General features: G+C 42.8%; 3 protein-coding genes across 14 annotated transcripts; all 3 read left to right on the forward strand.

The window, feature by feature from the left end:
• Positions 1–90,638: 90,638 nt before the first annotated feature.
• On the forward strand, positions 90,639–97,389 carry OAZ2 (ornithine decarboxylase antizyme 2). Its single transcript, XM_063446359.1, is given in 6 exon segments — positions 90,639–90,670; positions 91,142–91,217; positions 91,219–91,299; positions 94,126–94,301; positions 95,532–95,617; positions 96,356–97,389. Coding segments are annotated over 6 exon segments (582 nt in total). The 3' UTR covers positions 96,487–97,389.
• Positions 97,390–112,835: 15,446 nt separating this feature from the next.
• AP3B2 (adaptor related protein complex 3 subunit beta 2) lies at positions 112,836–175,114 on the forward strand. 7 transcript variants are annotated; one of them, XM_063449277.1, is made up of 28 exons: positions 112,836–112,977; positions 127,748–127,823; positions 127,935–128,009; positions 128,423–128,518; positions 128,860–129,020; positions 131,162–131,228; positions 131,322–131,504; positions 133,932–134,105; positions 134,603–134,700; positions 135,923–135,977; positions 137,187–137,258; positions 137,565–137,627; positions 138,880–139,012; positions 139,143–139,252; positions 139,444–139,620; positions 139,976–140,162; positions 140,471–140,601; positions 145,697–145,808; positions 147,160–147,313; positions 147,860–148,043; positions 148,747–148,819; positions 156,525–156,557; positions 158,525–158,631; positions 159,088–159,319; positions 161,884–161,968; positions 162,780–162,877; positions 163,282–163,420; positions 173,475–175,114. In XM_063449277.1, exons 1-28 carry the CDS (start codon positions 112,871–112,873, stop codon positions 173,623–173,625), a joined length of 3,333 nt encoding a protein of 1,110 aa, XP_063305347.1. In that variant the 5' UTR covers positions 112,836–112,870; the 3' UTR covers positions 173,626–175,114. The 7 variants fall into 7 exon arrangements, with proteins under 7 accessions (XP_063305347.1, XP_063305348.1, XP_063305350.1 ...); XM_063449278.1 differs by having other exon boundaries at positions 140,471–140,589; XM_063449274.1 differs by lacking the exon at positions 112,836–112,977 and adding an exon at positions 118,981–120,286.
• An 8,109-nt stretch (positions 175,115–183,223) lies between these two features.
• On the forward strand, positions 183,224–241,100 carry CPEB1 (cytoplasmic polyadenylation element binding protein 1). Of its 6 annotated transcripts, none has more exons than XM_063449284.1 (12): positions 183,224–183,336; positions 207,020–207,197; positions 217,150–217,350; positions 221,208–221,425; positions 222,310–222,562; positions 223,491–223,604; positions 229,560–229,664; positions 230,172–230,308; positions 231,583–231,781; positions 231,853–231,947; positions 239,452–239,532; positions 240,872–241,100. In XM_063449284.1, exons 1-12 carry the CDS (start codon positions 183,322–183,324, stop codon positions 240,980–240,982), a joined length of 1,707 nt encoding a protein of 568 aa, XP_063305354.1. In that variant the 5' UTR covers positions 183,224–183,321; the 3' UTR covers positions 240,983–241,100. The 6 variants fall into 6 exon arrangements, with proteins under 6 accessions (XP_063305354.1, XP_063305352.1, XP_063305353.1 ...); XM_063449282.1 differs by lacking the exon at positions 183,224–183,336 and adding an exon at positions 195,142–195,192; XM_063449283.1 differs by lacking the exon at positions 183,224–183,336 and adding an exon at positions 195,143–195,192 and having other exon boundaries at positions 229,560–229,649.
• Positions 241,101–269,191: the final 28,091 nt, after the last annotated feature.

Consider the following 269,191-nt stretch of genomic DNA (forward strand, 5'->3'; position numbering starts at 1 on the left):
GCAACATTAGTCCTGCACTCAATGTATTCTCGTAACTTGACACTCGTTAAACTGATCTAGAGCACCTACAGAAGATGTTGGGATTTGAAAGTGGCAGTGTCAGTTCTGCCCACATGTGGACCTCTAGTCAAACTGGCAGAACCAGGGACTGCACTAAAGGCAGGGTGGCATCAGAACACTACAATATTTTGATACGGAGAATAGCAAATAACAAGGAATGAACTGTAAATAGGTGGGATCGGCCCTGAACCCCCACCTCCCCAAATCCAGAACCCAGTCATCCCTGAACAGCTACCCCTTGTCTAAAGAGCACTAGGATTCACTATATGGGGTCCAATTACCACCCAGCTAAAGGTTTAGCAGGTTGTAAGTTCCGATCTATGTAAAGTTCCATGTGGCTGACAAACTTCCACGTCTCACACTGGCCTCTACCAGGATGCTACTGCAACCAGGTTCCTGACGGTGTTCTCAGGGAGGGAGCATCTGCAGGGTAAGGCAGAAAGACATCAAGGTTGAGATCTCTCTGGTGCTCTTCAGGATGTTCAGTGATCAAGTTTACAGTAGTGAGGAGGCTGGAATCCCCATGAACCACAGTAACAGGGGATTCTGTCCCAGACTGGTAAATTACACAATCTAAAATCAGATTGAACAGTTGATACAGGAGATCAATTAGAACTGGATGCATTCCACTTACAGTGGACCTCTTCCAAGGGTATAATCTCAGCTCCTGCCATACTGTTACCTGATGCATTTTGGTTTAGACTGGCACATATATCACCAAAATGAGTCTGCTGGAAAGTACCTGTAGCAGGAAGAGATGGCTGGTCCTTGGCTTTGGACCCAGACCTGCCCCCTGCATTGTCAGTCCTCCTCCAGTGACCAGGAATCTCTACCAAGGGTGCTTTTCCTTCCTATCCCAGCTGGATGCTCCTCATGTAGGGATTATATCCCAGATTGGGGAATGTAGTGTTGTAGCTTTCCAGGATACCCAACAAACCTTAGATAAGACTAAATGAAGCCGGTCAGTGAACTTATGTTAATTGACACATATGGTATTTATACAACTTATTTGAACAGTAAACCTTTAACAACCAATGGCTCATATGGTTACATATCACATCGTTGATCATGTTTGTTGCCTTCCCAGACTCCAGTTTAATGTTACTTTAAATGGCCACCTAAGTACCGGTATTTAAATATTTCAGTTTCGCCTTAGAACTCCCTCATCCTGGGTGTCGAATGTAAGCTTTCTGCTGCCACTTTTGCGGAAACTTTGAAGTGTAAGTTTTCATAATGGGTGGCAGCGACACTTTAAACTTTTTTATCAGGTTTCTACAAGCTTAGTTGCCAGGATAGATAGTGGGGGAAACTTTGCTACTTAATGAGCTTTGGGTGGCTGTTGGATGTGCAGGGAAGGAAGCCTAAATTGGATAAACATAGTATGTGCTGGGGAAGGAGAGGGCATGCAATAGATACTAGATCTGCAGCTATTGCGGCAAAAAGTTCATAAAATCCTGCAGAAAACATGCAAAACATCACGTGCACATTTTTTTTTTTTCTTATTTCACATATGAGTATTTAGTAGAAATAAGAAATATAAAGGAATGAAGAAATGTATTTCTGGAAAATCTGTAATGAAGGAAAACTATGGCTTTTTTATTTTTTAACACCAAAACCAAACCGAACTAAAGACTAGCTTCAAAGTTTTATAAACTGCTAAAGGAATGTAAGGAAGCCAGTTACCTATGCTGCATCCAAATGTGCTTCAAACAGCACATCTTCATTTTATTTTTCCACAAGCAATTTTGCTATGACTTGGTTATCTTAAAAAAAAACAAAAAAAAAAACACCTTTATTAAAATACGAAAGACATTCTATTCGCCATTCTCTGTCCGTACTCCATCTGATGCTCGCCTCTGACTTTTCCAGGGCTGCCCCTTTTCTGTCACCCTTCCCTTCTCTGTTAGACTTTCACCCAGTCTCCATTCTTTCACAAAATCTTTGAAAACACACTTCAGGAAAGCATATCATTAAACGGTTAGCAGGTTTTCATTCCCTCCTCTCCCCCAAAAATAACTCCTCTCCTGCAACTGTCAAAAATAACCTACTAAGTGCTCAGTGAATACTTTTCTATCAACCTATTTCACACCCCTACTTATACCCTTTGTGTCACTATACCCCACTCCCTCTAGCATGTAAGTTCATTGAGTAGGGCCCTCAACCCCTCTGTTCCTGTGCGTCCGTTTAGTTACAATTGTCTGTTAGTCCACCCATTGTACAGCGCTATGGAATTTGCTGGTGCTATGTAAAAAAAAAAAAATAAATAAATAAAAAATCATAATTAAATGCACTCTACATATTTAAAGAACACACCCTTATGGTCAGGAGATAATTGTATTATCTATATTCATACACAAGAGACACTGAATCAGGTTACACAAATTTGTTACTGTTTGGTTTTTCTTCTCGGTTGAAGGGGAGGGGGGAAGATGGGGGTATGAGAGGTTTGTTTATAATTGGCGTCTCTGTAGTGACTGGTTATTTAATGACTCAATAGGTTAAACAGCCTGTTAAACATTAAGACTCCCGAAAGCAATTAAAGAACCAGCTTAATCCAATGGAAAATGTAAGCTACAGAGGAGTATTTAATGTTAAGTACCAAGCACACGCTGCCTATATAGTTGTTTCTCCTTTATAGTTTCACCACATTGCACAATCCTTGTGAATTTCATTTTCAGCTCTCAAAGTTAATAATCCAAATTGAAAAATGTATGCTATAGTCTATTTTTAGATTGAATTTTCAGTAGTTTGTTTTTCTTTAAAGGAACATTCATTCTTCTGTTAAAAAATGTTTTAAAATTTTATTTTTTCTTAAGTATACTTTTTTTTTTTAAATATTAGAACATTGCCCCCTCTGTTCGTATCATTAACAGGAACTGCAAAAAGTAGTAAAACATACCTTTTATTATAGTCCTAAGTCAGTCTCCTAATGGCAGTCCAATTCTTCTGGTCCAACCAACCGCCAAGCTCAGCCAATCCAATGCTTCTCTGCAATCAGCATCGTCATCAGAGGCATAGCAAGGTCACTTGTCATTCATGGCAGAAATCTATGCCCCCCCCCCCCCCCCCATTCTAAACTTTGTGTGTGTATATCCTGACCCTCCTTGTTTTTGTATCTTATAATCACTTTCCAACTCCCCTTACCACTTGTCTGTTTCTTAACTCTTTTACCCTTTTTTGTCCCCTACATACATGTGCTAACATACAAAAATGAGCATGGGCAGTCGCAAAATAAATTTCTACACAGTTATACACACAGTCACTTACACATACATATGCCTAGAGAAACAGTTACATACATATACACAGACGTACACCGTCACATGCATATAGTTAAACATACATACATACACAGACATGTTCACACAACCACAGAGTTAAGTGCATACTGTCAGACACATTCACTATGTAACATACAGACCCATGCACACAGTCATACACATAATTACAGGTACACACACTCAGCCACACACAGTTACAGGCTTATACACAGTTTGTCACTGTTATAGGGGGACACACAGTTACAGAAACACACATTTAGATACAAAACACAATCACAGGCACACAGTCCCAAACATAGTCACAGTCATTGTTACAGGGGCACCTAGTCACACACAGTTACAGGCACATACAAAGTCACAGGTACATACACAGTGGCAGTCACGCACCGTCTCACACACACAGTCACAGGTACACACACAGTAACTAAATCTGCCTACCTTTATTAGCACGGGTAGCGGGGGAGGAGTGGAGGCCGGACCACATTACCTAGTGGCTGGGGAAGCAGGGACTGCTTCCTTTCAGCATGCAGCAGTTTCCAGGAAGGCATGGCTGGGCTAATGGACTGAATCTCTGTGACTGCTGCTTTGGTGGTGGTCACAGTGCAGTGCCCCTCTTCATCAGGCACTCCGGGCACATGCTAGCCCAGTTCCTCCAGTTTCACTGTAGGCCGTCATGCTTTGTGTGATGACAGAGATTGGGAACTCATTTGATTTTCATAGGTCTTAAATGAACCCTCCAAACATCTAAAGCACTTTTGCTTACTTAAGCACTTTATGTGTTAAGAGTCCTCTTTTTACCACTTTTATAAATTAAAGACAAATAGATAAAAGGTGGTGACAGCACACAAACAAAAGAAAATATTACCACTTAAAATGAATGAAATCCTGCAATGAAAAGACAGGAAACACATAGGGTAATATAGTAATGATAAAATATAAACAGTGGATGATCGGTCTCACTCACATATTACTGAGCCACTTCATGTAAGCTGGCTCAGACTAAAGGCGCTGAATATACTGGTGAAGGTTATTACTGGATACAAAAACTGCAGACTTTCTTGTCCTTTTCTTAACAATAGAATCCAGGATGCAGGATCTCATTAAAAAGATTTATTTGACAAACAGGAAAGTACAGCAATAAAGTCTAAGTGAAATAACTTGCGACACCACAGGTACACTAACGCGTTTCGGCTTGGAAGCCTTTCTCAGAGTGTATGCCTATTCAGGGCTTGTCCTCCTTTAAATATGTCTGCTATTCGCGCTCTTTTTTGCAGGTATTGACTCCTCCCACTTCCGCTTCCAGCGTCGGAACTTATTCATCTAACGCATCCTTGTGTCCTGACGTCGAATCTCCATCTCTTCCTTCCGCATTCGTCATCAATGACATGGGGATATTCCATACGTTGAACAAAACAGTTCATTACAATCCTAAAGTACACAATGCCCACAACTACCATGGCACCACATCATTTTACCATGGGGCAATATAATTAATTTTTTTAAAATAAATTATATTAATTTTATGCAAGATTGACAGACTTCCTCGAGTCCAACTCTCTGCTAGACCCGCTTCAGTCTGGTTTCCGCGCTAAGCACTCTGTGGAAACGGCACTAACCAAAGTATCCAATGATCTACTCGCTGCAAAATCACGTGTTCACTACTCTATCCTAATTCTCCTTGACCTGTCTGCCGCTTTTGACACTGTTGATCATCAACAGCTTCTTCTCATCCTCCGCAATATCGGTCTACAAGATATTGCTCTCTCCTGGTGCTCCACCTACCTCTCCCAGCACTCTTTCAGTGTTTCTTTCTCTGGCTCTGCTTCTTCTCCCCAACTCCTCTCTGTTGGTGTCCCCTAAGGTTCAGTCCTTGGTCCCCTACTGTTCTCCATCTATACTGCCTCCCTTGGTAAACTCATTAGCTCCTTTGGCTTCCAATATCATTTCTATGCAGATGACTCGCAAATCTACCTGTCCTCTCCTGATTTCTCCCCGTCCCTCTTGACTAGTGTCTCTGACTGCCTCTCTGCTGTTTCTAACTGGATGGCTGCCCACTTCCTTAAATTAAACTTGACCAAAACTGAAATTCTGATCTTTCCTCCCTCAAGTGTTGTTACTCCTGTGTCTGTCTCCCTCCAAGTCAACGGTGCTACCATCAGCTTCACCATGCAGGCTCGCTGCCTAGGTGTTCTCTTTGACTCCGACCTCTCCTTCAAGCCTCATGTTCAGTCGATCGCCAAATTCTGCCACTTCCATCTCAAAAACATTGCACGCATCCGCCCCTACTTAACGCCCGATGCGACTAAGGTGTTGGTCCATTCCACTGTCCTTTCTCGCCTTGACTACTGTAATCCGCTTCTCAGTGGTCTTACGTGCTCCCAACTTGCGCCGTTACAGTCCATAATGAATGCGGCAGCGAGGCTCATCTTCCTGTCCGCCCGCACCTCCCATGCCTCACCCTTCTGTCAGTCCCTACATTGGCTTCCTATAAAATATAGAGCTCAATTTAAAATTCTGGTTCTTGCTTTTAAATCTCTACATAATGCTGCTCCCACCTATCTATCCTCCCTTATGCACAAGTATGTCCCGTCTAGGCCCTTACGATCTGCTTAAGACTTACGTCTATCTTCTGTCCGTACTCCCACCTCTGATGCTCGCCTTCAAGATTTCTCGAAGGCTGCACCGTTCCTGTGGAACTCGCTTCCCTCCTCCGTTAGATACTCACCCAGTCTCCACTCCTTCAAAAAATCGTTAAAAACCCACTTCTTCATAAAAGCGTATCAATTAAACTGTTAATAGCTCCTAACTGATTCCTCTTCTGCAACTGTCACTAGTCTAATACTATCCTTACCTTTTTGTGTCATTTTACCCCACTCCCTCTAGCATGTAAGCTCATTGAGCAGGGCCCTCTGTACCTGTGTGTCCAACTTGTCTGGTTACAACTACATGTCTGTTCGTCCACCCATTGTAAAGCGCTGCGGAATTTGACGGCGCTATATAAATATCATAATAATAATAATAATAATTTAAAAAAATCTTTATTATAATACAAAAACCAAAAAATTATAAAAACGAATATGTATAAAAACAAAATACGGAAATAAATGTAGTTAAAAAGAGATGGGACAAAAAAGAAGGGAAACAAACAGGGGAAATTGAGGTAATATCAATCAGAAAATATATTAAAACAATATATAACATGAAAATACATTTAAAAATTGCACATTTGGCATAAAAGATAATAATCATAGATAAAACAAATATAACAATACGGTAAACGGAATGGAGATAAAAGAAACACATTAATATCATATATAAGTATTGATTTTTAAAATCCGCATTAAGACCTTAAGGTATTAAAGTGTCCGTGTTAAAAATCCACCTCATCTCTGTTTTACTAAGAAGGTTGTTTTTATCACCACCTCTCCAGTGGACCTTAAGTGCTAAAAATTCCAGGCCACTGGGATCGCCATTATGGGATTCTAAATTTTTTTTAGATACGCTATGATTACAACATTTTCCTTGTATATTATACATTTGTTCTCTAATTTAAATTAAGTGGACGTGATGTTTTGCCTATCTACTGTAAGCCACAAGGGCAAATCAGCATATAGATCACAACAGAGGTGTTACATGTAAAAAAAAGTATTGATATCATATTCATTCTTAGTAGTAAAAGAGGTGAATTTAAAACTTTTTTGTGTTTATTCGTCCTTACGTTACAACCTCTACATTCCCCACAGTAATAAAAACCTTTGTTTCCTTTAAAAACTTATTTCATTCAGTTTCTTTCTTATCTTTATCTAAAAAGCTATTCGTTAAGATTTGTCTAAAATTTCTTGCTCCTCTAAATAAGAACTTAGGTTTCTCTTCTAAATAAAGCCAAATTTCATCATCGGTTTTAAGAATATGCCAGTTTTTATTAATAATTTTACGGAAATATAATTGTAGGAATTAAAATCAAAGATAAGAGGAATTAACTCTTTTTCCTTACTGACTTGATATTTAGATTTATATTCTAACAATTGCAACCTTTCTTCATTTTCTACTTGTTCACATACTTTTTCCAAGGAAATTTTGTTATGACCTTTTTCTAAAGATTGTTTTTTTTTTAAATTTCAGCTTGATTTTTAAAAACTTGGTTATCAGTGCAATTTCGTCTAAGCCTCAAAAACTGACCTTTTGGTATATTTAATAGCCAAGGCTTAAAATGGCAACTGCTAAAATCAAAGAACTATTAACATCTACGGATTTTAAAAAATTTCTACTTTTAATGAAATTGTCCTCCACATATATCTCAAAATCTAAAAAAAATTAATGTGGGAAGAACTAATATTGTACGTAAGTTTTATATTCCACAGATTGTCATTGAGAAAATCAATAAATGTCGGTAAATATTATCTACAACCTCTCCAAGTTATAAAAATGTCATTGATATAGCGCTTATAGAGGACCAGATTTCTCGCAATGTCTGTCTTTGAGAATATAAATCAGGGGTAGTCAACCTAGTTGACTTATATGGGCGGTGGTGGGTTCTACAGAAAACACTCGGTCGGCCTTGAAGGCTGTGGGCTCCCCTGCCGGCCCAAGCAGAGCCAGTCTTGCTGTAAGCCCTCTCGGGCTGGTGAGGGGATCAAAGATCTCCCTCACCAGCCTGCTGGTACATAGATCCAGCAGAGGGAGAGAATGGTCTGGGAGGCTCTGTGTTCCTCCCGTGAGCAGGCTGGCCAAAGCGTTGCCACGCGATACCATGAAACGTTCTGATACAGGGCTGTGCTCGCAGGAGGAGCTGCAGGCTAAAGTGAACATGCCACCAGAGCTTGCAGCATTATGTCCCCCCTCCCTGGTAAAAGGTAAGAAGGGAGGGGGAGGCATTAAGATAGATTTTCATATCTCACCCACCTACACATAGCATAGACCCTATGCACCCTTCACACACAAGCACACACTATGCCCCTCACACACACACACACACACACATAGACTGCCCCCCTCACACACGCACTGGCCCCTCACATGCACACACACTGACCCCCCGCACTGGCCCATTCACACACACATGCCCTGCCCCCTTACGCGCACACACACTGCGCCCTCACACGCACACACACACACACACACACTGACTGCCCCCTCAAACACACTGACTGCTCTCCTCATAAGCACTGCCCTCCTCACATGCACTACTCCCTTCAAACAAGCATTGTCCCTTCAAACACACATTGCTCCTTCACACACATGATGTAGATTAATTTAGAAATAAACAAATATGTTTAAATGTCTATCTGTTCCTGTCCAAATCTGAGATGATTAAATTGCGTATACGCAGAAGTAAGTTCACACTGACACATGGAGTTCAGGTTAAAAGCACTTCAGAAAATGTAATGGCATCTGGTTAGAAAACGGGTATACAGACCCTTTTAAAGGCAAAATGACATCATCATTGAATATCAGATAATAACAAATAAACATCATTAATTGGATTAAATGTTAAGTGGCTATATCAGTGTCCACCCATCAATATTATTAATTGGCTCAGGGATTTGAGTGACTAGCTAGGTGTCCTCCCACCGGGAGGTGGTATTGTTCTGGACACGGGTGTGGACAGATGGCTCAAGCGCCATCTTTCCCAGCATGAGGTTTACTCGGTGGAAAGGGGTGCTTGGGCGTCATTTTACGTAGTTAGTGATGTCAGTCTCATGATCAGGTGCAAGGTTCTTTTATGAATAGAACATTTCATTAGTACAGTGTTCTCATGGCCTTGGCTCTGGCCTTGGTTATACTTTGTTGCATGTTACAGGAGATTCAATAATTCCGGAGTCAGCTATGTCTTTTTAGAAAATACAGTCTCTATTCATTATACTAAATGTGCTGGGAAATTCTGTCATGTAATGTAGTTTTAAAATGGAAAAGTCAGGTAATGAGGACAAAATGGAGGATTTGTCACAGTGTGAGGTTAAAATGGAGTTAGTACAACAATTCAATACAAGTTCAATAAAGATTTTTAAATAATTCTACATCACACACACTGCCACCTTCAAACATGCATTGCCCCATCACACACGCACTTCCCCCTCACACTGACAACCTCCCTCACACACTCTCCCCCCTCATACATACACACTGACTGCCCCCCTCACACATGCACAGCAGCCTTCACACACGCACAGCACCTCTCGCACACACACAACACCTCTCTCTCTCTCACACACACACACACACACACACACACAGCACCTCTAACACACATACAGTACCCTTCACACACACACTGCACCCACACCCACATACAACGCCCCTCACACACACACTACACACTTCACACACAGCACCTCACAGACACACATAAAAAAAGTATAATAGAAAAAAAATATTAATTTAAGTACATATTTAAAAAAAAATTTAATTACAAATTGCATTTGTGCTATAAAATAAGTTTCTCCAGCACTGGTGGGCGGTAAGGAAATTTTATCATCAACAAAGATACAAAAGTGGGCGGTAGGTATTAAAAGGTTTACTACCCCTGATATAAATAATTCTTCCCAATAGGAAAAATGGTCATCAAACCAAAATTATTATTTAAAATCATATTAATACCATCAATAATACAATAAATCTATGGATCTATATTGCCAGACTTAGATAAAAAAAATGTCTGGTAGCCTCACAACCCCCACTATGTTGTAAATTGGTATAGAGGCTACTGACATCACACATAGCCATTAAAAATGTGTCTTCCCATTTAAAATTATTTAAGAACTTTAAAAGGCTAATCGTATCCTTAAGATATGCAGGGCATTGTTTAACTAGACCTTGTAAAAAACAGTCAATGTACTGGGAAAGGGGTAATAAAAGTGAACCAATCCCAGTGTCACATCCTGTTCCTAGTTGCGGATCATTCTGGCTATGGTTTCTGGTATCCAGTACTCTTTTTACAATTCTTGTTTAGTTTTTCTTGTTTTTTGGGGTTTTCTATTCTATGTCTGGTTTTCTTTATGCTGGGTTTCTGGGTTCATTCTTATATTCCGTCCCTGGATTTCCCAGTCTCTTGGATTCATTTAAATGTTTGTTTTATGTTGCCACACCTGTTTGTTTTCCATCATTCCTTTTGTTTAAGTGTCCTGCGGGCAGCTGCTCAAGTCTTCTGCCCTTTCTTGCAGGTAAGTACTATGTGTGTTTTATTTGGTTGGTTTAGCATACATTAGGCAGAGTAGGACCTGCCAGATATGGGGTACATTGGCGTTGTTGGCAGGCTTATGCAATGTATGATCATATAATGTAACTAAATCCACATGATTTCCATATATAGTGCTTAGTTATTTCTCCTCTTGTATCTCTTGTCTTGTTTTATTTTGTCTTGTATTCCCAGTTCATGTACAGTCCAGTCCTGCCCTGTTCTTGTTTCCCTCATGTCTTGTGTACATGTTCTGGGTTTAGCTTTCTATCCTTCTCTGGTTCTGGGTTCTCCTAGTTTTGTCTTGTTTTCATGTTTGTTGACTATCCTAGCCTTGCCTTGTTTCTGTACTGGATACATTCTTGCTGCAGTACCTCCCTATTCAGCTCTGGGAGGTCTGCTTATTTCCAAGCTCCTAGTTCCTGGAATCTGCATAAGCTGCATCAATGGTTCTGGAATGTGGCTGCACTAACGCTGGTCTTTAACAGCAGGGGGCGTGCGGTTACCCTGCACCAGACCCTGCTAATCCACCTCCACACTGTGACTCCTACTCTGAACATCAGGTATACTGGGTCCCGGTCCTCGCACCGCCGCCCGGACAGTGTCTGGGTCCCAGGCACCGGACCGCCACCCTGACACCCAGGTACAATGGGCCTTCCAGGTGGTTTATGTGGATCCTTGTGAATTTTAGGTAAAATATAAATATAAATAACGGGTGTTAGGAAATTTGATATCTAAAAATTCATATTCCTTTTTATTTAAAATACCGTCATTCAATCTTTTATCTAAAAATTCTTTATATTTAATTTTATTTTTTTTTCTAAAGGATTATTTTGAAGTTTCATATGTGTGGTTTGGTGTCCTCTGATGTGATCTAAATGCTGATTTGCCCTTGTGGCTTACAGTATATAGGCAAAACATCACGTCCGCTTAATTTGAATTAGAGAACACATATATAATATACATGAAAATTTTGTAATCATAGTGTATCGAAAAAATTTTTAGAATCCCATAATGGGGATCCCAGTGGCCTGGAATTTTTAGCGATTGAACATATTAAGGTCCACTGGAGTGGTGACGATCAAAACAACCTTCTTAGTAAAACAGAGATGAGGTTTAACATGGACACTTCAATACCTTAAGGTCTTAATGCGGATTTTGAAATCAATTCTTATATTTGATATTTTTTTTTTTTTTAATTCTTTATTTTGGTGTGCAAGAAAGTAATAACATACAGGCTGGTAGCGCCACAACAGCATCTACAAGCTTAATGTGGTCAAACATTTGTGTACAGTGTTATGGCATGAGAGACAATTGCACTTTATTTTTTTAAAAGTTAAAGAAACAGGCTTCAGCATAGATATTATAACACTTTGAGTAATAAATGTAGTAATGCAAGCTCTGGTATTAGACATAAAGTGGAATAACTGTATTATATAGCATTTAGAAGGTACGCACTTATTATGATATTTATAAAACAGGCTAGGTACATGCTGGTTAGTTCTAATGAATTATTCGTTATCTAGAGACAGGCTGGTTAGATTTTACTCATGTTTACAGGGTGGTCTAGAGGTACACTAGTGGACGGAGTATACCAGCATGTAGCAGATTTCAATCAATAATGGCACAGAGTTCCTGAGGGTAAGATGGTTGTAGGCAAGACCGTCTCTGTGGTAGAAAGTCCCTCTTTAGGTAGGTGAGATTTACCCCCTTCCGCTGCCGATGTGTTGTACCAGGATGCCCGGTCTGCTGCCGGTCGCTGGGTGCAGGGCAGGTTCTCTGCTGTGTTCCTGCTGCCTGTGAGGATCCAAGAGGGGTTTGGGCGATGGCTTGTTTGCTTCTCCCTGTGCAGGTAAGCTCCCCAGTGCAGTGGTGGTTGCGTGCTGCTGATGCTTGTGTGTGAAGTTTTGTTTCCCTGCCCAGAGGAGGGAGGAAATACCGGGACCCCGCTGGAGGCTTCTGAGGGTGGCTTTAGTGAAGGTGGGTGGCTTGTTGAGGTTCGAGGGTGCCTGCAGGTGGATGGCTGCAGTAAGGATCTGTGCTGCAGGTGTTTGCGGTCCGCTCGTTGTACTGCCGCTGCGGGTAAGAAGTCTGTGCAGGCCCTGGTCTCAGCACCATCCCACATGGCCTCCGCCATCTTGGCGTCAGTGCCTGTAGTGCGGATCTTGGCGGCCTTGCTGTTTTGCCTTGCTGGTTTTGCGGGTCTCGAGGGTGGGGCCCGGGATCACCCCCCCTGTCCATAGGGGAGGGGGGGGGGGTATGGGGCCGGTTCCCTGCGGGTCTGACTCTGAGCGCTGAACGGCAGGCGGCAGGGCAGCGGCCGTCCGCCCCGCTCACCGCCGGAGTAGGCCTCGAAGCTTGGGCTTGTCACCAGTGGGGTAACTAAGGGATCTGTACTTGGATCCATTCTCTTTAATATTTTTATTAGTTATATTGCAAAAGGTCTTGATGGTAAGGTATGTCTTTTTGCTGATGATACTAAGATATGTAACAGGGTTGATGTTCCAGGAGGGATAAGCCAAATGGCTAATGAGTTAGGTAAACTAGAAAAATGGTCAGAGTTGTGGCAACTGACATTTAATGTGGATAAGTGCAAGATAATGCATCTTGGATGTAAAAACCCAAGGGCAGAGTACAGAAAATTTGATAGAGTCCTAACCTCAACATCTGAGGAAAGGGATTTAGGGGTGATTATATCTGATGACTTAAAGGTAGGTAGACAATGTAATAGAGCAGCAGGAACTGCTAGCAGAATGCTTGGTTGTATAGAGAGAGGCATTAGCAGTAGAAAGAGTGAAGTGCTCATGCCATTGTACAGAACACTGGTGAGACCTCACTTGGAGTATTGTATGCAGTACTGGAGACCATATCTTCAGAAGGATATTGATACCTTAGAGAGAGTTCAGAGAAGGGCTACTAAACTGGTTCATGGATTGCAGGATAAAACTTACCAGGAAAGGTTAAAGGATCTTAACATGTATAGCTTGGAGGAAAGACGAGACAGGGGGGATATGATAGAAACATTTAAATACATAAAGGGAATCAACACAATAAAGGAGGAGACCATATTTAAAAGAAGAAAAACTACCACAACAAGAGGACATAGTCTTAAATTAGAGGGACAAAGGTTTAAAAATAACATCAGGAAGTATTACTTTACTGAGAGGGTAGTGGATGCATGGAATAGCCTTCCAGCTGAAGTGGTAGAGGTTAACACAGTAAAGGAGTTTAAGCATGCGTGGGATAGGCATAAGGCTATCCTAACTATAAGATAAGGCCAGGGACTAATGAAAGTATTTAGAAAATTGGGCAGACTAGATGGGCCGAATGGTTCTTATCTGCCGTCACATTCTATGTTTCTATGTTTCATTCTGTTTACGGTATTGTTATATTTGTTTTATTTATGATTACAATCTTTTATGCCAAATGTGCCATTTTAAAATGTATTTTCATAAATATATATTGTTTCAATATATTTTATGATTAATATAACCTCAACTTCCCCCGTTTGTTTCCATTCCTTTTTAGTCCCTTGTTTTTTTTTTTTTTTTTTTTAATTCTTTATTTTGTAGTGCAGAGAAATATACACATTTTTGTCATGCCCCAACAGCCAATGACAGTAGATTCGCAATACATAGTTTACATGTAATAGGGCAGTGAGAAAGACATGCACAATTTTTAAATAGGTGTAACAACATGCTTAAAGACTTGCTTGTACATTTAGTGTGCTTATAGGCATTATAGCGACTTTTTAGCAGGAGTATGCAAGATACAAGATAAACTTTGCGTAAGCTGTGACATGAGCTGCTCTGTTCTATATGTTAACCAGCTGGTGCTATTAATGCCAGGTGATAAGCAAGTGTGTTTAGTAATAAAGGTCATGCTAATTTATGGTAGTCAAACACTAGTAGTAACAACTTGTTTCAGCTTTTAGTTAGCTTATAAGATATATGTGTGTGTTAGCAGAGGATGTGTGTGTTTGTACAACGATTAACTCTTAAGTGTGGGAGCCACTGGGTACTTGTTTGCAGATTATGTGTATACAGTTTGTTTTCATAGAGGAATAATTGCTAGGCATGGTTTTAGTCGGTTATGTGCAGTGGGTATCGTGCTAAATTAGTGCAACTGGTTTATTCATCTATTGTAGTGAATATGAGAGTGCAGTCAAAATAAAAAATGAGAGCACAATGTCCATTGAGATCTGTTGCAGTCCCGGGCTGGTTGTGTCAATTTTGTGGCTGCTAAGGGCTGAGGGTTAAAGGTAGAGACCAACAAGTCCAGCAACATTACCCTGGGGTGACATTTCTGTCAGGGAGAATATTTAGGAGGGGTAGTTTAACCGATGCCTACAGTTGGCTGGCTGTCACCTCCTGAGATCAGGGGTCCGCCGCTCCGCAGGTGAGGGCCGCTCTGGTCCCGGGCGCCCATGTGTTCTTGGACCACGGTAGCTGTACTGCCATCCAGTGCTGTCGGGTACTGTCCCTTGGGCCTCCGTTGTGCTCTGGGTCTGCGTTGCCATGCGTGTACTCTCCACCGGAGTGGTTCGTGGGTAGGTGTGTTGCTCCCACCCGAGTGCCGTGCTGAGAGGCTGCAGCGAGGTCGTGGGGTGGGTGGTCCATGTTGGAGTGCGGCTGTGCTGTGAGGCGTCGGGAGAGTCCTGCAGCGGGCCCGTCTGCAGGATGGATGCAGCTTCGTGTGGGCGCTGGATCTGTAAGTTGCCATCGCTGCCTCCTTCCCCTTCGTAGTAGTTATAGCAGGGTGGGTGGCTTTGTGCTCCATACGCTGCCAGAATTCCTGGCATATCTGGTTGAATCGGGCTTCAAAGTGCACTCTCCAGGTCTGGATTGTGGGGCATGCTTGATGCTGCATGAGTTGTGGTTCGGCGGCCATTTTGGTCCCGAACTGCGATCTCCGCTCCGGTAAACCAGCCTCTTGAGGCATGTTAGTGGGATTCCTCAGTGGGGACCGGGATGACCCCCACCGGTCCAAAGGGGGGGGGGGGGACACGGGACTCCAGGAGAGTTGTTGTTTGTAGCGGTCCCCAGGGCGGGAGATCTGCCGCCTCTCCCAGCCACTAGGTCGCTTTCCTTGCTAGGCCGCATCTGTGGAGCGTGGTTTTCTCAGCAGGATTGCCCAAACGGGTATCCACAAGCCCCCACTCGATCCAGCGGTGGATTATCAGCGAGCTGGACAGCTTTAGTCGAGATCTTGGTAAATATGAGTCAATTTTGAGCCTGTTTGTGTCGGAGCTCGCTGTGCATACGTCTTGCCAGCTCGGCTGTCAGGCTCCGCCCCCCCCATGTCTTTTTAACTACATTTATTTCGGTATTTCGTTTTTATACGTATTCATTTTTATCATTTTTTGGTGTTTGCATTATAATAAAGATGTTTTTTTTTTAAAAAAAGGTTTTTTGCCCCATAGTAAATGATGTGGTGCCATGGTAGTTGTGGGCATTGTATATTTTAGGATTGTACTGAACTGCTCCGTTCAACATATGGAATATCCCACGTCATTAAGGCAGAATGCGGAAGGAAGAGATAGAGATACAACGTCAGGACGCAAGGATACGTTTGATGAATACGTCCCGACGCTGTAAGCGGAAGTGGGAGGTGTCCAAAACCGGCAAAGAAAGAGCGCGAATATCGGACATACGTATTTATGTTTATAACACGCACCTCATTTTCAGAAGGAAATTCCAGGAAATTTCCACCCCTCCCATAGTATCCCCCCCCCCTCATCCCATAGTGTTCCCCCCCTTTCCATAGTATTCTCCCCCCCTCCCATAGTATTCTTCCCCCCTCCCATAGTGTTCCCCCCCTCATCCCATAGTGTTCCCCCCCTCATCCCATAGTGTTCCCTCCCCCTTCCATAGTATTCTCCACCCCCCTCCCATAGTATTCTCCACCCCCTCCCATAGTGTCCCCCCCTTTCCATAGTATTCTCCCCCCATAGTATTCTCCCCCCCTCCCATAGTATTCTCCACCCCCCTCCCATAGTGTCCCTCCCTCCCATAGTGTCCCCCCCTTTCCATAGTATTCTTCCCCCCATAGTATTCTCCACCCCCATAGTGTGTGTCCCCCCCCCATAGTATTCTCCACCCCCTCCCATAGTTTCCCCCTCTTTCCATAGTATTCTTCCCCCCTCCCATAGTATTCTCCACCCCCCATAGTGTGTGTCCCCCCTCCCATAGTATTCTCCACCCCCCTCCCATAGTATTCTCCACCCCCTCCCATAGTGTCCCCCCTTTCCATAGTATTCTTCCCCCCCTCCCATAGTGTCCCCCCCCCATAGTGTGTCCCCCCCTCCCTCCCATAGTGTCCCCTAGTGCACTTTCCCTCTTGTCCCATATTTACTTACCTGTCTTGAAGCGTGGGCCGGCTTCACAGCGCGCACCGCGGTACTGGAACTTAAATTTCAGGTTCAGGTTTCCGGCGGGACTGAAAGGAAGTGTGCACACAATAGTGTGCACACTTCCTTTCAGTGCCGCCGGAAACCGGAACCTGAAATGTAAGTTCCAGTACCGCGGTGCGCGCTGTGAAGCCAGCCCACGCTTCAAGACAGGTATGTAAATATGGGATATCGGCGTATAACACGCACCCATGATTTTCCCCCTATTTTCAGGGAGAAAATGTGCGTGTTATACGCCGATAAATACGGTATTTAAAGGAGGGCAAGCCCTGAATAGACATACACTTTGAGAAAGGCTTCCAAGTCGAAACGCGTTAGTGTACCTTTGGTGTCACAAGTTATTTCACTTGGACTTTACTGCTGTACTTTCCTGTTTGTCAAATAAATCTTTTTAATGAGATCCTGGATTCTATTGTTAAGAAAAGGACAAGAAAGTCTGCAGTTTTTGTATCTAGTGATAACCTTTATTAGTCTATTCAACGCCTTTAGTCTGAGCCAGCTTACATGAATTGGCTCAGTAATATGTGAGTGAGACCGACCATCCACTGTTTATATTTTATCATTACTATTTTACCCTATGTTTGTTTCCTGTCTTTTCATTGCAGAATTTCATTCATTTTAAGTGGAAACATTTTAATTTGTTTGTTTGCTCTCACCACCTTTTTATCTATTTGTCTTTCACTTTTGTATGTGTAGTGGAGGGACCCACTTTTGCCTCGTTTCCACTGAGCGGATCGGTTCGGGTTGGTACAGTTTGGAAGGTTTAGAATGGACCAGCCCATTCTGGTGAGCGTTTCCACTGCAAGTCAGACCTTCAGGGCCATGCAGGGTTTAGAAAAAATGCTCTTCCTGTCCACCAATCAATGGATTGTATAGTAGTTCCGCCCTAACCGAACCGTTCCATTTTCTATGGCCCTACATCTGAAGCAGGACCCTGAATGGATTGGTACGGTTCGCTTGTATGGACCACTTTCATAATGGAAACACCCAAAATAGCGAACCGTACCGAACTGAACCGAACCGATCCGCTCAGTGGAAACGAGGCAATAGGTGATAGTAGCACCTTTTTATATTGTCTTTTTGCCTATTCGTGTTTTCTGGTTATTTTATGCTTTTATAATTTAACCTGGCTACACCTCCCTTGCTGTTAATGAGACACAGGGCCGCCACCAGAAATTTTGGGGCCCCTGACAAAGGTCTGGGCCCCCCCGCCCCCCCTCCCTACCCCACCCGCTCGGCCCGCTCACAGGACTCCTACCTAGTCCGTTGCAAATGATGCAGGACTGAATGAGGTGTGTATAGTGGAAGTGAATTAGAATGTGTGTAATGGATGTAGTGATTGTGTGTATTAGATACTGTTTGTGCAGTGAATGCAGAGTGTGTGTTTGTGAAGCAGATGCAGTGTGTATAGTGAACGCAGAGTGTGTTTGAGTAGTGGATGTAGTATTTGTGTGTACTAGATGCAATGTGTTTAGTGGATGCAGTGTCTGTAGTGGATGTAGTGTGTGTATTAGACGCAGTGTCTCTGTATAGTGAATGCAGAGTGTTTGAATGTGTGGTGGATGTAGTGTGTGTACTGTTAATACAGGATGTTTGTGTAGTGGATGCTGTGTGTATAGTTAATGCAGAGTGTGTGTCAGTGTAGTGGATGCAGAGTGTGTGTCAGTGTAATAAATGCAGAGTGTGTGTCAGTGTAGTGGATGCAGAGTGTGTGTGTGTTAGTGTAGTGGATGCAGAGTGTGTGTTAGTGTAGTGAATACAGAGTGTGTGTTAGTGTATTGAATACAGCGTGTGTGTGTGTGTGTGTTAGTGTAGTGTATGCAGAGTGTGTGTGTTAGTGTAGTGAATGCAGAGTGTGTGTTAGTGTAGTGTATGCAGAGAGTGTGTGTGTTAGTGTAGTGAATGCAGAGTGTGTGTGTTAGTGTAGTGAATGCAGTGTGTGTGTGTTAGTGTAGTGTGTGTTAGTGTAGTGAATGCAGTGTGTGTGTTAGTGTAGTGAATGCAGAGTGTGTGTTAGTGTAATGAATGCAGAGTGTGTGTCAGTGTAGTGTATGCAGAGTGTGTGTGTGTTAATGTAGTATATGCAGAGTGTGTGTGTGTGTGTCAGTGTAGTGAATGCAGAGTGTGTGTGTGTGTCAGTGTAGTGAATGCAGTGTGTGTGTGTTAGTGTAGTGAAGCAGTGTGTGTGTTAGTGTAATGAATGCAGAGTGTGTGTCAGTGTAGTGAATGCAGTGTGTTTTAGTGTAGTGTGTGTATGCAGTGTGTGTGGTAGTGTGTGTGTGTGTGTTAGTGTAGTGAATGCCGTGTGTGTGTGTTAGTGTAGTGAATGTAGAGTGTGTGTTAGTGTAGTGAATGCAGAGTGTGTTAGTGTAGTGTGTGTGTTAGTGAAGTGTGTGTGTTAGTGTAGTGAATGTAGTGTGTGTGTTAGTGTAGTGAATGCAGAGTGAGTGTTAGTGTAATGAATGCAGAGTGTGTGTGTGTTAGTGTAGTATATGCAGAGTGTGTGTGTCAGTGTAGTGAATGCAGACTGTGTGTTAGTGTAGTGAATGCAGTGTGTGTGTTAGTGTAATGAATGCAGTGTGTGTGTTAGTGTAATGAATGCAGAGTGTGTGTCAGTGTAGTGAATGCAGTGTGTGTGTTAGTGTAGTGAATGCAGTGTGTGTGTTAGTGTAATGTGTGTATGCAGTGTGTGTGTTAGTGTAATGTGTGTATGCAGTGTGTGTTAGTGTAGTAAATGCAGTGTGTGTGTTATTGTAATGTGTGTATGCAGTGTGTGTGTTAGTGTAGTGAATGCAGTGTGTGTGTTAGTGTAATGTGTGTATGCAGTGTGTGTGTGTTAGTGTAGTGAATGCAGTGTGTGTGTTAGTGTAATGTGTGTATGCAGTGTGTGTGTTAGTGTAGTGAATGCAGTGTGTGTGTGTTAGTTTTAACTATTGTTAGTTTCACAATAGTGTGCACACTTCCTTTCAGTCCCGCCGGAAACCGGAACCTGAAATTTAAGTTCCAGTACCGCGGTGCGCGCTGTGAAGCCAGCCCACGCTTCAAGACAGGTATGTAAATATGGGATATCGGCGTATAACACGCACCCATGATTTTCCCCCTATTTTCAGGGAGAAAATGTGCGTGTTATACGCCGATAAATACGGTATTTAAAGGAGGGCAAGCCCTGAATAGACATACACTTTGAGAAAGGCTTCCAAGTCGAAACGCGTTAGTGTACCTTTGGTGTCACAAGTTATTTCACTTGGACTTTACTGCTGTACTTTCCTGTTTGTCAAATAAATCTTTTTAATGAGATCCTGGATTCTATTGTTAAGAAAAGGACAAGAAAGTCTGCAGTTTTTGTATCTAGTGATAACCTTCATTAGTCTATTCAACGCCTTTAGTCTGAGCCAGCTTACATGAATTGGCTCAGTAATATGTGAGTGAGACCGACCATCCACTGTTTATATTTTATCATTACTATTTTACCCTATGTTTGTTTCCTGTCTTTTCATTGCAGAATTTCATTCATTTTAAGTGGAAACATTTTAATTTGTTTGTTTGCTCTCACCACCTTTTTATCTATTTGTCTTTCACTTTTGTATGTGTAGTGGAGGGACCCACATAGGTGATAGTAGCACCTTTTTATATTGTCTTTTTGCCTATTCGTGTTTTCTGGTTATTTTATGCTTTTATAATTTAACCTGGCTACACCTCCCTTGCTGTTAATGAGACACAGGGCCGCCACCAGAAATTTTGGGGCCCCTGACAAAGGTCTGGGCCCCCCCCGCCCCCCCTCCCTCCCCCACCCGCTCGGCCCGCTCACAGGACTCCTACCTAGTCCGTTGCAAATGATGCAGGACTGAATGAGGTGTGTATAGTGGAAGTGAATTAGAATGTGTGTAATGGATGTAGTGATTGTGTGTATTAGATACTGTTTGTGCAGTGAATGCAGAGTGTGTGTTTGTGAAGCAGATGCAGTGTGTATAGTGAACGCAGAGTGTGTTTGAGTAGTGGATGTAGTATTTGTGTGTACTAGATGCAATGTGTTTAGTGGATGCAGTGTCTGTAGTGGATGTAGTGTGTGTATTAGACGCAGTGTCTCTGTATAGTGAATGCAGAGTGTTTGAATGTGTGGTGGATGTAGTGTGTGTACTGTTAATACAGGATGTTTGTGTAGTGGATGCTGTGTGTATAGTTAATGCAGAGTGTGTGTCAGTGTAGTGGATGCAGAGTGTGTGTCAGTGTAATAAATGCAGAGTGTGTGTCAGTGTAGTGGATGCAGAGTGTGTGTGTGTTAGTGTAGTGGATGCAGAGTGTGTGTTAGTGTAGTGAATACAGAGTGTGTGTTAGTGTATTGAATACAGCGTGTGTGTGTGTGTGTGTGTTAGTGTAGTGTATGCAGAGTGTGTGTGTTAGTGTAGTGAATGCAGAGTGTGTGTTAGTGTAGTGTATGCAGAGAGTGTGTGTGTTAGTGTAGTGAATGCAGAGTGTGTGTGTTAGTGTAGTGAATGCAGTGTGTGTGTGTTAGTGTAGTGTGTGTTAGTGTAGTGAATGCAGTGTGTGTGTTAGTGTAGTGAATGCAGAGTGTGTGTTAGTGTAATGAATGCAGAGTGTGTGTTAGTGTAATGAATGCAGAGTGTGTGTCAGTGTAGTGTATGCAGAGTGTGTGTGTGTGTTAATGTAGTATATGCAGAGTGTGTGTGTGTGTGTCAGTGTAGTGAATGCAGAGTGTGTGTGTGTGTCAGTGTAGTGAATGCAGTGTGTGTGTGTGTTAGTGTAGTGAAGCAGTGTGTGTGTTAGTGTAATGAATGCAGAGTGTGTGTCAGTGTAGTGAATGCAGTGTGTTTTAGTGTAGTGTGTGTATGCAGTGTGTGTGGTAGTGTGTGTGTGTGTGTGTGTGTGTGTTAGTGTAGTGAATGCCGTGTGTGTGTTAGTGTAGTGAATGCCGTGTGTGTGTGTTAGTGTAGTGAATGTAGAGTGTGTGTTAGTGTAGTGAATGCAGAGTGTGTTAGTGTAGTGTGTGTGTTAGTGAAGTGTGTGTGTTAGTGTAGTGAATGTAGTGTGTGTGTTAGTGTAGTGAATGCAGAGTGAGTGTTAGTGTAATGAATGCAGAGTGTGTGTGTGTTAGTGTAGTATATGCAGAGTGTGTGTGTCAGTGTAGTGAATGCAGACTGTGTGTTAGTGTAGTGAATGCAGTGTGTGTGTTAGTGTAATGAATGCAGTGTGTGTGTTAGTGTAATGAATGCAGAGTGTGTGTCAGTGTAGTGAATGCAGTGTGTGTGTTAGTGTAGTGAATGCAGTGTGTGTGTTAGTGTAATGTGTGTATGCAGTGTGTGTGTTAGTGTAATGTGTGTATGCAGTGTGTGTTAGTGTAGTAAATGCAGTGTGTGTGTTATTGTAATGTGTGTATGCAGTGTGTGTGTTAGTGTAGTGAATGCAGTGTGTGTGTTAGTGTAATGTGTGTATGCAGTGTGTGTGTTAGTGTAATGTGTGTATGCAGTGTGTGTTAGTGTAGTAAATGCAGTGTGTGTGTTATTGTAATGTGTGTATGCAGTGTGTGTGTTAGTGTAGTGAATGCAGTGTGTGTGTTAGTGTAATGTGTGTATGCAGTGTGTGTGTGTTAGTGTAGTGAATGCAGTGTGTGTGTTAGTGTAATGTGTGTATGCAGTGTGTGTGTTAGTGTAGTGAATGCAGTGTGTGTGTGTTAGTGTAATATGTGTATGCAGTGTGTGTGTGTTAGTGTAGTGAATGCAGTGTGTGTGTGTTAGTGTAGTGTAAATGCAGCATTCCAAAAAAGTTATTCCCCCCTCCCTGGTTCTTACCTGGTCCAGGGAGGGGGGAGATTCCAAGATCCCTGGTGGTCCAGTGGCATTGTGGGCCCCCCGGCTCCCTACACTTGCAGAGGGGGCCCAGCGGACTGCAAGTATACTTACAAGCTCTTCCCTCTCTGTAACTCCTGCGAGCGCGGTGTGCGTGCCGCGCGGAGCGTTGCCATGGTAACCCATGGCAACGCTCTAACGGCCGCACGTCTTGCGGGAGTTACAGAGAGGGAAGAGCTTGTAAGTACACTTGCAGTCTGCTGGGCCCCCTCTGCAAGTGTAGGGAACCGGGGGGCCCGCGGCTGCACATATATATAGCGATCATCGCTATATATATGTGCAGAGAGTAATTGTGGGGCCCTGGACTGCCAAAGCAGTCCGGGCCCCCCAGGCCCGTGACAACCGTTATGGTTGTCACCCCCTGATGGTGGCCCTGATCAGACAATCCATTACTTCCTGGTTTGGTTAGCTCAATGGAGCTAAACTCAAAAGGGAGCAATTGCTCAGAGCACCTGCCTTGTAAAGACTTCTTATTTAGCTGCATTTTGAAGTCTGTGATTGGACAGACACAGACAGTCTGGGCTGGGTTATTAGGGGAAGGCTTGCAAAGGCTGCAGACAAGAGATGTGTAGCTTTTGCAAGATGTTTTTTTAGATCAATGGTTCTCAACCCAGTCCTCAAGTACCCCCTAACAGTCCAGGATTTAGGGGTTACCGTGTTGTGTCTAAGGTGTTTAAAAAACAAAACAAAAAACACCAACAATTTAGATACAACAGGGTAACCCCTAAATCCTGGACTGGTAGGGTGTACTTGAGGGCTGGGTTGGGAACCCCTGTTTTAGATAAACCTACAAATTTGAAGCATTAAACCTGCACCCAGCATAATAAAATATTCCACCCGCAGCAATACCTATTTAGCATATCAGTTCAGCTTGCAAGAACTGCTGGTGCCCAACCGAGCCAGGTAAGTGTCAAACCATTTGTATACAGATTGTCAGCATAGTTTGCCAACACTGGGCTCCTGACATGATAACTAACTAGTACAGTGCCCTCTAGTGTTTGTGATGCTTAGAGCATCCCTTTAAAGGTGAAATGTTCACAAATGAATCCAACGTTTTGAATTTACATTGCTATCTTTGAAAACATTAGGGTTTATTCACAAGGCAGTGAAGTGTAGTGAATTGAAAACCAGATTAGTAAATTAATAATTAATAGCCAATTTGGAACAATTCTCCAATTTAGCCTCTGTCCAACTTAACTATTTTAGTCTGAAGTTTGCAATGTAATTTTTCATTATTATTCTTATTATTTAAAAAACAAACAAAAAAAAAACGCCAAGTTCTGCAGCGCTGTACAATGGGTGGACTGACAGACACGTAATTGTAACCAGACGAGTTTGATGCACAGGAGCAAGGGGGATGAAGGCCCTGCTCAATGAGCTTACATGCTATATGTAGTGGGGTGTAGGGACACATAAGATAAGGGTATGGTAGAATGGTAGGATTCTAGAATAGTATTTACTGAAGGCTTAGTGGTTTTTTTTTTGTTTTGTTTTTATGACTGATGGAAACAAACTGTTTGACCCTGGCAATGCTTAGTGAATATTCCCCTGGACACACAGAGCTATACATTTTACGTTACAAGGCGTCAGTCTCATGTCCTACTTTCTACTTTTGTATTTCTTATTACGTAACTGAAGTAATACTGTATACATAGCTTGCAAGACTGAATGGTCAGTTGGCCTGATTATATGACAAGCTACTCATGCTTTGAAAGGGTTAAACTCGCATTTGTTTTTAAACATACAATATTTTTCTCTTAATGTGTTCTTGTGCCTGACACCAGCTTTCGCTATCTTTTATAAACATCCTGCACTCGAAAAAAATAGCTTTTATTGGGTTCCTAAATCAAAGCCTTTCACATGCATCAGTTAAAGGACCACTCTAGGCACCCAGACCACTTCAGCTTAATGAAGTGGTATGGGTGCCAGGTCCAGCTAGGGTTAACTAATTTTTTTATAAACATAGCAGTTTCAGAGAAACTGCTATGTTTATCAATTAGTTAAGCCTTCCCCTTTTTCCTCTAGTGGCTGTCTCACTGACAGCCGCTAGAGGCGCTTGCGTGATTCTCACTGTGAAAATCACAGTGAGAGCACGCAAGCGTCCATAGGAAAGCATTATGAATGCTTTCCTATGCGACCGGCTGAATGCGTGCGCAGCTCTTGCCGCGCGTGCGCATTCAGCCGACGGGGAGGAACGGAGGCGGAGAGGAGGAGGAGAGCTCTCCGCCCAGCGCTGGAAAAAGGTAAGTTTTAACCCTTTTCCCCTTTCCAGAGCCGGGCGGGAGGGGGTCCCTGAGGGTGGGGGCACCCTCAGGGCACTCTAGTGCCAGGAAAACGAGTATGCTTTCCTGGCACTAGAGTGGTCCTTTAACATGAGACCAACTAAGCAAGACGTAATGTTATATGAAAAATTATACGTTCGGTTCTGAGACTCCTATGATTGGATTCCAATGTTGTACTGAAGTTTATTTGAGTCCACCTAGGAGATATTACAACAAAAGAAAAAAAGAACAATGCTAGCATATTTATTACAGAAGATCTTCACTTACTGACCGGGTTCTGTTCTTAGGTCGTTCCAAATTGGTCAGTAAGAGAAGAAGCGCTAGAGAGCATATCTATGTTCGGGGGAATTCCCCCAAATAAAGACTACCTCACTAGCGCAGGAGAACCCTTGAATCTATGTTCGGAGAAAATTCCCCGAACATCGTTAGAGAGACGTTCGGAAGTCAGAGTCGTCGTTATGCAGGTAAGTCTCAGAGTGAGGGCTACCTGTATAATGCTACATTTTGTTCACCTAACAGTTGATTTCACGTTTTAAAGGAATTACAAACAACTGACTATTTTAAGACATAGTATATAGATCACGCATAAAGAAATAATGCTAAACTGTTCAGATATTTATCTTCCAAGACCCTGGAGCTGCACAGCTACAAAAGCTGACTGCAAACCATTCCTCATCAAAAAAAGGCTCCACTAAACATGAGCCATCCATGCTGGCCTTTGGGTCTGTCCAGCAGGGTTTATGAGATAATATATCCTCCAGCAGCAGATAAACTGTGTTAAGGATGAACCGAACTGCTCAGTAGTAAACTGACTCTCAGTTCAAGTTGCATGCGCATGTAACACACAACTTTCAGACAGACAGCCGGAACTAAGCATTCTGGCTGCCTGATTGACATGTGTTGTGGGCTGTGTTATAGCAGCAGTGCATGTGGGGTAATCATTAATCTGTTAAGGGGTACTTGTCAGTTTAAAGAGTATGTTAGGGAGTGTGTGTCAGAGGGGCTGCAAATGGTTCTTTAAGGGGCCAGTAATGTATAATGCAACAGTTGTTATGGTGCTTGGACAGACCCTTTAAAGGACCACTCTAGTGCCAGGAAAGCATACTCGTTTTCCTGGCACTAGAGTGCCCTGAGGGTGCCCCCACCCTCAGGGACCCCCTCCCGCCCGGCTCTGGAAAGGGGAAAAGGGTTAAAACTTACCTTTTTCCAGCGCTGGGCGGAGAGCTCTCCTCCTGCTCTCCGCCTCCGTTCCTCCCCGTCGGCTGAATGCGCACGCGCGGCAAGAGCTGCGCACGCATTCAGCCGGTCGCATAGGAAAGCATTCATAATGCTTTCCTATGGACGCTTGCGTGCTCTCACTGTGATTTTCACAGTGAGAATCACGCAAGCGCCTCTAGCGGCTGTCAGTGAGACAGCCACTAGAGGAAAAAGGGGAAGGCTTAACTAATTGATAAACATAGCAGTTTCTCTGAAACTGCTATGTTTATAAAAAAATTAGTTAACCCTAGCTGGACCTGGCACCCATACCACTTCATTAAGCTGAAGTGGTCTGGGTGCCTAGAGTGGTCCTTTAAAGCTGTTTAGTGAATCACAGGGTTATTAACTAAAGTGAAAGTTCAAAGTGAATTTCAAATGCAAGGCCAAAGTAGTTGAACTACAGCTGAGTTAGATCATTTTTTCCATTTCAGCTATTTTTTACTTGAAATATTAAATTCACTTTGAATTCTCACTTCAGTGAATAACCTGGTTAGTGCCTTCAACATTTCACATAACACATAGCTAATTAAAAAAAATCCCTAAATTAAAAAAAAAATAATCTTTTTTTTGAGTTCTGGAAAATGAAACTAAATGTAGAAAGCCACACGTCGATATCCTGCAACTGGGAGCCTCTATCTCGTCTCCCTGTCAATCATTGATTAAGCTCTGTCCTGTCAGTCAGCACAGGGAAAGCACAGAGAGAAGCGGCAAAATTAATCAATCTGGGTTATGTATAAAGTGTCATGTTCTGACAAGTGACCTAAAGATACAAAATGAGTGCCGTCACTGATGAGATGAGCCTGCTGGCTCCACTGGTTTCCATGGTAACTGCCCAACACTTGTATACATAACCCCCAATGTGTATATTTCTCCCCTTTGTACGCAAGGTCTTCACTGGGTTTGCCTTGTTTGAACAGAAGTATAATGACAACCTTTAATTTAAATCTGAAAAGCAAACAGGACATCCTATGGAAAAAAATTAACTGATTTTCAACATTTTATTCAATGGTGTCAATAATTAAAGGGACACTATAGTCACCTGAACAACTTCAGCTTAATGAGGTTGTTTAGGTGAGTGCTACAGCTACCCGGAGCCTTTTTCTTGTAAGCACTGTATTTTCTGAGAAAATGCAGTGTTTACATTAGAAGCTTGGAACACCTCTTGTTGCAGTCTGTAACAGATCCCTCCCAACCTCTGGTGGATGTGAAACAAACAAGGGAATTACAACTTACACATCCATTCGTTTCATTCCTCTGTTCGTCTGGTTCCGTGCGAATTTCGCGTGTAATACAGAGGTGGCCGCCATTTCGGGACTTTGCACGTGTTCGCGGCCATCTTGTGTGCGAACAGCGGTGTTTGCCTGTAACCGCATGGAACTGAAAACGGATACGCAAACAGGCGAACACCGCTGAGTCCTCCAGACCTCCGTAAGTTCGTACGGAAACTACCGAACGTCCCCTCGTTCGGTAGTTATATGCAATCATCTATGGGGATTCCAGCGAACCCCGCGATTCGCATGGATGGCAAGAATATCATACCTTTTTACCGTGCGAACGGAGACCGACCGCAAGGCCAAAACTCATGGAACTAATTTCGGCTAGTTGGTCTGTGCGGTCGGTCAAAACTTTGGAACGTTGTATCTCCCGAACTATACATCCGAATGGGGTGATTTTTGGATATATTGTCCCCCTGAAGGAGAGCTATCCAGCGCTACCGGATTTAAAGCTGTACCCCCTGTTTTTGGGGTACATCCAGAACTGGTGGAAAAATGTGGACATTTTAATTGGGTTATGTAGTTATCTGAGGGGAGGAGACGTGGGGGTGTTACCATCTGTATTATTGGTTGTTTTCATCCTCCCCCTGGGAGTGTTCTGTGTGTATCTATTTCTAATAAAAAGCAGGCTGGGTGTTCCAGTCCTCAGTTCATCTTGACCCTTCAAAACGTAGCCTCGTCTCGTTCTTGGAAGGGGATTATTTGGGAATATTATTCTGCTCCTGTTTACAGCTGAACCTGCTTCTCACTCTGGATATCGTGGATGGGATTACATCAGCCTACTTCTCCACAGCAGCTTGCAGGGAAAAAGGACGTCTTCAACGGCAGAAACCCTCTCTCTATCTGGGTAGCCGTTACATTGGTTGGCAGCGGTGGGATGGTTCTTTTTGCCCAAGGAGCAAGTGCTGAATGGAGTCTCAGTATGCCAAGCTGAAAAGACCCACACTGAAAGATCTATTGGAAAATCGTGGTAGGAGTGCCAGTAACAGACCAAGGAGAGAGCTGATAGCTGACCTACTGGAGCTGGACGAAATGGATAGATCCATGGAGGTAACTGAACCTATTGCACCGGTCAGCGAGAACGATGTACTCACTGCTATTGTACAGCGAAGATTAGCATTATATCCAGAAAAGACCACGGAGCTAATAGACAGACTGTTCAAGAACGCAAAAGAGGAGATCGAGACTAAGAGGAGGCAAGACACGGAACATGTATTGGCGCAACAAGCTGGTACACATATAGTTCCTACTCCTCCTCCCGTTACTGCAGGGAAGAAAATACCATTTACTGCATTTAAAGCGTTTGCAGAAAATGAGGAAGAAATTGATGGATATTTGGCAGATTTTGAGCGGCAGTGCTCACTGCACCAGATACCCCCAGACCAATGGGTTACTATTCTGGCTGGAAAACTTTCAGGAAAAGCAAATGAGGCTTTTCGGGCACTCACAGCCGAAGATATCACACAATATCAGCGGGTGAAAGCCGCACTACTCACCCGATACGCAGTCACCCCAGAGGCGTATCGCCGTCGCTTCCGGGAGTCCAAAAAGAAGGCAGCGGACTCCCACATGGAATGGGCAAACAAGCTACAAAGGGTGGCATCACATTGGATGCAAGGGTGCAATGCTAACACCGGAGAAGAAGTGCTACAATTGTTCTTGATGGAACATTTCTTCCAAGATTTGGCGGCGGATACACAGGATTGGGTGAGAGGTCGCCGCCCAGCCAACTTAAATGAGGCAGCACGACTAGCGGACGAATATGTGGAAACGAGAAAAGTGAGCCAAGGTACTACACGACCAGCACCTAGAACAGAGGCCCGCACCCCAACCTACGCTGCACGCACAGAATTCCGGGCCCCAGTACCCCCAGGACCCCCACGTCCTCAAGGGTCTAACAACCAGCCCCGGGAATCCTACAAAGTGACGTGTCATCGCTGCGGCAACCTGGGACATATTGCCCGTGTTTGCCCGTTGGGATCAGCCAATAATAACTGGAGGCGCACATCTAACACCGAAAGCCCATCTTCACGCCCCGCTGCTGCTCACTGCCTGGAGATTGAAGGGAGTCCTGAGGAATGCCTGGGAATATTATATGAGGCCAACCCCATACAAGCGGCTTCCCCAGATAATCGCCAGCACCACCGTCAGGAGGTGCGTGTAAATGGACAGATAGCACAAGGCCTAAGGGACACTGGCGCTACCATCACTTTAATACAAAAGCATCTGGTGAAACCAGAACTTGTGTCTAACCGTACTGTTGCTGTTCGGGTCGCAGGGGGGGCTGTCTTTCGCTTACCCACCGCCCGGGTACACTTGGATTGGGGAGTCGGGTCAGGAAAGACCACGGTGGGCATTATGGACAACCTACCCGCTGAGGTCGTGTTGGGCAATGATATTGGCCCTCTAGCCTCTGCCTTTTTACCCACTACTGCTGCGGCTTGCCCCGTGACCACCCGCTCACAGACCCGTATCGAGGACGATCTGCCAACAGGTCGGGAGACCCAGGTAAGCCACCGACAGACACCTAGCAATGACACCACAGAGAGACCGCTAGCTTGGGACACCCCAGAGGAGTTTGGGAGGGAAACTAGACAGGACCCCACCCTCCGAAAGTACCGAGAACTAGCTGACAATAGAGGGGATGAGCGGGAACGTTTTATATGGGAGGGGGACCGATTATACAGATTAACCGAAGGCAGGAAGAGAGGCTGTGCTCCTTCGCAGAAGCGCCAATTAGTGGTACCTAGAAAGTACCGATTGGAGCTTCTCCGAATTGGCCACGACATTCCGTTAGCAGGACATCTAGGGGGTAACCGCACAACCTACAGAATCACTCAGACCTTCTTTTGGCCAGGAATCTCGAAGGACGTGCGCCGTTACTGTAGCACGTGTGATGTATGCCAGAGGGTGGGGAAGAGAGGGGATCATCCGAAAGCTCGACTGTCCCCTATGCCTGTGATCGAGGAACCATTTAGCAGGGTGGCAGTCGATCTAGTAGGACCCCTACCTAACCCCAGTCCCTCTGGTAAGAAATACATTCTTACCGTGGTGGACTATGCCACCCGCTACCCAGAAGCCGTCGCTCTGACGAATATCCAGGCTGACACTGTCGCCAGTGCGCTAGTCGGGATATTCACCAGAGTAGGATTTCCCCAGGAAATCTTGTCGGACAGAGGGACCCAGTTTACCGCAGACTTAACCCAGCAGTTGTGGAAGGTCTGTGGTATTAAGCCCCTGCTTAGTTCACCGTACCACCCCCAGACTAACGGTCTCTGTGAACGCTTTAATGGTACCCTAAAGCAATTGCTACGGACCTTTACGGCGGAATACAGAGACTGGGAGCGATTTTTGCCACACCTCCTGTTTGCTTACCGGGAGGTACCGCAGGAGTCCACTGGGTTCTCTCCCTTTGAACTGCTCTATGGACGGAGGGTGCGAGGCCCCCTCGACCTCATCCGAGAGCACTGGGAGGGAGAGACGGAACACGAAGGTGTCCCCATCGTACCATATGTGCTAGAAATGCGGGACCGTATGGAACAGTTAGCCCGGATGGCCCGGGATCATCTCCATGCGGCCCAGGGTCGGCAGAAACATTGGTACGATCGGAACGCTAGGCTGAGAACATTCCAGGTAGGACAGAAAGTTCTAGTACTTAAACCCGTTCGAGGAAATAAATTGCAGACCTCCTGGCAAGGCCCCTACAAAGTAGTAGCCCAGGTCTGTGACACCACCTATATCATTGCCAGTAGCAAGGACGAAAAGATACAGAAGTCCTTTCATATAAACCTATTAAAGGAATACCAAGAACGGCCCGAAGACATAGCCGCCATATGCATCCCCGCCACTGAGGACCCTGACAGTCTCCCCATCCCTGATCTATTAGCCAACCCCGAGTCCAAAACTCTGCTTAATACAGTACAGCTAGGGGAGCGATTAACTCCCACAGAACGAGAACAACTCCAGCAACTACTAGTTGAAAAGAGATTAACCTTTTCCCAGGAGCCAGGTTACACACCTGTAGCGACCCATTACGTAGAAACCCCAGGACAAGCCCCGCTCCGACAAACTCCCTATAGAATTCCCGAGGCTGTAAAAGAAGAGATGAGGAAGGAGATTCAGGAGATGTTAAAACTAGGGGTTATAGAGCCATCCGACAGTCCCTGGGCATCTCCCGTCGTCCTAGTCCCCAAAAAGGACGGGACGACCCGGTTCTGTGTCGATTACCGACGCCTCAACGACCGAACTGTGACAGACGCATACCCCATGCCCCGAGTAGACGAGCTATTGGATCGCATTGCCAGGGGACGCTATCTGACCACCATTGACTTGTGCAAGGGGTACTGGCAGATTCCCCTGGCCAAGGACGCTATCCCTAAGTCGGCGTTTGTCACCCCGTTTGGCCTGTACCAGTTTAAGGTCATGCCCTTCGGGATGAAAAACGCCCCAGCTACTTTTCAGCGCTTAGTGGACCGCCTCCTTGATGGCTTCCAGGACTTCGCTTGCGCATACCTGGATGACATTGCGATCTATAGCGAGACTTGGGGGGAACACCTACAACACATAGAGACTGTGTTGGATCAGATTAGGGCCGCCGGCCTAACTCTGAAGCCGGAGAAGTGTAACTTTGGCATGGCTGAAGTCCAGTATTTGGGACACAGGGTGGGGTGTGGGAAACAACGACCAGAACCCGCTAAAGTAGAGGCCGTAGCCAATTGGCCCACACCCCACACTAAGACACAAGTGTTAGCATTTTTAGGGACAGCAGGGTACTACAGGAGATTTGTCCCTGACTACAGCGCCATCGCCAAACCCTTGACAGATTTAACAAAGAAGAATTTACCTAGGGTAGTCCTGTGGTCTCCCGCCTGTGAAACAGCATTCCAAACCTTGAAACAAGCCTTAATCAACGCACCTGTTTTGTCTGCCCCCGTCCCTAACAAAAGATTTGTCGTCCACACAGATGCGTCCATGTACGGACTGGGGGCAGTGCTAAGCCAGGTCGGCGAAGACGGGGGCGAACACCCTGTCGCGTATCTCAGCAGAAAACTGTTACCTAGAGAAGTGAGTTACGCGGCAGTGGAAAAAGAGTGCTTAGCCCTGGTCTGGGCCCTAAAGAAATTGACCCCATATCTGTATGGTCAAGAATTCACCTTAATTACTGATCATAACCCCCTTGTATGGCTGAACAGAGTAGCTGGAGATAATGGACGCTTACTGAGATGGAGTCTTGCACTACAGCCATACAATTTCTCCATCCAATACCGCCCTGGCAAGTTTAATGGGAACGCGGACGGTCTGTCCAGACAAACAGAACTATTGCCCTAAACAAAGGACCGGACAGCCCCAAGTTGACCCGAAAAGGATCAATCCGGGTCTGCCGGAGTGTTCCACAAAAGGGGAGCAGTGTAACAGATCCCTCCCAACCTCTGGTGGATGTGAAACAAACAAGGGAATTACAACTTACACATCCATTCGTTTCATTCCTCTGTTCGTCTGGTTCCGTGCGAATTTCGCGTGTAATACAGAGGTGGCCGCCATTTCGGGACTTTGCACGTGTTCGCGGCCATCTTGTGTGCGAACAGCGGTGTTTGCCTGTAACCGCATGGAACTGAAAACGGATACGCAAACAGGCGAACACCGCTGAGTCCTCCAGACCTCCGTAAGTTCGTACGGAAACTACCGAACGTCCCCTCGTTCGGTAGTTATATGCAATCATCTATGGGGATTCCAGCGAACCCCGCGATTCGCATGGATGGCAAGAATATCATACCTTTTTACCGTGCGAACGGAGACCGACCGCAAGGCCAAAACTCATGGAACTAATTTCGGCTAGTTGGTCTGTGCGGTCGGTCAAAACTTTGGAACGTTGTATCTCCCGAACTATACATCCGAATGGGGTGATTTTTGGATATATTGTCCCCCTGAAGGAGAGCTATCCAGCGCTACCGGATTTAAAGCTGTACCCCCTGTTTTTGGGGTACATCCAGAACTGGTGGAAAAATGTGGACATTTTAATTGGGTTATGTAGTTATCTGAGGGGAGGAGACGTGGGGGTGTTACCATCTGTATTATTGGTTGTTTTCATCCTCCCCCTGGGAGTGTTCTGTGTGTATCTATTTCTAATAAAAAGCAGGCTGGGTGTTCCAGTCCTCAGTTCATCTTGACCCTTCAAAACGTAGCCTCGTCTCGTTCTTGGAAGGGGATTATTTGGGAATATTATTCTGCTCCTGTTTACAGCTGAACCTGCTTCTCACTCTGGATATCGTGGATGGGATTACATCAGCCTACTTCTCCACAGCAGCTTGCAGGGAAAAAGGACGTCTTCAACGGCAGAAACCCTCTCTCTATCTGGGTAGCCGTTACACAGTCAATCAGACGGCCACCAGAGGGACTTCCGAGTTCAGAGGCCCTAAAAAGGCCTCTCGTCCGATGCATTCTGGGTGAATGCATCAGACGGGCTATCAGCACACAAAGCACTGTGAACGCGCTTTGTGTGCTGACAGCCTGTCAGCACTGCTGTGGGCGTGGCTTCAGCTGACAGCTGAAGCCCGAACCCACAGGGATGCTGTCCGGCCACAATAGTGGTTGAAGGGGGGGGGGGACCTACTCTCCTCCCCCCCCCCGGCCCCCACCCCTGAGCGGTGGGTGGGGGCCCTAAAAATAAGGGGGGCACATACTGCCCCCCCGGCCCCCACCCCTGTGCGGCGGGTGGGGGCCCTAAAATAATCAATAAGGGGGGACCTATTGTCCCCCCCCGGCCCCCACCCCTGTGCGGTGGGTGGGGGCCTTAAAATAAAAAATAAGGGGGGGACATACTGCCCCCCCCCGGCCCCCACCCCTGTGCGGCGGGTGGGGGCCCTAAAATTCACAATAGGGAGGGGACCTACTGTCCCCCCCCGGCCCCCACCCCTGTGCGGCGGGTGGGGGCCCTAAAATTCACAATAAGGGGGGGGGCAACTGTCCCCCCCCCGGCCCCCACCCCTGTGCGGCGGGTGGGGGCCCTAAAATAAAAAATAAGGGGGGGACCTACTGTCCCCCCCCCGGCCCCCACCCCTGAGCGGTGGGTGGGGGCCCTAAAATTCACAATAGGGAGGGGACCTACTGTCCCCCCCCGGCCCCACCCCTGTGCGGCGGGTGGGGGCCCTAAAATTCACAATAGGGAGGGGACCTACTGTCCCCCCCCGGCCCCCACCCCTGTGCGGCGGGTGGGGGCCCTAAAATTCACAATAAGGGGGGGGGGCCTACTGTCCCCCCCCCGGCCCCCACCCCTGTGCGGCGGGTGGGGGCCCTAAAATAAAAAATAAGGGGGGGACCTACTGTCCCCCCCCCGGCCCCCACCCCTGAGCGGTGGGTGGGGGCCCTAAAATTCACAATAGGGAGGGGACCTACTGTCCCCCCCCCGGCCCCTACCCCTGTGCGGCGGGTGGGGGCCCTAAAATTCACAATAAGGGGGGGGGACCTACTGCCCCCCCCCCGGCCCCCACCCCTGAGCGGTGGGTGGGGGCCCTAAAATTATCAATAGGGGGGGACCTATTGTCCCCCCCCGGCCCCCACCCCTGAGCGGTGGGTGGGGGCCCTAAATACAAAGGGGGTGGGGACCCTAGTTAACCCTCTCCCCCCCACCCCCCCTCCCCAAAAAAAAACTTATCTCCCTACCTACCCCCCTCACCCTAAAAATAATGAGGGGGGACCCTTTAACTAAAAACCTGTAAAGAAAAAAAAAATAAGATAAAAACAACTTACCATTCGATGTTTTCTTTCTTCTAAAATCTTCTTTCTTCAGCCCCAAAAAAGGCCAAATAAAAATCCATAATAACCGTTTAACGCACCGCAAACAACCGCAAACAGTCCATTTGCACCACCGCAAACTCCCCATTTGCACAAGGTTGGATACCAAGCTAGCCATGTCCCGTTCCTTGTCCTCACTGATGTCATTGAAGGTCTCTTCCTCCACCCAGCCACGTACAACACCAAGGGTCCCCGAAAGGTGACAACAAGCCCCCTGGGACGCCTGCTGTGTTTGGTCTTCCATCTCCTCAAAGCCACCTTCCTCCTCTGACTCCTCTTCTTCAGACTCCTCTCTCTGCGTTGCCTCTACAGTTTAATCCCTGTAACGTCCCCTATCAGGGGACGTGTATATGGTATCGATTTTAGGAACCGGGAGATGGAAAAAGATGCTTGGTCGGTCCTCCTACTTCAAATTTGGGGCACTGCCCTTGCAATCTAATGTGCCACCAGATAAGAGTGGTGTGTTAAGTAGTACTATTCTTATCAGTTTAATCCTTGTTACATCCCCCTCAACAGGCCTTTTTTAGTCGAATATATCGCCCACTGTCAGTCCCTTCGAGATCCATCCCTCATTCATCATAATAAAGGTGAGGTAATCTAGACTTTTTTGACCTAGGCGACTTCTCTTCTCAGTGACAATACCTCCTGCTGCACTGAAGGTCCTTTCTGACAGGACACTTGAAGCGGGGCAGGCCAGAAGTTCTATCGCAAATTGGGATAGCTCAGGCCACAGGTCAAGCCTGCACACCCAGTAGTCAAGGGGTTCATCGCTCCTCAGAGTGTCGATATCTGCAGTTAAGGCGAGGTAGTCTGCTACCTGTCAGTCGAGTCGTTCTCTGACGGTGGACCTCGAAGGGCTGTTGCGATGCGTAGGACTTAAAAAGCTCTGCATGTCCTCCATCAACAACACGTCTGTAAAGCGTCCTGTCCTTGCCGGCGTGGTCGTGGGAGGAGGAAGATTACTTTCACCTCTTCCCCTGTTAGATTCCCGTTGTGCTGTGACATCACCCTTATATGCTGTGTAAAGAATACTTTTTAATTTATTTTGGAACTGCTGCATCCTTTCCGACTTGCGGTAATTCGGTAACATTTCAGGCACTTTCTGCTTATACCGGGGGGTCTAATAGCGTGGACACCCAGTAGAGGTTGTTCTCCTTCAGCCTTTTTATACGAGGGTCCCTCAACAAGCACGACAGCATGAAAGACCCCATTTGCACAAGGTTGGATGCCGAGCTACTCATGTTCCGTTCCTCGTCCTCAGTGATCTCACTGAAGGTATGTTCTTCCCCCCAGCCACGTACAACACCTTGGGTACCAGATAGGTGACAACGAGCACCCTGGGATGCCTGTTGTGGTTGGTCTTCCTCCTCCTCTTCAAAGCCACATTCCTCCTCTGACTCCTCTTCCTCACAATCCTCTTCCAGCGTTGCCGCAGGTCCAGCAAGCGATGCTGATAAGGCTGTTTCTGGTGGTGATGGTGACCACAACTCTTCCTCTTCCTCTTCATGCTCATCTATGGCCTGATCCAGCACTCTTCGCAGGGCACGCTCCAGGAAGAAAACAAATGGTATAATGTCGCTGATCGTGCCTTCGGTGCGACTGACTAGGTTTGTCACCTCCTCAAAATTACGCATGAGCCTACAGGCATTGCGCATGAGCGTCCAGTAACGTGGCAAAAAAAATCCCAGCTCCGCAGAGGCTGTCCTAGCACCCCGCTCATACAAATAGTCGTTAACGGCTTTTTCTTGTTGGAGCAGACGGTCGAACATTAGGAGTGTTGAATTCCAACATGGCGGGCTGTCGCAAATCAAGCGCCTCACTGGCATGTTGTTTTGCCGCTGGATATCTGAAAAGTGAGCCATGGCCGTGTAGGAATGCCTGAAATGGCCACACACCTTCCCGGCCTGCTTCAGGACGTCCTGTAAGCCTGGGTACTTATGCACAAAGCGTTGTACGATCAGATTACACACATGTGCCATGCATGGCACATGTGTCAACTTGCCCAAATTCAATGCCGCCAACAAATTTCTTCCGTTGTCACAAACCACTTTGCCGATCTCCAGTTGGTGCGGAGTCAGCCACTGATCCACCTGTGCGTTCAGGGCGGACAGGAGTGCTGGTCCGGTGTGACTCTGCTTTCAGGCAAGTCAACCCCAAGACGGCGTGACACTGCCGTATCCGGGATGTGGAATAGTACCTGGGGAGCTGGGGGGGTGCCGTTGATGTGGAGCAAGACGCAACAGCTGAAGAGGACTCAGCCGAGGAGGTTATGGAAGAGGATGGAGTAGGAGGAGTAGAGGAGGTGGCAGCAGGCCTGCCTGCAAGTCGTGGCGGTGTCACCAACTCCTCTGCAGAGCCACGCATTCCATGCTTGGCAGCCGTCAGAAGGTTTATCCAATGCGCAGTGTAGGTGATATACCTGCCCTGACCGTGCTTTGCAGACCAGGTATCAGTGGTCAGATGGACCCTTGCCCCAACACTGTGTGCCAGACATGCCATTACTTCCTTTTGCACAATCGAGTACAGGTTGGGGATTGCCTTTTGTGCAAAGAAATTTCGGCCGGGTACCGTCCACTGCGGTGTCCCAATAGCTACAAATTTTTGTAACACCTCAGACTCCACCAGCTTGTATGGTAAAAGCTGGCGGGCTAAGAGTTCAGACAAGCCAGCTCTCAGATGCCGGGGAAGGGGGTGACTTTGTGACATTGGCTTCTTATGCTCAAACATGTCCTTGACAGACACCTGACTGTGGGCAGATGAGCAGGAACTGCTCAAGGCGAGAGACGGAGTGGCGGATGGTTGAGAGGGGGCAAGGAATACAGCAGTGGTTGACGTTGCTGAAGATGCTGGACCAGAAGGAGGATGGCGGCTTTGAGTTTGTGTGCTGCTTGTACTCATGTGTTGATCCCATAGGTGTTTGTGATGTGCCATCATGTGCCTTCGCAAAGCAGTTGTACTTAGGTTGGTGTTGGACTTCCCACGACTCAGTTTCTTTTGGCACAGGTTGCAAATGGCATCGCTGTTGTCAGAGGCAGACACACCCAAAAAATGCCACACTGCTGAGCTCTGCAATGACGGCATTCTGGTGGTGGCAACAGCATGCGTTGATTGGCGTGCTGTCTGGCTGACCCCTGGGTGCCGATGCATGCTGTCTGACTGTGCCACTAGCTCCTTGCGACGACCTCCCCCTGCTTCCAACTCGTCTCCTCCTCCTCTCTGTCTCCCCATCTGAACTTTCCCCCTGTTCTTCTTCTCTTCTAGCGGGTACCCACGTGACATCCACGGACGCATCGTCATTGTGACGGATCGACGTGCACCCCAACTGGGTACCTCCGTTAAAGGATGCTCCTAGCGTTTCATGAGGACTCCAAGCACTCTGGCAGACACCACAATTCACCGAACCGGAAAAACATATAAATTCTCAGCCGAATAGGAAAAACCATGCGAATAAGTTTACACTCCTAGCAGTCAAACTGGAACAGCATACAACAAATCCTCCCCCAATAATGATACGACACTTCACTTTGAGGGTTAAGCAGGAACTCCCTGTACTGGCACATACAGCCTCTTTTATTCACAATCCACAAAAGATAGTACTGCCCACAGGGTTTTGCAGAACAACCAATAAACACATTACAACACATACAATGCAAGTACAGCAGCCAATCAGACACAATGGGACAATAGAAACACACCCAGCATATTCCTCCCCTCTGCTTAGTAGATAATTGAGTCAATTACTGTATCTACTCAATTATCTCCAAGCTGAAAAGTTACACTTTTTATACATTTTTATAACTTTGTGAGTTAAAGGACCACTCTAGGCACCCAGACCACTTCAGCTTAATGAAGTGGTCTGGGTGCCAGGTCCTTCTAGGGTTAACCCATTTTTTCAGAAACATAGCAGTTTCAGAGAAACTGCTATGTTTATGAATGGGTTAAGCCTTCCCCCTATGTCCTCTAGTGGCTGTCTCATTGACAGCCGCTAGAGGCGCTTGCGTGCTTCTCACTGTGATTTTCACAGTGAGAGCACGCCAGCGTCCATAGGAAAGCATTATGAATGCTTTCCTATGTGACCGGCTGAATGCGCGCGCAGCTCTTGCCGCGCGTGCGCATTCAGCCGACGGGGAGGAGAAGAGGAGGATCGGAGGAGGAGAGCAGGAGGAGATCTCTCCGCCCAGCGCTGGAAAAAGGTAAGTTTTTACCCCTTTCCCCTTTCCAGAGCCGGGCGGGAGGGGGTCCCTGAGGGTGGGGGCACCCTCAGGGCACTCTAGTGCCAGGAAAACGAGTATGCTTTCCTGGCACTAGAGTGGTCCTTTAACATCGTACATACATAAAACTTATATTATTTTAACCAGTATAACTTGGGGACAAACATATCCAAAATTCACTTGAATAGGTTCAGGGGTTTAACGGTTAGGTCGAAGTCCTTTGTTTTCACTTGCAAGCATGGCTTTTCCTGCCCAAACCAGTTTCCACTGGTTTGGCAGTGTCCCTGGGACAACACCCTGCTGGAGAACAATGGATCCGGGGGAGGGGAAAAGGAAGTGTCCAAAAAGTTTCAGTATGTCCATACACTGTTTTTAAAAGGCCAGCACAGTACAATAAAAGTCCATTCACTGTGCTTAAAGGGCCAGTAGCCACACAATAAAATACAATATGCCCAAATATTGCATTCAAAAGTACAACTTTACCAGGGGCCATAGTCAGCAGGTAGGAGGCGGGCAGCCAGGCCTCTCCAATGCCCAGTGGCGAGGTGGGTTCCGCCACAGTCATCATCAACTGCTTCACTTGTATCTAACAACTCAGCAAAGGAAGCAGCAGCGGGTACAACATCATCATCATCACACCGTACGTCCATGTGTGTAATGCTGCCTGACTGAGACATATCCCTGTTATCTACATCCTCTGGCAATAATGGTTGCGCATCACTCATTTCTTCCAACTGATGTGTAAATAACTCCTCTGACAGATCAAGTGAAGCGGCTGTGGTGCTAGTGTTGGTGGTGGCGGCAGGCGGGCGAGTGGTAACTTGAGAGGTGCCCGAAGCTAAGCTGGAGGAGGATGGTGGGTCAAGGTTCCGAGCGGAAGCTATAGAAGATTGGGTGTCCTGTATTAGCCAGTCAACTAGCCAGTTCAGGGTACGTGGCCTCTGAACACTGGGCATTATTCTAGGGCCAAAGGGAATCAAAGCACCACAACCACGACGGCCCCTGCGGTGTGGCCTGTCTCTGCCTGTCATTTTTTTTCGATTAGTGGTACTATGCGTGCAAGCTACTGTGACAACAGATATGAGTGGCACTGTGCACTGGCAGAAGTTGGCAGAGTAGACGCTGTAGGCCTGACACACACGCTTGCAGACAACTAACTGCTATTCAATCTATTACAGTCAAAATTTTATTTTTGTTTTAAATGTACACTACTGTTACACCAGATATGAGTTGCACTGGTGTGACACTGTGCCCTGGCAGGCCCTGAAACGCACACGTTTGAAGGAAACTGACTGCTATTATTTCACAGTCAAATGTTTAGGTTTTTTTTAATGTACACTACTGTTACACCAGATATGAGTGGTGGCACTGGGCAAGTGGGCACAGTATACACTGTGAGCCTGACACACACGCTGGCAGGCAGGCAACTGCAATTAGATTACACAGGGGAAAAAAAGCAGACTGATGTTCTGGCCCTAAAAAGGGCTTTTTGGGGTGCTGTCCTTACAGCAGAGGTCAGATGAGTCCTTCAGGACTGTAGTGGACACTGAATACACTAGCCTAGCTATCGATTTCCCTATTAAATCAGCAGCAGCTACACTGTCCCTCCTCTCACTAAGAATGCAGCTTCCGGGGGGCGGGGCCTAGCTGTCATGGAGGAAAGACGCACTTTGTGTGAGCTCCCTCAATATCTCGCTTTAAGCAGCTATCAACAAGCGAATTTCTCCCCAGAAGTGGATGACCCAGCAATGTTGCTCCTACCTGACCGACCCGACATGCTTAATAGCGGTCAGCAACTCGACAGAGTCTTACTTACCTCCGCATGGCAAGTGTGGCCTGGTGCTCACCGGGCGGGAGAGGCGGCCGATCTCCCGATCCTGGGATGCCCAGGAGCAGCTACTTCCCGGCAGGAGCTCCGTTAGCCCCCCCCTCGGACCGGTGGGGGTTATCCCGGTTCAGCCCTGAGAGGCTGTCTGGAGCTAATGGACGCACAGAGCACAGCCGCCCAGGCTGACATACTCATCTGCGACTCTTCCAATATGGCGGCAGCCGCGTGTCCTCCTGGTACCAGCAAAGCATGGCAGGATATTGAGTCTAAGCTGGACAGACTCTTTAATCAATTTTGGAAGCAAATAACAAGCAGGAAGCCCCAACAAGCTCCACCACAGCCCCAACAAGCTCCACCACAGCTAAGCGAAGCAGTCCCCATTAAAATCCACCAACGCAAAAGGTGTTGAAGACGGGACCAGAGGCACAAACAGAAATGCAGAGCCTGCCCCACGTCAAGCACTCGCCTCCACCTTAAGCCACTACAATCCCACACCGGACATGAAGCACCACCGGGACAGATCTGACCACCCGACAATACAAGCTTCCACCACCTCAAGCCGTGAACCCGGCACTCAGCCAGAGACTTGCCTTTGTTGTTCCAGGTATCAGGGACTCCCAGGGTCTGCACCTGGCGCCCAGAAGGGATCGGATGAGCACAAGCAGTAAACATCAGCCTGCCAAGCATGTCCCACTATAGCCGATCCTCCACATGCCTTTGATCACATGAACTGCTCTCTGCACATTAACTAATCGTAAAGTAGCAAGTGTTTAAACATGTCATTATTTCACCTCCTAAAGAGTTTATTGTCGTAGTTCCTTACATGCCTTTACCTTAACCGTTCATGTATTATGTTATTCACTAGTCTCATCTTATGGGGCGACTCACACTTGATTTATAACTAGTGGTGGAGCTGCTGATATAAATACACCCAAGCTACACCCTAAACATGACAGCCATCTTTCACAACAATGTACTGCTATATACTTATACCCTCAGTGCAACTAGCCATGATATACGCACGTTCAGCCTAGCATGCTCAAATATAACACACTACTGTCTAAAAAAAAAAAAAAGAATGCAGCTTCCGAATGAATCTAAAATGGATGCTGTCCAGGAGGTGGGAGGGTCTGGGAGGGAGGGTCTGCTGCTTATTGGCTGGAATGTGTCTGCGGACTGTGAGGTACAGGGTCAAAGTTTACTCAATGATGATGAATAGGGGGCGGACCGAACATCGCATATGTTCGCCCTCCGTGGCGAATGCGAACAAGCTATGTTCGCCGGGAACTATTCGCCAGCGAACTATTCGGGACATCTCTAATCTGGAGCTCAAATCTGCTAGTTTAGCATCAATCTTATACAGTACCGTCTTGCATCTGTCAGTAGAGATAGCAACATTTGCATTTCCAAGAAATCATAAAGCTCTCTGAGCCCATTCCCGTGCCCAGTGTGGATCAAATTCCCTAATGGTGATTGCTTCATTTGCTAAAATAAAAATTTGAATGATTGGGTCTGCAATGTCCAAGAGCTTGTCCTGGGTTGCATTGAGTCCTTGCTCAATACCCTTACGTGAGTCTTTGCCAGATTTTGTGAGCAATGTCACTAGCACAGGATCAAATTCTGCCGTTATTGCCACCTTGTTTGGGATAGTTGGCCGAGGGGATTCGGCTCAGAGTTTAGCTATAATTTCTTTTTCCTAAGGCTTTTGGAAATGCGGTCAGGTGGGGCCCATTCGACCGAACATGGATGTGTAATAACCCTAGGGTCAAAGAAAGGAATGCCAGAAGCATCCAGTAGGATGTCTGAAAGAGGATCTTTGGACTTAGAATTACCAGAATCCTGGTCTGTAGTTTTGGGTTTTTTGGTAATAAAGATCTCCTTAACAAATTCCGACAGTGAGGAGTCTTGAGGCGCATTCGCCGGTAGATCCTCGTCAGAATAGTTGGAGTAATTATCAGCCCTCACGTGGGCAAGTATGTCAAACTCTTGGCCCGCGGGCAGCATGAGGCCCACAATGGACATCTTTGCGGCCCGGCGAGCCGAGAGTGCATGCTTAGTGTTAAAGCAGATACCTACTCTGCTTTAACACTAAGCATGCACTCGCGGCTCGCCGGGCCGCAAAGGTGTCCATTGTGGGCCTCATGCTAAAAGTTGCCTGGCCAGATAGGAGAGGTTCCTGGCGGCAGCGATGCCGGGCACCAGAATATGATGTCATATTCCGGCACCTGGCATCACCAAACTGCACGCGAGGGAGCCGTGAAGAGCAGGAAGGCTGAGTCCAGATAGAAGAGGGCCCACACCAGCTCCCAAAGGTAGATAAATAAATAAAATGATGTGAGTGCAAGAATGTGCAAATGTGTGTTTGTGTCTGTCAGTGAGTGAGAGAGTGTGTGTGTGTGTCTGTCTGTGTGTGTCTGTCAGTGAGTGTGTGTGTGTCCGTGTGTCTGTCTGTCAGTGAGTGTCTGTGTGTCTTTGAGTGAGTGTGTGTGTGTCTGTCAGTGAGTGAGTGAGTGTGTCTGTCAGTGAGTGAGTGAGTGTGTGTATGTGTGTGTCTGTGTCAGTGAGTGTGTGTGTGTGTTGGTCAGTGTTGCATTGGCTGCGAATGGACAGTGGAGTACCAGGAGGTGCATGGAGGCACACAATGCCACGTCACATTCCGACATGACATCGACATGCTCCACCTTACCAGCCAGGGTAACAAGAAGTAGCTTTATGGGATGTAGTAAAGGGGGATGCTGTGGTTTAGTAGAGGGGGATGCTAGGGTTTTTTTATACTGTACTTTTCAAAATAAAACTAAGTTTCTATGAAAATTAGTTTTTTTGTTTTTTTGCAGCCCACATAAACTGAAACCTTGTTTATGTGGCCCATGCTAGACTTTGAGATTGACATGCTTGATCTAGGGCAGGTATAGGCAACCTTCTGTACTCCAGATGTTTTGGACTACACCTCCCATGATTCTTTGCCAGCATTATGAGTGTAAGAGCATTATGGGGGATGTAGTCCACAGCATCTGGAGTGCCGAAGGTTGCCTATCCCGGATCTAGGGGGTCTAAATTATCATGAGTATGTGGTAAGGACAATTTAATAGATTTGGCGGGTGCTTTGCCCTTGCCAGCAGAGGCACTATCCCATTTCCAAGGACGTTTGCGTGTAGCACCCTCCTGATCCAAAAGATGAGAATCTTCCGAATCAGAGGGTTGGTGTGCAGTGGGGTTAGCTTCGGTAGAAGCCTGTTCATGAAAGGCTGCTAACGCCTAATAGTGGAGACAAGCCATGCTCTTAATTCTTGGGAAATGGCAGGCTCTGAATGTTCAGACATATTATCTTTGTAAAGGTAATACAAAATTCAAACATATTGTACAATAAAATAGGGTTCACCCAAAATTATAATTTATCAATAGGGGATTAATAAGACAGTGGGGTTTATCCACTAATAAAGTCAGTAGGGTTCATCCACAATAACACCAAGGGGAATAGTTCACTATAATATAGAAGAAGTGGGGATCACCCACAAACAGTTAGAAAGTAAGGTGGTTTTTAATTTGACCACACAGAATCAGAGTGGAAAGTGGAATTAGCCACTGAAAAATCAATAGGTGGGGGTTCACCAGTATATATTTGTAAATATTAAATAGAAAGTGGGGGTCACCTACAATAAAATTGGTGGGGTACACCTAAAACAGTAAATAACAAGTGGGGGTTACCCACTATAAATTCAGAATGAAACTATAGATAAGTGGGGGTCACCCACAAAAGCCCTCCAGTTTATTGAATGAAATTCAAGTAAGCATGCCTTGAGAAATGAATACTTTGAGAAATCTGTAGAGTAAAACAAATAGGAGTAATGAAAAAACAGAGAAAAAATAACTGTTGCAGAGTGATTAAAACGATAAATAAATATGATGATTTCAATGAGACTCGCTGTGAGCTGTAAGAGGCTTTGCAGCTGTCCACAGTGCTGGCCGTTTCCGACCGTTGCGCTGAGGCAATAAAAGTGGGAAGCGCAGAGTCGGAACAAAATGGCTGCTGTCAGTCTAGCAAAGGCGGGGAAACAGGCGCGTCAGAGCAGACAGGAGTAAGAGGGAGCGGGCCAAATGTAACAAAATGAATACTAATTGGGCAGAGGTCTCTTTAAAGAGAGATGGAGTCTGCGGCCGTGTAAAGATTGTGTGAGAACACGGATGACTCCAGCAGGTCGCCAAAACACGGCCCGTTAAGGTAAACAAATTAACCAATTAAATAAAATGACACATGACAGAAGGTCCCAAAACAATTAAAACGGTGTGTAATAAAAAATGAACACCAATCCAAAGGATAAATGGAAGTGAAATAAATAAATTATAAAATAGTGAAAATATATGTGAGAAACCAAGTTCTTTATATGGTAATGAAATTATTATAAGGCAATATAATTAGAATAGACTCACATGGGAGGCAAGCAGCAAACAAAGAGTGACTGGGAGGAGCTTGAGGACACTATATGACATTGTTGTACACTCTGATCGGTTGAATTTTTTTATACCATTGTTAACTATTTCTTTGCTGCTGGGAGATTCAGTAAAGAAAGATTAATGAAGCCTCCTGTCTTGCCATAAAATTCTCGACAGCTCTACTATAAAAGTCCTTGCTTCATTTACCTGTCTACTAGTGCCCTCTGCTGGTTAATACAGAGTGTAACAGTACATATCCGTTTTTTCTTCAGACTGATTTTATTAAAAAAAAAATTACATTTCATAAAGATAAAATGTTTGTGAAATGCTCATAAATACGGTGTTGAAATAATATTTTTTTTAGTATGTAGCAACTTTTTAAAACCACACACACTGGCAAGGCATGACACCAACACTACTCCGAACCACACACAGCCGGCCCAGACCCCTGAAGCCGGGCCAGACAGCCCCCCGCCCTGCACCTTGACCACCCGGTCTACCTCTCCAATGTCTCCAACAGTGCACTCCACGGGGACACCAGAACAGCCGGTAGCAGACTTAGTCCCCTCTCCGTTCAGTTGTCCGTACACACTTTGTTCGTTTCCCCTTTTTATACCTCCCGAACACCGACCAGTCCCTGACTTGGTAACTTCAAATGAACTACTTAGCTTAAGTACTTTCCCTGGGTGGCCACCATTCGTATATCTGAACACACGTGCTCTAGTGAATGGTGGCCATTTTTGTCTCCCGAATGCAGGCAACAGTATATGGTCGTCGAGCGCTTGGAACTCATTTTGGATATGCTAACCCCAGGAAAACTGTACCACTACCTTCCCTCCAAAGATCCCGTCTCCCACTACCTCCCCTGCATAGACCCCATCTCCACCTGCCCCTTGCCTCCCCTGCACAGATCCCCTCTCCCACTACCTTCCCTGCACAGATCCCCTCTCCCACTACTTCCCCTGGACAGATCCCCTCTCCCACTATCTCCCCTGCTCAAAACCCCTTTCCCCCTGCCTCCCTTGCACAGATCCCCTCTCTCCCTCCCCCCCACACAGATCCCCTCTCCCACTACCTTCCCTGCACATATCCCCTCTCCCACTACCTTCCCTGCACATATCCCCTCTCCCACTACCTTCCCTGCACATATCCCCTCTCCCACTACCTCCCAGGCATAGATCCCCTGGTCCCCTGCAAAAATCTCCTCTCCCCCTGCCTCCCCTGCACAGACCACTCTCTCCCTCCCCCCTACACAGATCCCCTCTCCCACTACCTCCCCTGCGCAGATCCCCTCCCTCTCCCACTTCCTCTCTCTCTATATGTGTAAAAAAAAAAAATTTCAATAAGCTGCGTTTCACTCTCAAGTGTTTCCTTTCACACCAATAATGAGTTAAATATACTGAAGCGCTTTAGTAACAAAAATATTTAAAGGAACACTCTGCTCAAATGGGCAAGCACCCGCCCCCCTCCCACTAACAATAAAATCACTGTTTAGTAGATATGCCCCCAATGAATTACATGCATAAATTTTTCATGCATGTATTCATTGAGTGTATATATTTAAAAAAGCTTGAAAAGGCTGTAAACTGTGTTGGGCTAGAGGCATTGAGTACTTAAAAGTGGTATGACTGGTGCAGCCACGGACGTCCGCGACTGCACCGGATATGACGTGGGTTAAGATAGGGGCGGCAAACTCAGGGGGAGCCCCGGGTGGCAAAAGCTCTAGCTACGCCACTGAGCTTTGTGCCCTGACAATAACTTGGATTTTTGTCAAGCTGCATAACAATAGTTTAACAAAATACAGAGTGGTTTCCTAGCACCATAATCACTGCATTAATATATCATGGTCAGTTTGCTGACAGTGTCCCTTTAAAATGTCAACAGTTTCATAAATAAAACAATATAATAAGTTGGTTTAAATTGAGAAATTGGAAACAGATATATGTGTTTCCAAGATTAGCCCCAAATCATATTTTGTTTTTTGTTTTTACAGTCTTTATTTAATGCTTTTAAATAAAAAATACAATCCAAGACAGAAAACACTAAAGAGAACCTAAGAGCGCACAACATCAGTATAACAGCGTCAAAATAATTAAATAAAGGACATGATTTACTTAAAGGGAAACTACAGTGCTAGGAAAATAAAGTTGTTTTCTAGGACTATAGCTCCCTATAGTGTTCCTCCCTTGCCCCTTCCTCGGCGCTGATTCAGGCTGCGCCTCTGCTCCTCCTCCTCCAATGTCAGCCGGTGCGCATGCATGGCGAGTGCCGCGATCGCGTTAGAACTAACTCATAAGGAAAGCATTGAATCAATACTAACCTATATGATAGTGAATGATGCTGGATGTTCTCATGCAAAAGTCGCCTAACTACACAGAAGTCCATCTAGTGGCTGTCTGGTAGAGGTGGAGTTAACCCTAACTATTGCAGTTGATCAAGAACTGCAATAATTACCACTGCAGGGTTAAGTGTTCTGGAACACTGCACCCAGATCCTTCAATGAGCTGGAGGTGTCTAGGTGCCTATAGTGTCCCTTTAAACGTCAAGCCTCCAGCAGAAACATCTTGACAAAGACACATTTTTGGGTCGAAACATTGCTGTTTTGAAAACGTGTTTCCAATAAATTATCAAGCTTTTTCTCTCCTGGTTTGGCCATTGTGTGTGTTTTTCCATGGGGATTATGCTGGCCTCTGGTTTGTTTTTGCACCAAACTGTTTTGCTCTTTTGAATGAGTGCAGCTCCTACGTAATTGTTTGTTCATCCAGCAGAAACATCATCTGAAGAAACATGTTAAGAATAAGGTCAAAATAGAAGAGAGAGAGGGAGAGATAGAGAAAGAGAGAGAGAGAGAGAGAGAGAGAGAGAGCAAAAAAAAAAAATATGTGATTACTCAAATCACCAGCAGAGGTCACTAACTCTTGGAGGAAAGTAGATTTTGGAGCTCTTTTTAGAATGCCAGATAATAGTGAAATACAATATGGACGCCATTTTTATGTATTATTATTATTTTATTATTTATATAGCGCCATCCGATTCCGTGACGCTGTACAATGATGTACAAACACAGTAGAGTTTTGCTTAATGTAGCAGTTTTGGTGTATAGATCATGCCCCTGCAGTTGTTTTTTTTTTTGTTTAGATTTTTTTGGTTGTTTTGTTTTTCATGTCTGTGAAATAATGGGTTAGAGTTTAACCCCTTAAGACCGGTTAAACTCTAAGACCCTTAACCCCTTAAGGACCAAACTTCCGGAATAAAAGGGAATCATGACGTGTCACGCACGTCATGTGTCCTTAAAGGGACTCTATAGTCACCATATAAAAGCAAGAAAGACAGGTCCCCCAGCCTTCCTTCTTGCTTTTATATGTACTTTCATTTATTAAAAATAAATTTCGAGGTGTTTTTATATTAAAAACTTACCTCCGTTCCAGCGCCGAGCTCCCCACTAGGCCGCGCCCCCTTTTTCGTCAAAATGACGAAATCGCGGGGCCCAATGGGACGGCTTCGCTCTGCACCAATCGCGTTCTTCATAGAGCGGCATTGAATGCCGCCCTATGAAGAACCTGAGCGCTTTACCGCGCATGTGCGCGGAATGCGCGTTCGCGAGCTGAGCTGTCTGACTGACAGCTCAGCTCGCTTTCTAAAATTATCAATAAGGGGGGGGACCTACTGTCCCCCCCCGGCCCCCACCCCTGTGCGGCGGGTGGGGGCCCTAAAATTATCAATAAGGGGGGGACCTACTGTCCCCCCCCGGCCCCCACCCCTGAGCGGCGGGTGGGGGCCCTACAATTATCAATAAGGGGGGGACCTACTGTCCCCCCCGGCCCCCACCCCTGTGCGGCGGGTGGGGGCCCTAAAATTATCAATAAGGGGGGGACCTACTGTCCCCCCCCGGCCCCCACCCCTGAGCGGCGGGTGGGGGCCCTACAATTATCAATAAGGGGGGGACCTACTGTCCCCCCCGGCCCCCACCCCTGTGCGGCGGGTGGGGGCCCTAAAATTATCAATGAGGGGGGGGACTTACTGCCCCCCCCCGGCCCCCACCCCTGAGCGGCGGGTGGGGGCCCTAAAATGATCAATGAGGGGGGGACCTACTGTCCCCCCCCGGCCCCCACCCCTGAGCGGCGGGTGGGGGCCCTACAATTATCAATAAGGGGGGGACCTACTGTCCCCCCCGGCCCCCACCCCTGTGCGGCGGGTGGGGGCCCTAAAATTATCAATGAGGGGGGGGACTTACTGCCCCCCGCGGCCCCCACCCCTGAGCGGCGGGTGGGGGCCCTACAATTATCAATAAGGGGGGGACCTACTGTCCCCCCCGGCCCCCACCCCTGTGCGGCGGGTGGGGGCCCTAAAATTATCAATGAGGGGGGGGACTTACTGTCCCCCCCCCGGCCCCCACCCCTGAGCGGCGGGTGGGGGCCCTAAAATTATCAATAAGGGGGGGGGGACCTACTGTCCCCCCCCCCGGCCCCCACCCCTGAGCGGCGGGTGGGGGCCCTAAAATTATCAATAAGGGGGGGACCTATTGTCCCCCCCGGCCCCCACCCCTGAGCGGTGGGTGGGGGCCCTAAATACAAAGGGGGGGGGACCCTAGTTAACCCTCCCCCCTCCCCCCAAAAAAAATATCTCCCTACCTACCCCCCTCACCCTAAAAATAATGAGGGGGGACCATTAACTAAAAACCTGTAAAAAAAGAAAAAATGAGATAAAATCAACTTACCATTCGATGTTTTCTTTCTTCTAAAATCTTCTTTCTTCAGCCCCAAAAAAGGCCAAATAAAAATCCATAATAACCGACGCAATTAAAAAAAAAAAAAAAAAAAAAACGAGCGCAAAAAAAAATAATCCATCTTCACCCATGGAGGGCTCCGCGCAGACTGAGCTCCGCAGGGCGGGGGAAGGCTTATAAAGCCTTGCCCCGCCCTGCAATTATGCTGAGAACACTCTGATTGGTGGGTTTAAGCCAATCAGAGTGCTCTTTGTCATTTTACAAGCGTGGGAAAGTTCTTTGGAATTTTCCCACGCTTGTAAAATGACACAGAGCACTGTGATTGGATGGATTTAAAGCCATCCAATCACAGTGCTCTGTGTCATTTTACAAGCGTGGGAAAGTTCTTTGGAATTTTCCCACGCTTGTAAAATGACACAGAGCACTGTGATTGGATGGATTTCAAGCCATCCAATCACAGTGCTCTGTCTCATTTTACAAGCGTGGGAAAGTTCTTTGGAATTTTCCCACGCTTGTAAAATGACACAGAGCACTGTGATTGGATGGATTTCAAGCCATCCAATCACAGTGCTCTTTGTCATTTTACAAGCGTGGGAAAGTTCTTTGGAATTTTCCCACGCTTGTAAAATGACACAGAGCACTGTGATTGGATGGCTTGAAATCCATCCAATCACAGTGCTCTGTGTCATTTTACAAGCGTGGGAAAATTCCAAAGAACTTTCCCACGCTTGTAAAATGACAAAGAGCACTGTGATTGGATGGATTTCAAGCCATCCAATCACAGTGCTCTTTGTCATTTTACAAGCGTGGGAAAGTTCTTTGGAATTTTCCCACGCTTGTAAAATGACACAGAGCACTGTGATTGGATGGCTTGAAATCCATCCAATCACAGTGCTCTGTGTCATTTTACAAGCGTGGGAAAATTCCAAAGAACTTTCCCACGCTTGTAAAATGACAAAGAGCACTGTGATTGGATGGATTTCAAGCCATCCAATCACAGTGCTCTTTGTCATTTTACAAGCGTGGGAAAGTTCTTTGGAATTTTCCCACGCTTGTAAAATGACAAAGAGCACTCTGATTGGCTTTAACCCACCAATCAGAGTGTTCTTAGCCTAATTGCAGGGCGGGGCAAGACTTTATAAGCCTTCCCCCGCCCTGCAGAGCTCAGTCTGCGCGGAGCCCTCCATGGGTGAAGATGGATTATTTTTTTTGCGCTCGGGTTTTTTTTTTTTTTTTTTATTCCGTCGGTTATTATGGATTTTTATTTGGCCTTTTTTTGGGGCTGAATTATTGTGAATTTTAGGGCCCCCACCCGCCGCACAGGGGTGGGGGCCGGGGGGGGGACAGTAGGTCCCCTCCCTATTGTGAATTTTAGGGCCCCCACCCACCGCTCAGGGGTGGGGGCCGGGGGGGGGACAGTAGGTCCCCCCTTATTTTTTATTTTAGGGCCCCCACCCGCCGCACAGGGGTGGGGGCCGGGGGGGGGGGACAGTAGCCCCCCCCCCCCTATTGTGAATTTTAGGGCCCCCACCCGCCGCACAGGGGTGGGGGCCGGGGGGGGACAGTAGGTCCCCTCCCTATTGTGAATTTTAGGGCCCCCACCCGCCGCACAGGGGTGGGGGCTGGGGGGGACAATAGGTCCCCCCTTATTGATAATTTTAGGGCCCCCACCCGCCGCACAGGGGTGGGGGCCGGGGGGGCAGTATGTGCCCCCCTTATTTTTAGGGCCCCCACCCACCGCTCAGGGGTGGGGGCCGGGGGGGGGAGGAGAGTAGGTCCCCCCCCCCCTTCAACCACTATTGTGGCCGGACAGCATCCCTGTGGGTTCGGGCTTCAGCTGTCAGCTGAAGCCACGCCCACAGCAGTGCTGACAGGCTATCAGCACACAAAGCGCGTTCACAGTGCTTTGTGTGCTGATAGCCCGTCTGATGCATTCACCCAGAATGCATCGGACGAGAGGCCTTTTTAGGGCCTCTGAACTCGGAAGTCCCTCTGGTGGCCGTCTGATTGACTGCAACAAGAGGTGTTCCAAGCTTCTAATGTAAACACTGCATTTTCTCAGAAAATACAGTGCTTACAAGAAAAAGGCTCCGGGTAGCTGTAGCACTCACCTAAACAACCTCATTAAGCTGAAGTTGTTCAGGTGACTATAGTGTCCCTTTAAGGGGTTAAGTAATTGTACGCCCTCCGTTTTTTTGTTACTTACCCGGTTGCCGGCGGTCCCACGCCGGCGATCGCGGTTGGGAGGACTCCCAGGGAGCCCCCCGCGGCACCTCCGTCCTCTTCAGCCCCCCCGGGCCATGTGAGAGTGAGGTCCTTGCGAGGACCTCACAATCACATGGCCGGGATAGCTGGCTGCAGCAATGCCAGCAGGGGGAATAACTGTAACGACAGTTAGTCCCCCTGCTGGCTGGAAATCAAATAAAAATAAGTTAAATCAGTGTAAAAAAATATATATATATACTTAGATCATATATATATATATATATTACATATATATATATGATCTAAGCATATATATATACACATATACACACACACATACACTGTCTAGGTGTATTTTACTATTAATATATATATAATTATATATATATACATATATTAATTCTACACATATATTTATGTAATATTTTTACATAATTAGGTATCCTAATTAATTACAATTAGCGGGACCTGCCTGACAACCTATGCCGAAAGTATAGGGAATTTAATTTGCTAGCACTATATTTAACCCTGTAACTTTCCAAGACACCATAAAACCTGTACATGGGGGGTACTGTTTTACTCGGGAGACTTCGCTGAACTCAAATATTTGTGTTTCAAAACAGTAAAATGTACTACAACGATGATATCGCCAGTAAAAGTGAAGTTTTTTGCATTTTTCACGCACAAACAGCACTTACACGGATGATATTATTGCTGCGATACTTTTTACTGTTTTGAAACACAAATATTTGTGTTCAGCGAAGTCTCCCGAGTACAAGAGTACCCCTCATGTACAGGTTTTATGGTGTTTTCAAAAGTTACAGCGTCAAATATAAGGCTTGTGTTTCATTTTTTTCACATAAAAATTTGCCAGATTGCTTACGTTGCCTTTGTGACCCTATGGTAGCCCAAGAATGAAAATTACCCCTATGATGGCATACCATTTGCAATAGTAGACAACCCAAGGTATTGCAAATGGGGTATGTCCAGTCTTTTTTAGTAGCCACTTAGTCACAAACACTGGCCAAAATTGGCGTTTTTTGCATTTTTCACACACAAACACATACTAACGCTAACTTTGACCAAATGGCTACTAAAAAAGACTGGACATACCCTATTTGCAATACCTTGGGTTGTCTACTATTGCAAATGGTATGCCATTATGGGTGTAAATTTAATTCCTGGGCTACTATACAGTCTCAAAGGCAACGTAACCAATCTGGCGAATTTCAATTTCAAATGTAACGTGCTATATTTGACCCTGTAACTTCCCAAAACACCATAAAACCTGTACATAGGGGGTACTGTTTTACACGTGAGACTTTGCTGAATACAAATATGTGTATTTTATAGCAGTAAAAGCAAACAGTATTATGACATTGACAGTTAAAATGTCATGTAGAACTAAAAAATAAAAACAAAATCTTATTTTCTCCCATTTTTTTCATATTAATTTATGTTTCATAGCTAAATATTTGATATTAAATGAAAGCCCTGTTTCCCCTGAATAAAATGATATATAATAATGGGGGGTGCATTTAATATGAAAGAGGTGAATTATGGTTGGACAGACATATAGCGCAAATGCCAGGTTTTGTTTACATTTTGTTTCGTTCACAACTTGTACATTTGGCTCCGTCCTTAAGGGGTTAAAAGAGTGTTTTAATACATTAATTACATTTACATTATAAGCATGCAAGCAGGGCTGATTCGGTCGATATGACACTGCGCGATTTAAACGCACATTATAACTTATAATGTAATGCTCATAGCTTTGTATTAATTACACCTGGCCCTATTAATGCTGCTAACAGAAGATTTACATTGTTTCAAGGCTGTATATTAAAGGCTAAAATTGTATCCAAAAGTATGAATTTGTGTAAAACAGTCAAACGGCATTAAAATGTGTAGTTAGCCAAACGCAGGACAATATCTCTATCTGTATATGCATTTAAATCCTGTTCTGTGACCATTTTGGCTATTTACAACCAATGAAATAGTTCTTCAATCCATAAGTGAAAAATTAAGGAAAAATTAAGGACAGATTCAGGGACATCAAACTGAGATGATTTGCATGACTTGCACCCCTTTTCTTGCACCCCCTTTTACTCGCCCCATGTGCAGGAGTGACTGGTTGATTCAGTAATTTTCTCTAGTTTTGGCAATAGAATGCCTCAGTCACTGTGATCTCATCCTCAATCACTCTGACTGCTCACAGCTTATCCTATGTGAGCGGGATGATGCATTATTCACAAGGCAGTGGCCATGACTCTTGCACGCACAGTTGAGAGTAAACCAAATTCTAATATGAAATAAGGAAGTAAGGATAGTGACGTATTACCGGACCATAGAGTGACTGTGTTTAAAGGGACACTATAGTCACCAAAACATTTAGCTTAATGTAGCAGTTTTGATGTATAGATCATGCCCCTGCAGTCTGATTGCTCTATTCTCTGCCATTTAGGAGTTAAATCATTTTGTTTCTGTTTATGCAGCCCTACCCACACCTCCCATGGCTGTGACTGACACAGCCTCTATGAAAAAAAAAAAAGATTTCATTTTCAATAAACTTTAAAAGTTTGTATCTTCTGCTCTGTAAATTAAACACTTATTACATACAGGAGACTCCTGCAGGGTCTAGCAAGTTATTAACAGAGCAGGAGATAAGAAATTATACATTAAACTGAATTTGCATTAAAGGAAGTCTAAACATTAGATTACTCTTTACAGGAAGTGTTTAGGAAGGCTGTGTAAGTCACATGCAGGGAGGAGTGCCTAGGGCTGCATAAACAAAGTGATTTAACTCCTAAATGGCAGATAATTGAGCAGTGAGACTGCAGGGGCAAAATCTATGCATAAAACTTCTTAATTAAGCTAAAGTTTTTTGTGACTATATTGTCCCTTTAATGTGGTGTTGGTAGTAAGGTGAAAATGATAAGGTAGGACGGTCAAAGCAGGACACGGTCAAAGCAGGACACGGTCAAGGGAATAAGAAGTACACTAGATGTGGGCAAGGTTTAGGGTGCCAAAAGTCAAACAATACATTAGACAACCAAAATCAGAGCACATGGATATTTCATGGGAGTATTAAAAAGACTTTGAGGGGGCGGGGCCTGACCACTGAAAGCAGAGGATGCAAACCTGTTTAGCTCCTGCTCTGCATCAATAAATAAGCAGATTTCAGCCATCAAAACGAGACCTAATCGGCCCAAAAAGGCCACAGGCGGAAGGTGACAACTAGGGGCGCACAACGGTGCCACACAAACGACAACTTCGGTAGAACGCACCTGCTCTCCCTATGAGGCCTACATGCAAGGTTGACGCGAGGGAGACGGCCGCTCCCCCGCTGACATCCACGGCTGACAAGCGAAGACCAGATCCCCGTTCCCCCCTATGGACCGGTGGGGGTTATCCCGGTCTACCCTTGGGAGGCGCTGGTAGAACCTGGCAGGAAAGCTGAGGCGACGCAGGGGCCTGCAACAAGCGGCGGCACCGTATCCAAAATGGCGAAGGCAGTGTGCTCCTCCAGTACTCACAGATAGCAGCCAGAAGTCGACCACCGGCTGGACAGAGCCTTCCAAACTTTCTGGGACAAGCTGGTGACCCTTATGTTCCCAGGGAATCCAGAGGCAATGCCTGTAACCCAGCCACACACTCATCCAAGCAGGGTTAAACGGGAGAAGGCACAGACACCTCAAGCACCTCCCAGAAAGTCGGGAAAAGCGGGACATTAACAGGCGGCAGGAGACCAGAGATCCATCAGGCGGCAACAGGTACATATCGACAGCTCCAGGGAACCGGCAAGAACTCATGCGGACGCCCTCCCACCAACCTGATAGCAAGGGCCTGACACCAAGAGGTCAGAACTACCCGACCCACCGCCCGCCGGTGCAGGCCTGCTCCTTACCCGTACAAGGCATAGGCTGACCGGCTAAACGGGAGAGAGGACTGTCCTAAAGGATCAACAGTACCCACCATCCACAAACTACTTGGACACTCACTCACTCTACTATGCAGCCCCATCCTGGGAGGCTTACTTTTGAAGACAAGACTGTCATTTCCTACCACATGCCAAAAAAAAACCTGGACTGCCCAGCTCTGCCCCTTGCCGCACAGCTGTCCAGTGATCCCCTGGGACATACCACACCATTTGCCCTAACTTCTGGACTAAGCCTTCCCCCATACACTAAGCGGAGAACCTACATATTTTGCCTATCAAGTAAATATAAAAATGTGCATGTACCTTAGATATCCCAACTGTTATAGCTATGTATCAAGCACGCTGGAGGATTGCCATTTGGGTACCTCACGCACAGATGTTAAACGAATATGCACTGCAAAAATAAGAAATTTAAAAAATGAAAAAAAGATTTTGAGAACCAACACTGGGCAACGTGTCCAGTGAGTTTCATAGTTGCCCAGGTGAATGTGATTGGTTTGAGTCTAGACTTCTATCTAGAAGGATGCAGAACAGACCATCATCAGAGTGGATGCCACCATTTGTGCTGAGGGGCTTGGGGGCACTCAGAGTCGGTGGTAAGACAAGCCACCATGACAGTGATCCAGAATGCACACTCCTTGCTCAGTCATCCAGCAGATGCACAACTTGGACACAAAGTGAAACGTCCTGCTTTGAAGTCAGTGGGAGAGTGGGCAGTCGTATCTCTTAGGTTATAAGCTGCTATATGCATTGTGCAGCAACCTAGGGGCAGAGGCATTCAATGCACCATAACCTTCACTATGAGAGTAGCTTTAGCATCACACAAAAATCAATGGAAGAAGATAACACTGCATTCTAAGTATATTTAAAGGGAAAACACGGAGGTCAGGTTATAATCTGATTTATCGCTGGTAGGAGGATAAAACGTCGTATATTACAGCAAACAAATTTATCCATGCTGGTGAATTTCTTTTGATATGTAATCACTGTAGTACTGTACATTCCCAGCTGTAATTTCTTCTAACAACACTTCCTACACGGGTTTCCTGTTTCCTCTCTCACTAACGTCCGGAAAGAAGGGGAGGGGTGATGGACTGGGCTCGATGCAGTGAATTGTATTAAAAAACCTTTAATATAATCTGTGTTCCCACGACCTTTTTATGCCCTGTATTTATAAAGTAAAATAGGCCAACAAGATATTAAATTGTTACAATGCCACTTAGTTTAGCATTTGAAAGAAGGTCAAAGTGAGATCATAAAGTGGAGTTTGCTTTGGTTTATAGAATGTTAAAGGGACAATCTAAGGCAGCAATATAACCAATACATCTATCTGTAGTGATTGTTGCCTTGCATGGCCTGACACTGTATCAAGCCTGAGATCAGGAGATAACAGAATTTGCATTAAAGGAAGTATAAACATTAGATGACTCTTTACAGGAAGGCTTAAATCAACCCCAGTACTCTCAGGCGACAGATAAAATTGATATCGATTATGAGGAAGCATCAACAATACCCTTTTTTAATATCAAATGATTGCTAAAGGGACAGCGAGTGTCCCTTTAATTCAAGGTAATTAAAAAAAATACATGTTGTTACGGAACTGCTAAGAATGTAATGAATTGATAGAAATTCATCCCGAGGACATACAAGATTTGGGGAGTATATGTTTGGACTTTGGAATCCCTGGCGCTCATATCTGTGAAGGCAAGGTTGCACTTGTTTTACCAACACCATGTTTCGGCTAATGGTTGGGAAAAGGGCTATTTTCGCTATTGGCGTAATCTTTGCCTAGACGGGGAGGAATTAGCGGAGATACTTATTCTAAGTACCGAGCTCCGCTACACATGTTTTCTGCTGGACTGGAGTATCGTGTTGAGAGATAATGTGTGGAAATACTTGGGTCGAAATATTATATGATTATTATAATTTATAAAGCACTAACATATTGCATAGCGATGTACAATGGGTAAACAAAACATACAAGTACATTTAGGAAAATCTACAAAAGGCAACTAGTGACCTCTCTGTCTAGAAGTGGGATAAATGTAGACATAAAATACATTTCAACTTACCTAGAAGTATATAAGATTTACCTGTCCTGACTGCATCTTACCCTTCATATTACCTGCATGAATTATGTGGCAATATAATCTTTTCATGAAGGGGGTGTAATGGTTCAAGCAGACATAGCAAGGACAATTTAATGAGACGTAAGACTGCGATAAATGATATAAAAGTGAATTTATATTGTAACTTGATAGTGATGTTTTTAGGGGTTTCTAAAGGACTGGAGACCGGAGGAAGTTGTGATTATTTTATATATCATGGGCAGGAAATTACACTACAACCCGTACATTAATATCAGTCTATATACTCAGATGATACAATGAAAAAACAAATGAATAACAAAATTTGTTTGCGGTAAATCCGCAGGGTCTGCCAAGTGCAATAAATGGTGTTTCTTCTGTGCAATTGTTTCTTTCCGTGTGAACATTAGGTTTGTGGGATAAATATTTTACCTGTAGCAAACAAAGCGACTCGATGAGCTGGTGTCAGTTCGTGTGCGGTTTGTTTCGGCATTCCTTGTAGTATCATTTATATTTTTTATGAATTAAAGGACCATTCTATGCACCAAAAGCACTGCATATATAGGTTTTCTTGTCTGCCTGTCAATACCAGGATCAGTGGCTATAACCTGACAGGCGTTTCCCTGAATATTACCGGTTCCTATATTTGGTAAATTTCACTTACATTTACAATTATCTGTGTAGCGCCATCATATACTGCAGTGCAGTACGAAAGGAAAAACAAGTCAAATAATTCTAACAAAACATGTTTAACATACGGGAACAGTAGGCGAAGGGCTTAGAATCTAAAAGGATAATGGACAAATACACAGGGCGTCGAATAGAAGATATTTATTATGTAACAAAAAAAAAGTTACATAAGTGGAGAGGCAGCTAACATACAAGGCTCTTTCAGTCTATCTACATTTTTCTATTGACTTACATGACTGTATGTGTGCGAGGAAGGAAGGATGGTGTACCTTCCACCTTGAGTTCTTGGTTTGTTTTTACTTTTTATACAAAGCATATGTGATAACACTGTCACAACATGAACGCAAAACCAGGCAATCAAATTGTGACTTTGTGTCCAGCTATCAGAGTCCTTGACGCCTTGTTGTACTGGATGGAGAGGGTAACTGATCTTTAGGCCGTGACCCGTGGAATTGGCTTAGTCCAATTTTTGCAACTTAACTCTTTCTTCGCCATCATATAGTCATTGGAATTTACGGTTGTGAATTTCTTTAAAATTCCACCTTCCTGACCCGGCTCTTCTTAATATTAGATTATTCCTGGCATTTCTAAATTGTACACTGCTGCACAATTTGGGAAAAAGACAGTACAATATCCACAGACCAATACAAGAGCTGAGTACTAGCCATGAAAGCTCTTTTATACGAAGTACTAGCCCCTTGAGCTGACAATCTTAAAGGACCACTATAGTGCCAGGAAAACAAACTTGTTTCCCTGGCACTATATGGTCTTTAGGTCCCCCCCCCCACCCTTAGGGTCCCACTCCCGCCGAGCTCTAGGGGGAGGAAGGGGTTAAAGGCTTACCTTTCTCCAGCGACGTGCTCCCTCGGTGCTGGGGACTCTCCTCCCTCTTCGACCGAATGCGCATGCATGGCAAGAGCCACGTGCGCATTCAGTCTGTCCATAGGAAAGCATTCTCAATGCTTTACTATGGACGCTGGTGTCTTCTCACTGTGAAAATCACAGTTAGAAGCGCGGAAGCGCCTCTAGCGGCTATCAATGAGACAGCCACTAGAGGCTGGATTAACCCATAGGTAAACATAGCAGTTTCTCTGAAACTGCTATGTTTACAGCAGGCAGGGTTAACCCTAGATGGACCTGGCACCCAGACCATTTCATTGAGCTGAAGTGGTCTGGATGCCTATAGTGGTCCTTTAAGGTTAAATGGGGAGTCGAGACAAGAGGTAGACATAGTCACTGGTAACATGTAAGAGGTCATTGAGTAAGATGTCTAGCAGTTGGAGAAGCATGCTATAAAGTAAGAAGAAGACGGGATGGTGGGTAATGCTAAGTGAAATGAAGATTCTCTTTTTCTTCCTGGTTAGGTGGATAGAAGACCTCTGAAAGTTTGCTGGGCGGGTTGAAAATTAAGTTTCTCTTCCTTATTTTCTGGAGGCTCTGATGGTTTTTGGGTAAATGTGTCTCAACAGAAGTCCACAAAGGATCATTTAAACCAGAAGCTTTTCATTTCTGGAGCTTCCATCCTGTTAAAATGAAGAAAAGTGTTGAACATGAGGGGTTATTACCTATCAATGACTCTTTTCTGCAGTGAAGGCTCCATTTCGAGGTTCTTATATCGATAATAACAGACCAAGAGTCTACAGTACTACAAAATGTCATCAGAAATCCACAAACAAAATCTATTTTATAATATTTGAACAATGTTTACACGGTTTTTATGTTACATTTACCAATTGCATTAAGAACCTACTTAAGGAAGATAAGAGACCTTATCCTAACCAGTATCCATGTGAAGACCAAAGTCTCTTATAGACACCCATATAGGCAGTATGTTCCACACATATACATCATTGGAGCACTAAAATGGTTCCTGATTGTACCTAATTGTATGTGTCTATCTTATAAAAACAAAAATGATACCTGATTAACCCTATTAGAAGAAGACGTTTCTGTAAGACACCAAGAAATGTCTCATCTATGGACCTTCGTCTCCTGGTTAGGTTTATGTCTTTCGCTGTCAGAAAGTTTATCGGATGTTTTTATGTTTATCCTTGGGGTCTTCCCATGACAGCAAGATGTAGTTATCAGTTATAAAACTATCAATGTTAAGCTGGCTATTATGTGTTCTAAAAGTTGGGTGTTTTATATATTGTGTAGTATATTGCTCTTTCTTTATCTGGTCTGTCATTGCTTGTTGTTAAAAAATAAATAAAAAGGAACACTGTAGTGTTAGGAATAACTTTAATCTTAACACTACAACCCTGAAGCCCCTTGTCATGTAGGTTTCCCCCAATACTGTATAAAAAGAAAAGAAATTACTCACCTTTTCTCCCTCAGCGCTGACACAACCTCCCGGATGACTGGCCAATCCAGTGCCCCTCATTGAGGAGCATTGGTGACTTTAGGCACATGTGCCTAATTTTTTGCTATAAAGACTCATTGATTACAAAGATTCTCTATGCCCGACTGTGATGGCACTGCGCATGCACACGTGATGTTACTGTATGAGAACCGGAATCATGGCTCTCATACCCAGAGGGTTTGGAGGCATGGCTTCTAATCCCTCTAATTAGTAAACTAATGGGTTTTGGGAGGGAAGAAGAGATGGGGCAGTACTGCAGGCACTGTAACAACTTCAGTAAAATTAAGGTGTTAAAGTGCCTACACTGTCCCCTTAAACCGTCACATCATGCCACCTGTTTTTTTATATGGTAAACATATCGAAAATATATGAGACACAAAAGCAGATGTAAAATGAACTGTTTAGAACTTGTCGCTATTTTTACATGTACTCCTATTTATAAAACCGGAATGATCATATGACAGTATTACAGACTGATCCAAACACACCTCGGAGTAGATGGCTAAGTCTAAACAACTTCAAAACATAACCTCGGGACAGAGACTTTCAGGGTTTATGTACTAACGGTAGAATTGTCGAGAATTCAAAGTTAAATTCAAATTTAAGGCCAAATAGCCAAACTGAAAAAAAAAACTCTCTAAGTCAACAATGCTTCCATTTTGACTACTTTCGCCCTAACTGTGAAATTCACTTTAACCCCGTAAGGACCAAACTTCTGGAATAAAAGGGAATCATGACATGTCACACATGTCATGTGTCCTTAAGGGGTTAAATTACCAACAATTCTCCCGTTAGTTAATAACCTGACTGGGTACTATATGAGAAGGAAGATTTTAGAATGCTATTCATGACCAGACATTCTAAGCTTCAGTTTATATGTATCTTCCCTTTTAATGCATTAGGAAGAAAATTAGCTCTGTATTACCCTGGGCTTCTGTGGGCACCAAGAAATGAGTGAAATTCACAGCCATTAATAATGCCAATACTAGCGAACTTTCTTAGCAGATCATCAATGGTATTGTTCAGTAGTTGTGAGTAGTTTTATTCATGAAAATACATGAATGAAAATGCATATTCTTCTTGCTTACAAAAAAATCTTCATAAAGTTGGAGGAGAATAGTTACATAAAGGTTAAAACAGATCAAATGTTTTTTATTTAGCGCTATATATTATTTCAGGGTTTGTGTTTGCTATAGATAAAAATCTTTTTTTTTAGTGGCTCTTTATTTTCAAAAAGCCAAGCATCCCTGTTATATATACACACGTATACCGTATTTACAGTTGGAAATAAATATTTTACGTTTACGTGTATATTGATACATATTTTAAAAGCCATGGACAGCGACATAACGCCGTTGTTTCCCTCCATAAATCATTACGTAACACAGTCTCAATTTAAATCAGGGTAACAACAGAAAAAAAAAGCTAAATAGGAGAAATGTAGACTGAAAGATACAATTATAAAAAAGATAAATGGGGTGAATGGGGGTGGGGGAGCATACAGAATCTATTTGAGATTGTGAGGTGTATCTAACCAATCACTTTGTATAAAAGAGCTTCTATGGCTAGATCGCAGCTCGCAGGCAGAGTCCTCTTTACCTTTTGTATTGGTCTGTGTATATTGTACTGTTTGTTTTCTCTTCCCCCCTCAATTGCACAGGACTGTGGAATATGTTAGCGCTCTAAAAATAATAATAACAATAAAACTGTCTGCATGATGACATACCTGGGTCTCTCCAGAGACCTAAGATGACTTAATCGCAGGTCCAAAGGTGGAGTTACACATCTAGCAGCTTAATTAAATCAGTATCAGTATGTGCTGCATAGCGTCTTATACTAATATAGTGCACATACAGACTCTTTGTCTCATGAAACACTGAAGTGGTCATGGTGCTTGGAGTAACTCTTCAAAGCTTGTTTAATTGGCCATTGTCATTTAACCCCTTAAGGACACATGACATTTTGATTTCCTTTTATTCCAGAAGTTTGGTCCTTAAGGGGTTAAACAATACTTATGATATCGTACTGCAGATGACACTGACCTATTATACAAACACCCTCACTTTATGAAAAGAAATGTTCTTATTTGTCTGTGAAGTGATGTATTTAGAAGCAGTGTTACTATGGACTACTTGTGGCACACACTGTCTCCAGCTAATTTAATTATTCAAATATTCAGTCATGCTCATTATAATAATTATAATCATTCTAATTATTTCTATAGGACCAGCATATTCAGTCACGCTGTACAATTTTCCCTTACCTTTCCCAGTATCCCAGTCCTTGTGTCTCCCAATCCTGAATCCGTCGTGGAACTAACGAAAAGGGGGCTCTGATGCAAGAAATTTCTTGAGGGCCCCTCTCTCCCGAGCAAGGATGGAACTCCCACATGATTTGCAAGCTGGGTATCTTTTATTTTCCCATTTCATTTGCAAGCTGGGTATCTTTCATTTGCCCATCCTTGCAGAATGGAATGCCCTCCCCCTCTCTGTTAGACTCTCACCCAATCTCCACTCCATAAAAAAAACTTGGAAAATGTACTTCTTTAGGAAAGCATATCAATTAAACTGTGAACAGCTTTCCCTCCCCGCACCCTGATTCTTCTCCTAAAACTGTCATCAAAACAAAACCCTAAGCCCTCAATGAATACTATCCTAGCAACCTACTTTTCTACCTGACCCTTACCTTTTGTGTCACATTACCCCCACTCCCTCCGACATGTAAGCTCATTGAGCAGGGCCTTCAATCCCCCTGTTCCTGTGCGTCAAACTTGTCTGGTTACAAATACGTGTCTGTTAGTCCACCCATTGTACAGCGCAACGGAACTTGTTGGAATAATAATAATAATTGTATTTGTGAGCAATGTTTGTGCGTTTGAATGTAAGCATGTGTAGCATGTTATTGTTATGGTGTGTGAATGTAGGAGTGCACTTGTATGTACTGTTGCCATTTGAATGCTGTGGTGTGTTTGTATGTAGTATTGGTGTTTGAATGTAAGGGTGTATTTTTGTAGTGGTACGGGCGTTTGAATGCAAGGGCGTATTTGTGTATAGTGTTGGCATGAATGCTTGCATGTATGGACATATGCACATACACGGACACATACACATACTGACACAGATACACATTGACACACACAGATACACATACTCACACAGAGATGCATACACACACAGATACATTGCTACATACATACACTGACACATACACATACTGACACAAATACACATTGACACACACAGATACACTGCTACATACATACACACACATACCTTACCTTTTGTGTCATTTTACCCCACTCCCTCTAGCATGTAAGCTCATTGAGCAGGGCCCTCAACCCCTCTGTTTCTGTGTGTCCAACTTGTCTGGTTACAACTACATGTCTGTTCGTCCACCCATTGTAAAGCGCTGCGGAATTTGACGGCGCTCTATAAATAATATAATAATAATAATAATAATAATAATAATACTCACACAGAGACGCATACACACACAGATATACTGCTACATACATACACTGACACATACACATACTGACACAAATACACATTGACACACACAGATACACTGCTACATACATACACACACACATACTCACACAGACGCATACACAGTGAAAGGTGTGCTTGTGGTCGGCCACAATGACCAGGGTTACTGTAAGTTTTCTTTTATTTTTAACTGTGAAAAACACAATTAACTCTTTCATGTCCTGCCAAATACAGTACTACTTTGTAAACTGCACCAGCCCCCCATGATGTTAACCCTTTGTTGTCATACTTACATGGTTATCTAGGTTGAGGAAAGACAAAGTCCATCAAATTCAACCGTGAAGCACATTCTTCTTATGCTGTTGATCCAAAGGAAGGCAAAAAAAAAAAAACAATTGTAGCCAATTCCAATCACACTTCAAATAGGAGAACAAAATCCTTCTTGAAGCCATAATGGCAATTAGATTCCTCCTTGGATCTACAACCTTTCCACATTGGTGTGTGTTCCACAGAATAACCCTTCAGGAGTCAGGAGAGATTCACCCTTGATAATTAACCTGTTAATAAACGCTCAGGTGTTTGTTCAAGTTGGGACTCTTATCTTTGGTAACAGACACAAACACACACAAGTCATGATTTACATATATTAAGCCACCCCCTTCTTCCATACCTCTTGGTTGCAGGAACGTGGCTCCCATTGGGTTCAGATTTAGCTGCTGGCTGAGGCTGATGGGAGTCTACTCTAGGCTCTTTCCCCCTTCCTTTCTCTGCCTCCTCCTGGGCCTCCCCGCAGAGTGCTCAGTAAGCCAATGTGACATGGGCCCAGTCACGCTGTAATACAGCCTTGGCGTCCCTGATCGGCCAAGTCTCTGTCTGAGAATAACATTTGGTTCAAGTCATTGGATCGTCATCCATGTGCCAGTTTCTCTCGTCCAAATATCGTCAATGTAAGAATTCTATATACATAATATTATTATTATTTTATTATTGTTATTTTATTATTTATATAGCGCCCGCAAATTCCATCGTGCTGTACTAAATGTTATCATGGTTATTCATTAAGGGAAAAATTAATAGTGAATTCAAGGTGAATTTCCAATTAGATCAAAATAGCCGAACTGGAAAATTCTCTAAGCCAGCTATGCTTTTAAATTTGGCTTCTGTGGCTTTAATTTTAAAATAATTCCACTTTGAATTCTCACTTTAGCATCTATATATTTTAAGTACATTGAATGGAGCATTTTCCCGCCATTTTTTTCACAGATCAAATTAGAAAAAATTGCTACTGGAGGAAAACAAAAGGAGGAGCAGAAAAAAACTACCTATATATCTTATATTTATTAAAGGAGCACTATAGGGTCAGGAACACAAACATGTATTCCTGACCCTATAGGGTTAAAACCACCATCTAGCCACCCTGGTACCCTTGTGCCTCCCTAAATATAGTAAAATCTTACTTCTATTCAAGTCTGCAGCTGCTTACTTTGTCTCTGTTTCCTTTAGACCTGCCCACTGCCTGCTGACATCAGCAGAAGTGGTAGCCTAATCCAATCACAATGCTTCCCCATAGGATTGGCTGAAACTGACAAAGAGGCAGATCAGGGGCAGAGCCAGCATGATTCAAACACAGCCCTGGCCAATAGACTCTCCGCATAGAGATGAATTGAATTAATGAATCTCTATGAGGAAAGTTCAGTGTCTGCATGCAGAGGGAGGAGATACTGAATGTTTGGATGCATTTTAGGCATCCATGACACCAGAAGGATCTCTAACAGCTATGTAAAGAGTGGCCAGTGAAGTTATCACTAGGCTGTAATGTAAACACTGCATTTTCTCTGAAAAGACAGTGCTTACAGCACAAAGCCTGAAGGTAATGATTTAAGCTGTAGTTATTCTGGTGACTGTAGTATCCATTTAAATATGTTATTTATATCTATTTATTTCTATATATAATATTGATTGATATAAGATTGATGTAAGATTATTATTTTTATTCTGCTCCTACTATTTTCCCTCTATTGGTCACTTCTCACCTGTTCTGTGAATAAAGTCAACATTTAGTGCGTGTCTGCATTTTTTCCCCATCAATCCTTTCTTTATATGGTGCCATGGGCGCACGAATCAAACAAACCTGCTTGTCCACTGCGCAAGTCCTTTGTTGCTCGAGTTGTGGAATTCGGCGGAAATGCCGAAGGTTCTATATTCAAACAAATTACAATTCAGCCAAAAACAAATGCACCAGTCTAATTCATAGTCCTTTTCCTATCGTGTGGAAATATATCATGTGATGTCACGGATGTTATAATTATTATTATTTTTTACAAAGCAGAGTCAGTTCGTAATGCAGTAACTATCATAAAATACCGTCCACTGTTGGCATAAAAGTTAGTGATGTGTTCTGTTGCTTTTTGTTGCCACTCCGCAGCTCCCTGAAAAAAAAATCGATTGCTTCGCATTGCATCGCCGGCTTAGCTGTAAATACACCATGTGCAAAAGGTTCATGTCGAACATGTTTTGTTTTTTTAATGTATACAGCCGTCGGCTAAAAAACATTCCTCTCTCATTGTACATAACAGCAGAGACATCACAGACAAATCCTCGGAATACATATGTGGAAGCCTGCACCTTTAAATAGCAGGAACTTTCCCATGAGAATCCTACTAAAAACAGAATTGGAACCAAAAGAAAACATCCGCATCAACAAACAGCCTGTACGGGAGCCCAGAGCTGCGTGGGAACATCATATCTCTCTTCCTGATGGGAATAAATAGAAAGCCAGGATGCTGAAAACAACGTGGAATCTGCTGTGTATATTATTGATTCCAGGATTTCCACCCTGAAAACACTTTTAGACAGGTTGCAGGTTTTTAACTATTCCATTCCTGGAGGTTTTATGAAATTAAAAACTGTAGCTATTGTGGGGCAAAGTCCTAAAGAAAAACCCATCACCATGGAAACCAACAGAATGCTTCTGATATTTAGCACTCTGCGCTTAGAATAGCACTTTTTTACTTGATAAGACAAACTGCACTGCTTTGTGGTTACCTTGTGTCTATTGCGTATAAAGTTATTAAAGATGGACGCTAGGCACCCACAGTTAAAGGGACACTATAGCCACCCTAACAGCTTGAACTTAATGAAGCGGTTTTGGTGTAAAGATTATGCCCCTGCAGTTTCACTGCTAAATTCTCTGGCATTTAGAAGTTAAATCACTTTGTTTATGCAGCCCTAGCCACACCTTCCTGCATGTGACTTGCAAAGCCTCTCTTAACACTTCCTGTAAAGAGAGATCTAATGTTTAAACTTTCTGTATTGCACATAATTTTAATTTAATTTAGAATTCATTATGTCCTGCTGTGTTACTAGCTTGCTAAACCCTGCATAAGCCTCCCATGTGTAATTAAAGTTCAATTTACAGACAGCCCTTCGTCAGGATAAAATACCTCGACTTCTGGAGGGGGGCTCACTAGAAGCATATCCAATACCACGAGCGTTCTATAATAGACTCACAGTAGCAACGGAAAAAGAATACAAAATGTTCTGAAGTGCTCAAAAAATATTTAGAAAACTAAAGAGCCTGGTGTGCACTCCAATGCAAACAAGAGCACCTTTGTCAGAGTCTAGCTTACACATAGTAATCCTAGATTCGGTTTTTTACTGTTTTTAATTTTTTAAAGAAATTATAACTAGTTTTACTCCATAATATCAACATTTTCTGCCCCCTTATTTCCATCCTTTACTGTTTCCACTTTTTTGTTACAAAAATACTACTGTTACAGACCCGCATAAATGGACACTATCACAGAACTAACGCTGTATCACTCAATCCAGCTCCTGCCAGAGACTCTCTCATACCTGCGGAAATCCACAGCACACATTATGAGTCCTATGGTGGCTAATAGTCTGAAACGCAACTTAAGTAACTATACAATGCCTGTTCACTGATATGCCTTATAACAACATGACAACTTGCCTTACCGCAATTGAAAAGGCAGATGTGTTTACTGATACAAGCCTGATGTCCTAACGTGCCTTACCACCTCAGACACGCTAAATCAGCCTGTACTACATATAACTGTATAAGCTTACAACTATGCAATCATTTCTTGCTGCGTTACTTAGCTAGCATGTTACCAACCGGATCATATGATCCATAGCTTGTATTTTCAAACTAATGAGTCAAAGATACACATCAGGCTAAGCAACTGTTTTAGTATATCTTGAACCTTGATGTTTAACCTACTCTGTGCATAGACAGCTCTGGCTTGAGGTTGCTACACAAGATTGTATGCCTCTCTTTTTCTACATATGTAGTAAATATCGTTCAAGCCTAGCATGTTACTATACCGAACCCTTTGGTGAAGCATATCGTTTAAATCTATTAACATACACAGTAGGCAGGCCTCTAATCAACCAGCTTGCACAACGCAGGGTAATGTTACCTCTGCTTGTTTAACAATCAGTTTCTCCGCCTAATGTGCCTTTAATTAACAGGACCTTATGATCCATAGCTTGTATCTTCAACATATAGTTTAACAACCATAATTTTTGTTAAAATGAGGCATCGCTACTCTGGAAATGTAACTTAACATTGCTAAACGATGTATCAACCCTATGCTGTAAATCACTCGTACTTTCCCCCTGCTTTTATTCTGTACCCCATCTTATATGCATAGTCATCATAATAGTCATCGTCACTGTACACAGCATGCAGAATGTAGATACTCAGCATCTCTGTGTGTTGCCGAGCATGGAGTATGCTGATACATGACGTGAGTTTCAAATTTAATGCCAAAATATTGGAGCTGGACACATTCACCAAGTCGGCTACGATTCCAGTTTGAGGACATTGGCCTGAAATTTAAAATTCACTTTGATTTCACTTTATATTCCAGACACTCGTGCATAACCCCCGTCAGTGTAACTATTCTGTGCATGTAGTGTAAAAGTTAGCGAGGAGGAATAAAAAAATGTGTTTGTGCCGTTGCTGTCGTGTAACAATGTTGCTATGCCCTATCAGCACTATTGTCATATGATTTCAGGAGAAAGACACATAGTGCTGGGGAGCTATATTGTTTAGCTGCTTTCTACAGTAGCAAGCCATCAATTAGAACTACAGCCCCTAGAATCCACTACTGTGTCCATACAGCATGGTACAAACTCTGGAAACTATGGGGTTAATGTATTTTAGATAAGGTATTAAAAATAATAGACTGCAGTAGAGGTTTGAATGATAGGTATTTTATCTCTAAAAGGAATTCTTCTTATCACAGTCACATAACATGTATGTAAATACTCTGTAAACACAAAACCACAGCTGCTGGAAGGAGAGAGGGCTCAGCCCAAATTATGCCTGCAGGAGCTGCACACAAAACTTGTACAGAATTAATACAGGAAGCTTGGAACGGTCCCTCCATCAACAATGACTGGCAGCTATGTGGGGCAGGCTTCGAATTGCAGTGGTTGTTACAGTTCTATGTCATTGAAAACCAAGGCAAATCTATTTTCACACACACAAGTAAAAAAAAAACAGATGTAGGGGTAAAACTTAAGTAGAATATACCCTTTCCCACGGATATTGTAGACAGCAAGACTCCTCTAAATCTTGATTTTACATAAAACCATACATCTACAATAACATTTCACAAAATAGTGTAGTACATGAAAACACCATATTTTGGGTAGGTAGGCTAATACACTCACAAACGATAATAGGTAGTAGGCAGAACGCAACATCAAGTTAAAACTACACATTCAAGATTTTGTAATGTTGTATCCCATTGTAACAATGCAATGTTTTGTGGACCCGGGACATACTTGAAAACGAGAGAAATCGCCAAGTATCTTTCCTGGTAAAATATTTTATAAATAAATAAATATGTGTTCTCCAACAGTGTAGGTGGATATACATTTTTTTTTAAATAGTTCCTATAGGTAAAAGATAAATATACCTCTAATGAAATACAGCCGTATAAAAAAATCGGAAACGTTTTTTCCCACGTTATAAGTAAAAAAAATCCTCTTTAGTGGGATATGTAACACGATCCAGCAATGTATCAATAAAGTATCTAGTTCTTATAACTGTTCAGAACATAAACCTCACAAATGGGGAAAACTGCAACAATTTCAATTTAAGAAGAAGCAGTGTGTTGCAGCCCAACATGGAAGGTCTAATGTGAAAGCAGAGAGGGGGTAGACTCACTAAATGTTGCAAAAATCTACAGAGCCCCTCTCTGACATGTGTAATAGTGAAGCAGAAAAGCAATAAACAACATAAATACTTGAACCGGTACCCCTCTATTAGAGGAAGAGAATAAATCAAAAGTACATATAATAAAAAGGCATGAAAGATGTGTGCCAAAATATCTAACGTCAATGTCTTAAAAATACCACCGACACACTAGATCAGGGATAGGCAACCTTCGGCACTCCAGATGTTGTGGACTACATCCCCCATAATGCTCTTACACCCATAATGCTGGCAAAGCATCAAGGGAGGTGTAGTCCAAAACATCTGCAGTGCCGAAGGTTGCCTATCCCTGCACTAAATTATAAAGTACCTGGCCTCGGGGTAGGAAGGGGGGGGCCCACCCGAGGTATCAATCCGGATAATAAAAGGTTGATTGCAGGTCTGGGATAAGAAAGTCACTGAATACTGAGTGACTAAAATAATTTGCTCACGCCGAAACTCATTGCTTGAAATCACAGAGGTGATGCGGTTTTAATGGAATCATCCTTCCCACTTACCCAATATATGGTGTTTTTATGTACTACACTATTTTGTGATATTCTATTGCAGATTTGCAGTTTTATAGTTCTAAGTCGCTGCAGAGTTTGTGCAGTGTGATATATCCAAATAACTTTTCCAGTTGTACATAGTTGTGATGGTGCTTAGATTGACCCTTTAAATGAGCTTTGTTGCATCATGGTTTGGTGAGAACCCACTGTAAAAATTGTACAACATACAAATTTGCAGCAGATGCCCTACTTTCAAAAAAGAGTATTTTTTGTTATTTGGAATTATTTATTTTTTACACATATGAATGTATTATAGATGTAATGCATCAAATATAAGGATTAATGTCCCTTTAACATATTGTTGCTGGCTCTGTAAAATGTAGCAGTTACTTTGTAATAAATAGCCATATTAGGGAAACATACCGCCATGGATTAAAATAGCAATCGCCTTAGGAAATCTTTCGTATAATGACATTACTGGCATAAATATGGCATTGCAGTTTATTTAAGAACAATTTGTGCCCCTAGACAATCTACCTAAGTCAATGCCAATGCTACATTCTTCTGTGATACCATCTGCTTGCAGTTCAGCCCAAAATAAATTCAGATTTTAGATCTGGATTTACAAACCATTAATAAGTGAAGTGTAAAAATACCTAGAAAGTCTATCATAAAAATAATATTAAAAATGTAAATATTTTTTTTTTTGAATGGTATAGGTTAAATATGAAGGGTCTGTCCAAGAATCACTTTAGTGATTTGATGCAATACACAAACCAGGATTGAGCATTGATTACTGATGCCTGGTATATGTGTATTTTCTAGCTTTCCCTCATATGTACAGCGCTACGGAATATGATTGCGCTATATAAATAATAATAATAATAATAATAATAATAATAATTTGTAGGCCTTACTGTTGATGTAAAAGAGAAAATAAGCAAGTCCCCATAACCTCTAGATATATATAGATGATTTATTGACAACATTGTATGTTGTATAACAGCATTATTTTTAACAGAACATTCTTAGCACCATAATCACTACAGTTTAATGTTTTGGTTCTGGTACAAAGGGACTGTCCCAGCAGCCTCAGCAATGCAAACACTGACTGTTTTTTTTTTTTTTTTTTTAGAAAAGGCAGTGTTTACATTGCATTCTAAAGCCAACTCTAGTCTCAGTCACACAAGCAGCCCCTAGAGGTCTTTCAATATCTGCAGGACTGGCAGGAGCCCTTGCATCACCGAAAAGATTGATTGCTGATTGGGGCAGGCAAGCAACTTCCAAGCATCCGCATCTAACCCTACCACTGCTTCCCTATGGGAAAGCATTGGATGGGCTGAGATTATCACTATTGATGATCTCAGCCGGAGAAGGAGTGACCATCAGCGCACTGACGGCCTAAAGGTAAGAAAAACATAAATATATTTTTTGGAAAAAAAACGGGCCATGTTTACCTTGAGGGGTTAAACTGACAGCCACTAGAGGCACTTATTGAGTAAAACTCAGTCACGTGATGAGGAAGCCCATAGGAAGGCATTGAATTCAATGCTTTAATATGAGAAGCATTGGATTTGCATGCATTGGACCATCGCTAAAGGAGTCCTTGCATCCTTAATGAAGTCGTGGGAAGAGGAAATGTGAGCAGCACAGAAGGAGCCTCATCACTGGAAAATAGTGGGTAAAATCTTTATTTTATTAAATGTGACGGTACTCACCATCACCAGGAGTTTCAGACCAAACTTTTATGTAGGACCCTGGTCTTCACCTATGTCAATGTCACCCTGTGCCCATTATAGGTGCTGGGTGTGTATAGTTAATTTGTTGGTTGTTTTGTGTGCTCTCCTGTCCTGCTGATGTTTACTATTAAGTAGGTAGATTTGGCCGTGGAGCCTGTACAGCGCCACCTGTTGGTAGCAACAGCAATATGCCATACCTGAATAGCAAGTCTTGTTAATTTGCATATACAGGTAGATTTGCATATTGCTCATTCTGCAGCCAGGATATATTTTGTGTTAATTCTTTTCAACCACTTCATAAATATGTTTATATGTTACTATAATTCCCTGTATGTTTTCTGACTTGTTTTGGTTATTTGTGTTTTATTGAGTTTGTCACAGCAAGCTTGATGTAACAAAGATATGGGCTAGTCCATAACAAGGCTAACGGATAATGAAATTCCATATAAATTATGTGTTACTCAATGTGTGTGAGTTTGTCAGTATCAGGGTGTCTGTCAGTGTGGGTCTGTGAGTGAACGTGTGTGTGCTTGTCTGTCAGTGAATGTGTTTGTATGCTTGTCAGTGAGTTTGTGTGTGTGTGTGTCTGTCAGTAAATGTGTATCTGTAAGTGAGTGTTTGTGTCTGTCAGTGTATGTCTGTGAGAGTGCATCTGTTAGTAAATGAGTGTGTGTATGTAAGTGAATGTGTGAACTGTTTGTGAGTGTATGTGAATTCAGTTTGTCAGTGTATGAGTGTGTGTCTGTCACTGTGTGTCTGTTAGTGAATGTGTTTGTGACTGTCAGTGTATGTCTGGGGCGAGGAAAACAATTTAAGCAAATTCAGCTTTCTGCTTGATGGGGGAGGGCGGGTGGTAATTTTACTAGTTAGCAGGTATCTATAGCATTAGAAATACAGGTTTATATAGCGTTAGATATACAGGTTTGTATTGCGTCAGCGTTAGGAATACAGGTTTGTATTGCGTCGGCGTTAGATATACAGGTTTGTATCGCTTTAGCGTTAGAAATACAAGTTTGTATTGCATCAGCGTTAGGAATGCAGGTTTGTATTGCGTTAGCGTTAGAAATACAGGTTTGTATTGCGTCAGCGTTAGATATACAGGTTTGTATTGCGTCAGCGTTAGAAATACAGGTTTGTATTGCGTCGGTGTTAGATATACAGGTTTGTATTGCGTTAGCGTTAGAAATACAAGTTTGTATTGTGTCAGCGTTAGATATACAGGTTTGTATTGCGTTAGCGTTAGAAATACAAGTTTGTATTGTGTCAGCGTTAGATATACAGGTTTGTATTGCGTCAGCATTAGAAATACAGGTTTGTGTTGCGTCAGTGTTAGAATTGCAGGTTTGTATTGCGTAAGCGTTAAAAATACAGGTCTATATTGCTTTGGCGTTGGATATACAGGTTTGTATTGCGTCGGCGTTAGATATACAGGTTTATATTGTGTTGACGTTGGATATACAGGTTTGTATAGCGTCAGTGTTAGATATACAGGTTTTTTTTGTTTGTTTTTCTTAAATTCTTTATTTTGGTTGTGCATTTATGAAAATTACATATAAGCGTTTTACATATCACAGCATCGTAAACAAGTTTCAATACTATACATCCAAAACTGGAAGTGACATTTGAGGAACAGGCACATTTTTATATTAATGTTTAAACAAGCGTTAACCATTTAGTTGCGAAAAGTCCCGTTAAGTATAAAATAGTGATGAGTGACAAAATGTTAACGTAGCGCTCCTTGAAATGATAATAATAATACGGTAGCTTAAACTCGGTTAGGTACAGGGGGCACGTTACAATTTGTTATGGGCATCAGGAGAGAGATTATCTGGTGAGACAGTGTTATCAAGGCATATTGGGTAGGCAGACATTAACATGGTCAGAGTGGGCAGCTAAACATCATATTGGTAACTGATCAGGCTCACACTGGTAGTATATTATGCTTGCCATGAGATATCTATGTGCATGAAAAAGATAGCAGTAACTTAACTGTCATACAAACAAAAGATCTTATGATTAAACAGTTGTATTCAGGCTTGGTAAATAGTAGACATAGGGATTGTTAAAACAGAGAAGATCATGTTGGCACTACGGTATATGTCACGTTAAAGGAGGTATCATAGAGGTACGCTAGGGGACACATTAGGCAGAACCAAAAACAATGAGGCCCGGTAAAATCAACTGTATTAGGTTGTCTAGCAGTAAGTAGGTCGGCATAAATAGGATAATTAACTCAGAAGTCTCGGGAGTCACCTAGCCCACCCCAGCTGCTGGTATGTTGTTGTTTCCCCAGGTGGCGTTGTCAGCGATGTGGTGTAGCCTATCGCTCCATGAGATGCAGGATGGCGATGCAACCGCGAGGTCAGAGCTCCGCTGCAGTGGGGTGATTCTGATAGCGTGAGGTGATATGCTTAAGGAGGCATACTGCAGATCGTGATAGCGAGGTGTAGGCAGGTTAGTCGGGTCTTTCGCTGTATTGAGGGTTCGACACTGCACCTCAGACCGATGTAGTACTCCAGCTTGAAGCCGCGTGTGTGGTTTCTTCGGAGCCGCCTTGTGTCTGGGTAAAGTGCGGCGTTTGACCCTCCGGTGTGCCGCAGCCCACAGAGCTGGTGGAGCTGATGGCTTGGGCAGGACTCTCCGAGGTGAGTATGTCTCCGTGTGCAGTGAGGCAGAATGGAACTTCCGACTCTTCAATTGTTGCCAGAAGTTAGAGAAGAGTCGATCTAGCCTGGTTAGGAAGTCGCTTCGAGCATCGCTGGCGTGTGTAGCGCACGCGGTCTCCGCCATTTTAGGTAAGGCGATGTGTGACCCACCTGCTCTCCCATCCACATTTCGGGTCCCTGCTTGAGCTGGGTATTCCCCCAGGGGAGGACCGGGATCACCCCCACCGGTCCAAGGGGGGGGTAGCGGGGTTGCTGGTTTCAAGCTGTCAGCCTCTAGGCACCTACGGTTCGGGAGCTCGGCCGCTACTCCCGCCCGGTGCACCCTAGGCCGCAATTGCCATGCTGGGTCCCAGGGTCTCCCGATGGGACGCTGAGCACTTGCCCGCCTGTCTGGTATGTCGGGCATTGCAGACTTAATTTGTTTTGTCCCCAATCTAGCAGTAGCAGGCTTTAAAAATGCTTTAAATGCAGGACGATGGAGGAGCTCAAACAGAACACGTCTGCTCTCCATGGCTGTCAGGCCCCGCCCCCCAGATATACAGGTTTGTATAGCGTCAGTGTTAGATATACAGGTTTGTATTGCGTTAGAGTTAGATATACAGGTTTATATTGTGTTGGCGTTGGATATACAGGTTTGTATAGCGTCGGTGTTAGAAATACAGGTTTGTATTGCGTTAGCGTTAGATATACAGGTTTATATTGTGTTGGCAGAAAAAAGGCAGTATAAATGAAAATAAAAAAGGGGATGAACATATTACAACACAACAAGATATCAAAAATAAGGCTTTTTTCCAAAACAGGTTTAAAAATAAAAATAAAAGAAAAGAGGCTAACAATAAGTTTGAATTTGCCTTTTTAACCCAGTTTAACTCTAAAGCAAAACAAATAGAGAAAGTACTCAAAAGACACTGGTACATCCTGAAAAGAGATGATATCTTAAAACATATATTACCTGATTTCCCAACAGTTATATATAAAAAATCCAACAATCTAAAAAATAAATTAGCACCTAGTCTGTTACCAAGTACACCATCCTGTAAGAATAATTTTCTAAAAGTCCCAATACAAGGTTTTTTTAGCTGTGGTCACTGTTCTACCTGTAAACACCAACAAAGAAAAATTAAAGAGTTTGTGGGCACTTATACTAAAAAGACGTATACTATTAAAAAACATATTCAATGCTCATCTTCTTTTGTCATCTACTTGTTGCAATGTGGCTGTGGGACCCAGTATGTAGGCCGGACCTCCAGGACATTGCACATCAGAATTCTAGAACACTTTAACAATATTAAAAGAAATAAAATTGATCATAGTGTCCCAAGACACTGCAATGCATGTCCCCTCTTTTGCTGGAATTCTTTCCAAGCTTTTGGAATCGATTCTGTACAACTAGGATGGAGGGGCGGAGACAAAATGCAGGAATTAGTTAGAAAAGAAGCCTCCTGGATTTTTAACCTCAAAACTCTGGATTTAGGATTAAATCAGGAAATTGATTTACAAGGGTTGATTTAAGGTTTTTTTGTATTTCTCATAAACTATTTTATAGATGCATTGGAATCTGGATTATTATAATATATAATTTTATATATTTCTCTGTATTTATAGACTTTATGTATAAAAGTTTATTGGGCTATAATGGATTCCACCTCTAAACATATTGTTTGATTAAACTAATGTATTATGTGCCTGGTATGTATGTTTGGTCCAATATGTGGTGGCATGTGAAATAAATATATACAGGTACTTGATGGGTCACAGTAGAACTCATATGACAATTGGAACTATTACCTCAGTGTAAATATACATGTAGAGATATTTATTTAAATTTCAGTTAATTAATAATTTTTTATAATTTTTTATGGTAATTTTATATTATATATTTTTTTACTATAATTCTTTATACTTTACATGTGTACATATTTAATCCATTTGCTCTCCATGTTCTCTTTGTCTTTTAGTTGGTTCTAGTGTGACCACATTAAATTATTCTACTTTCTGTATCAGTCTCTCAGGCGATTTTCGCCTTATGTTTTATGTCCCTCGTAGGTTGCGGTCCTCATTGCTTTCACGCATGCGCGTTTCGCGCGCATGCGTCCTCATACCCGGAAATACTAGCCCAGCATTCCGGACACTTGGCGCGCTTTATGCGTTCCACTTATGAAACGCACGCCGGAATTTCAGCTGTGCGGAAGAATTGAAGATTTCACCGGCTATAAAAGGCTCACAATGAAGAACATCTAGAAATCCCTGATGAAGTCCAATATTTTACGGACGAAACGCGTTGGATACTTGCTCTTGTGAACTTTTTATTTGTTATTGTTTTATACTGTGTTATATTCTATATCTGCTTTGGACTCCCAGTACTACTACTCTGGAACACTACAAAAGGTCCATATAATCTGGAGACATGCTGTTTTTTACTTCTTAAAGTGTAAGTGCGACCAATAAATGTATTATACCTTTTTTACAACGTACTTTCACTATACTTGATTTCTTTATTTTTATACATATCTGGTTGGAAGAAAATTACATCCTGCATCCCATACTCATCATAGTACCCTTGAGTGGGTGAAAGGCTTGATTTCCTCGTTTGTTTGTGAGTGCACTCATATCACATTTATTTATATTTCTTATTTAAACTTTTTTACGCTATGTTAGCCATTTAATTTATTTATACAGAACACAATTTTGGAAGACCCGCTTGTATACAGGTCATTCTATTTTTATATATATTCTGACGTATTCTGGGTGGTTTCCACTTCTTGGTTATGTTTATATTGTGTTGGCGTTGGATATACAGGTTTGTATTGCGTCGGCGTTAGATATACAGGTTTATATTGTGTTGACGTTGGATATACAGGTTTGTATAGCGTCAGTGTTAGATATACAGGTTTGTATAGCGTCAGTGTTAGATATACAGGTTTGTATTGCGTTAGAGTTAGATATACAGGTTTATATTGTGTTGGCGTTGGATATACAGGTTTGTATAGCGTCGGTGTTAGAAATACAGGTTTGTATTGCGTTAGCGTTAGATATACAGGTTTATATTGTGTTGGCGTTGGATATACAGGTTTGTATTGCGTCAGTGTTAGATATACAGGTTTGTATTGCGTTAGAGTTAGATATACAGGTTTATATTGTGTTGGCGTTGGATATACAGGTTTGTATAGCGTCAGTGTTAGATATACAGGTTTGTATTGCGTCAGTGTTAGATATACAGGTTTGTATTGCGTTAGATATACAGGTTTATATTGTGTTGGCGTTGGATATACAGGTTTGTATAGCGTCAGTGTTAGATATACAGGTTTGTATTGCGTTGGCGTTAGATATACAGGTTTATATTGTGTTGGCGTTGGATATACAGGTTTGTATTGCGTCGGTGTTAGATATAAAGGTTTGTATTGCGTCGGTGTTAGATATAAAGGTTTGTATTGCGTTGGCGTTAGATATACAGGTTTGTATTACTAGCACTATAAAGATCCTCTATTTTTTGCAAACATTCAGATTTTAGTGCACCCTGTGCGGCTGAATTTTTCCAGTTCAGCTATTTTGTCCTAAGATTTGAAATTCAGTTTACAATCACTGCCAAGTATTGACACTGCAGTGAGTGACTGTGTGTATTTTAGCCTGTCAGTGGGGCACACTGTGTAGCTATGGCTGTGGTGTTGTAGTGTGAGTGCTGTTTAGTAGACAGGGCCTTCAGACATAGACTAGCAGTGTGACATTGACTGTCCCAGCCAGTCGGCCCCGCCCACTGCTCTGTTTATTTTCTTGCCTGCGGGGGCGTGGCCTGAAACCTTGGAACGCATAATAACAACAAGAAGGCGGAAAGCGCTGCGCATGACGTGCTCTCAACTCCGCCAATCACCAGGCTAGATACGGTGTGACGCGGGTCAGGGTGGGCGGAGCCTAGGGAAGGTTCTAGAGAGCGGCGGTGGGCGGGGCGAGCGCAGTGACAGGGAGAGCAGCACCGAGAGGCAGCGCCAGCAGCCAGCGGACGGGAAGCGGCGGGGGAGACAGCCAGAGGCCCGGATGCTGTTGACCCGTGTTGCGGAGAGTATAGCTGAGGAGAGCGGCCGGTATCACCCAGAGACTCGCTGGTCCATACTGGGACCCAGAGACAGGAGGGGCAGCAAGCGGAAAGAACCGAGAGCCCGGGCCAGGTCTAAGGAGTGACCCCCAGCTAGCAGACACCGTGCGGGGAGAATGATAGACCCGCAGGAGAGGTGCGGACCGGGCTGGGCACAGTATGGGCACAATGCAGACTGGGCACACTGCGGGCCTGGGTGGGCTTGTCAGGCACAGTGCTGGGCATACTGCAGGCCTCGGTGGGCATAGTGCTGGGCATACTGCAGGCAGGACATAGTGCTGGGCATACTGCAGGCCTGGGTGGGCATAGTGCTGGGCATACTGCAGGCCTGGGTGGGCATAGTGCTGGGCACACTGCAGGCAGGACATAGTGCTGGGCATACTGCAGGCCTGGGTGGGTATAGTGCTGGGCACACTGCAGGCAGGACATAGTGCTGGGCATACTGCAGGCCTCGGTGGGCATAGTGCTGGGCATACTGCAGGCAGGACATAGTGCTGGTCATACTGCAGGCCTGGGTGGGCATAGTGCTGGGCACACTGCAGGCAGGACATAGTGCTGGGCATACTGCAGGCCTGGGTGGGTATAGTGCTGGGCACACTGCAGGCAGGACATAGTGCTGGGCATACTGCAGGCCTCGGTGGGCATAGTGCTGGGCATACTGCAGGCAGGACATAGTGCTGGTCATACTGCAGGCCTGGGTGGGCATAGTGCTGGGCACACTGCAGGCAGGACATAGTGCTGGGCATACTGCAGGCCTCGGTGGGCATAGTGCTGGGCATACTGCAGGCAGGACATAGTGCTGGGCATACTGCAGGCCTGGGTGGGCATAGTGCTGGGCACACTGCAGGCAGGACATAGTGCTGGGCATACTGCAGGCCTGGGTGGGCTTGTCAGGCACAGTGCTGGGCATAATGCAGGCTGGGCACACTGCAGGCAGGCCAGAGCTAAGCATAGTGCTGGGGATATTGCAGGCTCTGGCTGATCATTGCGCTGTGCTGGGTACACTGCAGGCAGGACATAGTGCTGGGCATACTGCAGGCCTGGGTGGGTATAGTGCTGGGCACACTGCATGCAGGACATAGTGCTGGGCATACTGCAGGCCTGGGTGGGCATAGTGCTGGGCATACTGCAGGCCTGGGTGGGCATAGTGCTGGGCATACTGCAGGCCTGGGTGGGCATACTGCAGGCCTGGGTGGGCATAGTGCTGGGCATACTGCAGGCCTGGGTGAGCATAGTGCTGGGCACACTGCAGGCAGGACATAGTGCTGGGTATACTGCAGGCCTGGGTCGGCTTGTCAGGCACAGTGCTGGGCATAATGCAGGCAGGCCAGAGCTAAGCATAGTGCTGGGGATATTGCAGGCCCTGGCTGTTCATTGCGCTGTGCTGGGTACACTGCAGGCAGAGCTTCGCATACTACTGTAGGCAGTCCATAGTTGAGCATACTGCTGGGCATATTGCAGGCCCTAGCTGGGCATTGAGATGTACAGCGCACACTGCATGAAGGTATGAACTAAGCGCACTGCAGGCAGGCCCTGGCTGGGCAGTGGGATGTGCTGAGCGCACTGCAGGCAGGCAGGCCCTGGCTGGGCAGTGGGATGTGCTGAGCACACTGCAGGCAGGCAGGCCCTGGCTGGGCAGTGGGATGTGCTGAGCACACTGCAGGCAGGCAGGCCCTGGCTGGGCAGTGGGATGTGCTGAGCACACTGCAGGCAGGCAGGCCCTGGCTGGGCAGTGGGATGTGCGGAGCACACTGCAGGCTCTGTCTGGGCATAACTTTGTGCCGGTTCTATTTGGGGAGCTGAACCTGGCTGCAGAAAGTTGACCAAGGGCATGCATTGGTTAGCATAATTCTAAGCCGATCTTAGCTCTCTGAATCTGAACTACATTACCATGACGATCTGTAACATCTGGGGTGCAAGGTATAACTGTGTACCCAACATCTTCCTCTAACGGGGCCTGCCTTCATCTGTCCCTTCACTCTTGTTTTTTAAATCCAATGTATGTACACCACCTAAACCCATTATATAACTGGTAAATTGGCTTAGTGATCCAACCTTCAGGTGAAATGTAATATATACCGAAAATAGAGAACTGTTAAAGTCACAGGTTTTTTTAGGACAGTTGCCCGGGGCTTGATGAATTGAAAGTGCCTGCTCCACTCCTTTAGATAGATCTTGATAGCATGCTGACCCAATTTTGGTTTCTGGTACATCACGGGTTTAACATTTTGTATTGTCTAATCCTGTGTTAAAACAATGTAAAATAAACTTCTCTGAAATTGGCCGTAATTTTATGCCAAGTAGATGGAACCAGTTCTAATTATTTATTTTTGTCTTTAGAGGGTTATTAGCAGATTTGACAGTCTGTAGAACACCCAAATAACTGCAAAAACCCCATCTACTCAAAAGGCCAAGGAACCATTAGGGATATGTTTGCATCTTGGCAAAACTACAGGAATGCAACATGATCCTTTGGGAGGCCTGTGTTTTTGTGTGGTGCAGTGTTTCAGGTGACAGGAGAAAGGCAGATGTTATTTTTATCAAACGTTTGGGAAATCTTTGTATTTTGTGGGCAGGGTTCTGTAAAATGCTGTAGTCTACATGCCTCTTGTTATTTTCCTATATTTCGTTTGATTTATGTAAAGAGTCAGTTTAATGCATACAACATTAAACATGAACATAATCACACTGAAAGGAGAGATAATACCAAAACCTATTTGAATTGAGAAATAAGCTAGTTAAGTAGACAGTGGGAGCTTTTGTAATTAAGCTTGCTGGAAGGTCACTGCAAGGATGTATAACCGGTAAATGGTAGAAAAACGGATACCTGTTATGAGAACCTTTATATTATGAATGTTGTCGTACGTGGAATGTTTTGGTAGACTTTATAACTACTATAGAATCTGTTAGTGCCTTCCAGTGATGTAGATCAGCTCAGGAAAAGCGTCTTAATGGTCAGAATTTGATATTATATTTATATAGTGCCAACAAATTCCATAGCGCTTTACAATGGATATGAGCAGGTAGTATGATGGAACAACATTGTGAATGTGTGTGTTTTTTGACAATTGTTTGAATGCTGAACAGATCAGAATACAAGGAACAATTTTGTAAAGTGGCAGTCTTTTCAGCAGAAAACATGTGGTTGTCATGACTGTCAGAATTGGATAAATGGGGCAGAGTAAGATATAAAACTGAGACACCTAGCTGGGATTATACTAATGTAATGCTACCCATTCTACTGCCTCTGCATAATAGAGAATACAGCTCCAGATGTCCATTATTCAGTAATTTTAATTAAAATCACCATAATGAGACGCACATCTTTCTTCACAGATGCATGTAGTTTCCTCTTTATCATTTATGTATGTGAAAAGTTTGCCCAACTAAACATTGGCTACTTCCGTGCACTGTCAATTGTGCATTTATAAAGATTTCTTCTGTTTTGTCTTCCTCTTTGTGTGCTTGAATAGGATGTGCGTGCACAGTGTTATTGGTGTTTATTAAATTCACTAGCTAATCTCCCCTGTGTATTCACTATATGAATATCTGTTTACTTTTTTTTTTTTTTACTGTAAGTCGATCCAATCTCTATTCTCATAGTAGATAAATAATGAAAAGAATGACCTGGCAAATAAAACATTACTGACAACACCATTTGTTTCTGATTTAAGGAATGTATTGCTTGGGTTTTTTTTTTGTCTGAAGTATTTACATTTTCTAATCTTCTGTTTTCATTCTGACTTGTAATCATCCTTTTTAAAGTGAATTCTGCTGCTTACCAGTATAGAAAACTGCTGTAAGGTTTTGTGTACAAAGGTGTTGGTAGTTTATTTTCTTTTTTTGGTTAAAGGGCTTTTTAAAATACAGTCAAAGTCCTTGCATAAATGGATCACATGTAAGAGATAAGGTCAGAGGTAGCCATGAAAAGGAAAAAAAGGTTAAATGTAGAAAATGGCTTTTATAGATAACTGTCCCGCAAGGTGGGATGCTGCACTGGGAAGTACTGCACTCTACCTCATTCTTCCAGGCAAGTATCATCCCTTCTGTCATCTTTCTACAAAACTGCATTGGCTTACATTGCGTGGTTATAGGGAGTCTATAGTGTAAGGAATACAAAGTTTTATTTCTTACACTATACATCCCTCTGGCCAGCTGTCTCCTAGCACAGAAAGGGTTTAAAAAAAACCAAACCAAAAACCTTTTAACTCTTACCCAGTTCTAGCTCTAGGTCGGCACTCCACCTCTTTCAAACGTGCATGCGTGACAAGCTCAGTAGGCCCTTCACCTAGGAATGCATTGTAGGACTAAAAGGGAAAGGACATTGCACCCAGACCACTTCAATGACCTGAAGTGGTCTGGGTGCCTGTAGTGTCCATTTAAACCTACAAGGGGGTACTGTAGAATATTTTTAGTACTAGGCTAAGCAGCACACATAACTCTCAGCCAGTAATCCTTGCACAATATATATTCTATCCAAGAATATCAATTTGGAGTATATTCCATCATCTGGTCTGTGAAACTTAACATCAGTTGTTCATTAGTAGTAATAATAATAGTGAAGCTCCCTATTTTCTTAAACCATTTTGGCTTTTAGCTGTGCTCACATTTCTTGTGGAATTTTTTTGTGGACTGCAAGCTTTAATTCTTTGAAATTGTGCATTTCAGTAGTTTGGAACGAGTAGCTCTCTCGTTCTTTTTTTAAAACAACTTCTTTTGTGGTTTTCGGCCATTTCTTTCTTTTAGGATGATTGCCACACACATCTTGGACTTGAAAGTTCCAATGTGGCTGAATCAATCACTCACGATCTGTTCAGTAGCCCTGAACTAAATGCCTAAAAAGGGAACTATACATCCAAATATTCTACTTGTACATTTTCGTGTAATTGAAAACGTACACAAGTATTTCTAAGCCGTAAATATTTTTATTGGCTGCGTAACTTGTCTTTGCAGTGTTTGAGTACCCACCCCTATTTGCCCAGCAATTCTTTTAGTGCTGGATATTGAACAATCAAATACTGCTTAGAGAAACATTGAGCATGTATCTCCAATCAAAACCTTCCCACAGAGATGAGTGGTTTTATCAAGATTTAGAATACAGACCTTATGTATGAAATTATTGTCCTTCCATTCAGACTCTAATAATGCCACCCTGTGCAATACCAGTGCCACCTATCCCATGCATTTGGGGTTAACATGCTGTGTGTGCTGACACAAGAGGCAAAAGTTGCACAAAACTGATATTGCCAGCCAGGAAGAGTATTCCAGCACGCTGAATGAGAGCTAATGAATAATTCTGTAGACACAGAATAAAAAAAGTGTTCATCTCTAGTATTAATATTTTTGTTTTCATTATGAAGAGGCTGCAGTGACTGGTTCTTTACACCATAACCATTTCAGTAAGATTAAGTTGTTATGGTGCTTAGTGTGACTCTTTCAGCTCAAGCTATAGACCTTGTCCATAATATCCTTTTTTGGTATTGTTTTCATTATGAAAAATCAAAGTACCATAAGCCCTACAACTCGTTATATTGGTGCCAAATGTCAGCTCTGTGTTTTTGTTTTTTTGACAAATCACATGTAAACAATTTGACAAAAAAAAACAGAACCTTGGGGGCATTTAACTCCCTACCCCTCTGTTGCGACATTGCATACAACTTTGCGCTGTAATTGTGCCTTGTGTCCCTTAAAAAAACTAAAACTTTTATTTGGCACTGTCATGCCTGGAATCTAGACTGGATCTATTTATGCTGAACTTATACATCTAGGAAGCATTGCCTACCATTATGCCCTCCTATGTTGTCTCTATTAGACAACATTACTTTTACACTAATCTTAAAGTCACAGCGAGCTAATCTGGTAGATTTTTAGGTCAGGCTCCTGATAGTTTATCTCCCTAGATCACAATCTTCTTGACACATTTTTTCCAATGCAAGCGACGTGTATTCCGTTGCAGATACAGAGCCATTCTGTAGTAGCTATGTTTCTTTAATAAGACTGTAGGTCCTTCACCTTCTCGAGTTATGCCACTGTAATACTGAGCTGGGTTTTGTTTTACAACTTCTGAAAGTTAGCTGCCCCATGTATGTCATGGAAAGTATTTATTTTATTTATTTTTACCCGATATTTGGGTATCCTTCATTTATTTGAACTCTCCTCTCATTCAATCCTGTGACTTCTGTAATGTTCCCTTAGAGAAATCCTAATAATGTTTTGAATATCTCTTTCGTAAAATATGCTTGTTCAATTATTCTGGTAGCATTCTCATTCAGTGAGATTTATTCTCTTAGCTGGCAGTGGAGTAGACGTTACAGGGCATTTTAAAGTCAAAATAACCACTGTGAAAAAGATCAACTTTCTCTATCTGGGCAGCACTTGTCGTGGAAAAGGATTTTCTTTTCCCCTCATTGTGCCTTAGCTTGCTTAATCTGTGATGACTGTTACAGACAATGATAATATAAAGTAAGAACATGCTGCCCCGCCTGCTACTTGCCTTGACATGTCACATGGCAGCCGAAGCATCTTTAAGACTGCACTCCCCCTTCCCGACCACTTTGTCAAAACGGAAAATAACGTGAAAGTTCTGCATTATCAAATTTGAATGGCATTCATTGGCAGCCAATCAAAGTTGCTAAAACATGCCCCCTAACATTGCAAGTGGACAAAGCGGGATCCTTTTCATTTTAGCGGTGTGGTGAGCAGCAGGCTGGTATGAGAAATTTCAGGAGACTTTCAAAAATAATGTATCTTATTTACACAGACAAATTTCTAAACACATTTATTCTTTAAAGACCGGTTACTGTCAGTTATTGCTGTGGAGCCCATTTAAACACTCAGACCACTATAGAACTCCTAGAAAAGAGGGACATTGGTGTAGAATAGTGAATTGGGCACAAAATAGTTGTTTCCCCTCGAGAGTTTGGAGATATGCTAATACAGTAGTGTAACTTGTGTCAAAGAGCTACCATAACCTCTACAAACACTTGGGATACTCCCCCCCCCCCCCCCCCCTTTTTTTTTGTATCCTAGATTCGATTATATATTCATTGCAGTAAGGAGAGGTTAATTGCTTAAACTGAATCTTTTGTTGCAGGTTCACTTTTAAATGAACTTAGAAGTCATTTACTTATTTGCACACATCCATTAAGTAACCCACTTGGCTCCTAATATATGCTTCACGTTGGGTTTGACCTGCCTCAATAGTGATAATAAATTACAGATGAGCCTTAAAATATTAAAGGGACACTATAGGGTCAGGAATAAATACGTATATTCCTGACCCTATAGTGCTAAAAACACAATTTAGCCACCCTTTGCCAGCCTAAAATATTGTAAAAACCTTGCCTAATTTCAAAAACTGTGCACTTCTGCCGGTGCTTGCTCTGCATCCTTGGCTGACATAATCAGAATTAATCTCAGCCAATCACAGTGCTTTCCTGTAAAAGCGTGGAGATGCTGAACGTCGGTGCTGCGCACTGCATCACTGCCCCTGGAACCACCTCTAGTGACTGTCTGAGTGACTGTCACAGGAGGGGTCCCTAGCCTGTAATGTAAACACTGCATTTTCTCTGCCTTTTTCATTAAAATGCCTGCAGGGACTGACTATACTCATCAGAACAACTACATTAAGCTGTAGTTGTTCTGTAGACTATAGTGTCCCTGTAAATACTAAACCTTCAGCAGTTTGATTTAAGAAAATACATGAGTGAGACTGTTCTCAATGCTTATGGATGATGGCCGCAGTTGGAATCCGCTTCTAATATTTATTTTGTTTTCACGCGCTGTTATATTGTGGTTTATTTTTAGAACATTTTAGAGATATGAATGTATTTGCACGCATGCACTGTACAAACTACTTGTAACTCAAAGTACCAGGAAGCACTTCTAGTGAAGGGGGGTGACTTATAGCTGCAGTAATTTCACAAACTACTGCAAAAATAAATGTATGGCACGAGACTGACCTTTGATGTCAGCCGATGGGAGAACCTAATGCACATGCACGGGCATTAGGCCTTCCCCACAGGAAAGCATTGACTCCATGCTTTGCTTTCCTATGGGGATTTAGAGGACGCTGGACATCCTCATGCAAAGCATAAAGACGTCCAGCGTCTTCAAACTCCGTGAACAACCAGGAAGCACTTCTTGTGGCTGTCTGGTAGACGGCCACTCAAGGATGTCAGAACTCTGCAATGTAAACATTGTAGTTTCTCTGAAACTGGTCTGGGTGCCTATAGTGTCCCTTCAATGCCATTTTCTTTAATGAGATTCATGTGATTCCAGGATTAGTTTAATAAATTATCTGTTTATGTACGACTTGCCCTTCATACAGACAGTCTAAAGCAGTGCTTCCTAAACTAGTCCTCATAGCCCACCAACACTCCAGGATTTATGTATTTCCCTGTTTTTGTTCTAGTGGAGATACTCTCAAAACCTGGACTATTGGTGGGTCTTGAGGTCTGGTTTGGGAAACAATGGTCTCCTCTAAAGCAATTATTTGGTTCTACTGGTTCTAGTTAAAACCAACTTTTATTAAAGTGTTAACCTGACTGGATATAAATGAGAAGAAACTGAACAGTCTAGAAGTGAAGTTAGTGTCCCGCACACTGCTAAAGCAGGGTTGTATAGTGTTAATGTTATGGTTGGTACATGAGGCTCGCAAGCTACTGTTTACACAGATCATAAATACCTCCCACATCACCTCACCCCTAGGTTTTGCTGACTAGCCAGTTTCTATTCATTCTGTGATGGTCGCTGCAGATGTTTTCATTTCACCCTGCGGCGATCTAAGCTTTTAAAAACAATGAGGTAAAGAGAGGAACTTGTTCAGTCCAAGTGAAAGGTTTAGAGTATCGAATGGATCACTAGTTAATCAATTAATTGAAGATTATCTTCTTGTGACTCCTTTTTTTTTTTTTTTTTTTTATTATTATTATTATTATTATTGTGTTTGAATGTTTCTCAGGAATCTCTCAACCTGGCTTTTATGTTTTAATATAAAGTAGAATGTAGGCAGAATGTGTGTTTATTCCTTTTGGCAAACCTAAAAGGCACTACTGCCCTTCCTCAGGATTCTATATTTGGGTTAAAGGACCACTATAGTGTCAGGAAAACAAACTTGTTTTTCTGGCACTATATAGTCCTTTGGTCCCCTCCACTCTCATGGTCCCCCTCCCACTGGACTGAAGGGGTTAAAACCCCTTCAGCAACTTATCTTAATCCAGCACTGGGCTCCCTTGGCGCTGGTGACCTCTCCCTCTCTGATGTCAGCTCCCGAGGGGAGCCGAATGCACATGCGTGGCCAGAGCCGCACGCGCAATCAAACCGCCCATAGGAAAGCATTACTCTATGCGATTTTTCGCATTGAGCGTCGTGGAAGCGCCTCTAGCGGCTGTCAAGAAGACAGCCACTAGAGGCTGGAGTAACCCTGTAATGTAAACATAGCAGTTTCTCTGAAACTGCTATGGTTACAGCTGCAGGGTTAAAATCTGGGGGACCTTGCACCCAGACCACTCCATTGAGCTGAAGTAGTCTGGTGACCTATAGTGGTCCTTTAAAATTTCAAGTCCTGCTCTACTAGCGAGTCTTTAAAAGTAGTATTTGTTTTTCTGTATCCACTGCAATGTATGTATGTCTGAACTGGGTTGTGATGTCTATTGATAAATATTCATTTTAAAAGAGAATGGCACAGACCATGAAGATTAACCCAAGTTTCAATGTATAATTTGCAGAGTCTGTATATGACCGCTACAGTACTGCATTATTAACATGAATTTTTTTTCTAGTTTGTTTCCCTTATATTTATGTTCCTTCTATCCTCCTCGTTTTTTATTTTGCCCTCCATTCTAATTCAGTCTCCTGTATATGTCACCTTCTGGTATTGAAGCTTTGTATTAGGATGTCATTGCAATGAGTGTGCCTTAGCCACTTGTCAGGGGATAATGCTCTCATATTGATTTCTTGCACTGTTCTGGGACGGTCTCCTCATCTATCCTTTGTAATGCTGTCAAGAAATAGCTTTGCATGTGCTGTAACTATATTTCCGGCCATGAATGTAGAACTTATAGAACTTAAAATTGTGTGAGCACAGCAGAATTTGGATGGCTGGTGTGCGTGGCATTGTGGTAGGGCTCATTCAGTCATCTTGGTAACTGTTGCTGCCAGTACCTAGAAGTGCTGCAGAGGAAGGTGTAGTATAATGCAGTTGTTGGGATAAATGTCAACCGAAATGTAACAAACTCAAATATGGCTCCTCCTTCAGCCTTTCTATCTGGTTTCTTCGATCGATTACGTTTTTATAACCCTGGTTAGAAACTGCTCCTATGATTTACACTATACAGCAAATTTGAATACCTTAATGTCAGGGAAATATTAAGACATTTTTACCTCTTATCTCCCTTAGTATGTAGTTTGAGTATAGTGAATAACTTGCAAACAGTGACATTTTGTTTATAATGCCACCTTCATTGTAGCATTTTATTTATTATTAATATGCACTCCAGTGAACCCCATTCATTACATTTTCTAACCTGTGTCCCCTTTGTTTTGCAGTAGTATCTTTCCTTTGAGTAGCTGTTCCCAGCTTCAGTGCTGCAGGCACCTCATTCCAGGGCCTCTGTGGTGCTCCTGATGCCCCTCACCCACTGTTGAAGATCCCCGGTGGGCGAGGGGATGGCAGGGATCCTGCACTGCCACCTGTGATCTATAAGGTACAGTGTATTCATTGTGTTTTTTGCTGTAGTAGTTAACCTTTTTTTTTTTTTCCAATGCAAATGCATGTGTTATAATGTTCAGCATTAACGTTTGTTGCACAGTCCATTGCCTACCTTTTAACGTTTTCCTGCAATATTCTTTCCAAAAGCCATTTTCAAAACCTTTTCTGTTAAAATGACAACCATAGCTACACCCCCCACCTGCCACAGTTATTAATTCCACAAGGTGGTTACTGATAACATGCCATCAAGCTTTTTACATGGTATTTCTTCACAAATGAAACTGCATGCTGACAGGTCCTGAAAATAAACTTGTTTTTAATCCAAGCTGGCCATTCTTCTGTTTATATTTGAATCTCTCAATCTCGCCCACTGTCACTGAGCAGCCCAGTTATTTCATAGCCGCATTTACCCAGACATATAATCACCCTAGATCCATAAAATTGCAAATCCCTTTCTACTGCATGTCTTTAGCAATGTGTTGAGCTCTTTGTCCCTTTTTAAAAAATAAATTTAGAGAAAAAAAAACCTGTTGCATTGAGTTTTTGACTCTAGTGCCCTAAAATGATATTCTAATCATCTCTAACCTTCCTGAAAATGTGTCCACTCCATCCACAACAAGCTGTGACATGTATGTCAGAACGGTTTGTCTTCATTCTGCGTGTAATCTAAACCCCCTGCTGGGTTATATTCGGACATGTATCATGGCTCATAATTTGGCAATACGACACAGACGCCTTTTATTCTTGGGCATAACAAGAATAGTATTTCTTTGGCTAGGGATGTTCTGAGGGGCCATGTTCGGGGTGTGACTAAGGAGCTGAGCATAATTTGACCAGATTGACAAGGGGAGATGAGCTTTTAATTCCCAAGTAGCAGACTAAAAATAGGACTACTATTTATGTTGTGCTTTCGAACATTTATCTTTTTAAATTAGAATAGTTTTACCCACTTAGGACCACAAGAAACCTGAATAAGAGTAAGGTTAAAATAAGATACATTTATGGAAAATAGTGTCTCTTAATACTGTCAAGGACTTATTCCTGACATTGGAAAGATATCCCTAAAGTGGATTAAACTGAAGGAATAATTTTTGGCCTGTAGCTAGCTACCTGACATTTGTTTAGCCACTTCTTGACTGTGTTGAGAATGTAACCTTTATAGGGAATTAATTTACAGCTTCACAGTACAGCCATAAGTGCCTCTGAAAGTGATTGTAGAAACATGGCAACTAAAATGAACAAGCTGTATATTGATGCTTTCTTTTTCTAGATTGAAAATGTGCAATTTTGTGATGGTGAAAAGTACCTGCAAAATATGTAAAAGGTCACTCCCACCACGTAGCCCAGTTAGTTATCCTGGGTGGCCTATTTTCATTAGGGAGGTGTTGTCTCAATGATGCTGCAATAGAAAGTATCGTTGTAAGGAAGTCATATCCCCGCTCTTCCTGCCCCCTAGCACACATATGCGACTAGATGATTGGCTGCCCACAGACCAAGTGCTTCTGTAGTGCTTGTGTTTTGGCACAGAATGCCCAGAATTTAACTACAAGTACGGTTAAATATGTGATTGCACTGCACATTCCATAAATCCCAGAGAAGGATTATGATCCCCTGGGGCCCTAGGCAGGTTACCAGTTTGGGCTCCCCTTCATTCTAACGGGGCTACTCATATTAATAGTTCCGGGCCCTAGGCAGGTGCCTATGGTCGTCTTATGGTTAATTCTCTGGACACCACGTAGAAGAGTTGGTCTGTTAGGATCGGGAGAATTGAGCTAAAACAGTGTGATGCGCAGCCCAAAAGGGTGACCTGCTAGGTCTGAGTATGTACAAATACATGCTTTTCAACCAATAGTAATTTGATTTTTCTTCCCAACATCAAGTCTTGATTATTTTCTGTTCAGCAGAAACCTACAAAGATCTATTAGTGGGTTGGCTATAAATTCGCTTCAGCATGATTTGTAAATGGATGTATTTAAAATCTGCTCAGGCTGACAGTAGAAGACCTTGTTTTACTGTGTGCTATGTAGAACCTACATGATTGCTGTTCTTTAGGTTATGTTTATGATTGCATCAGGCTGTGCCTCTGCATTTTCCATTAACGGTGTGAAGAAAACTGGAGCTCCCCCTATAGTCTTGATATAATTGTGACTTGTTATTCATTATTGCCATTCAATAAAACAACCAGAACCACACCCAGTGCCATACTTATTTTATTTTTTCCCCCCCATCTGATGATTTAGAAAGACTAATCGTATAGAGCTTTATTGATATGTTCATTGTTTCTTATGTGGTATTTAGACGGTAAGGAGTGGTTGTCCAATTCCAAACTCACTCTTGAATCCACAGGATCCATCCAATCTTTCATTTACAGGTGGTATTCCCAAACCAAGCCGGCCATATACACGCACTCGCCACAAAACGTATTTTAAAATTGCCCAAAATTGCTATTCTGTAATGGAAGACATTTAATAGGCAAACCGTATAATTTGAATTCTATATAGAACAGTGTCTGATAAGGAAGAGACAAAATATATACTTTCATTCGCATTCCCTTTTCATTATGAAATGCTTCTAAAATGAAGGGCCAAGAAACTTATTGCATGTGTACAATGTTTTACTTTTTGCTCACTGTTTTGCTCACGTGTTTTATGTGCAGTTTTGACAAACAATAATGATTGTGAAAAGAATATATAATTGTCATAAGTAAACCTGATGTAGTTAATATCTTTTGAATGGTTCTCCTATACAGTGCAAGTTGCTATTGAGAAAGTGTGCATTCTGAAATAATGGTTTATCTGTTGTCTTCTGTCTCTAACTGTAGGACGAGAAGCTCACTGTTTCTCAAGATCTTCCTGTGAATGATGAGCACCCCAGCCTCATCTATTTCCATTACAAGATCACCGAGGTGAAAGCGTCGTCATGGAATGCCATGCTATCGAACCAGAGTCTCTTTGTGGAGATCCCAGAAGGCATCCTGGCTGATGGGAGCAAAGAAGGGTATGTTGCTTAGCCTCAGTCTGTTTACGAAGATCATTTTTAAAGCGTACCTCTCGTGTTGATAACCTATGCTCTTTTGAAAGTGCCTAATTGTATACATCGTGCTAGCCGGTGTTCTAGACTCTATGCCAAAGAATTGACTGACAAAGGAGTCATCCTGTTTTCTACACAAAGCGACCACAGCGTATGCTGAAAACTCCGTAGCCAGAGCTAGCAGTGTGTAGTATAAGAACAGGGTGAGCCCCTCCTTTCAGACTCTAGCACACAAAATGAGCGAGTCGGTGTCTCATGGGTTTGCCCTGGTTGAAGAAGTTTCCCAAAGCAGAGCACAACACCAAAGGGGAAGAACATGTTACACAAAGCTTAACACCCTTAAAGCTTAGAACATGTCGGTGTTAGAACAGAGGTAAGTATATCTTTTTTTTTTTTTTTAACCACAAAGTAGCCAGCAGATGCAATTTTCTTTTAGTGCTGCTATCTACTCCCTGTAACTCTGTGCAGTTTTACATGCCCTAATGCTATGGAAAGGTGAGAAGGCGCTTTTAAATGTAAACAAAATCCGTGTACAACCAACCAAGAACGGCTGGCAGGCCAAGGCAATTCACAAAACAGAAGACGAGTAGGTAGAAACAAAATATGATCCCTGGCAAGTTTATTGAGCTATAAGGTGCAATGTTTCTGTTCCTAAAAGGCATAGAATCCGTTTTATGGGTTTATTTGTTGCTAACTGCCTTATGCTGTGATAGATTTGCCCTCAGATCTTACCACACATTTAATTTATCGTTCATGTAAAGGATGCTGGTGATATTTGTCATCTCATGTGATATTCTGTAGGAAAATGTTGTATTCTAACTGATAATAGGACGGACAAAACAGTAAGAGGGGAGACTAAGACAACAGTGCTTTTTAATCGGGCCTTAAATTAAACCTCTACACCTAATGAGTTAAAAGAATGAAAATTATTTTTTATTTTCTATAAAGAAAACACCTGAGGAATAACCTTGCATTGTCAAGTAAACCAGTTGTGCAGCAGTACACTGGTATAATTCATGCATATCCTGTCTTTCTGTTTATTTCTGAAAGGTGGTTTATGGGAAGATGATTCTCTATTTTGAGTTTGTGTCCTTGCTGTGCATTGTTTTTAAATCCCCGACTCTTCCAGTTGCTGATCTATGGATTATAAATTTGTTCCTCTATCACACCAATTTGAATTTATTCTGTTCTTGACAGGTTGCTGGCCCTACTAGAATATGCAGAGGAGAAGATGAAAGTGAGCTATGTCTTCATATGCTTTAGGAAGAGCAGAGAAGACCGAGGTATGCTAAACAATCAGTAGTGCTATTCTAGTTTAGTGTTGTCTTATAATAAAGATTTTTACTGTAGCATTTAAAATGAAAACTAGATGTTTGCTCTAGCATTGGAAGCTTTTTCCCTAAGCTGATTTCTGAGGATGTCCCTTTTGTCCTACTCATCTGAGCCACCCAGTATAAAAATGTGCACTCTGCTAGTCTGATTTACACTCCATGTCATGGCCTGGATACAGGTGTCTTACATTATGTGACTGCTTTAGATAGCAGGAGGATCAGCTGGATTATTGCTAAAAATAAATCCCACGTGGAGCTTGATTGGAAAGACACAAGCGGGTTTAACAGGACAGTCAGGGGTCAGCTCCTTTTTGTTTTGGAGGCTAGATATCTAGCTACGGATGTCATGTCTTTGTATTTTTTTGGCAGTTTTATAAAGCTGCATTCCCTTAATCCCAAAAGGTTCTTTACTCACATTAGCCGGGTATTTGAACATTTTATGTGAGGAAAACATTTATTCCTATGTGTTATTTTTAACATGCAATAGATACAACTTTTTACACTCCCTTCCACCTCAAATATTTTGTTAACAAATTATTTAGACGTTTTATGCTATTTATTTGCATCGACGTAAACTAGCTCTGTGCCCATTGATAACGTTTAAAGTAACCTGACAGGCTTCCATTTAAATCCAGTTTCTTCCTGCTCACTGTCTCTATTGAATAATTGACTCTGCTTCATATTACCTAGGTCCTCTCCTCAAGACGTTCAGCTTCTTGGGATTCGAGGTGGTACGCCCTGGGCACCCATGCGTTCCTGCGCGTCCTGAAGTGCTGTTTATGGTGTACACGCTGGAGCAAAACTCTTCAGACGAGGAATGAGACACACTGAACGTGACGTTCCTGACGCTCCATTTGTTTGTGTGTGTTGGAGTAGTGAGTGGGGAATTTTTAGCACCTTTTTTTTTTCTTCTTTTTTTTTTCTCCTCCTTCTGGGGCTGAGACGATTAAGCGCGCATGATCATGCGATGGACTGACCTTTTTTGGCCTTTCTTTCTCGTTTATAAGATGTATGTTTGTTATTTTTATTTGGATTTTTTTTTTCCTTTGCAATATTGTTCCAAGGCATCAACTTCAAGCACCTTGCAGTCTGTGATCACAAATGTAATGAGAATGTAGTCCGTAAAGCGGCATATGGAAAAAAGTTACCTTTTAAATGCCATGCACTTGTTGTGTTTTACTTCTTGTTAACCATACTCTTTTTTTATTTATTTATTTTTCTCCCCTATGAGGTTTATCGCTTTACTTTCCTGGCATGGAGAACGTTAAATTAGGATAAACTAGTGCTAAAGAGATCTTATACGTGGCTCATGTATATAAACCATAGCTCAAAATTTTTACTTGCCATTGGTGAATGAAAATGTAGCATTGGTGAGTATGCTATGGCTTGTAGTGGCGAGCAACTTCTTAAAATCCGGCTATTGCCATCGGACTTCAAATTCTAAACCTTGGTTGACTTATTAACACAGCCTATTACTCCTTTTTTGTTTGTTTTTTATTTTCTTTTTTTACACCATTTATCTTTTATACCCAAATTTGACCCCTGACACTACATATCTCATTATAAATAATGCAAGCGGACCCTCCAGATTGCTTGTGTCCCTGCAAGCACCCAAATCACTCAAACTATAATTTAACTTTCCTCTAGTGTTTCTGAAACAGAAATATGGCTTGAATCTAGAGTTGGAAAATCATTAAACAATGGAACAGTAATGTTGAAAATGATTCTAGTGTGGTCCTTCTCTTTGTCCACCCGTGCAAGCTAGTTCTGTCTTATGCAGTTAGACCCTGGGTAAAAAGATAAGCTTCTTCCATGCCAAACTGCACCTGACTCGGTGCATAACCGGTGTTCCCAAACAACTGTTACTGTTTTGACACCCCAGTTTTTCAACTGTTTAGAAAGGAAAAAAAATGTTTGGTAGGAAACAGTTGATCAAATTAAAGTTGACCTGTTATGCATTATGAGCTTGGTAGAGCTAACAAGATTGTTCTGCAAAGAGAATCCGGAAGCAGGTGCTGGAACCTAGGCTAGTTGTGAAACTGTTCTGCCAAGTTACATTGGGACAGCACTGTTGGCACCATAACCACTACAGCAGGCTGTAGTGATTATGGTGTTCGGAGTGTTCTGTCTAGACTACAACTCTCTCATATTCAGCTCAGGTGCAATGGAAAAATGCTTGTTTTGCAATCACATCTCATCACTTTTTTTTTCACTTCACATTGTGTGTATGTCCCCAAATGCAGCTCAATAACAGTTCTTTGCATGGCAGGTTACTCCAGCCTTCAAGTATGCTTCTTTCATACATCTACGTGGTTAATGCAGCAGTGTGTCAACTTGAGATGCATTACAAGATGTATTGGGAACAAAAAGGAGGCATTCTCTAAGTGCCATAAGGACTACCGTGTGCTATAGATGTTATCATGCAAGGAGTTCCCTGGATCAGTTACCATTCTGCTTTGTCATTTTTGTACAACTTTGTTATAAAACTATTTGAATGCTTACCATGAGATGGCTCTATGACACACCTTGCACCATAACCTCCATAGTGCTTCTGCTGCCCCTTAAAGGAGTTGGTATATAGGTGGTGGAACTGCACTCAACCCTTCACTCTGGAATCCCAGGGTGCTACTGGATCAGCCCCAGTACCAAAAAGACCAAATGTAAAATCTAATTGTAGAAAGTAATCCAGGCACTTCAAATTGCTCCAAACGATAGGCAATTTTTATTGGACCCAAGAAACAAACAACGTTTCGACCCCTTAGGGCCTTTGTCAAGCTACTGAACACATCTTTTTACAAACATTATATAGGTTCATAAAATAATTAACAAGTGCTAAAACATGTGAACCATTACAATTAATGACTTGATCAATAATAGTTAAACTGTCAAACATAATCATCTCTCCAATCATTGTTCACACGTGACAGAATAATCCAGCCAATAGAATAACGAATTATTAAATAGTTTTATTGATAAAGAGATCTCTTTTAATGGCATGTAATGAAGCTAAATGATCTCAATGAACCAAACACCGCCGAAGCGGAATTACTTGCATATCTGGTTCAATTGCCAAGTGTCAGTCACGTGACCAGCGTCATTGGACGTATTTCGCACGTCAGACGCGGTCATGTGACTGACACTTGGCAGTTGAGCTGGATAAGCAAGTAATTCCGCTTCCGCGGTGTTTGATTCATTGAGATCATTTAGCTTCATTACATGCCATTAAAAGAGATCTCTTTATCAATAAAACATTGCATTGTTAAGAAAGGAAACAATATAAAAAAAATAATACAAAATATTAAAATACCTATATAAATTTAACACAGAACAGGTAAGAAATCTAATCCTGATTACAGGTGCCTTCTATATTGAGATATGTTGACCAAGATCTCTGTAAGAATTTTAGACTGGAGGAAGATTATATTGTATTTGTGAGTTAATTCTATATTTGCAGTGTTCTGTAAGAAAATGAGGATCAAGCAACTTTCTTTTTGTATTGTGGTATATTAAGTAAATTTCTGATATTGGATCAGAGGTTATAAAGAGGTGGGAACAGCTGGGGAGAGCATTCTGCTCAGGTAGGGCAGAAAAGCTTTTAAATACAATGCTGGAAAGATGAGGGGTGCGTCTTGACTCCAGTGATGACCCGTTTAGATCTTTTAACATGTCACAATGGTGGGTCTTGAAATTACATTGTAGCACAAAGCAGAACAAGTTTTATACAATATAATAGGTTTATGAAGGTGGGTTTGTGGTGCTGGTGCGTACATTACATCACCATATGCAATGACTGGCATCAGTCTTTGTTGTACAATCAGTTTCCTTACTGTGGGGCTTAGGCAGAGATGTGTGCAGATATCGACTCCATGTCTCATTGCTGTGGAGTAAGTGTAGAAACTATAACCTAGCTGTATGGAGAGACAATAAAAACAATAACTAGGTGCCAATACTAAACAGCATTCCCTTAAAGGGACACTCCACTGCAGGTACCCTCTCCCTCCCACTACCCACCCCATGTTGCTGAAGGGGTGACCGATCGTGCATGTGCAGCCACCGGCGAGGGAGACCTAGCACATTAGACATCTCCATAGGAAAGCATTGAAAAGGCTTTCAATGCTTTCCTATGGGGAATTGAGCGACGCTTGAGGTCCTCACACAGCGTGAAAACCTGAGCTAGAAACCAGGAAGTGCCCTCTAGTGGCTGTCTAGTAGGGACAAGGGAAACCCTTTAGTCACTTACCTGAATCCAGAGCTGATGTCCCTTGTGGTGGGTCAGGCTTCCCCCCCGAAACAGAGAAAAATAATAACCCTTACACATTTGGTATCCTCCCCCCCCCCCCCCCCGAGATTCTCCCCTGCTGGCTAATGCAGGGCTGGCATTGTCCAAGTGCCAGCCCTGCAATGTGCCTGCAGACCAGGGAGATCAGAGGTCTCCCTCCCAGTCCGCAGGCACATTGCTGACAGCCGGCAGGGGAGGGAGAGGGAGGAGAGAGGTCCGGGTTGCTGTGGTTACCACGGCAAAGCTCCAAATCTCGCGAGAGTGAACTCTAGCCCTGGAGCGCGGGCTAGAGTTCAGTCCTACCACTGGGACCACCAGGGAATCTCCACCGGACCACCAGGGATCAAAATATGTCCCCCCTCCTCCCAGTAAAGGTAAGAAGGGAGGGGGGACATAAATATATTTAACCCCTTCCCGACCGGTGACGGAAATTTTCCGTCAACCTTGTCCTTCAGTTAAGGACCGTTGACGGAAAATTTCCGTCATTTACTAAAGTTAACCCCAGATCGTGGCGATCGCGGGGTTAACGGTGCTCCGGTCTGCCTCTGCATTAGAGGCAGACCGGGAGCACCCGATCGGGGTGCCCGCTCTGACAGCATGTCAGAGCGAGCAAATGTGCTCAATGTACTTACCTTCCACCTCCCTGCACTTCCGGGTTCTGTGTGAAGTGCAGGGAGACGGATCAATGATCCTGCCCCCTAGTGTAAAAAAATTAAATTGGGGGGGGGGGGAATTGGGGAATTTGGTGTTAGGCTAACTAGGGGTTGACGTTAATTTTTTTTTTTTAAATATGCTTTAAAAAGGTAAAAAAAAAAATTTTTTTAACTGTTTTAGTAACATTTAAGTAAAGAAAAAAACATACCACCCCCCTTTACCCAGTCTAAATAAAAATTAACCCCTTCCCTGCCAGTTGATCACTGCCTACAGTGATCAACATACAGAACGCAGTATTATACTGTGATCTAATTTGTTTTAACCCCTGAGGATTACCTTTTATTTATTTTTTAGCCCTCAGGGGTTCAATTTATTTAATTCATTTAAATATTTTATAATTATATATTTTGCTAGCTGGGGGTGGGTGGGAGTTATGGGAAAATTGGGAATTTACTGTTAGTGCTGCTTACTGCTAGTTAGGGGTTAACGGTAAAAGAAAACTTTAGAAAAAAATGTAAAAGTGTAAAAAAAAGTTAAGAAAATGTAAAACATTTAATAAGTAAAAAAAAAGTTTAAAAACGGGTTTTACAAAGTAAAAAAAGTTTTACAAAGTAAAAAAAGATTTACAAAGTAAAAAAATAGATTTAAAAATGCTCATTACCACTACACTTGGTACAAGCTAGCGGAAAAATGATCCCACGCTAAGGTTCAAAATATGCCTTTTGAATTACCCTGGGATGTCTTCTTTAAGAAATGGTATGCCTTTATGGAGTAATTGGATTATATAGCCTTGTAAAATACTCTAAAATGGGACATGGACACAGTGTAAAAATTAAAGTTTTAAAAAAACTGGAATGGCTGTGTCTCAAATGTGCCCCTTCAATGTCCACATATACCTGGCAAAGGTACATACGGGGGTATTGCTGTACTCAGCCGACATAGTTGAGCAACATATGAAGTATTATACAGTCGTAGTACACATAAGGTTTGAAAAATATACTGCGCAAACTCACTTTGTGTGTCAAAAAGGCAGAAAAAATGCGTATTACCACTACACTTGGTACAAGCTAGCGGAAAAATGATCCCATGCTAAGGTTCAAAAAAATGCCTTTTGAATTGCACTGAAATGTCTTCTTTAAGAAATGGTATGCCTTTATAGTGTAGTTGTAATATGTAGCCTGCTCAAGTGCTCCAAAGTGGGACACGGACGCATCAAAACCCTCCGTGAAAATTCACACTTAAAAAGCTTAACTTGTTATGTCTCTTTTACAGCAGTGTAACTTCACAAAATAGTGTCTAGGTCATACATTGGGCATATTGTTTTACTCAGAAGGCTTAGCTGAGCATAATTTGGGGGGTTTAAACTTAGTGGCCCATATGAAATGTACAAAATGCCCAGCAAAAATGTAATCCATATGTAAAAAATGCCCAAAATTATATTTTACCACATACTTTAGCATATATTGGTGAAAAAAAGGGGGCATGTTAAAGCACAATATGCACCATATGAGATACCCTGAGGTGTCTACTTTTACAAATGGTAGGCCTTTGTGAGTTTTTTTTGAACAGTCAAACTGCTATAATACCCCAAATTGAAGCATAGGCCCATTAAATCCGCCTCTCAAAATTCTACTGTAAATGTTGAAACGGACAGGTCTCCTATATGGCACTGTAGCTTCACGAAATAGTGCCAAAGACATAAAATGGGGGTACCGTTGTACTCAGCAGAAGTAACTGAACACATAATAAAACCTTGTACAGGAATAGCACACACCAACTTTACAAAATACACATGAGAAGTTCTTTGTTATAAGTTTGTGTGCCAAAAAACCCCAAATACTAAATTTTACTCCAAAATTTAGCAGAGATTGGCGGTGAAATGGCTACTTAGAAAGTGTCAAAACAACCTTAGGACAATAGCCTGTGATGTCTACTTTATATAAATATATACTTTTGTGTGGCAATTTTGTTTTCTTTTATGGCTATTAAGCTTACAAGACAAACATACCAAATTCTAAAATATATTAAAAGTTTATTTTACTACTTGTGCTTTGTGACCTGTAACTACCAAAAAAAAACTGAAAATCCCAGACACATTATATATTCTGTAAATCAGAACAACTAAATGAATTTATTTTTAATTACTTTCTTTAACCTGCACTAATTAGGCACACATTATTATTGCAAAAACTGTACAAAAAACACATTTTTCTTTTTTTTGCATTTTTCTGTATTTTTTTTTTAATAATAAATAAGCATATATATATATATATATATATATATATATATATATATATATATATGTTACATCAAATTAAAGCCCTTTATGTCCTCTAAAAAACAGTATATAATATGCGTCGGTGCAATAAACGAGAGAGATGCAAATTGAAGTTGAACGCATACAGCAAGAAAATGCAAAAATTGCTTGTGTCATTAAGCGTAAGACAAGCTTCTGAAGCTGTGTCCTTAAGGGGTTAATTTTATACATTCTTTATTTATTTATTTTTATCAAAAAGCCCCCCCTACCCTCCTCACCACACATTTACACATTGCCTCCCATAAACAGCCTGCACACACACACACACTGCCCCCCCACACACACAATGCCCCCCATACACACATACACTGCCCCCAAACACACATACACTGCCCCCCATACACACACTGCCTCCCCACACACACTCACTGCCCCCACACACACACACATACATTGCCCCTTCATACACTCACTGCACCCCTCACATTACACCACTGCTCTTATGCCCTACTACAGCCCCATATCCCAGCAGATCCCAGCTAAGCTGTCAAACTGTTCTTATACGGTTTGACTACTTACTCTGGGAGGGGGTCCCGGCACCATAACCCCTACACAGAGCTGTAGTGGTTATTGTGCATGGATTATTTCTTTAAATAATATAAAAGTGCCCCTCCCGAGATCAGACTCTGGATCCGCAACTGCATACAATTGACTGGCTGTGACTGAGCTTCCAGGTGGTCCAATTTGACGGTGCTTGGGCTGAAAGTGTCTGCTGAAAAGATAACGAGCCATAGCTGGATGATTAATGGTTCTTTTTGGCTGATTTCAAACAGTATCTTCACACACTGCATAACATTAATATGGCAGGCCTTGGTTTAAATGTTACAGACTGCAGTATTTTCTCATGGTCATGCTTGCATATGGAACAATGAAGGGGTCTATGCACTAAATGGGGAATTCAGGAGAACTGACAAGGCAACTTCAATAAAGAGCCAAAATAGATACATTGATATTTTTTTTTTTTTAAAAGAGAAGAGTTGAAAAGCTTTTCTGATCTGACTATGTGACAGAGCAGGCCCACCAGCTGGAATGATAACCATCTGTATGAAACTCTAACTCAGAGAGGGCTGAAGCCGGTGGCCCGTACAAGGTCCGTCCCACACCGTCCAACTACATGGACTCTCAGCAGAGCGCTAATTGGATGGGAGGTAGAGCAGGTGAGGAGCCATCAAAGAACACTCCAACTAAATGTAGCCACCTATCACGGGTCTCTGTGTTTTGGGTGTACTTTTATATGTCGCCCTGGTGTCTGGTATTTAGTCATATTATTGAGTTATGTCTCAGACACTGAGGCGTTGGGGTGGGATTACATTGTTCCTGCTGATGACGCACTATTGGAAATGTTAGTATAAAAAAGTGTCAGTTGTGACAATAAAGTAGGCATGTTTTACCCCTTCATCAAGCCTTGGCTGATTTGTGGGGACACTGCTATAGTGACCTCTATTATCCTGCTCCTGGGCAAGGGCGATTTTGGCAGAAGTACTCAGCCGGAGTACAGGAGCTCCACCATAGACTATTTAGGCTTAAAATGTGAAATTGCAAACAAACAAAAAGTATAACATGCACATAAAATGGATAGAGGCAGCATTCAGCCTTGGAAGGTCCTTTCTCATACTCCCCTAACAATAGCCAGTATGAAAATCAGATGAAGGGAGGTGGGGGGGACAGAGCCAGTGGTGCAATGCATGTCACTAGTAGAGGCTAGACCTGTGCACGGTGAAAAAGTTTGGCTCAACAGAAATATTTTGCAGTACTCAGGCCCATTACTCCATTTGGCTCATGGATCAAGGAAGAAGAAACAAACAATAATGGGGAAAAAGGAGCAGTAAAGAAAATAAATCTATTTTTATATATTATACCGTTATTAAATATATAAGATATGAATATAGATTAATTTCTTTAGCTTCTCCTCCTCTGTATCTCACATCTCAATTGATTTGTGAAGAAATTCAACATTTAGTGGCTGTCCCTTAACCCATCAATCATCTTCTGCCATGCACAGAATTCCAAATCACAAAATGGCTCGCCCATTGCACATTTCATTAGTTTCATGATTTAGCCATATAATAATTCCAAGCTGTAAAATTTGGACAAGTTGCCGTTCACCCAAGAGTCGGATGAATTGCAATTAATTTGAAAGTGGATGCACAAGTCTAATAGAGATATGCTTTCCTTCCATCAAGCTAGATCTTTAACCCCTTAAGGACACATGACATGTGTGACATGTCATGATTCCTTTTTATTCCAGAAGTTTGGTCCTTAAGGGGTTAAAGGGACACTCCAGGCACCCAGACCACTTCTGCCCATTGGAGTGGTCTGGGTGCCAACTCCCACTACCCTTAACCCTGCAAGTGTAATTATTGCAGTTTTTTATAAACTGCAATAATTACCTTGCAGGGTTAACTCCACCTCTAGTGGCTGTCTAATAGACTGTCCTCCCCCCTGGCGCAAAAAAACATAATCCATCTTCACCCGGCGAGGGCTCCTAAAGCTTATAAAGCCTTGCCCCGCCCTGCAATTAGGCTCAGAGCACTCTGATTGGTGGGTTTAAGCCATCCAATCAGAGTGCTCTGACAGGTAAATGAAGAGACTGACAGGTAAGTCTCTACATTTACCTGTCACAGCATTCTGATTGGTTGGCTTGAAATCCACCAATCAAAGTGCTCTGTGTCATTTTACACAGGGTGGGAAAGTTCTTTGGAATTTTCCCACGCTGTGTAATTTGACTCATAACTCTCTGATTGGTTACTTAATCCACCAATCAGAGAGTTATGAGTCAACTTACACAGCATGGGAAAATTAGGTGTCCCCCCTAATTAGGTCCCCCCCCCTAATAAGTATTTAGGGCCCCCACCCACCACTCAGGGGTGGGGGCCACGGGGGTGGACATTAGGTCCTCCCCCCTCATTCTAATTTAGGGCCCCCACCCACCGCTCAGGGGGGAGGGCCAGGGGGGAGGACATTAGGTCCCCCCCTCATTCTAATTTAGGGCCCTCACCCACCACACAGGGGTGAGGACATTAGGTCCCCCCCCCATTAGTATTTAGGGCCCCCACCCACCGCTCAGGGGTGGGGGCCAAGGGGGAGGACAATAGATCCCCCTGAATTAGTATTTAGGGCCCACACCCACCGCTCAGGGGTGGGGGCCAGGGGGGAGGACATTAGGTCCCCCCCTCATTCTAATTTAGGGCCCTCACCCACCACACAGGGGTGAGGACATTAGGTCCCCCCCCCCCCAATTAGTATATAGGGCCCCCACCCACCGCTCAGGGGTGGGCGCCAGGGGGAAGGACATTAGGTCCTCCCCCCTCCTTCTAATTTAGGGCCCCCACCCACCGCTCAGGGGTGGGGGCCAGGGGGGAGGACATTAGGTCCCCCTCCCCTAATTAGTATTTAGGGCCCTATCCCACCGCTCAGGTGTGGGGGGCAGGGGGGAGAACATTAGGTACCCCCCCTCATTCTAATTTAGGGCCCCCACCTACCGCTCAGGGGTGGGGGCCAGGGGGAGGACATTAGGTCCCCCCCCTAATTAGTATTTAGGGCCCCCACCCACCGCTCAGGGGTGGGGGCCAGGAGGGAGGACATTAGGTCCCCCCCCTCATTCTAATTTAGGGCCCCCACCCAGCACGCAGGGGTGGGGGCCAGGGAGGAGGACAATAGGTCCCCTCCTAATTAGTATTTAGGGCCCCCACCCACCGCCCAGGGGTGGGGGCCTGGGGGGAGGACAATAGGTCCCTCCCAATTATTTTACTTTAGGGCCCCCACCCCCACTCAGGGGTGGGCGCCGGGGGGGGGGGGTGCAATAGGTCCCCCCCCTATTCTATTTTAGGGGGGGTACCCTTTAAAAAAAAAAAATAACAGTGAGCAGCTGCTCACTGTTTACTAGACATGCCCTACTTTCGGTATAGTGAGTAGGGGCATAATTTACTAATACTAAGTAATCTTTACTTAGTATTAGTAAATTTGTCTGAAAGACCAATTTAGGTCTTTCAGCCTTTTAGTAGATAACTCCCTAATACCGTGGGAATTAGGGAGTTATCTACCAAGCGGCTGCAAGAGAAGTTCCGAAATTCCAAAGTATCGACGTGCAGAAGTGCAGAAGTTGCCGAAGTAATTTCGGAAATGCCGAGCCGAACCGAACCGAAAAATGTTCCCATGCACATGCCTAATTGCAGGTTTAAAGGGATTCTACAGTATAAGGAATAAAAAGTACACTATAGAGCCCTCTGATACTCCACCTCCTCTACGAATACATGTTTTGTAAAAAGAAAATATGTTGTAGTAAATGGATTTACTTTGTAAGAGTGTCAATATGATGTTGGGATACATGTTATTAAAGGTTAGTAAAAGTTATAATTATTTTTTTTAATTATAAGTTTTTGACTCAGTTACCAGTACTCCTTTCTACAATGTACTATTTTTAATTTATTTATATTTTTTTATATTTTGAAATTTGAAAGGGCAATTGTCACTTGCCAGGATTTTCAAAATGCTGTTTTCTTACCTATTCATTCTTATACTGCGCCGATATATTCCGCAGTGCTTTCTAATTATAGAATGGGGATAATTGACAATGACAACAGGTAATTGACATACAAAATATTAAGAGAGAAAAGGGGTCCTGCCCAACGAGCTTACAATCTAAGAGGAAGGGGTAAAGACACACAGGAGAAATAACTGCATGTCAGAAGGGGTAGTGATCAGGGCCGGATTAAGAGCCCAGTGGGCCTGGTGCTGATAATTATGATGGGCCTAATTACAAAATCTTATTGACCAAAAACACTAAAACAGTCCTACCTCCTAAGCGTCATGTATCTGATGGAGATGATGCTGTAGGGAAACTCATAGGATGCAACTATGAGAAAACACATACCCTTTGCTAATCTCATGCTTTCATCTTTCAAGTAAACCCATACCCCCTAACAGCAGTGTCCAGTAAAGCAGGAAGTCTATGGATGCGGAAAAAGGGTGGGCTACTGACACAAATCACATAACCAGAACATCCGAAAGGGCGAACATACACAAAAAGGGGGAATGTCTGTGTCCCTATGTCTCCCAGTCCCTTAGTGTTTGTGTCCTCATGTCTCCCAGTGTCCCCATGTCACTAGGGGACATTGAGAGACATTGGGACACTGGGAGACATGGGGACACAGATACTAGGGAACACTGGGAGACCTGGTAATTCTGAGACTCTTGGGGACACTGGGTGACAGACACGGGGAGACATGGGGCACTGAGACACTGTGATATATAGGGGACACTGGAGACTTGATAAAAACCTGGGTACAGGTCAAAATGTTGCGGTGTCCAATAAACCTGCTTAAAGCTATCACAATGAGTGCCTGAGACACTACAGGCACAGAGACACTACGGGCACTGAGACACTACGGGCACTGAGACACTATGGGCACTGAGACACTATGGGCACTGAGACACGGATACACTGCCATGTCTCCTATGTCTCAAAGTCACCCAGTGTCCCCATGTCTCCCTGTGTCTCCATGCCTCTCAGTGTTTCCATGTCGCCCAGTGTCCCCTAGTGTTTGTATCCCCATGTCTCCCAGTGTCCCTTAGAGTCTGTGTCCTCATGTCTCCCAGTGTCCTGATGTCACTAGGACACTAGGGGACACTTAGAGACATGGGGACACTGGGAGACATGGGGCCACTGAGACACTAGGGACAGTGGCTGGGAGACATGGGGACACAGACTGTGGCCACTGGGAGACATGGGGCCACTGTGTCCCTAGTGTCTCAGGGTCATGGGCGTCCAAATGGGGGGGTAAATGGGGGTACTTGCCCCCCCCCCCCCCCCCGGATTTTTCAGCTTGTGCTTCTTTTTTTCATTTTAGTGTGAGAATACAGTGCAATACCAGCGCTGGCCAGTAGGTGGCGCTGTGAATGGAGAAAGGCAGGAAGCTACAGCTTATCCCTGCCTCTCTCTCATGACTGAAACCGCAGGGGAGCAGCACAGAGGCAGCCCACAGAGCAGGTAAGTGAGGGATGGGGGGTGGGGGAGACCGCATAGAGGAAGGTAAAGTAGAAGGAGCAGAAAGGTTCTGCAAGGGGCAGGAGGGGTCAGCAAAGAATAGAAAGGGGCAGCAAGGAGCAGGAAGGGGTCGAAAGGTTTTCAAGGAGCAGGAGGGTAAAGTAGAAGGAGCAGCAAGGAGCAGGAGGGGTCAGCAAGGAGCAGGAGGGGTCAGCAAGGAGTAGAAAGGGTCTGCAAGAGGCAGGAGGGGTCACCAAAGAATAGGAAGGGGCAGCAGGAAGGGGTAGGGATGGTCTGCAAGGAGCAGGAGGGGTCACCAAGGAGCAAGAGGGGTCGGCAAGGAGTAGGAAGAGGCAGCAAGGAGTAGGAAGAGGCAGCAAGGAGTAGGAAGAGGCAGCAAGGAGTAGGAAGAGGCAGCAAGGAGCAGGAAGGGGCAGCAAGGAGAAGGAAGGGGCAGCAAGGAGTAGGAAGGGGCAGCAAGGAGTAGGAAGGGGCAGCAAGGAGTAGGAAGAGGCAGCAAGGAGTAGGAAGAGGGAGCAGGAAGAGTTTGCAAGGTGCAGGAAGGGTCTGCAAGGAGCAGGAAGGGTCTGCAAGGAGCAGGAAGGGGCAGCATGGAGCAGGAAGGGGCAGCATGGAGTAGGAAGGGGCAGCAAGGAGCAGGAGGGGTCAGCAAGGAGTAGAAAGGGTCTGCAAGGGGCAGGAGGGGTCAGCAAGGAGTAGTAAGGGTCTGCTAGGAGTAGGAAGGGGCAGCAAGGAGAAAGAAGGGGCAGAAAGGAGTAGGAAGGGGCAGCAAGGAGCAGGAAGGGGCAGGAAGAATCAAAAGGAACAGAAAGGATCAGCAAGGGGCGGCAAGAAGCAGGAAGGGCAGTAAGAAGCAGGAAGGGTCTGCAAGAAGCAGGAAGGGCAATCAAGGAGCAGAAAGGGATCAGAAAGAGAAAGGAGCAGAAGGGCGCAAAATAAGCAGAAAGGTAAAGGAGCAGAAGGAGCCTCAGAAGACAAAGAAGACTGTGTCAAATGAAGGAGAAGATAATTAGATTTGAGAAGAAAATGAGATTGGAGCACTTCATTCTGGACAGGGAAACTTTGGACCTTCTCATCTCCCCAGGTAAAAACAAACAATATCAGTGTTAATGTGTTCACTTTTATTTACTGAGTGTCAGGAAACACAGAGGGCCGCTGGGTAGGGGTGCCACTGATTGGCTAGATGGGTCAGCTAGCACTCTAAGCCAATCAGTAGCTCCCCATTCATAAAAACGTAAAAAAATTTATAAATCGGGAACTAGCGATTGGCTTAGAGTGTCAGCTGACCACTCTAGCCAATCAGCGGCACCCATGCCCAACGTCAATCTGCACTTCCTGACACTCTGTTTCAGAAGTCGAATACCACTGAGCGACCTGGAGATCTGGAGCTGAAGGAAGCCTTTGGGGGTAAACCATTTGAGAGCGGTTTCACCCCTTCAAAGAAAGAGCACCCAGGGGCCTCCTTGCATCACAGCATTTTCATTTAGATAAAGTTGTTATGGTGACCAGAATGTTCCTGTAATTTGATGAAAGGAACACTATAGTGTCAGGAATACAAACATATATTCCTGACACCATAGTTGTGAAAACGCTATTCATCCTTGCTTTATGTGAAAATGACTATGCTCCTTCCCTTTCATGACACTGTCAAAAAGGGGCCAAGCATGGATGTCATTACAATTATGCCCCCCCTCCCCTCCCCCTGGAAAAATTCCTTTGGACGTCCATGCTCAGGGTCCCCATGTTCCCCAGTGTCCCAATGTCTCAGCGTCCCCATGTCTCGGAGCTGCTGTCTGGACTCTCTGTGCAGAGCTGCTCCCCCGCGGATCAGTGAGTAGAGAGAGGCAGGGAGGGAGATGCCGTAACTTCTTATCACTGCCTCTCTCCACACAAACAGCGACCCCTACTGGCCGGCGCTGGTATTGCAGAATAATCTATGTTTATACTGAGACAGACATTTGTATTGCCGGTATTACTGCAAAACCGGCACCGGCTAGGCAGCCTCAAATACCTGAGAAATACCTGGCAACCCTAAGAAATACATGAGAAATACCTGGCAACCCTAAGAGTAGTGTGTAAAAAAAAAAAAATGTAAAAAAAAAATTTTTTTTTTTTTTATTTTTTTTTAAAACCAATGGGCCTATTCCATGGGCCTGGGCCTGGAGCTGCAGCTCCATCAGCCCCTATGTTAATCCGGCCCTGGTAGTGATTGATGGATAAGATGCTGGTATCGAAATAAGTCAGTAAAAGTGGTGTGTTAAACAAACAAATAGTGGCAGTAAAGAGAATGAGCTGAGCTATGGGGGCGAGGGAAATGATGAGGGCAGTGAAATGAGATAAGTGTCACCCAGGAAGATGGTTGTATTTAATAAAAATTATAAAAAATAACCCCTCTCTGTCTCATTAGAGATATCTTTGCCAGAAGCTCAAGGAAGCAGGCTGAAGGGTCAGTGTAGGACCCGCCTAGGGGGGGTCTGCCTTGACGTTGGCAGGCAGGTATTTCCTCCAATGGCCATTGGAGTAACTAAATGACCTCCATTTGTTTAAATATACATAGGAATTAAGGAGTGAGCACAGGGGCTGATGTGTACTGCGGTCGTTGCTGCCGCCCAGGAGTGATGGGAGTGAGCCCAAGACTTATCTTTTGTATTAATAATGAGGTGTGTTTTCAGTGACTTCCTAAAGGACTGGAGGCTAGGGCAGAGTCTGATGGTTCTGAGAATGGAATTCCGAAGGAACGGGGCAGCCTTTGAAAACTCTTGCAGATGAGAGTTGGCAGTGTGGGTTCCTAGTCTCCTTAAGCATGCTACTGCCGTACCCATGCTTAAAAAGCCATCCCTAGACCCGTCTTCCCCTTCTAACTATCATCCCATGTCCCTGCTCTCTTATTCCCTTATTATACTCAAAGCTTCTAGAAAGACTTGCCTCAAAACCATCTGTTCAGAGATGCTTATGGTCTCCCGGAGTAACTTATCTATACCTATCCATACCTGTCTCTCGCTCTCCTAACAGAGCCACACTCCAGTCTCACCTCCAGCTACGCTACGTCTCCACCTTGTTTGGTGGCTGTCGCCCTTTGCTGCCCTGTTGTGTATTTGTACCACACCTCCTCTAGACTGTAAGCTCCTTCTACCTATTGTTCCGTGTCACTGTGTAATTGTCTAATTTATTGTTAATTACCCCCACCCCCTTTCATAATATTGTAAAGCGCTGCGGAATTAGTTGGCGCTACTTAAATACCAATAATACTAATAATAATACCAATACTACTACTACTACTACTAATAATAATAATACCAATAATACCAATAATAATCCCATTAACAATAACAATAATAAAAATAATACTACTAATAATTATACCAATAACAATAATAATAATAATAATAATAATAATAACAATAACAATAAAAATAATAAAAATAATACTACTAATAATTATACCAATAGCAACAACAATAATAATAATAATAATAATAATAATAATAATAATACCAATAATAATAATACCCATAACAATAATAATAATAATAGTAATAATACCAATACCAATAATAATAATAATAATAATACCAATAACAATAATAATAATATTAATAATAATACTTAAAATAATAACACTGTGTGCTATAGACAGTCTGTGTCTCTCTGATAAAAGGGACCAGGGGCTCCAGAACTACATTTCCCATGATGCTCGGCCAGCTGAGAAGCTGGGTGAGCATTGTGGGAAATATAGTTCACATCAATGTGGGCGTGTGTATGGTGTTCGTTAACCCTCTAACCCCCGCTGTTACAGTCCTAGAGTCCCCACGTTCAGTCTATACAGGCCCCCCCCCCGGCAAGGCACGGGTTAATGAGCGGGGTGGGCGGGGCTCGGGGCTCCTCCCCCGGCGGATGACGTCAGCAGGGGGCAGTAGAGCGCTGTCCGCACACACAGGGTGCTGAGCCATGTCTGCCAGCCCGGGGTACAGCGAGGAGAAGGGGGGCAGCCTGGGGGAGCCCGAGTATGGGCAAGACCCGGCCAGCGGGGGCATCTTCAGCAGTGACTACAAGAGGTAGGTACCCAGAGGGTGACTGCATCCCCAGCATCCTTGACTGGGGGGAGGGGAGAGGGGGGCAACCATCCATCCAGGGGGGCAACCATCCATCCAGGGGGGCAACCATCCATCCAGGGGTCAACCATCCATCCAGGGGGGCAACCATCCATCCAGGGGGGCAACTATCCATCCCCATGGTATATCTGTATTATTATTATATATGTATGGGGTTACTCAGGGCCCAGCTCAGCCCTGTCTGAGGGGGAGGAGGGTGGCAAACATTGGCATTGGGGGGGGGAGGGGGGGAGAGAGAGAATTATCCATCTCCATATTATATCTGTATTATTATTAATTTGTATTATTATTATAATAGCCCTGTCTGTGTACTGCCCTCAGATTGAGTAGGGGCTGGTGCTGGGCTAATAAAGCAGTAGCTTTAATAAAGGGAGGGGGGAGGTGGGTTTAGAGGGGGAGGATTACACATCCCTCTATTCACACAGCAGCTGGCTCTGCTTTACTGAAGGTAAGTGTCCCCCCAGGGGGTAAATCATCAAAAGTCTCCTCTGTCCCCAATCACTACAGAGGACAGGCTGCTGGGACCTCATCATTATCACATGTCAAAGATGACAGAATATGTACATCCTGTGAGTTTTCCAGAAAAGGTTCAACTTATAACATTTCAATAAAAAGTAAACTGAGACTTAAAAAAAATACATGAGGTCAGATCATAAGTCAGCGCTTATTCTTAGGGTTAAACAACTTACATTAGAGTTTGTCCAGATTTTGTGAAAAATAAATAAATTCAGCTGATATAATTTATATTATATCAGCGGTTATCATATTATCATTTTTAACATTTTTTTTCATCTTCCCTTATCGCTGGGAAAAGGGCTACTGAAAACGACAGAAAATTCCCAGGTCTTTCCACCACGTTAGTATTGGCACCTCTGCGCATGCCTGGACGCTTTCTACGGACAGGTCGCAATGGTTGCGCACATATGTGTGTGGTGTCGTGTGTCTTACATGTGCACATCTTCACTTAGTGAACCGGTGGGATTATTATAACTGCAGTGATTTTTGGAATGACTGAAATTATAAATCGCTATTGGATTCATTAGCTAAACTGTAAACTTTCAGAAACTGGGGATGGGCTTTGCACTTTGTAGACTGAATAGGCTATTTTTAATGTTTATTTTCAGTTATTATTATTTTATTATTTATATAGCGCCGTCAAATTCCGTAGCGCTGTACAATGGGTGGACTAACAGACACGTAATTGTAACCAGACAAATGGACGCACAGGAACAGAGGGGTTGAGGGCCCGGCTCAATGAGCTTACATGCTAGAGGGAATGGGGTAATGTGACACAAAGGGTATAAGTAGGGGTGTGAAATATGTTGCTAGAAAAGTATTCACTGAGAACTTAGGTTATTTTTGACAGAGAGGAGTCGTGGGGAGAGGATGAAAACCTGCTAACAGTTTAATTGATACTCTTTCCAGAAGAAGTGAGTTTTCAAAGAATTTTTTTTGGGGTGCGCTAATAAAATTATTTCCTATTACATTTATAATGAGAAATAAAGGGAGGAATCTGATTGTAGTATAAATTCAAAGAGGAGCTCAGTAATCAATGGTCACAAGGCATTGGGAAGGGATAAACCTTAAGTTTAAAGTTATATAGATAGTGAAACATTGCTTGGACCAAAAGATATTTGATCATTAAATAAAACTCAACATTTAATCTTTATTTATTAAAAAATAGCCTTTCTATTAAAAAAGAGGACAAAAGCAATATTTACATAAATTAATATAGCATACATGAAAATAAAGAGAGTATGTACATAAACTCGCTCAAAATCGTAGAAAAAATAGGAGTGGTTGAAACAATCCAGTAAATCCTACTATATGTAGGAGGTCAGAAGTTATTATTATTATTATTATTGGGATATATATATAAATATATATATATATTGTGTGTGTATAGAAACATAGAATGTGACGGCAGATAAGAACCATTCGGCCCATCTAGTCTGCCCAGTGTTCTAAATACTTTCATTAGTCCCTGGCCTTATCTTATAGCTAGGATAGCCTTATGCCTATCCCACGCATGCTTAAACTCCAACAAAATAGGGCAGTGATAATGTGTATGTCTAGGATTGTGTATATGTCTGTATGTGATTGTGTGTATGTCTGTGTGTGATTGTGTGTGTATAGGTCTGTGATTGTATATGTGTATAGATCTGTGATTGTCTGTGTGTGCGTATATCTTTGGTTATGTGTATATGTATGTGCATGTTTATGTGTTTAGAAGATAGCTTCCTAATTTGGAGTTATCTACCAAACAAATGAAATATCAAAATTAAGAAAAGGGCTTTTGAAGTTTTATTATATAAATTAATTAATAAATTAATTATATTATATATTATATATATATGTGCTGCCCGAGACATTTCCTCTTCGCTCAATGTGGCCAGGGGAAGCCAAAAAGATGGACACCCATGTTCTAGACCCTGCAGGAGCCTCCTGTGTCTAATTAAAGTTCAAATTACAGAGCAGGAGACAAAAACCTCTAACGCAAGTTAATGGCTGATTGAAAATAAAAGCATCTTTTTCCATGCAGACTGTGGAGTCACGGACAGGGAAGACATGGCTAGGGCTGCAAAAACAGAAACAAAGGTGATTCACTAAGCTAAAGTTGTTTTGATAGGTGCCCCACAACCTACATTATTTATGTTTTTATTTATCTAAAGAATTGTTCAGGTGGCAACTTCTTTAAATAAAGTGCTTTCAAAGACGGCAGAAGATTCAGCGAGCTTTTCTGGCCTCAAAGCTCTTGCATGTCAGTGGAAGATGGAAACATAGAATGTGACGGCAGATAAGAACCATTCGGCCCATCTAGTCTGCCCAATAACAGTTAACAAAATGTTTAACACCAAAGTCTTGTGTCCGGCACCAGTCAGCTCTGCCCCCTCTTTATCTGTTTAGGTCCAGATCAGTAGCCACCCATTTACAAAATGGCTCGAGAAATGTACCTTTCTCAAGCCGTTTTCTGGTTGAATCCCTGAATGTAAGCCAATGACAAGGACGTACTGACACAATAACAACTTAATTCCGAAAAATGAATGAAGTCATCAACAGCACAACCCCAACATTAGTTTTGCCTGGGACCAGTTTACCTGGCACCGCTCAGACATCAGAACTTCTGCCCTTACTTGGGCTAGCGTTAACTTAAATCACAAGCATGCCCAGCACACTGGCGTCCTCCACTGACCCTCCTTGTTTACTCTCGCAATTGTGTGAGAGTCAACACTGAGGATCATCGACGCAATGCTTCAGGAAGTGACGCAGCGCCAATGACAAAGTTGACAAAATCAGTAAAGATCAACCCTTTGTCAACTTTTCTAAGCCTGCTGGTTCTACAAAAGGAAAAAGTAATCTTTACTTTTCCTTATGTATACCTTTAGCTGTGTTTGTCTATTTATTGCTACATGGCTGTGAGACCTGGAAGCTATAATCTGCAATGAGCATATGCAAATGTCCTATCGACTGGGAAAAATAATGTAAAGTCAGTAATTGGTGTCCACCTCTGTAACTGCGTGCTACCACCTGTGTTTACTCAGAATGTCCACTGGAGGGCGCTTCATGTACAGCTAAAATATTTACGTATATACCGTATAGTGTTTCTTGTGATTTATTCTTACAACACACATCATAAGAGCGCTATGACTATTAACGAATTAGAGAATTTGTCTAAATCGGCAATTTTGCTCTAAATTTTAAAATTTGTTTTTCAGCTCACCATAGTTCGTTTTACGGAATAACCCAGCAAGAATGTGTATATTTGCCAAGTAAGAGACAGGGGTTTCATTTTCTAAACACAGAAATTAAGTGAATTAAAAATCAATTTCAAATAACCAAGCGGTGACTATAGCTGGAAAGGAGAGCTCTTCCAAATCAACTAGTTTAGGTTACAGTTTGAATTTTTTTTTTTAATCTGGAAATTACAAATTTAAAGGGACCTATCTAGAGACAGGGACACTAAAGCGTTAGAAATTCAGGTTTGAAATGAACTTTGAATTCATAATGAAATTCCCAACATTCCTCCCTTTAGTGAATAATCTGTTTATTATGGGTTTATATAGCCCCAACAATTTCTGTGCCCTTAGATACAACACTAATCTGACAGTCATTGTGACAGAGGCAAACTGCGAGAGCTATGAGAGGCGTAATCACTAAACTGTGAGTTTTGGGGAATTGCAATTTACACCAAAATGGAAGATTTGGGGAAAATTCTATAATCACAGTTGTAGCCTGCATTTTGTAACCAGATTGTCACTTTACAACAATTCTCTGTTCAGTAAATAAACCACAATGTTTTTGTGAAGCAGATTTTCCTGATCTTGGAGTGATTTACTGTCCTAATCTAGGAGTAAGCAGTGTCCTAACCCAGGCGTAATTATTGTTATCTAGGAGTAATTATTGCCCTAAGAGTATTTTACTGTGAGATGGATGTGATATCTCGTTTCAAACAAAGTTGGTGATGAAATTTTCAATGATAAACTTGCAGCGTCCCCTCCAGCTTCCCCCTCCTGCAGGAATCGTTTGGGGGGGCCTGCTTACAGTAAAGGCACCCATTACTGATGTGGTGATCAGTCCCTGTACCGTGCTATGAATCTGCCTAAAATATTTTTTAGTCTAGCTGTCTTTCTCTAACTGAGACATTTTCCAGCTCACCTCGTGTTGCCTAAAATGTTCGGAATCTATGGATGTGATGAATTTATGCTTATCGGGGGAGCCTTAATACTGGGTTTCATTACTACAATACATAATGCACCTGTCGTGGTTAACTATATTTATTACCTGTTATGTGTTACATTTATGTATGTATGTATGTGTGTATAAATTGTTTGTCATATTGTACCCTATTGTAACAATGCAATGTTTTGTGGACCCAGGACATACTTGAAAACGAGAGAAATCTCAATGTATCCTTCCTGGTAAAATATTTTATAAATAAATAAAAATGGCAAAATGCAGGTTAGAATTGCCTCCCTGTGACAATAGAGTCATTGAAGATTTTTTTTCCAATTTGGAATACATTTTTAATTTTGGTTTTCAATTCACTGCAGTTCAGTGTTTAGTAGATAAACCAAAAAGTATTCGTTGTAGTTTTTTACTAAAGTACAAATTGTTGGGGATTCAAAATTCTAATTTTTTAGCCAAAACAGTTAAATTATATTTTCAGTTCAGCGAATTTGGCCCCAGGTTTGAAATACACAAATATTAGCATGGTATTGAATAACACTGCTGCTAAGTGTGTAGTGAATGAGTTGGATGTGATGAAGGTGTGTGCATGATGGGAGGCGGGGTGGAGAATGCAGCTTGTGTACCATTTTGGTGTAGGCTGAGTCATGTTCACAGTGATATGTGTATGTGGGAGGGGTGAGACAAGCTGGGTTGGGGGGGGGAGGAAGGTTTGCAAACGTGGCTGAGCAGGGAGTCTGCCAGCAAAGAGGACCGGCTTGTGAGAGAGAGGAGAGCGGAGGATGGGAATGAATGAAGAAAAAAATAAATAATTGAAGAAAATTACCAACACCGTGAAAAGTAGGAGATGAAAGCTAATTGGGAGAGATTAAAAAAGAAAAGAACTAGTGGGAGATAAATAAATGAATGAAATAAAGAATAAGGGAGAGGCAGTAAGCATTGATATTTAGAGTTGGGTACATTTAAAGGGGTAAATAAGAGAAAAGGTTAGGTGAAGACAGGAGGGGGTGTGGGACATAGTGAAAGGGGGGTTGGAAAAGTGAAAGGGGGACATGGTGAAGAAAGGAGGGAGTGTGGGACATAGTGAGGACAGGAGGGGGTGTGGGACATAGTGAGGACAGGAGGGGGTGTGGGACATAGTGAGGACAGGAGGGGGTGTGGGACATAGTGAGGACAGGAGGGGGTGTGGGACATAGTGAGGACAGGAGGGGGTGTGGGACATAGTGAGGACAGGAGGGGGTGTGGGACATAGTAAAGACAGGAAAGGGTGTTGGACATAGTGAGGACAGGAGGAGGTGTGGGAGATAGTGAAGACAGGAGGCTCCCTTATAAAGGTGGCTGCAGCTGTTTTACATGCTTGGAGAGAGGGAGAGAAGGACCTTAACACCTGTAAATCATTAACCCCCTACGCACACAAACACCCCGCATCAGAGTGGAGCTACTAAAGTCTCTGGAGTTTCCATGGCTCTGTATTAACGCGGGGAAGGGGATTACTCAGGAGGAGATACAGAGTATCACCATCTAAACCCTATTGATTAGCCCCACTGATCGGTATGAAGGAAGTTTGCGGTCTGCGTCAAGACATCCCCTGAACACCCGCCATATGGACATCGGAAATTCGGAATCACCATCAAGAATTGTTTCTTATCTGGGGCCGTTACCAGTAATTGCATTTTTTACCATAGGTATCACAGACAAGAGGCTTATATTGACCCCACATCATCGCTGTATGGATCTACGGATGGATATAATAATTGTCACTGCCAGGATTTGTTACTGATCATAAACACCATATTAAATGCCTAAAACCGATCTCCCGGATTATTGAAAAAATTGTATTATTGGCATCTGTCTGGAAACCTTAAATTTATTAGCAAAAGCATCACTCCAAGGATCTATTATTTCACATTGCACATCAGTTTAAATGCCTACTACTTTGCACACTGGGCATCACATGCAGTACACACCTTGAACACAGGGGGTGCCATCATCTTCTAGTCCCAATGAGCAGTCCTGGAGTCACTCGATGTAACAGCTACTGATCACATCATTCCAAGCCCACTGATCACACTGGAAAACACTCTAAAGACGAAAATACGAAGTACCTGTCGCCTGCGATTCTCTATGCTCTGCCTCTGAATACACTGAGCATCACTACCCGGGAGGGGGCTTGATTTGAAGACGTGCAGGTACTCAATACCTGCCCCTTATCCCATCTGCTAGTATCCAATAACACATGCATCACTTGAAGTGTGCACTAAGTTTACTAGCACGGAGCATCCTGTAAACTACCGTAACTATACATCCCCAAGTATATATATTGTGCCCAGACAATACACTCCAGCATGACACCCATGCAGAGGCTCCTGCAGCTGCCAGTGACTGCTGTCAATATGGTGAAAAACCACAGATCTGAAGAGGCCAAGAGCCCTGTTTTTAGTCAAGATAGTGGAGGCCAGACCTTCTACAACGCCCTGCAAGCAGACGAACTGCGGCTACTCAAATCTCCGGAGTTGGAGCCCACGGTGGAAAGCAATGGATCCAGTACTGTCAGTCAACCTATGCGGTATGAAGTGTGCACGGCTATAGGTGTATGTTTAAAAATGTATAATGCACAGTAACATATCTAAACATGAGTGTAATTAGTAACACGATGCTAAAAGCGGAGAGTTATGCAATGTGACAGGTAAACAGATGTTTAGAGCAGGTGTATAAAGGATGGGTTTTAACATAAAATTTAGATATTTTCGTTAGAATTTTAATTAGCTGGACTCTGAATTATTTTGAAACTTTAACAGCCAAACTGTGAATGTCGATAGCCAAACTGTGAATGTCGATAGCCAAACTGTGAATGTCGATAGCCAAACTGTGAATGTAGATAGCCAAACTGTGAATGTAGATAGCCAAACTGTGAATGTAGATAGCCAAACTGTGAATGTAGATAGCATTTCAATTTCAGCTCATTTTGGCTAAAATTTTGCAATTTACAGGGTTATTCACCAACGTGAGAATTCATAATGAATTCAGAGGAAATTTCAAATTTTACACCAACGTATCTGAACTGGAAGCATAGCTGATTCAAAGAATTTTTCCAATTTCACTATTTTGGCCTTAAATTTGAAATTAACTTTAGTGAAGATGCCTGTCAGTTTTTAAAATAACCCGTGTCTTTTGTGTGAGAAAATATGTCTTATTCTAGCATTGTTAAGAAATCCCCCCTACCCCTCCAAAAAAATGACATTTTTATGTTTAAGTTTAGCGAATAAGCCCCCTTTAAAACATTTTTTAAAAATGATATTCTTTATTTTTGTAGGAATAAGCCCCTATTTACCAGGGGTTAGAAAAACTTTACAAAGTTAGGTGCCTGTTTTTTGTTCACGTCTGGAGTAGTGTAGATGATTGTGTGTACAGGACACATAGACTATATGGGGAGTGACTTGGAAAGTAAATAGAGGTGATGACAGCGTTGGTCCACAAACAAAGCCCTCCAGATCAGTCATAACCCATTACCTACATGCCAAGGAGTTCCCTAAGGTACGATTTTAGTAGGATTTTTAGATTAATTCTAACAAGTATACAGAGCAGAGATTTTTGACTCGATGTTGAAGAGAAGCGATACACATATGTGCACAAAGTTGTTTTTGCCCTGAAAATTGAACACATTCTGTGCGCAGAAAAATAATACACTCACCAGGAAAGCAACGTCACTCGCCATAGTGTAAACAAATCAGCATTTGATTCATATATGGAGTGTCGGAGATATTTCTAGAGTGGAAGCTGATTGGCAGAGAAGAATCCAAAACAATTTCATGACAATCTCATTTGGAGGTATATTTTTGGGTGTCAGGTGGTCTCACTCACTGCAGGACAGTCCTGATGGTATGTAGCATTATTCATTGGACCTATGAGAGAAAATCTAACTTATTCTACGGTAGATTCTAACAGTCACACTCATTGTGTAACTGTTAGGAGAAGCAGTCTGTGTGGGAAACCATCCTCCTCATTAGAGGGTTGTCCCTTTGGGTGGCCTTCCCACTCATTGAAGATAGTCTGTATGAGATGCATTGGAATATAGTCTCTATTGGATGCATTAGAGCAGTGGTTGCCAAACCAGTCCTCAAGGCACGCCTTCCAGTCCAGGATTTAGGGATTATCCAGTAATGTCCAAGATGTTTTTAGAAAGAAAAAAAAAAACACCTTTACAAAACTGGGTAATCCCTAAATCCTGGATTGGTGGGCGTGCCTTGAGGACTGGTTTGAAAACCACTGCATTGTAAGGGTAGTGCACATGGGATGCAATCCCACTCATTGGAACATAGTCCCTATAGGATGCAGTTCCACTCGTGCAAATGCATGTCTCCTTAAAATAAATTCGCTCTTTTGTTTTCTTTGAAACCCTAAGAGTGTGACGACGTCCAGTGTTAGTTAGGCAACTTTTTTTATACTGTACTCTTCTAAATAAATCTACGTTTCTATGAAAACTTACATTCTATATGGGACACATCTTCAATCATTGGAAGATAGTCCCTATAGGATGTAGTTCCACTCATTGGAAGGTAGTCTATATGGGACACAGTCTCAATCATTGGAAGATAGTCCCTATGGGATGCAGTCCCACCCATTGGAAGATAGTCCCTATGGGATGCAGTCAACAATCATTGGAAGATCATCCCTATATGATGCAGTCTCACTTATTGGAAGATAGTCCCTATAGGATGCAGTCCCACTCATTGGAGGGTAGGCCGTATGGGATGCAGTCCCCTTCACTGGAAGATAGTCCTATGGGATACAGTCCCACTCGTTGGAAGATAGTCCCTATAGGATGCAGTCTCACTTATTGGAATATGGTCCCTATAGGATGCAGTGTCACTTATTGGAAGATGGTCCCTATAGGATGCAGTCTCACTTACTGGAAGATGGTCCCTATAGAATGCAGTGTCACTTAGTGGAAGATAGCCCCTATAGGATGCAGTCCCACTCATTGGAGAGTAGGCCGGATGGGATGCAGTCCCCTTCACTGAAAGATAGCCCCAATGGGATGCAGTCCCACTCATTGGAAGATAGTTCCTATGGGATACAGTCCCACTCGTTGGAAGATAGTCCCTATAGGATGCAGTCCCATTTATTGGAGGGTAGTCCGCATGGGATGCGTATGCATTTCACAACTTCTTTCCCCTTTCTTTCACTGACAGAGTAATTGAAGCACAAATTTCAAGTAGCCAGATTATAAATCTTCTTTAATGTCATTTTCTTTTTTTTTCTTTTTTTTAACAATCCTGTTTTTATGGAAAGATTATATCTTAAAAGTTACAACAAGCATGTCAAGCTTGCGGCCCACAATGTCTATATTTGCAGCGCATCTGCCCTGGGGTAGCTTTGTGCTATTGCTGTGACCAGATCTTTTCTGTCTGCCCTGCCACAGCCAATTGCGTGCTCCGGCAGCCATAAAACCTCTTAAGCATTAGTCCACGGCGGCCGCCCTATATGCGTATACAGTGTGTGAAGTCATACCCGGCTAGCCTCTCCCCCTTCCCTCCTGCTCGCAGTGCCAGAGGAGCGTCTAGTCTGCTCGAGCAGAGAAGAGCAGGGCTGGAACTAGAGAACGGGTGGCTCATATTAAGGTAGGGGAAGACGGGCTTGGGGGACCTTCCTCTATAGCAGTGATGGCGAACCTTTTTGAGCCTGAGTGCCCAAACAGCAATACATGCCAACTTTTTTTCCTCAAAGTGCCAACACGGACTGTGTGTATTCAGCAGTCTGTATTTATTCAGCAGTCTGTATTTATTCAGCAGACTGTGTGTGTGTGTGTCCAGCAGACTGCGTGTGTGTCCAGCAGACTGCGTGTGTGTGTATCCAGCAGACTGCGTGTGTGTGTATCCAGCAGACTGCGTGTGTGTATTCATGCTGAGTATACACACACACAGAATGCTGAGTACACACACATGCAGACTGCTGAGTACAAACACACAGACTGCTGAATACACACACTGCTGAATACACACACACACACAGAATGCGGAGTACACATTGTCTGCTGAATACACAGACAGACAGACTGCTGAGCACACACACACACAGACAGACTGCTGAGCACACACACACAGACTGCTGAGCACACACACACACACACACACACAGACCGCTGAGCACACACACACACACAGACCGCTGAGCACACATACACAGTCCACTGAACACACACACACAGTCCGCTGAATACATACAGACTGATGAATACACACACACACACATATATATATACACTGCATTGAGGGGTGCAGTGTATGTGTTTGTATGTAAGGGTGTGGATTGCTGTGTGTAAGGGGTGCTGTGTGTGTCTGAGGCGTGCTGTGTGTGGGTGGGAGGGTGCTGTGTGTGAGTGGGTGGGGGGTGCTGTGTGTGAGTGGGTGCTGTGTGTAAATGGGGGGTGCTATGTGAGGGGGGAGTGCTGCAGGTAGTAATTTTTTTTTATTGTCATAACCATTAAGCATTTTATCCCCCCCCCCCCTTCTTCTTACCTTTGCTGAAGGAGGAGGGGACACAGTCGGTGGTGGTAAGTGGCTGTATGTCTCCGCTCTCCTGTCCTCCCGCGCAATGCTGTGTTGAGCGTTGCCATGGGAACGCGCGGCAACGCTCCCCACAGCCTGCTCGCGGGAGGATCGATCTGCTTGTCAGATCCCTCCCCCTGCCTGCATGTCCTTCGACAGCAGGCAGGTGCCTACTCTGCATTGATGCCGACCCGCGCCACCCGTCTCCCCCTCCCGACGACCTATGGCCGCGTGCCCACAGAAAGGGGCCGGCGTACCACCTGTGGCACGCGTGCCATAGGTTCACCATCACTGCTCTATAGTGTGTTAAATTGGGGGGGGGGGCTCTTAATTGGGGGAAGGAATGGGTGCAGTGTATTAGAGTGGTGGTAGGGGGACAGTGTATTTAATTGGGAGAGGGAGTGGGCAGTACAGTGTATTCAGTTAGAGAGGTGGGAGGGGGCAGTGTATTAGATTGGGGGAGGGAGCAGTGTATTAGAGTGGAGGGAGGTGGTGAAGTGTATTGTAGAGGGAGGCAAGGCTGCAGGAGGTGTATTAGATTGGGGGGCCTGTGTATTAGATGGAAGGGCAGTATTTTAAAGTGGGGGGGGGCAGTGTATAAGAGTGGAGGGAGGGTGGGCAGTGTATTACATTTGGGGGCAGTGTATTGGATTTAAGAGCAGTGTATTAGGTGGTAGGTGTTGCACTAGAATGGGGGAAGGGGGCAGTGAATTAGATTGGGTCTGCATGGAGGCGCTGAACGCTTCCTATGGAGATGCTGATTGGCCACGCAGCGTTTTGCCACACATGCACGATAGCCTCCCAATGCTTTCCTATGGATCATCACACTCATAGAACTTCAAAATCATATAGATAACGCCATATAGATCATAAGATAACGCCATTTGTTTTTTACAGCCGTAGACTGGAATACATTCACCATTTCAGTCCCATTACCAAACTTTTCTTGACATGTCAAGGTAGTTGGACTGAAACATTGGTTATATGCAAATGCACGTCTCCTTAAAATAAATTCGCTCTTTTGTTTACTTTGAAACCCTAAGAGTGTGACGACGTCCAGTTTTAGTTAGGCAACTTTTTTTATACTGTACTCTTCTACATAAACCTACGTTTCTATGAAAACCTAAGTTTTTTTGAGGCCCACATGAACTTAAATCTTGTTTATTTGGCCTGTGTTAGCCTTTGAGTTCGACATGCTTGATTTACAAGGAATATACGGAAAATATAGGTAATACAGTAGGTTCAAGATATGCATACAAAGCAAGGACAATTCCCTGACGTATTGTAGATAAATAAAAAAGTATGCAAGGTACACAGTGCCATTAAACACAAGAATCACAGTTAGAACCACAGAACTGCAATCCTTTGAAACCAGAGAGTGTGTGAATGGGTTTCGCCAAAGTACCCGAGTCTGCATCAGGGTGCATTGCACATTTCCTTTGCTTGGTAAATCGGACAGAAGATTGCTACTAATAGTTGGAAAAATTCTAAATTCGATCTATTTCAGCCTAGAATTTGCAATTTTCTGGTATTTTTCGAAAATGCTGGTAGAATTCCCAGTCTCTCCTCCCTCTTTTCTCCCTAATCTTATATTGCCAGTAAATTTGCTGACACTAATTAAAAAAAAAAAGAGAGAGAGAATCTCAAAATTGGAAATTGTTTATATAAACTGCTATTTTTATGTAAAAAGGTCACGTAGGGGTATTTTGAGCCATCTTGATTAATTTAATTATCGGTATAAAAATATATTTTTTCCTTAAGTTTTTTTTTTTTTTTTGGATTCTTTTTATTTTGAACTTTGATTACCGTATATTGTCAATGAATGAAAGAGCTGCTTCTCACTTATCTCATGTAAAACGATATTTAGCCAGTGTTATTGCAGTGTGACTTACAGGGAACGTAGTTTCCGTGGTTACCATCCGAAGCCACCTATCTTCTTTCACAGAAGTGCAACCTGAGACCATTGCTAAATATTTCACAGTCCGGTGTCAGGTTATGTGGCATCTGGAAAAGCAAACATTAACTTTCTTTTAAAAAGTACAATCATTCACTTTGCTTTGGTGGGCACTTTCAATGTTTTTTACTCAAATGTATTTCTTCCATCCATTTCACATATGTGCCATGGGGATTAATGGTAACTCACACTTCAAACATTACAAAGCTAAATATTGAGGGGTTCATTTACTAAACCCCAAATTGTAGAAAATGGAAATTTGAACGGCAGAATTCAGGCTAAAAAAAGCCTATCTGGAAAAACTCAACAAGGTAACTACCATTACAGCTTGGCTGTTGTAGCCTTCATTTTCAAGAATCTGATACTTTAGTAAATAACTCAACGGGGTTTTATTCGATAAACAGAGAACTGGAGTGAAATTAAAACCAAATTGCAACATTCAGGCTAAAACAGGTGAGCGTAAACTATAGGTGAGTTAGAAAAATGTTTCCAAATAAACACGTTATGCCTACATATTGCAATTGGTTATATGTATAATACAAATTCAAAATTTAAATTTGCACATCAGCCACATTGGGCACAGAGAAACCATGTTTATTAATTCTCCCAGAATTCCCAGGTCAATATGCAAATTAGAAGATATATCATGTTTGGAGCACTAACTAAAGTAGAAACAAACCATGAACTGTATGGGTCTCATCAGCAGGGTGCTGGTTCTGGTCAGGAGCCTTTCTTACAGCATAAAGCTAAGAATAAAAATAGAAAGAATTGTTTGGTTAGAGCCAAACATTCCCCCCATTGCAAATTCAAAACATTTACCCTCATCGTTGAGCAAGAGCTACATATCTTAACCTTGGGAAAAGTATGCATTGGGCACTTCATATATTATATATATGTTTAGTCTACTTGGAATGTCCTGTTAGGGAAACATGCTAATACTTTGGGGCGAGGATCTAAACTTTGCATCACTCCCAATATTTAAAATGGCCAGAGAGGGCCACGTAGTTCATTATCCTACAACATTTTATCTGACTTCAAGATCTGCTGATCTGACTGACTTTTACATAACTGAATGCGTCATTCGGACCAATACAAATTGATTTATTTAACAGCAGCAATGATGAATTCTAACAGCCTCTTGTGCATTTTAATGATTGCCAAAACGTGTTGTTTTTTTTTACATGCGATACAGTATAATTTTTCACCAATCTGATAATGGCAAAAGGAGGGTCAGAAAATAGAGGAAATGTAAGGTTGAGATTGCGTCACCATCATTAACAGCTCATCAGCAGTTCTTAACGTGTCTATAAATATGAGATAGCAATTTTCCTAAATGTCGAGGACACACCATCTGGAATAAAAGGGAACCATGACGGAATATTTCCGTCATGTGTCCTTAAGGGGTTAATGAATGAACATATATAATAAAAACAATTATCATTTGATTCCTTAGCAAACCATGAAGTAATATGGTGGCGGACTCTAGATTTACTTAACCCGTTTCAATGTATGTTTTTGTTTATAGACACGATGACCTGAAAGAGATGTTGGACAGCAATAAGGATTCTCTAAAGCTGGAAGCTATGAAAAGGATCGTAGCCGTGAGTATAGTTTCCTATCCCCTTCCCTATAGCCCTGCAGAACATACAATGCATCGTGCTGTCCCTTCCATGTCATGCCATAATTCCTCTTCCATACTCTTTCATCCTCAGATGATCGCAAGAGGAAAGAACACATCAGATCTATTCCCAGCTGTGGTGAAAAATGTGGCTTGCAAGAACATAGAGGTACGGTGAAAATAATATCACGATATCACGACAATAATATCACCTCCTTCAATAAGGTGGGAGGTAGAGTTATCTCATTCAAAAAGGAAATTACTTTAAGCTATATTTCAAAATATCCCTTCTAGCGGGATATGCAACTCTACATACCCCGTCTCTGATAACTAACCCAATGACTGGCTGAGCACCTTGGGAAATGTAGTCCATAATATTTGACATGTCAAAGGTTACATGTCATTGGGATAAATGTCCTTTGATTATGTCAGCTGTTGTGCACTACATTGTATCATTTATTGAGCATTACGGAGGATGGTTTTTATAATTTAAGTTATTTATGAATTTATCCTCATAGTCATGAGCTGAGAATTTGTAATCTTTCCTTGGGTACCGGAGTGTTCTGTACTTTTATATTCCAGGTAAAGAAGTTGGTTTATGTCTATTTGGTCCGATACGCTGAGGAACAACAGGATTTAGCACTGCTCTCCATCTCCACCTTTCAACGAGGGTTAAAGGTCAGATGTTACCACTGTTTCTACAATGTGTCCTCCTCAGGGCTTTATCCTGAAGCACTAATAATAAAGAATAGGGACATTTAACTCCAAGTAACCTTCTAATTCTATTCTCAAAGCGTTCCTAATTACCATGGTTCTCATTTTCATTTTAGCATCAGATTGTCATATGAAATGCTTTGCTTTTTCTTTTAATGCACTGCTATTCAGCATAAAGACGAGATGATTGTTCTGATAACCAAATGGCAACAGCCAGCATCTCAGTTCGCTAAAATGCTAATACAGACTGTATATACCGTACTCCCATTATAAGTTTATTCAGTGACTGTGCTTTGCTCTCTCAGGATCCCAATCAGCTGATCCGTGCCAGTGCCCTGCGTGTTCTTTCCAGTATCCGGGTGCCAATCATTGTGCCAATCATGATGTTGGCAATAAAGGAGGCGGCCTCAGACATGTCACCCTATGTGCGCAAAACAGCAGCTCATGCTATCCCCAAACTGTACAGGTAACAGCACTGCTCACAGATCGTAAAAGCTACACACACGATTCCGGTTTCAAAATGACAATAGAGAGATTATGATTGGCCATACATTCCTGGACAACAATGATTTTTCACATTCTGCCTAGGAAATCACTCTAGTAATCCTGGTGGTTCCTACGGGGGCATTAACTGGTATCTTGTGTAACATGGGAATTTAAGTTCTGCTGGGCAGCACTATTTGTGTCCCGCTCAACACTGTGAATTCTACAAACTGCTGGGCCGCACTATTCCTCTAGCTAACTGTAACATGTGAATTCTGTATACTCACAGGCAGCACTCTTCGTACCCCATCTATGTAGCTCGTGGTACGACCCATATTAAATACGGAATTTGTTGGCGCTATATAAATAATAAAATAATAATAATAATAATAATAATAATATTAATAATATTAAAAGTCAACAAAGCTGCAGCCATGTGTTAATTCTTTCCAAGCTGCCCACGTATGTAAGCTAATCAGACTGGGTCATTTTATATTGTATCATAATCTAGTAGTCCTTGGTATGTAAGTAGGTGAAACGTCTAATGAATTATTCTATTCCTATCAGTGTAATGAATAATGAAAGTACGTCCAATTTGCAGGTTTTCTGTTACTATGTACAATAGCACAGGCAGCTTACTACGTGTCTCATTCTCTGCCGTATCACATGTACTAATGTTTGGCAACCAGCATAACAGTTTGATAATTGGCAACCTGTTAACGACTGCTTATGATTATCAATGTCACTTTTCCTGCGCATTTGACACCTTTGACATTTTATTTTTTTTAAAGTGTCCTATACCTTATGTTAAGTTTTCTAGCTTAAAGGGACACTCGACTGCCCAAATACAACTTTTTTTTAAAAATAGCGGTTTAGTAGATATACCCCAAATGTAAACTTTCCTGCATTTAATTATGCATATTTTCATTGGGGATAAATCTAAAAACAGCTTGCAGATCTCTTGCCCGCTGCCTTTGCAAACCCTCCCTTTATAACTTCTCCCAGACTTGGACTCTGTGTCTGTCCAATCACAGTCTTCCCAGGTCTTTGCAGGTGCTCTGGGCAATTGCTGCCTCTTGAGTTTATCTCTACTGAGACAACCGAACCAGGAAATAACAGAACTGGTTGTCAGGTAGCCAGGTAAATTTATACAAATGTTTTTTTACAAAATGAAAAAAAGAGGACACACTTTTATCACATAAAGCTTTTCAGCAAGCTAAAGTGCTTTAGGGGTCTAGAGTGTCCCTTTAAGTGAACACAATCACTCCATCCATTCTGTCTATTGATAACCTCACAAACCTGCAGTTTCGATCTTGAAATAGTGTAGGGTTAAAGCTGATGAATGACGTTAAAGGGACACTCTAGGCACCCAGACCACTTGAGCTCCCTGTCCCTCTTGGTTTTGCAATGTAAATCCTTGCAGTTTTTGAGAAGCTGCAATATTTACATTGCACAACTAAGACTGCCTCTAGTGGCTGTCAATCAGACAGCCACTAGAGGCACTTCCTGGTGGCTAATCGACTCTTGGTCACCTAACTGATGCTGGATGTCTTCACACTCTGCATGAGGACATCCAGTGTCACTAAAATCTCCATAGGAAAGCATTGAAGCAATGCGTTCCTGTGGGGTGTGCTTCAAGCACTTGCGGCACTCGCTGAGCATTAGCCCCCCGTGACCCCATCAGATGACATTTGCGGAAGTAGAGTGCCAACCCAGCGCAGAGGGAGAATTTCAATTCAATGTTATCAGCTCTGGCACTTTTAAATTGTGATCATGTTTAGAAAATGTTAATAATCAGATATTGGCACTAGATTGTGATCAGAACCAATATTTTTGACAAAAGGGAACAATTAAACTACTCTGCCAATTATCTGTTATCACTTTGTGCAGGGAGCAAACTCATGTTCGCTGCACATTTCATTGCTATAAAGATTATTTCCATAGATGGGGTAAATCCTGAGCTTTGAAAATACTAAAAGCAGATTTATCACACTGGAAACCGGGGGAATTTTCCTGCTGAGTGCTGGCAATTCTGTCTGCCTTCCTCTGATACTATACCTCCCTGTCGCTCTCTCATTCTGCTTTAGTTCGTTATCTTCCTTTTTTCCCCTCCTATCTTTGCAGCTTGGATTCAGACCAGAAAGATCAGCTCATCGAAGTGATAGAAAAGCTTCTGTCTGATAAAACTACAGTGAGTTTCCTCCATGGTAACATATTGCACTGTGCTTGAACTGTGTCTAAGTGCCCTGTAGAGATGTGAAACCCCCTTGTTTTCTCCCCAAAGCTGGTCGCGGGTAGCGTCGTCATGGCATTCGAAGAAGTCTGTCCGGAGCGAATTGACCTGATCCATAAGAATTACCGCAAGCTTTGTAACCTGCTCATTGATGTGGAGGAATGGGGGCAGGTGGTGATTATCAACATGCTGACTCGCTATGCACGCACCCAGTTCTTGAACCCCAACCAAAATGTAAGCGTTACAGAGAGAATCTTGTATCTTGCTTTTTTATTATTTACTGCTCATATTGTTGTCTTATTTAAAGGCATATATTAACTTACAGGATAATTTACTGAAGTCCAAATGGACTGCACAATCTAGATATTGTTCATGCTATTCAATAATGTCTGGATTTTGTAACTCAGGCCCTAAATGTGTCTGAATTTGGTACGGGTTGGGAGATTTAAATAAAAGAAATGGGGTGTAGACAGATTAAGTTTTGTTGCAGGGTGTTTTAAGTTTTTTGTCAGCGTTTCTTTTTGCAAATAAGCGTTTTTTTTTGTTTTTTTTTCATTAGTTAGAATAGATTATTATGCATTATTATTTGTCTTTTTTTGACTGAAAAATAGAAGAAAAAAACGCTGGCCAGCCGCCAACACTGCCGAGGGTTATTTAACTATTTGCCCGCTCGCTGCTAGCACTGCCAACATGCAAATAGTACTTAGAATTATCATTGACTTGCAAGTGACTGATTATTGGTGAACGTGCTTTCTGCTGAATGCATTCGGCCCCAAATTTTATTAAAACTGGTGCTTTGTGAATCTCCCAAATCTGATGCTTTTTATATATGATTCGGATGGAAAAGCACTGATTTTAATCCAGATACCGAATGTATTCCGACCACATTTGGCTTCAGTGAATATGAGAATTGCCAAAGAGGTCAGAATTAATCCATTTTATTGAATAATCCTGTTAATCTGAAGCTGATGTGTAAAAACAGTATTGCTAAATATAGGAAAAGTACATCAGTGGGACACGTTTAATCAATTCATCAATAAACGTAAACTCCATGCTTTATTTCCCTTCAATTAAAAGCAATGACATTTGAATTCACAGATAATAAAGAACAGCCAGAAATATTAGGCTTTTCACCAAAGCTGCTTAGTCATTAGTTTGGGGCTAATATAAAATGCAGCTCTTTATGAAGGACTTGCAAGGAAGAATTGGATCAAAACAAATGCATAAAAAAAGAAATAAAAACAAACTGACTGTATTAAAAGAAAAGAAAATATGTGAAAGAAAAACACATTGATTTCCAAAATAGATGAATATACAAATTATATCAAAGTATATAAAAATAGTGTTATAAATTTCCATGAAAAAAAGTCTCATTGTAAAAAAAATACAAAAAGAGAATGGATGTGTGCTCTAAAGAAAAATGCTGATAAATTATTCCCCAAAAAGGGCAGCACCCCTACATCCCATACACAACTGTACATGTAAATCTTGTTGATGAATTGTAGGGTATAAAAAGGTAACATTAAGTGTAAAATCCAATCGCATTTATATAACAAAATGTGTAATATATATTAAAGATTTATTTTATGTAACTCCCTAAAAAGAAACTAACCAATGAAGAAAAAGTAAAAATGAAATTGAATGTTAAATAGAAAAGTGCTAGAATTGATGATTATCATAAAAAAGGGGGGCAACACTCCTACAATACCTGAACATCATTACATACAACATCTAATACATCATTACAGAGATTGAAAGAACCAAAGATTTAAAATTAAAAAGAAAAACTACTTTTAAATATTGTACACAGCACTTATAAAGCAATGTTCTGCGTCCTTGCGACCTGGCATATTTTTCTGTAAAACGCTGACGTCAAGCATAACGTTTATCACATGATTTACTTAGTCACCTAAAGCGCAGCTAGCTATATCTTGATGCATATTATACTGCATAAGCGATGCCTAATAATCTGTTACCTTCATATAATTTGTAATCTCAATCTACGTTTGAACCTGTTTGATATGTAACATAAAACAAAAAAAAAAAGTGCTTTGTCTATCTAATACCCACTGTAACAAATGTTTAGCAATCAACGTATGGACTGCCGTTGGGGTACCATATGCAAACCTGTAACCATTATAAGCACTGCAAAAATAAAGAATTAAAAAAAAAAAAAAAAAAATATTGTACACAGCAAACAGAGTGGTTAACAGCAAGACCCTAAAGGGACACTTTAAGCACCAAAATAGCTTTAGCTTAATAAAGTTGTTTTGGTGTATAGATCATACCCCTCTTATTACTCAGTTCTTTGCCATTGAGAAGTTAAATAATTTTACTTATGCAGCCCTAGCCACAACTCATCTGGCTAAGACTTACTCATCCTTCTTAAACACTTTACGAAGAAGAATCGAAATGTTTAAACTTCCTTTATTGCACAGTCTGTTTAATTTAGACTCTGTTAATAGCCGTCTAGAGCCTGCAACATCCATGCGCGATTAAAGTTCAATTAGCAGAGCAGTAGATAAGAACTTCTAAGATCTGATTGAAAATGAAGCCACTTATTTCATGGAGGCTATGTGAGTCACAGCCAGGAGAGGTGTGGCTAGGGCTGCATAAACAAAGTGATTCAACATTAACCTGTTTCTACCGTCTCTATGGCAGGAGTCTCTACTTGAAGAGAACCCAGATAAAGCTTTTTATGGATCAGATGATGATGAAGGAAGTAAAGAGCAGAAATCAGAACCAGTAGTGAAACGCAAACCATACGTCATGGACCCCGATCACCGTCTTCTACTTCGTAACACAAAACCCCTCCTGCAAAGCCGCAATGCCGCAGTAAGCTATCTCACCTGTACCTTTTATGTGCTTTAGAAAACTACACCCTGTATTCATTTTCTTAGTAGTATATTGATAGCTATTTGTTAGTCTGGATTTTTATATGTCCAGTCCAGAGAGCAGGGCAGGGGTTCAGCCATTTTGGAGGCTATACATGTTTAATCAGAGATATCCAAGTACAGGTTCTCCGATTTATTTATCAGTTCTTTTCTGGAAGTACACATCAAGGTATCTGCTGTCATTGCAGTTCTACAATGATCTGTCCCTCCCAATCTCCCCGTTTTTTCCTCGCTTGTCCCCTCTCTAGCCGCCTTTCTCTGTGGGTTCCTGCTGTATCTGCAGATGATATGGTTGTTTTCATCGCCTTCAGTGTCTTTTTGAGATATTTTTTATTCTACATTATTATTTTTACTGGAAAATAGGCGTTTGCATATTTTTATTGTGTTATTTTTGCTACTTGGGTTGGAGTAATATATTGATTACTATCTTTTCTGTAGGTGGTTATGGCTGTGGCTCAGTTGTATTTCCACCTGGCTCCAAAAGCAGAAGTTGGAGTTATCGCAAAGGCTTTAGTACGTTTACTGCGCAGCCACAGGTAAGAGAGGAAGCACCCAAAATGCCAATATTGTCATTAGAAATCACTTGTAAGCCGTCTGTTATTCTGTTAGTGTTCAGCCTTGTCCCTGCAGCTAACTGATCTAGTTCCCAGCGTTGCTTTCTATGTCCCGTCTGGCTACACTGTTCACTCATGAAGTTTAGTCAAATGCTTCTCAAAGAGTAGCATTTGATGGACCCATTCTTCACAAGCTGTCCTCCTGCGCAATGCAAAGCTACCAACACTGGTTTCTATGCAAGATCGAGTCAAATGCTTGGAGGGAGTAGGGGGTGGACAAGGTAGATTTAAAAAAAAAAATCCAAAATGAATAACTGTAAATACGGATATGTATCTCACGAAGGGAGGGACGTTGGGAAGGGAAATGTAAGTTTCCCCTTGCAGGCGCAGCCCCATGACTGCCTGCGGGGTTAGTAACACATTACGTTTGTTGTCTGCTCGCAGTATGCGCAGATGACAGACACATTCTTTGCACAGAATTAACATTATGCAGTTATGGAACAAAGCTCTGGGCTGCCCAAGTCACGTGTGCCCGATGTGCAACTAGAACCCAACACAAACGTGCATATTTCTCTGTATGTGCAGCACTTCAATTAGAAACGCTGCACTCTCAGATTCCTACCTCCATGACCAATTCTAAATGCATGGACGTTGGAGTAACAGAGCTACATAACACACAAAAACTTGTTACTGTCCACCGTACGGTTAATGTTCAGAGCTGTCTGTCTGCTAAGGCTATTTACTAAAGTGTGACGTTACACAATAGCCAAACAGGAAAAAAATATCTCCAATGCGGCTGTTTTCAGTTTTACCAGTTGTTAAACTATCTATGAATTCCAAGCCGTTCACACTTTATAACCCTGTCTGTCTCTGACACGCTACCTGCTTGATGAAGGGACCTGATTGGTCTTTAAATAGAAGTATAATTAGTTAGCCAAAATATATCACCTTCCCCAATATCATTAAATTGAAGTGAATCTACCTGAGAATGTATTATTTTAGGACAATACAGCCAAACTGATCACGCTGCTGATCTGAAGAATTTTCCACTATCTTTTCACTATTTGTTGTAAAGTTTTTTAATCCTGGGCAAATCCCAGTTAAGCGTCTCTCATTTACTTTCTCAACTCTTCACTTGTTTGTTTTGTTTAGAATTGTCATAATATTTCAGATTTTTGTCTCTCTCACTTTTCTCCTACGCTAGTGAGGTACAGTACGTGGTACTTCAGAATGTGGCCACTATGTCCATCAAGAGAAGGGTAAGTCTGATACGAGTGACATGGGGATTCTCCATCTATTAACAGATGTCATAATTAATGGAATCCAATATATGGATTGGGGAAAGGGTCTGTAGTGGGGGGGAGTGAGGGGGCAGGGCTGAAGTGGGGCGGGGATAGGGCTATGGTGGGGGATATGTGCTGTAGTTGAGGGATACTTGCTGTCCTGGTTGGATAGGTGCTGAAGTGGGGGAGGGAGAATAGTGGCTATACTGGGAGGACAGAGGCCTGTAATGGGAGGACTGGGATTGTAGCATTGGGAAGGTGAAAAGCTGCTTACAAATGTTTACCCTCTCTCTGATGCTTACCTTGGGTCAGGGAGGTAAGAATCCGATCCCTGGTGGTCTGGTGGGAGATGTTGCTGTCTGCACCCCAGTGGGTGCCCGCAGATTCTTCTGGCCAGCTCCGGGGCATTGCATCAAAGCATTGCCGTGATACGTTATTGAGCGTCAGCCCTGCTGGCTTGCCTGTCCCCACAATAGGAAAATCAGCTGGCTGGTTCAGCGGGATCTTTAAACTGCCGTGGCAAACCTGGCCCGAGTTAAACCACTGCTACAATCCCTAGCCATTGCCTAGTAAAACATGGGAAATTCAAAACAGCTGGGGATTAACCTTTTGGCTTCCCTGCCAAGCTGATCAACAGATTGATTTGAGAGGCTTGTTATAGTGTTGTTACATTTACCTCTCACATTCCTAGAACCTGCGTCAGGTGTGTGACTTGGTTAACCCACCAGAGGGGCTTCATAAACCTCTCTCCAGAGATAGATCTACTGCCCTCTGCTGGCTTGGACAGGAAACAACCTGCACACTTTTATGTGCTCACCTCAGTCCACTTGTTGCCTAGCTGTCAGGGTTAGTCACTAAACTTTCAGCATTAAAAGTTAATTTTAGATTTCACTCCAAAATAGTAACTGTTGTTTTCATTTCTTCTATTATGACCTGAATTTTGAAACCACACTAGTAAACAAATAGTCCTGAATTTTGTCACCAGTTTGCCATCAGTGATCAATGTACCTAAGTTGTACATTACGTATACACAGGGATACCTTGACGATTTTATTTATATTCTCCCAATTGTTGACATTGGATCAGGCCAGTGATTTGAAGATCCTGGCTGAAAGCCAGCTGTGTGCAGATGCAATAAATAAATATCTACGTAAATACATTTGTTTATTTTACTTTTCTCCACAGGGGATGTTTGAACCATATTTAAAAAGTTTCTACATCAGATCCACCGACCCGACCCAGATCAAGATTCTGAAGGTAACACCAAGCATATGTCTTGCATTTTCTATTTTATTACTTACTTATAATAGCATTATTATCACGGTTGTTGAGTTGTCGTCTTAAAATGCGTGTTAGAAATAGTTTTTTTATCCGCAATCCTTTTGTTTATGGTTGAATGGTTATCATGGATTGAATGTTCAGAATTTAGTATATGCTTGGAATAAAAGTATATTTAGCTTCCCTTCCTAATCATTTCCTTTATATGGACTATTCAGTGTTCCTGGTAATGACAACGTAATCATAATAACCTTTTATCGTTTCTTATTTCCTTTTATTTCAAAGCTGGAAGTCTTAACAAACCTGGCTAACGAGACCAATATTTCCACCATCTTGCGGGAATTCCAGGTAATTCTTTTAAATCTTTGTTGGTATAATTATGAGGGTTTCTGAAGAAGTGTTACAGTGGCCACGAAATGCGTCAGATTGATTCAATCCTTCTCCTGTAAGCCTTAACCGTGGTGTTGCTTCAGTAAACATTCTCCTTTTTACTTCTTATGGATTGAGACTTTATTTTTTCTTCTGAGGAGAAATCCGGTATTTCTATTTAATTTGGGTTTCTGATGAATAACTGTTCTGTTTCTTTAACCCCTTCCCGACGTTAGAGTGTGCTCTGCCATCCTTCGAAAGGAGGGCTTTAATGATGTTGGGCAGCATAGCACACCTTAACAACTTGGCCCTCTCTACCACCCGGATACTTACCTACAGTGCTGATTGCATTCGCGGGACGGCAACCGGTCTAGCCAATCTGAGTCATGTGACCATGGTGACACTATGATCACATGACTCGGATCAGCTGGATTGAATGCAGGGGGACTGTCTGGTGTGTCAGGCAGGTCCTCCGATATACAATCATTAGTATGATCTGATATACATCAAAATAGACTTGGAATGAAATTACATATATAAATAATTTAATTATAAGTGTATTTTGAAAATAATATATATATTATACTATATTTCAAAAAAGCTCAACAGAAATACCAGGTTATTTAATTTGAAACCCTTATATTTGACTCTATAATTTTCCAAAACCCAATAAAACGTGTACATGAGGGGCATCGTTGTACTTGTGAAACATCACAGCATACAAATTTGTGTTTTATTTCCACAAAAGCTATTATGAAATTCACAATTAAAATGGCATGCAGTACTTGGAAAATAACATAATTTCTCACACTTTTTTTTAGATTTTATCAATATTAAATTATGTTTAATTTATAAAACATTTATTTAATGTGAAATGAAAGCCCTTATTCTCTTGAACAAAATAATATATAATAGGTGTGGATACATTTAAAATGAATTTGGTAAATCATTGATAAATATACAAATATAGAATATATTTTAAATTTAAGTGTCCCTCAGTCTTAGCATTCTCAGATAAAATGTGGATTTGCAATGTTCTGGGGACATTCTCAAGCTGATCAACATTTGGTATTGTGGATTATGATGTCTCCAGAATCTTTCCGTGGTATTTGTGGTGCGAATCTTCAGATTTTATATCTTTACACTAATTCCACAATTTAGTACCTTTTAAGAAAGCACTATTAATAAAAATAATGGACCATGATGACCTTCAATGTCTTACATTCCTCAGACATACATCCGTAGCATGGATAAAGACTTTGTGGCTGCTACCATACAGGCTATTGGCAGATGTGCTACCAACATTGGTAAAGTGCGAGACACCTGCCTTAATGGGCTCGTCCAACTGCTGTCCAACCGGGATGGTAAGAAAGATGACATGGGTAAAAATAATGATTAGATAGACTGAGAATGAACAATGATCGATTTTGCATGAATCCGATTTATGTGAAAACTATTTCCCCTTCACGTAAACACATGATTGTTGTTTTGCAGAACTAGTGGTGGCAGAGTCTGTGGTGGTGATAAAGAAGCTGTTACAGATGCAACCAGCACAGCACAGCGAGATAATTAAACACATGGCCAAATTAACTGACAACATCCAGGTAGGTCAGATTGTCCGAAGTTGAGCTAAGCTTTAAATCAGAGAATAATAGAAGCCCATGTGCTTTGTTTGCCTGGTGTCTGGATGTTTATTTGTGATGGAATGTCCAGGCTCTTAGTTCCAGAGTGCTGCAGTATGGGTCGTTCTAGTTTGGACATTACTGTGACTTAATCTTCCTTTGTTGTTTTCTAGGTGCCCATGGCTCGCGCCAGCATAATTTGGCTCATTGGTGAGTATTGTGAACATGTTCCAAAAATTGCTCCAGATGTACTGAGGAAGATGGCCAAATCCTTCACTAATGAGGAAGACATTGTTAAACTCCAGACCATCAACTTGGCTGCCAAACTGTACTTGACCAACTCCAAGCAGGTTCGTAAGGAGTGGATCACAGCAGTATGTATTGTATTTAACCATGGTGGTGGTAACTCGGATGCAGGGATACATTCAATGGCAGATGTTGCTACATCTGTACCTCCTGCTCCTTTCAGCTGCAATCAAAGGCATGGCCACCAATAAACTGAGTAGACCGTGCTAGTCATATACCTGCTTGTTAGGATAATTACCAAGTAGCATACAGTACTAGTATACATAGGCAATATTAAATACGATGGTGGACTATCAGATACAGTCTGCCTCTCCAGATTTCCTTCTGTGTTTATGCCCTTCCTTAATTATCTCCCTCCCTGTCTCCTTAATAACGCAGTTATCTCATTTTTAATATCAGACAAAGCTCCTTACTCAGTATGTGCTGAACTTGGCCAAGTATGACCAGAACTATGACATCCGAGACCGCACACGTTTCATCCGCCAGCTGATTGTTCCTACAGAGAAGAGTGGCGCCCTGAGCAAGCATGCCAAGAAGCTCTTCCTGGCATTAAAACCTGCCCCCATTCTCGAGTCCTCATTTAAAGGTAATTATATCCTATTTGCATGGTTTACATTGGAAAAAAACCCTTCTACCAATGCATTAAATGAAAGGCCATTCAAAACAGAAATTGCATGATATCCTTATTATATTTTTTGGTCACTTATATTAACACAACCTGTAAGTACTAGACACAATATATTATGCCGACTCTTCCGCAGTGCAGCAGACAGAGCTAGAAATTGCCTACACTGTGCCAAATGAAATCAAGACATTCGTGTATGAATTGGACTGTAGTTAAAAGTGTGATGGGAACGAAAGAGAGATGGTCATCATTTCTTTTATCTTCCACAGACCGGGATCACTTTCAGCTGGGCTCCTTATCACACCTACTGAACGCCAAGGCTGTCGGGTACCAGGAGTTGCCTGATTGGCCAGAGGAAGCCCCTGACCCATCCGTGCGGAACGTGGAGGTGAAGGAAGCTGTGCGTGCTGTAACATGAGTATATAGGGACATGGGGAATACCCCCTGCTGTATTTGGCTAAACTCCCTGCTGTGCCAGGCTGCACCTCTTCCTGTTCCAAGCAGAGCTATCAATCTGTACCATGCTTTGCTTCTTGCTATTAATGTGCAAGGCTTAACCCCTTAATGTGCAGGTGAAAATCCTCTGCTACGTCTGATTATAATGATAAACTGTGCTTCCAAGTGTATGTGGCTTTAATAGCACAAATTGATCAGTTGTCTCGTCCTGGAAGATGGCCACCTGTGCAGTGGGCAATGCCAGGGCATGACTGCATACACTAATGGGCAATATAGGCACTCACAGGCCAAGAGGCTGTAGGATCTAAGATGACCAACTGCATTTAAATAGCGACTTCTCTAATGCACTTGCCAGATTTAAACAATATTCCATAGTGTTTTTTTAAATGTATTTTAATGTTACAAGCAGTTCACATAAAGTTAATCTCACTGATTGGTAAAATAAATAGTATTTCTGCTGCTAGATATATATGGGTGCAATAATTTAATTTATACTGTGATCCTATGCAAATAACACTGTTATCATTGCAATGAGTCTACTCGGATCTTATCAGTGATTAAGCCCAGTAATACGTCAATACCTCGTACTGTTTCATTATTTCAAGAAGTAAATTCAAAACGTCACTAGTTGCAGATACGGTTCTTTGAATTCTTCGTGATATTTTTGTGGCGTAGGGGGAGAGGTCATAGCCATGGTTTCGGTCAGTGATTACCAGTTTGTCAAAGCATAACGTGGAAAATACTCATCACCGACATGTCTCCTGTTCTTCTCAGGAGGAGGAGGACATTGTACCCAGGGAAAGTCACATCGGACTCCTGGGGGAGTGGAAAAAGGTGTTTGTGGAGTGCTACAGGCTCATCTCCCACTGTGTGCTGTGCTGTCTCTTTAAAACTCTTGCACGTCCATTTAGTTTGGTTTTGGTTTGAAGTGGTGGTTTTGCACTGTGGACAGAGTATATCTTGCCGCGGAGTAATATTTATCAATCTCGCCCCATATTGCATTATTTCTCTCCCTACTACTGATCTCATATTTTACTGCCCATATAACACCTCCACTTATTACCCATTAATAATCCCCCTCCCCACTCCTCCTTTAACCTATACTCATCTTTGTCTTGATTATTGCTCCATTTGCTGTTTCTCAATCCTATCCTTATTGGTCCAATAGATTCTACTACCAAGCTCCAGGCCCGAATGTGCTTTCTGTTAATCCATCAGTTACCAGTTTCTGTAATCGTATTCTCATTACTCCTTACTCATTACTCCTTACCTTCCCTCTAATAAACAATCTAAACCACACAATTCTAATTACATTATTCAGCCTCTACCGCTTCAAGGCATGAAAGTGATTACCAGACGGACAGATAGATTTCTGTTTTATGTGTTTAGCAATCTTCTGGGTAGATTTGATGGTTTGACTTGATGTATTTATAATTGATTCTCTAAGTTTTGATAATTGTGATATTTTTAGTTTGAGTGCATATTAATTGTTGGCTCGTTGATGCTGGTATAGCAAGATAATGGGATTTTGCTGGCTTACCAGTAATTAATTATTTATTAATGCTGTTTCTACAATGACAAAGTCTGATCAATATCTCAAATGTGCCACTTTGTTTTCTTTTGTAAAAATATCACAATAATCATTGCAAACAGCAAATATTCACCTGAAATAGAACTGGAAATGAGCGTTTAATTTAGTATTCACGGCAGGTTTGATGCACACGGAGACACTATGCTTAGTAATTCAGTATTCACGGCAGGTTTGATGCACACGGAGACACTTTGCTTAGTAATTCAGTATTTACGGCAGGTTTGATGGACACGGAGACACTTTGCTTAGTAATTCAGTATTCACGGCAGGTTTGATGCACACGGAAACACTATGCTTAGTAATTCAGTATTCACGGCAGGTTTGATGCACACGGAAACACTTTGCTTAGTAATTCAGTATTCACGGCAGGTTTGATGCACACGGAAACACTATGCTTAGTAATTCAGTATTCACGGCAGGTTTGATGGACACGGAGAGACTATGCTTAGTAATTCAGTATTCACGGCAGGTTTGATGCACACGGAGACACTTTGCTTAGTAATTCAGTATTCATGGCAGGTTTGATGCACACGGAAACACTTTGCTTAGTAATTCAGTATTTACGGCAGGTTTGATGCACACGGAGACACTTTGCTTTGCAATTCAGTATTCACGGCAGGTTTGATGGACACGGAGACACTTTGCTTAGTAATTCAGTATTCACGGCAGGTTTGATGCACACGGAAACACTTTGCTTAGTAATTCAGTATTTACGGCAGGTTTGATGCACACGGAGACACTTTGCTTAGTAATTCAGTATTCACGGCAGGTTTGATGGACACGGAGACACTTTGCTTAGTAATTCAGTATTCACGTCAGGTTTGATGCACACGGAGAGACTTTGCTTAGTAATTCAGTATTCACGGCAGGTTTGATGGACACGGAGACACTTTGCTTAGTAATTCAGTATTCACGGCAGGTTTGATGCACACGGAAACACTATGCTTAGTAATTCAGTATTCACGGCAGGTTTGATGCACACGGAAACACTTTGCTTAGTAATTCAGTATTCACGGCAGGTTTGATGCACACAGAAACACTATGCTTAGTAATTCAGTATTCACGGCAGGTTTGATGGACACGGAGAGACTATGCTTAGTAATTCAGTATTCACGGCAGGTTTGATGCACACGGAAACACTTTGCTTAGTAATTCAGTATTTACGGCAGGTTTGATGCACACGGAGACACTTTGCTTAGTAATTCAGTATTTACGGCAGGTTTGATGCACACGGAAACACTTTGCTTAGTAATTCAGTATTTACGGCAGGTTTGATGCACACGGAGACACTTTGCTTAGTAATTCAGTATTTACGGCAGGTTTGATGCACACGGAGACACTTTGCTTAGTAATTCAGTATTCACGGCAGGTTTGATGGACACGGAGACACTTTGCTTAGTAATTCAGTATTCACGGCAGGTTTGATGCACACGGAAACACTTTGCTTAGTAATTCAGTATTTACGGCAGGTTTGATGCACACGGAGACACTTTGCTTAGTAATTCAGTATTCACGGCAGGTTTGATGGACACGGAGACACTTTGCTTAGTAATTCAGTATTCACGTCAGGTTTGATGCACACGGAGAGACTTTGCTTAGTAATTCAGTATTCACGGCAGGTTTGATGGACACGGAGACACTTTGCTTAGTAATTCAGTATTCACGGCAGGTTTGATGCACACGGAAACACTTTGCTTAGTAATTCAGTATTTACGGCAGGTTTGATGCACACGGAGACACTTTGCTTAGTAATTCAGTATTTACGGCAGGTTTGATGCACACGGAAACACTATGCTTAGTAATTCAGTATTTACGGCAGGTTTGATGCACACGGAGACACTTTGCTTAGTAATTCAGTATTTACGGCAGGTTTGATGCACACAGAGACACTTTGCTTAGTAATTCAGTATTCACGGCAGGTTTGATGGACACGGAGACACTTTGCTTAGTAATTCAGTATTCACGGCAGGTTTGATGCACACGGAAACACTTTGCTTAGTAATTCAGTATTTACGGCAGGTTTGATGCACACGGAGACACTTTGCTTAGTAATTCAGTATTCACGGCAGGTTTGATGGACACGGAGACACTTTGCTTAGTAATTCAGTATTCACGTCAGGTTTGATGCACACGGAGAGACTTTGCTTAGTAATTCAGTATTCACGGCAGGTTTGATGGACACGGAGACACTTTGCTTAGTAATTCAGTATTTACGGCAGGTTTGATGCACACGGAGACACTTTGCTTAGTAATTCAGTATTCACGGCAGGTTTGATGGACACGGAGACACTTTGCTTAGTAATTCAGTATTCACGTCAGGTTTGATGGACACGGAGAGACTTTGCTTAGTAATTCAGTATTTACGGCAGGTTTGATGGACTCGGAGACACTTTGCTTAGTAATTCAGTATTCACGGCAGGTTTGATGCACACGGAAACACTATGCTTAGTAATTCAGTATTTATGGCAGGTTTGATGGACACGGAGACACTTTGCTTAGTAATTCAGTATTCACGGCAGGTTTGATGGACACGGAGACACTTTGCTTAGTAATTCAGTATTCACGGCAGGTTTGATGCACACGGAAACACTATGCTTAGTAATTCAGTATTTACGGCAGGTTTGATGGACACGGAGACACTTTGCTTAGTAATTCAGTATTCACGGCAGGTTTGATGCACACGGAAACACTTTGCTTAGTAATTCAGTATTCACGGCAGGTTTGATGGACACGGAAACACTTTGCTTAGTAATTCAGTATTCACGGCAGGTTTGATGCACACGTAAACACTATGCTTAGTAATTCAGTATTCACGGCAGGTTTGATGGACACGGAGACACTTTGCTTAGTAATTCAGTATTTACGGCAGGTTTGATGGACACGGAGGCACTTTGCTTAGTAATTCCGTATTCACGGCAGGTTTGATGGACACGGAGAGACTTTGCTTAGTAATTCAGTATTCACGGCAGGTTTGATGGACACGGAAACACTTTGCTTAGTAATTCAGTATTCACGGCAGGTTTGATGGACACGGAGACACTTTGCTTAGTAATTCAGTATTCACGGCAGGTTTGATGGACACGGAGAGACTTTGCTTAGTAATTCAGTATTCACGGCAGGTTTGATGCACACGGAAACACTTTGCTTAGTAATTCAGTATTTACGGCAGGTTTGATGGACACGGAAACACTATGCTTAGTAATTCAGTATTCACGGCAGGTTTGATGGACTCGGAGACACTTTGCTTAGTAATTCAGTATTTAAGGCAGGTTTGATGGACTCGGAGACACTTTGCTTAGGCCTGCGTGCTACATATTTGCTGTAAGCAGGTAATGCTGTGCAAACTTCTCACCTTTGGCTTACGTTCGTTATCTGCGTTTCTCTGACATCCTATTTTTCCCTAGCCTGTGGGTTTCTACGTTTCTTAATTCTTGGTTTCTTCTCCCAGGTACCTGAATGGACAAAGTGTCCAAGCAGGGAGAAAAGGAAGGAAAGAGAGGAGAAGCCTTTTTATTCTGATTCAGAAGGTGAATCAGGTCCAACAGAGTCTGCAGACAGTGGTAAGAGGCTGAGAGCTGTCCTGATGCAGCCAGTGAACTTGGCACTGTGAGGGTTACGGTCAGATGGAACAATTTGGAGACTTATATTCAGAGGATATTCACCATAGACGTTCCTGGGGGGGAAGGGGATCCTTGGGGGCTGAAGCCCCGGAAGTGGAGCTGTTTAGCCCTGAATCTCTACAGTTGGTGGAGGGTCGATATTAGTGGAGTTTTTCTTGTTTGTTTGCTTGTTGTTTAATTTAACATCCGGCAGCAACTTCTCCAGCTGCCACCTACTATTACAATAAAGATCAGTAGTATAGTGCTTTACCAGGCTAGTTAGAGGGAGGGTGTGGGGCCCCACAGGTGACTGTTGGGAGGAGATCCTAGAAAGCAGAGCTTTACTGAACACCCCTCTGTTACTAGTTTGGTAGAATTGCATTGTATTCCTGACTTTAATTGAGTATAAGCAGCACGCTGTTCATGGATAGAGAGGAGGGAACATACAATGAAAGGTGTGTTACTGTGACGACACATCCCCAACTCTCTGTTAGTGTAGGGCCTCATCAAGTTTTACTTTGTGCTCAGCTCTAGGTGTTTCTGGAACCTATCAACGCCCCTGGTAATAACTACAGGTGCTAACTAAGCAAAGTTAGCAAACAAAACTCAGAATTAGAAGATCCTGGAACCTTCTCTACTTTTGATTGTTGAACTGTCCATTCTAACCTTGAGTTTGGGAAACAAGTGAGGGGTTCTTTCCAACACTATTATTTTGCCCACACCGTGCCCCTGATGTGATGTGGGAATAGCTGGAAGTTCCTGTCAGGACTACCAGGTTAAGTTATTAAATCCACCTCTAGTATTCCTGACAGCCATCACACAGAAAGCATTGAATTCATTTGTTTCTTATGAGAAATATTGAATGCTCACGTGGTGCACACAGTACATGCACATCAGGTCCCTAGTGCTCCTAGTGAACAGTCACTGAACACAATAATGATAGTGAACAGTCACTGAACACAATAATGCTAGTGAACAGTCACTGAACACAATAATGCTAGTGAACAGTCACTGAACACAATAATGCTAGTGAACAGTCACTGAACACAATAATGCTAGTGAACAGTCACTGAACACAATAATGCTAGTGAACAGTCACTGAACACAGTAATGCTAGTGAACAGTCACTGAACACAGTAATACTAGTGAGATCAAAGAACACAGTAATACTAGTGAGATCACTGAACACAGTAATACTAGTGAGATCACTGAACACAGTAATACTAGTGATGCAGTAATGCACTGTGCCAGATTGATTTGAGCTATGTACCAGTTTCCACTAATGCATTGTCCCAATACCAATTTGACGCAGAACCAGAGTCAGTGAGTGAATCAGAGAGCAGCGAGAGCAGCAGTGGAAGTACATCCGGCTCTGAAAGTGAAGAGGAAGAAGAAAGTGAAGAGGAAGAATCAGAGAAAGAGGAAAAGAAAAAGGGGAAGAAGAGAATGCCACCGAGCGAGGGCAGGTAAAGAAATGCATGAGATTGGGTGGAAAGCAGAGATACAGAAGATACAGGGACAGAGAGAATACAATGAGAGGAGGAAGTATAGTCGTGGCTGAGAAGAAATAGAAGTATGGTAAATGGATTGTGAGATATATTTTTGTGAAGTTCAAACAAGCAACAAACTCCATAACAAAATCCAGAAAATATACTATAAAATGTGGTGGATATTTCATGGTCATCAAGCTCCCCTTATTAAAAACACGTCCAGTTTTAACACATACATCTGACTGCTCTTTGATATTTCCAGACATTTAGATATGTCAGGGGTTCGAGTAGAAATGGGCTATTAAACAGGCCAGCAATGAAATGATCATTTGAAAAAAGTATGGGAATGAAGGTGTTGCACAGAATCCATACAGTGGAAGTGAGCAATCAGTGGGGACATGTGTTTGTATGGACGGAGAATGGGAGTCTGAAACTGAGTAAGAATGACAGGGGTAATAGGGGAGAACATTAGAGCCCAAATGAATAACAGTAAATGGACTGGTTTTGTCCATCGTTTAACAGTGAAGAAAGTGACCAAGAGCAGAGAGGGACCACCAAAGAAAAGAAGACCTCTGCAAAGACATCCCAAAAGTCAGCATCTGAAGAGGGGAGCAGCTCGGAGAGCAGTGAATCTGAGAGCGAGTCCTCGTCGGAGGAAGATGAAGAGAAGGAAGAGCCACAACCAGAACCGAAAAAGAAGAAGAGTGTAAGTGTATCAGTCTCTCTCTGTATTGCTGTTATAGCTAGAGGAATCCCTAATGAATCCGGCCTGATATGTTCCATTTTTACAGTTTACAGATACTAAATACACACAATAAAATATATTTGACGTTGCTCACTGACAATATCTAGCTACCTGTTAGGAATATATAAACATAAAGGATAAATGTGCCAACTACAAAGAGACTTTCTAAATTATAGAACAGGTGGAACACTGTGACAAAATACAAACATGACAACTTGGAAAATGTCACCTTACACTTTGTGGGTATTCTCACAGAAAACAGAATGCTTCTGATGAGATATTTGCAATGGGGCACCAGACTGCTTCCTCTCCCCCAATTCCCTTGCGTAGACAGAATCCAACCACTGTCTTGTCCTTTTTATCCCATCGCAAACTCTTCACCAAGCAGGAAGCCTAGATAGATAATAGAGAGAATTAGCGCTAAGCTACCTGGTGACGTATTAGTGTGCTTGTTACAGACTGAACCCTCACACAGGTGTATAGGAATCCTTCCCTCAGTGACAGCAACCCCAGAATGAAGGGGTAATGGTTTCACAGACATGTAGGCAAGACACCTCTTCATTTCCTCATTGTGTATAATACTGGCTTCAAGAAACTAGACAATACCCTGTGGTTCGTTTAAACTCCTTTTGGAGTGTCACCTATATTATCTCTTTCTGTGCAGCCTCCGGTGAGCAAGCCTGCAGCCAAACCAGCCAAGAAGACAAAGGAGATGTCACTGCTGGATCTAGATGACTGTAAGTAATTTGTATCCACGTTAATTGCTGAAGGATATGGTCTAGAACTGTTCTAAAAATTGTCTTGTTTTTTTTTTTATGTTTTTTTATATGGCCTCTATTTATATGTATATGGATAAGATTTTCAAATAATTTCAGATTTTTGGATAAACATTTAAAATTATTTTTCAAAATATTAAAATATCAAGATATCACATATGTAAAATAAATACATATTTTATCAAAAATCAAAATATTAAATTATTGTAAAAGTTTACCCAAAAATATGAAATCATTTGAAAACCTTCTCCAAAAATTAGAGGCCCGTGTTCGGGTAATACTGGATCGTATTGGCGTATAGTCTTTAAAGAAAGATGTGGTTTGAGTTACTAAAGTAAATAGTGCCTTGTATGAATGACTGCAGAATTGGTTTTTATTTTAGACAAGTGACTTTTTGCATTATTAAAGTGCAGCAAAAAAGTGCATTCAACTACAGTAAAACACACGTGTCGGTACACAAAACACTATGTAAAACCGTTATAGTGCAGAAGATAAATAGTTCTAAAACTTTGTGTAGTATACAATCGTTTTCCTTTAAAATACCGTACCTTTAAGATATAAAAGAGAACATAGTGCTGTTATATATTATTGTATTTTATTTTTGAAAGATTGTGTAGTACTTAAAGAATAAATCATTTTAAATGTAAATGATTTAGGATTTTGCACTGTAATGATTTTAAATTGTTGTTTGAGTTCGAGTGAATAACCATCAATTCAGACTGGGAGAAGGGATGTAATTCAGTGACAGCTTCTCCATGGTGTGCTCAAGGTGGAAATTCTAACCGCTAATGAAATCACACTGTGTCTGAAGTCACTAGAGTATTTGACACACTGAGCAGATGATAACGTTATGGATCTGACAAAGAAAACAACATGTTAGGGAAAAGTAGGGACTCGGGCCCTGATTTTAATATTTCTGGATAAGCTTTTAAAACGTGATTTTTTTAAAGTATAAAAAAAAATGTATCACGTATAAAAAATATATATTATATATATATAAAAATGTCAATATATCACAAAATATTACAATATTGTTCAAAATATTAAATAATTGTGACAATTTATCTAAAAAATATTAAATAATTTGAAGAGCTTATCCAAGAATATTAAACCGGGGCCTATGTAATATATATATTTTTTTTGTAAATATATTTTTATTATCATTTTTATGTTCGTTGTGTGACTCTCATGTCTCTATAGCTGTAGCATATTCAACGTTCAAGTCGAGACTCGCAGGTCTCTCTGAGAGTGGTAGAAACGAAGCACAACGTGTGCTGTAACATGCATAAAATACAGGTTGGAATTGGAGCACGCAGGCCCCCAACAGTGGTGGACACGCAGGTCCTAGATCCTGTGAACCTTGGCTAGGCTTTTATTATATCTTTCGTGCGTCCCTCTTGGTTCAACTACGTATGAGGTCACCTCTGGTAATTGTCAAGGTGCTTAGATTCAGTATGCGTATCAATCTCCAAGTCACTGTAGGTGTGCATTATGCGTCTATATGACTTCCAAAGCCTCTGTAAAGTATTCAAACGTGTCTCCGTGCCGTCGGGGCATTTGCCTGCGACCTCAATGGGGGATGTAGGAGATGTTAAAGGGGAGGAAATGGGGGGGCAGGGGGGGATCTTGTAGTGGGGAAGGGGTTTGGGCTCTATGGTAGGTTGGGTAGGTGGGGTGGTAGGGTCAGTCCGTCCCGTCGTGTGAGTCTCCTGCTTCCAGGTGAGTGGTGAAGTCTGTCTGCATGGTGGATATAATCCAGTGTGTCCAGGTCTCCATGTATTTTACAGTGGTATTAGTTGCCCCCGAGTGGAGTTCTTCTATAGCCCTGAGGTCCTCCATTTGGTTGAACCAGGCTCTTAGGGGAGGGGGTCTGTCCTGTCTCCAATATTGTGGGATGATTTGCTTTGCTACATTGAGGATCCTAATGGTCAGGGATTTTTTATATCTGGATCTGGGTATAGTCGTGTGGTGTAATAGCATTGCCGCTGGATCTAGCGGTGGTGGTGCGTCTGATAGCCTCGACAAGATAGCGTGGATTTCCGTCCAGAATGGTTTAATCTTACGACATTCCCACCATAAATGTAGTGTGGTGCCTGTAGCCTCTCCACATCTCCAACATAGGTTGGAGTGTGAGGGGTCTATGGCATGTAGTCTATGTGGGGTACGGTACCAGTGGCTCAACAGTTTAAATACCGTCTCTTGCGTCTTTGAGAAGGTGGAACAGTGGTGTGTGAGATAGCAAATTTTGTCCCATTCCATCTCAGTAAATGTCCTCCCCAGGATCATTTCCCATGTTCCCTTAAAGGCAGGAGTCTCGGTCGGAGTCTCTCTCTGTAGTAGTGAGTACAGGATAGATATGCTGTGGGGAAGGGGGTCTGGGTGGATGCAATGTTCCTCGAAGGTGGTCGGTTCCCTAGCGTGGTTCTGTCCTCCGGGCAGTGAGTCTATGTAGTTCGAAAGTTGTTTGTATTTGAAGGTTTGCATGAATGTGGGGTGTGCATGTTCCGTCAGTTGTATGAGTGTCTTCCGTCCGTTATGTGTGTATATGTGGTGTAGTCTGGGGATGGTTTTGTGGATGAGGTCTCTGAAGGCCTTCGGATCTAGACCTGGTGGGAAGTCCCGGTCATGGATGAGTGGTAATAAGGGTGAGGGGTGTCGGGTGAGGCCATGTACCCGGGACGCTCTATGCCATACCCGTAGGGTATGTTGTGCCAACGAGGAGCATCCCCGGCCCAGGCCACCTCCAGAGCACCATGGTAGGGTCGACACTGGTCCTGCTATCTCTGTCTCTTCCACTGTTTTCCATTGTTTGTGGACGTTAGTCTTGGTCCAGTCTAAGACTCTCCGTAGGTGTCCCGCTGTGTAATATAGATAGAAGTCGGGGATGGCCAACCCCCCCCTTTCCTTAGGTAGAGTGAGAGCCTGATATTTGAGACGTGGTCGTTTCCCGTTCCATATATAGGCACTTGTCAACGTGCGTAAGGCAGTGAAAAATCTTTTAGGGATTGTTATAGGGAGTGTCTGGAATAAGTAAAGTAACCGTGGGAGGAGGTTCATTTTAATTACCTGAACCCTTCCCAGCCACGAAATGTGTGGGTGGGACCACTCGGCTAATTCTCTCTTGAATGTGTTCAACATAGGGGTGAAGTTTTCCTTGTATATGTCTTCTTTCTGTCTGGTTAGCCATGTACCCAGGTAGCGTATTTTGTGTTCTGCCCATTGGAATGGGAAGCTAGGGCGGATGGGGGAGGTTCGGTTGTTAGGTAAGTCTACGTTCAGTATGTGGGATTTGGAGTAGTTTATTTTAAGGTTGGAAATGTGTCCAAATGTCTTGAAGGCTTGCAGTATATTGGGGAGGGAGATCTCCGGTTTCGTGACATAAAAGAGGAGGTCGTCCGCTTAGGCGGCTACTTTGTGGTGTGTGTCTCCTGTGTGTATGCCCGTTATGTCGTGGTGTTCCCTGATGGCCATCATAAAGGGTTCGAGGGCAAGGACGAAGAGCAGCGGGGAAAGTGGGCAACCCTGACGGGTGCCATTGTGTATCGGAAACTCGTCCGTCAGTGCCCCGTTCACTATGACGTGTGCCGTGGGCCCGTCGTACATGGCTGTGATCCAGCCCTGCATGTGGGGTCCCAGTCCTATTTGACCTAGGGTCTGGAATAGGTACTCCCATCCCACTCTGTCGAAGGCCTTCTCCGCGTCGGTGGACAGTAGGAGAAGGCCTCCGGTATTGTAGGTCTTGTTGTGCATAAGGGCAAGGGTTCGGATAGTATTGTCCCTTGCTTCACGGTTTGTGACAAACCCGACTTGGTCGAGGTGTACCAGTGTGGGGATGTGCGGCTGCAGGCGTCTGGCTAGCATCTTCGCCATCAACTTAATGTCGCAGTTGATGAGGGAGATGGGCCTGTAGTTCCCGCAGTGCTCCGCGTCCCTGCCCTCCTTTGGGATGATAGTTATATGTGCTGTCAACGCCTGTTTGGGGAAATGGTGACCTTCTCTAATTGCGTTAAATGAGGCTAGCATCGGTTGGTACAATTTGTCTGCGAAGTGTTTATAGTAGCAGAGAGGCAGGCCGTCAGGGCCCGGACTCTTGCCAGGTTTAGTTCCTTTTATCGCCCCCGACAGCTCCTCGATTGAGAAGGGTTCATCTAGCTGGTCTGCTACCTGTTGATCTAGAGTGGGTAGTTTGTGGGTCAGTAGGTATTGTCGGATGGAGTCTTTTAGGTGGGCGGTCGCTGTCTCCGATGTCGGTCGGGGAAGTGAGTAGAGTTCTGAGTAGTAAGTTCTTATCGTTTGCAGGATTTCGGCCGGTAGGCGGCGTGTCACTCCCTGTTTGTCTCTTATTTTATTGATGTATGTCATTTGGCGTCGCTTCGCCAGCATTCTGGCTAAGAGTTTGCCACTCTTATTTCCATGTAGAGAAAAAAAGGCCCTATGTCTGAGGGCTTCTCTATGATGTTTGGACTGGATCAGGGAGGTCAGGTCTCGTCGCAGTTGTAGGAGTCGTGTGTGGTGGGCCGGGGATTGTTTTTGTTTGTGAAGCGTGTCGTGTTTGTGTATGTCCGCTATGAGTTCTGTGATTCGGGCTTCCCGTTGTTTCTTGAGTTCTGCACCCTTTTGTATGAAGTGTCCCCGTATGACGCTTTTGTGTGCTTCCCATCTGATTGTCGGTGAGGTGTCCTCTGGTGCATTGTCCTGAAAGTATTCGGACAAAACTTTACCAAAGTGTGCGGCCATGTCTTGGCGTGATAGCAGGTATTCGTTCAGTCTCCATTTGGTTATTGCGGGTCTAAGAAGCGGGGATCGGAGGGTGATAAGGACTGGGGCGTGGTCCGACCAGGTCGCTACTCCTATCTTCGTGTCTCGTATTAAGGGGAGGTGATAGTGTGTGGTGAGAAAGTAATCTATGCGAGTGTATGTCCGGTGGGGGTGGGAGTAGAATGTGTAGTCCCGTTCGTCTGGGTGGTGTGCTCTCCAGCAGTCAATAAGTCTGTGTCTATTCAGTAGGGAGGTTATTGCTTTAAGGTGTTGTCTGGGGAGGTGGGAGGCGCCCGTGGAGCTGTCCCAGGTTGGGTCCATGGCAATTTTCAAGTCGCCCCCTATTATGAGGACCCCTTCTGCGAAAGTGTGAAGTTTCCGCAAAGTGCTTTTAAGGTAGCGGTGATGTTTGTTGTTCGGTGCGTATAAAGTGGCAAAGGTGTACAGGTGGTCGGACACTGTGCCTTTTACAAAGAGGTATCTCCCTTCCCGGTCGGTCATGCTTGCCTTCTCGACAAACGGTATTTTCTTATTAAACAGTATCGCCACCCCCCTGGATTTCCCTTCGTGGAAGTCACTGTAGTACCCTGTTGGGAAGTGATGGTTGGTCAGCTTGGGCCTGTCCCCTTCCCTGAAGTGGGTCTCCTGTATCATGACTATGGATGCTTTCTGCGAATGGAAGTCCCTCAGTGCCCCTGACCTTTTCTCCGGTTTGTTAAGCCCTTTGGCATTTATGGAGAGGACGGTGAGGTCACACGGTAGTAGTGATCCGTCGGTCATCGTGGAATGTGCGAGTGTTGTTATCTGTGTTATCTGGGTCCGGTCAGTGTTTGTCATTGGTCAGTCGAGTCGTCTGGTAGGGGAATGGAATGAGGGAGGAGGGGGGGGGCAGGTACGGGGCAGGAAGGGGATGGGAATCTAGGTGGGGAAACTATGTACAATAGACTATTCAGTCACTCGAAGGTGGCTGTTTAAGGGTCGGGGGACAAGGAGTGGTGGGGTCCACCAGTGGTCCACCAAGTCCCGTCCACCTATCTGTGGGCGCTCTATCCCTATTGGGGAAAGCGGAGGAGGTCGAGGGTTTCCGTACGAGTCCCGCTCAGGAATCCCGGGGTTGTGCGGCCTCCCGTGCCCTCACACCCTGATCTCTCGTGCGCCGGGCCTCGTCTGGAACCTCCGACTCCCCTGCGGCTTTAAGTGTGGGTGGTGGGTGGGTGTTTGTTTCATCCTCGTCCTAAACTCGTACTGGCCAGAGGCCCTTAGTGAGTAGGGTTTGTTTCGTCGGGCGTTAGGCATTGGTGTGGCGTGTAGCCCGGTGGGCAAGTCAGTGAGCAACAACAAATAATAACATTTCAAATGAACATATTAAACAAGTATTTTAAACAATTTAACTACCAGAGAAAAGTCCCGCTTCCCCATTCCTCGGAATTGGTCTCGACCTTCCCATGCAATTCTACGGTTATAGGTTCCTTTACGTTCCCTTATTCTGTGTGGGGGTCAGGATATTATTTGACTCTCTCGGTGTGAGTGGGAGGGGGTACCCTATCTGTAACATTAGTGGTTCTCGGGGGTGGGTTCTGCATCTAAGTTTTGCGTTCCCTTGTATCTTGTATCTATCCCTAGGTTAAGGTAGGCCCTAAGTTCGTCCTCCACCCTCTAGTGTCAGTGCTGAGTTATCTTCCCTGTTGCTATCTAGGAGGGGGGTCGTGCCCCAGGTGAACCGCACCGGCATCGGCCTCCGCCACTGCTCCCCCACCGGTTCCTGACAGGGCGGCATTCACCTCCGCGGTACGGTCCAGACAGGAAACGCCCCCCTCGCCCCTCCGCTAGGGGGGTTCTCAAAGGTCGACTTGGGTCGTGGGTCTGGCCTAGGGAGTATTGGTGATGGGCCGGTTAGAATTTGCTCGAATGTGAGCTGCCTGTCTCTCAGGGAGTTGTTCCTGTGGCGGGGTCCCAGGCTGCACCATGGCATTTCTGGGAGGGGACTCCGGGGGGCCCCTGGGTCTCAGGGCCCTATGTGCCCGCACAAATTCGATGTGTGTGGTTTCAGGCCGTCCGAGGAGCCTGTTAAACAGTCCCATGAGCGTTGCGGATCGGAGTGTTCTGATCCAAGTCTTCCGGAATCCCCCTTACCCTGATATTTTGTCTGCGTCCCCTATTGTCCAGGTCTTCGAGGTGCAGGGCCATCTGGCGAGGTTGTGCCTCATGTACCTGTAGGGTATTCGTAGTGGCATTTTGTGTGGCAGACAGATGGTCGCTGTCCGCTTCCAGCTGGGATACTTTTTGGTGCAGGCCCTGTAGTTCTTCTCGGAGGGAATGGAGCTCTGCTGTGATAGAGTTGCGGAGCTCAGAGTTCGCCTCCTTGAGGTCTGCCTTGGTGGGTAGTGCCCGGATTAGAGTCACCCAGTCCGGTGTGTTCTCCGGGTGGGGGATGATGTTAGGGGATTCCGTGCAGGGCTCTGTGTTCGGGGAGTGAGGGCGCGAGGCCCACGAGGTCCCGGAATCCGTCGAGGCCTGTGAAGCCAGGTCCGCCGGGGTTTTCAGGTATTTATGCAATGTGGGCGCCGGGGTGCCCTTGGATGTGTCTGCGGGCTTACCAGCATGCGATGAGCGTTGTGTTTTGCCCATTTTGTAATTGTAGGGAGTGGATGGACGAGGATTCGTGATAAGCCTGCGGGGAGCTCTCAGGTTAAGCTGCCATTCCTCTCGGCCTCCAAGCCACGCCCCGTAATATATTAATGTAATAAATTTTTCATAATTTCCGTATAATTCATTGAAACGAAAATATTCTGACAGCCAGTCAGATTTAGTTGTTGCAGTTCAGACGTTCTCAGTACATGCGATGAGACAGACCTTGCTTTGTTTATTATTGAATTGTCTCTAATTTATAATTATTGGCTTCCTGAAGATAAGATCTCCAGAACTGGACGCACTATACTAGGTGAGGTCCTGCAGTCAGTCCTTACAGCAGCATCTCTATACTACTAACCTATCTATCTTTCTCCTGTAACCTGAGACCCCATTGGCTTTCTGTCTTCTTAGCTCATGGTTTGCTTAGGTCTAGCTAGTCAAATCTCCGAGGTTCCTCCCTTTCTACTAATGTTGATATTGGCAAAAACTAATTTAAAATATTTTTTTATATTTTATTTGCTATTTTGTGGATGTATTTTTTTTTTTTTTTGTAAAACGTAGGGCAAAGTAACTTATTAATATGTTTTGCCTTGACTTGGTAGAGGAGCTTACACTTTAATGGCTGTTTGTTGTACGTTACTTTCTAGTCCAATTACCTAGTTTGCCGAAAACCTTAAAGGGACACTATAGTCACCTGAACAACTTTAGCTTAATGAAGCAGTTTTGGTGTATAGAACATGCCCCTGCAGCCTCACTGCTCAATCCTCTGCCCTTTAGGAGTTAAATCCCTTTGTTTATGAACCCTAGTCACACCTCCCTGCATGTGACTTGCACAGCCTTCCATAAACACTTCCTGTAAAGAGAGCCCTATTTAGGCTTTCTTTATTGCAAGTTCTGTTTAATTAAGATTTTCTTATCCCCTGCTATGTTAACAGCTTGCTAGACCCTGCAAGAGCCTCCTGTATGTGATTAAAGTTCAATTTAGAGATTGAGATACAATTATTTAAGGTAAATTACATCTGTTTGAAAGTGAACATCTGTTTGAAATTTGAACATCTGTTTGAAATTGCAGGGGAATGATCTATACACTAAAACTGCTTTATTTAGCTAAAGTAATTTAGGTGACTATAGTGTTCCTTTAATGTATTTGATATTTCATTTTACATTTGATTTCACTCTGCATCCAGTGAATATCTCAGGATCTCAGGAAACCTTGTGTGATTTGCCTAGAGGTGCACTGTGATTGGCTGGGACTAATCTCAGCCAATCATACTGAAAGTGGAAAGGCCTTACAGTGATATAGAGGCAAATATAGAAGTATATTCTAAGAAGTACGGGTGGGATAAGTGGACATACACATTTATTTAATTTTTGTTTTGATATTGGGGCCAGGTAATGTTTTTTTTACAATAGGGGTCTGGGGTCTTCAATACATAACCCTATTTGGAGAGTCTGGAGATACTCATTTGGAGATTTCTTCCAATTTGGCTACTTCGGCCTAAAATGTGAATTCCTGACAATTCACACTTTATTGAATAATATTGTTACTTGCTGTGGTATTGGCACAAACTGACTCCCACTGTTCGACAGATAGTGTTTAAAGGGACCCTGTAATCACCAGAACCATTACAGCTTAACATGTTGTTCTGGTGTCTATAGCCTGTTTACATTGATGCCTAGCAACACCTCTAGGTGCAATCACTCAGATGTCCACTAAAGGTGTTTCCTATCTCAATGCTGCATTGTGTGCAGCACCTGCGTTCAGCGTCTTTATGCTCTACATGGAGATGCTGTGCGCTCCCCGTAGGGATGCATTGATTCAATACAGTGTTGCGTTTTGCTGCGCATGCGCAATAGCCTCACAATGCTTTCCTATGGCAAATTATTGGATTGGCTGAGATCATCAAGGTTGATGATCTAAGCCATGGAGGCGGGGCCAGCCACAGCGAGACCAGTGTGGGAGAAAAGGTGAGTAAAACAAGATTTTAACTCGACGCGGGGGACCGATGACTTGAACTGCAACTCCAGCACTGTACTGTTAGGAACACGTTTGTATTCGTAACACTATAATGTTCCTTTAAATAGGCACTCTGACGTTGCATTGTATGCATTGAGCTCAGTAAGATCCACACTGCTGAATGATATTTTCTAATTCAATTTGAATAAAGCTGCTAGCTTCAACTTAGAAAAATAAATAAATGATCCATTACTGAAATCGCTGATACATAACTTTTCTCAAAGAATCTCTCAGTTTTTAACAATATCTCTCTGTATCAGTCTCACTCCCCTCAGCCCCTGCAGTGACCACAAGGAATGTTGTATCAGCAAGCTTGGTGTCCGACCTGGAGGGACTGTCCATGACAGACACATCTCTAACCCCGACGGTGAGCAACTAAATGCAGCTAGCAACATGTTTGCTAGCAAGAAGAATAGGCAGTTGCCTTCAGGAGAACCGCGCAAGACACTAGTATTGTGTGCTATTTTATATTTTACACATGAGAATTGTTTTTTAGTTTGCGTGCATTTTTCTTATTTGTTAGATATTACAATTTAAAATAAAGAGTTATAAAAAAAATATGAAGTAAACCATTTTAAAAATATACGTAGTTTGAGTATGACAAATTACCTCCTGCTGGCAAATTTTAGAAAAATTGGGATCAGTGTACCCCAAAGATTCTGTGTGTGTTTATATATTCCTCCCTCTTTACTTATCATATTTACAAGTTATCCAGTTTATTCCTTTTTCATTCACCCTTTGCATGTTTGACCAGTCCTCCTTTTCTCCTCCACCTCTGACTGTTTCTGCCTCTCATTGTCATTGTACCCCTCTCTTGCACCAGGTTGTCAGTCCGATATTTTCCTCGGGGCGTACCTTTGAGCTGCTGCACCGAATGACTGGGGAGGGCTTGTCCATGGAATATATGTTTAGCCGCCAACCCTTTGCACAAGACCCTCGCATGGTGGGTGTGCAGATCAAGATCTCCAACAATACAGAGAGCGAGGTGAAGAATATCCATATCAGCAATCCCAAGCTCCTGTCTGGCATGCGGATCCAAGAGTTTACAGAAATAGGTATAGACCTATGTCAAACCGTCTGATCGCTAACGCTTGGTTGCTTGCTTGCTTACTGTTCGTGCTGTCCAACAGAACTGGCAGGATTCGTTTTTGTCTTCCCCATGCTTTACGTGGCTTACATGAAAATTTACTAAAAAAAAATGTGTCGATTGTGGTTTTAACTAGAGTAAGAAAGTCGAATAAATGTATGGTATTCTTTAGTACATTTTGATTGTTTATAAACAATATGATAGATTTGTTCCCTGTTAGCTAATATTGCACGACCAGGGCCTCTTTGTCTGTTGTAAACAGAACCTAGAACGTATTGTTTGGCTTGGATTCTGCAATGCCCAGAAATTATACTCACACACACATCTCTTTAACAAAGGGGTTTATTTACTGAACTTTAGTTACCTGCTAACCTACCGTATATACTCGAGTATAAGCCGAGTTTTTCAGCCCATTTTTTGGGCTGAAAAACCCCAACTCGGCTTATACTCGAGTCAAGGTCTGTATTATGGCAATTTACATTGCCATAATACAGACCGGGGGAGAGGGGGGCTGGCAGAGCTGTAACTTACCTGTTCTGCAGCTCCTGTCAGCTCTCTCCTCCTCCGCGCCGTCCGTTCAGCACCTCGGTCAGCTCCCAGTGTAAATCTCGCGAGAGCCGCGGCTCTCGCGAGACTTACAGTGTGAGCTGATAGAAGGAGCTGCACGGACGGCGCAGAGGAGGAGAGAGCTGACAGGAGCTGCAGAACAGGTAAGTTACAGCTCTGCCAGCCCCCCTCTCCCCCCCACTGAACTGCCACTGGACCACCAGGGAAGGAGAGCCCCCCTCCCTGCCATGTATCAAGCAGGGAGGGGGGACCAAAAATAAATAAAAATATAAATAAAATAAGAAATAATAATAAAAAATAATAATAATAATAATAAAAAAATAATAATAAAAAAAAGGGGGTATAAGGACCACTGTGGGAGGGGGGGGGTATAAGGACCACTATGGGAGGGAGGGGGTGGGATAAGGACCACTATGGGAGGGAGGGGGGTATAAGGACCGCTATGGGAGGGAGGGGGGGGATAAGGACCTCTATGGGAGGGAGGGGGGGGGATAAGGACCACTATGGGAGGGAGGGGGGGGATAAGGACCACTATGGAAGGGAGGGGGGGATAAGGACCACTATCGGAGGGAGGGGGGTGGGATAAGGACCACTATGGGAGGGAGGGGGGGAGAAAAGGAACACTATGGGAGGGAGGGCGGGATAAGGACCACTATGGGAGGGAGGGAGGGGGGGATAAGGACCACTATGGGAGGGAGGGGGATAAGGACCACTATGGGAGGGAGGGGGGTGGGATAAGGACCACTATGGGAGGGAGGGGGGGAGAAAAGGAACACTATGGGAGGGAGGGGGGGATAAGGACCACTATGGGAGGGAGGGAGGGGGGGATAAGGACCACTATGGGAGGGAGGGGGATAAGGACCACTATGGGAGGGAGGGGGGGATAAGGACCACTATGGGAGGGAGGGGGGGATAAGGACCACTAGGGGAGGGGAGGGGGAAGTAAGGACCACTAGGGGAGGGGGAAGTAAGGACCACTAGTGGAGTGGAGGGTAAGGACCACTAGGGGAGGGGTGAGTCAGGACCACTGTGGGAGGGGGGTGAAGGAACACGGGGGTGGGGAGGTAAGGACCACTGAGGGAGGAGGAGGGGAGGTCAGGACATATGGGGGGGGGCAAATATCCTTGCACCGGCCCTGCACACACTGCATTCATACACTGCATTCATACACACACTGCATTCATACACACACTGCACTCATACACACACTGCACTCATACACACACACACTGCACTCATACACACACACACTGCACTCATACACACACACTGCACTCACACACACTGCATTCATACACACACACACTGCATTCATACACACACACACTGCACTCATACACACGCTGCACTCATACACACGCTGCACTCATACACACGCTGCACTCATACACACACACACTGCACTCATACACACACGCTGCACTCATACGCACACACGCTGCACTCATACGCACACACTGCATTCATTATACACACACTGTAAATAAATATTCAATTAATATATTTTTTTTAGGATCTAATTTTATTTAGAAATTTACCAGTAGCTGCTGCATTTCCCACCCTAGTCTTATACTCGAGTCAATACGTTTTCCCAGTTTTTTGGGGAAAAATTAGGGGCCTCGGCTTATATTCGGGTCGGCTTATACTCGAGTATATACGGTAATTGTAAAATTTGGGATAAAATAGCCTGGCTGTGACCATATATCTGTCAGTTTTTCCAAATTATCTACTGCCTATATTGTACATTTCGGTCTTTTTATTCGCTGCAGTTTGGTGTTTACTGAACAAACTCCAAAGTGTTTGTATGTATGAGTTTTTTCCTATAGAGGACAGAGATAATTGTAGTATTAAATGTTCTTAGCGGTAGAGTGATAGTTTTGTTTTGTAGTATTCTAATCATATCTCATGTAACATGACTTCTCAAGACAACTTGTTTCTACTTTCTCTCAACATTCTTTTTTCCAGAATCCCTAGCTCCTGGAGACTGCGTCACGGTTACAATGGGCATTGACTTCTGCGATTCCACCCAGACCGCCAACTTCCAGCTTTGGTAAGAGACCATATCATAATCCCCTTTTAATATCTCATTCACGCAGGTCTGGGCTGTAAGGATTCAACGCTCTGATATCTGAGTACCAGAAAACTGTCAGGATTTACTGTAGATACCATGCCCTTTTACTAAAATGTAGGTGTGCTAGAGCAGATTGTAGAAACCACGCAGCCAGATACTGAGTTCATAGTCTGTACTGATTTGGTGATATGATGAGCCTCTCATGTGTGGCTATACCCATAGTCTGCCTCTACTTGTATTGTAGTATTTCTGTTTGTGTGTCCACTTGTGTGATTACAGCTTTTATATTTTTATATAATGGGAAATAGCCACAGACAGTGAGTACTGAAAGGCAGCCAAACGCCATGTAGTTTGCTAACATTCAGTTATTTAAGGTATAAATCTGTTTGACTGTTATTCTGTTAAAATAGGTTCATCTTTTTTCTACCTAGGCTGATTCAGCCATTCACAACTGAATGGCAACTGAATTAGCTTTAATTCATTTAGTTAATCCAATTTCCTTGATGCAGCTTATAGGAAGTGGGAAGAAAAGGCCACTGCCCTAAGTCTAGGTAGTTATCAAAGGAATGAGGTCTGGAGAGAGTAAGAGTCATTAAAGGGTGGGGTGAAGGGCCAGATAGCATCCACAGTTTGAAACCTAGTAATGTCCCTGGGCACTATACAGACCCTGCAAGACAGGTTATTATGGGGATTTAAAGATTGTTAGGGTTTTGTTAAGTTCCCAGTTATAGGACCAGATCATATAATTACATGTCTTTATGGCCTATTTACCGTGACTCTTCCTTTCCAGCACACACACACGGAAATTCTTTGTGAATATCCAGCCACCTGTGGGAGAATTGATGGAGCCTGTCTTTATGAGTGAAAATGAGTTTAAGAGAGAGCAGGGTAAGTTGTGTGTCGTGTATTGGGTGAATCCCGACTGTGAGTAAAGAGGGAGACGGGAAATAATGATAGAGAGAACATATAGCATGGGAAAGATGGGCAGACCAGCAGACACATTCTCTTCTTCACAATAGCTGTACCCCAAGTATGGCAGAAAGTTAAATCCCCAACTGTGGAAGAATTACTTTAATACTGCTAAAGAATGATGGGAGTTGTAATTATGTAACAGGTGGGTATCTACCACGTGGCCATCCCCAGTGCACACACTTAATGCTAATTCATGCACTAAATGAGGAATAAGTTACTCATGCTTAGCAGTAAAATGCAGTAATAAGGAGTATCTGCCTACAGTAGATATTAGATATTGTATTTCATGGAGTGACTAATAGTGCATTCCTATGACTCAGGTAAACTGACGGGAATGAATGAGATCACAGAGAGATTGTCATTGTCAGCAAAGTGTAATAGTGACCACATCATCGTCCAGAGGGTCATATCAGTTGCTAATATGAACCGTGTGCCATGCGGTGCCGATAAAGAATACAGGTAAGGAAGAAGAGCCTTGTCAACATGTGTTTCCATCAACAGATTAAAGCAAAGTTGTGTCTAGACAGACATGGGTCTTCATATCTATATATAAAATATGATATACATCATTTATTAGATGCATCTAAAGGAAGATGCTTAATGCCCACGTTACTGCAGGCAATGGATCTTCTATGTGATCATCTGATCAACCTGAACTAAGATATGTCTATGAGCCAGGTTACTCAAATTTTGAGTGACAAAACAATGAACATACACGAATTGAACATTACTTAACAGAGTGAGTTGCTGTACCTGCATTTACCTTTATTAATCCACATATCTAATGCCACCAAGTGGCTGCTACTTGTACGTACGTTACCAGTTCTTTCCCAGCTCCTCAGCCGGCCTGTGTCTGAAAATTAACGCTCCCTACTAGTACCATGATGGAGAGTAAATAGCCATATTAAACAACCATGTGGATTTAAATATGCAGATAGTTTCTTAAAGCAATAACATTTTAGGAGAATATCTATAAAGGTGTTGTGATTAGAAGAGTGGTGCAAATTGTAAAATGACACAATCACCAATTGGTGGATTCCATTGGTTTCCATGATGACTAGTACACTATTAGAACTTTGCATCACTTGATCTGATATTTTGATAAATCTCTCCCTAACATCATAACTCTTAGAACTTGCATTGCCTGCATGCTGTTTTTTCAGTTTTTAACTCACCAAACACTTAAGGTGTAAGAAACATGATTTGCATAATTGCTAAACTTCCATTTGATCCAAGTTAGCTGGTTAGGAGAGTGTATAAAATCAGCAATTAAAAAGGTAACCATACACACAGAAGCATCTCATGGAGTTACTAGTCCTTATGTAATAATTCTGATATCTTACAAACTTATGTATTTTATTAGGAAAAACCTATGAATTTAATAAGAAACAAATTGCAGAGGTGACAAGTGTTGACATTTTTTTGTGTGTTATCTCTTATGCTAATCTGATCATCTATTTTTGTGTTATTTTTTCATATTAATCCTTAAAAAAAGTGTTTATTGGTAGAATTTTTTTTTTATTTTCTATCCATGGATGGTGAGATCCCCAAGTCGTCCTCCTAACCTGAGGAAACAGAAACACCCATAATCCTCACTTATCCCTTACCAGGCACATGTGGTCTCCCTGCTAAGCCAGGCCTGAGCACATCACCTTTAATATCTGGGGGTTTTCTGACATAAAAACAAAAAAAGGTAAAACGGTTTTAGCCAAGCTCCCTCGGACTTTATTATGTTGAGGCCATTAGGCCATTTAGGAAGTGTTCTTCCTTGTTTGTTAATTTTTCTGAACCACACAACAACAAAAAGACTTCAGCCATCACTCTTCCCACTTGGCTAAAGTACATGATTTAGAAGGCTTATGCCTCAGATAAAGGTTACTGCTCATTCTACTGTGGTGGTAGCTATCTCGCTAAGGAGGGAAAACAAAATGTTTGTGTTTCCTGGTAAATTAATTTATTTTCGGATTTGCTGAGAGCCCATGAGTGCTGAGGGCCTAGGCATGTGCTTCAACTGCCCTGCGTGCTTTGCTGTTTTATTCCTTATTTTCCTTCTCCTCTGACTGGCTACCGGTCTATGTAGAACTGAGAAGAGAGAGGAGGAGAGGCTAAAGATGGACGAGTGTGCTGAAGCATTGCATTATGGGGCTTATCCCACCATATCTTTTTAGCCCGTGTTTTATCTAATATTTTACAACTCATGGTCTCTCATCATTCAGGAAGAAAATTATTTGTCCGGTAAAACATAAAGTTTTTTTGTTTTTTTTAATATCTTCATTAAACCATTAACGGGTTACTCCAACCATCATGGCTGTTTCTGCTTTTAGAAGTCTAGTAATGGTGGTAGGAATCTGTGCAATCTTTCTGCTGAAATGCTGTATATCCAGAGACATTTGCACTTTTGTTACACCACAGGCACCCGTGACGTACAGTGCTGTATCTACCGCGAGACTGACAAGGCATTTGACTTGGGCGGCACTTTCAGGGGGGCAGCAAAAAAATCCACCCCAAACGCTCAGGCAAATGCCTTGCCAGCCTCTTGTCCTGGGGTGCCCAGGAGCTGGCCAGCTGGCCTCCTCAGGGCCCCCCAAGGCTGGTATGCACTGATGTAGGTGGGCGGCGTGGGAGCACTCTCCCCTGAGCTCTCCCCTGCTCGGCTCCCTCGCGCGCACCGCACTGATGCCGGAGCCGGAATATGACATGCATGCCAGCCCAGCCATCAGCAGCCCCACTGGACCCCAGGGAAGAATCCAATCCAGCACTCCCAAAGGTAGGGAGGCTGGGTGGATTGAAATGTAAACATTTTGTAAAAGTGTGTGTGTGTGTTAGTGTGTGACTGTTAATGAGTGTGTTAGTGTGTGTGTGTGTCTGTCTGTTAGTGTGTGTGTCTGTCAGTTAATGTGTGTATTAAATAGAAGAGAGGTCCAGGCACTCCAAGGTACAAACCAGGCAATTTTATTGAACCCACTCCTTCACTTAATGTGTTAATGTGTGTGTATGTCTGAGACACATATGTCTGTCAGTGAGTGTGTATGTGTGTTTGTCAGTGTGTATCTGTCAGTGAGTATATGTGTGTCTCCGTGTGTGTGTGTGTGTGTGTGTCTGACACTGAGTGGGTGTGCGTCTGTCAGTGAGTGTGTATCTGTCAGTGAGTGTATGTGAGAGTGTGTGTCTGTCAGGAAGAGAAATTTGGAAGGGGGTTAGGGGATGCTGAGTTTTGTCATGTCTAGGGCAGCACAAAACCAGAATACGCCACTGGTGACCTAGGCAGCCTTCTCTTTTCCGGGCTGTTTAGTGTCAATTCTGTGCAAAAATGACTTGTCGTCAGCACTGGATTTAAGGTTAGTAATACATTTAATCGAGTTTTGAATGAAATAAGAAGGTGGAAAAGACCAGTAGTGCCCAATAGGACATTATAAAGCTAATGTCACAATGTCACAAAAAGGTAACCTATAGTAACGCTTTAATTATTGCAAATATTTTAACAATTAATACAGCAACACATAGATATTGAATATCTGAAAATGCTGATATGTGAATTTGTTGTTTAACAGTCGCAGAGAACTTCCAGCGGCAAAGCCCGTATGCCTAAGGTAGTGCATGGTGTGTTCTTGGGTGGTTTTGGTTTACTGCTGTGAAATACATCAGATTAGTTTTCTTTGCATATTTTATACTTCAGTCTTATTCACTTTTACTGTGTTGAGCCTATTGGTCTTCTCATTGCCAAGTGTGCTTTAACTTTATGGTATTAAGTAAACCTCATGTTTACAGTAACTGATAGGAAAACAGATAGCTACAAGAAACAAAAGCAAACATACCAGAATGCTGATATGTCTGCTAAAAGGTTTTCATTTGGACTAAATCAGCAGTTTTCTGATTATATAATGCTGACTTTAACCAGAGCATTGTCATTTAATCTACCTTGTGAAATGATGCTCAAGATACAAAATAAACAATCTTAAAGGGACACTATAGTCACGAGAACAACTACAGATTATTGTATTTGTTCTGATGAGTATAGTCAGTCCCTGCAGGCTTTTTACAGTAAACATTGACTTTTCAGAGAAAAAGCAGTGTTTATATTACAGCATAGGAATACCTTCAGTGGCCACTCCTCAGATGGCTGCTAGAGGTGCTTCCTGGGTCATTGCTGCACAGTGTGCACTGCATGCAGACACTGAACTTTCCTCGTAGAGATGCATTGATTCAATTTATCTCTATGTAGAGATGCTGATTGGCCAGGGCAGCACTTGGCTCCATCCACCGGCCCGCCTCCTTGGCTGAGATTGAAGCGGATGGGGTCCTATGCCAGAGTACACCGGACCATATACCTTATGCAGCAAAATGTGTGTCTTTTAATATATTTTCATGTATTATGTATTCACCTTGTATGCAGCATTCGTCTGATTGTTCGGTAGAATCACTCCAGTTATTATGAGAGTGAAACTACCGAACAGTCAGACCACCCCAGTAGTAAGTGTGCCTCCAATTACCGTTTGCAACAATGTAGCGAACGGGTAATTGGCCCTGCGTGTAGTGGGTTCTTTGTCCTCTGGGTGGCCGCCATTCGTGACACGAACACGTGGCGGCGGCCATCTTAAACTCCCGAACAGCGGTGTTTTGCCGTCGAGTGTCTGGAACTAAAATCGGACACTCGACTAGGCAAACACCGCTGAGACCTCCAGACTTCAATGGATTTGTGCCGAAACTACTGAACGGGCCGCTGTTCGGTAGAAATATTCATACGAACAAGGGGATTCAAATGAAGGCAAGCAACAGCTATTTTATTCGGTATTTTCATCCAGTTATATACACGAACTGAGACCAACCGCAGGGCCAGATCTTATGGAACTATTTTCGGCTACCTTACCCATGCGGTCGGTCAAAACTTTACCTTCCTATAACTCCCGAACCCCTGGTCTGATCTGGGTGACTTTTGGATATGTTCCTCACCCAGATCAGGGCTACCAGGGGGAAATATTTAAAGGTGTACCTACCATATTTGGGGTGCATCCAGGAATTGGGGAAAAGCATGTACATTATAATTGTGTTAACTGTTAAGCTAAGGGGAGGGGATGTGTGGGAGGTAACGTCTATGTGATTGGTGTACTGTATAATTGATGTGAATCCCTCCCTTGCATGGGATAATGCTTTAAAAGAAGGTTGGTAGGAATTAAACTTCAGTTCTACTCAGGGCTGCCATCAGAAATTTTGGGGCCCCTGACAAAGCACAAGGTCTGGGCCCCCCCCACCCCCTCCCTCCCGGGCCCGCCCACGCCCTACCTAGTCCGCTGACAATGATGCGGGACTGAATGTGGTGTGTATAGTGGAAGTGAATTAGAATGTGTGTAATGGATGTAGTGTTTGTGTGTATTAGATACTGTTTGTGCAGTGAATGCAGAGTGTGTGTTTGTGTAGCGGATGCAGTGTGTATAGTGAACGCAAAGTGTGTTTGAGTAGTGGATGTAGTGTGTGTACAGTGATGTAGTGTGTGTTTGTGTAGTGGATGTAGTGTTTGTATGTACTAGATGAAATGTGTTTAGTGGATGCAGTGTCTGTAGTGGATGCAGTGTGTGTATTAGACGCAGTGTCTGTGTATAGTGAATGCAGAGTGTTTCAATTTGTGGTGGATGTCGTGTGTACAGTGAATACAGGATGTTTGTGTAGTGGATGCTGTGTGAACAGTTAATGCAGAGTGTGTGTCAGTATAGTGAATCCAGAGTGTGTGCATAGTTTAGTGAATGCAGAGTGTGTGTTAGTGTGTAATGAATGCAGAGTGTGTGTTAGTGTGTAGTGAATGCAGAGTGTGTCAGTGTAATGCATTTAGTGTGTGTGTGTTAGTGCAGTGAATGCAGAGTGTGTGTAAATGTGTAGTGAATGCAGAGTGTGTGTAAATGTGTAGTGAATGCAGAGTGTGTGTTAATGTGTAGTGAATGCAGAGTGTGTGTTAATGTGTAGTGAATGCAGAGAGTGTGTTAGTGTGTAGCGGATGCAGAGTGTGTGTTAGTGTGTAGCGGATGCAGTGTGTTAATGTGTAGTGAATGCAGAGGGTGTGTTTGTGTAGCGGATGCAGTGTGTATAGTGAACGCAAAGTGTGTTTGAGTAGTGGATGTAGTGTGTGTACAGTGATGTAGTGTGTGTTTGTATGTACTAGATGAAATGTGTTTAGTGGATGCAGTGTCTGTAGTGGATGCAGTGTGTGTATTAGACGCAGTGTCTGTGTATAGTGAATGCAGAGTGTTTCAATTTGTGGTGGATGTAGTGTGTGTACTGTGAATACAGGATGTTTGTGTAGTGGATGCTGTGTGTACAGTTAATGCAGAGTGTGTGTCAGTATAGTGAATGCAGAGTGTGTGCATAGTTTAGTGAATGCAGAGTGTGTGCATAGTTTAGTGAATGCAGAGTGTGTGTTAGTGTGTAGTGAATGCAGAGTATGTCAGTGTGTGTGTGTTAGTGCAGTGAATGCAGAGTGTGTGTAAATGTGTAGTGAATGCAGAGTGTGTGTAAATGTGTAGTGAATGCAGAGTGTGTGTTAATGTGTAGTGAATGCAGAGAGTGTGTTAGTGTGTAGCGGATGCAGAGTGTGTGTTAGTGTGTAGCGGATGCAGTGTGTTAATGTGTAGTGAATGCAGAGAGTGTGTTAGTGTGTAGCGGATGCAGAGAGTGTGCTAGTGTAGTGAAAGCAGAGTGTGTTAATATGTAGCGAATGCAGAGTGTGTGTCAGTATAGTGGATGCAGTGAGTGGGTTAGTGTGTAGTGTATGCAGAGTGCATGTTGTATTAGTGAATACAGTGTGTGTATTGTATTAGTGTATGCACTGTGTGTGTTAGTGTATGCAGTGTGTGTTGTGTTAGTGTATGCAGTATGTATGTTGTGTTAGTGTATGCAGTGTGTGTGTTAGTGTATGCAGTGTGTGTTGTATTAGTGTATGCAGTATTAGTGTATGCAGAGTGTGTGTTGTGTTAGTGTATGCAGTGTGTGTTGTGTTAGTGTATGCAGAGTGTGTGTTGTGTCAGTGTATGCAGTGTGTGTGTTGTGTCAGTGTATGCAGTGTGTGTGTTGTGTCAGTGTATGTAGTGTGTGTGTTGTGTCAGTGTATGTAGTGTGTGTGTTGTGTCAGTGTATGTAGTGTGTGTGTTGTGTCAGTGTATGCAGTGTGTGTGTGTCGTGTCAGTGTATGCAGTGTGTGTGTTGTGTCAGTGTATGTAGTGTGTGTGTGTTGTGCCAGTGTAAGCAGTGTGTGTGTGTGTGTTGTGCCAGTGTAAGCAGTGTGTGTGTGTGTGTTGTGTTAGTGTATGTAGTGTGTGTGTGTTGTGTTAGTGTATATAGTGTGTGTGTGTGTGTGTGTTGTGTCAGTATATGCAGTGTGTGTGTGTTGTGTCAGTGTATGTAGTGTGTGTGTGTGTGTTGTCAGTGTATGCAGTGTGTGTGTTGTGTCAGTGTATGTAGTGTGTGTGTTGTGTCAGTGTATGTAGTGTGTGTGTTGTGTCAGTGTGTCAGTGTGTGTGTTGTGTCAGTGTATGTAGTGTGTGTTTTGTCAGTGTATGTAGTGTGTGTGTGTGTGTGTTGTGTCAGTGTATGTAGTGTGTGTTGTGTTAGTGTATGTAGTGTGTGTGTGTTGTGTTAGTGTATATAGTGTGTGTGTGTTTGTGTGTGTGTTGTGTCAGTGTATGCAGTGTGTGTGTTGTGTCAGTGTATGTAGTGTGTGTGTGTTGTGTTAGTGTATATAGTGTGTGTGTGTGTGTGTGTTGTGTCAGTATATGCAGTGTGTGTGTGTTGTGTCAGTGTATGTAGTGTGTGTGTGTGTGTTGTCAGTGTATGCAGTGTGTGTGTTGTGTCAGTGTATGTAGTGTGTGTGTTGTGTCAGTGTATGTAGTGTGTGTGTTGTGTCAGTGTGTCAGTGTGTGTGTTGTGTCAGTGTATGTAGTGTGTGTTTTGTCAGTGTATGTAGTGTGTGTGTGTGTGTGTTGTGTCAGTGTATGTAGTGTGTGTTGTGTTAGTGTATGTAGTGTGTGTGTGTTGTGTTAGTGTATATAGTGTGTGTGTGTTTGTGTGTGTGTTGTGTCAGTGTATGCAGTGTGTGTGTTGTGTCAGTGTATGCAGTGTGTGTGTTGTGTCAGTGTATGTAGTGTGTGTGTGTTGTGTTAGTGTATATAGTGTGTGTGTGTTGTGTTAGTGTATATAGTGTGTGTGTGTGTGTTGTGTTAGTGTATATAGTGTGTGTATAGTGTGTGTGTTGTGTCAGTGTATGCAGTGTGTGTGTTGTGTCAGTGTATGCAGTGTGTGTGTTGTGTCAGTGTATGTAGTGTGTGTGTGTTGTGTCAGTGTATGCAGTGTGTGTGTTGTGTCAGTGTATGCAGTGTGTGTGTTGTGTCAGTGTATGTAGTGTGTGTGTGTGTTGTGTCAGTGTATGCAGAGTGTGTTGTGTCAGTGTATGCAGTGTCAGTGTATGCAGTGTGTGTGTTGTGTCAGTGTATGCAGTGTGTGTGTTGTGTCAGTGTATGCAGTGTGTGTTGTGTCAGTGCATGCAGTGTGTGTGTTGTGTCAGTGTATGCAGTGTGTGTGTTGTGTCAGTGTATGTAGTGTGTGTGTGTGTGTTGTGTCAGTGTATGCAGTGTGTGTGTTGTGTCAGTGTATGTAGTGTGTGTGTGTGTGTGTGTGTTGTGTCAGTGTATGCAGTGTGTGTTGTGTCAGTGTATGTGTTGTGTCAGTGTATGCAGTGTGTGTGTTGTGTCAGTGTATGTGTTGTGTCAGTGTATGCAGTGTGTGTGTGTTGTGTCAGTGTATGTGTGTAAATTTGCAATCTGGGGTGAGGGGGAGGAGGGGCATTTTAACATAATAATAAAAAAAAATTACATTTATTTAAATTGTTTCTCCCCCCTCCCTGCTTACCTGTGTCTAGGGAGGGGGGAGTTTCCATCCCTGGTGGTCCGGTGGCATGGTGGGGCCCCCCGGCTTCCCTGTTACCGCAGAGGGGGCCCAGGCAGCACACAGCTTCTCCTCTTCTCTCTCCTCCAATAACTCTCGCGAGACCCGCGGAGCGTTGCCATGGCAACCGGGTCTCGCGAGAGTTATTAGCAGAAACGAGAGGAGAAGAGTCTGTGCGCTGCCTGGGCCCCCTCTGCGGTAACAGGGAAGCCGGGGGGCCCGCGGCTGCACACATAGATCGCGATATTCGCTATCTATGTGTGCAGGGAGGGAAAGTGGGGCCCAGGACTGCCAGAGCAGTCCGGGCCCCCCAGGGCCGCCGGGCCCGTGACAACCGTCATGGTTGTCACCCCCTGATGGCGGCCCTGGTTCTACTCCTGATACTGTGTGTCTTCCAGTGATTGGGAAAAGTGATGGGATATTATTGGATTTTATTGCTGATTGTGCTGGATATTCTCTTGGATGTATTACTTGTTCCTGCATCCTGCATATATTGGTGGAGTTAAGCTGTGAGAAATCAGCTCTCCGCTACAGAGATCATCAGAATTTACAATCTCAGCCAATCTAGTGCTTTCCTATGGGAAAGCATTGTGATTGGCTGAGTTCAGCACTTCTGATGATGTCAGACAAGGAGGCAGATCAGGGGCAGAGGCAGCACCAGCAGACTGGGGTAAAGGTAAGATTTGACTATATTTGAGTGGGTGGGGGGAGGGGCAGGGCGGCTAGGTAGTGTCCTTAACACTATAGGGTCGGGAATGCATGTTTGTATTCCTGACCTTATAGTGTTCCTTTAAAGCAAATGTAAGTGGCACTACAACGAGGATTCGCAAAGCTGGTCCAGTAGTCCTAATTTAAATGTTCAGGCAGGTTCTTCATGAATGATAGGGAATCCCATGATTCCCATAGACAATGACAAGGATGGCACAAGGACTATCCTAAGGCAAACAAGACGTGCCCAGGCAGTGGGCAGATATAGGGAGTGCAGACAATCTTCCTTCACTGACCGATTACAGTGATTACTGTCGCTATGTGGAAACGTGCTGTCTCTTTTGGTAACAAAGAACACAATCATTGTGCTCTCAGGGACTGGAGATTGGGTTATCGTGTGATTTCCTCTTGCCATGACTCATTCTGCTGTGTGGAAACACAAGGGAAACTACTAAAAACTATCTACAGAAGGGATAATTTCATAATTGATGACATCTAAATATAATCCTAAACTAAAAAATAATATTGTTTATTAAGCAGCAAATATATCGTGGAAGACTAGGGAATGAGGGGGACACTATTTTAGTGAGTTGTTTTTCTAATGTTAAAAAGTCTTGGGGAACTATTACTTCTTTTCGATGGGTAGAATAGCATAAACTAAAATTAACCTGATATTGTGTATGCTGTCATGGCGTATTGGGGTAAGCATAGTATAGAGCTTATTGACTGTGGGATCATTAATTAAGGCATGGTTGTGGTCTAGGTTGAAATTATAAATGCCGAGCCAATTTAGAGGTTGAATAGGATAGTATTAGACCAGTTCAGTAAGAATGTCTTACAATTCCATGGTTGTATGTAATGACATTTCTGTTATCTGCAGGTTTGCAGCCAAGACTGTAACAAGTGGAACCCTGGTCCTGGTGACGTTAACTCTGAAGGACGTGTCTGCATCTCTGCTGACTATTAACAGTGAGAAGATGGTGATAGGAACTATGTTGGCCAAGGACATTGTTCAGGCATTGACCCAGTGAGACTAAGGAGATACAGTGGCACAATATAACTTGAAGTACCGGCTTGGCATCTAATCAAGTGATACAGACCAAGTGATACAGACAACTGGAAGATGTTAGCCATGAAACTAATAAACAGTGAATTTTGTCATCCTTCTCCCCATGAAGATATAACTCCATTCTAGGCTGCTTTCAAGACTTTCCTCTTCCCTAAAATAACTAAACTGTTAGATTATATAGGCCTGTGCGTCAGTATATCATAATGGATATAGTTTGTGAAACTTTGATCCCATTCCCAAATAAAAGGAATATAGCTGTATGTAGAAGTATATGCCTCGGAAACAAGCCCATATATGGTCTGATATTTATCATACATGCAGACAGAACTGAAACTGCCTAATAGGCGAACCCCCCGCTGCAAAAGTATGGTAACCCACCCAAGTAGATCCAGAAAAACATCAACAAAATGTATTGAAAAGCAGTAAAATGAAGCCAAGTTCACAGCAACCTATAGATCACACTATCTGCTGATGTGAGCTTTAGGTTTTATTTCAATAGATTTAATTTTTTTCAATCAAAAAAAGCTTTTTTCAATACATTTTATTTTCCAACTGGATCCACTTGTGCTAGAGAACTTTCTGGAGTTAAACATTTTACATTCGCCAGCTTTAGTTCTGCAGTCTCAGCAATGTAAACACTGCCTTTTCCGACAAACGGCAGTATTATCACTGCTGCCTAACGTCACCTCTAGTGGCTGTCAGAGAGCCACTAGAGGGGTTTCCTTGATGCGGTCCCGCAGAGATTGCAGGGTTCACGTCTGGCGCCTTCAAGTTCTGCATGGAGACAACGACCAGGATTTCTATTCTGAGATGCTAAAAGGGGCATTGCGGAGTTTGCCACACATGAGCCCCCGAATAAGGTCATTAAAATAGCTTATTTTAACAGTGGTGTATACCTAAATCGCCTCTGTACCACTGTAATGTTAGGAATACATAGTTGTATTCCTAAGGTTAAAGTGTTCATTTAACAGAATTGAATACTTAATTATCATGTATGTGGCTCCATGTAGCACTGTTATTACAGTGCTTATTATGTTTTGAAATTTATTATATTTATGTCAAGTTTGACTACAAACTAAATGTGCTAAATGGCCTTATTTTATCTATTTGATTGACTTGATGCTAAGCTGGGTTGCCTGCATCCATACTTTATCCATTATAGAATGCTGAGATCCTGGCCCATCCATAATAGAATCCTGAGTGTATAGGTTTACTCTTGTGAGACATTATGTGCAATGACTCCACTAGCAGCCAGTATTTTGTCCCCAGCTACTAAAGTGACAAACATCAATAAATTCTAAACATTAGTTCCTTGTTTAATGTGGACACCTCCGGGGTGGCTTGCAAATATCTCCCCTCTGTCCAGTTTCTTGTGCTGTTTGTAAGTGGAAATACATAGCAATATTTATTATAATTAGGCAGATATATCAATAAAGATCAATGTGAAAATATTATATTGTCTTTTATTTTTCTCCATTAAAAACCTGCTGCATGAGGAACCAAGAAAAAAGGTAGGGTTTGTTTATTTTCAGAATGCTTGCTAGCACATTTGAATTCATCTGAGTTAAAGGGGACATTAATGCCCCAGACTGCTAATGCTCTTTTTACAGAGCATCCTATTTCATCTATACATTGTGCTAGCAGATTCGCTGGCAAATGTATTGATTGGGAGAAACACTGTTTAAAATTAGGTCTTTTTCTCACTTCTCACCAAATGTTCGGCAAAGAATAATGCAGATAATTTGGCTGACAAGGGAGCGCATAAAAGACTTCCCACAGGCAGTGCTTCTGCACTCCCAGTGCATGTGTGGTGTTTGCTAAGGAGTCTCCCTAGCCAATGCTGCTACCACTGGCTAGGAATGATAAGAACAGAGTGCTGATGTCACTCCGTTGAGACCGCGGCATAGTGGCTAATAAAGCCAGTTTGTCTGCATCACGGAGGATTCCCTAAGATTGACAAATGAAAGAAGACCAGAGGGGGAGCTGAGGACAGACCGCAGGTTGTTACATGAAGGATAACACCGACGAATATCTGTAGATTGTAGCACTGCAACGGAGGTAATGTGAGTTTATCTCAATATTTTACATTGCATACATCATGTATTTTTGTGATATATGATGTATTTAATGTATTTGGGGTGATTTAAAGGAAAACTATATAATGCCAGGAAAACAAAGATGTTCACACACAAACGGCACTTTCACTGAATTTTTAATTTAATTATACACTAATATAGTAATAATATAATAATTGTTGTGATAAGTTGTAATGTTTAGAAACACTAATATTTGTGTTCAGCGGAGTCGCTCGAGTACAACAGTACCCATGATGTACAGGTTTTATGGTGTTTTCAAAAGTTGCAGAGTGTAATATAAGACTTGCGTTTCCATTTTTGCACGTTAAAACTCGCCAGATTGGTTATGTTGCCTTTGAGAGCGTATAGTAGCCCAGGAAGGAAAATTAACCCCATGATGGCATACCATTTGCAAAAGTAGACAACCCAAGGTATTGCAAATGGGGTATGTTCAGTCTTTTTAGTAGCAACTTAGTCACAAACACTGGCCAAAATTAGCGTTCAAATCCGTTTTTTTGCATTTTTCACACATAAAAATTAGAATGCTAACTTTGGCCAGTGTTTGTGACTAAGTGGCTACTATAAAGACTGTCCCTCTTTTCTATCATGATGTCATTTTCTTGTAGAAGTTCAGTGTTCTTGGTGTGACTTGATACCAGAGCTCCACAGCAATAACACTCCCAGTAATTTGTCTTTAAACTACAATAAATGCGTGTTAGAAATCAGTTTGTGTAAATAAAATGTGTTGTTCCTGGTTTATATTACATTTAATTGCATTAATTATTATTATTAAGGGACACTATAGTCACCAGAACAATTATAGCGTATTGTATTTGTTCTGGTGAGTAGAAGCATTACCTTCAGGCTTTTTGCTGTAAACACTGTCTTTTCAGAGAAAATGTATGTGCTGAGGCCCAGTAAATTGCCCCAACCTGGATGCAGTACTGGTTACAGACATAGCTTTCTCCAATCCCTTTGAAACTGGGCAATTGGATTGTTTTGCTGAATGTATTTTAGTACATATGTTATATACACACTACCTAAAGGCGGTGGCAATGCATGATGTAACTTAATGCAAGTGCTTTAGTAGGAGAGACCCATGCAGTGCAAGGAACTCTGGGTAAAACGAATAGGTCTTCACTCAGGTCCTAGAGAGATCCAATACTGAAATATGATTAATGTGTCACATGCCCATCAGATGGAAACGCAGCGGCTAATATTTCATTCTGGTAAAAGCTGACTAGACAATAATAAATGCTTAATATAGCAGGGACCATTAACATACAGTATGGAGTCTCAGAACTCTTGAGCGAGATCACCCCTGAGTTTTGGATTTACAAGGACTATGGGCCATATACATGCTGCTGATTTCATATTATTATTACTATTATTAAGCACAAATACTAACTGGTCTGGAATTAAAGTGTTGCAATTTGGCAACCTCATGTACACCACATCAACTGTATGTGCAAACAATATATAATTACATTTTTATTCACTATGTTATACCATTACGATAATCCTACGTAAGATTTATTCAGTCTTTAGAAGGGTTATTTTAAACAGGAAAAGGGTGTAGTCAAATAACAGTTATGGTTGCAGTTTAACTCTCAGAAGAGACACATATGCCCCGGGGTTGCCTACGTTAGGGTCCATATTTCCTGTGCCTGATATTTTCCATTCTTTCTAAGTAGCTAAAGATGTTGGGTGTATAAGTGTGTCTCAAAGGATTATTAATTAAAGTGAGAATTTAAAATGAATTACACCTCAGATTAGCATAACTAGAAGCATAGCTGATAATTGACCTGTTCCAATTTCTCTACTTGGACCTTAAATTTTAAATTCACTTTGAATTCTCATTTTATTAAAAATGTCAGAATAACAACGTAATTAAATGTATGTTAATGCAATTCCTATGTATCTGCGCATTGAAACCAGAATTTGACATGCACAGTCAATGGAGAAACGCATTGCCTCTGTTCATGATACATGTGACACCTACCAGAAAATGTGGTCCCTAAGAGTCGATGGCTCCATGGACAGCCATTAAGTGCTCAACATATAGTCCTGAAGCTGATGTAATTTGACACTCTGCCAGGGATAGGATGGTCCGTTAAAGGTAGTCGCATTTTCCAATGAGACAGGAGTAATTGAAGCGTCATAATTCTATATATATCTGGAATGCAGTGGTGGGATACAGTCCTCAAACAAAAAAATATGGTGGATTTGTAATAGTAACGTAGCCATATTTTTATGAATTTAGTAGCAAAATTTTTATATATTCTGCATTACTGTTACCTCTGAAGTACTGCGTAAATTCACATATACAAAAAAAAACAAAAAACATATTTTTGACATTGGCAATATATTGCATTTATGTGTTCAGTTATGCACACCCTACCTACGTACAGTGGGAACAAAACACAGAGAAAGAAGATATGGATAACAATAGAGTGTGAAGTCACGATATAGATTAGATTCCAGAAATAAAATGACTGTCAAAATTTGTACTTTAAATATTCTGCCTTTTTAGAGTGGAAAAAAAAGGCCATTTAATGACAGTATTACATTTTGATGGAACTTCTTAGATTACACAGTTTTTTTTTCCATTTAAGCTTTATTAAAAAAAAAAAAATAATTTTCATATACAGTGTTTCAGCATTAAAAAAACAGTGTGGGGGGGCGGAGCTTGACCACCAGCCTGAACAGACGCCATGCTTGCAAGCTCCTCCGAGCAACCTTACTAAAACGAGAATATCCCGAAAAGTAAAGCCCATCCAGCCCTCAAAAGTCAACAGGCACACTCCATAACGCCTCCTGAGGCGATCGATGCCTTTCTTTCTACCATCGCACCAGCCTAGACGGAGGCGGAAAATCGGGGCCTACCCCGCGTTGACGCTCCCGAGCCTGGAGGCGTTCCTCTCCCAACAAGTAAGGGACGACTATCCCCAGACCTCACCGGCCACCCAGGCCCAAATGCCAGCAATGGGCCGTCGCTCGCAGAAAACGTCGACTGACAGCAGAGACATCGGGACAATGTTACAGAGGCCCGCGCAGCCCAAACCCGCGCTCGCGGCAACCCCGCAGCCCGACTCCCGCACTTACCCAACTGAGCAGATAGGGCCCGAACGCCCGCTGGCCGCACAACCGACGACACCTGCGGCCCACACCGACTCCGCACCGACGACCAGACACGACCTGAAGGTCTTACTGGCAGACTTCCACAAGATCCTGGCAACGGAACTCGCCCCTATCAAACAGGATATGAAAGCCATTACAGACCGAGTACAGGCCTCCGAGAGAGACATCTCGGACATACAATCGCACGTGTCAGAGCTCCAAAACTCAGTTCAACAAGTTTGGTCACAACAACGAGCTAGATCTGCACAGTTGACGGCCATGGAGGACCGCCACCGCCGCACCAATATAAAAATAAGGGGTGTCCCAATGGCAATCTCCGCGGACGAACTACCGCATTATGTCAGGCGCCTACTAGCCTCTATCCTGCCACATGCAGTGGCAAAAAAGCTGTCAACTGAGGGGATATACCGCCTACCTGGGCCAGCAAGTGCAGCCACCAAAATGCCAAAAGACGTCATTCTCAGATGCCTCACTACACAAGACAAAATACAGATAATGGCAGCAGTCAAAGGCAAAACTCCGATAAACTTCGAAGAGGCCGTCCTGACATTCTATCAGGACTTAACAAAAGCAACCCTCCTGTGGTGAAAAACTTTCCAACCAGTGACAATCCAGCTCCGATCAGCAAACCTAAACTACAGGTGGGGAACAAACGGTTCCCTGACGGTGACCCGAAACGGAAGCCTGCACACACTCACCACGATTGAAGAAGCAGCACCATTCCTGACAGCGTTAGACCTGGCGCCCCTGGCGGTCAGTGAACCCCAGAGAACCTCCACTGCCGCGACCACTTGGAACCCAGAACGCATAGCATCATTCGTCCCGAGGTCCGAGAGCACACACGAGACGGAACCAGGAACAAGCACAAGAATCGACCCGACATAGGGCTTTGGAGAACCGGACAGGGACTTACTTACCCAACACAACGGTTCCAAGTTCTCCCATGACACCACTTGTTCAGGACTCAAGGCTCAGAACAATAGGTTCAGTTATTATATGTTAACTCACACTTCAGTGCTTCTCTCCCCTTTACTTTACTTCACCCACCAAGATTGCTCAATAAGGAAGAGCTAGCTAGCAACATGGCGCACAGCCCAGGGCCGGGGACACCACCATGACACCAACCCTCCCCGCAACAGGGAACGACCACTCCCACCACACATAATCCCATGGGTGACCCAAGAATCCTGCACACACGCCGACCCCCGCCACTCTCTCGGTTAGGAGTGAACATACACAGCGCATAGACCCAGCTACGGCACATCATACGCACCCTCTCAGCCAACACAACAACCATATTCTACCAAAGCCCGCACTGCTACATGCGCTCATCGCTGCCTCACCTCACAAACGTACACAGGCACACATGCCAAATATCCAGCTTAACACCCCTCCACCGGCGCTCTAAACATGATGAGGCATCACCCTTAGGTCAGCGTAGGAACTCCATACGCCCGCATCACACAAGCTACCTAGACTTACACAAACTTGTAAAAATAAAAAAAAAAGTGCACGAACCAAATGCTAACCCTCTAAACTCATACAGCATGTTTTATACCTAATGTTTACCACTGTATTATGTACACTATGCACTGAAAAATAAAGAATTAAAAAAAAAAAAAAAACAGTGTGCATGGCATCATGAAAAAGTATAACAACTTATACGGAAGTGGAAAATCAGAGAAACCACTGATATGGATAGATTGACGGCCTAGATCCTCCGAGGGTCTTACATAAAATTTGGGGTCCATGGATTGATAGTTGATGAACAGCCATACAGCCCTCAAATTACATCACCCCCATTGACCGCACTATCTTAGTCATGCACTTAGAACGCTGCACATGGGACCCTGGACCCCAAGTCTCCCCAAACCCACTTTCCTCCCTCACCGTGGTTATCCAGATGGCTCCTCCATTATTTTTCACCTCCACTTTCTCTTCTCTACCATCCTTACTTTGATCCTTCCTTACCAACCTAACTACACTACTCACTACACCCATAACCCACACCATACTCATTTGTAAATAGTTACTCAATCCTGATTCTCTTTCCCACCTCCCCTTCCAACCAGAGTAACGACTGGCTGTGACTCACATAACCATCACAATCGCTTCTCCACAACCCACTGCCACAACCACGAGCATCAAGGTTTCCGACTGTTGTACCTAGTTGTCCTTTTCACCTACCCTTCCCTACCATGCCCCTGTTTGTTGCGTCAGCGCGATGTGTTGCGTCTCCAGACAAGCAACCCAAATGGGGGTCCACCTCATGGACACGCTGTTGATTCAATAACGAACCCACAAACGGGATATGTGCACAGCCTGACTGATCAGTTATTCAACTGGCTAAACCTCTACCTTTAATTAAACCAGAATATCCTAAAGTGTAACACCACAAAATGTATGAAATGCTGCCGGATTTAGATAGAAATATTTTCATGGAAACATGTATTATTCGGATATTTGTATCTCGATCCAACAAACGCAAACTATAAACTTTCTGTTTTCTGGTCAAGGCGGTGCACTATACTGTTGTTACATAATGATGAACTGTCTGCTGACACATGGTTATATTGTTACAGCATTGTATATCTGTTTACCAACATCTGAAAACTGAATAAAATAAAGAATGTTTCAAACAAACAAACATAGAAGGGCACTGGAACGGATTTTTCAGCAGGTGTAGACGCGAAACCCATCCAGTGAGTGCCCATCTAGGTTTTATACCCAGATTTTTCTATTTTTTCCCCCTTCTTCTTTCAGGTGCAGGAATTTGGGATTTTATATTTTTTTGTTTTTTTGCATTTTTATATCCAAATCCCTTGTCATAAACAAGGTCTGTTTTGATGGGCTATTTTACCATGTTGTGTATTGTATAAATAAACAAGGTACTTCAAAGGATCTGCCTTTGGAGATTGTCTGAATTCACTGATATTGTGCAATCCAATCACTGATATTGTGCATTCAAATTTAAAGAGACACTATAGGCACCAAAACAACTTAAGCTCAATAAAGCGATTTTTCTGTATAGATCATGCCCCTGCAGTCTCACAGCTCAAGTCGCTGCCATTTAGGAGTTAAATTAATTTTGTTTCTATCTTTGCAGCTCCCGACACATCCCCTGACTGTAACTGATACAGCCTGCATGAAAACAAAATGGTTTCAGTTTCAATCAGATGTAACTTACTTTACATTTTTTTTAATCTCCTGCTCTGTAAATTGAACTTTAATTACATAAAGGAGGCTCCTGCAGGGTCTAGGAAGCTTTTAACAAAGCTAGAAATTCTAAATTAAACAGAATTTACAATAGAGGAATTATAAACATTAGATGACACTTTACAGGAAGTGTTTAGGAAGGCTGTGTAAGTCACATGCCATGAGGTGTGACTAGAGGTGTACAAACAAAGTGATGTAATTCCTAAATGGCAGAGAATTGAGCAGGGAGACTGTAGGGACTTAATCTATACACTAAAACTGCTTCATTAAAATAAAGTTGTTTTGGTGACTAGTGTCCCTTTAATATTGAGGTTTTAAAAAGTGTATCATTGTTACTCTTTACAATACAATTTATTGAACTTTTATGTTCCATCACATGGCTTGTCTGGGTTCACTGTGGCAATTACTGAACATGGGACTGTGGGACCAGCACCAGAATCCTGACTTTGCATTAATAAGGCACAGTAAGTAACCACTGTGCATTTTTTATTATTACCCTCAATGATTTATTTCAAACTATATTGGATTTCTAAAAGAAGGGTAAGGAATTACAGATTTGGAAGGGGTGATGAAACTAATCAGTCATTATACCTTTTTAGGCCTTTACCCCTGCTTTTAGTCTTTTATGCTATTTCCTTGTCCTTATTATGTGTTAGTTCACATGCAGAGCCAATGTTCTTTGTTGTGTTTTTGAAAATAAACTTTATTTCAGCAAACATAATGTTCCTTTATTTGAAATTTGCTGAGGTATGCCAAAGTGTGAGGCATGGGACCTGTTTTGGGCTGTCTGTGGCCCCAGGATTTGAATTTATGTATATACATGTATTTATTTTTTTTATCTAACATTTCAATGTAATAAATAATACAACTATATATGAGGTAAAAATAAACACTAAGGTAAAGAGTCGATAAATAAGTCCTTTATCTCTCCCCCTCCCCTCTGCTGAGGGGCTCAGTGTGTACGTTTCTGGCCGCCTCTCGCAGTTCGGCTACACTCCCTAGACAGCATCCCGGGGCCAGGTGCCGCCAATCAGCCCCCTTTGTGTCCGCAGCGGCCGGATTAGGGGCGGTGGCTATAAATAGGGCCTTCGCGTAGACCGTAAACTGTTGCAAAACAATCATGACATTCTAAACTACAAACCGTAAAATAAACGAAAGATAATAACACGTCGGATTTAACTATTATTTTAAACTGTTTTCTCTCTCTCCTGGACTTACTCAGTGCAATGGCTTTTCCTCTGGTAAGTATAATGGGCTGGTAGTGTTAGTGACAGATAATGCTGATTTCTTGTTATAAGGCTATTATAATGGTGTCAGGGGGGTCTGGTTTGGGCCAAACTTGGTAATGATGTAAGAGGAGGGATTGCATGGTGCATGAGGGTAAGGGGGTTGGTATATTGGGTGTAATAGTGCAAGAAAGGGAGGCTGGTTTGATGTGTGAAGTGATTATGGTGCATGGAAGAAGGGTGGCTTGCTGCATAAAGTGATTATTGTGTAAAGAGAGCTTGTCTGATGTAAGAGTTGGAATTTGTGAGCAATGCTGCGTATTTGGAATTTTAATTAGGTTGCAATAGTGCATGCATTATTGCATGACTGACTTCATGTGGAGTCTCAGGCTCCAGAGCTCCAGGAAGGAGCTGCAGGGCTCTAGGGCTGGTAGGGTTTGCTAGGTCCAACATTTAGCAATAAATCCCTCTTATATGCCATTTGTGGCACATGCTTGATAACATTTTAAAATAAAATAAAAATGCTCCCCTGTGCTATGAGGTACAGCCTCTGGCAGTTATGGGATTCACTTCCTAAGATTGTATCTATTGAAATGTATCCAGCTAGTCTCCCATTACTGAGACGGACTACGGGGTTTACTTGTCAATGCTGCAGACAAGGCTGTGTGGAGTGGAAACCCCTTGGATAGCTTTGAGCTGTGTATAAATGTATTGGGAGTCTCCTGCTCGGGTTGTGGACACCATAGTCACATGTTTACATGGTGACTTCCAATGCATGTCTATTCATTCCAGCCACTGTTATGGGCAGAGTCTGGCATTGCCCCTCTTGATTTCCTTGCAATATGCTTATTTACAGTTTTTCATAATATACTTTATTATGCCCTAAAGATTTTCTGCTTTTACTGTAGTGGCATCAGATTTTACTGTAGTGGCATCACCTCTCTCATGGCTAGAATAGAAGCAAATGGCTTAAAGGAAACTTTCAAGCACCATAACCACTATAGCCTGCTGCAGTGGTTATAGTGCCCTCCCACTATTATTTGAAAAAGGCTTGACAAATTAAATGGTGCTTCTCCTGCCTCTGATAAACTCTGCTCTGAGTTCAGTCTGGCAGGCAGGCTTCCTCAGATTATGCTATCTGCCAATTTGCTGGCCCTGCATGGCAGAGCTTAGCCCCAGGTAAACTACTGGTAACAAGTTTGACTACTTGAAGGGCACTTTGGCCCAATAACTACAATAGGGGGCTGTAGCGATTAGGGTTCTTGGATGGTTCCTTTACTTCATTTTAAAGGCTGTTCAGTATTTTTTGACTTGTAGAATTATGTGAAAATACAGTGATGCTTAAATAAGACCACAAAATCAGTGTCCTTGGAAAACTAATCCTTTAATTACAAATGACAGCCTATCTGGCATGTAAAACTCACTTCACCAAAGACTGGACCTTTTATGAAATATACTGACTGTTGGAATATCAATGTAGTTCCAACAGTCAAAAGATGACAGTAATGTATCTTCTAGTAATGCCCAAGGTTGGCAAAATTGAGAAAAGGCATCTTCTGCTGTTAAACATGGTCAAATCTCCAGGTCATAGCTAGAGATTACTGTGGGAATTGTTTCTTGCTGATCACGGCTCGTGGAGTCTGATTAATTGCCAGGCGCTGAAGACAGAAGATGGTGGCGCCCACGGAGGACAGGTTCAGGTAAGCACATATGCTGGCTTCTGCCCCCCCTCCCAGCAGGGATGGAGCCTTAAAGGGTCTCTGGGAAAAGTGAGTCACTTTAAATGTTCAATCTAAACACTAAAACCACTCCAGCTTTGTAAAGTTGATTTTGGTGCGTAATAATGCATCTGCAGTCTCACCGAACAATTCTGATGCTTAAATTACTTTCTGCGACCCTAGCTGCATCTCCATGGCTTAGTCATATGTAGCCTTATTGTACACTTCCTGAAAAGATCTATTTAGACACTCATTTTCAGCTCAGTGTTGGCAGTGTGAAAGGAACCTTCCTACTGCTCAGATTCATTAAAGGGACATTGTAGGCATCCAAACCACTTCAGCTCATTGAAGTGGCCTGGATGGCAACTCCCAACACCCTTAACCTTGCAAGTGTAATTAGTGCGGTTTTTATAAACTGTAATATTTACCATGCAGGGTTATGTCCTCTAGTGGCTGTCTACAAGACAGCCACTGGAAGGACTTCCGGCTTAGACTACTTTTGGTCGTCTAAACGACGCTTGACATCCTCACGTTATGAGGACCTCTAGTGTCGCCACAATCCCCATAGGAAAGCATTGAATAATGCTTTCCTATGGGGAGGTTTAATGCATGCAAGGCCGTTGCCGCTCATGTGCTTTAGGTCTCCCCCACTGGCGAACGTCGGTGGGGGAGGAGCATGGGTAGAGCCAGCCCAATGGGACATCTGCGCGGGATTCAGGTAAGTGTCTGAAGGGATTTTAACCCCTTCAGCGACGTGGGATTGGAGGTTTTTCTGGCACTGGAGAATCCCGTTAAGTAGTTAATACCATATAAATAATTGCCCTCTGCCAGCCACAGAAATTGAGCCTTTAAAGGAGAACTGGCGCTTTCTAAGATTACATTTTTTTTTACGGATACCCCATATTTAAAGGGACTTTATAGGGGCCCAGACTACCCCAGTTTATTGAAGTGGTGTGGATGCTGTCACTTATTCCTGCAATGTAAATCATTGTAGTCGCATAACTGATGATCTGCATTAGGAAAACCAGTGTCTGTAAAAAATCCCTATAGTAAAGCATTGATTCAATGCTTTACTATGGGGAGGGCCTAATGTGCTCGCTGCACATGTGCATTAGCACACATTTCTGAGGAGGTGGGGTGCTGGAATCTGCTAAGTGCTAAAAGGGTTTTTTGCAGCCCCAAAGAGGGGTAGAGCCATAGTGAATTCTAGTGCCAGGAATACACGTTTGTATTCAAAGCACTAAAGTATCCCTTTAATAAATCAGTTTGCATGGTGAAAAATATAACATTGTAAAAATCCTCAACTCTTTATACTGTAACTAGTTGCCTCATCTTGGCTTCTCAGTAGTTTAAAAAATATTTTTAAAAAACACTTGCAGTAATAATGCAACATGTATTCCCAACGCTTGTGTTATACGGATTATTTGGATTTCTAGGTCCCTCAAAACAAAGTAAAACCTTTTTCCTTGCCTTTATTCCCTTGCTCTGCTGGTCTCTGTGGCTGTTCTGCTTGACATCACAAGTCTTTATGATCACAGCTAATCCAATGCATCCGCATAGGGAGATTATTTTGCATGAACGGTAAATCCCAGTGATGCACCAATAAACATATCCTCAGACACACGGAGTCAGTGCATGTCTACAGGGAGCATTCAGCATCTCCATGTAGCATGTAAAAAACAAACAAACACCTGAACATTGATTCTGCAATCTCTGCAGGACCAAACCTAGGTAAACCCTCCAGTGCAGGGTTGGGGAAACTTTGGCCGGCCAGATGTTGTGGACTACATCTGCCTTGATGCTTTGCCAGCATTATGGGAGATGCAGTCCAAAACATCTGAAGGGCCGAAGGTTCACCACCATTGTTCGATCGATGGCTACTAGAGGTGGGTTTTACAGCAATACAAACACTGCCTTTTCCTTTTTAAAACGTTGTATTTGCAGGGATAGGCTCTAGACCAGGGGTTCCCAACCTGTGGTACGCATACCCTCAGGGGTACAATTCAGTGCCCCTGGGGGTACGCAAAATGATTTCGGTAAGGGCAGCCTCACGGATTGGTAACCCAGCCTTTGGGCATACCGGGCAAATGCCTGGTTTGCTGCAATGGACATGGTCCAACAGGGAGATCACAGAATCTCCCTTGCTGGGCCAGCACTATCAGAGCGCCGGCCCTGCTGTGCCTTTATGGGCCGGTGGGGAGATTGCACTGACAGGTGACCTGCAGGAGAGGGAGGGAGTAGCTGGGAGGCAGAAGGTTCCTCCCACGAGTTCGGCAACGCTCTCACAGCGGTACTGAACTGCAGGCAGAGTAGTGCTGCTCATCTCTACTGGATGACCAGGGCAGTGTCCCCTCTCCCCGGGCAAAAGCTAAGAAGGGAGAGGGACATAGTGTGTGTATTTTTTTTATGAATTTCCTCTATTCCCCCCATATATAGAGAGCAAAAAACAGTGGAAGAGAATACTGAGAACAGGCAACAGCTGAAATAGCCTGCCCTACGGTGGGTTCCTGCTCGGTTCTCAAGCCTGTTTTAGCTCATCTTGTGCCATTAGAGAGAACATCTCTGAAACATATCAGACTGGTCCCACCCATACGAGCAGTCCAGATCCAAAATGCCAGCAAGCTCCCTCTGCACGACACCCAGCAACCCCAGACGATCGTTTCAGCCTTGTTAGGCATCATCAGTGAGGCATAGCTGATATCTCTCTAGGCACCGTGAGCAAGGGGTCCACGTCTGGATTACCATTTAAACTTATGGCGAGGGGTAAGGTTATTTCAGTTGCTGTCCGTTCTCAGAATACTCTTGCGACCTGTTTTTTTTTCTCCCCCAATATATAGGCACCCCTCCCACACACACCACCTCACAGACTGCACCCCTCACACACAGCAATAGGGGGGTGGGGACCAAAAACAATGTGCACGCAGAGCACCCCTAACACTGCACCCCTCACACACTTCAATAGGGGGAATGTGCACACACAGCACCCCTCACACACACAGTACACCCATCACACACAGAAGTCTGTATCTACGTGTGTGTTAATGTGTGTATCTGTATGTCAGGGTGTGTATCCTTAAGTGTCATTGTGTGTATCTGTGTCTGTCAGGATAAGTATCTGTGCATGAGTATGTCAGGGTATGTATACTTAAGTGTGTCAGTGTGCATATGTCTGTCTTTGCATCTGTCAGGGTGTGCATATGTCAATGTGTCAGATACATACCGTGATACTCATGCAGATACGCACACACATTGACACACAGATACATATACTGACATGCAGATACATATGTGTATGTGTATATATGTGTGTATATACATATACATATACACTGACACACTTAAGGATACATACCCTGTTTATTTGTGTTGGGGTGTCTGTCGGTATATCTGCATCTGTCTGTCGGGGTATGTATCTGTGTCTGATACAGATACACATATATGTACAGACGCACACACACTTAAGTGTTTTTATCTGTTTGTGCATTGTCTGTACATCTGTAACTGTCAGTGTTTGCATCTGTGTCTGCATGTAACAGTGTGTGGGTCTGGGACAGAGAAAAACATACATTTGAAATAAATGCAACTATTTATATTTTGCTAACTGAAGGGGTACAATTTATGGCAATGGCTGCCAAGGGGTACTAAAGTGAAAAGTTGGGAACCACTGCTCTAGACATTAAAACTACTACATTAAAGGGATATTAGTCACAATTTCAGAGAAAGCCGTGTTTACTGCCTGGGAAAACCTCTACTCTCACTCAGACTGCCACAGAATGTGCTTCAAATCTCAGCACCACGTTCAGTCTTCTTGCTCTGCATAGAGGCCCTGAACGCTACCCATAGATGCATTGATTCAATGCATCCCTATGAGGAGATGCTGACTTTTTTTACTGAGCATGCGCAGTACGCTGCCAATTCTTTCCTATTGGAAGCATTGGATTGGCTGAGCGCGTCAAGATTGACCACCCTGAAGGCGGTACTGATGTGGAATTATTAAAAATCTTTATTGTACTTGTATTGAATTATTGTACTAACTCCATTTTAACTTTATACTGTGACTTCGTCCTCCATTTTGTCCTCCTAACCTGACTTCTTCAATCCTCCATTTTGTCCTCATGACTTAACTTGTTCATTTTAAAACTACATTACGTGACTGAACTTCTCAACCCAATTAATACAGTAGACAAAGACCGTGTTTCCTTCAAGGACAAGTACCAGGAGGTGCTGGCTACTCCTTAAGACTTGCTGGCTACTCCTTAAGAGCTTGTAAGATAGTACAGTTTGAAGGCCACAGAACACAGTAGTAATGAAATGTTCTATTCATAAGAGACCTTGCACCTGGACATAAAGCCTGATATCACTGACCGTGTAAAATGACGCTTAGGACCCCCTTGTCCCCCACCCGTGTCCAGAATAATCCCACCTCTGATGGGTGGGCACGGGACTAACCTCTTAATTTTACTAACCAATAGGTAAGACACTAACTCCGTCACTTAACAATTAATCCAATTGATGATGTTTATTTGCTGATATTCTAATAATCAATGATGACGCAAAATGCCTCTTAAAAGGGCCTGCGCGCCCGCTTTTTCTTCACTTGCCAATAAACTTTCTCGAAGTTATTTTAACCTGAACCTCGTGTGTCAGACTTAATTACTTCAGCGTATATACGCAATTTAATTTTATTGATTTGGACAGGAACAGATAGACTTTGAACATTTTGGTTTACTTTCAAAAAGTACCATAACAACTTGGCGCCCAACGTGGGGCATCGGGCTATGTCCGGCCGGTGAGCCGTCCTAAGGAAGACAAGGGTGGACGGAGGAATCCAGGGGGAAGGAAGGGAGATTGATCACCTCCAGATACACGGTAGAGACTTCTGCAGAGCCACCGGTACGTTCCGGCCCCTTTGATTGACCCGTCCACGTGTCTGTGACTGCTTCCCGGGAGGACATCAAAGACAGGTAATATCTTGCCCGGTGTCTCGTTACTCACTTGTTTACCTGCATTTTAGTCTATCTGTTGCCTGGGTGTGTTTGAATCGTTTGCCTGTTTCCCCATTTTGAGATAAAGGGGGGGTGGACCTACAGGGGATTTGCCTGGGGTTCTGTCTTGCTTGTTTTCCCCTTTTTGGGATAAAGGGGGGTGGACCTGAGGGGACTTGCCTGGGTCTTCAGTGTGTGTCTATCTGTTTGTATTTTACCTCTTTTGGGATAAAGGGGGGTGGACCTGCGGATTCGTTCCTGGGGGTCTTCTGTTGCCTGTTTTACCTCTTTTAGGAACCACGGTGTTGTGGTTGTAAGGAAAAAGGGGGGTTGACCTGCGGATGCGTTCCTGGGGGTCTTCTTTGCCTGTTTACCTCTTTTAGGAGCCTCGTGGCTGTGGCTGTAAGGAAAAAGGGGGGTGACCTGCGGATGCGTTCCTGGGGGTCTCTGTTGCCTGTTTCACCTCTTTTAGGAACCACGGTATTGTGGTTGTAAGGAAAAAGAGGGGTTGACCTGCGGATGCGTTCCTGGGGGTCTTTACCTGTTTACCTCTTTTAGGAGCCTCGTGGCTGTGGCTGTAAGGAAAAAGAGGGGTGTTGGAACTGTGGATTTTGTGTAGACTCATAATTTCCTGTGATCCTTCTTGTGTCACTTTGAGAGCCTAGCTAGCTTCTTTGTGCACATGGTATTTCTGTTTATTTGTGAGGGGGCTTAGTCTTGTGGCAGAGGACTTTGTTTCCTGGGGGGATTCAAGTAGGCATTGCTTGTTTTCCGCATCACGTGGTAGTGAGACTTATAAGTGGGTTTTATAGGGGCACTACGGGAGTGAGGATAGACGTGGCCACATTCTTGTGGACTGCAGAGTAGAGAGAGGCTGACGGAACTCGGACCGGTGTCAGTTGTTTTCCGTGGCCGCTGGTAGTGAGACTTACGAAAGTCGTTCTCCGAGCGGAGACACTACGGGGTTGAGGGAGGTGACTTTGGAGTAAGCACACGAGTAAAGGAAAGGGATTATTGTTGATTTCATTTGTACTGTGATGCATGCACTGTATTTCAATTGTATTGTTGTCTTGTTTGTCTAATTAGGAGTCTCATGAACTCCTGTGTCTATCTCTAAGGATTTTCCTTGTCTTTCATCTTTTCTATACTTCCTATATTATTATACTATCCACTCCCATTCCTCTTAAAAAGAGAAGTGATTGGTCACACACTTCTCACTTCGCTCCAATCCGTGTCTACCACCCCGGGTAGGCGGATTCAGTGACTAGTCTACGTTTTGGGAAGACGCACCTGAGAAAATCCCACGATTCTCGGGTGGCAGTCGAGCATTGTAGACGTTCTTGTTCAGTTTTCCCTCTCTCTCCCTATATCTAGGACGCTGGTATAGGGGTAAAGGGATTATGGGACAGGATTTAAGCAAGCCCAGTAAGGGCTGGTTAGCATGTGATTTAGTCGAAGACAGAGAGGGTGAGGAAATGGTTAAAGGTGTTGAAAAAATTGCAAAAGTATGTAGAATTGCTGTACCGACATGTGGAAGATTGCAACCAGAAAGTTGGCGTAGGTTACTGACAGAAAAGAAAGGCAAGCTTACAGATAATGGTTTATTAAAGACTGCTGAAGCATGGTATAGAGTAGCAAAGGCTATTCAGCTAGAAGGTTGGGTTGAGGAAGAGATAAATCACAAAGGTGTGAAATTGTTTGTGTATCATAATAATTGTGTTGCTGGGGTCTACCCCCAGCCAGCGCCCAAAACCGGCGCCCAGGGAATGTCTATCCCCAAGGTTCAGTCAGCAATAAGTGATAGCCAGCTGACTATGTTCCCCACTCCCAATACCCATCCCATTGCCTCCCCTGTCTGCCCGGTCCTGAATTCTGATGGATCTTTCTTTTCCCCTGCCCCATCTTTAACATTCCCATCATCCTCATCCATCCCTACGCTACCTGCTATACCTTCCCCTAACATTTCATCTGCCATTCCTTCCCCACACTCCCTCTCCATTAGTGATCCCCTCCCCTCTTCATCCGCCCAGCTAACCACCTCTTCCACACTCACCCCGGCTCCTCCCTCTACACCCACCCCTACCAATCCCTCTCCGTCCCCTCCCATCTCCGCCCCAGTCCAATGCCCCACCTCCTTTCCCTCCCCAGTCTGGCCCTACCCCTTCCCATATCCCATGGCCCTGCCCTATCCCGGATATCCACTACCCCTTCCCCAAGCCACTCCCCAGGTTCCGGTTATGCCCAGTCCGGCACAGGTTGCTCCGGGTGTGCCCACATCTAACATGGCCGCCACCCCTTCCCTTAACCCTAATGTAACACCTTTTCCGGCCACCAATATGGCGGCCCCCAGTTCGGCCCTGATGCCGGTAATCCCCGGTGACTACCTATCCCCAGGTTATGACTCACTAGCCACCCCTGCATCTGGGGCTCGTTCCCAACCACCGATCCTTTCACCTCATTCGGGCCCTGCACCACGCAAAAGAGCCAATATCATAGAATTCGATGATGACGAGATGGACAGGGTGTCCCATGTCTCATCGGAGCTTGCCGCGGGAGCCCCAACTCACCGTTCTATCGATGACCCTTTTGGCCACAAGGGTCGGGGAGAACAGGCCCCTCCTAAATATGTTGCTTTCAATCCCACTCAAGCTAGTGCTCTAATGAAATCACTCCCTGACCCAGAAAAACAGCCTATGCCCTTCTACCGAGGGATAGTTCAAATTCAAAAGACTTATTCCGCCGCATGGCGTGATTTGCTGAGCATTTGTGCTATCAAAGCAGGGGATGCATATTGGCCAAGTATGGCCCGACACCTCAGTACAGATTTGCTCAGCAGTGATGTTGATTACCCCTCTGGAGTAACTTTTTGCACCCAATTAAGAGAATGGGCTAAGGACAAACTTGCGGATCAGGCTGCTGGCCTTACTGATGTTATTCAAGATAAAGGAGAATCAGTGGAAAGGTTTCATGCAAGACTGTATCAAATGTTCACAGATTTGGGGTTTGATCTTACAGATAAGATTCATTCACAAATGCTGTCAGGTGCGTTTGTCCAAGGTGTTAAAGACTCTATACGCAATTTAATTTTATTGATTTGGACAGGAACAGATAGACTTTGAACATTTTGGTTTACTTTCAAAAAGTACCATAACAGTACTAGCTGCAGCAAGACCTGCGAAGGAGAAAAGTACCTTATTTCTCCATTCTGGTGGGGGCGTGGATCCTAGTAAATCAAAACTATATTGTTAGGAATACATATTTGTATTCCTAACACTATAGTGGCCCTTTAAGCTAGGTCCTTTGTTGAAAGTTGGCTTGCATTTTGAATACTCAGTAGCCCATGTTACATTAAAGACTGTCGTGTCACTAGCCATAAACATTATTTAGAAGGGTTTAGAAAGGCTTACAGCTGGGGGGCATATGATAAGCCAAACCTTCCTCCATAGTGCAGTTTAGTTTCTTGGAAGAAACCTTATTTTTATAAATGGTGACTTTCCTTTTAACAGAAACTTAGAACTGATGTGCTAAATGTTCATGATAAAAATTAGCCTATTGTTTTAGTGTCTACCGTAAACCTGATGGCCAGATCCCATCGGAGAAGTCTTTGTCTTTTAGCAGTAATTCATGTTATCTTGTGCTTGCATTTGTTTCAGCAGCAAGCTTTTTATTTTTTTGTAAAATGGCCTATTTTAATGACTGCTCATGTGTAACAAATAAAACATTGAGATTTGAGATCTGTTTGCTGAGGTCTCATTAAATTCCTGGTTTGCCTGATGGTGGGAGGATCATTTTCTGAGAGCATCTACTGCACTAACAGGAAAGTAAAATTAATGCGATCTTATGCATCAGGGCCACCACCAGGGCATGACAACCACGACAGCGCTCCTGGGGGGCTCAGACTACTCTGGCAGTCCGAGACCCACATTCCTTACGTGCACATATAGCGATTCTTGCTATATATGTGCTCTGCGGGCTCCCTGCTACCTGTAAATTGAAGTGGGGGCCCAGCAACAAGTTTCCTTTCCAGATTCTGTGTAACTTTCGCAAGTCCCATGGATGTGTGAGCATTTCCATGGGTTACCATGGCAATGCTTTGCACAGCATGCACCCCGGTCTTGTGATAGTTGGACCCCCTCTTTAATGTACATCAGCTGGCTCCCTTCACCATGCCACCAGGGAATGTGATCAACCCCCCCCCCCCAATTTGGAAATGTAAGAAGCATGGAGGGGGGAAAAATAAAAATCTACACAAAGTTAATGATAAAAATAAATGCTCCTCCCCTATTTTACACTCTGCACACACATCCACTACAAAAATACACGCTGCAGTCATTATACAAACACTGTATGCATTAGATGCAGAGTGTAGTGAATGCAAACATTACACAAAACATACAATCTGCATTCACTAAACACACTGCATCCATGACCCACATACCGCATCCACTACATACATTCTACATCCCATCCACTAGACACACACCACATTCAGTGCGCACACTTGATCCTTGTGGGCGGACTCCGGGCAGGCCCTGTGGATGCACTAGGGATCGGGCCCCGTGCCCAGACCTTGTGCTGTCAGGGGCCCCAAAACTTCTGATGGCAGCCCTGTATTGCATACGTGTGACAAATTCATCCAGTGGATTTTAGCTAAATAAAATTAACGATAAGTCCTAATGACAGTCACTTTACAGGATGTCAGGTTTAAAATGCATCCACTAAAAAAAGTGTAAAAGATGTATAGTTTTACTTCAACTACAGTTTTACGTTGAGTAGGTGTATTGTATGGTAATTTTTCCCCCTCCAGTATAAACCCTGAGATTGCCTTCTTTAAACACTCCTTGGAGAGTTACATGGTCTGTATCACATGCTGGAATGTTCTATTTAGGGCGAGAGTCATGTAGAGCAATCACCATGGTAACGAATAGAATGTCTATTATCACGGTTTTAGCACTTGTGTCTGGTGTTTTGCCATCCGGCCGGGCACGTGTTGAAAGTCACCTCGTCGCGTGCTTCCCTCCTGGTCCAACGTTCCATTGGCCACGCCCCGTGGCTGCGCAGGAGGAAGGAGGCGGGAAAACAGTGTGAGTGCCCTGCAGGGAGGAAGCATGGTGCTGTGTAGAGCTATGTGCATGATGTCTGCAGAGAATGGGGGCCGTCGGGAGAAGGTAATGGGGGGCCCCTTCCTCCCCCCAGTGGCCCTCTCACCCACTGTGTGATTGAGATGGGAATCATGGGGTCTGCTAGCTTAAATCTGATATAGGAAAGCAGAGGCTATTAGTGTACCCTTGGTAAATGCATGCTAATGTTGGGGTGGGTTCCTCAATACTCTGAGCATGCAGAATGGCAGGGCCCATCACGCAGGGATACTAGGAGTGCATGGAGGGTTAATGCACTAGGAAAACTACATGAAGTGCTTTCAGGGGGAGGTATTGGGGGTGTACAGATTAGGGACTTTATTATTTGTTGGAATCGGGGTTTGTACAGTTTTGTTTTTTCCCCTGGGGATTTTTAGTTAAATGTTATATTGCATGGTCAGGTGTATACTGTATGTTTGTGAGTTGAACTCCCGTCTGGTAAGTAATACATAAAACACAATGTACGGATATTGACCTAAACATTGCATAATGCAAGACTTCAGGACCAGCTGCGGGCTGATACTTCCCAGCACATCTTGTTATTGCATACACCCCTGCCATGCAGGCTTGATTTGACTCGAACAAAATAATTACAAATAAAACGATTTGCTAGGTCCAGCGCACCTGTATCTGTAGCCGCTGCAAATAACTTTTTCCAGAGCAGAAGTTTTTGAAACCTCAGACATTTCCCAGATTGGGAGCACGGAGTACACATTTTTAACAGCGCTTCTTTCTAGAACTAGCTCAATATAGGGGAAACTGAGGAGTGGTTACTCTCAAATGCTTTATTTACAATGCAATTACAAACGTGTAAAAAATATATATTTTAGGTATCGATCTTGAGTTTCCCACCACGCACTGTGTATGAAAGTAGTTCTATTAATCATTGCCACTCTAAGCACCATAACTGTAATTGCAAAGGTGATGGTGTGTGCTTTGCACCTGCATATTAAATAAGTGGCTTAGAACTGCAGTTTGCTAGAATGAGTTCTGGGCAGCCTGTGCTCATTTAGTCAGTTTTGCTTCTGGAATCTACACACAGCTTAGGCTGCAGTCTCCTGGGAGACAGCTGATCAAGCAGACATCACCATAGGCTGGTTTGCTAAACATTGTTTGCAGCTGACCTGTATGGCTACCATCATTTTATAGAGTTCTGCTTGGTGATGTCTGGGCACAGTTTGTGGGATAAGTCTTCTTGCTGAGAAGCAGATCCACTGACCTATTTGAAGAGAAACTTCGAGTAACTAATACTTTAAAACAAAAAAGAGATCACTCTTGCGCCATAGCTTACTTTTTAGAGATCGTGGATCTCCTGATGTTAAACGAAAACACCCATCACTCTTTGCAAACCTTTAACTGTCACACAGAAGTGATGTACTTCACCCCAGTAAATCTTATTACAACTTTCTTTGAATAGAGAAACAAAGAGGAGTAAAACTAATCTTTTGCAATAATGCAATTGTCACGTGGATGTGCAACATAAATATAAAACTTGGCACATCCCATAGTGTTTTTTTGTTTTTGAGCAATTAGGTTGTGCAAAAAGGAAAACCGTTGGTGGAAAGCACAATAGGAGTTTTTAAACAGCCAGGGGTCTACCCAGATCTAGACCATATCAGACTACCCAATGTTACCCTTTTTAGATTAGGTGAAAACTTGCATGGACCAATAGGACACTTAAGGTTGATTTACAGTTATGATGTCCATATTCTTGGATATGACTGCCTTCTTCTAAATCACAATATTTCATAATTAATACTATGAATGTTGTATTGCCGTGTGACTTGCTGAGCAACTTTCATAAATCTCAGTACTACAGATGCTTCTGTGACTGCTGCTAGCATCAATGTAGTAGTGCTGTCAATATTGAGTGCAATATGGTTTTAACAGTGCCTCACTTTCAGTACAAATTCACATTTAAAAAAGGTAAAAGCAGAATGTGTTCCTAGCTTTTTGCCACAAGATGACGTCCAGCTCTTAGTCGTAGAAATATACCACAAACCTACTCAGTCAGGTAGCTTCTGGTCTGGACCAATCAAATTATGGTTGGACTTTTCTCCTTGTGAATTGAGATCTGGCTACAGTGCATCTCATAAGTATTTCCCTTGCACATTCTGAATTTTGTTTGAAAAGGCCAAAATCCCATTTTAGTTTCAGTTTTTCTTTATACTGATTTTGAACCACCAAATAGAAATGTCTTCAGAAGTATTCACAATATGGCACTACCATCCTTGACTACAAATACAGTGGTGAGTATTTTGTTGGTTTATCTCTATAATTCCTGCTCGTATGGATACTGCCGTTGGCATTCAAGACTGATAAACAATCTTAAAGTCTGTACTCAAATTCCCAGTATGAGGTCTGGACTTCAATGTTTGACTCTGTCTGAAGTATCTTGAAAGTTAAACGTTCACCTCTGGAATCAACCTCCCTTCTGACCAGTTTCCTAGTCTCGGCCAACAAAAACATTCCTCCAGCATATCCCTACCATGCTTCACTGAGGATGGCATTATGATGGTAATGACCTTGGTGCTGTTAAACCAGAGGGTTTTTCCAAACTTGCTTTTTCCCGTGTGTTTTGATAAATTCAAAACTTATTTCTTTCTGGATCTTTATTACCACTCTTCCATGCAGTGGAGTGTCCATGTTATGGTTGTCCCATAGACTGCTTTCCAATCTTGCCTGTGGATTTCTCCGGCTCATTCAGCGTTTTTGGCTTGTGGTTGGTTACTCTGTAGAATAGTGAATATTTGAGAAACATTTTAGAGACTAACTGTTTCATAAGAACGTTACACTGAACTTTTGATGGCTTCATAATATATTGTGATGCTGTCTAACAGACCTTGGGGCTTTCAGGAACGGTTATTTTTTTTCATCACTGGACTAAGTGCACACTCAATTTAATCTATTATGTGACTTTTGAAGGTGGTAATTGCTGGCTCCCCTTACTAGGTACACTGTAGGCCATGGGTGTCCAACCTTTCGGCTTCCCTTGGCCGCATTGAGCGAAGAGGAATTGTCTTGGGCCACACATCCTATATAATGTATATACATAAAACTTTAAATGCCCTCTTAATTTTCAATTGTTTAGTAGATAACTCCCTTGTCGTTTGGTGGAGATGAACAAATGTAAGGCTGACAAATTAGGGAACTATCTACTAAACACACGTCTAGAAGTATGCACACAAACAGATACAATGTGTAAATCTGTGTACATGTTTATATAATCACACAAACACAATCAAAGACCTATACAAATCACAAATGCACACAATCTCAGACCCCCACACACCTGCAACCACAGGCCTATACACACTTGGACCCCCACACATGCAATCACAGATATACATAACACATTCACACAATTTTATAATTAAAGGACCACTCTAGTGCCAGGAAAACATACTAGTTTTCCTGGCACTAGAGTGCCCTGAGGGTGCCCCCACCCTCAGAGTCCCCCTCCCGCCCGGCTCTGGAAAGGGGGAAAGGGTAAAACTTACCTTTTTCCAGCGCTGGGCGGGGAGCTCTCCTCTCCGCCACCATCGGCTGAATGCGCATGCGCGGCAAGAGCTGCGCGCGCATTCAGCCGGTCGCATAGGAAAGCATTTGCAATGCTTTCCTATGGACGCTTGCGTGCTCTCACTGTGATTTTTCAGTGAGAATCACGCAAGCACCTCTAGCGGCTGTCAATGAGACAGCCACTAGAGGATTAGGGGGAAGGCTTAACCAATTTATAAACATAGCAGTTTCTCTGAGACTGCTATGTTTATAAAAAATTGGGTTAACCCTAGCTGGACCTGGCACCCAGACCACTTCATTAAGCTGAAGTGGTCTGGGTGCCTAGAGTGGTCCTTTAAGAGGTCCACCCAGCCTCCCTACCTTGCTCTGAGGGCTGGTGTGAATCTGATGGCCGGTGGTTGCTGTTGGGCTGGGTTCTCTGTTCCTCCTGCGCAGGTCCCTCTCACACTCAGTAGTGATGCCGAAGCAAGGATGACTTCCTATCCCGGCTGCCGGCTCACTACAGGGTGCATGAGGTTGCTGTGCAGGAGCAGCACAGTGAGTAAAGTGCTTTCCTGGCTGCCCAGCAATAGGGCCGCAATACTATTAGTTCCGGGCTTGGGTTTGGACATGCCTGCTGTAGGCACCAGAACAGTTGCATCTTAATCTAGTTGTTTTGTAGCTTGGGGACTCTGCATAATTGCTGCAATTTTCTCAGAAGGCAGTGTTTACACTAAAAGGGCTTCCTGGATTTCAGCCCTGCAATCTAGAATGTTGTGTTTACATGCAGGAGTGTGGAGATGAATGCTTGTCATAGTGATACAATGACTTCATGCATCTGAGGAGATGCTAAGTAGTGATTTGCTTTGCATGTGCACTAGCCTTTCAATTCTTGAGTCATTTGCTTGGCTGAGATCATCAGGATTGATCTTGGCTGGAGCAATACCAGCATTTCTTTTCTCCTTTTTTAATTTTTTTATAAATCTGAGGGCCAAATAACCCAAATTGGTAGAACACTGTCATTTCTATTCCTAACACTATAGTGTTCCATTAAGACTTTACCTTTGTTGCTGTGAAACTCCAAGTTCTGGTAGGGTCACTTAACAGGATTAATTTTTATCGAATATAAAATTTTAGATCTCCATACAGCTATTTACCAATGTTCTGGAACGTCACATCTCCCTCTCTGATACAAATGTTTCTATTCTCACCCCCCCCCTTGCAATGTGCGCCCACACTATGCCAGGGCTGAACTGAATTTTATTAGACACTGAGGTGAGTATTATGCTTTCCTTGCATATGGTGGCAGTACAATAGGGATGTACTCTTCCCTCGGGACAAGCATCTGAAATAAAAAAAATGTTCTCTATCCTTTAATTTCTCTCGGCAGCAAAGAGAATAAGAATAAAATATAACAGTGCAACCAATCACCACACAACATATAGTATATCGGGTGTTGCACTCCTAAACTCCTCCTCTTTCTTCATTGCTCCCAAGTACCTTGTTTCTACACTGCATTGATTTAATTAGATTGCTAAGAATTCATATTATGTTTGGCTTGGTTGGTTTCTACTTACATTTTGTTGTGATTACTATGACTGGGAAGTGTGCCTGGTCTTTTACGCCTTAGTACCTGACTGGGGTGGCCGGGACCCTTTCCCTGCCTCCCTCTAGGCGATAATTTGCCTGGCCGAGGGAAGGCAACAGAGGCCCCTTTGCAGCTGTTCCCTCACTGCCTGCAGGATACCGTTGCCGCCAGGACCCAACCGCAGCTTTTAGCTGCACTATAACACTGAATTGTTATAGGTGATGATCAATGTTTTGTTGGTATTTTCTGGGAACTAGTGGTTCCCTTTTAACTGTTAACCCTGTCCACACTGCTTGTGGTATAACACGTGTACATGTAAAGCTGAGGTCTTCTCCCCAGAGAGTTGTGACTATTGTCAAGTGAATTATTCTGTGTAAAAGGACGATTTCCCTCATTGTAAGTGTAACTGCTCTTGGTTAAAATATCCAACCTTTTGCTAGACAGTAAAGCAAATGTCATTGAGTGGTTTCTGATTGGATGCCCTTCCTTGTGATTGAGGGTTCTGCCTATTACTGACATTTGCTGTTCCTATAAAGGAAAGAACTACATACCTGTATTCCTGACACTATAGTATTGCGGCTGCTTAGGTGACCGGCCTCATTTCGATTCCTGGAAAGGTGAATTTACACTAAGAAAACAAATTTTTGTTTTCCCCCATGCTGGTCTCTCCACATCTGGCCCTGTCTATATAGCTGGGATAAAGATTGATCTCAGACAATCCAATGCTTTCCCATTGGGAAGCCAATTGCATGCGCAGCAAAATCCACATCTCTATGGGGAATGTTCAGCCCTCCATGCAGTGTGCACCTCTAGTAACAGCCTGATTGGCAGTCACTGGAGGTGTTGTTGTGTATTACTGTAAACTCTGCCTTTTCTCTAAAAAGGCAGTGTTAACGTTAAAAAAAAAAAAACCTGCAGGGACATGCTATAGGCACTATAACTGTATCAAGCCATAGTTCTGGTGACTATGGCATCCCTTTACGTTGTGGTTAAATCATGGAATAGAGTGGAACAGAGAGGACACGTTTTCCCCGAGCCTGGCTTGCTTAAACCGCAAAACACACTGGGTACGATCCTCTCCGAAGCCTGACCCTAACACCAGAGGGAGAGTTGAGGAAAATGGGACAGAAAAGCAAAAAACCCAAAAGCGATCGGACCCCGACAAGCAGAGATATCCGTGAACTCCTGAGGGGCGCCCAAAGGGCTGCATGGGACAACATGGTGCTGGAGGGAGATGACTCATCGGACTCCTCCGAAGCCAACCCGCTCGACATTGAAGAGGAGATACCGCTCAATATACCCATGAGACCTGCAGCCAAACACCCAGCCCCAGCTGAACCTGTAACAGCTGCCCAGCTGAAAGACATGTTGGCTGAGCTCAGGGCGAATATAGCGGCAGATATGGCCCACTTTAAAGCGGCCGTTGAAAGCGCCACCTCCCGGATCACTCTCATAGAGGCCACAACTAGCACCCAAGACTCCAGGCTAACAGTGGTGGAAAACCAAATTGCAGAACTGCAAAAACAACTGACAACCACAGACAGAATGGACGCCATGGAGGACCAGAAAAGGCGCTACAATCTTACAATCCGCGGCATCCCGGACTCGATCGGTCTAACCGACTTACCTCACTATGTCCACCGACTGCTCAACACGCTGCTGCCGCCCAAACAGGCCAAAGCGGTGAAAATAGACTGCCTATTTCGAATACCAAAACCGCCTACAGCGCCCACGACTGCCTCCGCCGACCTTATCATAAGATTCCAATCGGTCAGATAAGGCCCTGCTGCTCACAGCCACAAGGGGGAAGACCCCAATACTCTTCGAAGGCTCATCCCTCACGCTCTTCCCTGATCTCACCCGCAACACCATCGCATGGCGGAGGTCGCTGAGACCGCTGCTGAACACCCTTCAAACACTGCAGATCCAGTACCGTTGGGGAATCCCTAAGCAGCTGCTATTCACCCACATGAATGTCACATACAGGGCCCAGAGCTACACGGAACTGGAAGCTCACCTACATAAGATCGACATCACGGAACCGCAGAGAGACCGGCTCAGGACTCGCACACATTGACCCCTCTGCCATCAAATAATTCACCCCTCGCACGGGGCAATGCCTAGGACAAGAGACTGACCTGAGGAGCTCTCTATGAGCAACCACCCTCAGCTCACCGGTTGAACGACCGGGCTCCACACAACACCACCGATGATCACATAACACCGGTTCAAACTTTCTCTCTGTTCCCAAAATGCTTGTTTATTCTTGTCTTAACTTTTTTTTTTTTCTTTTTCTCTGTTGCTTTTCAAATGGTTAACTGTTTAAAATAGCCCTAGCAGCACCTCACATACTTAGGCCAACACAGCCGACTAATGTGACAGAGGTACTCCCACTAGCCTGGGGACGCCTAAACATGGACGGAACTCCTCTTCTCTCCCCCCCCCCCCCCCTCCGGGCCTCGACATCCTAGAGAGTTGCAAACTGAGACCGGCAACCGACACCGGGGGGGCAACCCCTAACAGGGATACCCAAGACCCACGGATGCGACAGCACATACACACCCTGGGGACAACACTGGATGCATCCTCGCATAAACTAAAGTTACTTCACACATCATACGTTTATTACCCATGACTCTACTCACCTGCCTAACCTGCACTTTCGTACAAGACTAGTCGGCATATGTGACACCTTCTGGCTGACCCTTCTGATCAACCGCATACCGTACACGACAATAGCGGACAGATGTCACCATATGGGCTAGGAATACCCTATGATTGATGTATTCTATGTGTACCTCGTCTTTACAACAAAAAATAACAGTGCAGCATACATAACCATCTCTGCTAGCCAATTGTCTATTTTGGAAATATATATGTTTATACTGCTGCAACTTGTATACTCCATTCTGCACTTTCAAAAATAAAGAATTAAAAAAAATAACAAAAAAAAAATCATGGAATAGAAACTCCCCACTCAATAGCAACAGAAGTGATTTGTGTCTAAAATTTGCAGTTTATAAACTCGTCTGTTTTGCAGTAATGCAATCTGTCTATCATTTTATCTCTTGGTTTGAATTTCCACTGCATTTGATCTCTTTTGTGGTCTACAAACACTTTAATGGGTTACTCCCACTACCATGGCAACTTCTGCTTTTAAAAGTAGTGAAGGTGGTATGACTCTGTATGTGCAGTGGTTTAAAACTACCTATACTCAGATATGCCTTTATTAAAATGTATTCTTATTCTGTGGGCTGGCACTCATAACTTGGCCTCTAACTTTGTTCTGAACTTCCTAATGTCAATTCTGTGCAAAAATGTGGGCTGCAACAGACCTAATCTTCTGTAGGCTTTGTCAGCAAAGTGTGTGTCCTGTTAGACATTTTTTTTTTGTCCCACAATTATCCCTACAATCCTCCTCTACCCTTCTTCCATTTAATAATTCCTCCATCTCTTTATTCCATTTATTCTTTTAATATCCCTCCCTGACTCCCTACCCTTACTGGCTTGGCGCATACATGCACTTTGAGCTAGAACGATCCAATCAAGTGATCTTTTAAAAATAATTCAATTGGGCCACGAGTAGGCAGCTGTGATGTCAGCGTGGGGCGCAGTCTGGTACTGGATTCCGGGTAAATATTGTTATTTTACATGGTCTTATGGGAGTTGCTAAGTGTCCAATAGGGCATTCTAACTTTTTAAAATCCCTTAACCCCTTAAGGACACATGACATGTGTGACATGTCACGATTCCCTTTTATTCCAGAGGTTTGGTCCTTAAGGGGTTAAAAGGGTTTGAGTAACCCCTTTAAACATGTGCTGCATTGCATAGGGGATTCTGCAAAATCTCGTTGTGCTCCTTTCAATCTGACTCATACGCCCAGCCATCTGCTTGTGCTGTATGATCTGAAGCAGGAGTGGCCCGACAGCAACTCCAATGTGGTAGAACTTCCAACTCCTATCATGCTCTGGCAGACTAGCAAGGAATAATGTTTGTAGTCCAGCAGATAGGGGTACCTTTTCAGCCAACGCTGATAAATTACTCTGATCCCTGTATGACTAGGCATTTTTCAGCTTGCAGGAACTTTGTATTGTGCATAATGCTGTGACATGTGGCAGACAACCTCACAGATGCTATCAGACTGGCTGCTACGGAGATCACATAATAGGGAGAAAGGAAACAAAAAAATTCACAAGCAAACGTCTGATTTGTTTTGATGCTACTTGCAGTGCTGTGCAGCACCCACTGAATTGGTTAAGGCAAGTGGTGAGTGAAGCATTGTCTTTGTGCATTATTTGCATGTTCACGGTCTTCGTGCTGCATTAGGCTTGTAGCAGAGGTAGTGCTGTTGCCTGCCTAGTCCCCTCTATGCAGATCTGTAATGATATTCTGTGTATCCGCCCAGTCCCGGGGGAGGTGCCTGTGCAGGCATTGCTGCCACTTGTTGCTCTATATCGTGGCACAGAAGCAGCATCTGTAGAGGGGCTCAATCCTGGGAGCTGCTACAGAGGTGGGTCTGCCCAGGTCAGTGCAGTTTGTCCCTTTTTTACATTCTTACTGTGTATATTCTATGCAGTTACTGTTGGGTCTCCTCTAAATAATTTTTTTAGCAGAATATTTTCTATACAAGGTCTGTTTGTTCTGTCTAATCACTGCTACGGTCCTGCGTTACACTGCAGGAAAGTGGCTCGTTTGTAGACAGATCCTCGTAGAGATTGCCTTCTGTTGGTAACAGTTGGTACAGATCGGTCATATGACCTTAAATCGTATTATCTGCATCTAAATTTAGAGGTGTAGGGTGTAGCGATGCCCTTCCCTGTGAAATTGCTGCGTACTGCCAGTTTGTGTAGAAACTGAAGCTGTGGGTACATGTTGTGGCCCTTTTCAATATAAAGCTTGAGACATTTGTTTACAGCAATGTTCTGGTATTTCTGGTTGAAGGCTTCAGAAAACCACCCTGGTTGCCAACGCAGTGTGCTTGCAGACATTACGATGTTGTATACATTGCACTGAACAGTCAATGTATTGCTACTGAAAATGACAATGGCCTTAGTCATGTGACCTGGTTAATGATCTAATCACCTGTAGTATTGGGATAAATATTTACAGAACTTAATAATTTTGTTTAAAAAACAAAAAAGCCTTAACATCTTGTGTTCCAGTTTGACACCTGCTAGGATCTCTGAAATGTTTATACCTTCTATGTCACTTTAAGCCATTAATGTTCATTGTAGATCAGCATTAACATTTTATTAGTGTAAGTTCTCTCAAGGGTTTGGAGAGTTGAGCTTTATTACATACGGAGACCCTTAGAATTGTTTGTTCTTTTTTGAGTGCATGAACAGATTGACTTGCTCGTCCTCCCCTAATGAGCTGATTGTGAAGTGTAAATGTGAAAATTCTTCAATTTTGTTGCAAGGCTAAAATAAATTGTGTTCTGATGCAGCTTCTCCAGGGAGGTGTATATGTATGTCTGTCTGTGTTGACACAAGCTCTTTATGAACATACTCTCCCACTGGGTTTTGTTTTTGTGTATGCCTTGTCAATTCTGGCAAATGAGACCAAGGCTAGGTAGGCCTGAGATACTGTAACGGTCAGAACGTGGCTGCAACAATTGCAATTTCGAGATGCTCGGTTTGCCTGCCTCTTCCATTAGAAAATTGCTGTCATGGAGTTTATGCCAGAATTAACAGATTTATCGCACAGATTGTAAACTGCAAAAATGGCAAGTTTGAAAAATTCCTTTAAAGCAAAGCTGAGAGTACAACTGACGGAGACCTTTTGTATACATTTTGCAGTTTGCCTTTGAGATTCCTATTTAGTGACCAAATCCCACTGGCGCTTACCTCGAAAAATATTACTGTTGCCTGGCTTTCTTGGCGATAAATAGAAATATGCACCGTGTAGGTATAGCTAGATTAATCCTTTGTTACACATGTGCTGAATTGTGATCCTCCTTTCTCAGTGTCTAATTGTGCTAATCCCACTGGGCTTGGGCTGTCTGACATATGCAGAGCTGTAATTTGCAGTGTCTAGAAACTTTCTCTCATTCCCTTGACAGATTGCTTGTTAAATGCTGCTTATTCTACCTGTGAGCTGCTCCACTTTTGTGACTAACTGGTGATCAGTGTTTTCATTAAAAGCCTTTGTTTGAAATGGAATGCCCATTGATATTATTCTATGCCCCCACCCCCATCCATAATAAATGCTCAGTGTTTAAGAAGCATTTACTTGCCTTAGTCTAGCACCAGGTGAAGTTCCCTGACGCTGATTGGCGCATGACTGTGAGACCATAGGAACTGCACTGAGGTCCCATCAAAGGCTCATCAGAAGCCTTTGGAGTATTTCATGGGGATCAGAGCAAATTGCAGGGTGATGTATTACTCATAATGCAATATTCTATCTAATCTGTTACAGATTAGGTTTGTGGTAGGAATTTGCCCCTATCAAGCTTGGGTACAATACGCTAGGAAATGAATTCTTAGAAGACTGGCTACTCAAGTGTTTGTTTACCAGTTAGTGCAGATTTACCATGCAGCACTGAATCTTGAATGCCATGGCTCAAAAAAAAAAAAATCTTTTCGTGCTGGGGTAAGCAACATTCAGCACACCACTTTGCCAACATATGGGTTGCCTACCTCTGTTAAGGGGATGAGATGCAAGGTAAAATAATCCTGTGATATATATTATACATTTTACCTGGGGAAGATTGTTGGTGTTCGGAATTATTTTCCTGATCCTTTACAAATGTATTTTTTTTTTTTTTTTTAGAAAGATGATTTAGGAAGAGCTAAGGACTGCTGGGGCTGCCCCTCTGATACCCCAGCACTTTCCACTTGCAGCAATGCTGACATATTCCGCCGAATTAACGCCATGCTAGACAATTCCCTGGATTTCACTGGTGTCTGCACCACCCCCAGTTCCAAGGGCAAATGTGACCACCTGCATGGTAAGTGACTTGTTAATCTTTGTTCTGCTTAGATATGCCTGGGTGATATCATCATGATTTAATGTTCCATATGCTCATTGGTAAAATGGAGGAGTAGACTTAGGTGGCCGTAATAGATCTCCTCAAACATTAAAACGATTTCCCACAATACTCTGCCAGTCTAAACATGGCAGATTAGTTCTGTAAGAGCTGGCTGAAATCTACATTTGCCCTGCTTTGTAGATGGAGTGACTGGTTTTTAATATAAAGCTGCTGATGGGGTTTTAGAAACAATTTGGCATTAAAGGACTCCAGTCTTCTTGTCTGTCTTGAAACGGCTTATGACAGTTTATGCAAAGCCAACACATTCCGCATCGCTGTACAATTAGAATTAAAAGTTTTGTATTTTTTACCAACACGACATAAGAGAACAGTAAATGAAGGGCCCTGCATAAACGAGCTTAGAATAGATCTGTGTAATTGCTATGCTAGACAACTGTGCAGTCACCTTTTAAAGGTACCCTGCCATGTGGATTTTAGACATGTGAATTAAAGATATGCCATTTTGGAACTGTACTGTGTGAGGTGCTCCTTCCATAAACGGTAGAGTAAATGGTACCCTTAAAGGACCACTATAGGCATCAGACCACTTTCACTTCAATGAAGTGGTCTGGGTGCCAGGTCCCTCTAGTTTTAACCCCGCAGCTGAAAACCTAGCAGTTTCAGAGAAACTGCTATGTTTCACTGAGGGTTTATCCAGCCTCTAGTGGCTGTCTCACTGACAGCCGCTAGAGGCGCTTCCGCAATTCTTACTGTGAAAATCAGTGAGAAGATGCTGGACGTCCATAGGAAAGCATTGAGTAATGCTTTCATTTGGGCTGTTTGAATGCACACGAGGCTCTTGCCGCGCATTCAAATCGGAATTCTGCAGGGGGTGGAGTGTTCCCCGGCGCTGGAGAAAGGTATGTGGCTGAAGGGGTTTAACCCGTTCAGCCCAGTGGATGGGGGACCTAATGACCCTATAGTGCCAGGAAAACGTGTTTGTTTTCTGGCACTATAGTGCTCCTTTAACTACTGCCACTTGGAAAACTAACCTGTAAAAAAGTTTATGGGACCTGTTTTGCGCACCCTAACTTCATCAAAATAAAGTTATGATGCCTGGGGGTGTCCCTGGTGCTGGCTCACCTTTAGGGGTTGAACAAATTACAAACTAAATCCAAAATCTGTTCCAGCGCCAGATCATGCTGCTCTGTCCTTTTACTTTCTAGTTAAGGAAAGACTTGGACAGGGGTGATACTGATGTATGTACCTTTTCCCAAAAAAATTTTTTTATGAATTGGGAGATATTGATTGTCTTAGAGCATTAGCTTACCTCTCTAAACCAATCAGTAGCACCCTTGCTCAAGCCTTCTGTTTAGGATTTTAGAAAACAGGACAGGGGCCCATGCGATCACCGTTGGAGCACTGACTTTGATAAATGGTTTAACAGCTAATAGTGAGCCAGCAAGCTCATGGCACCATAACTTATTTTCAATAAAGTTAGGTTGTCCAAACTAGTTCTTTAAGGATGTGAATACTTGGCTTTTTTTTTTTTTTTTTTTTTAAATTCAAAACAAGTTACTCGCTTACTATCCCATATGCACTTAAATAGCTAGAGGTAAAAGTGTAAGCTTGCCTGCCACGTCAAGGCAAACCTCTTAGGTGAGTCCTAGACTAGCAAATTACCTTGCTGTTTTCAGCTTTAAGGCAAAATTTCTGAGACTGGTAGTTTTCTGAACACTACATACTTATTAACCAATAACTGTTTGGCCACCCAGGACTTTTGAGCATAGGGCTGAATTTTGTTTGTATTTGCTTCTGTATTACACGGCTATGTTGGTGCTGCTGCCCATGTTTTCCCAGTTAAGGATTTATAAATGGTGTAGGGATTAAGAAAAATGCCCCTCGGTCTCAGAGATTTATGCATTTTGACTGAAAACAGCAAGGTAATTTGTTAGTGTAAGACTCTTCCAAGAAGTTATGACATGGCAGGTGAACTTGCACTTTAATGGCCATTGGAGTGATACAGAAAAAAACATAGTTATATAAATGTGCACTGGGATTTGGGATAGTGTGCAAGTAACTTCTTGGGATTTAGTTTTATGTATTTGGGCTGATGTATACTGTAGCATTGCTGCTGCTGAGTAGTTCGGAGTATTATGCATGTTTTAGGCTACCAAATATAAACCAATAAAACTAAAGAATTTTATTAAACTTTTTTAAATTTTTTTCATCTTACTGTGACAGTTATGGTGCTGGAGCACCAGATAAATTGGACAGAACTTGGTGACACCTCACCCCATAACAATTACAGGAGGTTGTAGTTCACTAGAATGCAGAGAAATTGTATTTATATAGCGCCAGCAAATTCCATAGCGCTGTACAATGAGTGGACGAACAGACACGTAGTTCCACAGAAAAGGTGCAGCCCTGGAGAAGTCATGGAGGCGAGTATTAAAGGTGGGAATACAGGCTGAGGATAGGCGTAGGGGTCTTGACAGGACATACTTGTGTATTAGAGAGGATGGGTAGGTTAGAGCAGCATTATGTAGGGTCTTGTAAGAGTACCAGAATCTTAAATTGAGCCCTATATCTAACTGGTAGCCAATGTAGTGACGGACAGAAGTGGGAGGCGCGGTGGATAGGAAGATGAGCCTCGCCACCGCATTTATTATGGACTGTAATGGCGCAAGTTGGGAGAACGTAAGACCACTGAGAAGCAGATTACAGTAGTCAAGGCCGAGAAGACAGCATGGACCAGCACCTTAGCTGCATCTGGTGTTAAATAGGGGCGGATACAAGCTGTTTTGGAGAGGTTAGTGGCAGGATTTGGCAATAGACTGGACGTGAGGGGCGAAGGAGGTCTGAGTCAAATAGAACACCTAGGCAGTGAGCCTGCGAGGTAGGGGTGATGGTGGTGCTGTTGACTTGGAGGGAGACACACAGGAGTAGCAACACTTTGAGAGGAAAGACCAGAAGTTCTGTTTTGAGTAGGTTTAAGGAAGTCAGCCGCCATCCAGTTGAAAACTGCAGAGAGGCAGTGAGACACTAGTCAAGAGAGACGGGGTGAGATCAGGAGGGGGCAGGTAGATTTGTGTCATCGGCATATAAATGATAATGGAAGCCAAAGGAGTTGATGAGCTGAAATGAAGGATATTGCTCCCCATTGCTGTAAAATGGCTAATGTTTCTCAAAGTAGAAATGACTCTTTTGGGGGAAAAAGTTCCTTATTCACTCAACAGTGCTGTTGAACTTGGGATAGGTGGGGTGATGCTGTGGAGGTAAAAAAAAATCACCCTTTAGTCCTGACCTGGGTTACATCACCAGAAATGCCAGAGACCTAGTTTTTTGCATATTGATGTGCACATGCAATGCCTCAGTGGGTGTTAATTAATATAGTATACTCTGCCAGGTGTTCACTGTAAACAAACACTTATTGGTCACTTCTTGCACATCTGGTTGTGCAAATATCTGGATGTGACAGTTCAACTTTAACTCATCAACTATACTGGTCTTTTCTCCAAACTGCCTTTCCATTCACTTATCAGTCTTTGTTTTTCCTAATAATACTATGGTTTTCAACAAGGGCAGCTTAGACAAACTCACTGTTCAGGATAATAAAATCATAAGCCCAGACTGGTCAGTCTTTGCCCTGGGAGGCATTATGAGAACAGTGCTAGTGGGGTGAAATTGGGGAAGTGACCGTAATTGTTTGAAATAAGTAGGTAAATGTAAAATGGCAGTTACCACCCAAGATGTGCTAAAAGGACAAGGAATATCTATTTAACATCAAGACAACTTGGTTATTGAGACATATCAAGGCAAAGGAATAATTGCTGCCTTGAACATCTTACTAAGTTGTTATGGTGCCTCTAGGCCTTCCACTCCTGTGCTACCCCCAAAATGTAATCTATTTAGAAGTGTGGCTTAGTTATGCCTTCAAGACCTCTGGGTACTGGCTCTTATAAACAGGCATACTGTAGCATAACATGCACAATATCATCACAGTATGTCATAGATTTATTGCTTGCGAAGATTTTTCTGACAGAATCATAGGCATGCAGCGTAAGACTACTCCCAGTGCTTATCGGAGGATCGTTGGATGGTCATTATCCAGGATGACTCTATCAAGGAGTAGGCAGCTGCGCTGGAGAAAATTGGCTACAATTTTTTAGTGCATGGAGTGGGCCCTAAAACTTAATTGGGTCAAGGGTACTACAGTGTTAAATATACAGATTTGTATTCCGAATGCTAATTTTCCTTTAAGGCATTCTGTTGGTTTCCATGGTAATTGCCAAATGGCCCTTAGCCCAGAATTGCTGGTGTGTTTTTGCTTTGATTCCCCTGTGAAACTGCAGTCATGTAAAGCCAGGCTTTACATTAATTTAAATGTTACTCGTTGGAGACACTGTAAGATGCCTGGAGTCTAAAGGTTTACAATAGGGATCTTTGAGAAATGTTGCAAATAAACAATTCATATGAACATAGATCTCCTCTGTTTTGAAATGGTTTGGTAGGGGGGAGGCTGTGCTGCAGTTTGGCCTAATGAAATGGTCTCTTGTAAAACTGAGTTTTCTTCCATTTAAACTTTCACGAAGATCCACAAAAAGCACACTGGTCAATGTTATTGAAAGAATCGTAACCACTACAGCCTAAAATAGTAGTTATACCCAGAGTACTCTGCCTAGTTCCTTGGTAATATGGCGAACCACTTGGCAACATTTCATCACCTTACCTGGGTCCTTTCCAGGCTCTGATGCTCCCTAGTGGTCTAGTGAAGCTGTTGCCAACGGATGCAGTTTTGTACAGCGAATGTTGCACAGAATTGACATTAGCAAGCCATGAACTCTAGCTACAGGCCGACAGACATTCCAGTGCCTGCTGCCAGTTGTGGAGTTACACCTCTGGCAGCAGAGGGGTTAATCTCCATATGTACAGTTTTCAAAGCATCACTCTGCTTACAGACTTCAGGCACCATGACCACTGCAATCACTGAAGGGGTCATGGTGCTAGAATTAACACCTCAAAATGGACACTGATAAAGTACTAAAGATACTCTCCAACACTACCATTTCTCCTAACTGGTTTAATGAACAATCTCACGAGATATCATAGACTGCATGCAGGATCAGCTCATTTAAACCAAGCACTGTGCTGGGTGTCACTTAGTAAATAGATGCCAACTAGTCTTTGCAAACTATTGACCATTGTGGGACTGACTAGCCCTGGATGCTTAGTGTGGTCCTGAGAAGCCTCTGGTCTAAGACGCCATTTAATTTTAACTTCCACGAATACTGAGAAATGGCACCTCACATTCTTTGACATTGCCACTTAATACACTATGTGGAGACAATTGGGGCAGCAGTGTTGGGTATAACTGGGGGTTCAATGTTTTCATGCAGTTGGGTGTAGGGTTAATACAGGTGTCGCGTTTAAATATTGGTGCATGTAATACTCTGAATTCAATAATTTAGTGTTGCAATGTTCTTTATTTAACACAAATGTTTTTTACATAAAACATGTTATATAGGGCTTGCTTTAGGAGGGGCTAAAGTGTCTGTCTTTACCATACTAGCCATGATACATGTATTTCGTCTCATATTTGTCTTCTAAAACTCAATGCATTGAGAGCCTAAAGGACACTTGTAAATCTCTGTACCCCCCCAGGAGTTGCTGTACTAGAACGCCCTAGATTCTTACCATCTTCTGCAGCCAATGTATTCAGGGAGTTGTACATGGTAACCATCTACAAGCTGTGCAATAAACATCCATTTTGGTCTGTAAAATGTTGAGTGATGAATCTTGCTTGTCAGTTTCCTAGGTCTGTCAGCCAATGAGCTGTAACTAAAGAATTGCTATTGGACACAAACTTTATTGAGAAAATCATTAAGCAGTGCTTACACTGTGTGATTAAGCACTTTTGAGCTCATTCCTTTAACAATTTTGCTACTGTAAATGCACATTTGAAGCAGACTTGCTTAGCTCGACTCTGTATATTTGAGAATGGAACGTTGCTGTGCAGCTTGTGGGGGGGTAGACCACGACTACTCTACAAAATGCTAATGAGGTTAATGAATAGGCAACATTTGGCACTCCAGATGTTTTGGACTACACCTCCCATAATGCTTAGTCAGTATTGTTGCTGTAAGAGCATTATGATGGATGTAGGCCATGTTTTGAGTGCTGAAGGTTGCCTACCCCTGAAAAAGTACGGTCTTATCAAAACCTATAAAGAACTTCTGAACGTGCAAATTTATTTGCGGTCCAAAATGCATTTCTAACAGCTACTGTTACTGTGTAGCACTAAACAAAACCCAGTTGTCAACAAGGGGTCATATTAACCCCTTAACGACGAGTGACGGACGAGGTCCGTCACTCAGGGGAATGCGTTAATGACGAGTGACGGACCTCGTCCGTCACCCGTTAAAATTAACCCCAGATCGCCGCAATCGCGGCGATCGTGGGGTTAATGGTGCTCCGGTCTGCCTCTGCATTAGAGGCAAACCGGGAGCACCGGATCGGGCTGTCAGAGTAAATGTGCCCGCTCTGACAGCATGCCAGAGCGGGCACATGTGCTCTCTATACTCACCTCCGCCTCCCTGCACTTCCTGGTTCTGTGTGAAGTGCAGGGAGACGGATCTTCAGTGATCCTGCCCCCTGGTGGAAAGAAAACATTGTAAAATTAAAATCCCACCCCCCTTTACCCCCCCTTTACCCATTTTAATAAAAAATTAACCTCTTCCCTGCCAATTGATCACTGACTACAGTGATCAATTGGCAGGGATTACATTTTGCTAAGATCTGATTTTTTTTTTTAACCCCTGAGGGTTAATTCTTTTTTTTTTAACCCTCAGGGGTTCAATTTATTTTATTAATTAATTTAAATATTTTAAAATTATAAATTTAGCTAGCTGGGGAGGGTGGAAGTTAGTGGGGAATTGGGGGATTTAGTATTACGCTAACTAGGGGTTAACGTTAAAAAAAGTTTAAAAATAAGCTTTAAAAAGTTAAAAAATTAAGTTAAAAAAAAAGTTTTAATAACATTTGAGTAAAAAATTTAAAAAAATAAACCCTTTACCCAGTCCAAATAAAAATTAACCCCTTCCCTGCCAGTCGATCACTGCCTACAGTGATCAAAATACAGATCACAGTATTATACTGTTCTAATTTTTTTTTTAACCCCTGACGATTAACTTTTATTTATTTTTTAACCCTCAGGGGTTAAATTTATTTAATTAACTAATTTAAATATTGTATAATTAAATATTTTTGCTAGCTGGGGTGGGTGGGAGTTATGGGAAAATGGGGAATTTACTGTTAGTGCTGCTTACTGCTAGTTAGGGGTTAACGTAAAAAAAAGCTTAGAAAAATGTTAAATCTGTAAAAAAAGTTTTACGAAAGTTTAGGAAACTTTAAAAAAAATGAATAATCAAAACAAAAGTTTAAAAAATAGTTTTAAAAAGTTTTAAAAAGTAAAAAAATACATTTAATAACGCTCATTACCACTACACCTGGTACAAGCTAGCGGAAAAATTATCCCACGCTAAGGTTCAAAATATGCCTTTTGAAATACCCTGGGATGTCTTCTTTAAGAAATGGTATGGCTTTATGGGGTATTTGGTTTATATAGCCTGGTAAAATACTCTAAAATGGGACATGGGCACAGCGTAAAAATTTAAAGTTTGAAAAAAAATGGAATGGCTGTGTCCCAAATGTGCCCCTCCGATGTCCACATATACCTGGCAAAGGTACATACGGGGGTATTTTTGTACTCAGCAGACATAGCTGAGCAACATATGAAGTATTATACAGTGGTAGTACACATAAGGTTTGCAAAATATACTGTGCAAACTCACTTTGTGTGTCAAAAAGGCAGAAAAAAACTCTTATAACCACTACACCTGGTACACGCTAGCGGAAAAATGATCCCACGCTAAGGTTCAAAATATGCCTTTTGAAATACCCTGGGGTGTCTACTTTAAGAAATGGTAGGCCTTTGTGGGGTAGTTTGAATTTAAAACCTGCAAAGATGCTTGGAAATTGCACATAGGCCCGGCGTCAAAATTCAAAGTTCGGTCAAAACTGATATGGCTTGGTCTCCTATATGGCACTGTAGCTTCACAAAATAGTGCCATAGACATACAATGGGGGTGTCCTTTTACTCAGAAGACTTAGCTGAGCATAATTTGGGGGTTTGAACTTAGTGGCACACATGAAATATACAAAATGCCCAGCAAAAATGCAATCCGTATGTAAAAAATGCACAAAATTATTTTTTACCACATACTTTGGCATGTAATGGTAAAAAAATGGGGGCATGTTAAGGCACAATATGCACCTTATGAGATACCCTGGAGTGTCTACTTTTACAAATGGTAGGCCTTTGTGGGGTTTTTTTGAACAGTCAAACTACTATAATACCCCAAATGGAAGCATAGGCTCATTAAATCCGTCTCTCAAAATTCTACTGTGAATACTGAAAAGGACAGGTCTCCTATATGGCACTGTAGCTTCACGAAATAGTGACAAAGACATACAATGGGGGTACCGTTGTACTCAGCAGAAGTAACTGAACACATTATAAAACTTTGTACAGGAATAGCACACACCAACTTTACAAAATACACATGAGAAGTTCTTTGTTATAAGTTTGTGTGCGAAAACCCCCAAAAAACACAATTTTACACCAATATTTAGCAGAGGTTGGCGGTAAAATGGCTACGTAGAAAGTGTCAAAACAACCTTAGGTAAATAGCCTGTGGTGTCTACTTTATATAAATATATACTTTTGTGTGGCAATTTTGTTTTCTTTTATGGCTATTAGGCTTACAAGACAAACATACCAAATTCTAAAATCGCTCCACATTAAAATTTTATTTTACTCCTTGTGCTTTGTGACCTGTAACTACCAAAAAAAACTTAAAATCCCAGACACATTATATATTCTGTAAATCAGAACAACTAAATGAATTTATTTTTAATTACTTTCCTTAACCTGCACTAATTATGTACACATTATTATTGCAAAAACTGTAAAAAAAACACACACAAATGCATTTTTTTGCATATTTCTGTATTTTTTTTTATAATAAATAAGCATTTATATATATATGTGTTACATCAAATTAAAGCCCTTTCTGTCCTTTAAAAAACGGTATATAATATGTGTCGGTGCAATAAATTAGTAAAATGCAAATTGCAGTTGAACGCAAATAGCAAAAAATGCAAAAAATGCCGTTGTCATTAAGTGAAAGACAAGCTTCTGAAGCTCTGTCCTTAAGGGGTTAATCAAGGCAAAAACATGAGATATTTGGGACAAAGTGCTAAATAGGCTGCATTCTCCCTGGGAACTCCCGTCATTTTTGCCCCGAATAGCACCTTGATTAATGTCCCAGTTTAAAATATCCAATCTGCAGTGGCTATAACCTGTTACACAATACTGGAAACTCTTAGTCCCCCTGTAACGTTGCCCAGGAGAATGCAGCTTATCTCAGTTACTGGTGAACAATGCTTTACCAGTCCAGCTCTTGACTATGCCACGAGCAAACAGATTATGCTAGCACAATGGTGAAGCTCTGCGTTCGTGGTGCTGATTCAGGATTGGCATTTTTCCAAAGCTGTGTGGGAGGAGTTGATGAAAGGGATGGAGGCAGGGTTGCTCACAGCAAAGTGCCTGCATTTTGTGTGCGCAGGAGACTCTGCTTAAATCTGAACGATTGCTGCCTTTAACAATATTTCTGGCTTTTCTTAAACTGAATCCTCTGTATAACTTGTTTCCATGGATTGACACTGCCCTTCGGATTTAAATATTGAGGTGTAGCCTCAAATAGATGGCAGTGGGTATCGCTCGACCTGCTGCAGGTGGGATGCACTCATCACGCAGCTGAGGGCAGCTAAATCTCTGCTTTTAATGCATATTCTTGTTTTTGAGCAGACTTCCCAGATACAGAGGGAGCTGCTACAAGCAGGATGCTGTTCCCCTCCTCGCACGACCCTCCTCCTCGCGGCCTTCCCGACACAAACGACTTGTGCCTTGGTCTGCAATCTCTTAGCCTGACTGGCTGGGACAGACCCTGGAGCACTCAGGACACAGAGGCTGCCGGACAGTCCAGCTCTCACTCAGCTGCTCAATCAGGTAAGGGTTCACTATTCTCAAAGCTGTAAAATGTCAATTTGTTCTCATGGCTGTTATGTAGTGGGATAATCTGTGGACCAGTTTGCTTGGTTAATTGTGTAAAGAGCAGAATTTTAACTGATACAAAAGAATGCAGTGTTCCAAATCTACCGGAATTCAATGAACACATAGATGCCACTAATATGTAGTTCTACAGAATATAAATTCTTTCCTCAAGGTCTTTAAATGTAGTTTTGTGAATGTACAGACTGTATTCTTGTGTTCTAACTGAAGCATTGAAATCTTAAAGCATGTCATGTTTCCTGACCTCAGGTGCGGCTACCACCCTTATCATGATGATGCACATGTTTGGCTGTAAAATGGCTTGCAAATCACAGCAAGAGCAGTGTACAAATACAATGCTGCCCATCCCTCTAAACTGTCACCCACCCATAGTTGCTCTTAACTTTTCTGAACTGAGGATTTATGCTAATTCTTTAAGTCCGAAAGTATCAATCTATACAATGCATTACATGGGCTCTCTAAAAACAAAAACATGTTATCTTAATGTGATTTTGGTTCATAGATGCTGCCTCTATTAACAAGGTAAAACATGGTTTCTGAGAAATGACAATATTTGTTTATACTCAACACTTGACAGCCTCAAGAGGCACGTTCTAAGGTCTTGACTTTGTTATTGTGTTGTGCATCATGATGCCAAATGCAGCTAATGCATATCATAGAGAAACATTGGATTCAGTGCTTCCCTGTTCATTAGCAGTGTAGGGGATTGTTGTACATGTGCCATGTCTGTTGTGCTTCTCTGAGAAACATTGGGTTGGACCAGAGATGGTGTTCTTACTATGGGAAGATGGGCCAACTGCAAGACGACTGTATTCACATTACCGGAAGTAATGTCTCACTTCTGTATTTCATAGATATATTTTTTTTATTTTACTTAATTCTGATGCTGACTTTCATCTCTTTGGATTTCATTGACATTTCAATGCAAAGTATGGACTGCTTTGTTTTATGGTAAAGCCAGAGTGACAAAAAAAGATGGCTCTACCATAAATGGTTGGCCAATACCAGCAATAACCAGACGTCCTCACAGGATCCTCTGTAGAAATCAGTGTTGTACTCTCATGTATGCACAAGAGTACAACACTAGCTCTCCAGGCATATGGCGGCAAGCATGAGGGACTACTTCAGGATAGTAAATCTGCCTACACCTTGCAGCCATTGGACTGTAACCAGAGATGTCACTTTTGAGGGTCTTTGCAAACTAGGTATAAACACCTGCTTAAGGGGGCAGTTTAACCCCTTGAGGACCAAACTTCTGGAATAAAAGGGAATCCTGACATGTCACACATGTCATGTGTCCATAAGGGGTTAAGACTTGAGAATGTGCAAATCTTTAATCTCCTGTAACTCCCAGTGTTCCAGTGGGGCCCTAATTGTCATTCAGAGGAGCCAATGGCACATGCTTGCCCAGCAGTGACAACAGATGTGGCGCAGCTGCAAAATAACGCAAAATGTGCAGTCTGCAAATAGTACAGGACAGTCACTAGTATCCTGCTGATTCTGCACAGTAGTCTTGGTTACAAAAGTCACTGGACTAAAAACATGGAGAGCTTCTACAGAATGTCTATTTACCTTAATGAACAAAGGGGCCTGTTCAGTCATATAAAGTAAAGGCATCAGATATCAAAGCTTAGTCAAATGTCTTGGGTTTTTCCTGTTCACTGGAGAGTAGACAAATGGAAGTTCACAACCCCTTTGTTTTTTTATTTGTTTTTTTATTTTATTTTAATCCTGTCAAATCCTAATTTTATTGCTTTCAACTGGTAAATTGCATTTCACATATTTACTGCATCTTGTGTTCAGGTTAATTTTCGTACTCTCTACATGCATTGCATATGAACAGAATTAGGCTGTGCATTGCATATTCAGGCCTAAATTTGACTGGTATAAGGGACTTGCTTAACTTGCTCTTGAAATTGCAAATACAGTATTGTTAAACTTCAGGGAAGATTTAAAATGCCAGAATGCAGTATTTTGTCTAACAGTGCCTAGATGGACAGTCTAGCTAGAGAAATGCAACACAGGCTGGTAATTTAACAGCATAAACACTGGACTTTAAATTATTTTTTTTTTTTTTAAATCTACTAACTCCTTTTGCACAAAGGAAGCCAGTTTTGCACATGTGACTATTTGCTCTGAATTATAGTTATTATGGTTATGAAACTGAATCCCTGGAAACTGTCAAAAATCGTAGTCTGAACACTTAAGGCATTTAGTACAATCACTCTTGCATTGAGAAGGAGGTTCTCTGTAAATTGTTCTGTGAACACATTCTTACCCCAGCAGTAACATGCAAAGAGAAGTTTAGTTTTGTCCACAAGCCTACAATTTCTACAGGTTTACTCCTCAATTACCATGCCAGGTGTTAAATTTGAATCCAGTTCAGGTTATCGAGCATTATAGGATTTATTTTAACCTCTTAAGGAGCTCTTTATTATAGAATGTCCTGCAGTCCTTGGCATCAGCACGGGTCATTTCATGCTGTCCTAGTCCATGGGCAGATTGCAATGACTACGCAGAATATTTCTGGTTCTAAAGGGATTTACTGGGCAGTCCTGGTTTTAATCCTGCAAGATCATTCCTGCAATGATGCAGCATGAAGGCCCTATGCAGAGCAGTGGGTGTACAGTGCCAAGTTTGTCCTAAAATAGATCCTGCAGGGGAATGAGGGCTGTAATTCAGGTCTTATTGATCAGTGTAAAGCATAATTTAGCTTTCCTGTTTTTACAACACTTTTAGCTCCCCAACTATTGTACAAAAACACACATTATTAAAGGGGTTTCCTTTCTGCCTACACCACGCCATCTGTTCAGTTAATATTGTGTAATAGTCTGCTGTCCCTTGTGCAAATACTGGGGAGTTATGGTTTTAATTTTTGACAATCTTTGTTCTGTAAAATATAAAAACCTTATAAAGTTGTGAATATCTGCATCTATTTCAATAACTTTAAATTCCCCTAAATATCCCTAAAAGGAAAATGGAATGTCTGTGTGCATTCTTGATTCCTGTAAATGTCGGTCATATTACTGTGGCATGCTTATAGTGTAATCCTTATGCAATACCTCCTGACTTTGAAAGAAATACATTCGTCAGGATTCAACATTATAATGTGAAGACTGATAAATCTTGCTCCTCGTCTGGGGTGCCAAGTCGCACTGAGATTTATTTTTCTAATAATCCCTACTTCACACCTTAAAACATCCATTTAAAAGTAACGCAGTCCAGCCACCAACCAGGTCACAACCAGAAAAACAGATGGGCTCAAGCATTTCCATGACCTGTTCCATGAGCTCATTCTGTGCTTAGAATACAACTGAATACAACTGGTAGGGGGAAAGTTTCTAGCTGCCTTGTGTTTGCAAATGTAATTAAAACAAAACAAACTCCTACATAAGGAAAAATAGGGGACTACCTTTCCTTGTGTATAACCTACAGATTAATAAAATGATTAGTCAACCTGTCCTGTCATTAGCCGTTCTGTTCAATACTTGCACCCTTTCCCAAAGTGACAAGACTGAGGCAAGGCATAACAGATCCCCAGTGTTGACTGTTCCACGTACACATTTCCAGATGATGCCAATGTAGACACTGCACATAAAAATAGGGTAAGATCTGCTCCCGGGGCCTAAAGGTTGGAGGGGCAGGTGAGAGGGTGCACGGTAAGTAGCAGGTTTTATATATGTAAGGATTTAAGCAAAATTGGGGGTCACTTCCTTTGTGGAGAATCACTTTAAAACATCCTTGTCGGTGATATCCAGCCCCAATGCATCATTAAATCTGTTTTTGTCTTCTAGTTTTCAGCATGTTGAACAGCCCTCTGGGAAAGCCGCCACCTCTAGGATTCATGCCCTTGGATCCTATTGGTTCGGACCTCGTTGAGAAGTACTCTAACCCACTGCTTCGTGGTTCCCGCTTGGATAGTCGTTCCATTTTAGATTCCCGCTCCAGCAGCCCATCAGACTCTGACACTAGTGGGTTCAGTTCTGGCTCAGACCACCTTTCAGACCTAATTGTAAGTTGGGTGAGCAGTTTGCCTGCTGGCTTGAGTAGCCACAAGTGGTTTACTAGCACTATAAAACAAGTTGTGCCTTGGCTTTTAGTCCTAGTGATCTGGTCTCTAAATGATTAAAAAAAAAATAATTGTGTAATGCCACATTCAATGCTGTTTTTTTTTTTTTTACTTGGGTTTTTATGCCACCTTATATGGTAGTTACCTTTAACATTATGGTCAGCTGAAGTTACTTTATGGATTTAAATATAAATCGTTCCCCTTATAACATTCTTATAGAGGCTCCAAAGGACTTTAGATGTTTGTATGTGTTGACGCATAACGGAGACTTGAATGCTAGTGCTCTTGCCAGAAATGGCATGAGACTGTAGCACCACTTCTAACTTTAGACATATAGCTATACAGCCACCAGGGCTTAATTCTGCTAGCCATTGGAAAGTGAGTACCTAGCTGAGGGTGCTACAGACCTCAAGACTTGCCGTAGCCAGTAACAAAGGCTTGACTAGTACTGTAGGACTATGACCTAGTCCTAGACCTAGACCTCCTGCTGTATTGGTTATACCAGGAGTTCTCTCCCCACTTCCTGGAAATAGGGCAAACTGTCTTGCATGCTGGTTCCAGCTGTGTGCAGAGGGATGCAGATCCTGCTGGCCGTTCATTGGCTGATGGGGTCAACTGACAGCTTTCAGCCAACGAGTCACATTCTGTGCATATAAATATGCACAGAATTGACATTTGCCAGCCAAAAACTTTTTACGCCTTTACACATCTGACCACGTCACTGGGTATTGATCTGCTACAATAATACACAGAATGTGATTTAATGCATGCTGAGTAAAGCGGCATTATGTGTGCTATGGCCTTAACATGCATCTTTCTCTCTGCAGTCCAGTCTTCGCATCTCGCCCCCTCTGCCATTTCTCCCCCTGGGAAGTGGAGTGTCGAGGGACCCTCTGAAGCTGGGGCTTGGGTCAAGGCTTGAGCAGGAACATGCTGCCCTAGCTGCAGCTACTGCATCCCCTATGGGGATGTCCAAGAGATGGCCAGCAACTTCAGTCTGGCCCTCCTGGGATCTTCTGGACTCCTCAGATGACCCATTCAGCATTGAAAGGGAGGCACGACTTCACAGACAAGCAGCAGGTGAGGGCAGAAGGTCTATCACCTTATTCAGCTTACGGTCTCAAACATCATGTTTTGCTAATTCAAAAACTTTTACATAACTTTACAGAAATTTATGGTTAACCATACATTATTTTTTTTTTTTTATATGGTCATCTGATTTAATAGTGTAGAAGAAATTGGCTCCTATAGGTAAAAAATAGGACAAAACCATACGTTTCTGAATCTAAACTCTCCCTTGGCTGAAATAGGTGAATTGCAAAATTTATACGAAGCAATGTAAAATGTGTACAATCATAAACATGTTTAGAATGCAAATCACCAATCAGACTGGATAAGTAGAAAAGTCTAGTTTAAACCTTGATTTGCCTTGTGTGGTGTACAGCATTACACTGTACTCCTGTTTCAGCCTATGCGTTCAGAAAGATCCAGGCTATCAAAGCCTTGGTTGTATGTTTTGCTGTTATACATTCTTATCCATTACTTAACATTATTTGAGTTTAATTTTTATTTGGCACAGCTTCTCTTCCTCTTGAATTGCATCATACTGATACTGTAAATGGCTCTAAGTACACAATTTCAATTAAGTAGCCCTCTCTTACTAAAGTAATTGCTAGTGCAGAAAGAAGCATGACTTTGTGAAAAACGCCTTTGCTTTTCAACTGTCTCTTCAGTGGTTTAAGAGCTTCATGCTTTTTGTGCAATTAAAAAATTGGAAACACTCCATGAATTAAGCAATCCTAACATTTTGGTAGTCTAAGTTCTGCAACTTTAAAACCAGTTTCAGTTCTGGAGGATGTATGGAAACGCACAATGTAAAAAGTTGGGAACACAAGCCTACCTAGACAGTAGTGTAGGACAATATCTGAAATTCTGTGTTGCTTGCAGCAAAGAACACTGACCTTGTGCCACACTCGCTTTAATTGTCAGTCTCATCCTACATTTACAGCTGTGAATGAGGCTACGTGCACATGGAGTGGACAGCTTCCCCCTCGTAACTACAAGAACCCAGTCTACTCTTGCAAAGTTTTCCTTGGTGGTGTTCCCTGGGACATAACAGAAAGTAAGTTCTTAGCCTTTAGTATATCTTGATTCCACATTTACCTGGTCAATGTTTTATTTGTATATGCCAGGATTCTGAATGGTGTAGAGCACACCAAAGGGCTTTTCTTATTGGTTGGCATGCAATCCAAGGGAAATACAGATGGGCAGATATGGAGCAAGATTTAATGACACCAGACTCACCAGGGTTGTATATGTGGCTTAATAAGGTTTCAGGACCAGTGTTAAAACAAATATGCCCTTCTACTGCAAACTCCCTTCACATTTGGGATAAACTAAAGTTAAAACATGTCTAACTAACTTCCCTTCGCCTATGACTCCTGTTTTTCGGAATAGACAATTTATTCCTGGCCTGGAAGAATACAATTTCCAAAGACTAAAAGCAGGAGGAATCCATAGATATGTAGATCTCTGGTCAGAAGGAGAGGTAGTTCTATTTTCTAGACTGTCGACCAGAATAGAGCTGAGGACAGGAGATATTTTTCGTTATTTGCAGATTAGAGACTTCGCGTACTCAATGGAGGTAAAAACGGCAGTCAAACTCCCCTTCACCAATTTTGAAAGTCTGCAAAATAGGAAGGTTAAAGGGAGGTCTTATTTTGGATTTTTATAATCAGCTAAGTGAGGAACCTTTGTTTGGGCTCCATTAAAGTATATATCTCATTGGGAGGCAGATTTAGGTTCCTCTTTGGAAATTAAGGATTGGATAGATATTTGGGAAACAGCATCCAAAATATCGATGTGTAATCTCGTAGGAACAGATGTTTAAAATCTTATTTAGGTGGCATGTGACCCCCGTCTTTTTGTATAAAATAGGCAAAAACTTGACAGATCTTTGCTGGAGGGGATGTGGCCTACAAGGGACATATTTACATATGTGGTGGGACTGCCCAAAGATTAAAAGCTATTGGGAGGAAATAAGGGAGCTAATTCGGGTCATAACACAGGGAAACATAGAACTTAACCCTTGGATATTTCTGCTATCGAAATCAATAGCAGATATACCCAGCCACTCGCAGAAATTATTTTTAGCTCTATTGGCCGCACGCATAGCCGCTAACTGGATAAAACTAGATCTAACATTAATGAGGTTGAATTAAAGATTCAAGAAAATTATATAATGGATGAATTATCATCAAGAGTAAGACATTCCTATCATATGTTTGGGAAGGCTTAGGAACCCTGGAAGGTCCCCCCCCTTTTGGTTTTATGATGAACGTAAAAATTTGCATTGTCAAATAACTAAAAATGGTGATATTAGATTTAAAATGCAATCTTATAGTCGACATTCCTTGTAAATGCATGTTAAAGATTGTATAATGTATAATTTTTTTTCCCTCAATGTTAAATAAAGAATAATAAAAAAAGGGCTTTTCTATAATCCACTGGCTATTAAAGTAGCACTCTAGCACAACATGCAAACATGGATTACTAGCATTAGTGTTATAACTACTTAGATCTTGGACCCCTTTATTTAGTTTAAAAGCTTTTAGTCTGTCGTCGTCCCCGGTGCATCAGTTATGCTATAGCTGCCACTACTCCTTTGGCTGAAATAAATACTGATATTTGCTAATACAGTGCATCCCCACTGGGAAGCATTGGGTGACTAGTGGGCATGGGCAGCAATAGCTGCACTGCACCAATCTGCATCTCCTCATAGTCTGGCATCACCATGCAGAGCAGAGACTGCAAAGTTATCCCAGCAAAGACTGCAGGACTGCAAACCAGGAAGCCCCTCTGAGGTGGCATTGGTCTGCAATGTACTCTGCATTTTCTCAGAAAAGGCAGTTTACACTGCTTAGCTTTCTGGTACAGGTGATATGCCCCAGAAGCCCTAGTTTAGCTCTTGTAGCACAACCTTATTAGTGTACATGTAAAAACAATGTATGAAAATGAATTAACCTTAAATGGAATGGGATCCTTAACAATTGTTTTGACCTTCCAAGAAGTAAAAATTGCTATTTGAATGTAGCTTCAATGCTTTAGTGTGCAGTGTCACACGAGTGAACCTGCCTGCTTTATGGGCGGCACTTCTGATGTGCATTGTTAAATTGCATTTTCACACCCAGTCTTTGTAGATTTTAACTTTTAATAAGCTGTTGGTATTGTTTTAGATGTTTGGACAAGCAGCATTTAAGTCTGAGGATCACAATGGAAGATGGTTTCTCAGTGTTCTGACATCTAACTTTTCTGAATAGAATTCCTTGATAAAAGTCTGGGCAAATGTCTAGTCATTACAGCAGACTCATGGGAGTGTTGCAATTGTCTTTCAATTCATTAGTAACATTCTTTAAATCTTGCTTTTGCCAAGCGAGTACTTGCTGAACTGATCAGTTGGAGATTTGGTTTAAAGGAACACTATAGCCAACTGTGTTCCTGACCCTGCAGTGTTAAAACCACCACCATCTAGCTCCAATTGCCCCTTCTTGCCTCCCTAAATATAGTAAAATCTTGTATTAAAGTCTGCAGCTGCTGCCTCTGTCCCTGAACTGCCTTTGCAGTCTGACATCAGAAATGGTGGTCTGAGCAATCCCAATGCTTCCCTGTAGGATTGGCTGAGACTGTGAAGGAGGCAGATCAGGGGCAGGGCCAACACAAGCCAAACACAGCTCTGGCCAATCCGCATCTCCTCAGCTAAATTGGAGACACTGAATGGCTGTGCTGCTCACTGTGCAGCACTGCCCCAGGAAGCACCTCTAGCAGCCATCTGAGTGGCCAGTGGAGGTATTTGTAGGCCAGGCATAGGAAACCTTCAGCACTCCAGATGTTTTGGACTAAACCCCAATGCTTTGTCAGCATTATGGGGGATGTAGTCCACATCTGGAGTGTCGAAGGTTGCCTATTCTTGCCCTAGGCTGTTATGTTAACACTGCGTTTTCACTGAAAAGACAGTGTTTCAGCAAAAAGCTTAAAGGAAATGATTACTCACCAGAACCAATAGAAAAGGCTGTAGTTCTGGTGGCTGTAGTGTGCCTTTAATTTTACTAATGTTTATAAAGTTTAAAAATGAATACATAATGCACTTGAACAAGGCAATTAATGTTGAGAAACTTTGGCAACATTAAGGTTCCTGAGAATCCTACCTTTTTCTACTTGTTCTGCTGCTTAACAGATCCGCCTACTGCCAGTCACTGCCTTCCTTCTCGGAAATGGCCAAAGTTGCGTCTACATACACCAAGCCACTTAAAATTTAATTGGCTCTTGGTATCTCTTTAACAGACTGGGAGAGAAGAATAACTACAGTAAATGTATACTGTGCACTGACTGAACAAAGATGAAGGCTTTTTTTATATTCTGGGAATTTTGTAGGCGTGCTGTATGAGTCACAATCTGTGGCTAGAGCTGAATGGTCATTTTAAGTTCTAAACAGAATGGAGCAGTTGGTGCAGAGGCATGGTTAATACACCAAAACTGCTGCGTTAAGCTGAAGTGGTTTTGGTGCTTAAAATAAACCCCATAATGGTTTCTGATTCATTTCAGCTGCAGTTAACGTGATAGGGGCATACAAATAGGTTGTACTATTGGAGTAATGCCCCCCCCAAAAAAAAATTCTGGATTTTCATATTTCCATGGCTTGAAACCAGTCTGAGACTAACTTTAGACTTGCGTATGAGTCAGGCTACCCGGTCTGGATGTTTAATCCGTAATGCCAATAATTTATGCCCAGAGGACAGGCACAGTTGACCTATTTAAATCTGATGTGCAGCTGTTGGCTTTAAGATAAAACACATTGTATACAGGAGTTTTTCCAGCTTTTTTTGTTTTGTCTGTACTTCAGTTTTGTGGTGAAGGTTAAGAGTGGTTGTGAATGGCTTATTGTAAACGGTCCACTGTGTATTCACTAAGGAGCTACCAACATAGTAGGCGCTAGGCAGGTCCTAGCAGTTGGACTTTTTCTTGTTTAAAGAAAACAAACTTTAATAAAACATTTAACATTGAAGTTGGCCATTAGTTCATAGGTGACTGCTTGTAACTTGAATGCATTTTGCATGGTCTCCAATACCTTTGAAATGAAGCTTGATGTTCTTAAACTTCACATCTTCATCTTCAAAGCTGCATTAACTAATTTCACGATGCTTAAAATTGTTACTGACTTTGTTAAACAGCGTTGACTAGTGATTTAAGTTTACCCTCCCACAGGCCTGTAACTTATGCATAATTATATAAATGAAGGTGTAAAAAAAAAAAAAAAACTAGATAGGCTTAAGTGTACAGGGATAAACAATATTTTAGAATTCGGTTTGCAACTAACTCTACATGCATGGATACATATTTTAAAATATTAAACTTTACTGTCTCATTTGGTTATACTTGTAAAAAAAAATCTGCAGCTATAAGCCAACTCCCTGGCTGAGACACTGCAATGGAAGTGTCATTTTTGTCCAATGACGCAGCACAAGTGAGATGGATGTCTTGGTCCGTAGAGCCGTGTGCAGTTGGGAGTTTTTGCCAATCTCTGCAGTCAATTTGCCAACTGATTTAGGTTGCAATGTGAGCCGATGTCACCCTGTGGTATGGCTATACGCTGACAAAATTCACAAAAGTGTGAATTAACATTGCCAATTTGTGAGATGGGGCTGGTCTGTGTGCCTGTTTATCTGACTGACTTTTAAACCTGTGTATGAGCACTATAACCACTACAGCTTGCAGTGGTGGTTAGTCCCCAGCACCAGAGTGCCCCTTTAACCATGTGTTTTTGCCTGAAGACCACATGCCTCTGCAAAACTGCATTTACGACAACCATATATATATTAACCTCTGGCATGGTGAGTGTGAAACAACCAACCTTTCTGTTAAAGGGGCAATCATGGCACCATAACCACAGTAAGTGGTAGTAATTAGTGATATTTATTTTTTTTGAGCCATTTGATAAACAGGGCTTTAAACCGCATCTGTAGACCACTCCTGTTATTAAAAAAAAAAAAAAAACTGCCATTCCATCCAACTTGGGCAGCATTATGGTGAGTGGTACATTAAAGGACCACTCTAGTGCCAGGAAAACATACTTGTTTTCCTGGCACTAGAGTGCCCTGAGGGTGCCCCCACCCTCAGGGTCCCCCTCCCGCCCGGCTCTGGAAGGGTGAAAAGGGGTAAAACGTATCTTTTTCCAGTGCTGGGCGGGGAGATCTCTGCCTCCGTTCCGCCCCGTCGGCTGAATGCACACGCGCGGCAAGATCTGCGCGCGCATTCAGCCGGTCGCATAGGAAAGCATTTACAATGCTTTCCTATGGACACTTGCGTGATTTTCAGTGAGACAGCCACTAGAGGATTTGGGGGAAGGCTTAACCCATTAATAAACATAGCAGTTTCTCTGAAACTGCTATGTTTATAAAAAAAATGGGTTAACCCTAGCTTGACCTGGCACCCAGACCACTTCATTAAGCTAAAGTCGTCTGGGTGCCTAGAGTGGTCCTTTAACTTTCCCATAGACTGAAGCACAATTCCAATTATGTAAAATTTACATTTGTCAAAATTCCTGTAGTAATTGTCAGCACTGTAATTTCTGTTCTATTGTCTCAAGTCCATTCTAGACAACTGCATCTGTTGGTTGTGCTCCCAGTGTACTCTATTTAGGGCTATAAAGGTAGGAATTACTACTTAGGCCTTGGTGTCTGCATGCCAGGTGGATCAGTGTCCTGGGAAAGTAAACCTAGTTAGGCTGCAGTCATATCTACTTTGAGTGGGACCCTGCCATAATTGGATCCAAAGTAGCAGGAAATCACTTGGCATAGTCACTAATGTTGTAAGCATGGAGCTGTAAGCCCTGTGTGTTTTGTGTGTGATTAGTTTTTTTTTTTTTTTGCAAAGAGTTTAATGTTTGCATTTATTGTGCTATATCGGTTTATGAAAACTCAGAATTAGAGATATTCTACAATGCTTTATAGCCCTTACATGTGCCAAATTAGTACACTGGATGATACAGCTAAAGTGTTAACACTTAAATTTGTTTTTGCAGCTGGCCTAATTAATACTTTCCGTGTATTTGGGGCTCTGAGTGTGGAGTGGCCTGGTAAGGATGGCAAGCACCCCCGCTGCCCTCCCAAAGGTAATATGCCTAAAGGTAATGTAAAGATGGTAGGAATTATATTTATTTGAACACTTCCTGGTGTTTGCACTGGTGACCGCTCAACTGCAAGCCGAAAGACTTGTCTCTCCTGCTGACACGGTGACGGTTCTATGGGCATACTGCTATCTGTTATAAAAGGACAGAGTTCCTTCTTTAGAAAGTGTTCATTGTAACATTAGTAGTAGTTTGGCTTGAGTTTTCAATTCATTACAATTTAGTAGGTCTAGCTATATTTTGCCTACTTTCTCCAGTTTAACTTTAACTAAACCCCACATTTTTATTTATTTAATCTTCTTGTGCACTTGATATTTAAATTGAAGTCTGAGAATGCAACCGCAGTTGGGATTTTTTATTTTTACGTAAGATTTGTCCATTTACATGGTACTTCTGTTTAACTTCTCTCTAGTTATTTGTATTGGTATTGATATGGAAAACGTTAACTAGGTAGCAGTGCGATGTCATCTTCAACAGAAAATAAAACCTATGCTTTTCTCTCACCAGGCTACGTTTATCTTGTTTTTGAATCTGAAAAATCTGTTCGTGCTTTACTACAAGCCTGCACACAGGACCTCTTGAGCCAGGATGGACTAAGCGAACACTACTTTAAAATGTCTAGCCGTAGGATGCGCTGCAAGGAGGTAACTGGAACAAGTTTGTAACACACAATACACGCAGGATTCTAGGCCAGACATACAGGCTGTGGGTCCTAAGGACATGTATCTGACTCACTCAGGGAACAGCATCCCACTACTGGGCTGATTAGAAACCTGTCTTCTGTAGTCTTGGCACCACAGATCATCAAACGGGGGTTATTCATTCACTATAGTGAGAATTTGAAGAGATTAGCAAATTTAAGACCAATAGCCAAGCTTCTTAAATGTGTTTCAAGTTCAACTACTTTACCCTTAAATTTGCTGTTCACTTTGAATTTTTACTTGTGTAAAAAAAACTGAAAATCGTCCTAAAGGTATTGGGAGACAGGAGAACATGTGAATGGAGTATTGGTCTGTTTAGTTAAAGGGACAATATAGTCACAAACAACTTTAGCTTACTGAAGCAGTTTGGGTGAATAGATTATGTCCCTGCAGTCTCGCTGATCAATTTTGCCATTAAGGAGTTAATTCACTTTGTTTATGCAGCCCTAGTCACACCTCCCTGCATTTGACTTGCACAACCGTCCTAAACACTTCCTTTAAAGGAACAAATATATTCTAGGTTCCTTCATTGCACGTTCTGTTTAGTTTAAAAATTATCTCCTGTTAATTCTTCCAGACCCTGCTTGTACCTCCTGTTTGTGATTAAAGTTTAATTTACATAGTAAGAGTCTGCCTGGGCATGATCTATATACAAAAAGTGCTTCATTAAGCTAAAGTTGATGCCTGTAGTATCACTTTATCATTGTGCAGTCTCAGCAGATTCAGGAATTCGTGCTCCTGTATTCCCGCACGGTTATAACTATATATCTGGGCTGATCAGTGTCAAAAACGAAGTATCAAACTTAATTTTCCATAGTGTAAACAGCAGTCTTGAGTTCCCTCCAATTTGGCTATGGATCAAAAGAATGCTTCAGTTAGCCTTCCCTTATCTCAGGATAGTATTGCCCTTTATAAGGGGAGGGGTCTGGCCAACACTTTCTGCAGTGTTTTTACAGTGGGTTCCAAAATCTATTTGGTTTATACAAACAAAAGATTGAGGGCCGTGCTCAAATGAATTATCAATCTAAAGGTTCAGTTGCAATTACATGGCAGGTGAAGATAGAGCAACCCTTTATGACTGGCGCTTGTACTATGGAAACTGAAACGTATGGTGTAGCTTTTTTTTTTTCTTTTTTTTTTTTTTATCTTCGCGGTCTACCATGTCCTGTTAATGAATCTCAGCCATGTAAAGCTTCTGTATTTTCTTTCACCATTAGGTGCAAGTCATTCCTTGGGTTCTGGCAGACAGCAACTTTGTGCGCAGCCCATCACAAAGACTTGACCCCAGTAAAACTGTGTTTGTGGGGGCTTTGCATGGCATGCTAAATGCTGAAGCTCTTGCTTCCATCATGAACGACCTGTTTGGTGGCGTGGTCTATGCTGGTATCGATACAGACAAGCACAAGTATCCAATTGGTGAGCTTAGTTTTGTTACTCCTGCATTCCGTTCTGTTGACTCCGTTATCTAATCTTTATTCCATTCACAGGATCTGGACGTGTGACTTTCAACAACCAGCGTAGCTATCTGAAGGCTGTGAGTGCAGCATTTGTTGAAATAAAAACTGCCAAGTTTACAAAGAAGGTGAGTGTGTTGCCGAAGTGTACGTGGTCACCAAGCGTTCCTTTAACACAGATCTGCTTAGTATAGTGTTCCGTCATTTCCGCGCTGCTTGTCCTGTTGCAAAATTACCCCACACCGTAGCCGTGGCTCTTTGCCTCTGTAAACCAGTTCATGTGTTGTATACTTCTGGAAATATGTAAATACCTTCTGTAGTCCTAGTGACCAGTTTACAAATGCTTAGTATGTAAAAGACTACATGTAAGAACAGGGGCTGCACAAATCTGAAGTCATGTAGTTTGAAGGGTACTTGAGCTGATATTCCCATTTCTTTTTAGTGTGGTGAGCTACTTGACCTCCTTAAAGGGATCCTATAGTGCCAGGAAAAAAGTTTTCCTGGCACTGTAGGATTATTGGGTCTCCTCCCCCCCACCTGCGGGGGTTGAAGGGGCTACCCACTTACCTGTGGTAGACCTAATGCGCATGCGCAGCAATGGCCGCACAAGTGCATTAGACCTCCTCATAAGAAAGCATTATTCCGTGCTTTCCTATGGGGAAAATCTGATGCTGGAGGGCCGTGAGGACATCCAGCGTCAGATAACCGACCAAAGGTTGGTTTGGATTCCGGAAGTCCTCTAGTGGCTGCCACTAATGTTTTACATTGCAGCACTAAGTGTAAAAAGGTCACAGCACCCTGACAACTTCAATGAGCTGAAGTGGTCTGGGTGCCTACAGTGTCCCCTGAAGTATGAATAAAATCAGGAAGAATGGAAAACAAAGGTTTTGCATATTTCCTTAGAACTTACACAAAGTGCAACTAATAAAAAAACAAAAACTTGTGTTCACATAGTCTATTATCACAGTCTAGATCGATGTCTAGGATCTAAATTAACTTTTGGTAGTTAGGGTTACCCCACACCAAACCTAGCACTACGCTGACACGAACTCTAACAATCTACCCGAACAACCCTAAAACTGCATGAACCATGACCCCAGATGAGGAATATAACTGGCTTTTACATGCCATCTAGTGGCTGTGTGCAGCATGACTAGAAGATCACATGCTGCATCTGCCTCTTATACTGGTGCTGAGCTGACTTAACCCAGCTAACGTGCCATGGCGTTAAAATCCAATCTGTAGAAGACTGCACGGAATGTCCCAACGTCATGCAGTTAATATACTATAGTGCACTCGTAGTGATTCCTGGCTTAACCTAGAAACTATACTTGCTGTACACTTCTGTTTTTTTCCTGACATATGGTGGCAGTGCGTATGGGTTGTGCTTCCTAATTGGGACAAGCATCTGCAAGATAGGTGATTAAGAAAAGTCCCTCCCCTTTACCCTATAAAGGGCTTCCCCGGCACCTCAGTTCTTCCTTGTCCCAGCACGGGACGGATCAAGCGTTTGTTGAAGGTGAGGCACACAGGTTGCTGTCTGGGGGAGTTGGTCAGATAGCTGCCAGGGTAGTAGGCTGAGCGGCATGGCTCAGTCCGTGGAGGTTCCGGAGCCCTTTCTTTTAACTTTGCTTTGAGTATGTTCCGGCTTGGTGAGTGTGGGACGCCTTAACTATGTTGCAGGCCATGCACCTGTGCACAGAAGTGGAATGCACGCCTGGGTAGTCCACCGAAGTTCCGGGTGCACTATTGCACATGCGCGATCTGGAACTTCCGGGAAACCGCCAAGTGCGAATCACTTTGCTGTTCTCTCTGGCAGCAGGAAGCTTATCAGAAGGGTTCCCCATGTCACCAACCCCCCCACACGGCTCAGGTTTTCAAGGTAAAATTTGCCGATCTTTACTTTGAAAATCTGTTCTGATTAGAATTGCAAGTTATGGGTGGAATTGTTTCGCAGAAAGTGGACTTTATGTGCAGAATGCCTCTGCTATACAAGGCTTTTGCTTATTGTATCTGTACTACTCCTGTTAATATGGGTTTATAAATATGACCATGGTGCTGCAATTTCCTGGGTAAAATTAAGCAGAGCATATGCAATCATTCCCATCTTTGAATTCTTATAGAGAATTAAAGTGCATCAGCTGCTCTGCCAGAGATGTTCCACAGAGACCAAAGAGAAGCGTCCTTCGATTACTTCTAATGTCTGGTGAATGGTTAATCATACTGTGTGGAGTTGGTTCCCACCTGATGTAATGAGAAGGTTCATTAGGAATGAATTGGTCATGGGGCAGGATAAATCTGCTAAACTTTAATGAGGGTTATCTGTTCCTCAAACACCATGTCTTTCTCACATGCAGAAATGGGAACACTCTGTGTAACGAGCCTTTCTTGCCTGACCTTTAATGTTTACCATCAAATAGGTAAATGTTACACCCCCAGGTACATCGGGAATCCATAAGAATCTGCAGAAGTAGCGGCTTTAAAAACCCGGTAGTCAAGAAGGCTGAGACCTCTTGCAGATGATTTCCAGACTGCTGGGTTTCGTTATGGGTCTTCGCTGGCAGGGGCAGCGGTGTCAAAAAACATATAACTTTGTTTACAATTGTTATTGGAGGTTATTGAAGTCTCCTGATAAGCAGCTTGTAATTTTCTTGTTTTATTGTGATTGTCACATACTTTATATGGATTTGACTAATAAAATTTTACAATGACGGCCAACATCATGGGTAAATCAGTTTTCCTTATATCCTGGTGGCTTAAGCTTGGACGGCAGTTTAGTGTCCTTTTCGGTCCCCTGTTTACTCCTATTAGGAAAAGGGTATCTTTTATAAATCTGAAAAAGGGAAAAGCTCTGCCTCAAGACAAGTAGAACTAGGTCCAACATATGGGGTAGGCGTTTCGGACGCCAAGAAGGCGTAATCCTGCATTTCTATACGAAGTGTGGATAGCTCAGTGTGTTTAGACTTTGTTCAACCCTTGGAATTTGCAGGTTCATTTCCCCTGCAGAGTTTAACTCTGCACTTCATAACTTCGAGGCAGATGACTGGAGAACCATTCAATGGAGTCACTTAACATTCCCAGGTTGCATTTGGGAACCAGTATATATCGGTCTCTTGCCTGGCTTTTAAGTAGAACCTACTTGCAATCACTGGTTTCTTGATCTAATTAAAGGGCACTGCTTGCTCTTATCAAATCTGCCCAATCCATAATCTGAACATCTGATTCTCTATTTGCAGAAACAGAGTTCCTGTTGGATTCAAGGAGTTCTAGATGTGGTTCTGTGAACCACGAAGTTTGTTGGGTTTCTCAGGAATCTCCTGGTTATCAATTCCGGATCATTCCTTTAAACCGGTTATGAATTTAAATTAATTGGTCCCTCTTCTGAGGTTCAGAAATCACTCATCCCTATTGCAACCCCTCAAGAAGTTTTCCGGAAATACTCCATAATAAGTGGATTGAAGAGATTTCATTGCTCTTCAAAACACTCCCATAACAGCATTACTTGGGAGTTTGGCTACTTATTGCTAATCGGGATGGTTGCCCTTTAAGTATGTTCAGGTAGCTAGCCGAGCTCTACAACACTGTTGGATACGGAGACAAATTCCTGCAGTCAACTGGGCAAAATCTGGATTTGGCCGCTACAGTGGAAAATTCTCTCCTCTGGGTCATTGTGGAAATCTTGTATTTCTGTCTCATAGACTCTTTGAAAAAAGCAGATCGGCTAAACTGGTGGACAAAGTTTCTTCCAACAAGTCTGTCCTTTCTGCCTATAGAAGGCATCATCATTTTCACCACAGAATGCATCTAACACAGGCTGGGTCACTCATCTAAATTCTCTAATGTGCCAGCGTTCTTGGTCCTAAGAGAAAGTCCACTAATTTCAGAGCTCTTAAGGCAGTTCTTAACTCCCCTCACAGGTTCAAATCTTGGTTGATTGAGGGACCTATTACAATGCAGTCAGACCATGACACTGTTCCCCTCACGTCAACAGACACGGTGGTGCCAGAGGCAAGGTCTGTTTCAGCTATGTACAAAACTGTGTACTGGGCTCAGGATCTGAGAGGTCCTTCTCTGCATTCCACTCATGATGTGTAGACAATGTAATCACCTACAACCTCAGAAAAAAGAAATTGGGATCAAGAGGAATGGTCTATAGATCTGATCATGTTCATGGTCTGCAGAAACATTTGGAGTGCCTGGATAGACCTTATGGCAAAGAAATGGCATGAAGATTCTCAGGTTTGCCTCTCTGTATAGGACAGATGTTTAACGTTGAATAGTTCTGTTTAACCCCTTAAGGACCAAACTTCTGGAATAAAAGGGAATCATGTCATGTGTCCTTAAGGGGTTAAGGGTATTTCTCCAGGCTTACATTTGTTCTCCTATAGACTGTTCCCAAGAATTCTTCAAAACGGTGAACGGACAGAGCAGTGGTTCTGCCAATCTTTCCGTACTGGTCAAACACAAGCTAGTTTTTGGCCTTGTTGGAGATGACTTTCAAGTTTGGAGATCTTCCGATCTCGAAAACACTTTGGAAAACAGAATATCCCGCTGGAAGTGTTGAATAGGCTATTAACGGTAGGGAAACTGCTTGGTGGATCCTTCATCTCCTGAGTCTTCAGGAGTCAGTCCATTTGTTGCATATAATCTTCTAGTCGTTCTGCCTCTAACTTTTGACATTAAGACTTCGGTAGAGTTTCTACTTTTTTTTTATTTTTATTTTTTTTAAGGAATTTCATTGCCTTCTAGTTAATTTGTCTGGTGGTTCAAACTTACACTTCCTGCAGGAGGTTTCCACAGGTTGAGTATTTCCACGTTAAGACCAAATTGTATTCCCCAAGTTCTTTATGAGAAGGGATTGGTCTTTCTATTTACTGGTTAGGGATCTTTCTTCAGTCTTTCAGGTCCCCTTTTACTTTGGAGGTGGTTCCTTTTTAAAGGAACACTATATTGTTACTTTAGCTAAATAAAGCAGTTTTAGTGTATAGATCATTGCACTGCTCAATTCACTGCCATTTAGGAGTTAAATCACTTTGTTTCTGTTTATGCAGCCCTAGCCACACCTCCCCTGGCTATGATGGACAGAGCCTGCATGAAAAAAAAACTGGTTTCACTTTCAAACAGATGTAATTTACCTTAAATAATTGGATCTCAATCTCTAAATTAAACTTTAATCACATACAGGAGGCTCTTGCAGGGTCTAGCAAGCTATTAACATAGCAGGGGATAAGAATCTTAATTCAACAGAACTTGCAATAAAGAGAGCCTAAATAGGGCTCTCTTTACAGGAAGTGTTTATGGAAGGCTGTGCAAGTCACATGCAGGGAGGTGTGACTAGGGTTCATAAAAAAAGGGATTTAACTCCTAAATGGCAGAGGATTGAGCAGTGAGACTGCAGGGGCATGTTCTATACACCAAAACTGCTTCATTAAGCTAAAGTTGTTCAGGTGACTATAGTGTCCCTTTTAATATGCTAAAGCTTAACCAGCATTCTCAGTGGCCATTCCTCTACCAAGAAAGTAAGCGAGCTTCAGGATGTATCTTCAGTGGACTTTCTTATACTCCATCAGGGTGAAAGTTGTTTCATACTACCAGTTCAATTCCTCCAGAGTTACCTTTTAGAGCATTAATGGTCGCAGCCTTCTATAATTATGCCACCTCCCTGCTGGAACTAGATGGCATATTCAAAGGGCATTTCAGATGTACCTATCAATATCAGGCGAATTCAGAAGATCAGATAGCCTGTTGTCAACTTCTAGGGAAGTTTTAAGGGGAATGAAGCCTCTCGTAATTCTATTTCTCGTTATTTCATCAATTATAATGGCCTATGCTTCAGTAGTTTTGATTCGCCAGTGTCTTTCACAGCGCATTCCACAAAGGCAATTGCCACTTCGTGGGCAGAGAAAAGTTCTTGCTTCACCCGAAGAAATCAGCACAGTCTTGGTCAGCTTTTAGCACATTAAAGTCAGGCATTTTCAGGCTAGATTTACGCTCTGCCTCTAAAATTGCGTTAGGCGTAGGTACTTCAAGCTGCTTAGGCATGTAATTTTGCTTGGGTGTGTGTTCGTGCTACGACTGAGGTGGGTTTGCCAGGGAAAGCCCTTTATAGGGTAAAGAGGGACTTTTCGTAATCACCTATCTTGCAGATGCTTGTCCCAATTAGGAAGCACAACCCATACGTACTGCAACCATAAGTCAGAAAAATTTGCGGTGAGTAAAAATTAGTTTTTCCACTTATGACACTTTAAGGAACCTGCTGGAGATGCAACTAGGAGCATGATTTAATTTTATGTAGTTCAGAAAGTAATGTACAGACGTACAAACATGACATGGGATGGCTTTATTTTTGTAGTGCGTTGCAATTTTCACAAAACACATTGCATAGGTTATAGTATTAACCAAAAAAGTACAATGTTACATAGCTACATAGATGAAGAGACTTGCTTCCATCAATTTCAGCCTTCATCACATTTGTTTTTGCTGTTGATCCAAAGGAAGGCAAAAAACCCAGTCTGAAGCTCTTCCAATTTTGCAATGAACTAGGAAAAAATTCCTTGACCCCAGAATGATCCTTGGATCAAGCAGCTTTTACCCCTCTAATTAGAAATTATATCCATGTTATGTTTTTGCAAGTATTTATCCAATTGCAGTTTAAACATCTTTATTGACTTTGATAAACCACGTCTGAATCACTGCTGTTTTGAAATTATGGTATATGAACATGTACATTTAGTGTTGGTAGGTTAAGTGATAAAACCAAATATGTTGAGCAGAAGGGCATGGTAAGTGTGGCATGATTTCCTCAGTTTGTTCAGCACACAATGATTAAGGAACCCTGAACAGGGACACTTCCTAGTTGAGAGGTAAACATGACCCTGATAATTGTTCAGTAGCCAGAGGAGAGGCAACCCCAGTCCCCATGCAGAGAGCAGCTAACACCATTACTGGCAGGACACCGTCCCAAGCTTCACTCCTTGATCTACGGGTAGTCACCGTATGGCTTGTCAGGTGGTAACTCTGCAGGCCTGGATGACCCCCCACAGGGCCATCATATTGCAGACGGGCAGTGTCTGTCCACCCTACTCACCACCTGGATAGACTTGAGTAGGCTTCGGTCAGTGTCTTTCTCCCTTCAAGGGGGCCAAAGGTCAGTTCACTGGCTGATCCTCATAGTGCAGTTGCCTGGTCTCTGCACCAGAAACTGCTTTTTGGGACTGAATTGTCAAAAAAAAAAATCGGAGCTAGTATTCCATGCGTCTACTCTGCTGGGCGGTATGGCCCCAGGGACAGCTTTTTAATAGACTTGTACTTGTGTTCTGCATAAACATACACAACAGACATTAGACAGGAAATAAACTCAAATCACATTCAGACACATTGTCTTCTAACTTTACACTTTAGAAGCACAAGCCCTTGACACAAATCCTTATCCGTTCTGAAATCTTGCAAGGTAAGTGTTCTCGCTCTTCTCCATATTTCTGTAAAGAATGAGCAATGAACAAATTAAAATGGGGATAACCTATTAGTTTGCATCCATTTATGTACAACAAAATCAGTCAAAATATTGAGGCATGAATTTAAAATGTAATTTATCTCTGCATACTTTATGTATATTATTTTTCTTTTGGCCAGGTTCAAATAGACCCTTATCTGGAAGACTCAGTTTGCCAGGTCTGCAATTCTCAGCCTGGTCCTTTCTTCTGCAGAGACCAGGTAAATTATGATCTACAATGAGCAACACCACACTTATAAGTGTTCATTTTTAAAGTTCTGATATTAACTGTTTTCCAGTAGCCCAGGAAGGCTGTTAAATATTTCTTGACCTTTTTTGATGCAATTGTAGGTAGAATCCCAGACAAATTTTCGCTGCTCTGGACCAATGCACAGTCTTCATTGACTGTTCTTCCATACAGTCCAAAATTTGACTAACTCTGTTCTGTAATTCTTTAACCTCTTGCATGGCATTGTTCAATTCCCATTGAGCGGCTGCTTCCAGCGCTCAAATTTATCGCAGACGTATGAGGTACGTCCGCAGTACTTAAGGATGGTTTTGTTTGGTTTTTTTGCCAGACGTATTAAACGTCCACGGTCCTTAAAGGGAATCTCGGCACTGCAGGATTCCTCTCCCTCCCACCCCCAATCCCCAGTTGCTGAAGGGGTAAAAACCCCTTCAGTGACTTACCTGAGGCAGCGACATGTCCCACGTCGCTGCCTGCTCCTCCCCCGCTGCTCCACCTTCTGCCTACGTCGGCCGATGGGCAAGACTGATCCCGCCCACCGGCCGAGGAGACCTAATGCGCATGCGCGGCAATGGCGCACATGCACATTAGCGCACCCCATAGGAAAGCATTGAAAATGATTTTCAATGCTTTCCAATGGGGAATTGAGCGACGCTGGAGGTCCTCACACAGCGTGAGGACGTCCAGTGACACTCCAGCACAGAGAACCTGTGCTATAGAGCAGGAAGTTCCCTCTAGTGGCTGTCTAATAGACAGCCACTAGGGGGAGAACTTAACCCTGCAAGGTAATTATTGCAGTTTATAAAAAAATTGCAATAATTACACTTGCAGGGTTAAGGGTAGTGGGAGTTGGCACCCAGACCACTCCAATGGGCAGAAGTGGTCTGGGTGCCTACAGTGTCTCTTTAAGGGGTTAAAAGGCAGCCGATCAGCCATTTCCTGATAAGTGTACTTCTGCTAGATGTGCATCTGACCTCTATCCTTTATCACGTCACAAATTAAATTCCATCTTCCAAAGTTGGTCAGAAGATGAACAGATACAGTATAGCTTGGAATTCTCACAAGTATGAGTCGAATTATCGCTCCTTGTATGACATCATCTAGCTTTGTACATGCATGAGATCTGCAGATGTTTATGCCCTTGCAATATCTCATCTGCCAGTTTTCTTGTTCCTGACACCGTATTATCGCAACCACAAAGCCAGCCATAGTAGCCAGGCATTCAGAAAGGTTAATCTTGTTGCTGTATGATATAACTAATTGATTATTTGATCAATACACGGGTTTTAATTTTGGTCTTGTCCTCCCCGTAGGTTTGCTTCAAGTATTTCTGCCGCTCCTGCTGGCATTGGCAACACTCAATGGAGATCCTGCGTCACCACCGCCCACTCATGCGTAACCAGAAGAGCCGTGACTCCAGCTAAAGGCATGGTGAAATTCATGACCACAGTTGAGATGAGTTTCTGCTGCTGGACTCGTGGGAAAGGCAGAAAGCGTCCAGTTTCCCTCCCTCCACCATTGGGAGCACTTGTATTATTTTTTTTTTTTTTTTTTTTTTTCAGGATTTAATGAAGTCAGTGGATTGAGGGGAAAGTCACATTTTTGCACTTACTGTACCTTGTGATAGTTTTATGCACTAGTGCACAGTGAATTTTTGTGTTTTTGTTTTTTTAGGTTTGTGGAGGGGAAGATCCTCCTATAAAGGAGTGTTTTGCAGTTCCCAGACTGGTCCTCTTAACACTTGCTGAAAGTAAGCAATGTGTGTGGGCCTTTAGTTTCCGAAGGTTATGGCTACTGATGCCTCTTTGCCTTGAGTCAAATTTTTTTTTATATTACAGGCGCTTCTTGTTTTACATTCCTTGCAATACTGCTGGTGATAATGCAAATCTCATTAACACTTTACCCCACATACGTTGCCATACAGTGCCTTCCGATTTATTTAATGTCCCGTCTGAACCACATAAACTGTTCAGCTGACATTTTTACTGTATCAACAATAGCAGGATATGCTCTTGATTTAATCCAATCATATTTCATATTTTTACCCTCTGTGGGATTTTTACCAGTTCCTTTTTACACTCTTAAAGACTGTTTTTAAGTCCTTTTTTTTTTTTTTTTCCTTTTCTTTGTCGTTTTTTCCTCTTTTTTTCAGTTTCCCTTTTCTGGCAGCTTTTAACATGATTGCAACTTTTTTCTGTTTCTGGGAGCTGCTAGTTTAAAATAATAAAAAAAATCTAAAAATATTTGTAAAACAGAATTTGCAACTAAAAAGGACAGACTTGGGGCCTTTACTGAACCATATATTGACCTTGTGTGTGTGTATATAGTTTTAAGGATGTTTGTTGCACTTTTTTAATTTGCACTTCAGGGGATGGTAGCGTTTTTAATCACTTTCTGTTTGTATTTGGCTGGACATAAAGGGCTGAGATATATATATTTTTGTCTGAGAATGGGGTAGAGGCAAGAGATATGGTGAGACCTTTCTCCTGGAGGGAATAAGTATCCATGCTCTTTGTTGGCTTTTAAGAAACAGCTAACATATGCAAACTGTTGCAGGCCTTTAAAAACAAAAAATGTCTGTAATTATTTTTCCTTTTTATTTGTCCCCTTGCCCCCTCTGTATGGAAGCTCTGTGCCAAAGATCCCACTGTCTGTGTATCTCTTCCTCCTCCCAGTACATGCTGCGCTATCTGCACTCTAACTACCCTAAAAGGGGTATGTCTGTGAAGCTGTGTGTAAAGTCTCTACCTCATTGTAGTTATGCAAGCAGAAGATGCACTTAACCTACAGATGTGGTGTAGTTTATTTGTTTTTTGTCTTTTTTCTTTTTGGCACATAATAAACACGTTGAAGCAGTAAGTGTGAGTTTTTTTTTAACGATGGGATATTTGTATATAATGACACGTTGATGCTGTTTAATGGTTACACTTTACTCTAGGAACACTATAGGGTCAGGAAAACAAATATGCATAAAACAATCTGTGGCTTTGCCTCCTAAATATAGTAAACTCTTACATTTATGGGCTCTGCCCCTGATCTGCCTGCTTGACTGACATCAGGAATTGTGTTCTGAATTAATTACAATGCTTTCACATAGGATTGGCTGAGACTTTCAAGGAGGCAAATTAGGGGCAGAGCCAGCACAAGCGAATCATTGCATCTTTATGAGAAGTTCAGTGTCTCCATGCAGAGGGTGTAGACACTAAATGGCAGCTCTGCACACTTGCAGCACTGACCCAGGAAGCACCTCTAGTAGCCATCTGAGTGGCAGGTGGAGTTATCTATGCTGTAATGTAAACACTGCATTTAATTTGAAACTACTATTTACTGCAAAAAGCCTGACTGTAATTTTTATACTCACCAGAACAAATACAATAAGCTTAAGTTGTTATGGTGACTATAGTGTCTCTTTATAATACAGCGAAGAGGGAAATGAAACAAGGTTTGTCCTAATTTTCCATCTGGACTTTGTGCTGTCAAATGCCTAAATAAAGCTACTGTATATACTAGAGTATAAGACTAGTTTTTTAGCACATTTGTTTTGTGCTGAAAAACCCCCACTCGTCTAGGACTGCTGAAGGGTCTTCCTGCATGTCTCCATGCAGACTTATCGATACAGTATTGGGAAAGTAAGTTTGCCTCTGTGTTCAAGGGAAAGCTTCCTATAATACTGAAAACAGTCAGTAGGTCGCAGCAACATCGCTTTCTACTGTAATGATGCTCTTCACAAAGCATTTAAAGGAACACTATAGTCACCTAAATCACTTTAGCTAAATAAAGCAGTTTTAGTGTATAGATCATTCCCCTGCAATTTCACTGCTCAATTCACTGTCATTTAGGAGTTAAATCACTTTGTTTCTGTTTATGCAGCCCTAGCCACACCTCCCCTGGCTATGATTGACAGAGCCTGCATGAAAAAAAAACTGGTTTCACTTTCAAACAGATGTAATTTACCTTAAATAACTGTATCTCAATCTCTAAATTGAACTTTAATCACATACAGGAGGCTCTTGCAGGGTCTAGCAAGCTATTAACATAGCAGGGGATAAGAACATCTTAATTAAACAGAACTTGCAATTAAAGCCTAAATAGGGCTCTCTTTACAGGAAGTGTTTATGGAAGGCTGTGCAAGTCACATGCAGGGAGGTGTGACTAGGGTTCATAAACAAAGGGATTTAACTCCTAAATGGCAGAGGATTGAGCAGTGAGGCTGCAGGGGCATGTTCTATACACCAAAACTGCTTCATTAAGCTACAGTTGTTAAGGTGACAGTGTCCCTTTAAGTAAGCTATGGTGCTTTAGTGATCCACTGTCCTCTGCAATTTATAAAAGTGCCAATTTCTATTGAAATCAGCACTTTCTGTAAAATGAAGACTCAACCGGTTTTGTTACTTCCTGATGGGTTTAGTTCAGTGGCTTCCCTGGGATCCAGTGGGGACCAGGCTGGTCAGTTTTTTTTTTTGCACTATAATTTCCTTTAAGTGCTGCAATGTATAAATTGAGGATTGTCCCTCACCACCTGCAATAACCTCTGGTTCAGCTAGCAGATGTCTGTTCTGCTGGGATTCCTGCTAGGCCAGTCTTGTCAGGCTCAGGCACACTTGAGGGCTGTGCAAAGGCACTCACATGCCATATGACACGTGCCATATATTGCAGACCCTGGTGTAGGGTTAAGTTCAGGGTAGGTATATGGTTAATGCAACCATGTTAAATGTTTGGTATAGGATTATTAAAGGGACACTTTAGGCACAAAGACCACTTCAGCTAATTGAAGTAGTCTGGGTACTGCAAACCTTTTCCACTTAGTGCTGCAATGTTAAACCTTGCAGTTCCAGGGAAATGAAATGTTTACTTTGCAGCAATAAGTCTGCCCTCTGTGGCTGTCTAAAATGGACCTCCAGCATCACATTTTCCCCATAGAAAAGCATTTAATAATGCTTTCCTATGGGGAGGTCTAGTGTGTGTGTGTGTGTGTGTGTGTGTGTGTGTGTGTGTGCGCGCAGCTATTGTCGCACATATGCATTGGGTCTCCCCCGAACAGCATCGGCGAAGCCTGATCCAGTGCCGATGGACATCAGCGCTGGATTCAGGTAAGCGGCTGAAGGGGTTTCAACCTGGAGGGATGGGGAACTATTAGCCCTATAGTGCGGTTGAAAACTACTGTTTTTTCCAGGCACTATAGGATCCCTTTAACTACAGACATTTTACATCCTAGACCTAGGCATTTAAAAATCAGGACTGATATGTGAATCTTGAGTTTAGTTGCACCACTTTAATTCTCTAACACACAACATTTAGGCAACCTGAAGTCTGTTAGGATCCAGGAAATTACACTAGTGGCTGTCTGACAGCCACAAGAGTCAGTCTTAGTCCTGCAATGTAATCATTGAATTTTATCAAAAACTGCGATGATTTACATTGCAGGACTAAGGGGGGGGGGGGGGGGGGCAGGGACTCCTAAGATGAAGTGGTCTGGGTCACAATAGATAGAACCTTTAAATTACAGTGCAATGCTGTCCGTGTTAAACTTTGGAAAAGACCAGATGGGCCGAATGGTTCTTATTTGCCGTCACCTTCTGTTTCTATGTAACAAATAGGATGTGTTTGCTCTTCAGGTACTGAGGGTGCATGAATGAATCTACAGAGCATTGTGCAGAACTTTAATTTAAAAAAAAAAAAATACTAAAATGCCTAGAACACCCTCGTGTAACTCTACAAAGGGCACAGGCTTATCCCAGGCAAGGGTTGAGACCACAACATCCTGGTTGGCTCTCCTTTAATGGCACAGTGTCATTGGTAATTGCATGCCATGTTGTGGCAATTAGGTGTTAGTTGTAATATAATTGCAGGTGACAGAGGGCTAGAGTCAATAAATCTGCTTCAATAAGCCTGTCATTACAAAGTAAATACTTAAATCCTGTACTATAAATACTATATCATGCTGGGTGTTCAGCAGTAAGTGTGGAAAAATGTTTTGGTGTGATTATTGAAGATCTTTACTTGGTGGAATGTACGCTCGACCCAAGTCCTTAGAGGAAATTCTAGAATTAATGTCTTTGTAAGCAAAACGTTAACGTCGTCCTCACCTCTGTCCCATCGTACTGATTACATTGGTGCAATTTCCAATGACATTACAACCTTCCGTTATCACATTACCCAAGACCTATAATACTATTGCCCCTGATACAACTATATCACCCATCCACATCCCGTCACACTCACATAATCACCACTATAGTGCGTATTGAGGCAAAATTAAGTATTTTAGGGAATATGATTTCCTGCTTTCATAATAACATGAGACAAAAGGACATGGGCTAGAGAGCTCGCCTTCTGAGAATCTACCATGTTGCTCGATGAGGAGCATCAAATGCTGATCTAGCACAATGTCAGGCTGTCCATGCATGGAGAACAAGTTTTTTTAGGTTTATTTTTTTTGTTCTCTAAACCATTTGAGTTTAATGTTCTACAGTAAATTAACTTCTTGCTAAGGAAATCACACACTTCCAGTCATCTTTATCGGAAATGTCACTTACGGTTTTTCATTTTATTTACTTATTCCTATATTTAGGGAGGTCTGAAATAAATTTACATGTAGAAATCGGCACAGTTTCTGTCAATCTTGATCGTCATCATAAATGCTTTCTGCTATACAGTAGGAAGACCAAAACAATGTATTTATTCTCCGTTGCATTCTGTGCCTGGCGTAAACAGGATTGCAAAGCCACTTTTTTTTATTTTTTGTTTAAAAGGACGCTATAGTGGGGGGGGGCGTGGCCAGCGGAGCAACTGACCAGACGCATGTATGCAGAGCTCCGGCTCCATAGACTATATTCACAGACAAAAAGCCACGAAACCGGCCAAAAACAAGAGCCAAATTGTGCCTACTACCTCCACAATCGAGATGGGGCGCAAAAACAGAAAATCAGCCTACTCAGAAAGCCTTTACCAACCTGACATCCGAAGATCCTTCGACGGACAGAGGCCTCAGGCCCAATCCAAGATGGCCCCCAGCAGACCACGAGACTCCAGCACTTCGGAGGGCTCCGAGGGGGAAGATGGATCCGTGGCCTCACAGGCGAATAGCGGAGTGCTCTGCAGGGCGGACTCGGACGCCGACACAACCCCAGCCACTAAAGGGGACATTAAGAGACTGTTACTGGACCTCCGAGCAGTGTGGAAGACAGACCTAACTGGAGTGCAGGCGGAGGTCGGCGCACTAAGTCGCCGTGTGGATGAAGTAGAAACGAGAGAGGGAGACAGGGACAGCTGGCAACTTGGGACCCAAGCACAGCTGGAAACTATGGCCCAACAGATCCGAAGCCTGACCAGGACAGTCACCGCTCTCGAGGCCCGGCACCGCAAGAGAAACGTGCGGATGCGAGGGATTCCGGAGACTGTGAACCCGGAGGCCCTAATGGACTTCACTGATAAGGTCGCCAGGGCTCTGGGCGTACGGGGGGACAACAAAGCACCTCCACTGATAACAGCATTCAGGGTGCGGAAAGCTCCCACCGCCCCTGCTGACGCACCACGAGATACAATAGTGGTGACGAGAGACATTGCGGTCAAGACGGCCATCCTCACCCGATCCAGAAGCCAAGCCTCAGTGACCGTGGACAACTGCCAGATTAAAATATTTGAAGACCTACCTTTCGCAATACTGGCAGAACGGCGCCGGTTCCAGACGGTCACCAGAACACTACGAGACCATAATATCAGATACAGGTGGGGAGCATCTGGAACCCTAGTAGTGCCCCACGAAGACACAGTGCTGATCCTGTCTGCAGGGGAAGACCCTGCAAAGCTCCTCAACACGTTACAGCTACCGCCTGCAGCGCTGCCAACACAGGGAACAGCCGAAGCTGCCAACGCTAAGACCCAGATACCGAGAAGGGTGACCCAGAACAGAGCTCACAACTTGCCACAGAATGGCCCGACAGGCGGAGAACAACCCCCGTGAATAAGAGAGGGGCCCCGCATCCCGCACAGGTACCGCACGGACAGCATGAGAACTCTGGTACCTACCTTGTGGCCCACTGGGACTTGACTCTTTTGTCCGAGGCCCTTACCCCTGAAGACTCACCCGCCAAGCTGTTAAATGTGAGCAAAGTAAACTTTGCAAAGAGCCAGACTAGCTATAAAGGCAACACATAACTGCCCCTTACTGTTTTAATATACTGTTCATCACTTATCGATTGCTCTAAACGATGGTTGCTGTTTTTTCCTTTACATTCCCTTTTTCTTTTGTTACTCATATATGTATATCTAGCATTATATATGATGTTGGTCATGCGGATGCAAAGGGGGGGGGGGGGGGGGACAGAACACGTAGCAACACACATTGAGATGCCCAGTACCCCCCAAATAGCACACCAAGGCACACGTTCTCACGTCCGCTGAACATAGCCGGGCTCAAGCCGACAATCACACCATGGATATTCCACATAGCGAGGACAAGCCTCAAACTGGTGGGATCACCCGCACTACAGGGTAACGCTTTATACATCAAATTTTTATTTTTTAAACCCGTAACTACAGGCACGCAGAGCAGTCTTTCCGATGTCACTGCAGCCAGACTGCTAAATATAGGAACCACTACCCGAGACAGGTCCTCCTAGACGCCACACTATGTTTGCTTTGCTGTAAATAGGCTTAATCTGCAATATAATTTAATATAATTTAATGTAATTTAATTTAAGAAGACAACATACCAATGGCCACAAGTGATGTATGTGGCCCCCAGTTGAAAGCAGGCCTACAGCCCTTATTAGATAGCCGTAGGCATCGTACTGTGCCCACCTACAAGCCATGATTAGTCTATCATGACCGACCTTAATACTATTGCATTTTACACACTTGAGGTCATTCAGAGTACATATTATCTATCCTAACTTGTGACAACATAATTAGACGTATAACCAGAAATACGAACTGAAAATGTTTTTCAATGTGTATAACGTTTAGAAAGATTCGAGCTTTCCGTGCTTACAATGATGTTACTACTTCATAAGATATATACATATATCTAGTCAACATTTATTTTATCCTATGCATTGTCATTACTCACCATTTAAAATGTCTGACAATTTTGCTTATATCCATTTATAGTTTACTTTTTTTAAAAATGTGCACAGCTATCTTTATAACATGTTATGTACTGTTATCCAATGGCTTACTGCAACTGTTGTGGTTCAGAAAGCCAAAATGTTATATCATGCACTAACAAAAATAAAGAATTAAAAAAAAAAAAAAAAGGACGCTATAGTCACCAAACAACTTTAGCTTAATAAAGCAGTTAGTGTATTATAGATCAAGCCCCTGAAGTCTTATCGCTCAATTCTCTGCCATTTAGGAGTTAAACCACGTTTGCTTCTCTTTATGCAGCCTTAGCCACACCTCCACTGGCTGGGACTGACCAAGCCTGCATAAAAGTGTTCACTTTCAATCCTGCCGGGTCTAGCAAGAAAGTAACCTAACAGGAGATAAATTCAAAATTAAACAATTTGCAATAAAGGAAGTTTAACACCTTAAGGACACGTGACATGTCATGATTCCCTTTTATTCCAGAAGTTTGGTCCTTAAGGGGGGGTTAAACAACTCGAAAATATCAGGAGATCACGGGGGATCCGCCATGGTGCCTATACTTTATTTTTCTTTTCTCTACCTATATTCTTAATGGGTTATCGGTTGATATAAGGCAGGCTTCCCCAAACTCCAGCCCTCCAGATGTTGCTGAACTACAATTCCCATGATGCTCAGCCTATCTCATTCATAGAATCATGGGAGTTGTAGTTAAGCAACATCTGGAGGGTTGGAGTTTGGGGAAGCCTGATATAAGGGGATCTCCATGACCTTATTGAGTAGATGTCAATTTTAAAAGCTATGTGTTAACATGACTGTATGCAACACTACGGGGGAGGGGAGGATGGGGGGGGGGGTCAAACAATCGATCAAACATCTGCTCACTAGTCTGTTGGATAGCTCGTTAGACAGTCCTAATATTTTATTTTTAATAGCCATATAAAGTTGATGCATCTCATATAAGCTCCTGACACGGACATTAATTTATAACTGTGACGAGAGCAATCTCGCCACATTGCATTGGAGAAGCCTGGCTGCCCGCCTGCTGCCTTTGGACTATGGCCCTGGGAGATTGGGCCCTTTAAAAACCGTATTCGGCCATACCAGAGTGTATGTCACTCATTCTGGCCCTTTAAATACAGTGGGGTCATTCGGTACTTGCCCTGTGTGAGCGGTGATACCCCAGATAGCTATGCCATGGAGCCCATTCATATAATGAACGACTATGGGAAAGACTTTTGCTCCATGGCAATTGAACTGTGTGAATAGGATCTGAGCGCTATTCTGTAGTTTTGTGCGCTCAGATCCCAGCTATCTGGGGATATGTGGAATGTCTGTGTGTTATGTGTAAAAGGTGACTTTATGTATTTTAAAGTGTTTTATGTCTTTTTGCAACCATGTGCTCAATGGAGTCTGCCTCTATCCCTGGATAATTGGATTACTTCCCCCCCATTGTCTCCAGGATAGAGGCCTCTGTAAAACCTGTTTGAGCCAGATTTTGCCATGCTGCCAGCCAGGGCCCAAAAGATACTTTTACTAACTTTTGAACCCCTGGTCTGATTCATGCCAATTTTTGATATGTTGTTCCCCTGAATGGATTGATTGTGAATATGCAATTTTTATGTGAATGTGATGTATGGTTTTAGAGTTATGAAAGTTGGGTAGAAAGTATGTTTTAACTGTATGTGTAATTGAGTTTCCTCTCAGGATAAGGAGAGGGAATATGTGGGATGTAACTGATATGTGATTGGTTGTTTTATACCTCCCTGTGGGCGGTCCTGTATTTGAAAAGACTGTAATAAAAACCAGGCTGGGTTTGCCAGCACCTCAGACCACTGCTTGATGCTCAACACGGAGCCTCGTCTCGTTCTTGGGGGGATTTACTGTATGCTGTTAGAGACTGATTGCCAGGTGTGGAAGCTGATTGTCTGCTTTTCCTGTTCGTCTGCTAGCAGCTATTTGTGAGGTTCCAGTTCGGGAGTTGGAGTGCTATTTTGTATCCAGTTCGGGAGATTGGTGTTCTGCAGTAGCTGTGCCTGTATCTCTGGAAGGGGAAGATCTGCTAAACGGCTTTTAACCCCTTTATGCCTGGGGGTGCCGTTACAATAACATAAACCAAGACAATTATAGCAACCAGGGACAGGGGTCTCAGATCCAAGAAACATGTACACTGTCTGACTGTTAGACTAATGCTTTTACCCATTTTGGATTAAGAGGTACATTTATGTATGCTGTAACTTTTTGTCAAAATACTGATTGCAGTTATACACTGTTCAATTCCAATTTAAAATGAAAAATAAAGAATCTTTAAAAAAAAAAAAAAACTGTAAATATTAGATGTCTCTTTACAGGAAGTGTTTAGCAAGGCTGTGTAACTCACATGCAGGGAGGTGTGGCTAGGGCTATAGTGATTTAAAGGAGCACTATAGTCTACATATAAAAGCAAGAAAGACAGGTCCCCTAGTCTTCTTCCTTGCTTTTATATGAACTTCCCCTTATTAAAAATTATTTTCGAGTCCTTTTTAGCATATAAACTTACCTCGGTTCCACGCCCCCTTTTTTTGGTCAAAAATTACAAAGTAGCAAGGCTCAATCAAGCGTCCTAACGATCTGGTGCGCATGCGCGGTTTCGCGCTGCACAAATCCCGTTCTTCATAGCGATGCTATGAATGACAGCGCTCTACCGTGCATGTGCCAGCTGAGCTGACTGACGCTCAGCTCGCTTTCTATGCCTGCCCCCCTCCTACGGCAACCCTCCAGCCCAAACTGTGTGTGCAGGAGATATCTCCCACACTGTCGGCTCTCATGGCTGGCAGGCTCCGGGGTTACTACAGGACATAGGAGGCGCGTTAAAGGGACACTCCAGTGCCAGGAAAACAAAACCCCTTCAGTGACTTACTGGAGACCACCGACGATTTCCCTCGGCGGTGGTTTAGGGTCCGTCCACGCTCCTCTCCTGCCGACGTCAGCAGGCACGGCCGTCTACGGGAAGAGACCTAATGGATTTTAGCGACGCTGGAGGTCCTCACATAGCGTGTGCTAGATACCAGGAAGTGCCCTCTAATGGCTGTCTAGTAGATAGCCACTAGAGGAGGAGTTAACCCTGCAAGGTAATTATTGCAGTTTATAAAAACTGCAATAATCACACTTGCAAGGTTATGGGTAGTGGGAGTTGGCACCCAGACCACTCCAATGGGCAGAAGTGGTCTGGAGTGTCCCTTTAACAGTGCCTCCTGTCTGCTGATAGCACGTTTAATGTCTTCACCCAAGCGTGAATATGAATGCAAATTAGGCATTCATGAACTCGGAAGTCCCTCTGGTGGCAGTCTGAGTGACTGCAACTGGAGGTGTTCCTAGCTTCCAATGTAAACACTGTATACTCAGAAAATGCAGTGTTTACATGAGAGGCTCCAGGGAGCTATAGTTCTCACCTGAACAACCTCATTAAGCTGAAGTTGGTCAGGTGACTATAGTGTCCCTTTAACTCATAAATGGAAGAGAATTGAGCAGTAAAACACAATATGGGGCATGATCTATATACCAAAACTGCTTCATTAAGATAGTTGTTCTGGTGTCTATGTTGTCCTTTAATTCTGTATTTGAAAGAAAATCAAGTATCCACAATTATCTATGTAATGGCATACAAGATTGATTACTCCAGTATTTTAAAATATGTAACAAAGCCACTTAAAATCTCACTGATAGCGATGCCTCACTAAGAATGATTTTTAATTGACATTTGGTGATATCCTTGCATGTTTGAGATACTAGTTGGCAAAATGGAAGAGGGGGAGCTGAACACGGAACCTCCTTGCACTATAACCAAGTTAATACGTTTGGTAGCTCTGGCGCTTGGAATATCCTCTAAATTTTACAGTCTAAAACGTGCAAACACCATATAGAAGCAAAGGTATAGGGCAGGCTGACCCCAGTACCCTGACCTTATAAAATGCCAATACCCCCATAAATACAGTACAAGGAGGATGCCAGTTCTCCTAGTACTTAATACTATCACACACACACACACACACACACACACTACTCCCCTTGTGTTCCTGCTTGTTTTGGTGGTTTCGTGTGTCCATTTATATGCGAAATATGATCCTCAATCAGCTGTGGATGGAGGTGACTGCTTATTCTACCTCACATCCCTTTGTGCTTCAGCATCCTCTATTTGCCCAGAAATGTATCGAGCTTATCAACCTGCTCTACCAACTACCAATCTTTATTTGCAAGAGAAATGGGACAGGAGCAGATATGAAGAACACAGGAGAAAGGTAGGGGGAAACATAATGTATCTTCTATAATACTGTGTGAGCCTTTACACTAAATAGCATGTGCCAAACAATGGCTGTGAATCAGGAGCAGATAATTATTATTATCATAAACAGACCCCACTAATGCAATATTCATCATCATAACCAGACCATGCCACTAACGCAATATTCATCATCAGGACTAGACCGTGCCACTGACGCAATATTCATCATTTAGACCAGACCGTGCCACTAACGAAATATTCATCATCAGGACCACACCCCACTAACGCAATATTCATCATCATAACCAGACCGCACTAACGCAATAATCATAACCACACCATACCACTAACGCAATATTCATCATCAGGACCAGACCCCACTAACGCAATATTCATCATCATAACCAGACCGCACTAACGCAATAATCATAACCACACCATACCACTAACGCAATATTCATCATCAGGACCAGACCCCACTAACGCAATATTCATCATCAGGACCAGACCCCACTAACGCAATATTCATCATCAGGACCAGACCCCACTAACGCAATATTCATCATCAGGACCAGACCCCACTAACGCAATATTCATCATCAGGACTAGACCGTGCCACTAACGCAATATTCATCATTAAGACCAGACCGTGCCACTAACGAAATATTCATCCTAAGGACCAGACCCCGCTAGAACAATATTTATCATAAGGACCAGATCCCACTAACGCAATATTTATCATTAGGACCAGACCATGCCACTAACGCAGAATTATCATCATGACCAGACCCTACTAACGCAATATTCATCATCAGGACCAGACCACACTAACTCAATAATCATCATCAGGACCAAACCCCAGTAACGCAATATTCATCATCAGGACCAAACCCCACAGCTAACGCAATATTCATCATCATAACCAGACCCCATTAATGCAATATTTCTCATTAGGACCAGCTGTTGTGTATATAAATGATATAAGTGCACATTAGTTAATGTTGTAGGTTTTACATTTTGTATTTATTTTAATCATATACTGTGTAATGTCTTTTCTCCCTCACCTTTTGGACGTATTTGCTAAACTGAGTATTAATGGGAATTGACCAAGGAGTGGCACCTTTTAGGTTAAAATTGCAAAATTGTCAATTGTTTTAGCAATTGCATAGTCACCTTTCAAGCTCTAAGTTTAGTAAATAAGCCTAGTAAAAGTGTGTATAGGACATTACATATTATTAATAAGCGATGGCCATATTAATTTTGAGAACACATTTCTATATATTTTTTATAATTATTATTTACATCGTTTCCAAATATTCCATAGTGCTTTTCAGTAACAGAAGGGGGCTAATTGACATAAATACTGTTAGCAGAAACAAGGTGACGAAGGCCCTTATCAAAGCTTACATTTTATAATTCCAGACAAATTATTTAATGTGTAATTTTGAAACTTCAGACAGATGTTCTAATTTGCTCTGCAGGAGAGCCAGTTAAGCACACAGCACACTTTCTTAAATTAATTGATTTACAGTGTTAGTCTTTACTGCCTCTGCTGGAAAGCTATGCCAAGTATCTACTACTCTCTCGCTGTCATTCTTCCATCCTCCAGCTTTAAATTATATTATTGTTCAAGTGCTCATGTTTTAATGGGAAAGTACTCCGTATTCCTTATTTCATTCTTAAATACACGTGAAGATTCTACACGAGAACCCCTGACCTTTCCTCTTCTAGAGAATTCATATTAAGGTTTTGAAGTCTTTCCCGATACATTTTGTCATTACAAAATAGATCAGTCCGTTGAAACCAAGCCTTGTGCATTATTGATGTTGTTTCCCTTGTGTCCAAGAGTCTTAACCCCTACATGATGTCTCCTGTTACCAGGTACTGATGGCTGTACCTGCTGTGAACACAAAGGGTTTCCCAACACCTGCACACTTGCTAATCAACATGAAAAAAACCCAGGTAACATCAAAGTGGACGTATTATTTGTTATGACTGCTGATCTCATCACTCAAAATGTAGCTTGTAGATAAGAGTTGGGCATAAGAAGGGCATTTGTAATTTAAATTATTCTCATAGGGAAACATTGAATCCAATACTTTCCTATGATCACCATTTGAACATCCTCAACATCCTCCTGTAATTCATGAGGACGTCAAGCATCACATAATTGGAATGTGAGGAATGCAGGTTTAAACAGACAGGGTCATTGCACCCAGACCACTTAATTGAGATGAAGTTATCTGGGTGCGTTTAGTGTAATTTTTCACGGTTTGCAGGAATATGGAAGCTTTACTGAGGCTTCATAGGGATGCACCGCTTCATCCTGATCATGTGGAAATTGTATAATTCCTAAATGAACAGTATGGGCTCTTGCTTAGTTTCCTATGAAACAATGAGGACCAGGACTGGCTGAGTCAAGAGCTGTACCAAAGTTACTTACCACCCAGGCAATGTGTATGTTGCTGTCAGGAATCAAAGAGGATCCTCAGCAATATAAAAGTTAACCCCTTACCGGGGTAGGAGGAATAGAATTACCAATCCGTAGGGCACCAGGTTTAACATTGAGAAGAACACAGTAAGTATCAAGGCTGCCTAAATAGAAAGCCAGAAATTGAAAAAAAAATAAACAGGACCAACTCAGTGTCAAACTAGCCGGGTTAGGGATACCAGAGATACATGGGTAAGGAATCAAGCTGGGTCATGAATACTAGAAAGCAGCAGGTCAGGATCACAGCCAGGTCAAGGAGCCTAAAATAACTAAAATAAGCACTATAACTCGCCTACAGGTAAAGAACCACAAAAGGGCACAGATCCCAGGTTGAAGAAGGCTCTTACATCTTAACTCTGCGTCAATTGCACATATGTGTTAGCATCAAATTTGATGCTGTATAAATTTTAGTTAAACATTCTGTCAAAGACAGAAACTGATACTAGTTTGAACTTGCAGACGACTCAGAGACGTAGATGGTATGATCGGGTGCCAGAGACCGCGCCTTCCAGGTGGGTCAAACAGTCTTGGTATTTATGCCAACCCACCAGGACAAACCCCAAGCAGCCTGGCAAGGATCCTACCAGGTGGTGGAGAAGATCTGCAACTCCACCTATGTAGTAACCCGGTGTACCGATGAGCGTGTCCTGAGGACCTTCCATGGCAATATGTTTAAATCTCTGTGAGGGGGCCTTCCAACATTTAGACAGCCCTAACTCATGCCCCAGTATTGGCTGCACCTGACCCTACCAAACACCTTATCGTCCATACCCATGCCTCCATGTTTGGACTGGGAGTTACTCGGTGGTGCTGAGCCAAGTCAGGGATGATGGGAAAGAGTGTCTGGCCCTGGTGTGGGCATTAAAAGAGAATGACCATAATCACCTCATCTGGCTAAACAACATAGATGGAGACAATCACCAATTGCTGAAATGCAGCCTGGCCCTTCAACCATATAGTGTCACAATACAATACCAGCCAGGCAAACAGAACACTAGTGCTAAGTCTAACAGATTGTTCTGGCAAACCAAACTCGAAGCCTAAAGTAATCCATATCTGGACATTCCCAAGTCGACCATTCTGTATCTGGCTGTATCTGCCAAACTATGGATCAAAGGGGGAGCCATGTTACGAGACAATACTAAGCAGAAGGGACTGATAACCACCCTGCTGTGCCTCTTGCCTTCTCCTAGCAGACACTACCAGACCATGCACCAATGTTTGGGTGGGTTAGCTATGTCCCTGAACACTCTGCGGGTAAATTAGAGAGACTTTGGTGGAGATACTCTGGTTGAGTATTGGAGTTCCACCACACCCATACTTAGCTGAAGCAGGCTTCATCTTATATTTACTTTACTAAATATCAAGATCATATTTAATTTACCAAAGTTTATTCTTGTTTTCTGTCTGTGCTTAGTAAATAATAGAAAATGCTTCTGAAATCAATCACATTAGTGCTTGAAATTCCACTGCTGCTGACATTATATACTTGGTAAATATACAAAAAGTAATTTGTCAGCACGAGCCAGTTGGCTTTTGTATCTGCCATCAAATTCTGTGTTTCCATGAGATTTAATCCATTAGTAAACATCTTGACTGTACTTCTGGAGACAATGGGATAAGAAGGTGAGAGGGAAGTTGAGTGAAAATTATGCCACTTGTTGGTGATGTCACTACAACCATAAAAATATAGCCTGATGAACTGGTGAACACTGGCAGCTACCCATCATTCCAACAGGTTTTGGAATAAACACGTGTTACATTATCACTGGGTCAGTTGTGCATAATTTTCTTCTGCACACTGGAAGAATACCCTCTTCCCACTGCTGTATTTACCGCAATGCATTTGAATGGGCAGCACTTTCCAGTGGGGTTTGCAAAAAACACCTCCCCCAAACGCCCCAGCAACTTTAGCAGATGCCTTGTTAGCCTCATGTGATTGGGGGCCCAACAGCTGGCCGTCTGGCCACCTTTGGGCCCCCCAGGTGTGCGGCGGTGGGTATTGTAGGCGGGTGCCCAGAGGTGATACCGGAGCAGGAATATGATGTCACTCCAGCCCCGGTATCATGAAACGGCACGCGAGGCAGCAGGGAAGATCAGAACAACCCCACAATGGACCCCAGGGAAAGATTCCACTTCAGCCCTTCCGAAGGTAAGAAAAACATCAATTGTGTGTTATTTTACAGAAAATGTGTAATTGCCAGTATCAGTGTGTGTATGTATTAGTGTGTGTTTGTCTGTCAGTGATTGTGTGTATCAGTGGATGTGTCTGTCAGTGAGTGTGTCAAATCAGTGAGAATGTGTGTGTCAGTGTGTTTCAAATAAGTGTACAGTATGTGTGTCTATCAAGAGTGTGTCAAATCAGTGGTGTGTGTGTGTGTGTCAGTATGTTTGTATCTGAGTGTGTGCCTGTCAGTGAAAGTGTATGTTGGTTAAACAGTGTGTTTGCAATGACTTTGTCAGTCACAATGTGTGTGTGTGTGTGTGTGTGTCTTAAACAGAAAGAGGTGTGGCCTTGATAGGAAGGGGTGGGGAAAATGTAGATTAGAGGGGCTCCCAAATTTAGTCATCCTAGGGCAGCACACTAATAAAATACACATCTGTCCCTCACCACCTAATAGGTTTATGGTTAAATTGTTGTGTAATTACTATGCACCAGGTATTTTTTAATCTGGTTTAATCAGAACACACACATAGCCCAACTGATTGTTTCCTCTAAAAGTAAGATAATTTGATGAGTGACATTAAAGGGGCATTCTAAATGTTAGAGAATTTAGCAGTGAGACTGCAGGGGCATAATCTGCACACACAAAGCTGCTTTGCTAAGCTAAAGTTGTGTTGATGCCTATATTGTCTCATTAAGTTATGTCTGGGTGATGTGCGAGAATGATGATTGAAAAGATTAAATTCGAATTTTAATGTGTTTTCATTCTCTGAAACAGATGGAAAAAGAACGTCAAGATATAATAGAAAAGCAAAACAAAAATCACTATGCTAAACTACACGCCATCCGAGAAACTCACGGACGACTGGACAACTGGAACAATTACCCTCATCGCAGGTCTGTAAGGAGAATACAGATTGACAATTCAGGGATCGCTGCCACTAAGACATGATGCTGGACATGAGAGCAATAGTGTAGGGCATAATTCATTGGCTGAAAGGTGATGGTGTTTGGGGGGGGGGGAGGGCTAGTTTTTCCACAAAGTGTTTGAATTTAGCTTCTCATGGATTTGTTCTCAAGAAAAATATGACCAAGATAGAAATTCAATTACACCAGCCAATATATTTATTATAAAGGGAAATCAAAGTACAAAAGAAACCATTTAAAAATAGCCAACACCATATACACTGAGTATAATACCCTGACACTAACAGGTGCATATGGGTAGTGTAAACCTCAGGATGTTTATATGGATACTTTGTATATACTTTTTGCTGAGTAGATTCCATACCACCCAAGTGTCCCTATGTAGGCTGTCAATCCCTATTTTGGCCCAGATAACTCCATCCCTCTTTTCTATCCTAATGTCCCTTTTTCTAGGAGCTCCATATTGTTGTTTTGTCTGAGTGTTTAACAGAGCTCCAAAGCAATAATACTCAAAGTAATGTGTTAATGTGTTTTTTAAACTACAATGACTGTGTTTAGAAATCAGTCTGTGTGTATAGGATACATTGTTCCTTTTCTAAATTACATATTAGTTCTATTATTATCAGTAAGTCACTTAAAATGTCTTAGAATAACCACACCACTGGCCACAACCCCACTCACACCCCTAAAATTAAAATACCCTTCTTTGTCCATAGGAAATGTAGGAAGGTATGAGGTTCAGCTGACTGAGGTGTCTTTAATGTTGTATTATATTTTTGCCACTAGAGGGAGTGTTCTGTGGACTATGTTCAATAAAGGCCTAGATTTAGACTTTTCAACAGGACGATGCATAAACATGCTCTTACAGACCAACATCAGTCTAAACGTGTTTATCTGACAATGTATTCTATCATTTTCAAATGGTACAATGTAAATAAATTGACATGGTAGCTACATGGATATCCGTTTAAGAGTAATAATGCAAAACCCCAACTGCCAGGTGTATTAGATGGCATATACACTGATCAGCCGCAACTTTAAAACCATGTAGAGGTGAAGGGAATAACATTGATTCTATCATTACAATGACACCTGTCAAGGGGTGGGATATGTTAGGCAGCAAGTGAACAGTCAGTTCTTGGATTTCATGTGTTGGAAGTAGGAAAATGGGCAAGTGAAATGATCTGAGTGACCTTGACAATGGCCAAATAGTGATAGCTACACGACAGGGTAAGATCATCTCCAAATTGGCAATTCTTGTGGGGTGTTCCTGGTATGCAGTGGTTAGTACCTATCAATAGCTGTGCAAGGATGGACAACCGGTGAACCGGCGAGAGCCCAAGGCTCATTCAATCACATGTGGAGCAAAGGCTAGCCCGTCAGGTCCAATCACACAGATGAGCTACCGTACCTTAATGCTTCCCATGATAGAAAGGGGTCAGAAGACACAGTGAATTACAATTTGCTGCATACGGGGCTGCATAGCCGCATACCAGTCAGAGTGACCATATTGACCCCTGTCCACAGCCGAAAGCACCTTCAATGTGGACGTGAGCCTCAGAACTGGAGCATGGAGCAATGTAAGAAGGTTGGAGTTTAGAATAAGGTGATAGCGCACAAATGATTATTGCATAGCACAGCAATACGGGTACGTTTGAAGAAATCTATGAAAAGAAACATAAAAGCAACGTAGCATATAGACTGTATAGTGTGGTATCCGCATAAGAGATATATAGGACACTCACAAATTAGAGAGCCCTCAGGGATGGCTCTGGACTCTGTTGGTATTTTCAACACTCTGGTTGATGTAGTGTATCTGCTATCCTTGGTGTGTTCCTTCTGCAGCAGCCAAACCGCTGAGAGCCTGTTTTGAAGTGTGTTGTACATACTTCCTACTACAAAAGAGAGGGACAGACAGTTTTTATCTTGCCATTATATTTTCATCATAATAATTCACAAGATACTCCTTTTTGTAATAGACATAATATAATTTTAAGGTGTAAAATCTGTCCATTCGTGTAGTTTCCTGTTCACAGCTAAATGAAATATAATACAATATAAAACCTTATGACTTAAAGTCCTATTCAAGCAGGAGCAAACCACTGGGATAACGCCATTTTAGATTGTCACTATCACATGGACCAAGACACATGGGAGTACAAGGGGAGATAAACACAATATATATTATTTATTCATAATGCCAAAATGATGGCTGGTCACTCCATCAGGTTTTCACTGATTTTCATGTTTTGTTTTGGTCTTTCTCTGAAAAGCTTGAATTTAGGAAGCCGTCTGCAAAGTCTGGAGCAGGTCACGCTTGAAAATGGCAAAATGTTAGCAAGGATCCTAAATAGGGAGTCTGAATATCGCAAATGGGAATCTGAGTGGGAGAAAGTGGAACAGCTTCGGGCAAGAATCTCCCGGTACCCACGAATTTCTGGGCCTTCATGGGTAAGAGACAGTGATTGGGCATTCCGTGAGGTATTCAAAATGAAAAACCATTTGTAGTTCAATTCTATTAAAGTCCCTCAGATCTCCTCAGCTCTATAAAGTGGTCTGGGTGCAATGGTCTTGTCAGTTTACAAAACTGCAATGTTTACATTAAAAGGTTAAATAAACCTCTCATGGTTGCCCTTCTGACAGCCACTTAAGTAACTTCCTCCTCCAGAACCAAGTAAAACTCAAATGATGCTGATACCAACATTTGATTGATGGAACGTGGTGTTTTTTGGCCTCGCATGCCATCTCCAATGCATTGCTTCTTTGTAAGAAGCATTGCATTGGAGGAGGTCACAAAAGCAGAGCTGGTGGCTGCAGTGGAGTAAATCCTGGTGCTGAAAACAAGGTAAGTAATTATTCTTTAACTTTTTCTTTTTTTAATAGCAAAGGGGGATGGACAGGAAGGATAGCGATTGTTATTTTCAGGACTACTGGTTCCCTTTAATACCAAGAGAGCATTTAATGAGCACTATTTTCACTGCACTTTAGGAGAACTTTTTTTTGGTGTCCCCAGAAGTTAAACACCAACCAAAAATCTGTGACAATAGGGCAGAGACCACAAAATGCGTTGTCCTGAAGAAGTGAAAAATGTTGAGACATATAAATGCATGATCTAATCTTCACCTACAAGTGATGCTGCAGTTTGTATTACTGTATTACAGGGAGGATATCAAAGAGAGACCTTTTTGAACTTCAGAAGAAATTCAAGCATCCAAGAGGTGACCGAGACAAGTCAGGCAAAGAGTAACCAAAGCAGTGAGTATTATAAAAAATATTGTTGATGGACACCCAACACCATAAACGAAAGAATTAATCTGCAGGGAATGTAGTAATATTAGTTATACCAGAATAAGTGGGCACTTCATAAATATTACCATTATTAATAATACAGAAGACAACAGACTAAGTTAGAGAGCCAAGGCTTTTTAACCTAGACATCTATAACTTTTGATCAGAGATAAATGAATGAATATTGTGCAAAATTTGGGAGTCAGGCATGGTCATTTCCATGAGAAATGTATCTAAAACCACTAAAATCTTGAACATCTTGTTCGTTGCATTACCCAAACTGTTTTTAAACAGACACTAAAAGCACTAAAACAACATTATCTTAATGAAGCAGTTTTGTTGTATATCTTTTTTCCTACAGTCTAACTGCTCAATTCTCTGCTTTTCAATGTTATGCAGCCCTAGTCACACCTCAAATATTGAGGTGAGAAAAAAAACAATCAAGAAAAAAATTACTTTGTTTACGCATCGCTACCTTCCTACATGTGACCTACATAGTCTCCCTACACATTTCCGGTGAAGAGAGATCTAATGTTTAAATTTCCCTTACTGCACAGTCTGTTTAATTTAGAATATGCTTTTGATCTACTGCTTTGTTACTAGCCTGCTAGAGTCTTCAGGATTCTGTAGTGTGTGATTAAAGTTCAATTAACAGAGCAGGAGGGCTAACAAAAACTACTAACAGTTAGGGGAAGCCTCCTTTCACAGAGCCGGAGCAGCCTCTTGTTTATGACCTGTACCTGCTCCCTGACAGCCTGGAACTATGCGATGGATCGGAGGTTAGCCACGTCCCACTAGAACTTCAGGCTACATAACTCCAATCAGAGCACTTTTTGGGCAGTTACTATTGGGAGAAAGCCCTGTCCGGGAATATATGAATTAACACCAGTACTTGTGGGGAACATTGTGTTTTGGGGTTTGTATTGTATGACACCCTGTTGTCCCAATACAGAATTGTTGTTTTACCCCGACACTAAGTACCGACGGGTGTTTGGGGAAGGGCCTGTAACATATTCTTCCTCACCTTGCGGTCTCTGCACCCAGCAACCGTGCGTCTGCATGACTGACACTTGCGGCATGCTAATGGATGCTGGCCGCTGCGGATCCACAGCAAATTATACCCCCACGTCCGCTCACGTGATTGGCAACGTCGGCGTGCACGTGACATCACGCACGCGCACGTTTTGGGGTCAAAGATCGATCTCGGCCAATCAGAAAGGTAAAGCATGTATTTAAACTCAGAATTGCCTTTCCCCATTGCCCTGTCATGGTTTCCCTAGTGGTTGTCCGAGAGTGCGTTCCTGATTCAAGTATTTTCTGGTTTTCGACTTTGGCTTTGTTTTGACTTCCCTGTATTCTGGTATCCCTGACTTCTGGCTTTCCCTTATCGTTGTGTCTCTTTCTGTATCCCCTGACCTCGGCAAGTATCCTGACTACTCTTTGGTATGTTAAGTCCAGCCATCCTAAGGCCCGATAATACGTTACCTATTAGTCATCAGTGTGACACAATTCTACGTGCTGGTAATCCTGACAGGGCCATAGTCACTTCGGTGAGTCTTTCCTAGTGCTAGGGGAATTTTGGCAGAGGTACTCAGTCAGAGTTCAGGAGCTACAGCCCATTTTGTTACAAACGTCTAAAGTAAACACAATGTGCCGTCACACATTGTTGGCTGTGTGAGTCACAGTCAGGGAAGGTGTGTCTAAGACTGCACAAACAGAAACAAATTTAACTCCTAAATGGCAGAGAATTGAGCAGTGAAACTGCAGGGACATCTATACACCAAAACTGCTTCATTAAGGTACAGTTGTTTTCGTGCTTCGAGTATCCCTTGAAGGAAAGCATTCAGAACATTAAAATGGTTTAGCTTTATGGGGCATTTTAATGATCAATTGAAAATTATTTTAAGGTTGTAATCTCTTTTAATTATTACAGGGTCAACACTAACGAACATCTCAGAAAGAACTAGTCTTGGATCAACCAAAGTGTCCTCTTTCGCATCAGATAAGAAAAGAAGAGTGTTGGCATCAGCAAACGCTGAAAAATCAAGAAAGTCATCCATATTGAGCTCATCTGAATATGACACAGACCAAGAATCAACTTACTATTTGAACAAAACCATAACGATTAACAAGGCTGAGAGAGGAATCCAATTAGAAGGACAAAAAAGAACTTTACGAAATCTCAATAATTTTAAGAATACAGGCGATAACTATAGTTCAGAGGATAATCATGTAACGTTTGTAACTGACAGACGTTCAATACTGTCTCAGGAAAGTAGTAGAAGAACAGATCTGTATGACAAAGAGTCTACAGAGGGAGCAATTATGTCTGAAGGACAACATAAACAAGAAACAGCTTTATCATGGAAAAACACAAAGAGAGCAACAGGTCTCTCAGACCGAAGCAGCAATTTCTCTTTTTTAGATGAGGCATCAGATCAGGATTCTCATTTCTCACTTGTGGAGTCAGATGAGACCTCTCATTCACTTCAAACTTCCCATGAAAGTTTGCTTCCTCCAAAAGAATCCAAAGATTCTCAAGGAAGTTCTTTTTCTCGTAAAGAATCTCAACATCCCCAGGGACATATCCTCCTTCCAAATGAATCTGGAGATTCCGAAGGGAATGCTCTTTCTCTTAAAGAGTCTACAGATTCCCAAGGAAGTTTTGTTTCCCCTACAGAATCTCCTAGATTCTCAGAAACAATGTCCAGATCAAGTCAGAATGCATATAAAAGAGCAACTATATCAAGCCTTTTGTCACCAGAGGATAAAAATACCTTGGAAATGTCATTAAAAGGTGGAGTGGGGGGTATAGTTCCTTCATCTGAAGGGACAAATCACCTGGTTAATTCATCACAAGAATCATTCTTATCACAAGCATACAATAAACCAGACACATCTCTAGAAGCAGATAGGCATTCTGAGGCTTCTTCTGTGGGAACCAATCCAAATATTAATCCTTCATTGAGGGCTTTCAGTAGAAGTTCACATTCATCATTTGAATATTAAAAGAGAAGTCTTGAACGCTACAATTCAGAGCAGCACTTAAGTCCAGTTTCATAATAATGATTATCAGAAAAATAATCAACTAAACACGTTATAGGTCCTTTTTATGAGGAATCAAAAACTTCTAAAATTCAATAGACCTAAATAGACCTACTGAATAAAATTCAATAGACCTAAATAGACCTACTGAATAAAATTCAATAGACCTAAATAGACCTACTGAATAAAATTCAGTAGACCCAAAAGCTCCTTCTGTAGTGAGCATTTAGGTCTACATCGAACGCCACAATCTTCAGGTTAAATTTTTTCAAGTTTCTTTAATATGCATTAGAAAATTAAAATTAAATAGAGGGATAAAAAGTATATTTGTTTAAATCATGGATATAAACCAGGGATATAATATTTAAACCTTACAAATAACTCACATTTCGAAGTAGACTTGTGAACAGTGGAAATTTGCAGTTTGTAAATGTAATGTTTTGTAAAATTCTAATATTAGACTGGAATCGACAGAGAACAACAGCTGCTCTCCTTGAAATCCCTAATTAACACTGAAAAGTTTAAAAACAAAAAGGGTGTCATTTTTACATTAATGCTGTCGACGTCTAATATTTATGAAGGCAATTTATAATAATAGGAAAAATATCTCACTTTTTCTTTGTGTCCCTTTATATAAATTGAGAGATTTAAAGATAAAACATGTGATGTTGGTTATAAACTATATTAATACTGGATCAATTTTTTTTTTTTTTTATTCTTTATTTTATTGTGCAGATTCAACATAATTGTCCACATTGCCACAACAGCTTATGTAGACACACATAGCAACAAGCATCAACATTGCGGTGGCTTAAGTAAGCCTAGCACATTTTATGTATTAAAAATATAGTCTCGTTGTCTATCAGTATTCCTGACATGTCCAAATCCTGAGGGGTCTATGAGTGTGCCTTCTATGTGTTCGTATCTGGGCATGTGTAGCGTGGAGTAGGTCTGCATGGGGACCAGCTATAGAGGCGAACTGTGGTGTGTGTGAAGGGGTCCTACGGGTCTCCTTAGTGTGTTCATCCGTTCTGTCCCCCGTGTGCGAGGGTGGGCTCTGTCGCTGGCGGGGTGCACCCTGAACTGGTCCATGACCCTCACCTGGGGTTCTCCCCCTATCCCCATGTGTATGTCAGTAGCTGTGTCTGCTGATATCGGTGCGAGACAGGAGCAGGCACCGTTGGGAGCGCCTCTGGTCGTGAGTGTTAGCGTTCCCTGGTGAGGGGGTGTAGTGGCTGTCTCGGGTGTGTGGAGGTGAGGCCAGGGGGACCTGTACGGACTGATAGTATCTAGTAACATGCAACTTAGGGTAATCAAAAGTACTTGGGAGGAACTCTGAGGTTAACAGGATAAGAGTTCGAATAAGATTTCGTATAGGAACAGAGCGGGAGCAACATGGGCTGGAGGCCATTCGCTTTATTGGTCCTTAGGTTGTCTTTCGTTGGTGCGGTGGTCAGGCGGGCGCCCCTGGAATGAAGTCAGCGACAGCTGCTGGATCTAATCGGGCGAGGTCTGAGCTCCCTCTTCCAGGGGGCAGCAGCAGGCCTGCTGTGTGCAGGTGTGCGTCCAGTTCAGAGTAGCTCTGGGCTCGGTAAGTTCTATCCTGGTACGTGAAGGTGAGCATGTTCGGTGTCCCCCATGTGTACTGGACGTTCTTATTTCTGAGATGTTGTAGAAGTGGTTGTAGGGTCTTGCGCCACTCCAAGGAGCTTTTGGTCAGGTCCTGGAAGAGGGATATCGTGGCCCCCTCGAATGTCAAGGGTGTTTTCCCTCGTGCAGCTGCTAGCAGCTGGGCCTTATCTTGCAGGGTTTGAAAGCGGAGGATCAGGTCTGTATGTGCTGTGGTTGGTGCCGTTGCGGGCTTAGGTAGGCGGAACATCCCATCTAGGCGCACAGCTTTCGCCTGTTTGGGAGGTAATAGGTCGACCAGCAGGCGCCTAATGAAGTGCGGCAGGTCTGTCTGGCCTATAGAATCCGGGATGCCTCGGAGCTTTATGTTATATCGTCGTCGTTGGTCTTCCAGCGTGTTAATCCGTTCGTTGGAGACTCTTTGTTGTTTTTGCATTTCATCCAATGCTTGTTCTAGGGATGCTATCCTTGCATCATGGGTGCAAGTTGAGGTCTCCAGCCTCGCAACTCTGGAGGTGACCCCCTCCACTGCTTCTTTTATGCAGGCCATGTCGGTTCTGCCAGCATGCTCTTAAGTAGGGAGGCAGTGACTGGTTCCTCTGCAGGGGTATGTGAGGGCTTCAGTTTGGGTGGTGGAGCAGGAGCCATACCTTCTGCGGGATCTATGGAGAAATCGTGCGATGAGTATGAATAGCCGTCATCTCCCGCCGCCATCTTGTCCCATGCGGACTTCTGCGAGCGGCGGAGAAGTTCCCCGATGTCGTGGGTGGCGGGGTCTCGATCGGCCCTGGATTTCTTATTTTTCCGACCCATGGTTATTCCCCGTGTCGGGTATGGGTGGTTGAGCCCGGATGGCTGTATGAGATCTCCCGTTAGGTCGTATTTTGCCGTTTCTGGCGGGGAGCTCCTGGTGAGTGAGACCGCTCTGCTCCGCTGCTAGCTCCGTCTCTGGATCAATTTAATTTTAAGGGGAAATTATACAAAATGTTTTACAGTATATGTGTTTCTAGCAAAATGTGTATTTATTTATGTTTACATTTAATTATGTTTTGCCTAGCAGGGATACCTCAAACGTCTGTTTTTTTTGTTTTTTTTTTTAGTAGACAGGAGTCCATTAAGTGCAATAGTTATACAGATGCAATATGGGTTACAACACATGTTAAATTAGAGGGGCAAAGATTTAAAAATAATATCAGGAAGTATTACTTTAATGAAAGGGTAGTGGATGCATGGAATAGCCTTCCAGCTGAAGTGGTAGATGGTAACACAGTGAGGGAGTTTAAGCATGCGTGGGATAGGCATAAGGCTATCCTAACTATAAGATAAGGCCAGGGACTAATGAAAGTATTTAGAAAATTGGGCAGACTAGATGGGCCGAATGGATCTTATCTGCCGTCACATTCTATGTTTCTTTGTGTCTGAGTGATAAAGAAATGCATGTAGATTGTATGAGGGTGAAGCATAGCCAGTGAGAGTTCGGGGCATGTGAAATCAATTTTATATAGAATAAAAAGCTAGGTGGCAGGGAATAAAAAAAAAAAAAAAATCCAGGAAACAAGGAAACCATTTTACGTGGGTACAGCATTTTAGGTTTCAGGTAACCATCAGAGAAGACATCACCATGTACAATTCCAGAATGGGATCCATGACCCCACTGTTCTCAGACTATAGTAAAAGTAAATTAATTGTATGTACACCAAGCAATGGTGGGAGAACATCATCTTGCCGTTTTACTTTGAAATTTGGAGAAATAAATAATTGCTGTCGTTGATCAAGGGGCAGCAATGATTGTGAGATGGTGAAACATATAACATATACATGCAGAGACAGTCTGTACCTGGGTATTAAAGGAAACAATGCGTATAAAGTCCTAATATGTGCTATTGATAAATTGGTCCAGTTTGTGGTAATAAAGGCACATGAGCAAAACAATGTATCTCAATCACTCAGGTGAACAAAATCCATGCCTTCATGGATGGCGCTCCAGTAAGTTTCATTTTAAATAAAAGAAAAATTCACACTAGAGATGACCCTCATTTCTATAACATTCTCTAAATAATGCATTACAAAAAACATGTTCGATGGCTGCATTTAAAGTTATATCTCTGTCCTCTTGGTGGCTTTATTTTCAATTCCTTACTACTAATAATAAAGCATCTATTGTGTAACGTGTAATTTCCACCTCTGCCACATCGGCATTGGGAGCTGGCCTGGAAAAATGGTTTAACACTGAATGAAAGGGTAGCATCGGGGCATGCCAGGCACTATAACCACTTCTATAAAACACTAAACACACATATTATAATATAACTCAATTCCGCAAAGGAATACTACAGCATTAGGAATACAGAGCTGTGTTCCAAACATTCTAGTGTCCCTCTGCCCCCTTCAAAACAACTAAACTTTTTTAAATACCTTATTTCAGCGCCGAGGTCCCTCTGTGCTGGATCCGTCTCCTCTGACGTTATTGCGAGGGGCAGGGACCTAATGTGCATGCGCGGTGAGCGGCATGCACATTAGGCCTTCCATACAGGAGAGCATTGAATCAATGCAAGATGCTGGACACTTAAACTCTGTGAAACAGCAGAAAGCTTGGTGGACTGCTACTAGAGGCAGTCAAGATACTGCAATGAGAATCTTTTCTTTAAAACTGCAATGTTTTCAGCTGCAGGGTTAAAGGGCAGGGATACCTCACCCAGACACCGCTCTTTAATTAAACACATGGTGTGGATGCCTACAGTGTC

The sequence above is a fragment of the Pelobates fuscus genome, chromosome 3, assembly GCF_036172605.1.
Source record: "Pelobates fuscus isolate aPelFus1 chromosome 3, aPelFus1.pri, whole genome shotgun sequence".
In the NCBI taxonomy this organism is placed as follows: Eukaryota; Metazoa; Chordata; class Amphibia; order Anura; family Pelobatidae; genus Pelobates; species Pelobates fuscus.

Bases quoted from the DNA above. Each gene is read 5' to 3' on its own strand.
- CPEB1 (XM_063449282.1), top strand. From the start codon at position 195,151: ATGTGCATGATGTCTGCAGAGAATGGGGGCCGTCGGGAGAAG. The intron at 207,198-217,149 runs GTAAGTGACTTG...GTTTTTGAGCAG, and splicing joins CAAATGTGACCACCTGCATG to ACTTCCCAGATACAGAGGGA. The intron at 229,665-230,171 runs GTAATGTAAAGA...TTCTCTCACCAG, and splicing joins CAAAGGTAATATGCCTAAAG to GCTACGTTTATCTTGTTTTT.
- AP3B2 (XM_063449274.1), top strand. From the start codon at position 120,066: ATGACACCCATGCAGAGGCTCCTGCAGCTGCCAGTGACTGCTGTCAAT. The intron at 128,519-128,859 runs GTCAGATGTTAC...TTGCTCTCTCAG, and splicing joins CCTTTCAACGAGGGTTAAAG to GATCCCAATCAGCTGATCCG. The intron at 140,602-145,696 runs GTGCGTGCTGTA...TTCTTCTCCCAG, and splicing joins ACGTGGAGGTGAAGGAAGCT to GTACCTGAATGGACAAAGTG.